This window comes from Lygodium microphyllum, chromosome 30 (genome assembly GCF_053477565.2).
Source record: "Lygodium microphyllum isolate KBCC chromosome 30, Lygodium_microphyllum_v1.1.10, whole genome shotgun sequence".
NCBI classification, from domain to species: Eukaryota; Viridiplantae; Streptophyta; class Polypodiopsida; order Schizaeales; family Lygodiaceae; genus Lygodium; species Lygodium microphyllum.
In genome coordinates, this window is record NC_141164.1 from 115,960,143 (window position 1) to 116,248,500 (window position 288,358).

A 288,358-nucleotide genomic window follows, 5' to 3' on the forward strand; every position below is an offset into this window, starting at 1 on the left:
ACTGATTTCTAGCCACCATTAATGCTCATGACAGTCCAGAATCAGCAATCTTCATTCCTCTTGCATCATGGAGCAATCCGGTCTTCATTGGACAAGCATCCGTTATCCATTCTTCTTCTTCTTCTTCACCGTACGAATCTGCCCTTAGAGGAGAGAGAGGGAGGAGAGAGAAAGACTGATTTTCTCTCTCTCTCTACAATCCACCATTTTGCGCACGAAGGATGGCGATACGGAGCAAAGAAGTAGTGGAGCAGCCTTGCCTCATCATTGCTATGGCTTCCTAACAGCCATGAAATCGATTTTTTTTGGGGGGGGGGGGGGGGGGGCACTGTTTTTTCTACGCGCGGCTGCCTGCACGACATGTCGCCCTCCTTTTTTTTTAGATTGGGGGGTGCCCCCCTTGAAGGGCACCCCTTCATACCTCAAATGGCCACCCTTCCAAGTTTTGATCGGTCTTTTGGCCCTTTGCGCGTCCGGCCTCCGAATTCAGTTCTGAAAATTTCTGTGAGCTCGTCTTGGCATCCCGCATTGACTAGCAGCTCCATGGACTGACACAGTCGCACGGAAAAATTACAAAAAATCCGAAAGTGTCGCATGGGTGGCTTCAAAGTACTTGACGCTTAAAATCATCCTAGATTGAGCTGCCGCCTTCGGTGTTGAATATTTTTCCCTTGATATTCATAATTTTTAGCTATTTTTAAGCACTTCTCGGCATCAAAATTCTGCTCTCACTTGATCCCGCGCAGAAAAGAAAATATGTAGACCATAAGTCTTCGAGACGCTCGTATAACTCAAGGGAAGCCGCTGTGACAAAAGTACACTGCATAACGATGGCTCCCAAGAAGACGCAAGGCGCGACCGCGGGAGGCTCTTCCCCAAACATACACGTGGACATCTCCCCGAGCCCACATGCCTAGGTTTTACGATTTTGATTCCACGCAAAAGTCATGCATTAAGCACGCTTAATTCCATAAGGAAGAATGCAATTTACACTTATCGTTAATGCATGTGGTAGCGATAAAAGTAAATTTGATAAATTATCTTTTTGAATGATAGATAACAATTGGTGCATGTCATGCAATTGGATTGTTTGCATTTCTAGAGTTGTCCGTCCTAGGAGATTAGCTGCATGTTGCTAATTTGGTGCATTTCCAAAGTAATGAGTCTAAACGCCTATTGCTTAGGGCAAAGGGATGAAATTGTTATTTGATTGGACATGGAAAGAATAAGCCTATGTCGCATTTTAGGCAATATCTTCCTTTTACTGATTCCCATGAGGAAAAGTCGTTAACACCAGTAGGATGTTATCCGAAAAGGAATTGCAGAGCACGAAAATGAATCTATGGATTTGCATGTGGCATATGCTTGTAAAATGGAATAAGTCAACACTAGTCCTACAATAAACTTCATTAACTACGTTGTAGTTAGGAAAGGGTTGCATGTTGCATCTTTGTTGTGCGTAAATTTCATTTCATCGAGTTGCATTGAGAAAAGATTGCATGGCTTATCAAAGCATGAAACTCAATTGCCTATACAAAAAGGTTGTAGGCATTATTCTTTGATGTAAGTCCTAGTAGGTCTTATGAAAGTTATTCTGCAAATTATCATGCGTTTAGACTTTTAGTAAGAAAAGATAGGGTTATTGCGAACCTTGTGGTGCATGGAAGTAATGAATTGCAGGTTTACATGTTTTGTTACAGCTTGAAATTATTCACACCTAACCCGCAAGGGATTCGTATAGGCATGGTTCAGTTGATACGATAAACATCCCAAGTGCTAACTAGGGTTTAGCACGTTAAGGATTCGGCCTAGTTTCGCACTTAGTTGCCAAGTCGAAATCCTTAAACCCAAAGGTCCTACCCACATTCACGGAATGTTTGGGTCAAATGGACGCTCATGCAAACAACAATCTAGGGTTTCTACCCTAAGGATCGTTCAACCTAATGCTAAAACTCGGATTGAGTTTGGAAACCCTGGGACCGAACGTAGTCGACCTAGTACAATTAGGATTGGGTTGGGTAAGAAGACACCCTAAACCCTGCTTATTGTTTAAACATAATTCCTTGACCAGGAAACGTCATTCAATGGGTGAAATGAACCCATGAGATAGATGCGACACTGGTGGAACAAGTTGCAATGTCGCATGACTTTGTGGTTTAATCACAAGATAATTTTTCCATTCCTGGGAATGAGATTGGCAGGTGCTAATGCAAGTCTTACTTGCAAGAGGATAAGTAGACATCATGTTACATTACATTTCTTGGGCTGACTGGCCAAGTTAAAGGAAGTTACGTTTTGCCTGGTAAGCAAAGGATCAATCAAATTAGAGTAACATGGTCGCCAGAATTCAGTGAGACTGAACTTATGAAACCTAAGGTAAATGGTTAATTTGGGTTGACAGGGTATGGCTCTAACCCAAGGACATAAGGGTGAACAAACAAACCCTTGGGGATCTTGTCAAGTTTCAATTGATCCCAGATCGAATGCTTGATGTATTCGGAGATAAGGATTCACTCCTTAGCAGTTGGCCAAATAAACAACCACTGGATTGATTGTGCTTGTAACAGTTTAGGAGGATTGTTTGCATTGTTTGTGAAGCGGAGCTACAAGCTCTTCCCTGAGACCTACGGACCACTTATTGCTCAAGTGTTTCGAACCGAGCGGCCATGGCTACCTCTCACATAGCCAACGCGCAATGCCTACCTTACGGGTGTAGTGAGCTTACCTTGATGCTCGATCAAGTACCCTCCTCTTTCTTGCACACCGGTAGCTCCACGATCCTTGAGGCAAGCTCAAGCAACCTCAATCTCCCATGAGCTTCATCCTCCATAGCCATGCGCAAGACAAGAGAAGAGAAGAGAGGAGGGAAAGATGAAGAGAGAAGATGGAGAGCTTTTTCTCCAAGATCCCTCACTCTCACACACTCCCTCACTCCCTCACACTCTCTCAATCCCTCTCTCAAGCACAAGCAAGAAGGCAAGAAATAAGAGAAGAAGAAGAAGAAGCTTTGGCCACACACAAGAATGAGCTTCTCATTCACTTTTCAACTTTATATACAAAACCCTAAATCCCTTTTGGACGGTCATCCCCTTTTCCCCTTTTTTACATGGCCGGCCGTAGCCTAGGCGCATTTCTCATTTCCCACCATTCTAATCTATCCTATTCCCAACTAATGCATATAATTTGCACAAGAGTGAGCTTGGTGCTCTTTTACAAGGATTTGGGAGCGCTTTCACACTTAATGGTGCACTTTTTACTCTTTTACTTTCCTTGGGCGACTCTAAGACTTCCTGAGGGTCGTGCCCGTGCTTTTTAAATTTTTCAAGGTCTGGTTACCGGTTAAGGCGCATTTTTTTTCATTTTGTCCTGTGCCTTTTGCTATTTCCTTTTTTCCATTTCCCGCTCCTCTGTGCTACGCTAAACATTACCTCCCTCCTAGCCAAGTGCCAGTCCCATGGCACTGTGGTGGGAAGTAGTGGGATAGATGATGCTGTTGCTAGGTGGAACTGGTGGGTAGATGACACTGATGCTTGTGAATGAGAGGTGATGGAGTTTGATGACAATGACTAGGAGAGATTCCGGCGTGCTTTAGACTTCATTAAAATGCTCAGGATTTCACACACAGTTGTGGCACCCCTTATGTAGCCGGTCGTTTTTTGAGTATCAAAAATGCTTGAAGCAATAAGCAATCCCTTAGGAGGGTGGTATTGGAGGGATTTATTTTGGAGAAACCCCCCGAATGTTGTTTGCCTTGAAAATCCGTGGCTTTGATTGAAGATCCTTGTCTTTGAGTTGAAAGTCTTCAGTTTTGAGTTGAAGGTCTTCAGGCTTGTGGAATTAATAAGCGATCCGTAGATCTTTAGGCGTTGGGCATGGACCATTGGACGATGAGGTTCCAAGATCTATGCCAATGGTAGTTCTACCTTGACTTGGTTCAGTCATGGTAGCCATCAGCAGGCAGATGGCTGGATGCCGGCACATGAAAAGAAGGTTTGAACATTAAAGGATGACGTGGGCGATCCTCTTCCGTGGGTAGCCATTTCCTGAAACTCGAACATAACCTACAAGGAAAGTTGTGCACTTCCTAGGGGGTGTGTCTGTCTCACTGTGTAGTGCATGGTGCCCGTGCCAGTGGAACTGGGAGATGGGTCTAACCTTGGGCAAGCCCTTGGTAATGTCCCACACTTGAGGACCCAGTTCGTATGTCATTGGAGGTGCAGTGCAAAACTTAGGGTGACAAGTCTGAAAGTCCTACCCTTGATGTGCCCTACGTGTGAAGTGGGAAAGGGGCTAGGGAGAACCCTAGATGCAGTGAGTGTGGTCCACAATAACAATGAAGGGAGACTGCAAGCACATGTGAAGTGTTCTCCTTGTTAACTTGCTTAGTAGTAGATTCATCTTTCAACTTTGCTATTTTTTGCTCTTGTCTTTCTCTCCAGTCACCTTGTCTTTGATTCCTTGTGGCTTTTTCTCTCTTTGCTTTCTTTCCTTTCTTTTTTTTTGAGAATGAGAATGAGAGAGGGAGTAAAATTGTCAAGGCATATCACACCCATTTAATCACGGGGCGGTCGCAAGTATTGAGATAAGAATGCGCGACTTTGTAGGTATTCTTTAATATCGGCCTTAGCTCTCAGAGGAGTGGTTGACAAGAAAGAGTGATTACACCTTGTGAAGCGGGTGTCACTCATATTTTCTAAGAGCTCTAGACAGAAGGAAGGAAGGAGAGTAGCCCACATCATTAACCTAGTCATAGCTCTACTATCTATTCCTAGGTTGATATCAAAGAAGAGTGGGGGGAGATGGGCTTCCTCTACTGTGGGTTTTTGGAGTAGCAGGAATTTGATAAGTCGGAGGTAATTACAAGTGGTCAAAAATGCTGGATTTGGGCAGGAAGAGAAGTCTGCAAGGAAACGATTTATAGAAGGAAGTATATCTTCTAACCTAAACACTAAGCATTCCTCAGTGCTCCTAGCATTTATATTATATATTTTTGGGAAGTCGTAATCCCCATGCAAGTCTCTATCATAGTCCACTCCATGCCTACGGGGGTAGGCCATGTAGATAGGATCATTGCGCTCTTCGGGGAGTGAACTGCAAAAGGCGGTCCATGCATCAAAATTGGTGTCCCAAATCCTCCTCCGCCATTTCAGCTGTGCCTCGTAGTCTTGGACGGTTTTGGGAACCAGATTGACCTTATCTTCCCAGTAATCATGTGATTCTTGTTGCCACCTAGTTATTATCAGGCTCCTCTCTTCAATCCACCTATTTGCAAGTTCATTAGCTAGATCCTTGATCTTGGCTAAGACTCCTAGAGGCAGGGCTCAGTCCAAAGAGCATGGGAAAGCAAATGAGAGCTCAAACGGCCTTTTTTGGAACTCTTGCTGATGCCAAATGACCAACTCTTGGGGCCAGTCTACAGGATGTGCATCACCTCTCAGTGGCATGGGCTCTTCAAGAAGTTGTCTTGGAATTGTGCATGCTCAGCGTTGGGCCTCCTCACCTAATTCTTGTCTTCTCCTCCTTGCTGCAACTATACGCTCAGGTAGATGGGCATCTGCAGGTTTTTCCTGTGGGAGATCGGGTCGAGGCGGACTCGGCATTCTTTGTTGCTCTTCTTCATCACCTTGCTCGAAATCCGGACCCTCTTCGACATGTCGCTCAACCACAAATGGGATGACTGGCGGTGGTGGTGGTGGCTGTTCATGCTCCTTGAGGTCAGCAGTGGAAAGGCCCGTACATCGTAAGTAGTGGAATTGTTGCTTCTTAGTGATCCCTGTACTCGTTGGGAGCTCCCGCTCTTGAAGACCGTATCTTAGAGCCGGGTGGTCAGCTCCAACTTTCTTTTCACCTTTTCCACTGGATCATCGCCCTCAGCTTGTGTGACATGGAGTACCATATTGAGAAAGGCTTGCCTTTGTGTTTTAGTAGTTATTTCGGCAGCTTCAACCCTGGCTTCTGCAAGCACTCTTTCACATTTTGCCACTGCCAAGCGTTCGGTCAACTCTCTCACCCTGTCAAAATTATTCCTTTCCCAATCCATAGCTCTTTCTTCCATCCTTTTTCTCTCTTCCTCCAGTTGGCTCCCCAAGGTGGTCACTACCTATTGTTGTTCATTTGTTAAAAACCCCAACTGGTTCCTTTCTCTTGACTTCCGAGCCAGCTACTCTTTAGCAATCCCTTTGGCTTGATCTACAATGCTAAGCCTTTGTTGCACCTCGGCCAGTACTTCTGATTTTTCTTGCACTAGCTGCTCTTGGCTTTGGATCTCAGCAAGGAATAGCCTTTTTTGATTGAAAGCCATGGCCATGAGGGCCTCTACATCTTCCTGGGAGGTCTCCAATGCATCTTGTAATCTCTGTGCTTCATCTTGTAGCCATTTTGCTTCTGTTGCTGAGACTCCTGGCCCTTCACTCTTCAAAAACTCGATTTCACTTATTAATCTGTTTTGTTCTTCTAGCTCTTGCCACAAACGGAGCTCCATGGTATGTTCTTGTGGTGTACTAGCTTCGCCTTCCTGAACCTCCTGTATTAGCATTTCCACTTGAGCGACCTTTTGTTGTAGATCATTGTATTGCTGCACTAGAAGCTTTGGACTCCTTTGCTCTGCCACCAGGTTCTGCTCTTCGTCTTCCAGCCTTTGTCTAAGGCGGCTTTCGTTGTCCTAGGCTTCCTTTGCTTTTGCTACTAGCTGGTCCTGCAGGGCCTTCATTTCTCTTCATCGGTTGGCTCCCTGCCTTGAGACTTCTAGCCTAAGAGCAGCTGACGTTTCTTTTTCTTTTTCTAACTCTATCAAGGCTACTCCTTCGCCTTGTCTAGTTGTGCCACTAGCTCAGCCACATATGTGTCATAGTCAGTGTCGCGGCAGGTATGGGAGTATGGGATGTGGTGGTTGATGCCTCCAGCCTTTGTCTTTTAGGGTCTTGTCGTGACTCTGCATCTGTGACAGTGGGCCTTTTCAATCCGATTTCTGGCAGGATCTCGGCCACTTTGCTCACTAGCATTTGCATCATGTTCATTAGCTGTGCCATGTCGAGGGGAGGTGTGGGTTGTGTGGTGGTTGTAGTTGTGCTTTCAGTCATTGCAGGCACAAAAGAGGAAGGAAGTGGATGTAGTAGGGACTTGCCCTTGCCTACAGCCACTGGAGCTACTTCTACACCTGAACTAGCTTTGGCTTTATGATCGGGGCTCATAGGTTTGAGCTCTCCACCCCTGTGGGTCTCTTCCACAGATCTTCGTGTAGCCTCTACCAACTCGGTCAGCTCCTTCAGTCTCTGCTCTTCAGCTTCTTCTTCTGCCCTTCTTTTCCTGTCCTCTTCTACCTTCTTTGATTCTTCTTTTATCTTTGCAAGCTCTTCCTCCTCTTTCCTCCTTCTTTCTTCCTTAGCCCTTCTAGACTCTCTTTGAGCCCTCTTGATTTCAGCTCGTTCTTCTTTGCTTAATTCCTCTTTCCTTTCCTTCTGTCTCCTGTCCCCTTTCTTTTGTCCTTCTGGTTTGCTTGCTTGTGTAGGCGACACCTCATGTTCTCCCTTGTCACTTATCGTTCTTTCACTTGATTCTTCTCCTTCGTGGTGAGGTGGGCTTTGATGTGGTGGGCTTTGATGTGCAGCTTGCTCTACCATGACTCCAGCATCCTTCATTGCTTCATCTATGATGGCTGTCAAAACACCACCATATCTAATTGTGGCTGCCTTTGAGGTAGGTTTCTTCCTTGTGGAGCGTGCTGTTGAGGCAGGGGATTCTCCTTCTGCTGGCGCTTTCGCTGGAGTGAGAAGGGCAGCTGAGCTTTGAATGGTTTTCTGCATGAACCCATTCCAGTCTACCTCCTCAGGGACTCCTGCTGCGATGCTTTCTAACAACGGGACCCCGATCCTATTCATCAATGCATCTAATGTCAACTCCTATCTTAAGAGCCCTAGATTGGTCCGTTACCTTCCATGTGCACATTGATATATCAAAGTTTGTCGTGCGGTGGTGTTGTGCCAACTTGGTGAGCATAACCTTGATTATTGAGTGAGTTTTGCCACATGAAACTCATTGATACAGAAATGAACTCTTCCACAATAGAGAGGGAAGGGTTAGCCATGGTGTTTTTGTAAAGAAGTTTAGACACTATCTTCTAGCAACACCCTTTACCTTCTTTGTGGATCATCAAGCATCACTCTATCTTGTGAAAAAACCCTACATAATAGGATGCACTGATGGATGGTTACTTTTGCTTTTAAAATTTGACTTCTCTTGATAGTATACAAAGTCAAACACCACTATATGGCAGATCATATCTCTCGCATACCCATAGGTGAAGCGGCTAGATAGAGCATCATTGATGACCTATCGGATGCACATCTTTTTAGAATGTGCAATGAACAAGACTTGTTCAGAGCAAACCTCACACCATGTTGGGTGGATGATATACTCCACATCCTAGAGAATGAATTACCTAAACGACCCATAGAAAAAGCTAGATTGAAGAGACTCATTTTAAAGATTCAACCCTATCAGTTTATTGTTGATCAATTATATCAATTAGGAAAAGATGGACTTTTAAGGAGATGTGTCTATGATCTCAAAATGCATGATGTGCTCACTAAAGCACATGGTGGGATTGCTAAAGTACATTTCAATGGACACACCACAACACACAAGGTTCTCCAGTCTCAATTGTGGTGGCCTATGCTATTCCACAATGTAGCTAAGTTTGTGAAGCACCATGATGAGTGCCAACAAACCAAAGTCCCTATTCGTAATAAGGACAAAGTAGAGTTGACAATAGTGATTGCATGCCAACCATTTGAGAAATGGAGAATTGACTTCATTGGTCCAATCAGCCTTATAGCATAGCATCACAAGCCAAGTATTTCATTGTTGCCATATACTATCTCACCAAGTGGGAAAAAGTTCGAGAAACTCAAAAAAATGATGCTAAGACCATAGCCAAGTTCCTTTGGGAGTAGGTAATTTGATAGTTTGACTGTCCCATATAATTGTTTGGTGACCAAAGCATACATTTTATCAATAAAGTGAGTGCTCACTTGTTACCCACCTTCTTAATAACCCATAGGAAATCCTCACGTATTATCCTCAAGCTAACAGTCAAGCCAAATCCACAAACAAGATCTTAGTAAATGTCCTAACAAAGGTAGTCTCTACTTCACGTAGTGTGATTGGGATAACAAGCTCATGAAAGCTTTCTGGACATATAGGATGGCCTACAAATGGCCATTGGATAGACCCTATTCAAATTGACCAACAAAACTAAAGCGATTCTACGAGTGGAATTATTTGTTTCAAGCTTAAGAATAGCAAGTGAGGAGAGATGGGAGGGCAAAGAAACATGGACAAATCATTTGATAGAGCTAGAACGCGTATTCAAGACTTGTCTCATTGCAACTCATGACCTAATATGTGAGAAGGCGTGACACAAGAGTTGTTTGACAAGCACCTCAAACAATGAGAATTTTAGAAAGTAGACCTAGTCTTGCTGTGTTTTGTTAAGGGACACAAGCAGAAGTTGAAATCCAGGGAATTAAGACCTTTGAAAAATTTTCATATCAGTAGAACGGGCAATGTAGAACTCAAAACCTTAGAGGGGGGAGGGGATAGGCTTTTTCAACGAAAGTTGCATCAAAAAGTATTATCCTTTGTCACATCCACTCCATGAACCTCCAATGATAGAACCACTAATGAATATGAGAGTTGCAACCATCACTAAAATAGAGGAGGATGAGAAAGTAGTAGCACCAGCCTACGTGGGTATAACAGTGACCGCTCAAAGGCATACATCTTTGACACACTGATTGATGAGAGAGTTGACTATAATATCTTAATGTATGATCACTGGACCATTATGGGTCAACCTTAATTGCAACCAAACAATACAAGACTTAGCCTATTTGAAGGAAAATCCTATTTACTCTTGAGAAAGTACAAACTAATCATTTCTATTGCCCACCATCACCTTTCATGTTCTACCTAACAAATAAAGTATTGGCAAGGAATCATTGTTGGGCTATGTGTTCAAAAAACAAGTTCACTATAATATCGACTATGACTTGCAATGCATCCACCTTGTCATAGGCAATGTTTGAATAGTAATGGATTTCAATAAGAGCACCATAGCCATCCAAAATCATAGAGTTCCACCCATGTTTAATCCTAGTGTCAACCCTAAGGAGGGGGATAGTGTACCACAACATACACCCATTGTGGAGTCCGATAACATCTAGAAACAACAATCAAAGCTACGTGGCAAACAATCCAGTGGGTCCCTCAAGCATAGACCAGGGCCTCACAAAATTCAATCATTCAGAACTCATAGTTTTCATGTCTCACACTCTAGACCTAAACGGAGAAGTTGGTGCTCCTATGGTACATAGGTGACTAGACTACACTAGGTCCCAAAAGTCCTATTACATCCCCAAGGTCACTATGAAGATAACAACTTGTTATGGTTATCCAAACTCATAATTGGCATGTATGCCCCTCAATCTCAAGCTCCAAAAAATAATTTTGAGAAATGTAAATTGAAACAAAGAAAAGTGAAAGCCAAGAGGAAGGGTGTACAATCCATGTGTGCTCTAATGTTCTATTGACCAAAAGCGCAACCAATCATCAATGATCTCCCATCTTATAACTCTTATGTGATCACCATTGCAAAATTTAACAACAAAGTGTCAATCAAACTCCAAACTCAATGAGCTTCTCAAACCTTGCTCACCAAACCCAATGAGAATCCCAAAATAGAAGTACCATGTGCCAACTTGTCTAGTTCCATTAAACCAAAGGTACCACTAGGCTTCCAACATGGCCCTGGACACAGGAGATGACTTAGTAATGTGCATCTGACAATTGGACTCAACTTTCACATCTTTTATTGTTAGAATTTATGAATGCTTGGACTTAGGCCTACTTGACCAAAATGTAGCAAATGAGGTACGTTCCTTGGTGTGTTTTTGGGAAGAATATGAATTCATCTTCATTAAGGCCTCCACCATTGCAAAAGAGTTGATTGCCAATGAAATTTCAAGAGAAGAGGACTTAAGTCAATGCTTAATCATATCCTTCAAGAAAGTCAAAATCTCCATGCCACCACAGGAACTTGCTGAACACCAATGATTAGTTGAATCTTAATCCAATTTCTTATGCAAGTCGTATACTCTACACATTCATCAATGTGCACAAGAGGGTTATCAAATCATGACCAATGCATGCTGAGCAATGACATGTCATTAAGACTTTGAAGTATGACCAAACATACGTGGCCTCAACTTCATTTAGGGTATTAACAATGACAAGAAATTGTCCATTAGAAGACAATATCATGCTACATCCATACTTGGATAGGATCTTAACATAGAGGAACTCCACATTCTAAGATCAATCAAGTCAGGTGACCTCTTAACTAATGTAATGACTTATATCACGTAGGTGGGCATTTGTCCATAGGATATGGACTGACATGCGACACTAGAATATAACCCAAAGTTTTACTTCTAGATCCTGAAATAGTGAGGCACACCAAGGATGCATTGAACGCCCTTACATCTTTACTTCCACAATCCTAGGAAGGATTTTCATCATTTCCAAGGGGGAGAGGGTAAAGTGGAAGAGGTGAATGAAAAATGGAAACAGGAGTTGAACTTCAAAAGAAAAGAATGAATTGAATTTTCTTCTTCTTCTAGTAAAAATTCTCCATGAAGTCCTTGCATGGAATGCATGGATTGATTAATGTGAAAATTTTCAGTTCTTTGTTTATGCATTTTGTTCTTTCTAATCAATCCACTTTTTGTGCAATAAATGTCCTTCAAGGAGAACTCATTGTGGTTGTTGTGCAGTGACATGAAGCCAAATGATAGGACAACATGATAAAATCAATAAGCTACCATTCCCAGAGAAAGAACATGGAAATATGGCTTATCCATGGAGACATGCGCCTTCAACTAGCTGAAATATCATAGCATCTATAACCTAGGGGAGCTCATGACATTAGAAGACATAGTTAGGCAGATAATAGAATAGTGCAATGTTTCTAAGTACCTAGAAAAGGTGGGCCAAGACATAGATCATAGCAAATGAACGAAATTTCTAAAGACCTTTAATGTCCAAAAGAATATGTTGAGATGACAAGCTCAACACATGCGGACATTGATGATGGACCGCCTAGTTAGATGGGTCCAGACGTCTACACTTAGCACATCGGTGGTCATTATGACTCTCACATGGCCACTGACTCATTACTTATTATATTCAAGTTGTTACACCTATTTACAGCTGGCATAGTTATAGCTCCAATCGACTAGTGTAGTCAGTTATGCATTTTTTGACTTAGTAGACCACTTTCCTTTATGTTGTATCTTATCTATACTTTGTGTACATTGAAAAGTGTGTGGAAGAAGAAGAAGAAATCAGCAAGAAAACGTTTTGGCCTCCATCTCTCTTCTTGTCTCTTGAGTGAGCTTCTCCTTGTGCATTCTGTGTGTGTTTGGCGCAACATCTTGAGCAAGTCCCCCACCATGCGATTCTTGATAGAATAGTGGTATGATGACACTCATATAGGGAGATGCCATTAGAAGGGTGGAAGTAAAACTTAGCCCAGAGATCGTGGAGGAGACCTTGGGGTTGGTGGACAAGCCAAAGAAGAGGCTAGAGAGATGTCTACGAGATACTGGTATGGATAAGAAGAAAGTTTACACAAATGATGAAATCAACCTGGTTGATATTACTAAGCCATGCATAACAAAAAATAGTACAATGAGCTAGTGAAAGAATTTCAAAGCCAACATGATAAGATGAACATAGAAACAAAGGCCACACTTTGTCAAGCTAGATGAAGAAAAGAACTTCTTTGTAACCTATCACCTATTACTATAGAAACCAAGGATGTGATGGCATTAAAAGAGGCCTTGAAGGTAAGACAAGGTGAGGAATTTCTAAAAGACTTATATGATGAAGAAAGGGAGAGCTACATTGCCCTAAAGGCACAATGCACTCTTTTATCTCAATTAAAGCAAAGAAGTCAGTAGCCTGAAGCAACAAACAGAATAGCTATCCAAGGAGCTACAAGAGGCAAAGGCACAAGGTGAGATAGAAGCAAGGAAAAAGATGGTGAAACTACATAATCAACTTCACGTAGCACTCTACAAGCATGCCATCCTAAGGGAACATGCAGGGCATCAGAAGCAAGAAATTTGAAGGAGCAAATGCATATATTATGGCAAGAGCAAGAGAAGGAAATGACTGGAGTGGATGAAAGCAAAGGCAAAAGAATGAGCAACTAAGAATGAGGAAAGGATTAAAGACTTGGATTACTGCTTGTCCTATTTGAAGAGTGAACGCATTATGGCGGAAAGAAAAACTGCAGTGCTAGAGATAGGGGTGCTGGAGTAGCAAAAAGTCTTCTTAAACACAGTATATATGTCACCTAGTCAAGAGAGAAAGACACAATTGAGAAACTCAAAAAGAAATTAGAGGTAGCAAGAAGACCACCTAAACATGGAATCCATGCTAAGGCACCCAAACCTAGCACCACCAGCTTAGGAGTGGAGGAACAAAGAGCCAATTTGATCATGGCTAGGCTAACCATGCAAGAACATGAATTGCTAGGATTTGGGGAATCGGAGCAACGAGCATAGTCTATCCCTAAAGAGTTAAGAGAGCCATTACATGAAGAGGGACTTGACTTTGAGTATGACCATGCTAAGGAATAGTAGCCCCAAGAACTAAGCCCCCCTCCGCAAACACAAGCATAACAAAAAGAGCAAGGAGAGGAAACTATACCTCTTGAGAGAATGGTTAAAATGAGACACAGATAGAGAGAGTAGGTAAAGCTAGCATATGGAGAAAACTCTAAGCCAAGCCACTACAAGTTCCTTATGTGGCCATTTCTCAAGGAGAGGATTGTGATCCTGTGAATTGGACCTAGAAACTGGTAGTATAGGAGAAGTGGGAGAATCACACCCAATCATTTGAATTTTCCTTCACCTTCCCTCGAATACTAGATAGAGTATTATCTCCAAGGGTGGTGGAGGAAGTGATAAAGCTCTTGGCTAGGCTAGAAGAGATGGTCGAAGGAAAGAATTAGACACCCCACAAGGTGGCAACATGAGCCTATAGATTATTGGAGGATAAGGTAGTGGAGATACCGAGGAAAGTAGAGGGATATGAAGCACAACCTAAGTGGCACATAAACATCTAGGACTCTAACTAAGATCCCTAGATGGCATTCTATAGCACACTACCATATGAGAGGAATGATCCTACCTACATTCCCTACCCATAGAGAATTGGAGTTGATTCAAACTAAGAGGTGCATCGTAGGTATCACTTCCCTAAGATCTATAATATGAATGATGTTGCATCTCCGAACGAATGCTTAACATTCATCACAAAGAGGGACCTCTACTCATCCATAGCACGCTTCCTCAAGGAAATCTCTTCTTGTCCAGATCTTGCCTTCATCATACCACTTGTAATTACCTTCACATCTCATGAATATTACTAAAACAAAATCCTATTGCTATAGAGGAAAATCCCTTTATCGCTCCTCTTTTTTGACATTAATGCAGAGATAGATAACTACACTATGACCCACCTCATGATGAGAGCCACCCTCTTGCCACCATTATGTATGAGTTTATTGAATATATGAGCGATAGTATTCTCATTCGGTGGAACCACCCATTTTTGTAACCACACCTCTCAATGTAAGAATCAACTTAAAGGGCTATATGCAAAGCATAGCTTTTCTAAACAAATCTCTCAAGCCTCCTTGTAGCTTGGCCCCTACCCATGGACATGATGCCACTTAACATTGTTGAGATATTTGAAATCACACCTACTTTAGTCCCTTTGTGAGAAGCAGTGAGGGCTTAGGACCAAAATCCCATATGCACAGTAGGAGAAAGTACCACCACTCAATTCCTATAAAGCATTGTACTTGCACTCTTTTTCTAATGCAATGATAGTACTCTTTTCTTTCTAGTAAAGTGTCATGTCACTATCAATACACAAGATTGTGCTTATGAGTCCAAGTCTCAATCTTGGAACCTAATTCACTTGTGTAACAATTTGTCCTAGTTAGGGTCAATGTCTTCATGAGTTTCTTTTTCCTCTTTCAACCTCCATAGCTTCCGCATCTACCATGCTCTAGATCCCGCATATTTCACATGGTACCAGAGCTCAGTTGTGCATGGCCCAACTCTCCTTTCACTCCTCTAAGCTCCTTTCTATCTTTGCTCAGCTCGGTTTAAGTATTGGACCCTATCTCCAACTTCATTTGCATTCCTACCTTCAACAAAGCTTCCATGGCAGCCATAGACAACAGTACCCTATCAGCTTGAAGCTTTCATATCTCTCTCCACATGCCAAATCTCTTTGAACTTCCTTATGGAGAAGTGTTTCTCTTCCAAATCTTCTTCTTGGCACGTCAATCATTGAGACTGGGCAACTATAGCTTCAGCATTGCCTCTTTTCAGAGTTGTTGCCATAATTGTGTCTGAGGACAGCACCTACCTACCTCTGTTGGAGCAGCCATATTTCATCAACCAGGCCATATCTCTTCGAGCTTTCTTCTCAAGAGTTGTTCTTCAGGTCAAGCCGCAACTTTTTGGCACAAAAATCAAGGAGATTGATGCACAGCATGCCCAGCATTTGCATTTTCCCAAATCTGGGTGTAGTTTTGATAGTGACCACTTTGAAGGCTTAGATCTCCCAACTGGGACATAATGAGTACAAACCCTCTTAGGGGGACTTAGACCCATTAGTGACAGTCCTTGATCTCAAAGGATTTGAGCATATTCAACCTGTGGAGCGCGTGGGAGCTCATTTACCAATCGTTGGTCCTTGTTTTGACAGGACAGCCATAGCCACTTACCTTCAAGCTCATTTTTCCTTCATTTTCTCTCTCCTACCACTTAAGCCAAGCCAAGGCCACTCTAATCTGAAGTTTTCAGCAAGTATTCAACCATCAAATCAGCAAGGAGGAAAATCTATGAAGAGTTTTTGAAGATCATCAAGTCAAACTCAAGCAACAAACATCAAATTTCAAACTAGTATCTTTTGATACTTCACTACCATTGCTTATGTCTTTTGACACATACAAAGATCAACTCATTCTTGGTTATTCTCAGTCATTTGAAGCTAATTTGTTTCAGGTCTCTCAAGTTGAACATGGGCAAAGATTTTCCAACTGCCCGTTTCAAAGGAGTCGGGTTTCATACCTGGCAGACCCGCATCAAACTGATCCTGATGAAGAAGGGCCTCTGGGTCATTACCACTGGAAAAGAAAAGAAGCCTCGTGATATGGATCTTTTTGTCACTTGGCATTTGCATCGGTGTTCTACTTAAGAGCTTGCCTCCTGAATATAATAATGTATCAACAACTTTAATCAACATGCCAAATCCTGAACTTGTTGAAATCCAGGCATCACTGTTAGAGGAGGAAAAGAAGCTAAAAACTAAGGAAGAACCAAGTACCTCTAGAGATGAGCATGCATTATATGTTGGCAACATGTACAAAGGCAAGAAGGATCATCTCTTCTGTGACTTCTGCAAAAGGAACGGACACACCGAGAAGTTTTGCCACGCGAGAAAGAGGTCCCAAAAGGCCTATCTAGTTGCAGCCAAAGAAGAAGAAGAAAACAGAGCAAAGGAAGAAGAAGAAGAAGAAGAAGAAGACCACCAGGAGAAGGACAAACCTCATCAATCCTTCTATTCAGATAGACTTTTTTTGTTTTGTATTTCCTAGCCCTAATGCCTCAAACATAAACTTGTAAACTCCTCAGTTATCCTTGTACTACAGCCTCTGTACACTTTGTGAGGTCCCTGCTACAGCCTCTAGATGTCCATCATGTTTGTGGTACCCACACTTAGCCTTTTTTGCGACAGTCTCTAGTGTTTTTTGCCATGTTTATGGTGTGCCCACACTTTCAGGTGTTGCTTTCACTAAAGCCTCTACACACTTTGTACTTTTGGTTGTGATTGAGGAGGGGTGTTGAGATATTTGCAATCACACCTACTTTAGTCCCTTTGTGAGAAGCAGTGAGGGCTCAGGACCAAAATCCCATATGCACAGTAGGAGAAAGTACCACCACTCAATTCATATAAAGCATTGTACTTGCACTCTTTTTCTAATGCAATGATAGTACTCTTTTCTTTCTAGTAAAGTGTCATGTCACTATCAATACACAAGATTATGTTTATGAGTCCAAGTCTCAATCTTGGAACCTAATTCACTTGTGTAACAATTTGTCCTAGTCAGGGTCAATGTCTTCATGAGTTTTTTTTTCCTCTTTCAACCTCCATAGCTTCCGCATCTGCCATGCTCTAGATCCCGCGTATTTCACAAACATGCTCTCTTTTAATAAAATAAAATAAAATAAAAAGAGAAAATAAGTAAAAAAATAAAAGGAAAGAAAAATGAAATCCCTACATTTTTACTTTATGAGTGTCATAACTATTGCACCTAAAGACCACCCTAGCCCCTCGTCCACTTCACAACTTGGGTCATCTCTCAAAGGCAAGACATTTTGATAGACCTCTCTTTATAAGTCACACATAGCATCTCCCTTTATACAAACTAGGTCCTCAAGTGGCGTACAATACCTTAGTCTTTGCCTACGATTTTCCTATGGCTCGATTCGTCATCTCCCAGTTCCACCATCACTTGCACAATGTACTGCATGGTAAGGTAGACACACCCCCTAGGAAGTACACTCTTCTTCTTTTCATGTACATTGTGTACTAATGTGAAAAGCCAACAGCTGTGGAGGCCTTCTTCAACCACCAATCTACCTTCAAAAGGCAATCTTAAAACCTACTTCACAAAACATCTCCAATGTGATCGATCTCCCTGAAAGCTCCAAGAACCATTCCACACCAACCCTCAATATTTTCAGCCCATACCATTGTGCCATGGGATTGGCACTTGCCTAGGAGAGGATGATATTAACCATTGGAAGACCAAGATAGAAAATTTGGAGAATCGAAAGTTGAAGGTAGTCCCAAGGCAAGAGGAAGATGGAAAACAAAGGCACACTAAGTAAAATTTGAAGACACAAAATGTAAGAAAAAAATTCTAAATGTAAGAGGGAGATGCACAAGAATAAGTGCACCTTAATATTTCTATAAAAATACTGCTAGGCACATTATAATTTATTTTGTAAAATAGCACTAGGCTCTCTCTCATGCAAGTTGTAAAGAATGAGGGGCATCAGCTAAGGCCAATGCTAATAAGAAGGACCAAAAAAAAGGTGGAGGAATGGACAAAAAGGGGATGGTCACCCAAGGAGGAGATAGGGCATGTATAAAAGTCAAAAGTGAATGAAAAAACTCATACTTGGTGTGTGGAAAAACTTGCACTCTTCTTGCTTCTTGCTCTTACTTCATTCATGTGTATGAGAGAGGGAGAGAGGGAGTGTAAGAGGGGGAGAGTGTTTGTGTGTGTGTGTGGGGGGGGGAGGGGACCATGGAGAAGCTCTTATTCTCCTATCTTCATCTTCATCTTCTTCTCTTCTCCTTCCTTGCATGTATGGCTATTGATCTTGAAGCTTGGAGATTAGAGATGGAGCTAGCTTGAAAGTGCATCGCAGACTTGCTCGAACTGCTCTACAAAGCTGTATGGATCGCCGTGGGGTTGAGCTGCTTTGCGACTATTGGGATTTTAGACTAGCTTTTAGAGCCTTGGATTGCTCCTAATCCTGCCAGTAGTAGGTCACCAATGCTGCAGCACTTTTCTCTACTACAATGTTGTCTAGCAATCGCTTCATAAGAAACTCGCTCAGTGTTAAGTCTCCTTCTAGGGCTCTCTCATGATCCGTTCGGTTTCTACCAGCTAAGTTCAACACTCGTTGCACCTCACACAACTCCATGCTATGCCTTTGACTCCTAGCCTGTTGGTCTCCATTGTTTGCAGCTATGCTTTGCAATGCCTTGTGGGATGTCTTGATCTTCATTATGGTGCATGGACAAAGGTACCAAAGTGGTTGACCCTTCTAAGCAGAGTAATTTTGGCCCTTAACATGACTCTATGTTGTCAGTGCTATTGCCAGTCTCTTGGTTCTTGCAAGAGGGGCTCCTTTGCTAGGTGCACATGCAATTTCTTGTACTTTGCCAACTAGGTACTACACCCAGGCCATGAGATTTCTTTCATTGACTACCTCTTCTACAATACCCTATGTTGGGTTGATTGTTGGTGTGGGCAAGTCTAGTGGGATTGGTTGTAATGGGGCTTTACCCTTGCCTTTCACCACCGGTCTTGGTCTTGCTTCTTCTAGTATTTTACTTATGCTTGGCACATCCTCCCTTGGTAGGCTCATCCTTGCCAATTCCTGAGATTGGGAGGGTTGCTCCACTAATCTTTGAATGCCAAGGGAAATCTCCTCTTCTTCTTGGTGTCTCAGCCCTTCTTCCTCCTCTTCTTGCCTCTTTTAGCACTTGTCCTCTAGAATCTTTCACTCCTTCTTCACCCTTTGCAGATCTTTGTTTTCCTCAATGGTTGAGCAAACCTTTCATATGGGGATTTTGAGAGTCATCTTTCTTCTTCCCCCTTGGCTTGATAGTTCTGAGCCTTTCTGCTCACTAACTATCCTCTCGCTTTATGCTTTTTGTGGTTGAGATGGTTGGTCATTCTCCTTTTCATTATTGATTCTTTCGGTGTTGTCCTTCTGCTCTTTATGGGTTTCTTCTCCATCCTATTATCTTCCTAAAATTGAGATAATTGGGCTTGATGGGATGGGAGAGCAATGTTTCTCTTAGAGATTGGTGACAGCTCCGGGGTCTCCTCTACCACTTCTCTCTCCACCTCTCCTAGAGCTTCATGGATAATGGCTATTAATACTCCTCCAATGCTTGTAGTTGAAGCCTTGCAAGTAGGTGTTTTCCTCTCAAACTTTGCAATGGTGATCGAGGACTCTCCTCCTGCCACCCTTGGTGCTGCGACTAGCACCTTTGTCGAGTCCTGTATTGTTTTTCAGATATAGGTATTTCAATTCACCTCATCTAGGTTGTGGCTACAAGACTTTGTAGCAAGGGTTTGTAGCAAGCGTACACCAATTCTACTCATAAGGGCATTGTATCTCTGGCTTGAAGAAAGTGTGTGGATCATTTTAGCATGCAGCCAAAAGGTGGGATCGAAAATATGAGCTAGGTTGATTCCATCATTGATGTAGACCCTTCTTTTGTCCATCCCTAGCATTCCATACACATCCCTCTTATGCCTCTTTTTTGGATTCTCTACTATCCCTAGTGCCTTCTCTACGATCTCTAGGCTAAGGGGAACCACCACACTTGTAGAGGTCTTGCCTTGCTTGACACTCACCATGCCAATGTTCCTTTTGACATCACAAGTCCTTAGGAATTTAGTGCATTTACTGTGGTCTATGTCTTGTCCCACATTTTCACATAATTTGTAAGGTTACATCGCTCCAACATCTATGCCACATATTAAAAAGATGGATCTAGAGCATGGCAAGAGCTATGAAGGTTGGGAGATGAATACAAGACTCATGATGACATAGACAATGGACTGATTGTTACACAAGTGAATTAGCTTCCAAGATTGAAGCTTGGACTCAAAAATACAATCTCGTAAGAGATTGACAATGACAATGACACCAACTAAAAGAAGAAAGCATCATGATATATTGCATTCAACTCTTTGAAAGTGATAGTCAAGTGCAATGCTTTATAGTAATTGGATAGTAACATTCTACCTCACTGTGCATATATGGGATTTAGGACTAGTTACATGTCTCTTGCCTTACAGCTTCATACAAAGAGGTATACAAATGGGTGTGATTGCCAAACTCTCAACACCCCTCCTCAATCACAACTATGAAAAGGCACTAAGTGTACATAGGCTCTCATGAGTAGAAGCTTGCTAAGTGTGGTTATGCCATAAACGTGGTTATCATCCAAAGGCTACACAAAAAATGCTAAGTGTGAGTACCAAAAACATGGCTAACATCCAAGGGTTGTTAGAAGGCCTCACTAAGTGTGTAGATGCTATTATGTATAGGCTATATGAGAAGATCTTCATGGCTTATAAAAGAAGAATTAGAGGTGAGTACATACAACAAAAAAGTCTAGTAAAAACTTGGGTCAAGGATTGGTAGGCCCTTGTGGTTTTCTTCATCATAGAATATCTTCTTTTATTTTTCCTCTTCTTTGATGTAGTCCACTTTACTTTTTTTTATGCTCTTTTTGTCCTTGTGAACTTCTTTTTCTTGGTCTTCTTCTTTCTGGTCTCTCTAGTCTTCTTCTTAATTCAATTTTCTTGCATTATTCTTCATGTCCCCTCAAGCAAAGGTACCATCATCTTTGAGCTTTTCATGATGTCCAAGGAAATTGGAATGTCTCCAAAATCTTCTAATAGATTCATTGATAGCTCTTTGATGTAGGCAGCTCCATGTCCTCCTATAAGTAGGGTAAACAAGTCTTCTATGCACTTGAAGTGAGCAACAATGATTACATCACTCTTCATGAGAAGCATCCTCATAAAAGACTTGATTTTTGTCATTGCCAAGATGGAAATAAACTTCAAATAACTAAGAATATCTAGAAAAAAGAGTTATACTTCAATGTGTCAACATACACAATTGAAATAGTATCAAAAGATACTAGCTTGATTTCAGGCTTGATGTTGCTTGATTCTAGGTAGTCTTCTTGATCTTCAAGTGGACTGCTTGAATTCAAGTGGGTTGCTCCAAATCTTCTTCCTAAGGTTGGACTTGTTGGAAACTTTTGATCTGAGTGATAGAACCTTCAATGTGCTGGCAGTAGTGAGAAAATGAAGTGGGAAAAGAGCTTGAGATAAAAAAGCTATGGTGGATTAGGATTGCATGAATAGGGCCTAGTTTTTTACTCTATGCAACCACCAGAGTGAACCATTTGTCTTGAGATTTGAGCTAGGATTAGTTCAAGTAATGCCCTTCCCTTTCCCTATGGTCGTGAGGAGGATTGCAGTGTGGAGACTGCAAGAGTGGTATAACATGAACAGGCATAGAACTCTCAACAACCTTGGAAAAATGCAATGCTAATCAGGGGAGGCATCAATGTCAGGGTTTTATGTAACACAAAAAAGTGTCTTGAACAAAGGAGATATTTCCAGAATAAATCACGATGAGATATGGCCTCTCGGGAGAGTTATGAAGACTCCAAGTGCCGTTGGTTGTATTGGCTATGGTAGCTTCCAAGAAGGTAAAGTAGAGATGGAGGTGAGAAATGAAACCATGAGCTAACAATGAACTGACCAATGGTAAAGAGAGACTAGAGGATCAAAGTAGAGATAAGCCATGCTTAGCTGAGCTCTGATACCATGTTAGAAAGATAGATCTAGGGCATGACAGGAGCTATAGAGGTTGGAAGATGAATACAAGACTCATGATGACATAGACAATGGACTAACTATTTATAATGTCCCCATCACTTAGTTTATTTTAATAGAAATTTTGCATATACATTCCAAAAATTTTGATTTATGTTGAAAATAGAATTGCATATTTTTAAAACTAGCTCTAACTATGAAGTTAATTGTTATTATTAATGAGGTAATTTAAATCACTTGTAATGCAAATCCTGATAAGAGATTTGAGACACATAGTTTTTGTTGAGGGTATAACTATAAACTCTAAGAAGATATAAACGATCAAAGATTAGCCTAATCCTAAGAGTTTTCATGAAATTTGATCTTTCCTTGGATTTATAGGTTTCTATCAAAAATTTGTTATAAATTTTTCATTGGTTGCTTTGCCTTTAACTATGTTGTTGCAAAAAAACATTGTCTTTTGTTGGGGCCCTAGTCAATAGAAATCCTTTGACACTTTAAAATATATTTTAACTCATTCACCTATCGTTCAATTGCTAAATTTTTCATAGTCTTTCTTTCTTGTCATCTCATTGATGCTAGTCGTTCAGACATAGGTGTAGTTTTAATGAAAATTAATCACCCTATAGCCTATGAGAGTCACAAAATTAAATCTTTTGAGTAAACTAAAGTACGTATGATAAAGAATTATTGATACTAGTTCATGCTTTAAACATTTGGAAATATTAACTTATGGAATCTGAGATTCTCATAAAAACAAATCAATAGATCACAAGACATTTATTGAGTCGGTCCCTCATCTTTGACATTGCTTGGTTTTAATAAAATTAAAAATGTGTATTTGGACCATATTTCTATTGTTGTTGAAGCTCAAACTTTTGATGTAATGATTTCTTCTTAAGGTTTAAATTCTTGTTTTTCTTTCATTTGGCAAAGATTTAACACCACAATTTTCTATAATTTTACTTATGTGATTTTCATATTATTAAAGAAAGTCGTGTGTTATTGTGCCTTTTATAAATATTGCAATGACTGAAATGCATGCTCCTACTTACATGGGACATAGAGGATTTTAGTCTACTATAGTTGCAAGTAGAGAATATTTTTGTTGGCCTACGATGAAGTATCATATTGCAAAATTTGTGTATGACTATATTGTGTGTCAATAATTTAAACATCATCATGGAAAAACTTATGAAATACTTCTACCTAATGGACCACGGGAACTACTAATTTTTTCATAAAACTATCTCTCGTTGTCATGGATTTTCTAAAGTCATACTTTTTTATCATGATGGTCAATTTTACAATCATTTAAAGTAGCATCGTTTAAAAATCTAGGCTCTAAGATGCAATTTACTTCAGCTTTCCACCTATGGCTAGACATATGTGACTAATGGTACTATCCTTAACCTTCTTAGAACCTACACTATCAATAGACCAAATAAGTGGGATCAACACTTGCCTATACTCCAGTTTTCCTAAAAAGGACTCCACATACTACTACAAGTAGAGCACCTTTTGAAGTTGTTTATGGGAAGAAACTACCTATCTCACGACCATGATAGGTTTTGATGTCCTGGTTGTAGATGCTCTAGCTAGCAACCATAGAAAATTTTTAGAAGAAGTGTCTGAAAAGATTAAGCAATCACAATTGAAATATGCTACCCAACCAAACAAGAAACATATAATTATTAAATTTAAAGAAACTTATTTAGCTTGGTTGTGAATTGAAAAGAGGAGGTTAAGATCCATTGTGAAAGGCATCTAAAAACCACACTCAGTCGGCCATCACTAGAATCAATGGTTGTTATTACTCATCCTTGTCAATTATTTCATCATCTTAGCCTACTTTTTAAAGCCATGACATCACCTTTCACGTGCATATAGATGCATCTAAATGTGCTATTAGAGCTGTCTTGTGCCAGCCTGGGGAGCATAATTTGGATTACCCTATGAGTTTTGCCAACAGACAACTCACTGACACGAAGATGAACTACTCCACCACAGAAAGGGAAGGGTTGGCCATGGTGTTTGCTGTGAAGAAGTTTCGACATTACCTCCCTGCCACACCTTTCACCTTCTTCGTAGACCATCAAGCATTGCTCGTAAATAAGCCATGCACTACTAGATGCATTGCTCGCCGATGGTTGCTTCTTCTTCCATAATTTGATTTCTCTATGGTGGTACGCAACGGCAAGCAGCACTACATGACTGATCACATGTCCCGAGCGAATACCTACTGGATAAGTTGCTGGGCAGGGCATAGCTAACGATTTGCCAGACGCTCACCTTTTCAGCTTGTCTAGCGAGAAAGATTTGTTCAAAGCGATCTAAAGCCATATTGGGCAGATGATATAGTCGAGGTGCTAGAGCATGGTCTGACCGATAGACCTATCTAGAAGGCCATGCTTAGGCGGCTTATTCAGAGAATCCAACCTTACCAGTTGATGGCCAGACAACTCTATAGGCTAGGGCAAGACAGGTTGCTACAGCGATGTGTGTGCGAGAACAAAATGCACGACATGTTGAATGAAGCGCATGGAGGGATTATTGGAGGGCACTTCAACTAGGATATGACAGCCCGCAAGGTGCTACAATCTCAGTTGTTGTGGCCCACCCTATTCTGTGATGCTATTAAGTTCGTAAAACATTGCAACGAGTGCCAAAGGACTAAAGTTCCTACCCGAAAGGATAAGATGGAGTTGACCCCTATCATCACATGGCAACCCTTTGAGAAATGGGGAGTCGACTTCATTGGACCCGTTAGTCACATAGCACAATACTCATAGGCTAGATACATCATCATAGCAACTGACTATCTTACGAAATGGGCTGAGGCATGAGCCACTAGGAAGAACGATGCTAGGATCACAGCAAAGTTCTTGTGGGAGCAAGTTATTTCACGATTTGGTTGCCCTATTGAACTAGTAAGCGACCAAGGCGCACACTTCATCGACTAGGTGATTGCCCACCTGCTCTCAACCTTCTTAGTCATCCACAGGAAATCCTCACCCTACTACCCTCAAGCTAATGGCCAAGAAGAGTCCACGAACAAGATCTTAGTCAGCATCCTTACGAAGGTAGTTTCTACCTCGCGGGGAGTGATTGGGATAACAAACTTATGGCAGCATTATGGGCTTACCAAACGGCCTATAAAATGGCTATGGAACAAACGCCCTTTAGGATGACCTACAGGACTGAGGCAATTTTGCCATTAGAATTCTTTGTCCCTAGCCTAAGGATAGCATTGTAAGAGAGATGGGAAGGGAGGAAAGCTTAGACCAACCGCCTCGTGGAATTGGAATGAGTCACTGAGACTTGGCTCCTAGCCACCCACGCCCTAATTTTTTAGAAATCACGACACAAGATGTGGTTTGACAAGCATGTCAAACAACACGGCTTTGAGTAGGGAGATCTTTTTTTGCTCTACTCGATAAAGGGCCACAAGTAGAAAATGAAGTTCTAAGGGTTGTTACCTTTTCGAGTGTGCACCATTAGTAGGACGGGTAACGTAGAACTTGAAACCCTTGAAGGTGAGGGCATAGGCTTCTTTAATGGTAGTTGAAGTACTACCCTCCCACACCCACTACACGAGCCCCATATGCTGGAAGCCCCTGTCAATGTCTACATAGCCACCATCAGCAAACTAGAGGACGAGGATGAAGAGGTAGTAGCACCAGCATACCTATAGATCACTGCCACCGCTAGGCGCATGCATGCTCGTGAGGTCTTGATTGACGAGGGAGCTAACTGCAATGTCTTGATTCACGCTCATTTGACCCTCATTGGTCAACCACAGTTACAGCCCACCAATGCTAAACTTAGCCCATTTGGGGGCAGGTCATATGCACTCCTAGGGAAGTGTAAGATCGCAGTCTCTATCGAGTCAAAGAGCCTATCAATCATCTTCTATGTATTTCCAAATACAAAGGATGCAGGTCAAGAATCATTATTAGGACACACTTTTAAGAAGCAAGTTCAATGCAAAGTAGATTATGATATGCAATGCATTCACCTTGCCATTGGCAATGTTCAAATTGTGACAACTTTCAGCAAGGGGAGTGGGGCCCCACCCAAGCCTGCCATGCCACCAATAGAGCTATCTAGGACCAAGCCTAGGGTGGGGGGTCATGAGTCATCACAACCCACCTAGACTACAAAAGCATCACCAACTAAGGCCACCCCCATAGCCACAAGGCCCACGCTTAAATGGGTGTGCCAAAGCACCAAAAACAACCTACTCCTAGCCAGCAAATACAGCCTCGTAAGGCTAACAACTGTCATTCAAAACCTAAATGCCCAATCCAACGCTATCGACATAGGCACACAATCAAGCCACAATGGATCCTCAAAGAGCTATTGCAAAGCTCAAGGATATTACAAAGGCAAAACTTGGATATGGGTGCCCAAGAAGTAATATCCTAGAAGCATAGTCCAACCACGACCATCACTTGCCACCCCATCCCCAGGAACCCATACTCCTGCTAAGGCAATATACACCTAGGAAACCCAAGAGGCCAAGACTATAGAACCCGTGATAGTTGTGGTCAAAAAACCCCAACCAACCTATTGACCCAAACAGTTGCATGATACCTCGGAATCATCTAAGTCCAGAGAGCTTGTCACCCCAGTGGCTGCACATGAAGAGGGCAACGCACCATCTGCACCATTGGAGCCACCCTCGGTACCCCAAAGTAGCACTGGACACACCAATCAGACTACGAAGCTACCCTTAGACACACCATTGTCACGTCAGCCGCCCCCCAAACCATTAGTGTCTAGCTCAATTCCACCCCAACCACCACCAGGTCTTAGGCCTTCCTACGAGCAACTTTCATTTCTATTAGTCACCAAGGACCTTGCAAAGAATATAAGAGATGACTGTGTAACTTGCATCAAGCTCTTGGATAACACCTTTACCACATTCACTAGGAGTTACGAAAGACTTGACCTCAGCTTGCTTGATGAACCCCTTGCCATCGAGGTTTGCTCCTTATCCTACACTTGGGAAGGATACGAGTTTATGACCGCAACATCCCCCAAAATCTCAAAGGAGTTGATCGATAATGGTGAAATCTCAAAAGAGCACGTGTTCATCAAACGACTAATAACATCATACCACAAGCCCCAAAGGCTTACGTCGACCATTGAGCTTGAGGAGCTCACTCGCCTCACCGACTCTGACTCCTTGTTCCTACACAAATGGTGTAACCTACATCTCCAATGGGAGAAACAGGGTTGCCAAATAATGATTAATGCTGAGCAACGACGTGTGATCAAAACAACCAAGTATGACCCAACTTACGTAGCACCAACCTCTTTCAGGGCCTTAGCCATCACTCGATACAAACACCTAGATGACCATCCTTACATTGATCACATCCTTATGGAAGAAGAGCTACATGTGGCTAGTCGCATCAACTCGAGTGATTTTCTAACCGATGTCCTAACTTACATCACTCAAGTATGCATTAGTCCTCGTAATCTCGATCGTCATGCCCACTTGGAATAAAATCTTGATTTCTACAATTGGCTTCTGCCCAAGTAAATAGCACCCTACTATGCTACATGGTATTGTCTCTCCCATGTCTAATCCTAGGAAGGATTCTTCTCATTCGCAAGGGAGGAAGGGGTAAGGCGAAGTAAGGTAAAATCAAGGAAAAGCGTCATAAAATCCTAGAAATGAATAGAACTACTCGAAGAAAAATTCTCTTTTTAGGATTAAAGCATGTTCTTCTTTCCATAAAAGTATGATCAATTCCTGTTTATCTTCCAGCAAGAAAATGTCTTAAGAATACTATATTACAGGAACCTAAAATGGTAGGGAAAAATAAAGGTAGCAAGCTTTCATTCACAGAGGAAGAGCAAGCTAAGTATGGCTTGACGGTAGAAACGAGGGGCTACAGCTAGTTCATATTCAAGCATGCCATAAACCTAGAAGACACCATCATGGAAGAGCCACCCATAAAACAACTCATGGACCAGTGCGGTTTACAAAAGTACGTAGAGAAGGTCTACAAAAAGTGCGTAGAATTTCTGAGGAGCTTCAACGATGAAAGGAACTGTGGCATAGTGATGATCAGGAAAGGGGAAGAAGCCCACCAAGTGGAGGTGGAATTGAGCCCTGTGGTGGTGGAGAAGGCCCTACACTTAACTAGTAGAACCGAGCAATACCCAAAGAGGGATGTGTATAGCATGCTAGGGATGAACAAGGCTATCGTACACACAGTGGATGGGATAAGCTTAGCAGATATCCCAAATCTTGAGATCAAGCTATAGGCAAAGACGGTCCATGCTCTCTTTTCCAGTCAAAGGTATAATACCCTTATGAACAAAATCGGGGTGCCGTTGTTAGAAAGCATCGCAATAGGATCCCCATATGAAATAGATTGGAACGCCTTTGTGTGAAAACTATTAAAAGCTCAGTGAAAGCTTTGACCACCAGTAGAGGAGTGGCAAGAGGGGAATCCTTGGCCTTCATAGCAAGATTAGCTCAAAAGAAGTCCTCCTCCAAAGCATCCACCATCAGGTTTGGTGGAACAACCTCATCCAGGAGGCCTTAAAGGACACAGAGAGGAAGGTGGAGAGGGAATAGGGGATACCCCTGACCGATTGCCTCACCATGAACAAATGTAGTCAAGTGGAAGGACTATAAGTGATAAGGAAGAGCAGGAGACACAGTACAACCAAGGAGAGCTGAAGGTGTAGATGAAGGAAACCCCATCAAAGCTGCAGAAGGAGACAAAAGAAACAATGACAAGGGAGGAATGGGCCAAGTTGAGGAAGGCCCAAAAAGAGTCCAAGAGGGTCGAAGATGAGAGAAAGAGAAGAGCCGAGAAAGAGACAAAAGGGCTGAGGAGAAAAGAGGATGAAGACATGGCGGAGGCTATGCACAAATCTGTAGAGGAGACCCACAGCCCCAGAGAAATGGCCACCTTGAGCCCACAGCACGAAGGTGAACCAAGCAACAGTGTTGAAGTAGCCCCAGTTGTTGCGGTGAAGGGCAAGGCCCCGTTGCATCCCCTCCCTTCAACTCTCACACCTCAGACCACCACCACCACCTCCACCACGCAAGAGCCAACGTCTACCATGGACACCACTCAACTCATGTCCATGATGCACTTCCTGCTCATGAAAGTACAAGAAATGATGCCAGGGATAGGAGCCAAAAGGTTAGCTGCAACGCAGATGCCAATTCCAGGCAAGACCCAAAGCGGCAAAGGTTGGAAGTATCCACCACCACAGCACTACCAACGATGCCTCCAACTGCGGACTATGACACCTATGTGGCTGAACTCCTAGCCCAACTAGAGAAGGCTAAGGAAGAGAAGAAGGCTGCAGCTATGGAACTAGAGGCCGAAAGAGAAGTTGCCATGGCTCTACGGATAGAGATGACATGGCAAGCCGCTAAGCATCAAAAGGAAATTAGAAACCTAAAAGAGCAACTTAGTGCCAAAGAAAAGGAGGCACAAGAGAACGAAGATCGCCTAAGGTAAAGACTAGAGGATAAAGCCCAAGACCTGGTGGTGGAGTAGCGGGACCACAAGTTTCTCATCCAACAATACGCTGAGCTCCAGCAAATGAATGGTACGGGTGGAAGCTATACATGCAGAACTACAGGAGAGCCCACAAGAAGGAGACCAGGCATTAGGAGAATGACACCAAGAATAAGAGGATGCTTTGGTATTCCAATTGTGGTCGGCAATGGAAGAGCAAGGAAGAATGGAGAGGGAAATAGGAGCCGTTTTAGAAATGAAGGAAGTGAAAGTTGAGAAGGATCGAAGCTTGCACTCGAGAGCTATAGCGGGAGAGCAAGAGCAAGAAAGAGAGAGATAAGAAATGGGAACTCCAACAGTCACAATGTGTGATCGATCCTTTCTTTATTCAAATTATCACTAAAAGAATAAAGAATAAAGTGATGGTGACGGTGCCCGCCACCTGCAGTGTGCAGTGGCAGTGAGTGTCAGTGTAGTAATACACGGGGGGCTAGGCGGAGGTGCCTTTACCCCCAACAACCTCCCACTTTAAAGGCGAATCTGCCCTAGTGAGGAGGAGTGAAAAGAAAAAGAAAAAAAAAGACATTACAACATGTACACATGTACAACAGGATGAGGAAAGACGTCATCTCATCCCACGCCCATCAACCTCATGAGGAAGGCAAAGCGCTTTGTAGAGAGGCTTTTCATGAGCAGATCTGTAGGATTCTGGTTAGTCAAGATCTTGACAAGATCAACAGACTTGTCCTCAACGACCCCACGTATGAAGTGATACCTCACCTCAATGTGTTTCGTCTTCGCATGGAAGACTAGATTCTTGGCTAACTGAATAGCACTCATAGAATCCGAATGCACTATAAGGGTAGCATCAATACCAAGGTCAACAACCAAACGACCCAACCAAATGGCCTCCTTGCAAGCCTCAGTGGCTACAACATAGTCGACCTTTGTAGTAGAAAGGGCCGTGCATTTCTACACCCTGGACATCCAAGAAATAGCACCTCCAGCATAGATGAATACATAGCTGGAAGTGGACTTCCTACTATCTGCATGTCGTGCATAATCAAAGTCAGTGTACCCCACGACTCTTGTATCCTGGCTACCATAGTATATGCACATATCTACAATGCCCTTCAGGTACCTCATGATACCCTTCATGGCATCCCAATGCTTATTGCCAGGTGTAGCCATATAGCGTGCCACAACACCAACTGCAAAGGCAATATATGGATGAGTGGCAATCATGGAATACATAAGATTGCCCACTGCAGATGCATAGGGAATCTTGGCCATCTCAGCCCTCTGCTCATCTGTCTGCGAACAATCAGCATGTGATACCTTCACATAAGAAGGCAATGGACAGCCAATAGGCTTTATGTCCTGCATATGCGGAAGCGCTCAAGGGCTTTATGAATGTACTCCCTCTGTGACAAGTAGAGGAGTCCCTGATGCCTGTGACGTCTAATGCTCATACCAAGTATGTGAGCAGCTTGTCTCAGATCTTTCATCTCAAAGCTCTTCTTGAGATGAGCCTTAAGAGCATCTAGCTCATCATGAGCTTTCCTTGCTATCAGCATATCATCCACATCGAGTATCAAAATCAATAAAAAACCATCACGGGCTTTCTTCTGTAAAGACACGGATCCATAGCACTCCTACTGTAGCCTTATGACTGCATAAAGCCATCAAACTTATGATACCACTCCCTAGGTGCCTGCTTCAAGCCATAAAGACTTTTCTTCAATTTGCACACTAAGTGCTCCCTGCCAGGTTCTGCAAAGCCTTTAGGCTACTCCATATAAATCTCATCATGCAAGTCCCCATGTAACAAAGCTGTCTTGACATCCATCTGGTATAAATCCAAGTCAAGCTGAGCAACCAAAGCCAAGACTAAACGTAGGGTGGTCATCTTAACCATAGGAGAAAAGACCTCATCAAAGTCCACACCATGCTGCTACTTAAAACCCTTTGCTACCAATCTAGTCTTGTATGCCAGCTTGGGGTGTCCAGGGGTACTTTCCAGCTTGTACACCCACTTGCATGGCAAAGCCTTCTTGCCTGTAGGCAAGGAAACCAAATTCCAAGTGTCATTCTTATGCAAGGAGTCTATCTTAGACGACATAGCCCTCTCCCAAGAGTGACTGTCACCCCTGCGCATAGCCTCATCATAAGTGAAAGGCTCTCCTACATCTGTAACCAAGACATAATGCATTGAGGGTTGAAATCTATCAGGTGGACATCTGTCTCTAGTAGACAATCTCACGGTAGGCTCTGTTGCCTACCCAACTGCCTGTCCAACACCCTGACCATGAGCATCTGTTGCAGTTGTAGGCTATCCAACTGGCTGTGTGGGAGCTCTTGGCTCCTCCTGAAATATGACCCTGCGGATCTCAACAACTCTCTCAGGCTGCCGATGCATCTTGTCTTCATGGAAGACTACATCATGACTATGGATGACTTTTTGCACCTGCAGATGCCAGAGATGGTAACCCATCTCGCTTGCATCCCCATAACCAAGGAAAATGCATTTGACACTCTTAGGATCCAGCTTACTTTTCTTGTCCTTGGACACATGGCAAAATGCCTCACATCCAAAGACACAGAGATGCGCATAAGAGGGAGGTTTTCTAGTCCATACCTCCTCTACAACCTAGAAATCCAAACCACTAGAAGGTGATCTGTTTATGACATGCACAGTTGTACTATCTGCCTCAGCCCAAAAGCTCTGTGGTAGGCCTACACGGCTAAGCATATTGTGTACACGCTCCTGGATGGTTCTATTCATCCGCTCAGCCAAACCATTCTGGGGGGGATGTAGGGGGCGGTCAACTGACGCTTAATACCCCTCTCATCACATAACTGCTCAAAAGCACGTGAGACATACTCACCCCATTATCTGTTCTTAGGCATTTTAGCCTTTACCCAGACTGGTTCTCAACCAATGCAAGCCATCTCTGAAACGCAACCAAGACATCGGATTTCAGCTTAATGGGATAAGCCCAAACTTTTCGTGAAAAATCATCTATGAACGTAACAAAATACTTTGCACCACCCATAGACTGACAAGGCATGGGCCCACAGACATCCAAATGTACCAATGCCAAGGGCTCACTCATGCGTGGCCTACTAGACTTCTTATGCGTAGACCTAGTCTGCCTGTCATAAAGACAATGCTCACATGAATCAAAACATGCATAATCAAGGGGTAGTAAGTAATGCAAACCAGAAAGCATTTTCATTCCCTTCAAAGTCATATGGCCCAAACGGGCATGCCAAAGAGATACATGTGGGATAGAACCCATAGACAAAACATGATTAAGGGAAGAAGCGGATACAATCAAGGGATAGAGGCTACCAGCCTTTTTGGCATCTCGCAATCACAAGTCTGCCACTAGTGATCTTCCATGCAGAGTCTCCAAAAGATACATGATAACCTGCGTCATCATGCTGTCCAGCTGACAGGAGACTCTGTGTCAAAGCAGGTACATGACGTACATCCTGCATAACAAAACTACTGCCAGAAGGAAACTGTAGTCTAACATCACCAATGCCCACAATATCAAGAGAGCTGTCATCACCCAAGCGCACAGAACTTGAAATAGTACGATATGAATGAAACCACTCTCGGCAAGGTGTCACATGAAAGGACGCACCTGAGTCCAAGAGCCAGCACTGTGCATACATAGAGTGTATCTCTGTCATCTACAAAGCACTAGAAGAAGCTGCAAGGATATAATCATCATCATCAACATGATCATGCTGCATAACATTGATCTCTTCATTTTTAACACTGGACTTTGCAGGCACTATGCTACGATCAGAAGACTTATCCAGCACTTTATCTTTCCCCTTATCTTTGAGCCTTTCATTGCGTAGTTCATGGCATTGTGGCCTAATATGGCCCTTTTTCCCACAATGGTGACAAGTAACATCTACATTCCTACCACGGGATTTGCTACGTGACTTCCCACGAGACTTGGACTGAGATTTCTGAGAATCCCGTCCACTGCCACTGCTACTGCCACTGCCACGCTTTCCATACCCATCATTCATGCCTCTAACTGTCATAGCATGCGACACATGAGAGGCATCCAAATTCTTACGATTAACCTCTTCCTATAGAAGAGCACTTTTAACATTAGATAATTTCAAGTAGTAGAGGCACATAATGCAGTGCGGAATACATCCCATGACTCATTAAGAGTACCAAGCAAGAAAAGAGGAGTGGCATCCTCTGCAAAAGTGATGTCCTGCAAAGTCAAGTTCTTGAGTATAGCATGGAACTAGCTCAAGTGAGCAGACATAGTCACATTCTCCTTCATGCGCAGATCCATAAGCTGCTTCAGCCAATACATCTGACTCGCTGGACTTTTCTTGTCATAGAGATTCTTGATTTTATCCCACAACTACCATGCCCTCTGTTCTTCCTCAAATACATTGTAATGAACCCATTCTGTGAGAGATAATACAATAGTGGACTTGTATAACTCATCAAGCTCAAGCCTTTCCTCATCTGGCATAGTTGCAGACGGATGCCCACTCAACCTCAATGGTTCGATCTGTGATTTTTGCACCAACACCTGTCAAATCTAGCTCCTCCAATAAGAGTAATTCGTACCATCAAGCTTAGTGATGTTGAAAATAGCATGATCAGTGGACGAACTTGCCATAATGCAGGCTGGAAGACTGTAGACAATTCAAAACTGCTTGTTGTTTACTGCAAAAAATGACCAAAATCGAGAGAAAATGGCGAGAAAAGTGTAACCAAAGCTGTTGTTCACTAAGTACTAGTGAAAGTACATCATTTCAAAATATTTCAGCATGAAAAATCCATGTCAGTCCGGAGTTATATGCTTGTTGTAATAAATGATAGCAGGGTACTGTGAGAAGCAATTGCTGACCAAATCACTGCAACAAGTCAAGAAATGATAGCCAAGACATGACCAGCCATAAATAGACATAAATCTTTACCAAATAGTCATCAAGACCCTGAGCAAACACCCAAACATGTCACCAAAGCATCCGTCAATGAGTAGGTATACCCCCTGGACAATAGGGCAAAGTATACATAATACTGGCAAGACGTGATGCCAGTAGGTGTATGCTCACAAGAGTGCAAAGCCCAAGCTCAGGTCAAAAGCAACTCCAAGATATCAGTGCATGAACCATGCAACATTTAAGTGTAAGAGATTCCAAAGTCTCAAGTATCTGCAAAATGCTCAAAATAGCATAAACCTCCTACTCAATGTCGATCAAGCATACAAGATGCTCCCACTAGCACAAAAAGGCGGATAAACGAGCTCAACAGCTCAAGCAAACCAAGTCAAAGAACCAAAGACAGGTAACCAAGACAATGCCTCAATAGCATCCAAGGTCGTAATGGAAAAAGCCAAGTCGTAACGGAAAAATCCAAGTCAATGTCCAAATTTTCAAGGGAATACTCAAATGAATGTTGAGACGAGCTCAAACAACTGCCATCCACAGCCAAAGCATAAAGCATGACATCATAACCCGTATTGGGTAGCCTAGGCATAAACCATGTCATAAATGAAATGGCAGCTACAAAGAAGTGACAATCAAACCCAAATCGAGCTCTAATCTTAGCTCAAACGCATTCTGGAGCATAAACAAGACATGTGGCATAGTCCAAATACATCATGACATCATACCGAGTAGCCAGGAGCACCCCGTGATGACCAATAGGCATAACCCAACTGTAGCATAAATAGCTTCAGCCCTGAAGTTTCTAGCAGCACATAACCTCTGTAAAATGAGCAAATCAGTGCTCAATCCAAGCTCAAATCCATAGGCAAACCATTGGCATACATTCCCGTATGTATAGGCACCAACCGGGCATAATCGGGCATCAAATGCCAAGACCTGTAAGCATAAAATTGAAGTAACAGGTGGCTGCCTGTTTTGGACAGATCTGGGATTGTTCAAAACAGTTAATGGCTGAGCTAAATCAGCTCCAAATGTGTCTCACATAAGAGGCATAACATCCACAAGTGATCCGGTATCAGTAGACATCAGTAGAAGCATCACATAAGCCATAGGCATATAAATACATGCTGTCTCAGACCTGAAATCTGTTGCAAAATATTTTGTCATCAAAATTTGGCAAATCTAACATCACCATCACATCCAGAGCACGCCAAAACCCCAACTAGACTCTTATCTTGCCTGAATCGGGTTCCGAATGCCCGAGATATGACAAAAAGAGTGATTTTTGGGCCAGATTTTGAAATAGGCGCAAAAAAAAGTGAGCTTCCTGGGGCATCTGCTGTCCCACGTGTCAACAATGGGACCCAAAGGGGGTACAAATGGGGGCCAAAGAAGGCCTACACCAAGCCTCAGCAAGCCTTGATAGGCTAAAAGCAAGATCTAGGTGAAGGAAGCTCCAAGAGGTGTGAGCTATGGCTGCCCACAACCTATAAAAACCCTGTTTACCTAGACCTGTGGACTAAGATAAATCTCTGAAATAATGAAGCAATACCTCAATGTCAATGCCTTGATGGTGCCTCAATAGGCCAGGAAGAAGCTCGGGAAGCCGGGGAGTGATGGGAGCTCAAGAGAATGACCTATGGCTGTCAGGAAGGAGACCCAATGCGAGTGGGGAGTAGATGGGAAGCTGAGAATGCCACGAGCCAAGCTCAAGAGTCGAGAAGCCGTGCTCTGATACCAGTTGAAAGGTGAGAAGGATTGAAGCTTGCACTCAAGAGCTATGGCGGGAGATCAAGAGCAAGAAAGAGAGAGACATGAAATGGGAACTCCAACAGTCACAATGTGTGACCGGGCCTTCCTTTATTCAAACTGTCACTAAAAGAATAAAGAATAAAGTGACGGTGGCAGGCGCTCACACCTGCAATGTGCAGTGGTGGTGACTGTCAGTGTAGTAATACACGGGCAGCTAGGCGGAGGCGCCTTTACCCCCAATAGGAGAGGCCATAGACAGCCACAAGAAGCTTGCAAGACGACCACTCGGTAGGAGGTGGAGGCACTAATGGCTATGGCCATGACCATGACTAAAAGAAAGCTACATCGAGTAGAGCTAGAAAGTATGCGCAAACTACTAAAGATCTATCAGAAAGAATTGCAGAAGCCTACCAGCAGTACTTTGTGGGCTAAGCAAGGTAGGAGGATAGTAGAAGAGCAGCTAAACCGTTGGGGTAAAGAGAAGACCCAAATGATGGAGGTGTGGAATGAGCAGTAACAGGTGGTAATGATGGTGTCTCAAGAAATGGAGAGGGATAAGGAAAATCTGGAAGAGAAGGCACATCAGTGGGAGAGGCGCAACTTTGAAAGAGTGCGAGGATTGACAGAGCACCTGGCAATATCAAAGTGTGAGAGGGTGCTCGCAAAATCCAGATCCACGGCTGTTGAAGCGTGTTCCAACATGCAGAGGCAAGCCTTTTTGAGGAGGACTGTGCTTCATGTCACACAAGTTGAAGGCGAGGATTTGGTGGAGAGAATGAGGAGGAAGTTGGAATTGCCAACCAGAGCTTTAAGGTATGGCCTACAAGAGCGCACACTCCCAACCAGCATGGGCATAACCAAGGAGCAACAACGTAGCTACTTGCGACAAGTCGTCCTCTCCACCAATGAGCTCGGGAAACTTGGATTCGAGGAACAAGAGTAGCCCCATCCACCCCCAATCCAACTCACTATGGAACAAGATACCGAGAAAGGGCCCTTCAATCAGGCATTTGAATAAGAACCGCAAATCAGAGAGCCCAGTCCTAATCTAGCCCCCAAAAGAGCCAGAGGGTGCCCAGATTCCTGAGCGTGTTATTGCTACAAGAAGAAGAAGACAGAAACTTGTGGAGCAAGCCCAACAAAGGGCGCAAGTACGGCCACAACAACTTTCTGATGAGCCTATGCCACTATGCGAGGATCAGCATCCCGTCAACTGGCCATAGGAGATGACTATCAGCAAGAGATCCAATCCTGACCCTTCGAGTTCTCCTTCCTCTACCCATGAGCTTTGGACCAGGTTTTACCCTAGAGGTAGTGGAAAGAATCATTCGTTTGGGCAATACTTTAGCAAACTGATGGGTTGAGGAGTGGAGCATTATAATCACACAATGGAGGTGACAGCCTATAGACTACTAGCAAGACAAGGTCTATTAGGTTCCAAAAACCATCCAAGGCTATTAGGCATAGCCAAAGTGGTGGAGAAGGATTTGGGATACCAATTTTGATGCATGGATGGCCTTTTGCAGCATGCTACAAGAAGCACGGAATGATCCCATCTACATGCCCTACCCTTGTAGACACGAAGTGGATTATGATAGGGGGTGCTTGGCAAGTATGAATTTTTGAAGATCTACAATGTCAATGCAGCAACTCCCGAGGAATGCATGACCTTTAGAGCAGGGGACTTGCACCCTTCCATCAACCGCTTCCTCGAGGATTTCTCTTCCTGCCCAGATCCAGCCTTCATAACCACTTGTAATTACCTTAGGATCATTAGGTTTCTACTTTAAAAAAAGAGCACAACCGAGGAAGCCCACCTTCCTCCACTCTTTTTTGACATTAACCTAGAAATAGATAGTTGTGCTATGGCTAGGCTCATGATGAGGGCAACCCTGCTCCCTTCATTTTGGATGAGGATCCTTGAAGACATGAATGATAGCTACTTTATAAGGTGCAATCATCCTTTCTTGTCAACCACACCTCTCGATGCAAAGGCTAACATCAAGGAATACTCTGTAGAGCTGTGCCTTTTTTACTAAATCCCTAAGACCACCTCGCGACTCGTCCGAGGAAGATCAAGGTAGAGCCTGAGAGCACCCCTTGCATCCAAATGCTGCCTATAATCATCTACCTTTAAAACAAAAACAAAGTAGCAACATTGAACCCCCCAAGCAAGCCCCTTCCAAGCCACAATCATTGCACCTAGGGTTTCCATACCTAGCCCCGTCCCCCAAGACACATGCTTAGGGTATAGTAAGGGCAAGACATACCCTAGGGAGGTAACACTCACCTATGGTTAGACATATCACCCTAAGCTACATGAACCACACCTTCCTTATGCACCAACTGGGTCCTCAAGTGTGGGACACCACCGAGGGCTTGCCCAAGGTATGCCCATCTCCCAGTTTCACAAGCATCAGCACCACACATTCCACAGTCAAGCAGACACACCCCACGTAGTGCACCTTCTTTTCTTTTCAGGTACAAACAAAGGCCCCAACCACCAACTCCGGAGACCCCATCATCCATGCAATGCATTCCCCATATTATGCAATGACATAACCATGTAGGTGAAACATAGCAAGGGCACATTGAGGCAACCCCAATCAAAAAGTGAATGCACAAGCTCATGTGGAACAGCTTAAGAAGAAGGCAACCGTGGAAGGCCAGGCGATGGATCCATCTAACACCATATTCAGTTTCAAAGATGGATCCACCCATCAACCTCTCTCCATGTTGGGATTCATCCAACTATTTCTTCAATTTTCAAGGCATAAATCCCCCCTGCAACACCGTTTGACTCACCACCTAACAAGTGCTATGGGACTGGCACTCAACTACAAGGGGGGTAATGTTACAGGGTGGAAAATCCAAAAAATCTAAAATAGAAGACAAAGAAATCGGGAAACACAAGGAGTGGGAAAAAGTCTTAAAAGGGGAGGTGCAGAAGAAAAAGTGCAAGTCAATACTTTCATAAAAGAGCGCAGGGTGCACTATGATTTATTTTAAGAGTGCAAGGCTCTGACTTGTGAAAATTGTAAAGGTAGATGGGTGGTAGGAAGGAAGCTAGGAGGATAGGAGAATGATGGAAAAAAGGGCCTAGGCTATGGTCGGCCATGTAAAAAGGAGACGATCGCCCACTGGAAAGAGAATTTTATATATAAAGTTCAAAAGGCGAATGAGAGCTCATTCTTTGGTGTGTGGCAACAAGAGACTCACCTTCTTCTCTTCATCTCTTCTCTTTGCTTGCTTGTGTGTGCTTGAGGGAGGGAGTGTGAGAGTGTGAGGGAGTGAGTGTGTGAGGGTGAGGGATCAAGGAGGTGAAGCTCTCCACCATCTCCTCTCCTATTATTATTATTATTATTCTTCTTCTTCTTCTTCTTCTCTTCTCTTGCGTGCGGCTATGGAGGATAAAGCTTGGAGGTGGAGGCTTCAGGGTGCTTAAGCTTGCATCAAGAATCGTGGAGCTATCGGAGTGCTTGAGAGAGGAAGCAACTCGATCGGGCATCAAAGTAAGCTCACTATACTTATAGAGAAGGATAGTGCATTGGCTATGTGAGGGGTAGCCATTAGTGCTCGCTTGAAATGCTTAAACAATAAGCGGTCTGTGGGTCTTGGCGGTTGAGCTTGCACTCGCCTCTACATTCCGCTTCAGCCCCTATACATAAATCCCAACAACCTCTGCCAATCAAAAAGTTTAGAATCCTAAACTTCCATAAAGCAAAGTTTTTGTTGTCGAGCTTCTCTCCCACAATTTGAGTTATATTGTCAGTGCCTTGAGCATTTGCCATATTTGCAACTAAGGTATTTAATGCTATATGCAATCTGTAAGTGCTTGACTCCCTACAATTTAGAAATAAACTTTTTGTAATTTAGGAACAGTTTTCTTGTAGTTCAGGAATAGACTTCCTACAGTTCAGGAATAGTCTTCTTGTAGTTCAGGAATAATTTTCTATAGTTGAAGAACAATTTACATTGGTTTAGGATCAATTTCTTACAGGTTAGGACCAGTTTCCTTCAGTTTTTTGGGTGGAGTTTCCTGACAAGTTGCTTGTTGTAAACTGTATTCTAATAATGAAAAAACATAGTCACCTGAGCATAAACTAAGCTCAAATTGGTTCAAAACATTCTATGGTAGTGGCAAAGCATCCTAGCAACAAAGTATGTCCATACAATCATCAATAGATGCATAGAACTGATATTGACATTCACTAGACTTTCCCATAGTTTATGACAGGCAAGTAGCTTGTTATGACCAGCAACATAAACTCTGCAATAATCAGGGTATTCTCAGCTCAATAATATCCTTAAACCGCCATAGACATGTCCCAGTACATTAGGGATTCAATATGTGACCAAACAAGCATCAATGTTTGTACTGTATGCAAGTAACAATACCAAATACTCTAACCACAAGTTGTTTACAACTAGTCCACTGCTATAACCAATAGTATTTTCTTTGCTAAAACAAGAGTATTCAGACCTCAAAACAACCCCAAAACATCTCATTCAGTTGCCACTCTAGGCAATAGTTGATACATGTCCAATCGGTCAGAATATATTGCATGTATGTCAAGTGAAGATGATAGGTATCCTTCATGCAAACAATAACCAATCAATACCCCAGTATAATCAACAACAAACTAGTCCAGACTTTAGGCTTTCAGCACTCACAATATCCCAAAAAGCATCTACCACTCAAGTGGTATGATCCAAGCATTTGTTATCATTAGCAAATAGGCATTTTAGATACTTCAACCCTACAGGTATACTATTTCCAAATTCAAGACAACAACCAAATCACTGTTTCTAGCCTGCAAATAAGCTCCAAAAATGAGCATTTAACACTCCAGAATCATGCTCAAATACATGAGAATAAGTGCATATGCATACATTGTTACGATGAACTCCACAAGTGCCCTGGAACCACTTGTTGTTTACTACAGTAAATAGCCAGTCTGCACATTCTGTGCTAAATATCTCAAAATTTGTGAAGAATTTGAAAAAAAAAAATCTATAAAGTCGAAATGGTCAATGAATGGTAAGCCATTTCTCCAAAATCCATTTATGTAGTAAGATATGGCTACTGCAAAAAAATGGGTAGGTAGTTTGTCTGCAATGCCTTGTCCAACATCTTCTCCCATGGGGATGCGAGACATATGGTCAACCATATAATATTGCTTTCCTTTACATACAACTATGGAGAAGTAAAATTCTAAAAGCAGAAGTAACCATGGAGCTATGCGTCCTATAGTGCACGATTTATTAACAAGGTAAAGCAAGACTTGATGGTCAACAAAGAAGGTAAAGGGCATAGCCAAAAGATAATGTCGAAACTTCTTTACAGCAAATACCATGACTAAACCCTCTCTCTCCATTGTCAAGTAATTCATTTCCATATCTATGAGTTGTCTGCTAGCAAAGCTCATAGGATAGTCTAAGTTGTGTTCACCAGGCTGGCACAACACAGCTCCTACACAACAAATTTAGAAGCATCAATGAAAGTGATTGTCTAGTCTGGGGCTCATAGAATTGGTGCAGTGGTTAGAGCCTTTTTCAAATCCTCATATGTGTGTTAGCATTCCTCGGTCCACTCCAATATAATCAGCAACTTGTATAGAGCTCTAGCAATCAATGCATAGTTCAACACAAACCGCCGATAATACCTTGTGTGGCCTAGGAAGCACTAACCTCCCTTGTAATCAATTGGTCGTGGAAGATCAACAATGACCTTAACTTTCAAGAAGTCAATGGCAATGTCATTTTTTGACACCACATGCCCTAGGATGCATCCATCCTTCACCCAGAACTGACAATTTAAGGGGTTTAATGAGAGATAATATAATTGACACCATTCAAAGACAACTCAAAGTTTGTCTAAGTGTTTTTTCCAAGTAGAGTGAACACACAAATCGTCGATGAAAACCTCTAACTTCTTCCTAAGCATATCCTTGAATATAGCACACATGAGCCTCTGGAAGGTAGCTAGCATGTTAGTTAACTCGAAGGGCATGACTATGTGGGCAAATACTCCCCATTTAGTGACAAAGGCGGTCTTGTGCCTATCATAAGGGTGTACTTGCACCTCATTGTACCTCGAGAAACCATCCAAGAAACTATAGGCCTCTTTACCAGCCACTCTCTCAAGCATGTACTTGGTGTACGGTGATGGATAATTATCTCTCTTTGTAGCAACATTTACCTTTTTGTAGTTGACACACATTGTGATCTTCCTATTCTTCTTTAGAATGATGACTATGGGTGAAACCTAGTTCGTGTGCTCAATCTTGTAGATGAATCCTGCTCTCATTAGCTTATCAATTTCTTCCTTGACAGCATGAGCATGCTTTGGGTTCATGGGATACAGTTGCTGCTTGACCGGCGTTGTGTCAGGTGTCATGGGTATATTGTGAGTCACTACACTTGGATCTACCCCTTTGAGTTCCTCTAGGGACCAAGAAAAGATGTCTATATACTGCCGCAAGAGAGCAATGAGACTTACTTTCTCTTCTTAGGTTAGGTTATCGGCTATAAAGATAGGTTAGGGTGTCTCCCTCTCCTTGGCTAAATTGCCTCCTTGACCTTGGTGGGTCCTTCTATTGGTTTGCTTGCTTGCCCCTGGCATTTCGCTCCTTTGCCCCAACAAGATCACTACTTTATCAACTTTTTTGAACTTAGTGAATCTCTTTGGTAGGTCTTGCAGTTTTTTGTGCTCCTTTGCCTACACGTCCCTAGGCTGTTTCCTTCTTTCCTCCTTTAACCTTTGGTGCCTTAGGTGAATGGGTAAGTCCCCTTTGGATCGTTTAGTCTTAGAAGGTCAAGGTATTTTGGGATCACTATTTGAGAAACTTTCTATCTTCGTCGCTAGAAGAGGGAGTCTCTCTCAATGGTCGTAGCACTTGGTTGGGCTAGGCCTGCTTACTCAAAGTCTATTGTACCTATGTGCTCCAACCAAGTGTGATCACAATCCATACGCATGACTCCTCTTTCGATTCTAAAGGCATTTTCCTTGCGTGGTTTGGATTCTGCTCGTATTTTCCCTATCATCCGTCCCTCAATGTCGTATTCTATCATGTCAATTTTCCCTTCACTCTTGTCTCACTGATTCTTCATATTCATCATTAGAGCTATCTTCATCTGACTGCTCGTCATCTCCTAAGTCTTGATATGTCTCGTCCTCGTCGGTGACTAAGGCCCAATCGTACATCAAGTTTAAGTCGTGCACTTTGGTCCATCTCCACCTAGGTTCATTCAAGAGATCTTTGAGTGGTTTAAGGTTTGCTAATGGATTAGTAGCTAACTTGTCGATCAGGTGCTCCAAGATCTCATGAAGCTCTCGCTTATTGTTTAGTACTTGGAATATGACTAGATTGGGTCTTCTCTGCACGCTCTTAACCATCGTGCAGATTGGCACTAAGGGCTCTTCTTGGGTCTTGCCAAGTCCCTTTAGGAGCTCACTCGTATTCCTCACTGTCCGATAATGGCTTGTAGATTGTAGCAAGGACATGCATCCAGTCTCACTCATCCTCAAAACAAGAGATATACTTAGTCAGTGGCCCGTAATATTTTCTATTCTGGCCGTCACCCTTCAACATAGTGAAGATGGCATCTAGATTGACTAGTGTGGTCTTCCAAGTGTCCATCTCTACTCTTACAACTTCTATTTGATTGTCTAGGAAGATTAGATCGTTGCCCCAATCTTTTATGACTCTCACATTGTGCATCCAGGGTCAGCCTAGCCGGATGTCATAGTCCACTCCCTTCATGACTATAAAATCAACCGAGAATTGGACTCCTGCAATCTTTACTGGCCAATTCTTTAATACACCAAATGGCTTCACTTTCATCCCATTAGCCAGTGTGACATTAAACCTGGCAGTCTCAATCAGTGGGTTATCCCCTAGGTCTAGAGTACTATTGCATGGCTCATTACATTGACTCTCGCTCCCATGTCTACAATTCATTTCCTTGTCGTATCACCTACAACTAAGATTGGCAAGATAACATACATTTCAATGCCCTCCCAAAAAGCATTGATGTGTAAGGATTTTGACACAGAGTGCAATATTAGACTTGGTATTTGCATTTTTGTGTCGTTCTTATGCAAGTCAGCGGCAGCTTGCTCCATTGACCCTTCAACCCACTGCTTCAACTCTTGCCACAATGTCGGATGCTGCCTAAGTAGATCTTTTAGGCTTAGAGTCATTGCGATAGTCACTAGAGTGTTGAGGAGGTTGCTAGCTACTTGCCGTTCTCCCATCCTTGCATTTCCTGGCCAATGGTCTTGATTGACTTGCTGGCCCATAGCATTCAAGCTTTGTCTAAGCGACACTGCTTGTGGTGCAATCACATCTCTCGATTTTGGTTGTGTAGGCGACACTAGCATGCTTATGCTTGAGAGATCATCGATCTCGTCTTCCAATATGGGCTCAGCGTCTTCTAAGTGTTCCTAAGCTTCTTTCACCCACTGCTTCACTTTTTTTATGGCTTCAAGTTGGCGCTTTGGGTTGGAGTACTACTGACTTCCCTTCTCAACCATCCTTGGAGCTGACATTTCTACTTCTGAGTCTGTCACTTTCTTTCTAGTAGGCAGTATTGTGGCACTCTCCGTTTTCAGTGTAACCTTTACATCTAGTTTCTTCTTTCTTCTCATGTGGCTTTTCTTTCCAATTGAGGTTGCATCTAAGTTGCTAGGCCCTGGCAATGATATGCCAGCCTGCTTTGTCTGTGCATGGATCATGACATGCAACTAATGGGATAGGCGTGGCCTCCTCGTTGAGTGTCTCAATACCAAAAAAAACTAGTGGAACCAATGGCTCGTTTGCCAAATTAGAGAATGGCTTCCGTCTAGGGCAATCAAAAAAGAGATGTGTGATTCCACATTCAACACATCTTAGATCAGTCTTGTCTCGATTTGCTTGCTCCCTTTTAGGACAGCACAAAGAGACATGTCCTGGGTGATCGCAAGTCCTTGGCTCTTGGATCTGCCCTCCTAAGCCTCTACCTAATGCCATCATCGGTACTGGTCGATAGTCCATAAGGACAACATTGCCCTCTTCGTCATACAAGACATAGGGTGCACGTAAGGCTCTTCATCATTCGACTCCTCCACGTAATGGATTGAAGCGTCACTCGGTGGATGGATCATGTAGGGTCCAGGTGGTCTAGGTATGCCAGTAAGGTTTATGTCCATCCTAGGAATGGCTGGGGCATCATTGGGTACGGGGAGAGCCAATGGGGCTCCCGTTCCAAAGAAGTTTGATAGCCTATTTGCTAGGCAAGGTTGATTGTATGATTGCAAATACGAGAGTCTCCTCTTGACAGTCTGCAATGCATGGCATCCTAGCCAAACCTACCACAATTGGTGCAAGGTTGGGACCTAGGATCCTAACACTCAACTAGCAGGTGATTTCCGCCACAATGCACACATTGGATGTGAGGCCGTGTTGGTCATCCTCATCCTCTCTTGTAATCTAGCTAGCTCCATCTTCATCTCCATTAGCTCTTGGCTTGAGTCAGTGCCCTTTCCTTTATCCTGAGTACTTGGGCATGATCTTTCGCTTGTCATCAAAACTCTCTTGAAATTCCTAGAGGTAGTTTCCTCTCGACTTGAGCTCTTGGAGCTTCTCTCCTTGAGTTGGTCGTCCACTCTAATGGCCTCTTCAAAGACCCTAGTCAATGCATCTCGCTGTAAGCTCGAGTTGCCTAGCAAGGCCTTGTAGAGCTCTTTGCTTTGTATTCCATTAATGAATACTGTGGCTAAGCCATCCTCACATGGGTCATGTAATCCTAGATATCTTCCTTATCCCTCGTCTTGACATTCATCAACCACACTACCAAGTTATCAGGGTACCTTGGCTTGGAGAATTTCTTAATGAAGAGATTTTTAAGGCTATTGAAGTTAGCTCACTCAGCAACATCTAGACTTGTGTACCAAGTCCTTCCCTTATCGCCTAAGCATAGACCGAATGCTTCCGAGCATTGAGTAAGGGGTGAGGTCATTTGCCTTGCAAACCTACTCGAATTGCTCCACAAAGCCATATGGGTCATCATTCAACTGGTATATATCTAGCTACTTCGCGATAATGGGGATTTTTGATTGGATCTTGGAGCCCTGGCTAACTCCTAGTCCTGCAAGTAGTGACGTTGCTAGTGCCATAACACTTTGCTATGCTGCCTTGGTTATCTAGCAATCGCTTCGTCAATGAAGCTCGCTCAACATGACATCTCCTTCTAGTGCTCTCTCTTTCTCTGCATCTAGTCCTGTCCAATTTTTTCTTGCTAGGGCTAGCACTCGTTGGATCTCTCGCATTTCCATATTCTGGCATAAGCTCCTAGTTCTCGCTAGGGCTAGCACTCGCTAGATCTCTCGCATTTCCATGTTCTAGCATAAGCTCCTAGTCTGCTGATCCTGGTTAAAAGTCACTAAGCTTCATGCGCTAGTCTCCTCTCCTCTCCTAGGTCTGTTATGACATCCTCAGACATCCTACCATGGTGGTCTGTCCAGGCATGTAGGTCGTAATTGGAAACTAGCAGTCGAGAGACTGCCTAGGTCGAGCTCCTTGTCCCGACTATCGTTAGTGATTGTCTCTTCCATGTTCGTGGTCTCTCTCTCCACCAAGTTGTTGATGAGATTGATTAGGTCGGGTAGATCCACTCCTCCAATGGTGTATGTCCCTCCTGGATTCCCTATTGCATCTTTCGATTGGTCCTATGCTTGGGGTTTCGATCACTCGACTATGTCTCTAGATATTCTCCTACAAGTGGGTTTGTTCTTCAAGTTATTACATTTGAGTGAGTTCCTTGTTAATTACAAGCAATTCTCAATTTATAGTCACTCAATGTGTGTGTGTGTGTGTGTGTGTGTGTGTGTGTGTGTGTGTGTGTGTGTGTGTGTGTGTGTGTGTGTGTGTGTGTGTGTGTGTGTGTGTGTGTGTGTGTGTGTGTGTGTGTGTGTGTGTGTGTGTGTGTGTGTGTGTGTGTGTGTGTGTGTGTGTGCACTCTTTTCCATGCATTGTACACAATCAGGCTTTCAGATTTTATTAAGTGTACTTCAAGTGCTGGAAAATAGTACGAGTGCAAAGACAATATGACTATTTAGCTTTCGCACTCTCGCTTGTATTTGTGGTCTGATGGGGCTCTAAGCTCAGTTCTAGCCTTTTTTGCTACTTACTAGGGTTTGCGCCATATCATTCAATTTGTTTAAGGTCAATTTGGGGTCTACTAGTCAGCCTATAGCTCTAAGTGTGTCGAATTTGCTGCTAAGTGTGTTAGCAATGTTCTCGACATTTGGCTATGATTTTAGGTCTGGAACTGCGTGTAAGGCATTCGATGAATTCTCCTAGTGCAGGTCATGCTCTACATCATTTGAGATGTGTCAGATTTCCAAATTTGTATGTTAGAGTGTGTTCGATTGTGCAGGGTCCGATTCTAAAAATCATATGTCCGATTTACCAATGGTCCAATTTGGTCTAGTCTGATTTAGGTATGTCTGATTTAGGTATGTCCGATTGTCACAACCGGATAGGGTGTGTTCGATCGGATAGGGTGGCTAGTCTGATTTGGATATGTCCTATTTCTGGGATTGGACGAGTCGAGCAAGGTAGTGGATCATGTCCGATTCTCGAAATCGAACAAGATGAGGTGGTCTGAGTGGTGACATGGTAGAGTCTGATTCTAATTGTCCAGTTTTCAAAATCAAACAATGCATTTGGTCCGAGTGGCCGATTCTGCGAATTGGATACTGGTAAACCTGTCTGCATTCGACGGGCTGAAACACAATTTCGACTACAATTTGATTGAAATCTAGGGATTCAGGCTATGATAGCTAGCAAGACTTTCTAGAAATCAAATATGGGTGTAGAGCAAGGGCCTCATATACCTGAATCTTGCCAAAAACTCTGACATGCTCCGATCAATCCGACATAAGCTTGTGGCCTCCAAGCTCTCTCTCTCTCTCTCTCTCTCTCTCTCTCTCTCTCTCTCTCTCTCTCTCTCTCTCTCTCTCTCTCTCTCTCTCTCTCTCTCTCTCTCTCTCTCTCTCTCTCTCTCTCTCTCTCTCTCTCTCTCTCTCTCTCTCTCTCTCTCTCTCTCTCTCTCTCTCTCTCTCTCTCTCTCTCTCTCTCTCTCTTTAAGCTAGGATTGCAAATGAGGCTTTTCCTTGCCTTTTGGGGTCTTAAACCCTTGTTGGGCACAAGCTTAATCTTCCCAATCACTCCCCTTGTGATTCCCACAAGAGGTTGCTATAGTTCAGTAGGAATACATGTCAAACGGGCAAGAGTCAATTTATTCACAAAACTGTATGTGTTGCCACTATCTATAAGAATGTATACATTCTTGCCATCAATGTAACCATGTACCCATAGGGTGTTCAGGCTCCTAGAGCCGGTCCATGCATCCATGGAGATCGAGCAAGTTGATATAGTGGTAAGTGTGGGGTGTAAAGGGTCATTCCCAAGCATGCCATCTATGGGGCAGCCACCGGAGTCAAAACGGAACCCATCTGGTGAGTCATAAAACTGATCAGTGTCAAGATCCTCTTCGTATTCAGCATTTTCAGCAGCAAGTGTCATCATGGGAGAGTTGTTATTGTACTCTCCTATAATTCATCCCATAGCATAGAGTTGATTGATAAGACGTGCTCCTCCAAGAACTCCTCTAATAGGCCACATTATCAGGAAGAGCCTGAAATCTAGTCAAAACTCACCTCATTGAAACCTAGGAAAATAGTAAAGCTTAAATTAAGAGTTGTTCAAAGAATAGGACCTCCAAAATCCTATCTTGAGATATTACATATGTATGATTTCCAACCTTTTTCATCTCTACAACTTTAAAGTTAGTTATCATTTGTAGGGGCTATCAGTTCTGCTATTTGGTTGTACTTGGCCACCTGTAAAGGACTAGAAGCTACCATTGCTCAAGGCAATAGTAGGCAAGACCTTTCTATAATGGCCTTGACCTACGCAGATGTAAGGACCCAAATTTGCAAGTTCAATGGAAAAGATTTCCATCCTTGGCAAGTCCTAGTAAAATATAAAATGATAGAACGAGGCTACTAGCCCTTCATAAAAGGGACCAAAGTTATTGACCCATCCAGCGATGTAGAAGATGATGAAAGGGCTCAGGCCATCATCATGCTTCATTTTGGATGAATCATTAATGCATCATATTGACGGAGAAGTGGGATGAGCTTGAAAGGTTCTATGGGGCTACAGGGAAGAACTCCAAGAAATTTCTAAAGATTGAGTTTTTTGGCTTTGAGTACAAACAGGGAGAAGATCTAAGCAAGTTTATTTCACATATGAAGGGGCTCATGGCACAGTTGGCCTTTGTTCAAGCACCAATTCACGATGAAGATGTCATTGCCATCCTTCTAAAGTCTGTGAAGAAGGTCTTTCCAACTCTTGTGATTACCATAACTAATATCTTGAACCCAACCTTGGCAAGTACCATCCAGTCATGCCAAGAGGAAGAGAAGAGAAATCATATTGAAGGGACTTTAGATTTTACTTCCTGTAAGCAAATGTTAGTCCATATAGCTTATACTAAGTACTCCTTCTATCACCAAAAAGGGCATATTATAAGCAATTTTTGGAAGAAATATCCTGACAAAATGAAGTGCAATAAATGCAACAAGACCAGGCACATCACCATGTCTCAGTGTTCCAGAACTACATAAGGAATTGGAGGCCAACTTTGCCTCCCAATCCACAAATGACCAACTCTTTTGAGTCTTATAACACTCTCTATGTATAATCTTCTTTTGTAGCCTGATTTATAAAGGCATCTCATTGTGGATTAAGGGGGGACATCCTATCATGCTTTATCCAATGCCATCTAGCAAGGGGGGGGGGGGGGGTTTGAGAAGTAAGCATGGGAACTCTCCTTATACTGGAGAGGATAAGGGTAGCTAGGTGTAAATGGGCTGGGGAATAGGGGAGAAAGGGGAAACCCTAACCCTAACACCTCCAGAGGCTATATAAATAACCAAAAGTACACACTCACAGTTGAGGAGAGTGTACTAGTTGTACCTTGAACAACTGACCAAACAAGATCTTGTTCTTGTACTTGAGCTCTCTCTCTCCCTCTTGTGCACACTCTCTCGTGCTTCCAACCCTAATTTGCAACACATTGAAGCCTTGGAAGTGGGCTGATGATTACATGCCAAAATCCAATTGGCACTATTGGAAAATCTCTCAAATGAGTAATGCATTAATTTACATGTATGGCAAGTGTGGCTCCATAATTGAAGGGTGAAAAGCATTTGATGAGCTTCTAGCTTGAGATGCAATTTCCTGGATTGTATTGATTGAAAGATTTGCTAAAAATGGGCTCAATGAAGAGGTGCTGAAGTGTTTCCAACAAATGCAAATAGAATGTGTCCTTGTGGATCTATTGACATTGGTTCTTGGTATAAAAGCTTGTGGCACTATGAGGGCCTTAGAAGTGGGCATAGATCGACATGATGCTGAAGTATGCAGAAAGGGTTGGGAGAAAGAGCTTTATGTGGGAAACACACTTATGGCCCATGTATGGGCAATGTAGATTGCATTCAGAAGCACAACATGTGTTCAACAGGAAAACCAGTCAAGGCATAGTGTCCTGGACCACTTTAAGTGCTGCATATATGGAATGTGGTCATGACACACATGCACATCCATTCATGGTGGCATGTCTTTTAAGGATTGTGACCATCTTGAACATGACTACGATACAAAATTAATTTGGTAGTAGACCTCACTATGTGGCTCTTAATCAAATCTATTCTTATAATTCCTCTGCAAATAAGCAAGTTGAACCAGAAGCAAAGACAATTTCAAATGAGTCAACTTAGACCTCACTATGTGGCTCTTAATCAAATCTATTCTTATAATTCCTCTACAGACAAGAAAGTTGAACCAGAAGCAAAGACAATTTCAAATGAGTCAAGTGATCCTTCAGACTCATGTAAGGGCTTTTGTTAAGCAAAGACAATTTCAAATGAGTCAAGTGATCCTTCAAACTCATGTAAGGGCTTTCATTTGTTAAGTGTCAACTTAGATGGTCATTATCAAGCAACTGGTGATCAAAATGGCAATCTTCATGTATATAATCTACAATCTCTTTAGATTGTAAACTTCAAGGCAAAAAATAGTTATTTCTCTGCAGACAAGTGAGTTGAACCAAAAGCAAAGATAGTTTCAAACGAGTCAAGCGATCCTTCAAACTCATGTAAGGGCTTTCATTTGTTAAGTGTCAGCTTAGATGGCCATTATCTAGTAGCTGGTTGATCAAAATGGAATTCTTCATGTATATGATCTATAGTTCCTTCAGATTATAAACTTCAAGGTAAACAATGGTTGGTCAGATGTGTTTATTTTTTCAGTAAGCATCATAGTTAGACATAAAGGTGCTAGGAATCCGCTACTTAACATCATTATTTGATATAGGCGGTTGGTGATACTGTAATAGAACTTGTGGTAATACTTGGCAGGAAGCGCATGAAGTAGAGATTCTTACTCTGAGATTTGGAGCTGTGGCCCTCATGGGTGTTGACATTAATGCCATTCAAATTCCCCTTTTGGCATTTGGTAGTAGAGACCATCTTCTACATACATATAATGTTTGCAATAGGTATTGTGACTTGTACATTCGTAGTCTGTCACTCCTTTGTCAACATGGTGGTCATTTAATTCACTTTCAAAGTTCAGCATCATCACTGGATTTTTCAGCAGCCCTATCTTTCACATTCTACATGGCAAATAGTCTATCTCCTGAAGCATCACCTACCGCTTGATGATTGGATGAAGCAAAGTGTCCATGCTGTTTGCCCTTCTGATTCCCCTACTTCTTCCAGTAGTCCTTTGCAATATGACTATAATTTCCATAATAATGACAATCCTTATCCTTATTCAGATTGTTAGATAGGCACTACTGAGGCCAAAGAGCCTCTACCATGAGAGCTAGATCTCCCCCTTGCTCTGAAGTTTCCACTTCCACTTGCATTTGATCCCTGCTGGTTATTATTGCCATAGGATGCATTTTACTGGCCTCCTCTACTAGAACCATAGCCGTTACCACAGCTTCCATGACCCCGTTGATTGGAATAAAAAATGGCATCCTTGCTTTTTGTACTACTAGAGCCTATATCCAAGCCAAGTTTAACCTCTTCATGGATAAGCAATGCAACCATCTTGTTGAAATCTGGCATTTCAGCTCGCACAGACGCAGAAGTATCAAAAGACTTATATTCTAGACCCAAGCCATTCAAAGTCACAGCAACCATATCTTCATCTTCAACCTGAGTACCAACAGATGCCAGTTGATCTGCAATGGTCTTAATCTCAGTCACATAGTCCTGTATGGACTTGCCCTTTCTCTCCATGTTGTTAAATTTCTGCTTTAGCTGTATCTTCGTGGCACTTGTAGTGGTGCCCTAGTACTTGATCAAAATGTCCCACGCATCCTTAGGAGAGCTGCAGTTCATTATTTGAATTACCATGGCATCTGATATACATAGAGACAGCCTGTGCAACACGCTACAAGCTCTTTCTGTCACAAGCTCATTGTAGTCATCTTTGATCAACTGTAGGTCTCTCTAGGAGCTCAGGTTCGGCTTCTACTCCAGTCACCAACTCCCAATATCCTTTCCTGATTAAGAAGTTCTCCATGTGGAACTTCCATATGACATAATTATGGATGTCCAATTTCTCCCCCACAATCTGAATAATATTGTCTGTCCTGTCAGCATTTGCCATGTCGTATGTTTCGCCTCACTACTTGCAAGCAAAAATATTCTTGACAATTTAATTTCAGCCCCTGTAACTTTTTAGGACAGATTTCAACACTCTATGTGCTCATACAGTTTGTATTTCAGCATGAAAAACAATGGTACATACACCTCGTGACACTTGGCAATCACCTAGGTATTGCAGCTTGCATGTACGGACTGCATTCAATGCAAAACCAACATTTATTTGCCAACATTTATTTGGGCAACCTATTCATGCACAGACTAGTTTGTAGGCTAAAAAAATAACAATAAATAGTAGCTCCTTTTTGAGCTCAATACAAAGGGTACGTGCCCCAAGAACACTTACAGTAGTTTAGAGATCTATCTGTGCGTATGGGGTTCCAGACATGTCAGTCTAACACTGAGTACATCATGTACTACAAGTACAAGTGTAGAATATTCTACCTGCAAATTTCACTCAACCAAGACCAACCAATCACAATGTATTTCAGTCCACAAAACGCCTCACAGGGTCACATGCATATGCCACCATACATGGGAGTTAATACATGAACCTGACAACATCCAAGAGTGTTGTGTGTTCCGAGATGCAATGGCATACAAAGCATTTACTATTCATTCACTGTATATTGACATTTAAGACCATGTCAAACCATTTTCTTTAGCTCCAGACATTTGCATCAACTCCCTTCTCATTGCTCAATGCATTTGATAGACAAAACTCAAGTCATCAAGTACCTGTAGCTAACCAGAGTCATCTAATTCTCTTCAAGAGTCAAGAGATACATGCAGCCTACAAATTTGACAATTTTTAGCCAAGTAAAATACTTCAAATCTGAGTGCATTTGATCAGTAATCTTTAGCTCCAAGACATTCAAACCAATACATATGACTTCCAGTATATGGCCAAGCTTCAGTTGTAGCCAAAGTACTTGTCATATAGCTTGGGTGCATCAATAAGAGTCATGTATGTGCTGCCTTGTCACTGTTCACAGCAGGTCTGGACTATTCTTTGATCTACATTAAATTGTCAGCAAGCTTATCCACAATGCATACCCCATGAAGCATTTAGAATGCCACTTCTCCTTAATAAATCATCCATTTGACAAGAGTTCATTGAGGCCTAAACGTAGTTGTGGCATTTAGACACTGAACAATGGACTTGGATGACACCCTTCTGATCACTAGCAGCAACCTTTCTCTCCCTCAAGAGCACAGGTTTGGCAAATTCAATCCAAAACAACATTGTTGTTGCCCAGCCAATGAGAAGGTGAAGCAGTATAGGCACACTTGGGGTTTTGCAAGTGCCTTATTATGTCCTTCTTGTGTGAGCTCTAGGTTCCTTTGGAGGAGTTCCAGCTTGCATATATTGCTGCCACCCTGTTGTCCAATATCTCCACCTCTGAGAGTGCCTCAAAGTGCAACATCTGCTAGAGTGATGACTACAACCAAATGACAGTCCACTGGAGGCTATCTTCTTCTTGACAACCACGCTTCTACGCAATCTTCATCCCCTCCTTCATGGAGACGAACTGTGTCATGGAGCGTCACCCCAGTGATTGCCAGAGTAATGCAGAAAGCCATGCTGCTTTCCTGCTCAACCACGTCAATGGCAAATTTGAGGATGAAGACGGAGATCAAGTCACTGGTTTCATCAATGCAGACCCTATGCTTGATGGCTTTCATTGGCTAGGAGCATGCCATGACAACTCGTCGCTCTTCTCCAGCTGAGAATCCTCACTTTCAAATGCGTGCAAGGAGAAGCTTCTCGAACAAATGCTTGTAGATCCAGAAGTCACACTCTCTATGATTCGCCAGCTTCTTCACTTCATCCTTCAAGTCTTCTTCCCACATGCACTCCACAGAGCCTAGTCATGGGTGCTCTGATACCATGTTTTAAGTTAGAGAAGGGTTGGAGATTAACAGTGTAGAGCAGAGAACTCACACAAACACTCTATCATTATTGTCAATCATCACTCAAAAGAGTACAACCTAAGGTCTCACTAGGACCATTCACATCAAAGACATCTAAATAGAGCTTGAAGTCTAACAGATTTGGTACCATCTTTTTAGTCCCAAAAATCCTCGGATTTCTTTTAATGTCTTAAGTATGGACCATTCTAGGATATCTTTTACTTTGGTAGGATCTACTAAGATTCCATTTGTGGAAACAATGTATCCAAGATATTCAATCCTGTTAGTGAAAAATATGCATTTGCTCATCTTGGCATAGAGCTGATTTTGATGGAGTGTTACTAGGGTGATCTTTAAGTGACCCTCATGTTCCTCTATTATTTTGGAGTACACTAGTATATCATCAAAGAATACTAGCACAAAATCATCTAGATATGGTCAAAAGATGTCTTGCATTAGACGTTTGAATGTGGCTGGGGCATTAGTCAATCCGAATGGCATGACAAAAAATTCATAATGGCCATACCTAGTGCTAAAGGCAGTCTTTGGGATATCTTGTTCCTTGATTCGGATTTGATAGTATTCGTACCTTAGATCAATCTTGGAAAAACCTTGGCTCCATGTAGGCAATCTAAAAGTTCATCTATCCTGGGTATGGGGTACTTATTCTTGACCATAACTTGGTTTAGTCCTTTGAAGTCAATGTAGGGTCTAAGTGTTCCATCCTTCTTTTTCTGGAAGAGGACAGGTGCTCCCCAATGTGAATTACTTGGGCAAATCAATCCTTGCTCTATCAGTTGCCTCAGGCGCTCCTTAAGCTTAATAGCTTCAGGAATGGACATTTTGTACGATCGTTTTGACACTGATTCTAGCTCCATGAATCAATTTTATTTCATGATCAACCTCATGATTTAGAGGCAGTTGAGTCAGTTTTTCTAGTGAGACATCCTCAAAGTCATTGATCTAGGAAGGTAGAGTGGCTTCATTAGTCTTTTTTTTCTTATTCAACCGGATCATGTAGATTGGTTAACCTTTCTTCAATCCTTTCCCAAGTCAGTTTGCCTTGGCTAGTTGTGGACTCTAGTTCTTCTAACTTTCGCATATGCCTTTACGGTTTCTCCTTCCAAGTCTTGAAGATTATTTCCTCTTTAGCACATAGAATTTGGGCTTTGTTCTTCTTGAGCCAAACTCATTCCCAGAATGCAATCCTAGGATCCTAGTGGTAGGATTCGGAATTTTGCTTCAGTTGTATGGCTATCTAACTCAAATTGAAGTTTCCTTACATTTTCAGTTGATGTGATTTCCTTCCCGCTAGCCAATTCTACTATCATTTTCCTTGTTCCCCTGGATTCTAAATGCAATCTTTTAATTGTTTTGGGTGCAAGAAAAGAATGAGTGCTACCACAATCAATCAAGGTTATAAATGACGGACGTACCCTTGTAAGTAGCTAGAGATTGAATTACTGAACATATGTGGTCCGCTCCTTTCCTTTCCCCATGAAAGCATGAGTGGATCCTCTTTGAATTTCTTCACCAAATGTACATTCCTCAGGCTATCCAATCATGGTATTTACTCGGGCATCAGCTTCTCTTCCAATTCCACGGGTGGGTTGTTGTTGCTGTTCCCTTGGCCTCTTCCACCAACCTAGTTTGGTTTGGGATTTTGAGGATGGTTAGGACAATTTTCCCTTAGGTGTCCAGCCCTTCCCCACTGGTAACATTGCCTGATTCCTATCCCATTTGGTCCTTTGGTGATTGTATTAGCTCTACCGTTCCCCCTAGCACTGGCCATGTTGATACCACTGTTTGGGTAGCCCCTTCAATAGTTTTCTATTGGGTGGTTCCTTTGGCCATTTCGAGTAATTTCCTTGGCCATAGGCTTTGCTTGCATAACAGCATCTTCGAGAGTCATTGGTCTCATATTGATTCAAGATAAGTGTCCAAGGATGGATTTAATCCTTGGCAAAATCTTGCAATTTGTTGAGATACTGTCATTGGGGGTGCTTATTTGTGCCGACTCACAAACTTAGAATAGTATCCTTCCAAGGTTAGGTTTGATTGTCATAAGTTGTAGAATTCATTCATCTTGATTGATTCAAAAGATGCGGTAAGATAGCATCCTTTTACAACTTATTTGATATGCTCCCAAGTTTGGGAAGCTTCTGTTACTCCTTTATCTCGACAAAATTGTTTCCACCAAAGCTTAGTTTTACGAGTAAGATGAAGACAAGAAGTCATGGACTAATTTGCAGCAATAGTTTCAGCGGATAGGAAATAGTCATCTAAAGCCTCAATCCAAGATTTTGCATCTTGCTCCACCTTGAGTCCTTCACTGCTAAACCTAGGGGTGGTGTCTGCTTGAGAAGAAACTTCTTCTCTTCGAGTTCCTTGTATATTTCATCAATTCGCACTAGTTGGCGATTCTGATAACCATACAAGATGAATGTTAGATTTGATTTTCCAAGAGTTAAAGTGCCTAGTCTTTCTTAGTTAACTTTAGAAAATAAGGTAATCTTTATTTATCAAAAGAAGAAATACAATGGAGATCAGTCATGGACTTCGTGTATTGGTATATTTACAAAATAAGGAGGTTTCTTATCTATTTCTAAGGCTCTCTAAACTAAGGATAAAGGAGGGTATCCTCTAACAGAGTAGCCATTTTGGGCATGTCTCCCTTGGACTACTATATGGTCAGGAGGTATAATTTGGATAACTTGCTCATACACCCAAATATGTAGAGTTATTGTCTCCCCATTAATTGTCATAGTATCATTAACCCTCTTCCCTTCAAATAAGCAGTATCAAACTAGTTTTAGTTCTTCAAGCCACTGAATTCTCTTGAGATTGGCCTTGAAGTTCCCTTTATGATCAAGGTTGATCGTGAAGAAGTTCCAAGCTATTCTCCATGGCATTCCTCTAAACCAATCCTGTTGGATTTGGGTGTAATGAGAATCTATCATATTCTCAAGAATTGTCATCATGGATTCTTGAAATTCAATGTTCAAGAATTGGCAAGAAATGGAATACATGATCTCAAAAATCAATCACATAAAGCGTACTTCATCATTAATTTGTCAAGGCAACTCAACTATCATCATAAGCTCATAACTCACACTCTTCAAAAATAATAACGAGACTTTATATTTATGAAAAGTATTCACAAAGATGTATTGATCATAGTATGATCTACCAATACATCATCTCATAGATCCTTTCCTCATGAAAAGTATCAAGACCTATACTCTCATATCTTGGGAGATTCTCACGTACATGGCAAAAAATATAATATGATGGCTCTTGGGGGTAACCATAATATCCCGTACCAAAATAAGGCATCCTTGGCACTACAACAACTCTCTCAGGTGGTACTATTTGTAGCACTTTTCGATATACCCACAAGGTTTCAGGTATATGCTCATCCCAATGTCTAGTAACCATTCAACAAAGGCACTAAACAAAAAGTATATCTTAACTATCCTTAGTTTTTCAGTCCATCGAATCCTCCATAGCTCCTAATGAAGATGGATGTTACACCCATAATATATCTCCATATGTGACCTATTCCTTGGCCAGAAATATCTCATGTTCCATGAGTTAGGATAAGGTTGCAATACAATTGGAGGAATAAAGATTATTTCCATTATTTCAAATATAGCTTCGTGGTATGAGAAATTATTCGACCCTAAAGCTACTTGATACATGATGGGAAAAATATCCCGCAAACATGTAGCTTCCTCATCGTTAAGTTCCTGTTGTGGGGGCACAATGTGTATGCTAGTGTTAGTGCAAGATAATCAACAATAATATTCTTCAAAAAACTATGGTTATCTTATTAATTTCTTTTATACATTGACTAATTAACCTTACACTAAAAGATCATTTGAAAACCTAGGCTTTGATACCATGTGTGAGGTGCCTTCTCCAACACGCCCAAAGGAGTTCTCTTAGTAGTTGAGCGAAATTCATATCCATGCACATCACCATCCAGTCTCCGCATGGGAAACCTAGGACTTAGTTAAACATGAAAATCTTGGTTCTACTTCATAGGGGAAGCATGGATAAGTCACCCTTAACAACAATCTAACACCCACCTAAGAAATACCACTTTGTAATCAATCAAATGCAAGAGTGAGGTTAACACCGCACTTGGTTCAAAGAGAGTGAGAGATGGGGAAGAGTGTAACTCAATCTCTCTACCCATAAGGTAAAATCTCAACTCTAGCCCCAAAAAATAGTGTTAAACCTAGTAACTAGTCCTACCAATACTAGGAGGGTCACGATTTAATCAGCTCTATCTAGTGTTAGAAAGTTACTCGAGTTACCCGACTTATCGAGTCTACCTAGCCATAGGCGTTCAATTGTCATGATTTAATCAGCTCTACCTAATGTTGGAAAGTTGCTCGACTTATCGAGTCCACCCAGCCATAGGTGTTTGATTGTCAGGATGGAAGCCTACCACTTTCCTCGATTGGGTTTTCTTAGTTTTCTAATTAGCAAAGCATACTACCACGATACACCACGCTATTTGGACATATAAAATCAACTTTCTTTTATTACTCTATTAAACTGGGTTTGTTAAACTCAATGTTTAGCACATAACAAACAATTCGAAAATCAAATACTTTATTTCATAGTAACATCCAGAGCCATCACTCTGCAGAGTTCAAATCTGTCTTTCCGCCTAGGACTGGACCTTCAAATCCCTCACGATTGGGATCTATATGATCACACCCCATCCATGGTCAACAAGGAATTTCCTGGCTCAGAACCCCTCTAAGCTTCCTTGAGTCTCAAGAGCCATCCAATATAACAGGGGAACTTATCAGTCGCCCTTTGCCCTCTCAAATGCTTGAGTGATCAAAAACCAGAAACACCTACCTCCCTCAGGAGCGTAGGACCCCCACCCGCAGGTGAGTTTTTCCACACTTCACAAAGTATTAAGGAGCATTGGGTTGGGGACCCCAATGTCCCGAACCACCACAATCCACAACTCATCCTTCTGTGCAAGCACGAAATCATAAAAGCCATAATTCATCATAACATTTTTAACACACTTGTCAATGTATGCGATGCATAGAATCTATCCCCTCCATCAATTCTCGTGTTCATTCTTATAAAGTAATTGATAATACTAACATGTTTTTGTAAGTTTAAGTACATTCTAACTTATCGTAATCTATGTAACAAACTAATTTATCCCTCATTAGGAAGTTGTAGAGTTAATAGCTTAAAAGCAATCCTTTTCCTATGTACTAAACCTGATTATCTTTGTTTAGCCATCCATCATGATTATGATTTATGGCCACAACCTCGATTTATTGTAGAATAATCGGTGCTTTGGGTTGCATGGAATCGGGGATAACTTTTGCTTGTGCTTTAGCTTCATGTTGAGTTCGCTCAGTATAGCAGCAGTTACTTCCTAACGTTGGGGAGCTCTCTGAGCATGACCTCGCCCAGCATCTTGGCATCTCTTGGGAGCCATGGAAGAAGCTTGATGGATTTGAGAAGAGCTTCTGCATAGGTGTGGAGAGAGAGAGAGAGAGAGAGAGAGAGAGAGAGAGAGGCTCAACTAATTGCAATAGAGCTTCGTCACATCAACAATAGAGAGACTTCTTCACGGGTCGTTGTTTTGTTACTCTGACGTGACGCTCCACCCTTGCTTATATAGTAATCGGGGGGGAGGGGTAAAGAGAGAATGCTTGCTTTTTAGTGTTTTCGATAACATCATTGATGATAAAGAGAGAGCACTTTCCTTTAGTGTCTTCGATGATATCATCGATGATGTTCAGAGAGGGGGACTCCATTTTTGTAGTGTAAAGATAAAAAATTATGAATATATAGGGGAGCACCGTGCATCGCGTCGTCCAGCAGGCATCACAACTAAGGCGGTAACCAAAGCATAGACCTTGACATCTTAGCCTTGGCATACTTAGCAACGGGCTACAAGGCTCCATTGGGGCCATTAACTATGTGCGAGAAGCTCCCACTAGCTTGTCGGAAATCCTCCCAGGAGGTCACCCATCTAGGCATTGTCGTTACCCAAGTGCACTTATGAGAGCGGAATTTTGATGTCAAGAAGTGGTTAAAAATAGCTAAAAATTATGAATATCAAGGGAAAAGTATTCAACGTCGAAGGCATCGGCTCGACCTGGGACGATTTTAAGCGTCAAAGTGCTTTAAAGGCGCCCGAGCGACACTTGTTGATTTATGATAATTTTTTAGACTACCGTGCGGGTTGTCAGGAGTTATGGCCAATGCGGGATGTCAAGCCAGACGCCCAGGATTTTTCAGAGCTCGATTCGGACACCGGACAGGGAAATGGCCAAGGAAATGGTCAAGATGCGAAGAGGTGGACAAAACTTTGGTCAAATGGGCAAGTGACCTTTGGGAGCCCAACATTTTAATGTAGCATGAAACTTTCATGCAAATGAGAGAAGAAAAACGTGGAGAGAGGAGGCACTAGGATGCGCCGAAAAATTCACCTCCTCCTCTCTCATCATGGCATGCAGGCTGCAAACAACCCCCCCCCCAATGATCATTGGCAGTGATTACCCTCTGCCTGCTGATCTTATCGCCGCCTCTTGCTCCTCAAATGGTGGCCTCAATGGAGATCTCTGATTCTAGTCTTTCTCTCTCCTCCCTCTCTCTCCCTTAAGGGGCTGTTCTTGTGTGGAAGAAGACAATGAAGAATGGTGGAGGAAAGCTTGTCCGGACGAGACCGGATTGCTTCTGGGTCGATGAAGATATGAAGAGTGCTGATCTTGAAGATGCTGGACATTGAATGAGGGCTGACACGCAGTCCCATAGCAAAATCGAGATCCCGAGACACAAAGCCTAAGCGGTAATTCAATTTTTTATGAAGAAAAAATGAGTTTTTATGCTATGTGGGTGATGATATATTGTTCCCATGGGCTGATTATGCATTATGTTGTTGTTTGCTATGAGTTTGATCAGTTTATGCTCAAAAAATCAGAAAATAATAAGTGTTATGAACTGAAATTAATGGTATAAAAAATAGAGGAAAAATACCAAAAAATGGTGGAAAATTGGTTTTAAATGGGAGAAAATTAGGAAACGATAAAAGAAAAAATCCAGAAAATCACATAAGTGTTTGTGCAATCTATAATGAAGGTAGAGCATGAGGTTAGCCTCGGTTTACGCTCATTTCTATGTTTTTGTCCGTATTTATAGCTTTCTCTACAAAGAAATACACATAAAACGACTCTTACACCTATCAACGATTGCAAAACATTAAACGGTAGGGTGAGAGGGGAGTTTGAGCGTCAAAGTACAATCTTAAATCTGATTTATGTGTTGCATCATGGCTATAGGACGTTATTTTAAGATAAAGGAAAAGGCAGCATGAGCGTAAGGCTCGGTGTCTCTCCTTGTTTCAATACATAAACGTTGGCATGGAAATCATGAAAAGATTGGTTTCGCACGATACACAATGCTGATTTTCTATTGTTTGTGTACTAAACCATTCACATTATGCACTATGCATGGTTCATGGTATCGAAGGAAAATCTCTTGGACTGCATAGCAATTGTTTTCTTAGGACTTTGACCACGATTGAGAGTGTGAGGTTATCCCTTGCCGTAGGGTAGAGGGTCGGTTTCCTAAGGGACTGTGAAGTGAGGAAGCATGGTATATCTCCTGGAAATACGAGAAATATAAAAGAGAGGAGTTTGTGCTCGTATGTGTTATATGTTTAGCAGCGCATCAAAGGGCCAATCCCTGAGATGTAGGAGAGCTGCAGTGGGGCTTCGACTATTAGTTGGTGGAGTGCCTCCTATGTGTGTGTGATCGTGGCATTGCCAATGTATAAGGGTTCTCCCTCTGAGGAGTTTAAGGGAAACGTTGGACTATAAACTACAAATGCATAGATTAAGCTTTAGGGCAATGTGTCCTTTAGCATTAGATTGACGCTGTCGTACTGCTACGCATCCGAGGTGTGGAATCCACCAAAAAGTTGTGTGTGTGACATTTGTTATTTTGTACATACTTAGTCGTTTAGTTTGCATTTTTGTTCTACATGGGCAGTAAAGTGAAGAGGGGTCTGGAAATATGAAGGGGAGAAGCCATCCGGACTTGCTGATGTCCATTTGTGCGAAGTTTCTATCAGCTTTTATAATCTCCAAAGTATAGCACCTGACATGTAGAACTTTCTAACAAAGAAGAGAGAATTGACACAGCTCTTAACTTACAAAAGAACCCCGAGATATTTATCAAAATCAGGTATCAGGAAAGTTAAGAGATCAGGTATGCAGATCAAAATAAAAATATGGTTGACTTGGAGGCTGAGAATTCTGCACAGCAGAGTGCATCACGGAATGCAGAAAGATCAGCATTTAAAGAATCTAGAACAGAGGGGTCACTGCCAGAAGGGGAAAATTTGGGAACAAGAGTTTTGGAATCGCCTGAGCACCAAAAAACATTGTTTACAAGCAACACACATGCACCAAGATAGGTTACCTCTGATGATCCTTGCCAGTCTCATTTAATGGTTGAGATAGACTTGGCATCTAGTACTATATGCTCAAGAAATGGGCTAAGATCCAGAGCTTGCATGCTGAAAGATAACCCAGACTGTCCTGAAGATACCCTTGGAAAGACCAGCTTGGTACAAAATGTGCCAGGTGGGTTTTTTTTTTGGTCAAGCAGAGTCTAGTTCAGGCTTTTTGGGTACACAATTTGAACAGGAACATTCATGTGCTTCTTTATCAGCTAGAGAGGGGGTCCCTTCAAAACAACAAGATGTCATTGGAGATGTTGCAGGGCCTGGATTTGTCACTGTTGGTCAACTGTTAGGGGTCTCTTCCTCAGAACAGGGACAGGGAAGAGCGGCATCAAAACGAAAAGCATCATCAATGAATGATTCAGCTAGAAGTGTCCAACGATCTAGAGACTTAATTCCAACTAGAAGTCAAAGATCAAGGAGGAGCAAACATCTTTCTGTAGGTGCAGGGACCTCAAGGCCCATTGATGTTGATGCTTTAGAGTTCCCGAATAGTATATGCTTAGAGGATGATCAAGAGTCACAAAAGGCAAGGCTTTGCAAGTGCTTGGGCCAGAATTTTCTGCCTTTTATGGATATTTCAAAAGAATAGAGGATCCATAGGTCCAGCTGTTGTCCCTGAATGGTGGTATCTATAAAGAAGATATCATTACACCATGGCTTGATGAAGCAGAGGAACTCCTTTCATGGTAAATTGCAAAAGGACAGAGGATGCATAGACCCAGTGCTGCTTCTTCTACTGCAAAGAAAGCACTCCAAGCAAGCAGGCTAGGTTGCATTATGTCTTGATTGACATCATGCAAGACGTTTTGCTTCTTCTGTTGCAATGAAAGCCATCAATGCAGGCAAGATTGGCTTTAATGGGGAAGAGCAGCTCAATCAACATGGTGCAAGAAGATTACGCTGAGTGTTTACATGCTTATACATCCCAACTGCACTCAGAGTCTCCTGCTGTGTTGACAATTATATTACCATGATGATTGTGAAATGCAGGAGTTGATAAGCATCCTGCAAGACTATAGGCAGAAGAAGATATCAACAGTCTAATGCATTCACATGAAGAAAAGGATGAATCACCTGATGAGGTGACAGAAAACATCTCTAATCAAACAGATACTTCAGAGCTGTCTGTGGATCCCAGCTCTAGTAAGATGTCCACAATGACTTTAAAGGCAAGAGAACAGTCACCTCAATAGGAGACTACGCAGTCTTTTCTTAAGAATGTCAATCAAAATGCAGATGAAAAGAGAACGTTGAATGGGAGAACTTTGGAATTCAGTGTAGCATCGAGCATGCTGATGGAAAGATTTGAAGAAATTGAGTCAGGTGTTCCTGAGTTGCTGCATATGCTGAAATTGGCCCACTTTTCTGAAATTGGCCCGCTTTTCTGAGGGGGACCGCATTTCTGGAGGAGAAAACGCAAAAAAATCGGAGGAAAGCTTGAGGAAGGGGAAAGACATCAGCGGAAGATGAGGAGGAGAATCCAACAACAATAGCTAAAAAAAAAAACAGTAGAACGTGAGGAGGAGACGATCAACAAGGTCTTTAGAAGACGAAGAAGCAGGAATGCTGCGTAGTCCTGATCATGGAAGACGACACGGACTAAGATGGCGCGAACTAAGGAGCGACGAAGCTGCTGCAATACGAGAGGGAATCAGCGAGCACAACAAGACACGGATGATGGAGAGCAGCAAAGGCGATGAGTAAAAGTGACGGCGATAGAAGACGAACGTGGAAGGTGACGAAGCCGACGATTAAGAGGAAACTGAAGGATAACGAAGGGCGAGCTTTGCAGAGGAAGGATGACTAACAAGGCGAAGGACGAGCCGAAAGCAGATCGCTTCCATCTACTTTAGCCTCTACCCCTCCTCGTAAAAACAAAGCCCACTCCGTCATAGCCAAGATCTCCACCGTAACTGTTGCCAACATCCATTTAAAGCGACCATGGACCCCTACAAGTTCCGCCTGTCCAGTGCTTACAACTCCCCCCTTCTTCACCACAAACTCCAGTGCCCCAGTATGAAACAACAATTCATCCTTGATTATCAGCACTAGAGGTCCTATTCTTCTGGAGGACTATCACCTGATTGAAAAGCTTGCTCAGTTTGACTGTGAAAGAATTCCTGAACGTGTTGTGCATGTCAGAGGTGCCAGCACAAAGGGAAGCCCTTTGATTTTGTATCTCAATCCTTTTTACCTTACTTGGAGGCTTTATTGGCACAAAAACAGAGCATATTCAGTACCATGTACGCATTAATCAGATTTCAAGGGATATTCTGAAATAGAAGTACCCTTCATGGCTCTTGTCTCTGTGGTACTCACATACATGCATCTATGCGTGGAGGATAATCATCATTACAACAGAAAAGTTTCTGAAACATAACAGGGGTGCAGGGAAAGACCATACTAGAGTGTGTAAGAGCTGGACACTATGCTGTCAGTGTGGTAATGCAGAAATTGGCTGCAAATATCCAGAGAAGCCAAACTTTTCATAAAGAAAATGAGAAGAGTTTGAAGTTCTAAGCAGGAAATGCATTTGTTGGAGGCTTTCAACCTGTTTTTGGGATTCAAGCTCATTTGCTATGGTCCATGTGTAGACTGTTTTTAAGAAGATGTTGCAAGTTTTAACCAAACAGAGTGATATATTGAATTCACCTCTTTGATGCGAAAATAAGGATTGCCAAGATTTGGCTGTAATGGGCATGGAGCGTCTTTGTTATTAAGGAGTTTTACAACAAGATATAACTGCTATATTTCTGAGTGACTTTGACTGTTGCTTGAGCTGTAATGTCAATTCTGACAGTTGCGAAAAGTCTTTAGCTATGAGAAATTTGCAAATTGAGATAGGTATAACTGTGACATGAATTTTATTGTCATCATCCTAATCTCTTCTAACACCTAAGGAAGTAAGCACCTGCATTTTAAGACCTTCGGAATTGAGGAATCTTCTATCTTGGAATTTCTTAAGAACCTCTGTGGTCGTGACTTTGCTTTCGAAATCCTTCGACAACGCTCCTGGTCCGCAAGACCGTGAGGGTGTTTGTGTGTCATGAGCATGAGGTCCGGCTAGTGCTATAGCCAGTGCCGGCCCGTTTTAGGTCCCATTAGTGATGCGTCTGCCGGGAGCCGCTTATAAGGGGTGGTTTTCGGATCTAGGGTTTCTAGGGACCAAAAGGAAGTTGGTTTATGTCCTCTAACAAGGACCATCAAGCCGAAATCCAGCAAGCAGAACGTGCTGAGAGGGCTAGATGGTGGTTAGAGATCGTAAGTCGTTATTCTGCTCAAAGGAGTAGTCCAGTACGTATACGAAGCAGTGGTCTTAGTCATCTGACTGCTCCACATATATCCATTAGGTGCGGGAGGAAGCGTAAGTTCTTCCTCTCCTCCACCAAGTCTACCCACTTCAAGTGGGGGTGTGAATCCGACAGTTCAAGCTCCTACTGCTAATCCGATTGTCACCATGGCACAGCCTATTGCGATTCCTGCAAGGACACCGGATTTGCCAGCCTCAGGAGTTCCCTTGCCCATTTTTAATGGGTTAGCGGAAGAGGATGCAGAATTTCACATTTGTGAATTTCAGAGATTGATGTTCAATTATCACATCCAAGACGAGGGACATCTCATGATGTTATTCAATATGACGTTAAAAGGAAGGGCTGCGATATGGTATCACAGCATAGAGTCTGGAACCATAACCACCATTGATCAATTCTATGCAGCTTTTCGAACGGAATATGCCCCTGAAAGAGGTGGCCAATATTGGTTGCGGGTCTTGAATGTAACACGTCAAGATCCTCACGAGAATGTGAAAGCATATGCTAAGAAGTTGAAGGAAGTATTTTGTAAGTTGCAAACTTACATTCCCATTCCGCCGGCTGCCCAATTGGAATACTTTTTGCATGGGTTAGATTTTAATATCCAAGTACAATTGAGCAGTGTGGCCTTGGCAGATATAGACACCGCTATTATGCGGGCAGAGAGAGTGGAAGCACGATTACAAACGGCCTACTTCTCTCGAATGAATATTAATGGGGGTTTAGTACCTGGCGGCAATCCATCATTGATGAATGGAAGTCAAGGGATGCCTATGACTAACCCTATTGGGAGAGGGAGTATGGTTTCAAATATACCTTTACTACCGGCTCCTCCCAGTGTGACTATGCCTATGGCAAGTCAGTTGGCTCCATCAAATGTTGGAGGCCAAGTTTCAAATTTTAATGTTGTTCCTGTGGGTCAACAGCCAATGCCAAATCAGATTGTTAGGCCAATGGAACGACGAGTTGACGATCGAGGCTACTAGTCGAGTGCATCTAATGTCCTTGGCGAAGTTAAGGACATGATGAAGCATTATACCGATATGATTTCCGAACAATATTGACAAATAGCTGGCGACGTTAATTTCTTGAAGAAGCAACAAAATCTGATAGGGAGTCGACGCCCTGAAGAGGGTGGACCCTCTAGATTCAGTTGTAAATGGTGCGGTGAACAGCACTTCCCCAGAAACTGTCCAAATGTGAAATGTGACATTTGTGGGAAGTCAGGCCATCTAGCTGCTACCTGTTGGAGTAAGATTCTACAGATTATATGAACATTGATTTGGTTACAAGTATAAAACTAGAAGAGTAACTCAAAGCTAAGAATATTGTCGACACAGAGATGTTTTTTAAAGAAGGGAGCTTTGAATATTGTCAACACAGAGATGCTTTTGAAAGAAGGGAGGTTTGATTGGTTACGGTAGGGAAGAAGAGATTTTTTTTGGCTTTTGCTAAAGAATAACATGCACAATATGGTACAAAACCACAAGACTGCCATCACTTAAAAAGACATTTAATGAAGTGTGAATGCTGGAACTAGAAGAATGTGCTGTCACTGATTTACTCGTCGATTTCATCAAAAACTTGCCAACCAATGCTTTTAATAATTGTCATGAACATTTTCATGGCCAGCGAGATACTGAGTGTGGTTTGATAGCTTTCAGCAAAATTGTATGATTCTTAGGTGACTATTGTGTCTAAATGAGCTGTAAACTATGGCTCCAGCTACCTCTTCAACTACGTTTTTAGCTAAGCAAATTTTAGAGTGATTTATGAAGCATTGACACCATTATGACAAGAAGGAGACCAAGTTCTATGACATCCTAGGCGTAAGCCTTGATGCCAGCCTTGTTGCCATCAAGAAGGCTTACTATGACAAGGCAAGAAGGGTGCATCTGGACAAACATCCAAATGATCCTCAAGCCGCTTTGAATTTTTAGGAGAGGCATATCAAGTATTGAGTGATCCTGAACGATATACATGTCTACGAGTGGGGGTATGGTGAAGAAGGGGATCAAGAACATGCTTGTGTAGGCATATATGGCGGCATTAGAAATGAAGACAAAGTATGGCAATTAACAAAACAAAAAAGCTTTTAAATAAGCTTCTAAGCTATAAGGCTAAGAGGCTTATTCTATTTCCTAACGAGAAAGCTTTTTAAGCTTTATTAAAAGTAAGAACAATTACAAAAGCCTTAGCTTTTGAAAGCACAATGTGTGTATTGAAAACTTATATAAGGAGGAGAGAGTGAAGTGCAAAGGGCCTTTCCCTTCATGATCAAATTTGTCTTGCGAGAGAAGAGAGAGGAGGGCCCCATACTAGTGTATGGACGTTTGTGTGTGTTGACCGAGCTTGTGCAAACTCGGATGTCAGAGTACTAGAAGCTACAAGAGGTATATTTAGTCATTTGTGTTTGCGTATTGGTTGTGTTGTGATCATGAAACAATGAAAATTTCCGTTTTGAGTTGTTCTTTGACAAAGTCGATTCCGCACTCCTTATTGTCACGTTTACGGGTTGTGAGAAAGGCTTGTCTTTGATCACCGCTTGCTAAACAACGTAACCTAAAAAGCCCTAGAAAAATATTAGATAGGTAGGATTTTTTGTAGCTTAGTTGTTTGTGTGATTGTTTGTTTTGTTGTTTTGTAGCTGGATTTTTTGTGTGTTTGTCTCGATCAAAAAATATTTTTGTCATTTTGTTTGGATTTTTGAGTGCGAGAACTTGATAAGCTTTGGTTGAGATTGATGTTTTTTCTAGACAGATTTGAGCAGGACTTTGAAGGTATTTGTAGGTGATCTTGAAACATGTATATTTTCTTGTTGATACTCTTGCACATCATAAGGATTGTGGGTTCACGAGCACTTCTTGTTGCACTTGGGGGTTGCCTCTTGATTTTGTCAATTACTTTCATGTCATGGATTAGGTTGATGCACATTTTGCACTATCATTGAACACTAACGACATGATGCTCATTATAGTTGTATGTAGTAAATCTTAGATACATGCGCACTTGAGAGAGTATCCTTCATTGTACACGCATAGTTTCTTGCATGCACGAGAATTGGAATTATCATCACTTGAATAGGAACTGCTAAATGAGTATGAAAGATGGTTGGGTGAGTTTGAGAGTTGTGTAAGATGCCTTCAGTCTGCTGTGAGATGGGTTGTTTTACTTATTCAACATCTTAAGGATCACTATTTCTTGAGAGATTGTGAGATTTTGGGAGGGTGGAGTGGAGTACAACATTTTTTTCCTTGGTGAAACGATGAGAGGTGAAGTTAAGGTTCGTAAATTAATCAATGAATTGTGTTTGCATTTGCATGTCGCATTGGCACATGTAGATAGAGTAGACACTATGCTTTTGGTGATCAACTTCCATTTTCAAGCAACAACATGAAACACACTCCAAATTACTGGCAATGAGCACTCCGACAAAACACGAGAAAACCTAAACCTAGCTGCCCATATCAACCGAGTTATGAAGTACCGGTAATTTAATAGTCTGCTAAAATGGAGAGCTGACCTCCTGTTTTGCACGAGAGGGGCTACCACACTTGCTGTTTTGTAGGAGAGTGCGACCTTATACACGAGCCGGTAAGTAAGCTCTGTTTTTGCAAAGTACTGTGTGGTCCTCTGCTTGCACAGATTTCTTCTATTTTATTCTTTCGCATGTAAGCCGAGTCCGACACACTGTACACTTTTAGTGCGTTCTAAAGGAGCCCGCACGGTCGATGGACTGTAACAGTGGCTTTTTCCCAGCTGGCTTCGTGACCTCACCTTCCCATTTTCAGGAGGCACTGTTTTGCGATGCGCCTCCGGCTTCATTTGACTATACAATTTATATACGGGGTCTGTATGGACAGGAGCACCATGCCCAGACGGATATCGGCAACAAGCAGTAGCTGAATTGAATGAATTGCTACTCTTTTGATGGTGGCTGACTGTTTGCAGCTGCTGCAGGCTCCAGCGGACCTTTGCTGTTTTGATGGTTTCTGATCACTCTTAGGGTTATTCACTTCCTCCAGTAATCTGATATCTTTCCTTTCAGGGCTGGTGCTATTTGCTGACCATTGAGGTTATTCACAGGCTTCAGTAGTCTGATTTAGCCCCTCCTTTCAGAACTCTGCACTCCGATTTCTGACTGTTCAGCAGCAAAAGCATGTCAATTGATGGGTCTTTCTCACACAGCACAAACCAGGTTCAGACGTTCTTGGTAACTTCTGAATCTGAATTTGTCTGTTTGAGGGAGTCTTCATGTTCCAAAGCATTTGTACTTTTGAGAATTTGAATGCTGAATCTTTAGACTACTCAAGCGTGAAGCCTCGTGTTTGCAAATACCTTTGTCATCAGTTCAGGGGAATTTGAAAACTTCCTATGGAAAGTATTTTCAAAACTTCAATGTCATACAATGGATGGTATTTATCAAGGATGACAAATACCAAGGATGGTATTTATCAGTTTTGGAAATGCAAACAGTCTAGGCCAACTCTTCCTATGTCGCAGCTTTACTCGCACTCCTTGAGCTGGCCTTCAATACATGCGCTCAATGGGGGGGCGCAGGGTTAGTGTCAATTTGAGCTGCTTCTTTCAAAATTTATGAAAGAGTCTAGATGAACTTTTTGTCCATCACCCTGAAGGCTGCTCCAGCAATTTCCAATCTTGGAGGCATTGCCAGCTACTCAGAGTCCAAAAGTTCTTCTGAATGTTGTATCATAACCTTGATCTGATATCATTTGTGTCTATCTTCCTCAGGATAATAAATCTAGGAGGCATTGTGAAATACTCATAATTAGTAGTCCAAAAGTACTTCTGAATGCTATCTGATAATTGTCTTGCCTCGCGGTCCAAATGAATCAGACTATAATACTAGAGATCAACCCCCACATGAGTGCCCTTGGGTCCGTTGCACCTATGAGTAATTTGGAGTGGGGATTCTGCTAGAATGCTGTCCAGCAATGAGGAAAGGCTAGCTCCCTTGAACATCCTCATATTCACATGTTGGGCTCTACTTGTAGGTTGTGACCCAAGTTAGAGTCCTTGGGTCGCAACCATGGTTTTTCTCCATATCTTGAGCTTTATGATTGTCCCATAGACAATGTCTTTGCATCTCCTTTGGCTCATTGCATCTCACACATGCTATTGGGTCCCTTAATCAAGCTAAGTGCCAAATTGCTAAGTTGAAACCAGCCTTCCTTCTAAGATAGGGTGGTAATAACATGATTTAACAACAATTACAAGGAAATATATCACATAAAGTGAAATGCACACTTTACCACTTTAATCTTAGATAAATAGTAGTCTTCTAATTCAAATTTTTAGCATTATCTACCTTATTAATTTAATAATAATTGTAGTGTCCAAAAAAATAACATTATCAACTAATAATTAAATTGGCAAAGCCAATTTGTTTTTCAAGTATCCCTCAACAGGTATTAGTCCATAGATTGGTATCAATTAATAATTCATGCTTAATTAATGCCCAGTCTTTACTGTTATCTTTGACATTAGCGTCCAATAAATTAGTTTATGCCAAAATTTAACACGGGGTACCACCTAGTATTTGTAAGACATAACTTATTATAACTTTTGCCTTTGGTATTAACTTATTTTTCGGGGTCTTGGATTCCACATTGTGAAATAATTAACTTGTACTCCACATTGTAAGTCACATTAGCACATTTGATTAACTTTTAATCAATTGCTAAGCAAAGCAATAAAATTTTACGTCCTCATGATAGACCACCTTCTTGAAATCCTTGCAATTATTTTTAGTTACACTGCAATGTACCAAAGCATTCATTGCCACTACTAAAAATACATGTTAGCATCGCAGTTAAATAATATGTATATCTATTGCTTGACTATTCTCATGCTCGTTGCATGTGAAATTTTAATCTATTAAATCAATTACAATCCACATACATAAATCATAACTACTATTAAAACCATAAGGAAGGCTAAAACACAACATTATTCTGACCACCAATGCATTGTAATGCATAAACTGAGCATAAATACCTCATAGCAATGATGTTTCATATGATAGTGATATAAAATATACATCAATTGTAAACCACATGTAACTTATGCAATTGTGCTTCTTTTATATCACTTGCAAATGGACATTGCATGATTGTACTTCTTTTATATCACTTGCAAATGTACATTGCATGCCATGTATATACTCCATATATGCCTTGTAAATGTATAACACATCAAAATGTACATTCCATGTATTTCATACGTGTCAATAACCTTTCAAATGTATTGTTTTAGAGTCTAGTTACAAGCCATATCATATACATATTGACTTACAACAACTAGTATACTAAATATGATCCCAATGGGAGAAATATTGTCAGCATACAATACCTTGGATGCAAACTAAGTACATTTGAGATCCACTTTATAAGTGACTTATCCATTACTAGGGTAGTAGAGATACGATCTTCCCATTGAGCATCAGGCAATACTTTGGACCTTCTATGCTTTGTTGAGCCTGAAAGAGCCCAATCTATAATCGGCTCCAATTGAAACATGTTAAAGTAAAGTACTTCATAGAGGATGATTTGCCAGGTTATTCTCCTTAATTCAATTGCATTCTTTCATAGGTGAAACAATGCTAAAGCTTCGTCAATAAGTACATGGAAAGTTTAGCTCCAACTTTAATTGCCTCAAAGCTTTCACTAGATTCTAGGTCTTTTTCCCTCTCGAGCATTGTGATGTTTTATACTTTTACATTGTTGCAATTTCAACTTAACTAATATGTAATATTGTATCAAATTGACTAGCCCCTCATGTATAATTGACATGTTAGAAGCACCAAATGCATTATGAAACATTCATGTTTGCATATTTTGAATATTTTGAACTATTGTGATGTGATTGTGCATGGAAATTCGCATACTACCAGCCATACCAAGGTACATTTTTCCATACATTGTATACATTAATAGTTGCGCTTTTCTCATGCAGGCATTACTAGCTATATTTTCTCTCATGAGCAGTAATATATGAAGCATTTTCATGATCAACATTAATGCCATGAGTCCCGATACAATGGGCTGTATATATGCATTGCCAAACTTGCCACTTGGTGCCCCAACATCATGCCAACATTGTTGTACATGGGGTTATGCATACTACTAGTTATATCCGGATACATTGGGCCTTGTACACCATGCATTGGTTGTTGCATACCATAGGGAGTTGTGTCATACATCTCCATATGCAATCCTTGACCCACCATAGCATGGAAACTAGTGCTAACACCAAAGTACCCTAGCTGTCCCATCATTGTATGTATGCCCTATTGTCCAAAAAGCATTGGATTGGTACTTCCAAGTTGTGAGGATGGAGATGGAAGTGTCAGAAGTGGTGCAGCAATGAAAGCATAAGCATGTGCTGAAATAAACTGCTGAATACAAGACAAAAGAAAAGAAAACGATAACACAATATAGATGAGAACTCAGATGTATGATTGGAAAATAGAATCCATATACCAAAACATGAGACAGTACAAATACAATGTGAGTCACCGGCTGTGGAGGCATTGGCACCTGCTCTCTCTCCCTAGAAACTGTCAAGTGATGAATAAATAAGTGGAGGAGGAAGCCAGACAATATATAGGACAAATAAATGCCCAAAATATGACTAATCGGTCAGCATTAAATGTTTGCCGACTGGTTGTAAATAATGCCAATCCACAATAAACAATGGAAAATAAAATGCCTAAATAATCTCTGATGTCAGCCTACTGCACCACAAGTCCAGACTCAACCATGAGCTGACTAATCTGCTAACACACTTTCTTAGAGCATGGGTGATTTGATATAATACAGTATACAATGATAATATCACATCATAGTACACACAACAATGTCCATCATAGTAGAACCATGGATACCCAAGTAGTGGGTGCGCAAGCCACCACCAAGGTGCCTTGGAGAGAACCTGATGTCGATGTTAATCGTACCAGCTCGTGAAGATAGAGAAGATTATAGCAGCTCTCAATGTCCGTCAATAATGCCGCTGATGTAGCATACGTTGTCAGAGGGGTTTTTGTTGAAAGGTCGAATCCATCGGGGATCATAGGTAGAAAGGAAGTAGAAATAGGAGATAGAAGAGAAGATAAAGAATACACAAGAGGTAAACATGACAAAGACAAAGCACAATGAATTGAATCAATATGTATTGAAAGAACCTGGAATCCTTGCACTACTTAGAAGCAATTTCCAGGCATTAGATCTCCTGGAGCTTTTTCGTAGAACAAAACGTGCATCAAAATTACAGCTCCTTCTCTGTTGCTCAGAAACCAAATCTGATGGCTTTGTTGGCTCTGAAAGAGGGGTAAAATCCTAGGACACCTGCTCACGGATCTCCCAGATCACTTCTTCTTTCTCTTCCAATTCAAATTGTAGTTTTCAGCTTCTCAACAGTGATCGCGACGCGCGTGATTTTGTTAATCTGTCTTTTTTATGAAAATCCCATAACTGGTTGAAAAAGTAACTTGCTTTTTGCATGCCATCCTAATCTAGAAGCTTTTTTAACTTTTTCGGATTTTTTATAATACATAATATCAAAAATAGGTTAAACTTATCTAAAAATCTAGTATTTTTAGATAATCCATGCCACTCATACTAGTACTAATGACTCAGATCACATTGACTCTCTTGATCAATAAAAAAGTCGAATGATGATGCATTCCATGCTTTGTGTATGCAATCCACCGGAGCATAGCAATGTCCAGGGTAACACAACTAGTAATTATACCCAATACCGGCAAACAATCAGTCTCAATGACTACATGAGCACCCATAAAATACTCCTTATCACATTTAAGAGCTGTCACAATTTCCCATAATTCTCTTTTTACTTGTGGATACCTTCTCTATCGTTCAGTCAATACTTTAGCACCAAAGCATATTGCATATCTTTGCCCTTCCTCATCATCTTGCCCAATTGCCCATCCAATCCCGATTGGGCTTGTATCCATAGTAATAATGATAGGCTTTCCATGTGAATAGTCAGCCTTTCTTAATGTAGGAGTAGATTTTAAGAGATGCTTCAATTTCTTCATTGCTTTCTGATGCTTTCTTTTCCAATGAAATCTTTGACATTTCCTCAGAAGCTGATAAAGAGCATTGGCTACATGTGCAAAGTGAGGAATCCATATCAAATAGAACACACATGCACCCAAGAATCTACACACCTCTAAAACATTCGTGCATACATCTTGCATTCTATCAATCCCATCTATTTTTGCTGGTGATGGTCTTTGCCCATAAGGCCCACATATATGCCCAACAATCAAAACCTCTTCAACTCCAAAGACAGACTTGTGTCCAGAAAGAGTTAAATGTACCTCTTCTAGACGTGTCAAAATCCTCTCATAATCCACAATATGGTTTGCAACAAACTGTCTACATCCATGAGCATCCATCTCTTTATTCTTTTCATCCACTGCACACCCTTTGATTGGAATATCATCCAAGAGGGGCATTGTCAATTATGGTATAAAATTCATGAGTACCCTATTCATAGCATTTGTCATGTGTGCCACTGAGTTTGTTGCACCATGTGGGAGAGTACACATCCGTACTAACCCCAAGGGAGTCTTCATGGTTGTGATATCCTTGCTTTCAATTGCAAGCTGAAACTGGAACTCCAAGTTACTTGCTTGGAGGTCTCGACTCCTTGAGCTCTCGAGACTAGCATTGGCAAGATTAAGGAGCTCTATGGAGAGTCCCTCCTTTTATAGGTGTTGGAGGGCGGCTAAAGATCTTCTAGAATGTTCCATGATGAAATCATTGATGATGTAGACGATGACATGGTATATCTTCTAGAAGGTTCTATGATGACATGGCAAGGGTGGATTCGCATGGGGTATAGATTCATATGGCATGAGCAAGAATTAATTCGTACACTTGATCATGGCATGTCCGTGACATGGGGTATCTAGCTTGAGTTGTGCTATAGGCTCTGCATTTGCAAATGTAGTGCTTCTCACTCTCTACCTCCTGCTTGCATAATCTGCAGGTATGCTCAACTCTAGGAATGTGGACTGTGTGAGAGTGCGCAACGGAAGAGGAAATACAAACACGGAGGGAGAGAGAGAGAGAAAGCAGAAAATAAGGAAGAGAAATCTGCACTGACAGAAATGAATGCTGAATACACTGAAATTGACTGATCAATCCCTGCACGCAGCCCACAGCGTCAGTGAGGGCACCAGATCAGGCTGATGATGATGTCAGCACCACCACGGGGGAGAAGGAGTGTCGGAATCTGCAAGAAGACAATTGACCAAGTGGGGAGGGGGGCTGCCAATAAATAGGCAACGGACAAACCCTAACCCTAACCCTAAAATGGGCGCAAACCCTAAAATGTGCACCCCACAACAGTGACCAAAAAAGTGGCCGGGCAGCCGGCTGCCACTAAAAGAGGCCAAAAAGAAATACACATCCTAAGACAGCCAGTCGAGAGTGACTAGCCTCCCCCATCATAACACATGACAGACATGTCAGAGCTCCTAATGTCCTTGTCTGACTCAGACTGAGGCTCACAGGCAGGAGATGACAAGGCATGACAAACATGACTGCTAACACCCCCTCTCAAATCCTGGATGTGGCTGAAGGCCGAAGAGGAAATAGATCCTGGGGTGGCAAGAGGAATGCCAATGTCAATGAAGTCCGTCGATGTAGACTGCCGCTGAAGGAGCTCCTCACGATCCTGGAAAGCCCCCTCTAAAACACTAGGGGCCAGGGAATCTACAGCCGCATCATCGAGATCGTCCCCCTCTGAAAGGGATGGGGGGTACGAGGGAACCACCGGAGAAGAAGGTGGGGGATGGGAAGGAACCTGTGGAATAGAAGGTGCACAAGCGGGAACGGGTGTAGCAATAGACTGCTGCGGAGGACCCTGCATCAAAGAAGGGGAATGGAGCCTGTAAAGCCCGCTCTCCTGCCAACCTGTAGATAAGACAGCTCCTGTAAAAGAATCCTCAATAACAACGGCATGCTCGGTGAAGATCACTCGTGTGCCAAGCCTCGTAAGGCCATAAACTGAGAGGAGGGGAAGGCCCAAATCCGGAACATGTAGGGCCTGTGAAAAGGAGCTCGAAGGTTGGTCGGTAAACAAAGGCAATGTGCCAACACCACTAATAGGCACCGATAAAATGTCACCAACAGTGACTGAACCCTCTGATGGACGGAGATCCTGTAACAAATCACCTCGGGGAGTCATATGACTCGAAGCACCATTGTCCACTAACCAAGGCTGCGCAAAAGACACTGCAGCCACGGAAGAAGGATCCTCCTCCAAAGCATGGATATGAAGGAACACTGACTCATGGGTAACAACTGGTGTAGAGGTAGAAGAAGGCTCCGATGCAGATCCACCCTTCGCTCCCGGACGAAGGTGAGGGTACTTCTTCCAGCATTTCTCCTCGGGATGTGTCCCTTTCCCACAGTGTGGGCACTTCGGTCTCTCTGAATCTGAGTCAGAGCCTGAAGAACTGTCCGTCTTCTTAGCCTTTGACTTCTTCTTCTTCGTCTGTCCTCCCGAACCTGCAACAAAGGCTCTAGTGGAGTCGGATCCACTAGCACTGACCTCTCTGAGTTGCTCGTCATGCTCCAAGACAAGCGGGAATAGCTCCTCCCATAGAAGCTTCTCACGGGTCCTCGATGTAAGAAGGCTGGTGTAGAAGACATCAAACCGAGGCGATGGCAGGTGAGTCAAAAGAATCATAGCCATGTCTTTAGAAGATATCGTCCGACCGAGAGATGCAAGCTCATCCCTCATATCCTGTAATCTGTTGATGTGGTCCTTCATGGAAGGACTGTCATCAATAGCGAGCATCCGCAACTTCTTTTCGAGAGACATCCGGTGGGCAAACGTCTTCTGCTGATAGAGAGACGCTAGCTTCTGCCACACGTCCGCTGCAATCTTCAACCTGTGAACATGAACAAGGACAGAATCCTACAAACTCAGAAAGAGGAAAGATCGGGCTCTAGAATTGAGCCGATCCCATAAGGCTGCGCGATCCATAGATGTCCCATCTGCGGGATCCACCTTAGGCCGGGGAATAGGAACAGAAACAAGCTCCCAAAGATCGAAGGAGTCCAAGATACACTTCACCTTGCAGGACCATAGAGAAAAGGTGGAACCATCCAACCGGTCCTCTTTGGGCAGCTGAGGAAGTACGGGTACCTGTACAGGGGGTACCAAAGGCTGCATCTTCGGCCCACTGGAAGGGGATCGCCGAGATACATGAATAGAAGGGGGACGGGAACGAGGAATAGACTCCATATGACGATCCTCGCGATAGAAATCACGCCTCCATTCAGATGAATGTCGAGACAAAAGCTCGTCACCTGAGTCATCAAAACCTGTAAACTGATGATAAGACATCTTCCAATCTGCAAAATACCAAACACCAAAGAAAACTGTGCCAATGCCGAAGAATGACCACCAGAAGGGTCACCAACAACCAGAAGAACCACCAAACTCCAGGAAATCAGGTCGTCTATCACCAGGAGGTGAAAATGCAGCTGTGTAGGGCACAAAATCCGGAGGGAAAGTTGCCAGGCACCAAAACGCAGCCAAGAAGAGAAGCGCCAGTTGGAGATGAGCCGCCAAGAGGGAATACGACCACCTTGGATGCAAAACGCAGCCTGTAGGGGAGTCGCCCAGCTGAAGAGAAGGCCGCCCAGCTGAAAATGCAAGGAAACAGGGGCTGGTTGATGACGTGGCAGCCTCTGGAAGGGGCTGATGCAGCAAACGCAAATATTCAGACCACCTATGCAGCAAACGCAAATATTCAGACCACCTGGAGGGGGCGCTTGGCTGTTGGAGAGAAGGGGGGCAGCATCATATGATAGGTGTGGTCTCTCTCCAGTCGATGAAGACCTCCGTGCTCTCAGTTTGGCGATGCTACCATGTGAGAGTGCGCAACGGAAGAGGAAATACGAATACGGAGGGAGAGAGAGAGAGAAAGCAGAAAATAAGGAAGAGAAATCTGCACTGACAGAAATGAATGCTGAATACACTGAAATGGACTGATCAGTCCCTGCACGCAGCCCACAGCGTCAGTGAGGGCACCAGATCAGGCTGATGATGATGGCAGCACCACCACGGGGGAGAAGGAGTGTCGGAATCTGCAAGAAGACAACTGACCAAGTGGGGAGGGGGGCTGCCAATAAATAGGCAACGGACAAACCCTAACCCTAACCCTAAAATGGGCGCAAACCCTAAAATGGGCGCCCCACAACAGTGACCAAAAAAGTGGCCGGGCAGCCAGTGGCTGCCCACTAAAAGAGGCCAAAAAGAAATACACATCCTAAGACAGCCAGTCGAGAGTGACTAGCCTCCCCCATCATAACACATGACAGACATGTCAGAGCTCCTAATGTCCTCGTCTGACTCAGACTGAGGCTCACAGGCAAGAGATGACAAGGCATGACAAACATGACTGCTAACAGACTGCTCTCCTGGTCTAGATCTCAAGTTGATGAAAGGATAACCTAAGCTGGCCAATGACTACCCACCTCTCTGTCAGAGTGAAGCGATGCGGAAGCGTAGTACAAAGATTGGGAGAGAGTGAACACAGAGAGAAGAGAGAGAGAGAAAAGGAGACAATGTAAATGCAGAAAATCTGTAGTGTAGTATGTTGTATAAGAGTGCAGAAATATACACAGAGACAGAGCAAATATCTGCGTGTGTCTCCGACTTGATGATCTCGATCTCCGTCACAATCAGTCTTAGCTAACAGATCTCAAGATTAGAATCTGAATAATGAATCCTAGAGTGTGCCACAAACTGGCTATAAATAGCCAAAAAATAGGAAATTCTGAGCACCAGGTTGGCTGCATTAAATGCAGCCGAGTGCAGTAAAATTGTCCAACTGAAAACTGTCCAACTGCAGCTGATGACGCTGCGTCCGTACTGTGCTGACGTGGCGCCTGCTGACGTGTCCTCTGTCGTACCATGCTGATGTGTCCGATTGCCTGTCCAGGGGATGACTCTACCTCTAACACCCCCTCTCAGATCCTGGTCGAGGCATTAGATTGAGGGATCTAGAATGCTGCCGAAGAAGAGCCTGGGGAAGCTCCTTTGTGAACAAATCTGCAAGATTATCCTCCGTCTTGCAATACTCCACATCAATGGTCCCATCCAGAAGCTTCTCCCGAATGAAGTGATACTGGATCTCAATGTGCTTCGTCCGGGCATGGAATACAAGATTCCGCACCTAGGCAATGCAACTCTCATTGTCGCATCGTAGAAGAGTAGGACGAGTTTGGGGCAGCAAAGCTTCTCCAACAATCTCTGAAGCTATACAACCTCACACGTGGTGAAAGACGTAGCCCAATACTCTGCCTCAATAGAAGAAAGGGCTACTGTGGGTTGCTTCTTGCTACTCCAAGAGATAACACCTGTACCCAAGGTAAAACAGTAGCTTGTAGTAGATCGTCGGTGGTCCACATCGCCAGCCCAATCTGAGTTACTCCAACTTGCAAGAACTAGATCTGAAGCATCTGTACCTGTTGGATAAGAAATCCCTAAGTCAGAGGTCCCCCTCAAATACCGAAGAATCCTTAAGGCAGCTTGCCAATGCACCTATTTGGGTTCAGTCATGAATCCCACCAAAAGACCCACAGCAAAACAAAGGTCAACACGAGTGTTGAGAAGCCAAATCAAGGACCCAATCAACTGACGGTAGCGGGAAGCATCCGTCATGGGAGAATCTGAGTGTGAAGTGGCATTCTAGTTCGGATTCATAGGGCCGACAAGTCTCCATCTCAAAAGTCACCAAGAGCTCCTGAATGTACCTCTGCTGAGAGATGAAAATCCCCCTCTGAGACTGATAAATCTCTTGACCCAAGAAGAAATGAAGAAGCCCCAAATCCGTCATCTTGAATGTCTGATGAAAAGCTGTCTTGGTCTCGCGAACCTTTTGTGCATAATCCCCTGTCAGAATCAAATCATCAACATACAACAAAAACAACACATGACCAACCGCAGAAGTGTGCACATAAAGTTGCGGATCGGCCTTGGAGCGCCGATATCCCAACTTCGACTAAAGAAACGAGTCAATCTTCTCGTTCCATGCATGTGGAGCGTGCTTGAGGCCATACAAGGCCTTCTTCAACCTGTAAACTTTCCCACACTCCCACGCTCACTTCAGCCTTGATCCGATGCGCAGCCCTCTTGCCTGCTCTCGAATCCTGGAAATGTAGCCTTGTGTCGCGCTGAGATCTCCTCTTCAGATAGGCTCAGCCCTCAGTCAATCCATCTTCACCGCTCTGATACCATGTCAGAGCGCAGCGGTGTGGAAGCGTAGGACAAAAACCAAGAGAGAGTGAACACAGAGAGGAGAGAGAGAGGAAAGGAGAGTGTAAATATAAAAAATCTACAGTGTAGTATGGTGTATAAGAGTGCAGAAATATACACGGGGGTAGAGGAAATATCTGCATGTGTCTCCGACTTGATGACCTCGATCTCCGTCAGCCCTGTCTCTGCTAACAGATCTCAAGATCAGAATCTGAATAATGAATCCTAGAGTGTGTCACAAATTGGCTATAAATAGCCAAAAAATAGGAAATCCTCAGCACCAGGTCGGTTGCATTAAATGCAGCCAATTGCAGTAAAACTGTTCGTGTCCGAGTGCAGCTGATGATGTGGCGTCCGTACTGTGCTGATGTAGCACTTGCTGACTTGTCCGTTGCCATACTGTGCTGATGTGGCACTGCCATACCATGCTAATGCGTCCGACTGCCTGTCCAAGGGATGACTCTACCTCTAACACTCTCATGTGGCATGTATATATCTAGGTATCTAGGTCTCTCAATGAAGCCATCCACAGTAGTTTGCATGAAGTGGTTGTTGTAGTAAGACATCTTTGGGGGGAGGGGCTGTTTGAGTGATAGCCATGTATGTTGTATGTACAACTGGTAGAGACCCTGCTACATGACCAAGTTTCTCTCTATATGGGAGAGGTATATGAAGGGGGAGTTAGGATCATACTGAAAGGGGGGAGATGTGTCAGAAGTGGAGCAGCGGTGGAAGCATAAACATGTGCTGAAATAAACTGCTGAAACACAAGACAAAAAAGAGAAAAGAAAAGAACACAATACAGATGAGAACTCAGATGTATGCACGGGAAATGGAATCCATATATTTGAACACGAGACAGTCGCATACAACAGTGAGTCACTGGCTGCGTGGGCACTGGCACTGGCTCCTCTCTCCACAGAGTTTGCAGATGGTGAAAATGAAGTGACTGACTGAGGAGGAGCCACGAAGTATAAATAGGCTGAAAAAGTGGGGAGCAATAATGCTGGTCGGACAGCATTTAATGCTGGCCGACTGGTGCATAAAATGCCCCAATGGCATAAAATGCCACACCAGAAAAATACCTAAAATACCTAATAAAAAATGCCCAGCCCAGATCAAGCTCAGACTCACACATGAGCTGACAAATACTCTGCTAACACCCTCTCTCAGATCATGAGTGATCTGATACAATACAATAGTACAATGAAAAGGGATCAGAAACTATACAACATAGAACCACCAAGTAGAACCATGGATATCCAAGCAGTGGGTGATCAAGCCACCACCAAGGTGCCTCGGAGAGAACCTGATGTCGATGTCAATCATACCAAACACCTGAAAATAGAGAAGATCATAGCATGTCTCTGTGTCCATCACCAATGTCTCGCAGTAGCATACAAGACCATCCTGTCAAAAATGCCCCTGAACATAGGTGACCATGGAGTCCCTGCCTTTGGCCAGACCGCCGAAGTGTCCCCTCATGTGAGCTCTAGACGAAAGCCTCCCGCTCTCTGTCAGAGAACCAGCTCATCATGAACCTGGATGTCAATTCCAGCTCCAGGATTTGATTCCGCCAGACGGAAGTCGATGCGTCAGGGACGTCCCTCTCTGGAACCTATGCACCTGTATAAAAGTATAGATGAGGCACGGCTGTCCCATCTGAACACCCGCTCACACTCCCTCTCTGGCACAAGAGAGTCGTGAGGGATGACCTCATCACCACCACTAGAAAGCAGTCGAGGAAGGGGCCACCAAGCCCTTCCCGCGATCCAAAGAAAAGGATCCCTTCCGCGCCTTGGACTTCACCGTGGTCGGAGGATCGGAGTCGGAGTCTGATGAAGGAGAGAACTCATCGGTAGAGTCAACATCCCGCTTCGTCTTCTGCTCCTTCTTCCTGGAAGCCGCTAACTTCTTGCAGTCCTTCCGCAAATGTCCCTTCTTGCCACAGTGGTAACACTGGGCCTTCGACTTCTTCTGCCCGTCACCCCTCTCTGAAGCTACATAAGCCTCACCTCCATAATGTGCCGGAAGCCGCCCCTGTAATCTCAAGGATGCCTCATGCTCAAGAAGTATCGAGGTCATATGTGTAAAACTGACAGGAGTCGATGATGTCTGCATCCGCAAAGCATTGGCAACTCCATCAAACTCCGGGAGGAGCTTGTAGAGGACCGTCCCGACAAGATGCACCTCGGGAAGAGCAGATTGCATGTGCCGAAGCTGGTCCTGTACTTGCGTAACACGAAGAAGAAAAGACTGAATAGTATCTTTCGGCTCAAACTTCATCTGTTGGAGCTGGCCATAAAGTGTGACGGCCCGCATGGTGGAAGGTGCCTCGTACATCTGCTGCAACTTCTGCCATACTTCAGGAGATGTCCTACAGGAGGTAACCGCCGGTAAGACCGCTTTAGAAATACACCGAAGCAATGCCGAGTAAGCACGGGCATCGTCCGAGTCCCATGTGAGCACCACCTCATGGTTGTCCTCATCAAAATCTCCAGGAAGAGGAGAAGGACGGAGAGGTCGAGCAATAGCTCCACAGACGATGTACCATAGCCGCTTCTGCACAAACCAAGCTTTCATGACAGCACTCCATGTGAGATAATCAGGTCTATGTAACTTATCATCAGTGGAAGTGCACGGAGGAGCCATATGGAGAGGATAAGAAGAGAAGTAGAGAAGAGATGGAATTGAGAGAGGAAACGCAGCCAAAACACAAGCACAGACTGCAGAAAATGAGAGTTTACATGCAATATAACCCAAAATCTGATCAATAGAAGACAAAATCTGCTACAGAAAGTCAAAAAATCAGTCAAAAACTGCCAAAAACAGAGAAAACGGCCTGAAGGAACAGTCACCCAGCCACGAGAGACGCTGAATCAGCAAAATGCAGGCTGTAAACTGGAGAAAAACAGGTAGAAAACTGTCGCCAGCAGTTGTGCAGATGAAAAACGCAGGCAGCAGAGGGTGCATAGGCAGCAGGTGATGGCAAAACTGCAAAAAACGCAGGCTGAAAACAGCCCCAAAACAGGTCGCCTGGCTGCGACAGCAGTCGTCTGATCAACAGGGGTACAAAACAGTCCTGAAATCAGCAAGAAAACATAGCAGAAACACAAATCCTGAAAACTGATACCATGTCAGAAGTGGAGCAGCGGTGGAAGCATAAACATGTGCTGAAATAAACTGCTGAAACACAAGACAAAAAAGAGAAATGGAATCCATATATCTGAACACGAGATAGTTGCATACAACACTGAGTCACTGGCTGCGTGGGCACGGGCACTGGCTCCTCTCTCCACAGAGTCTGCAGATGGTGAAAATGAAGTGACTGACTGAGGAGGAGCCACGAAGTATAAATAGGCTGAAAAAGTGGGGAGCAATAATGCTGGTCGGACAGCATTTAATGCTGGCCAACTGGTGCATAAAATGCCCCAATGGCATAAAATGCCACACCAGAAAAATACCTAATAAAAAATGCCCAGCCCAGATCAAGCTCAGACTCACACATGAGCTGACAAATACTCTGCTAACAAGATGGTCCATGTTGATCCCATATCTTGTAACTTGTAAGCCACTACTCGACTTGTGCATACCATGAAGTCTCTTGTCCTGCTCGAGCTAGCTACCTAGAGGCTTTGAAGACACTCCTAGGTGGTCTATTCAGATGGATGTCACATACTATGTGTATGAAGGTGATGGTTTGAAAAAGGGCCTCCATCATCATGGGGGGTGCATCAAACTCAGCTCTAATAATCTCATGTGATACTGATGGTTTGCTGCAGATCATCCGTAAGAGCATAATGATTTGGAGTTTGTGGTCTCTCGATCTGTGTCCACAGGTATATAGAAAGGGCAGGGGTCCAAATAGGTGCACCATACATCATGGCTAGTGTGACCAGTGTGTCAAATAGCCATCTTTGTGTGTGAGGCTCCTGGAAGTGTACCTGTCGGCATTGTCTCTCTATCATGGCCAATGTTGCATATCCTCATGTGAGTCGGTCTCTAGTTGTCTGTGCCATGGTAAATCTCCCAGTAGATGTAGTGAAAGTGATCCCTAAGTAAATGTATTATCTACAGCTTCCACTTGTCTGGCTCCTAAGGTGAAGGCTGATCTCCTCCTCCTTGGGGCTGATGTGTGGAAGATCAAGATCTTGGTTTTCCCAAGATTAACCATCAATCTGCGCTGTGTATAGAAGTCATGAAGGGTGTGGAGATATTGCTGTAGACCTTGTGATTCAGAGACTAGAACAATATCGTCAGCATAAAGCATAATGGAGACAAGTATATATGCTATCTCCACCCCTTGCCGCCTACTCGTGTGATGTGATCTTCTATATCATCGATGTAGAGACCAAAGAGAGTGGGGGAGAGAGGATACCCCTGCTTCACTCCAATGGTGCTGGATACCATGTTTGAAAGTCCTCTTGGGCATCTCATTCGGCCTACCAGGCTCTCATACAGTGCATAGATACCCCAAATCATGTCTGATGGGATCCCTAGTGTTTGCAACCTCTGTAATAGTTTATTTTGTGGAACTATATCAAAGGCTTTCCGGAAATCCACAAAATAGCAATGAAGTCTCTTCTTTCTCATTTTTGCTTGCTCAATCGTGCTCCTTAAGGTGAAGATGTGGTCGAGTGTAGAGGAACCCCGTCGGAAACCATCCTATCCTATTGCTCGCAATCTCCCTCTCTCTGCATATGCACTAAGTTCTACCTCTAGCACTGCTCCATATATCTTTGCTAAGACATGATGGTATGCACGGTCCACTTCTCCGGAAAGCCCTCTGCTAGAGTCCTATTGAACATAAAGGCAAGGAGAGGAGCCAAAATGTCCACTTCATAAATGAAGTGCTCACCTTGTATGCTTGTGTGATCCGTCGATCCTCCATGTTGTAGGTGCTCAATTACTGTCCTCACCATATCATGTGTGAAGGTGGATATGGTAGGGTGGGGCTTTGGTGGGTGGGGAATCGGTGGTTGGTGTGGTACATCATATAGTGTCTCTGCATAGGAGTGCCATGTCTCTGGGTCACTAATGGGTGTGGGGCGGTGTGACTTTTGCAATTTGCACCATGCTGCGGCTACATCTCTGCTCATGAATAAATGGTATGGATCCCAACATTGTGCCTTTTTATATGCTCATCGTTTACGACGAATCAAGGTCTTCATTTGCCTGTGGGTTTCTCTCTCTTTAATGGTCCCTAATCCTTTCTGAATCTGGAGATGCTTGTACAACTCTTTACACTCATCATTATACCATTTGTTTTGAGGTATGGTGCCCGATTTGGTGGAACTGCTAGTGTGTGTGAAGTGCAGATGGAGGTGAGCTGGGAGGTGAGTGTTTGTAGGTGGACATTATGCTGAAACTATGTGAGCTCCTCATGTATATGATGGCGAGAGAGAGAGAGAGAGAGAGAGAGAGAGAGAGAGAGAGAGAGAGAGTATACCTAAAGTATTACAAAAGAAAATGAATATACGTGAAGAAAGGGTAGCAACCCTTTGTGCGATGTCAATCTAGCATTCTTTTTTGATTACCATGGCTCCATGAAAGCGTGTTGAATTTGTGGGTCCCTTCTCTTCTTCTACTTTCCCTCTTTATCCTTCTTCTCCTCCATCTTATTACCAGCCTATATACCACCTTGTACCTACTCAATTAGTTTATCATAGCATTAGATGGTAGCTTTACTGGGACCTGGAAAGTTCCTAGACATTTTGTATATAACGTTTTGGTCTCATAGGCCACCTTGGCCCTTCGTAGACGTTAGTATAACTTTCTTTCTTTCTTTCTTTTCTCTCTCTCTCTCTCTCTCTCTCAGTGTATTAAAGAAATTTGTAGAGACTAAGGCTTTCTTCTCAAGCCTTAACTAAGGCTTATATAGCCTTAGTAAGGCTATTATTACTCTACCTCTACTACTCAAGTTCGTAGCCATGTGGACTCTTCATCCCCCTCTCTTGATGATTGCTATGATGACATTTATGTGGTGTTCAAGGGGCTTTGATGTAGTCAAGAAGTCTATATTCAAATAATTTTTATCCATTTAATCAGTTTTTAGAATTAATTAATTGTGAAAATTAATTTCAATCCTTTTAACCCTATCCAAAATTAGATGTGTCCATCCACAATTTAATTGGCTAGGCCATTTGCAACCCTAGGTAGTCCCAGTCTTAATTGGCCCTTAGACAGGCATTGATTAATTAATTAGTGCCTAGTCCCTAGTGTCACCATTGGCACTTATTGGCCAATTAATTGTCCTAGGGCTAAACAGACACCAATTTATACCCAAAACCTAGCTGGTATAACTTGTCACAACTTTTGCCTTTGACACCTATTGCTTTTTTGGGGTCCTTGGCTTGTTACTATGAAATAACTGCCATGTGCATCACATATGCATTACAACATTGCACATTTGATTATTAAATTAATCAAATGTTTCTAGCAAAAGCAAGGCATCCGAAAATTTCACGTCTACGTGACAAACAATGAGAGCACCCTTTGCAAAGGATGCACTATGAAATTGATCTAACAACTAAGCATAATGTGGTAGTTGACATTCAAATTTATAGGACATATGTATGGTGGACGGTGAGATCACTTGCTACAAAAAAAAAGCATTTTCTATGTAACTTGTTCAGGAACCAGGTAACCTGCTCATCAGGGGACCTAGGAGCCCCTATAATAGAGAATTTAGGGTGAAGTCGCCAATACTCAGCTAGCTTGACCTTAAGGTCATATTCGTGAGTGATTTTGAAGTTTTGAGACTCATAGTCGTGTTTTATGTGATGGGTCTTATCATGAGCTGCATAGTGGTTAGTTAAGTGTTTGCACTACTCTGAAGCTACGTCAAAGTGTTGTAGTTGTGAGTGAAATTCACGAAGTAGCCCTTCTATTAGCTGGACTATAGAGGAGGCATTTTTGACCTTTAATGAGTAGACAACTTTTGGTGGAACAAGATACAGGTTTGGTTGGAGTTCTAGCCCCTAGATAAGGTTCCATAAGTTTTGAGAATCTAGAAGATGTCTCATCAAATTGGACCAAGTAGTATATAGTTAGATTTGTTAAAGTGAGTCTTGTATGTAAAAGCATGCTTGGCTAATGAGGATAAAGAATTGTGAGGGGTTTGGAAAAAGGGGAAGGTGGGTCGGAGGTGTTAGCAGTCATGTTTGTCATGCCTTGTCATCTCCTGCCTGTGAGCCTCACAGTCTGAGTCAGACGAGGACTTTAGGAGCTCTGACATGTCTGTCATGTGTTATGATGGGGGAGGCTAGTCACTCTCGACTGGCTATCTTAGGTTGTGTATTTCTTTTTGGCCTCTTTTAGTGGGCAGCCACTGGCTGTCCGGCCACTTTTTGGTCACTGTTGTGGGGCGCCCATTTTAGGGCATTTTTAGGGTTTGCGCCCATTTTAGGGTTTGCGCCCATTTTAGGGTTAGGGTTAGGGTTTGTCCGTTGCCTATTTATAGGCAGTCCCTCCCTCCCCACTCGATCACTTGTCTTCTTGCAGATTCCGACACTCCTTCTCCCCCATGGTGGTGCTGCCATCATCATCAGCCTGATCTGGTGCCCTCACTGACGCTTCGGGCTGCGTGCAGGGACTGATCAGTCTCCTTCCGCCTTCTTGTTTGTATTCAGCATTCATTTCAGTCAGTGCAGATTTCTCTTCCTTATTTTCTGCTTTCTCTCTCTCTCTTCCTCCGTGTTCGTATTCCCTCTTCCGCAACGCACCCTCACATGGTATCAGAGCCGAAGGAGAGTACACGGAGCTGAGTTTTACGCGGGAGAACACCCACAACTTTGCGTTTGCTAGTCAAGACATCTCCAACAGCTGAGGCGTCACCTTCTGCACCATCTTCTTGATCAAGGCGGCTTGTTTTGGTGTCATCTATTTGTGTTTGCTGCTGGCGTCATCCCCAACAGCCAAGGCGGCCCTTCCAGGAGGTCCCAAATATTTGCGTTTGCTGCTGGCGCCTTCTCCAATGGCTGCCACGTCATTAACAACCTCTTCCTGCTTGCGTTTTTAGCCAGGCGGCCTCCCCAACAGCTGGGCGACATCTTCCTTACTGGCGTTTTGAGGCAGGAGGCTGTTTTTCTGTGGTGATTGCATCGTTAGCATTTGCGTTTGACATCATCCTTGCGTTCTGTGCAAGGCGGCTAGCTCAGGAGCTTCTGGTGTTTGTGTTTCGGCACCCGCAACCTTCCCTTGTTGTGTTTTGGTGTTTGCAGATATCGAAGATGTCTTCTCATCAGTTTACGGGCTTTGATGACTCAGATGATGAGCTTTTGTCTCGACACTCATCTGAACGGAGGCGTGATTTCTATCACAAGGACTGTCGTCCGGAGTCTATTCCTCTTTCCCGTCCCCCTTCTATTCATGTATCTCGGCGAGCCTCTTCTAGTGGGCCGAAGATGCAGCCTTTGGTAACCCCTGTACAGGTACCCATACTTAGCTGCTCAAAGAGGACCGGTTGGATGGCTCCAACTTTTCTCTATGGTCCTGCAAGGTGGAGTGTATCTTGGACTTCTTCGATCTTTGGGAGCTTGTTTCTGTTCCTATTCCCCGGCCTCAGGTGGATCCCGTAGATGGGACATCTATGGATCGTGCAGCCTTATGGGATCGGCTCAATTCTAGAGCCCGATCTTTCCTCTTTCTGAGTTTGCAGGATTCTGTCCTTGTTCATGTTCACAGGTTGAAGACTGCAGCGGACGTGTGGAGAAAGCTCACGTCTCTCTATCAACAGAAGACGTTTGCCCACCGGATATCTCTCGAAAAGAAGTTGCGGATGCTTGCTATTGATGATAGTCCTTCCATGAAGGACCACATCAACAGATTACAGGATATGAGGGATGAGCTTGCATCCCTCGGTCGGACGATATCTTCTGAAGACATGGCTATGATTCTTTTGACTCAGCTGCCATCGCCTCGGTTTGATGTCTTCTACACCAGCCTTCTTACATTGAGGACCCGTGAGAAGCTTCTATGGGAGGAGCTATCCCCACTTGTCTTGGAGCATGCCGACGACTCAGAGAGGTCAGTGCTAGTGGATCCGACTCCACTAGAGCCTTTGTTACAGGTTCGGGAGGACAGAAGAAGAAGAAGAAGTCAAAGGCTAAGAAGAAGGACAGTTATTCAGGCTCTGACTCAGATTCAGAGAGCCTGAAGTGCCCACACTGTGGGAAAGGGACACATCCCGAGGAGAAATGCCGGAAGAAGTACCCTCACCTTCGTCCGGGAGCGACGGGTGGATCTACATCGGAGCCTTCTTCTACCTCTACACCAGCTGTTACCCATGAGTCAGTGTTCCTTCATATCCATGCTTTGGAGGAGGATCCTTCTTCCGTGGCTGCAGTGTCTTTTGCGCAGCCTTGGTTAGTGGACAGTGGTGCTTCGAGTCAGTGTTCCTTCATATCCATGCTTTGGAGGAGGATCCTTCTTCTTCCGTGGCTGCAGTGTCTTCTGCGCAGCCTTGGTTAGTGGACAGTGGTGCTTCGAGTCATATGACTCCCCGAGGTGATTTGTTACAGGATCTCCGTCCATCAGAGGGTTCAGTCACTGTTGGTGACATTTTATCGGTGCCTATTAGTGGTGTTGGCATATTGCCTTTGTTTACCGACCGACCTTCGAGCTTCTTTTCACAGGCCCTACATGTTCCGGATTTGGGCCTTCCCCTCCTCTCAGTTTATGGCCTTACGAGGCTTGGCACACAAGTGATCTTCACCGAGCATGCCGTTGTTATTGAGGATTCTTTTACAGGAGCTGTCTTATCTACAGGTTGGTAGGAGAGCGGGCTTTATAGGCTCCATTCCCCTTCTTTGATGCAGGGTCCTCTGCGGCAGTCTATTGCTACACCTTTTCCCGCTTGTGCACCTTCTATTCCACAAGTTCCTTCCCATCCCCCACCCTCTCCTCCGGTGGTTCCCTCGTACCTCCCATCCCTTTCAGAGGGGGACGATCTCGGTGATGCGGCTGTGGATTCCCTAGCCCCTAGTGTTTTAGAGGGGGCTTTCCAGGATCGTGAGGAGCTCCTTCAGCGGCAGTCTACATCGACGGACTTCATCGACCTTGACATTCCTCTTGCCACCCCAGGATCCGTTTCTCCCTTGGCCTTCAGCCACATCCAAGATCTGAGAGGGGGTGTTAGCAGTCATGTTTGTCATGCCTTGTCATCTCCTGCTTGTGAGCCTCAGTCTGAGTCAGACGAGGACATTAGGAGCTCTGATATGTCTGTCATGTGTTATGATGGGGGAGGCTAGTCACTCTCGACTGACTATCTTAGGTTGTGTATTTCTTTTTGGCCTCTTTTAGTGGGCAGCCACTGGCTGTCTGGCCACTTTTTGGTTACTATTGTGGGGCGCCCATTTTAGGGCATTTTTAGGGTTTGCGCCCATTTTAGGGTTTGTGCCCATTTTAGGGTTAGGGTTAGGGTTTGTCTATTGCCTATTTATAGGCAGCCCCCCTCCCCACTTGATCACTTGTCTTCTTGCAGATTTCAATACTCCTCCTCCCCCTGTGGTGGTGCTGCCATCATCATCAGCCTGATCTGGTGCCCTCACTGACGCTTCGGGCTGCGTGCAGGGACTGATCAGTCTCCTTCCGCCTTCTCGTTTGTATTCAGCATTCATTTCAGTCAGTGCAGATTTCTCTTCCTTATTTTCTGCTTTCTCTCTCTCTCTCTCCCTCCGTGTTCGTATTCCCTCTTCCGCAGCGCACTCTCACAGTAGGGATAGGGAGAGAGATAGGGTGGGTAGGTAGGAATAAGATGAGAGGGACTTACAGGTGCCTATGGAGAAGGCATAGAAGTCTCAAATCTTGTTCGATTGTTGGTTGAGGCACAATGGAATAACTAGATGGTCCACTAGGAATTGCAATATTAGTAAACTTTAGTATCGATTGGTCCACACCTCGTTAAGCATAGGTAGATATCCCATATTGTGAAGTGCATGCACCACGTGAAAGTGAAAGTGTAGAGGTCTTACAGGCTGTACCTATGTTTGAAGAAGCCCCTTGGTGTGGTGTGTGATGTGACATGCAATGTCTAAAAGGAAAAGTAAATGGTGTGAATGGTAAGGGAGATGTAGCAAAAGAGGTGGATGGGATGAGTGGGTTTTGAAATTGAGGGATGAATGATGTGGATGTGGATGCATTAAATTGTTTTTGGTGATTTAATGATGAAAATTGAAGATGAAGATGCAAAATGCAATAGAGATGAAACAACAAAATTATTCTGATGATGAAAAACAAAATTCAAAGGAGGAAAAGTAGAAGAAGAGTTACCTAACTTTTTCTTATAATTCCCTCTACATGTGTTAACATACAAGATATGATCTTCTAGGAAACCTTTTCCATGATACTAAACTCCATCTTCTGCATGATCTTTACCAAAAAATTGCAACGGAGTAGAAGTAAAAGAAGAAGAAGAAACATGAGTTGAAACTTGTGTATCTTGCACCCAATTGGGCATTTTTGATTGGACGATGTGATTATTTTATTCATTTATTGCTGGCCGACTTTTTGCTGGTTATGGCCTATTGATAGGCTAGTTGCCCTCGTCCTCCTGTCAGTTCACTTGCGTGCCTCTACTGAGAAGGTTATGTGGGAGGGAGGGAACCGGTATGAGTGCCCACACAGCCAATGACTCACTATTGTATGCAACTGTCTCATATTTGGGATATGGATTCCATTTCCCGAGTATATCTCCGGGTTCTCTTTTTGCAGCGTTCTTTTGTTTCTGTTTTTCTTTTCTTGTGTGTTGTGCAATCTATTACAACAATCTTCTATGCTTCCATTGTTGCACCCACTTTTGACATGGTATCAGATGTTCATGTTATGTCCTGGAGTACTGTTTTCTGCTGTTGTAGGTCTGCCAACAGCTAATTCTGATCTTCCTTGATTGTTGCTTCCTGGGCGACTTGATTCTGCTGCAAACTGGCTTGTTTTCAGCCTCAGTTGCCTGCATTTTGTGCTCAGCTGCCTGTGTTTTCATTTTTTGCATTATTTTATTACTGTTTTTTAGCATTTAATGGCCGACCAGTCTGCATTTTGCTGTACAAGTGCTCCATGTTGTGCATTTAATGCTCTTTCCAGCTGGTCAAAAACATTGTCAGGCTTCTGGTAGTAATTCTTGCCTGTTTTCTTCTTCCTGATTCTCTATTTGCTGTGTTTGATCAGGTTTTCCTTATTTCAGCAGTCGCTTTTGTGATCAGCAGTCTTTACATTGCATGTGAACTTGTGATAAGTGTAGTCTATGTTTTATTCTGGCCGTACTCTCTCTCTGATTCTCTTCTTTGCTTTATCTTCTCATCCTATCCTCTTAGACGACACCTCCCTACTTCTCTATTGATGATAAACTTCATAGCGTTGACTATCTAACACAAAGTGCTGTTATAAAAGCATGGTTTGTGGAGAAGCGTATGTGGTATGTGGTGTCTGGAGCTATTGTTTGTCTTAGTATTCTAGATCCTATTCCGGTTAATTGAGATTGTGACAACTATAAGGAAGTTGTACTTACATGGGATTCGGATGATGCGGTGTCTATTGTAAATTCTATAGTGCATTTCTACAGAGGTTCTTTTGGTGGTTTTCCTATAGGAGAGCCTTAAAGGTGTGGGACAAGTTGTAGATGCTGTACGAGGCTCCATTGACCGCACGTAGAGTGGCCCTCAATGGTTAGCTCTAGTAGATGAAGTTCAAGCTGAAGGATATTATCTAGTCATTCTTACTTCATGTTACTAAGATACAGGATCAACTTTAGCACATGCAGTCTGTGCTTGCAAAGGCTTAACTCGTTGGGATTGTGCTTTATGAGCTTCCTTCAGAGTTTGATGGAGTAGCCAATGCTTTGTGGGCACAAATCTCTATGTAGCTAGTGAGTTTTACTCATATGTCCTTGATGCTGCATGAGTATGAGGCATCCTTGAGATGACAGGGAAGGCTTCCATCCTCACATGGTGGCCATGATAAGGCATTTGCAACTTTTGAGAGGGGAGATAAGAAGAAGATGAAGGCATAGTGCTATCTATGTGGAAAGAAGGGACATGTATGCAAGGATTGTGAGGAGTCAGCAGCTTTGTGGAAGAAGGAGAAGAAGTAGGATACTGACTCTTCTCATCTTTATCCTTCTTTGACTCCTACTTAGATCCTCTAGCAAAGGCAATGGCCAAGGTATGGAAGGGATCATATTTTGTTGAGAAGGGGAAGGCCTCGGCAACCCTCCTTTTGATGTTGCATGAGTATGAGGCATCCTTGAGATGACAGGGAAGGCTTCCATCCTCACATGGTGGCCATGACAAGGCATTTGCAACTTTTGAGAGGGGAGACAAGAAGAAGATGAAGGCACAGTGCTATCTATGTGGAAAGAAGGGATATGTATGCAAGGATTGTGAGGAGTCAGCAGCTTTGTGGAAGAAGGAGAAGAAGTAGGATACTGACTCTTCTCATCCTTATCCTTCTTTGACTCCTACTTAGATTCTCTAGCAAAGGCAATGGCCAAGGTGTGGAAGGGATCATATTTTGTTGAGAAGGGGAAGGCCTCGGCAACCCTCCTTTTGCTGCTTTCTAGTGCTGGTGATGTGGTCATCCCTCACGACTCTTCAGCGTCAAAGAGGAAGAGTGAGAGGGTGGTGTGGTGGGAAGCCAAGCCTCATCTATATAGGTGCAAAGGATCTAGAGAGGGACGTCCCTTTCGCATCAATTTGGCAAGTTTGAAATCCTGGAGTTGGGATTGACATCTAGATTCATGATGGGTTGCTACTTGACAGAGAGTGGGATTGGCTCCTAGTTCTTTCGAGCTCACATGAGGGGACACTTTGGTGATGTGGTTGAAGGTGGGGATCCATTGTCACATAGGCTTAGAGGTATTGTTGATAGGATGGTTATGTGTGCCACTACAAGGCATTGTTTGATAGACATTGAGAGTTGCTATGATTGTTCTCTTTTTTTAGGAGCTGGTATAATCAGCATCGACCATCAGGTTCTCTCCAAGGCACCTTGGTGGTGGCTTGCACACCCACTACTTGAGTATCCATGGTCCTATTTGAGCTTATTGTTGTACTACGATGAGTCATTATCATTGTGTATTGTATTGTACCAGATCACCCACACAATTGAGAGAGCATGTTAGCAAATTAGTCACCTCATGAGCGAGTTGGTACATGCATTGTGTTGGGCGCATTATTTGTGTAATTTTTTTATTGCTGCGTGATTTATTGGCCCCTAATTTGGGCTGACTAGACATTGTTGGGCTTGGCAACCTGATTATTTTATTCGTTTATTTTTGGTTGACTTTGTACTGATTATGGCCTATTTATAGGCTGGTTTGTGTCCTTGTGTCAGCTTACTTGCATACCTCTTCCAAGTGGGTTTTGTTGGAGAGAGGAGCCACTGCCAATGTCCACATAGCTAGTGACTCACTGTTGTACGCGACTATCTCATGTTTAATATATGGATTCTGTTTCCCGAGCATATTTGAGTTCTCCTTTTGCAATGTTTTGTTGTTTCTCTCTTTCTTCTCTTTTGTGTTACTACAACAGTCTTCTATGCCTCCATTTCTACATCCACTTCTAACAAGAGGTGGTCTTGATAGCTTCCCTTAGATTGTTTGGTAGTGATAGGAGGCGGCTTCTTCTCTTGGTGCTTACAATATTTTACTTCCCTTTCTTCATTTTAGATGTATTCGCATCATTATCCATATGTGCCTTGATGATGATACTAGTAAAAGCGCAGTTGGGCAACTGAACAATTCCCACGAGGGCATTGCTTACGTGGCACCATTGCACTTTGAATCAAGTTGGATCCACCATATTCACATCACCTGCAGCATATCCCCATATCATTTTCTCTTTGTCTATACTCCTTCACCCTATCCTTGCCTTGCAACACTTTGTTTTACGGAAGATGTTAAAATCTTCTTATTCATTTAAGGCATAAAAGAAAAGAAAACTATAAGACTTGCTAAATTGTGCTTCTTGAAAGAAAATATCCATCTCCTTGAGTTTGTAGTAGGCCTTGTGCAACCCATTGAGGCCCCCTTGGCTTGATGCAAAGTTACTGGAAATGCCTTGAAAATCCATTTTTTTGCCATTTCAATGCTTCTTCTTTTGTCTTTCACATTGCTTTAGTTATTGGAAACTCCCCGAAACACCAATTTTTTGCCATTTTCATTTTTGTTCCTATGTCATTTTTGTTTCCCATAAGTATGGTCGGATGCCTTGGTTCCTTTGGGATGGGACCTTTTAGGTATGAAAGAGGGTGGAGGCATGACTTGCTCACAGTCTTTGGCACAATCTGTTTGGTCGTGATAGGGGTTGTTGTACCACTTAATGTAGAGTTTGCACTAATCCTAGATTCTAGTGCATTAATGTGTGGGCACGTTGTGTGTGCAAGTGTGTGTGTGTGTGTGTGTGTGTGATCCTAGTGCTCTTTGCTTCTTGCTCTTTGGCCCAGACACCACATTGTTGGTCTGTCCCTCTCTCTTAGCAGCATCCTCACTCAATTGCATCTTGCACTTGCTTAGGGTTGCCATCTTGTATCTTTTTCATTGCTTCGTCAACTTCTAAGTTCATGACTTCATCCCTTTTGCTGCCATTCTGACACCTTGTTCTTCCTGATTGCAAAAAATTGTTGAGGGATTTAGAGAGAATCAGGACACAAAAATCTTCTTCATGTTGGGAGCTTGGACCTTCCCTTCGCTTTTAAACAAGGTGAAATTTGTTGACTTAATAGGTCTTGTGTGGTTCTTCTCCATTCTTTTTCCCCCAGTCCAAAACCGATCTATAAAACTGTTGTACAAGCTAGTGATCCCTGCAACCATTCAAGTGATCTAATCTCTTGGTTCATCTTTAGTTTTACTCACAGGCGTTTCTAGTCCTCAGGGCATTTTCATTGATAGAAGGATTTTTCCACGGAAAAATAAGGAATTTATAGTCCTCAAGTCATTTTAACTAACAGAACGATCTTTTTCCACAGAACAGAGAGCATTATTCAGCTGAAAGCTGTTACTGACATTAAATTCTCTGGATCTTACACACAAGTTGAAAAGTAAAGTATCATTATAATTGCATAATGAGGCATTGATAGTCAACAGGCCATGTATACCACCAGAATAAAGTAAACATTCAAGAAATTTTAACTGTCATATAACACATGCATCTGCACTAGCAAGATATTGAATTGCATAGATATGTTGACTAGTGGAGCAGATTGTGTTTTGCAGTGCTGAAACCATGAACAAGATAGTGTGTGTAACAGGAGCCAATGGCTTCATCGCATCCTGGCTTGTGAAGTTATTACTAGAACGTGGTTATCATGTACGTGGAATGGTGAGATGCCCAGGTAAAGTAGCGGCAGTTTGTAAAGCTGTATAGATAATGATAAATAGATAAAAACTGATGTGCAGAAAACTGGTGAGAGTGTCTTTTATTTTTTCTGGATTATCACAGCAATTACAGATTATTTTTATGGACTATTCTAGTTTCCAAAAAGCCCAGTCAGTGAATTATACATGTTATTCCACTTGTGTAATTTTGTGCTCACAAACATAGGTTTCCCCTATCCGTATAATGGGGCTTACAGACCTAAAACAGGTTTGGGAAAGTGTCATGGTCAGAAAAGTGTTGGTGTCTGCATACTTGGTTTCTTTCTTTATTTTTCCTATCCTCAACATGGTTTGGTCATTTTAGTCCGTTGTGATGTGACCAAACACTTTTTAGTCCACCACATTTTAGTCCACACTACATGCATTTTATATGTAGGCCCTACTTTGCTTCTTTCTTTCTTGTCTTTTGGCCTAGACATCACGTGGTGGGTTTGTTCCCTCTCATAGCAGCACCCTTACTATAGCTACACTTAGCATGTGCAGGGGATTCCTTGTATCGGCCTCATTCATCATCAGTCTGAGTTCTTCATTGCTGTCATCTTTGCTCTTGAGCATTCTTGTCTTCTGTTCATGTTTCTCTTCTCCCACTGCCATTTTGACATCAAGACATGCTGCAGTCACCTATGGTTATCTAGAGTCATCTGCAACCTGCACATTGTTGCACCAGCCCTTGGAAATCATCACCATAGCCTTTGGCCATCACCACCAACCTGCATGGCACTAGACTGCTGTGGTTTTTGCTATAGCTGTGAAACCAGACTTTGACAATTAAAGGGCAGTAGAATTTAAGGTGGTTGTACAAACTCAGCACTTAAAACCAGATCAGAAGCACAATACAAGTGCGCTAGATTGCTTCAGCACAATTGCTCAATTTGTGCAAAAATCAACAACAGAGTGGCCCAAAATCTTTGTGCCCCTTACAGTATTTCTCTAATTGTGATTCCAGAATAGGCAAACATATTAGATAACTTGGAAACCTTCGAGACCAGCAACCACTCAGTCCAGATCACTGTGGACAGTGTGAGCATACCAAAACAAATTGACAGTTGGAAAATGAAACGCACTAACTGTCAGAGCTCCAATGTCTCCATTAGGCTCTGATGGATCTCACAATCAGGAGATGAGTAGCATGAATTGCATGGAATGCTGACTAGCTTCTTAGTAGTTTCTGAGAGTTTGAAGAGGTCTTTCTACTACAGTTTGAAGCATCCGGGATGTCTTGCGTTGTGTCAAATTTGAAGCTCTTCACTGCTTCTACTGGGCTGAGTATCTTGAGATTGATCATGGACGTAACCTTTTAACATTTGAAAGTTGAGAAAGTAAGTGTTTAACCTTTGGGAAAAAAAAGGTAAAACTGCATTTGAGCTTTTAAAAATTGTATTTGTGGTTTTAATTCCAGTATTAAAAGACATGCTCCACTAGCTGTAGTCATGCTACAGATTTATTGGGCATATCCACTGGAGAGATTTGCATAAAAATTGTCCATGCTCTTCGTAAGACATAGGAGAGGATACAGGGTGGTTCATAAAGTTTGAGGAGGAGAGATGCTTTTCTCAGGACCTAGGATTCTCACTGTTTCACTATTAGCTACATGTGAATGTGGCACTATAGACCTCCTGATTGGTTGTTTATCCACGCCTTGTAATAGACTCTCCCCTAGAACCTGTTTTCAATCCTCTAGTATCCATGGCATAAGGGCATAGTTCAGAAAAAGTGAATGACCTTGCTTGGCATGTAGCCTGGTTGATTTGTGTGGGTCTGCTAGTGTCTTGGAAAAATGAGTGACTACCGAATCCTGCATAAGCTATGTGAGCCACTAGGGGATGACAATGGGCTGATCCTATTGTGACGGAGACCTAGGGGCCGCTGGAACATGTAAAGCACCTGTCTAGGAAAGGGAACCGCCCTCCTCCTCCTCCTCCTCCTGTGCCTCCCCCATCCTTGTTTGAATCCAAACCTCTTCCTTCTTTGAGTATTCCTACTCCTTCCCTATCCCCTCAGGTTTCTTCAGGGGGTGTTGAGCTGCTAGAAGGGGCGGTTTCTTTCTTTGATGAGGGAGAACCATCTTGGCCTCTTAGCCTTTTTATTGTTTTGTTTCAGTCAATTTCTTTGATGAGGGAGAACCATATTTGCCTCTTAGCCAGTGCCAGTGCCTATAAGCTAGTGACTCATTGTTGTATGCATCATTCTCATGTTTGGTATATGGATTCCATTTCCCAAGCATCCTTCTTAGTTCTCTTCTTTGCAATGTTCTTTCATGTTTTTCTCTTTTGTACTTGTGTTTAAGCAATTTATTATAGTATTTGTTTATGCTTTTACAGCATCTGTTTATGCTTCCATTGCTACATCCACTTCTGACATGGTATCAGATTTCAAGTTCTTCATTTTGCGTGCTGATTTCTGCTGATTAAAGATCTGCGAATTCCATCTATTAATCAGGCAATTGTCTGCTGTTGCAAATTGAGCTGTTTTCAGCCTTTTAGATCTGCATTTCCTGCAGTTAGTGCATTGCCAGCCAATGTTTTACCCTTCTTCACCTGGGTTTTCAGTCTGCTGCCCTAGGCCGCCCTTGACCTGCTGATGACTGCTGTTTTCTACTCAGCATAATTGCATTTTCAGCATCTACTGTTTGCACATTGCTTGGCGATCTCTTCTGGCTAATTTTTTGTAGATTTTTTTTGGTTTTAGCATTGAGACTTTTGTGATTTGAAAGGTGAGAATGATCGAAGTTTGCTTGGAAGAGCTATGGCGGGAGAGCAAGAGCAAGAAAGAGAGAGAGATTAAATGGGATTTCCAACAGTCACAATGTGTGACCGGGCCTTCCTTTCTTCAAACTGTCACTAAAAGAATAAAGAATAAAGTGCAGGTGACGGGCGCCCGTCACCTGCACTGTGCAACGGTGGATACTGTCAGTGTAGTAATACATGGGCGGCTAGGTAAAGGCACCTTTATCCCAACAACCTGCCACTTAAAGGCGAATCTGCCCCAGTGAGGAGTGAAAAGAAAAAGAAAAGACAGTACAATGTACACATGTACAACAGGATGAGGAAAAACGTCATCTCATCCAACACCCATCAATTTCATGAGGAAGACAAAGTGTTTAGTAGTGAGGCTTTTCGTGAGTAGATTGGCAGGATTTTCGTCAGTGGAGGTCTTGACAAGGTCAACTTGTCCTCCACGACCTCACATATGAAGTTATACCTCACCTCAATGTGTTTCGTCTTTGCATGAAAGACCGGATTCTTGGCTAGCTGAATAGCACTCATATAATCCAAATGTAGCGTAGGTATAGAATCAATCCCAAGATCATGAATCAAACGGCCCAACCATATGGCCTCCTTGCAATCCTCAGTGGCTGCAACATACTCGGCCTCAATGGTAGAGAACGGTACACTTTTGAACCCTGGACATCCAAGAGACAACACCTCCAGTATAGGTGAATACATAGCCAGAAGTGGACTTCCTACTATTTGCATGTCCTGCATAATTGGAGTTTGTGTACCCCATAACTCTTGTATCCTGGCTGCCATAGCAAATACACATATCTGCTGTGCCTTTCAGGTATCTTGATGGGACCTAAAGTGGGCCGGCACTGGCTATAGCACTAGCTGGACCTCATGCTCATGACACACAAACACCCTCACGGCCTCGCGGACCGGGAGTGCCAATCCAATGCTAAAGGACAAACTACCCTAAAGCTTAATCTATTGCGTTTATAGTTTATAGTTCAACATTTCCTTTAAACTCCTCAAAGGGAGAACCCTTACACATTGGCAATGCCATGATCACACACATATGGAGGCAACCTCACAGTAGAAACACCGCGGTCCCACTGCAGCTCTCCTACATCGCAGGGATTGGCCCCTTGATGCACTGCTAAATATATAACACAAACGAACACAAACTCCTCTCTTTTACATTTCTCGAATCCAGGAGATATATCATGTGTCCTTACTTAACAGTCCCTTAGGAAACCGCCTCTTTATCCTACGGCAAGGGATAACCTTATACTCTCAATCGTGGGTCAAAGTCCTAAGAAAACAATTGCTATGCAGTCCAAGAGATTTTCCTTTAATACCATGAACCATGCATAGTACACAATGTGAATGGTTTAGTGCACAAACAAAAGAAAATCAGCATTGTGTATCGTGCGAAACCAATCTTTTTATGATTTCCATGCTAACGTTTATGTAATGAAACGAGGAGAGATACCGAGCCTTACGCTCATGCTGCCTTTTCCTTTATTTTAAAATAACGTCCTATAGCCATGATGCAACACATAAATCAGATTTAAGATTGTACTTTGACGCTTAAACTCCCCTCTCACCCTATCGTTTAATGTTTTGCATTCGTTGATAGGTGAAAGAGTCATTTTATGTGTATTTTTTTATAGAGAAAGCGATAAACACGGACAGAAACATAGAAACGAGGGTAAACCGAGGCCAACCTCGTGCTCTATCTTCATTATACATTGCACAAACACTTATGTAATTTTTTGAAATTTTCATTTTATCGTTTCCTAATTTTCTCCCATTTAAAATCCAATTTTAATCATTTTTTGGTATTTTCCTCTATTTTCTTCAATAAAAAATGACTAAAAATTAAGATTAATTGTGGGCTGTGGCCCTTAGGTTCCTTGACAGCAAAATTTCAGGTTTTATTGATGTTATGTCTCATATTTCCCCTTTATTTTGCAAAAAACTCCATTTTTACCCCTTAAACGCGTGTTTTACGGGTTTTATACCCTTAATTTCAGCCATAACACTTATGATTTTCTGATTTTCTGAGCATAGACTGATCAAACTCATAGCAAACAACATTATGATGCATAATCAGTTCATGGGAACAATATTTCATCAACCAAATAACATAAAAATTCTTTTTTTCTTCATAAAAATTGAATTACCGCTTAGGCTTTGCATCTCGGGATCTCGGTTTTGGTACGGGACTGCGTGTCAGCCCTCATTCAATGTCCAGTATCTTCAAAATCAGCAATCTTCATGTCTTCATTGATCCGGAAGCAATCCAGTCTCATCCGGACAAGCTTTCCTTCACCATTCTTCATTTTCCTCTTGCATACAAAAACAACCCCTTAAGAGAGAGAGAGGGAGGAGAGAGAAAGATTAGAATTGGCTCTCTTCATTCCCACAGCCATTTCATGGGCGAAGACAGGTGATAAGACCGGCAAGAAAGAAGAAGATCGGGGCCATGATCAGTTGGATGGGTTGTTTGTAACCTGCCATCTTCCCCATCATGAGAGAGAGCGCAAATTTAGGCGTGAAGATGATGGCACCTTCTTCCTTCATTCTCTCTCCACGTTTTTTGCTTCATAAGGTGCATAAAATTTTAGAGGGGGGGTCCAAACTCAAAAGGCATACCCAATTTTGGCCTCCCAAGTGTCCACCTTTTCATATCTTGACCATTTTGTGGCCATTTCTCCGTCCGGGCTCCGATTCAAGCTCTGAAAAATCCTGGGCGTCCGGCTTGACATCCCGCATTTGCTGGCAACTCCTGACAACCCGCACGGCAGAGTGAAAAATTATTAAAAATCCACAAGTATCGCTCGGGCGCCTTTTAAAAGTCGTCTTTCACTTGGTGCTTAAAATCGTCCTAGCTGGAGCCGCTGCCTTCGATGTTAAATATTTTTTCTTTAAATTTCAAATTTTTTGGCAAATTTTAGGCACTTCTTGGGCTTGAAACTCTGCTCTCATTGGCGACCACGAGATAGGGCGACTCAGCCCGTCGAATCCCACAACAAATCTGCACAAAACAACCAAAGGAAGCATCAAGCTAATACAAAATAGATACATACTAAACACAGCATAATGCTCACTCTACCCCCTGACAAAACCAAGGCATGACATCCACAAGGAGTAGGCCTAGCATAATCTGATAAAAGGTCCGAAGCTAGTCACTAACCAACTGTTCCAATACGGCCAAACTAAAAAAAACTATCAAAGAGGTCGCCCTAAGTGGTGGTTTGAACTACCTACCTAACTAAGGACAACACAACCAGGAGCTCCTACTAGGCGAGGACTCCTATAGCCTGATCAAGAAGTATTTTCTTTTAGCACATTTCTTCTTCCAGGGTTTTATTTTATTGACATACTCGGGCATGTAAAAAGGAGAGAGCTGAGCGTAGTGACCCAAGGAGAACAGAGCATCGGCCTCAGGTCCTGTCTCAATACCCAAGAACCTACCAAGCCCTCGCAAGGCGACACTTAAATCCTTTTCTGACGCTCACTTTTATTTTCACTCCAATCTTCATTACTTTCTTCTTTTCCAGCAAGACGCCACCCCCTAGGAAGACAAGGCATCGGCCCTGGGTCTGACTCGTTCCTAGGAACCTACCAGGCCTTCGCAAGGCGATTATCAACTGCTTATAAATTTTCATTTCATTTCTTTTATAGGGGTTAGAACCCCTTTTTACACACCTTTGTATATATTGATTGTCTTTAAGATATTCAGGGTTTTGTTTCTCTCTATCAGCATCATTTTTCTTCTGGCAGGCTTCTCTAACTGCCTCACAACTAACAAGAACTCCTAGAATGGCTGCCTAGCAGGCTAGCAGAACAGGGTCACTAGTACCACCTTCTAAGACAGGTCTTTTGATGCTTGATAATGTCTTCACAGGAGGTAACAATTACTCAGACCTCCCTCAAACAGACCTAATTTAAACCTGGGACTTCATGCCTTGGATGCCGGTCCCCAACAAGAAAAGACAAATCCCCTACAAGTACACAGACACATATAGCATAAAAACACGGTACTCCAAAAGGAGAGATATCACCTGGATAGGGCCATGAGAAGCTTCTGCGCAACAAAGGCTCCTTTCAAGCTCGTCTTCAAATCTGTCTAGCACAGAACTAAAACAAAAAACCATTAACCGCACCTATATTAAATAAACAACTGGCCCTCTTGGCCTAATGAAATAAAGCATTTCTCTACAAAAACTGATTGGCCCTCTTGGGCTGACGAAATCTGGACGTAATATCCAAAGCAGCTAGCCTTCCTAGCTTAAAACTGGATAGGTCATTTTAGTCCACGTAATGCTGATGTCCTTGGCATACACATCACACCCTATCAGACTACCCGGGGTGCCAAGGATAGCATATCATAGGTCATCTAGCCCCATGCTACTCATGCAAGTTAGCTAAAAGCTTGATCTTGTATTTTTTGATCTTAGGTTTTTTTTTTTTTTTTTTTTTTTTTTGTAGAGCTACAAGTCCAAGCCTTTCCACTAATAACTCATCAATAAGGCCGATCCCTTCTTGGGCACTATGAGCTGAATGAACGGCCTCAGTGGAGTGGGCTCACATGTCCTACATTTATTGTAATCCGAATAAACTGGTCGTTCAAGTGGCTGAGTGGCTCCTTTGGCAGAAATAATCATAGCTTTGTACTCATTCGAACCTCCCTTATTTGGGTTTTCACATAAATCAGTGCTGCGACCCAAACTAGGTAGAGCTTCAAGCCTAGGCACATCACATGGATGTATCCCAAGGCAGTGTATATTGCCAGATGTATATCCAGTCTTATCCTCTTGGGGGTTCGACAAAATATATCCAGATGGGATCCTTGGCCTTGTATCCGACACTCCTGCCATACTTTTGGAGATTTTGGGTCTCCAAGCCCATCTCACATTTCCCTTAATATTCTTGCATTCCCTCAATTTGCTGCACTGGTCTAACGAACTCAATGCAAACTTATCCCTATGGCCAAATGGCCTCACATCCTTATGACCTTTATGAAGCATAGGTGGACTTTTAGCATTTTTCATCCTCTTTACAAAAGGTATCTCTACTTGTTTATGTCCATACTACAAATTTTTTTCCATAAGAACCATGCTTTCACTGAAGGGAACAACATCCACTTGGAAGTATGATTCCAACACCAAAGGTCTCTCAAGAGCCTTACTAGCAGCAAAATTAGAACCACACACAGAATGCTTATCAACACTCATAGGCCCATTGGTTCCATCCATGTTGCCATCACAACTACCTCTCGTGGAAGTGTTGCAAGACCTAATGGGACTTACATGGCTTGGAACCTTTCCACTGAGAGGCATGTCATTACTACTCATAGGATGGCCATTTTCTGCTTTGAGATTTTGGCCACCAAGGTTCCCCTCATAGGCTGCCTTGGTATCACCAAGTGAGCTGTCTTCTTGCAGAAATGGTTGGAAGCTAGGATGCACTTGTACTGAGCGGGGAAAACTCCAAAAGTTTTCCCAACATCTCTGAATATGACCCTCATAATCAATGGCATGCATTTTTGCTTCCCTTAACGACTTAGGATTCTGCAATCCCACTTGGATTTGCGTATTAATCTCTAAGCCATTCAGAAAGAGCTCACATAGCACATCATTTAGTAATGCACTAGCTCTTCTTGGCCAAAGCCTAAGAGTACTATCAAAGGCTCTAGCATACTCTTTAACAGAAAGATAAGACTCCTGTCTAAACTGCATAAGCTGCCCTAAGACCTGAATCATAAGGAGCTGCTTTTCATACTCATCTAGAAATCTATCACAAGACTCCTCAAATGATTTGATCGACCCTCTTGGGAGGCTCCAATACCATTTTCTTGCCTCTCCCTTCAGGGTACTTGGGAATACGAGCATCCGATGTATATCGTCAAACCCACTTGCAATGCAAGTTAGGTCATATTCTCTTAAATGAATCATCGGATCCTCATTTGGCAACCCATAAAACATTGGGAGATCCCTATAAAGAGGAGGACATTTAGTCCTTCCTTTTGGGATCAACACCGGGTCATTAAAATCTTCATATTCATCATGATCTGGGTTCAGCCTCTTAGGATCTTTAACCTCTTCCATCCCCACCCTTTCCGGTGTAGAGGGGTTAATATCCTCAGTGACATCCCTTTCTGCTAACTCACTGAGTGGTCTAGGGAGCCCTATAAGTTTCAACATGTCATTTTGATCCCCTCTTAGAGAATCTTCCATACCTTTCCCTTTAAACGGAAAGTCCATAACGGGTTTATATAAGAGCTTTTGGTCCTTATCTAAAGTAGATTTATCATTACCACTTCTTAAAACTTGGGAACCGTGCCTTTTAAGCAACGGTTTTCCCTTGATAGCTAGGGCTTTTAACATCCTTGTGATGCCTACTATGTCATCATGGTGGCCCATTACACGGGATGTCTTAACCACAAGCATATTCCATCGTATATCAGCACTTGCCCATGGCATTATGGATTTAGCATGATGACTTGTTGATGCCATAACTACCCTAGTTTCCAACATGCTTGTTTCATGCCCTCTAGGTTGATAGATGGTTAAATATGATTTCTCTTGGGTAGAGACCACACCAAGGCGAACCTCGGCCCATGCCATCGTATTAGAGGATGGGGTAACCACTAATGGGCTACTCTTTTCATCACATAAATTATCTTCTGCTGAGGACTCATGCTCTACATAAGTAACTAAGTCCATTAGTAAGTTTTGTATGGGGAAAGCCAAGTTTTTCCATCCTTGAACAAACCCCATTTTATGGGTAATTTAGGGTCCCTTGAAACCCTAGATTCGAAAACCGCCACTTATAGGCAGCTCCCGGCAGATGCACCATATCTCATGATACCCTTCATGGCATCCCAATGTTTCTTGCCAGGTGTAGCCATATAGCGTGCCACAATACCAATTGCAAAGGCAATATCTGGTCGAGTGGCTATCATGGCATATATCGAACTATCCACAGCTGATGTATAAGGGATCTTGGCCATCTAGGCCCTCTGCTCATCTGTCTGCGGACAATCGGCGTGTGAAACCTTCACATAAGAAGGTAATGGATAGCCAATAGGCTTCACATTCTGCATGAGGAAACACTCAAGGACTTTATGAATGTACTCCTTCTGTGAGAGGTAGAGTAGTCCCTAATGCCTATCGCACTTAATGCGCATACCAAGAATGTGAGAGGCTTGTCTCAAATCCTTAATCTCAAAGCTCTTCTTTAGCTGAGATTTAAGAGCATCCAGCTCATCACCCTGCTATCAGCATATCATCCACATAAAGTACCAAAACAAGCAATGAGCCATCACGGGCTCTCTTCGTGTAAAGACACGGATCCATAGAACTCCTGCTGTAGCCCTGTGATTGCATAAAAGCATCAAACTTATAATACCACTCCCTAGGTGCCTGCTTCAAGCCATAAAGACTTTTCTTCAACTTGCACACTAGGTGTTCCCTGCCAGGTTCTACAAAGCCCTTGGGCTGCTCCATGTAAATCTCATAATGCAAATCCCCATGTAATAATGCAGTCTTGACATCCATCTGATACATGTCCAAGTCAAGCTGCACGACTAAGACCAAAACCAAGTGTAGGGTGGTTATCTTGACCACAGGAGAAAAAACTTCATCAAAGTGAACTCCATGCTTCTAGGGGTTTCTAGGGGTTGGGGTTTCTAGGGGTACTTTTCAACTTGTACACTCATTTGCATGGCAAAGTCTTATTGCCGTTAGGCAATGCAACCAAATCCCAAGTCATATTCTTATGCAGGGAGTCTATCTCAAACTGCATAGCCCTCTCCCAGGAGTGATTCTCACCTCTACGCATAGCGTCATTATAAGTGAAAGGCTCTCCTGCATTTGTAACCAAGTCATAATGTATCGAGGGCTTAAATCGATTAGGTGGATGTCTAGTTCTAGTAGACCGTCTCACTGCAGGCTCTGCTGCATGTCTAGCATCCTGTCCAACACCCTGGCCATGTATACCAGTTGCTTCTGCTGCTGCAGGCTGTCCAATTGGCTGTACAGGAGCATGTGGCTCCTCTTGGAATATAACCTTGCATATCTCTACCACCTTCTCAGGTTGTCTATGCATCTTGTTTTCATTGAAGTCTACATCATAGTTGCGGATGACTTTCCGTGCTTACAGATTCTAGAGGCGGTAACCCATCTCGCTTGCATCTCTATAGCCAAGAAAAATGCATTTAACACTCTTAGGACCCAACTTAGTCCGCTTGTCCTTGGGCACATGGCAGAATGCCTCATATCCAAAGACACGTAGATGCGCATAAGACGGAGGTTTCTCTGTCCATACCTCCTCTGCAACCTTGAAATCCAAACCACTAGAAGGTGATCTATTTATGACATGCACAGCTATACTGACTGCCTCAACCCAAAAGCTGTGGTAGGCTTGCATGGCTAAGCATATTGCGTACACGCTCCTAGATGGTTCTATTCATCCACTCAGCCAAACCATTTTGGGGTGGGGTATAGGGGGCGGTTAGCTGACGCTTAATATCCCTCTCATCACATAGTTGCTTAAAGACACGTGACACATATTCTCCCCCATTGTTAGTCCTAAGGCATTTTAGCCTATGCCCAGTTTGGTTCTTAACCAATGCAAGCCATTTCTGAAACATAGCCAAGACATCTGACTTAAGCTTAATGGGGTAAGCCTTGACTTTATGCGAAAAATCGTCAATAAACATCACAAAATATTTTGCACCACCCATAGACTGACAGGGCATGGGCCCACAGACATCCGAATGTACCAATGCCAAGGCCTCACTCATGCATGTTCTACCAGGCTTCTTATGCGTATTTCCAGTCTATCTACCATAAAGACAATACTTACATGAATCAAAACATGAATAGTCAAGGGGCGGTAAGTACTGCAAAAACCATAAAGCATTTTCATTTCCTTCAAAGACATGGCCCAAATGGGCATGCCAAAGAGATACATGTGGGATGGAGCTGGCTGACAAAACATGGTCATTAGAGGATCCATCAACTACAAAAGGATACAATTTTCCAGCCTTGGCACCTCTAGCAAGCACAAGTTTGCCACGGGTGATCTTGTAGGTAGAATCTCCAAAAGAAACATGAAATCTAGCATCATCAAGCTGCCCTGTGCAGACATAAGACTGCGTGTAAGCGTAGGTACATGACGTACATCCTGTAACAGAAAAGTGCTGCCAGTAGAGAGCTGCAACCGTATATCCCCAATGTCAATAATAGCAAGTGACTTGTCATCACCCAAGTGAACTGAACTAGAGACAGTGCGGTAGGAATGGAACCATTCACGGCATGATGTAACATGCAATGAAACACTAGAATCCAAAAGTCAGCACTGCGTATGCATAGAGTGAACCTCAGTTAACGGCATAGCATCACAAGAACTAGGTGTGAGCATGTACTCCCCATCAGAGTCATCAGTCTACATGACATTTATCTCCTTGATTTTCACACTGGATTTTGCAGACATAATGCTACGATCAGAGGACTTTTCTTGTACTTTGTCTTTTCCCTTCTCTTTGGGCTTCTCATTGCGCAACTCATGACACTGGGCGTATATGACCTTCTTGCCACAATGATGACATGCCACATTAGCATTTTTTCCATGAGACTTGCTTCGCAACTTACCACGCGACTTAGATCTAGACTTTAGCGGGTCTCTGCCACATCCATACCCACGGTCATTCTTTCCATTACCATCTCTGCCTCTAATAATCAAAGCATGAGACACACTAGAGACATCCAAGTTTTTACGTTTGATCTCTTTTTACAAAAGAGCACTCTCTACGTCAGGCAATTTCAAAATAGTAGCAGGAGCACATAAGGTAGTGCGAAATACATCCCATGACTCACTCAGAGTCCCAAGTAAAAACAATGGCGTAACCTCATCATTAAAGGTAATGCCCTGTGAAGTTAAGTTCTTGAGAATAGCATGGAACTAGCTTAAATGAGCTGACATTGTCATATTCTCCTTCATGCGCAGGTCCATAAGCTGCTTTAGCCAATACATTTGACTTGCTGGACTTTTCTTGTCATAGAGGTTCTTAATTTTATCTCAAAGTTGCCAAGCACTCTATGCTTCCTCAACCACATTGTAATACATCTGTTCAGTGAGAGACAAGATGAGGGTGGACTTGCATAACTCATCAAGCCCATCCTATTTGTCATCAGTCATAGTTTCAGGCTGCTCGTCATGCATTCTTAGTGGCTTTATCTGCGATTTCTGCACCAATAGGTGCCAAACTTGGCTCTTCCAATAGGCATAATTCGTACCATCAAGCGTAGTGATGTTGAAGATAGCACTATAAGTGGAAGAAGATGCCATACTGTAGTCCAAAATGGTGCAGACAGTTCAAAACTACTTGCTGTTTTCTGCTGTAAACAACCAAAATACCACCAAAACGAAGGCAAAATAACCACGATCTGATAGCTAATGATGCTGCCCACCAAGTACCATCAAAAGTTAATAAAATCAAGGTGATTCAACATGAAAATTCCACGTCAGTCCGTGCATAACTGCTTGTTGTAATAAATTACAGCCAAGTACAATGAGAGAAAATTGTAGGCAAAATGAACGCACCAAGTCAACCACTGACTGTCAAAGTATAACCAGCATCAAGCGGGTATAAATCAACATGTGACAATCATACGGACATCGAGCAAACATCCAAGCATGTCAAATGAATCTGTCAGTAAGCTGGCACACCCCTTGTGTAATAGGGCAAAGTGTACTCAACATTGGCAAGACCTGGCACAAAGAGGTGTATGCTCAAGGAGTGCAAAGTCCAAATCAGCCCAAGTACATATGTGAGGACCACCACATATCAACCGTGCAACATCCAAGTGAAGATCCTAGTCTCAAGTATCCGAATGCTCAAGTAGCATAAACCGCTTGCTCAATGTCTGTCAAGCGTATCAAGACGCTCCCATTGGCACAAAAGCTGTAAATATCAAGCAAATAAGCTCAACAAGGGCATATGATAGCACGAGTGTGAGAAGATCCAAGATCAAGCATCAATAAGACCTCATGAGCATATAGGTCATGTAGCATCTGTACATAGCATCCATAGACATCAAGTACATTTAAAATGTATGCCTATGGTTTGTCTATGGTTTTGAGCTTCGATTGAGCCACTGTTTGCTTAGTTTTGGACATTTATTTGCTGCTGGAATATTCAGGTTTGAAGCTTATTTGCTTATGTTTGGATATACCTGTTGGATTCGGGCTATGTCTTGGATGTATACATTGATGTAGTGACTCTCAGGGGTCAACATAGAGCTTGGATTTGCTCTCGAATCATTGGTTGAGCTTAAGCTCGCTTCTCATAGCATTGGTATCTTCATCTCTAATATACTTATGGCATGTACTTTGCTTATGTCTGACCGGTCTTGACATGCTTAGTCTATGCCACTACTACATGCTCCTTACATTGTTTGGAGTAGGATGCTACTGAGCCTTGCTTTGGATATGGCTGTCGAGAAGGAGATCCAATGAGTGTAGGTAATCAATAGGAAGTTGAAGGAGTCACGAACCAAGTCAGAATGCTCGAGCAACCATGCTCTGATATCAGTTGAAAGGTGAGAAGGATCGAAGCTTGTTTGGAAGATCTATGGCGGGATAGCAAGAGCAAGAAAGAGAGAGAGACCAAATGGGAACTCCAACAGTCACAATGTGTGACCGGGCCTTACTTTATTTAAACTCACTAAAAGAATAAAGAAGAAAGTGACAGTGGCGGGTATTGTCAGTGTAGTAATACACGGGCGGCTAAACAGAGGCACCTTTACCCCCAACATGATCAACTCGTATCCACTGCATGCAAACTCTGTCATACCGTCAGCTTGTATCCACCTTGTACCTACTTAATTAGTTTATTATAGCATTAGATGGTAGCTTTACTGGGACCTGGAAAGTTTCCCAGACATTTTGTATGGAACGTTTTGGTCTCATAGGCCGCCTTGGCCTTTCGTAGATCTTAATATAACTTTTTTTCTTTCTTTCTTTCTTTCCTCTTCTTTCCATTCTTTTCTATTCCTATCTCTCAGATGGCTCTCCCCTATTGTTCCACTGATGACAAATTACCTCATCCTGATTACCTAACATGGAGTGCTGTTATGAAAGTATGGTTTATATAGAAGTGGTCGTGATATGTTGTGTTTGGAGCTTGTAAGCATTTTGAGCATCTTCCTCTTTTGGTTGATTTTGACGAGGATAATTATGAAGAAGCTATGCTCACATGGGATACTAATGATGCCTATGCATATTCTGCCCTTCTTCATTGCATTTTCAAAGAAGTTCTTTCGATAGTCGTCGCCTGCAGGATTTCTCTCATGATTTGGGTAAAGCTTTAGATGTTGTATGAGGCTCCTTTTTGCCTATGCATGCTCTCACTCCTTAGGGACAACTCTAGTAGATGAAGTTCAAGTCTAAGGATACTATTTAGTCTTTCTTACTTCGTGTCACATAGGTACAACACGAGCTTCGACACATGTAGTTTGCCCTTTCAAAGGCTCATCTTGTGGGGAAATGTGTTGTACAAGCTCCCTTTGGAGTTTGATAGAGTGGCCAATGCTTTGAGGGCTCAGACATCATCGACACCCGTCACTTTTCTATAGATATCCTTGATGCTTATTGAGCATGAAACATCTATGCGTTGACAGGGGCGGTTTCCATCATAATCTGGTGGTTCCAGTGAGGCGTTTATAGCTTCAGAGAGGGGTGACAAGAGGAAAAAGTTAAAGGCCCAGTGTTATCACTGTGGTAATAACGGATGTTTGTGCAAGGATTGCAAAGATTTAGCGGCTTCAAGGAAGAAGAAGGAGGAGAAGAAGAAGTCGGATCTGGTCTAATCCACTGAGTCATCCTCTTCCTCATACTACAACTTGGATCCTCCGGCCAAGGTGCAGAAATGATCATTTTCTTTAGATCGAGGGAAGTGCTTGGCAGCACTTTCTTCTTTTGCTTTCTAGCGCAGGTGATGGGCCTCTCAATGCACAAAGCACAATTTGTTCTGTGCACTGCACCATAAGGCTCCCTGGCCTTCCTTCTCGCACCATATGCCGGCACAGGGCGGGATGCACAGTTGCACCATCAAATGCGCACAAGGCATACAATCTTTGCACAAGTGACTGTGAGGATTACATCAATGGGTTTCAGGAAAAGGCTGTCCTTCTGTATCTATCAACAGAGAGTGAGACAGAGGGTGGGATGAGTGTGACTGGAGTTTCTTCAATCAATTACCGAGAGGTGAGATTGAGGGACGCTACGACACTTGGAGTGAGGTATGTTCCACTTTTCCTCTGCACCCACGGGATGGGTCTTTCCCGTCAACACAAGACACGTCACCCTGTTCTGTACACTGCACTGTAAGGCTCCCTTGCCTTCCTCCTTGCACTTATGCCAGACGGGTTGGACGCACTAATGCACCATCAATTGTGTACCCTGGCATACTCTTTCTGCACCATTTCCCCCTTGTCGATTCCTCAATCGGGTACGAGATATGGGTTTCAATCCTTATTCCTCGAGTGATATTAGTCATGGGGCGAGTGACTGTTCTTTCATTTCATTTGCGTGACTGTGAGTGGAGTGTAATATCCCTCATCATCAACAACGAATTTCCTGCGATTGCTTCAATCAGCTACCTCCCTGGGTGTTGCCACGTGGTCCCTGCCATGAAGGACGTGCGTCGAGAAGATGCCTTGGTACCTCCAGAAGCCGACTACAACAGTGGATGTGCCATCAACATTCAAACTTGCTTCTTGACAAAATGGGCCAAGTTTTTCTAACCCTCCCACTTTGGTTTCTTCGTGACGGTCATGTTTTAAGTGTGGGGACGTTAGTGGATGGTCTCTGGCGTTGTTCTAGGTCCCTGTTGCTCGGTTAACCCTATCCGTTAAGGTCTTAAGTGTGGGGACGCGTCCCTGCGCGTCTACATTGCATACCCTTCTGCATATGCCTTACCCTGCTCATGCATGAATGCCATGAGTTGCTTTTACCCTGCTAGGGTCCCTTCCCACCCACCCGGTTATGTTTCACCCACCCTTGGGATTGTTCCCTTGCAATTTTCCTTCATTCCCTGATTTTGAGGTCCTTCCATGTGCATGCACCCTACGTTCACCAAAGTCCAAATCCAACCTTATAGCCCTGTTCCTCCCTTTGAACGGCTCATTTTTCCTTTTTAGCTACCCCTGTTCCGGTGCACGGTTTTTGAGTTATTAATTTTTGAAGCATTTTGCCCACATTAGCCGGTTTTCCATGTGAACGTGCTTTGCTTGCTCCGGAACCATGATCTGACATCATAGCCCTGCCATCCACTTTTCCCCTGACATTTTTCATTTTTCCTCCGTGTCATTCCGATACACGGTTTGTCCATGATTAATTTTTTGGTTTTTTACACATTTTTTGTGCGTATTTTTGACATTTTTCCATGTGAACCTGCCCTCTTGGCATCGAAAATCCAATTTGATTTGACCCTCGTGTCCTCCGTGTCTTTCCCTACCTTTTTCCTTTTTTCTTCTCCCTCTTTCGACTTTCGGATTTTTACTTCTTAATTTTTAAATACGTTTTCGGGAGTATTTTTGGAGTTTTTCACATGTGAACCCCTCCTATTTCCACCGGAACTGTGGTTTGACATGATAACCCTGTGTCCCCCCTTCCTGCGGACATTTTTCCTTCTTACTGCATGTCATTCTGGTGAACGGTTCGTCTGATATTAATTTCCGATCCCATTTTCGAATTTGTTTTTTGGGTTTTTCCAATGTGAACGCGTCTTATCTCCGTTGGAATCATGTTTTGATGAGATAGGATTGTCGGACACATCTTTCTGCACAGTTTTCCTTTTTTCTGCAGCTCATTCCGATGCACGGATTTTTCGATATTAATTTTTATTTGCGTTTTTTGGTTCTTTTTTTGGTTTTTTTGCATGTGACTGCCCTTTCCCCCTCCCGAAACCTCCGTCATATATTTTTTTTGTTTTCCCCCTGTTGTCTTGTCGACTTTTTGTTTTTACGCTATTTCGTTTTGACGTCCGGATTGGGAGTTATTAATTTTTCTTTATTTTTACGTGTATTCGCGCGCCCGTTTTGCGTGTGAACGCGCCCTTTTTCGATTTTACGCGTCTCCACATGCCCTGTCGTGTTCGCATGACCCGTACCGTCATCCCGGTGCCATTTCAATCTCGTTACGGCAAATTTTTTTACCCCGCCCCGCGTACGTGCGCGAGTTGGAGGTACGCGTCCATTCATTCCTACCCTTCCCCTTTCCTTGGGCCCTGTCCACCCCCTACCCTTTTGGGCCCTGCTCACCCCCTATTCCCCTTGGGCCCTGCCCACCCCCTACCTCTTTGACCCTGCCCATCCCTTCCCCCCAACCACCTCCTCTGTTCCGCGACCCCTTCCCCCCAACCACCTCCCTTTCCCTCTTCTTCCTGCGTCTCCTCCTTCTCATCTCCATCTCCTCTCCCCTCCTCCTCCTGCCTTCCTCCCCTCCTCCTACTCCTCCTTTCTCTTCTTCTTCCCCTTCTTCCTCCCTCTCCCCTCCTCCCACCCTCCCTTGCTTCCTCTCTCCTGCCTGCTTTCTTGCTCCTCCTCCCTTCCTCTTTCCTCCCCCGCCTTCTCCTCTTCCCCCTCCTCCTTTATCCTCCTTCTTCCCCACGCCTCCTCCACCTCTCCTTCTTTCCTCCCTCCCCCGTCTCCTGACTGCTGCTACGGCCGTTGCCGCCCTCTGGGACTGCCGCCGACGTCGCCTGCGGACTACCGCCGCCGCCTGAACCGCCGCCACGCCGCTTGGACCGCCGCCTCCCGCCTGTGACCCCATCGCCCGTCTCTGTGGATTGTCGCCGCCGCCCTGTCGGAGCCGCTGCCACGGTCGCTGCCGCCGTCGTCACCGCCTCTCGCCCGCCACGTTGCAGACGACGTAGCGTCCGCCGACTCCGTCCATCGCCGCGGCTCCCCGGCCGTGCCGCCGCCCTGCTCCCCTTTCCCCTCCTCCTCTTCCTCCTCTCCTTCTTGCTCCTAACTAACCTAGGTTAGTCCTCCTAACTGGCTTTAGTTCATTAACTTAACTAGGTTAACTAACTTTAATTCAATTACCCTAACCCTAACCCTAGTTACGATCCCTAACCCTAACTCTAACCCTAACCCTAACCCACCTTAGGTTACATAACCCCCTTTAGGTTAGTTTCTACTAACTGGACTTATCTGACTTATCTAACCTGACTAAGCTAACAAGACTTGACTTGGGTAGACTATCATGACTTACCCAGACTAACCAGACTTAACTGACTTACTTCTAACGTACTTATTAAATTAACATGATTTATATGATTTAATTAATTTCTAAATTAATTTTCCCATCAAAATAATTCAGAAAAATTTCTAAAAATTCCTTTTGCATCTTGCCGATTTTTGGGAGTTTGTCCGTTGAAAATTACCCATCCTAAAATTTCTGAAAATTACACATTTCCCAATTTATCCCCCAAATTATCAACAAATGTAGAAAATTCATTTAAAAATAGTAAAAACTTCTAAAACAAATTCTAAACCTTCTAAAAAATTTCCCTTATCCCCCTTCACAATTTTTTATTTATTTTTCATTTATTTTTCACTTTAAAAAAATTTATCATACATGGTACCCCTATTGTTTAAAAAAAAAAAATCAGAAATTTTCCTTAACATTCTCTATTTTATTTGCATAGATTTCATTATGGATATTTCCTCCATATTCATTTGTAGTTTATATTAATTTCCTATTATTATTTTTATTCTTATTTTTTTAAATAAAAACTAACAAACAAACAAACAAAACCAACAAAACACATCCACAACTCCTAATAACCACACAAACGAAATAACCAATCATAAATAATCACAAATTACAAAACTTACAAAACCAACAAAAACCAAATCAACCCCCCCCGCTAAGGTGTTGTTTTTGTTGTTTCGTCAGTGATCTTTATTTTTCCTTTACTAGATTCACTTCTTTTGAAGGACTCTTCCGTGCGCATTTCTGCATTACATACACATACCTTCCAGGTATTTATTTTATGTGTTTTATTTCTTTTCATTTTCCCCTTAATCATATATTAATTCTTAAAATGATCTCTTTAATTCATCCACAGTCTCCACGCGCATTCGCGCTCAACACACATATACTTTTTAATTAAAATAAACCCGCTGTTCACTTAGCACGCACTACCTACGCTACAGAGACTTTAACTTTGTATTAAAAAGAACCAGCCGTCACAAGAGCACGCGCTGGCAAAAAAACGCTCCACATCACCTTAATTTGTAATCAATGAACTTGCATTTAGAGACCCACTCGGGTATCGAAGTCTGAGAGTCGAATTATTGCACCGCTTCACCTAATAATTGATAACTTAATTTCTAATAAAGAACCGCCGTTTTCTTGCTAAGGTTTATCACCTAATAAAAATTCACCCATTCTTAATAATTTATTAAAATCAACCCTTCATTAAATTAATTTCCCCTCACTGCACTTAATTCGTCTGTTTAGTGAACCGTTTCGTGGGAGGGTATGCGCAGTCATTAGAGTTATTTTCTTAGTCCAGTCCTAGTTTATCACCGATGTAATATTGATATGTGTCGGATATGGTATTGTTTTGGTTTACTGTCTTTGTTACGATTATGGGTACGGTATGCAGTTTTTTCTTTTCTTGCCTGATATGGGGTTCTGGGTATTTGTTTGCTGCATCGCATGAAGCTTTCGGTCGCATTTGTCTCAAGGTCACGTCGAATTCTTTCTAGGATGTGGTTTGCTTGGGGTTAGTTGGTCGAGTCACGTTTTCTTGTTTGGTTATTCTCTTATCCTTGGATTTTTGTCTATTGCTTTGCAGTCATTCTCCTTGATTGTCTGTGTTTGTGATGTGTGTGTAACCATTTGAATGGCGCCTTCTCATGCTCCTCCCCCTATCCAGTACGTCCCATTAGTTAGTAGGGATTACTCTTCCCTACTTACTTTTGAGCCTCTCACGAAGACAGGACTTGCTGCTTTTGTGGCTACTTCTTTTCCATTGCTTCCAGAGGATCCGTCGTTATGTGATGAGTTCCTGGCCTCTTACAGCAAGAAGACAGGCCTAGTCCAAGGAATTTCTATGACTTTGACATCTCGAGGCTTAGGGAAGGCTCTGTCTCTTCCCTTCAAAGGTGAATCTTTTGTGACCACTCGTCAGCTTTTCTCTAATGAAGAGATTCTAAAGCTGTTGCAAAAGCAGACAAGGGAAATGCTGGATGTTAAGAAGGTGATAAACTCTTCAGGAGTTTCCTTTTCTATGATCACTGATCCCGTATGGAAGACGATCTGTCAGTTTTTGCAGGACAGGTTTATGCCTGCCAAAACACCATCCCAGTACTTGTCCAAAGAGCTTTTTACAGCTTCCAGGATGGTGTTGAAAGGAGTTGCTATTGATTGGAGCACTTACCTCCTCACTAAAATGGATCAGCATTTTGTCAAAGTCACGAGGGATAGTGTTACCAATGTCACATATGGATCATATTTGTCTGCCTTCTTGACCGATTCAGGTTTACAGAAGACTGTATCTTCACCTTCTCCATCAGATCCAGTACCTCCTCCTCCACCTTCAGAAGAGTCAACACCCATTGACATCGAGAAAGATGATTCTCCGCCTCCCCTAGTTATACAGCGCAAACGCTTGAAGCGGGTAGCGGATAAAGCTTCTTCAGTACTTCCTTCAGTACCTATTCCTGCTACCTCTGGCAGTGAACTCCCTGGGTATCTCACTTGTACTAACCTGTTTAGAGCGCATTGAGAAGGATCCTTGGAGATCTCAGTTCCCTCCCTGAACAGTCTCGTTTCAGGAGATGCGATTCCTTTCCTCTGTAAAGATATTCAAAGTTCCATTGAATTGTCAGTGACAGCCTGTGTTCAACAGCTGTACGCGTCTTTTTATGAAGAGCTCATGCAGTCTAAGGACCAGTTGCATAATGCAACATCTGAGTTAGCTTCTGCTAAGGATACCCTAGCAGATTTATTTAAGCAAATGGAACAACAAACCCAACTGGTTGCCACCCAAAGCGATGAGATTTCTTCTTTGAAAACCCAGTTACTCGAGGCTGAATCCCAGGTTACTAGCCTTTCAGAGGAGAATGAGAGGATATCCAGAGAAGCGAAGGAGTTCCAAGCTATCTTAGATGACAAACTTTCAGCTTTACAGATTGCTAATGACACAGTGGCCAACCAAGCCTCCCAAATCCAGCAATTGCAAGATCAGCTTGCAAAGTCCCGCTCTGTTCTTCCAAGCCCTAATGTTCTATTGATTCCTTCTCTTTCACAGCAGGACTTGGCTGCTCTTCAGAGACAGTCTACTTTGTGCCCTCTATTCCAAGATAAAGTGGAACGATTGCAGTCCAGAATGGACTTGTTATGGTCTATATTTGAGCAGTTTCAGGAATATGTTCTACCAGACCATTCTTTATTTGTCCACTACCACTTACAGAAGTTGGTCTTCTACATGAAGCTTTCCATGATGGATTTACCTTTTCCAGAGAATGGCTGGAGTGGGGCTTGGTCTGCTGAGTTGTTGACAGAGGTAGTCAGAATGGTCTTTGAAGATTCTGTCACACCAGATACCATGTTAATGTCGTACATGTATCTACGAGGAGACTTGTTAATTCCAGATGAGGTGGATATTGCATGGTATGTGGGGCATGTGGTCATACAGGCTGTTTTGTATGTCAATCATTTGGAGTTGCGCATAGCTGACATGTTCCAGAGTTATTTCTCCAAAGTAGCTGATTGTCATGATAATTCATGGCATCCCATGATTGATTCGGTGGTCCTAAATCAACGACAGAACACAGCTCCTACCTCTGCCCAGAGTACTAATCAACTGAGGATGGATCTCTTAGCCTATCTTTCAAAGCATAATCCATTTGATGCTACCTTTTTTGATGCCTATCATAGACGATCTCTCTTAGGACCTTCTGTTCCTATTCTTCTCTATTATCAACAAATGGCTCACCGCTATGCTATATATCGTTCCCTTTGTCAATCTAATTCTACAATTATTTTATTCCTTCTTTTCCAACCTTCATCTTTCTCTCAAATTCTCATTTTTACATATTGTTGCTTTATTGAGGATAGGGTATTTTTTCCTTCTCCGCCCTATCCTTCTCCATCCATTAATGTACCATCTACATTTCCTATTTATCAGTTAGCACCCTTCCTTAGTGATTCCTTCCAAATTTCTGTCACTCATTCTTTAACTTTTTCTTCTTTTTATGATTTTTCCTATCCCTCACTTCATCCACTTTTCCTTATTCCATTATTCTCTCCTAACACTTCTATATCTCAACCACCTCAGTTGGTTAGTGACTGTGACGGGTTTGATAATTAGATTTCTAGAAGAAGGGGATGGAGTTTGGATGATTGCCTTACAAGACCGCAGATCAATTGGCCAGTAATTCGAGGAGAATGAACAGCTTTCAGTCAAGCTTATCAGAACTATGTTCATTTTGCTCAGCAGTATTCACAGTCTGTAGATCCTTCCGTGAGATTAACTGCTCACTTTGCTTGGTATCTGGCATATATGCATAAGCACTCTCATAATGATTCCAAGCCTATTCCAAAGTTGTGCATGAATGTCAATGTAAACACTAATTCCCAGGAGCTGGATATATTGTATTTTCATGCCCTTTGCTTGCCTAGCAGATACCTGGTCCTGTTGGAAAGGATGTGCTGTCTCCAGTTTTTTCAAAATTCTTGCAAAAACTTTGTAGATGAATCATTGTCTATGAATCGTTTCCGACAACATCAATCTTTTAAGACGGATCATCTTCATTGATACCTTTCCCATGTATGATGGATGCTTTTTAATAAAAATATCTCTTTTTGGAGCAAAACCCTTTATACATTAACATCGCTTATCAAACAAGAAAATCACAACAAATTTGTAAAGGATATAAGAGTTTACTTCTTCTTCATCTGCATCTGCTTCAATTCTGTATCCACGAACTCATCACCACAAATCTCCAAAATGTAGCTCGTACACGAAATCCAATAGGAAACCACCACGTTCGTTTGACATAAATGAACTCACAACACAAACACTAATACACAACACAACCATCTGAATGACTCCTTCAAAAAGAGAGATTTTCATTAAAAAGCATCCATCATACATGGGAAAGGTATCAATGAAGATGATCCTTTTAAAAGATTGATGTTGTCGGAAACGGTCCATAGACAAGGATTCATCTACAAAGTTTTTGGGAGGATTTTGAAAAAACTGGAGACAGCACATCCTTTCCAACAGGACCAGGTATCTGCTAGACAAACAGAGGGCATGAAAATAGAATGTATCCAGCTGCTGGGAATCAATGCTTACATTGACATTCATGCACAACTTTGGAATAGGCTTGGAATCATTATGAGAGTGCCTATGCATATATGCCGGATACCAAGCAAAGTGAGCAGTTAATCTCACGGAAGAATCTGCAGACTGTGAATACTGCTGAGCAAAATGAACATAGTTTTGATAAGCTTGACTGGAAGCTGTTCATTCTCCTGGAATTACTGGCCAATTGATCTACGATCCTGTAAGGCAATCATCCGAACTCCATCCCCTTCTTCTGGAAATCTGATTATCAAACCCGTCACAGTCACTAACCAACTGAGGTGGTTGAGATATAGAACTATTAGGAGAGGTAATGGAATAAGGAAAAGTGGATGAAGTGAGGGATAGGAAAAATCATAAAAAGAAGAAAAAGTTAAAGGAGTGACAGAAATTTGGAAGGAATCACTAAGGAAGGGTGTTAACTGATAAATAAGAAATGTGGAGGGTACATTAATGGATGGAGAAGGATAGGGCGGAGAAGGAAAAAATACTCTATCCTCAATAAAGGAACAATATGTAAAAATGAGAATTTGAGAGAAAGATGAAGGTTGGAAAAGAAGGAATAAAATAATTGTAGAATTAGATTGACAAAGGGAACGATATATAGCATAGCGGTGAGCCATTTGTTGATAATAGAGGAGAATAGGAACAGAAGGTCCTAAGAGAGATCGTCTATGATAGGCATCAAAGACGGTAGCATCAAATGGATTATGCTTTGAAAGATAGGCTAAGAGATCCATCCTCAGTTGATTAGTACTCTGGGCAGAGGTAGGAGCTGTGTTCTGTCGTTGATTTAGGACCACCGAATCAATCATGGGATGCCATGAATTATCATGACAATCAGCTACTTTGGAGGAATAACTCTGGAACATGTCAGCTATGCGCAACTCCAAATGATTGACATACAAAACAGCCTGTATGACCACATGCCCCACATACCATGCAATATCCACCTCATCTGGAATTAACAAGTCTCCTCGTAGATACATGTACGACATCAACATGGTATCTGGTGTGACAGAATCTTCAAAGACCATTCTGACTACCTCTGTCAACAACTCAGCAGACCAAGCCCCACTCCAACTATTCTCTGGAAAAGGTAAATCCATCGTGGAAAGCTTCATGTAGAAGACCAACTTCTGTAAGTGGTAGTGGACAAAGAAAGAATGGTCTGGTAGAACATATTCCTGAAACTGCTCAAATATAGACGATAACAAGTCCATTCTGGACTGCAATCGTTCCACTTTATCTTGGAATAGAGGGCACAAAGTAGCCTGTCTCTGAAGAGCAGCCAAGTCCTGCTGTGAAAGAGAAGGAATCAATGGAACATTAGGGCTTGGAAGAACAGAGCGGGACTTTGCAAGCTGATCTTGCAATTGCTGGATTTGGGAGGCTTGGTTGGCCACTGTGTCATTAGCAATCTGTAAAGCTGAAAGTTTGTCATCTAAGATAGCTTGGAACTCCTTCGCTTCTCTGGATATCCTCTCATTCTCCTCTGAAAGGCTAGTAACTTGGGATTCAGCCTCGAGTAACTGGGTCTTCAAAGAAGAAATCTCATCGCTTTGGGTGGCAACCAGTTGGGTTTGTTGTTCCATTTGCTTAAATAAATCTGCTAGGGTATCCTTAGCAGAAGCTAACTCAGATGTTGCCTTATGCAACTGGTCCTTAGACTGCATGAGCTCTTCATAAAAAGACGCGTACAGCTGTTGAACACAGGCTGTCACTGACAATTCAATGGAACTTTGAATATCTTTATAGAGGAAAGGAATCGCATCTCCTGAAACGAGACTGTTCAGGGAGGGAACTGAGATCTCCAAGGATCCTTCTCAATGGGCTCTAAACAGGTTAGTACAAGTGAGATACCCAGGGAGTTCACTGCCAGAGGTAGCAGGAATAGGTACTGAAGGAAGTACTGAAGAAGCTTTATCCGCTATCCGCTTCAAGCGTTTGCGCTGTATAACTAGGGGAGGCGGAGAATCATCTTTCTCGATGTCAATGGGTGTTGACTCTTCTGAAGGTGGAGGAGGAGGTATTGGATCTGATGGAGAAGGTGAAGATACAGTCTTCTGTAAACCTGAATAGGTCAAGAAGGCAGACAAATATGATCCATATGTGACATTGGTAACACTATCCCTCGTGACTTTGACAAAATGCTGATCCATTTTAGTGAGGAGGTAAGTGCTCCAATCAATAGCAACTCCTTTCAACACCATCCTGGAAGCTGTAAAAAGCTCTTTGGACAAGTACTGGGATGGTGTTTTGGCAGGCATAAACCTGTTCTGCAGAAACTGACAGATCGTCTTCCATACGGGATCAGTGATCATAGAAAAGGAAACTCCTGAAGAGTTTATCACCTTCTTAACATCCAGCATTTCCCTTGTCTGCTTTTGCAACAGCTTTAGAATCTCTTCATTAGAGAAAAGCTGACGAGTGGTCACAAAAGGTTCACCTTTGAAGGGAAGAGACAGAGCCTTCCCTAAGCCTCGAGGTGTCAAAGTCATAGAAATTCCTTGGACTAGGCCTGTCTTCTTGCTGTAAGAGGCCAGGAACTCATCACATAACGACGGATCCTCTGGAAGCAATGGAAAAGAAGTAGCCACAAAAGCAGCAAGTCCCGTCTTCGTGAGAGGCTCAAAAGTAAGTAGGGAAGAGTAATCCCTACTAACTAATGGGACGTACTGGATAGGGGGAGGAGCATGAGAAGACGCCATTCAGATGGTTATACACACACCACAAACACAGACAATCAAGGAGAATGCCTGCAAAGCAATAGACAAAAATCCAAGGATAAGAGAATAACCAAACAAGAAAACGTGACTGGACTAACTAACCCCAAGCAAACCACATCTTAGAAAAAATTTGACATGACCTTGAGACAAATGCGACCGAAAGCTTCATGCGATGCATCAGACAAACACCCTGAATCCCGTAGCATGCAGTAAAAGAAAAAACTGCATACCGTACCCGTAACCGTAACAAAGACAGTAAACCAAAACAATACCACATCCCACACATATCAGGACTACATCGTTGATAGAACTCTAAGGACTGCGCATACCCATCCCACGAAACGGTTCATTAAAAAGGGGAATTAAGTGCAGTGAGGGGGAATTAATTTAATGAAGGGTTGATTTTAATAAATTATTAAGAAATGGATGAATTTTTATTAGGTGATAAACCTTAGCAAAAAAACGACGGTTCTTTATTATAAATTAAATTACCAATTATTAGGTAAAAGCGGTGCTTTTATTCGAATCCCGGACGGCGATACCCGAAGGGATCTCTAAATGCAAGTTCATTGATTACAAATTAAGGTGATGTGGAGCGCTTTTTTGCCAGCGCGTGCTCATGTGACGGCTGGTTTATTTTAATTAAAAGTTAAAGTGTCTCTGTAGTGCACGTAGCGCGTGCTAAGTGAACGGCGGGTTTATTTTAATTAAAAAGTATGTGTGTTGAGCGCGAATGCGCGTGGAACTGTTGGTGAATTAAAGAGATCATTTTAAGAATTAATATGTGATTAAGGAGGAAATGAAAAGAAATAAAACACATAAAATAAATACTTGGAAGGGGTGTGTATGTAATGTAGAAATGCGCACGGAAGAGTCTCCCAAAAGAAGTGAATCCAGTAAAGGAAAAGTAAAGACCATTGACGAAACAATAAAGACAATACCTTAGTGGGGGGGTTGATTTGTTGTATGGTTGGTTTTTTAATGTTTGTAATTTGGGATTAGTGATGGTTGGTTTATGTTCGTGAGCTTATTATGTTTTGTGGATGTGTGTTGTTTTTTTGATTGTTTTTTTGTTTAATAAGAATAAAAATGATAATAGAGAAATCAAGATATATAACACATGAATATGGAGGAAATATTCACAATGGAGTGTATGCAAATAAAATAGAGAGTGTTAAGGAAAATTTCTGGTTGTTTTTTTTAAAAAACAATAGGGGTACCATGTATGATAATTTTTTTAAAGTGAAAAATGAATGAAAAATGGTGAAGGAGGGTGATGAAATTTTTTAAGAATTTTTTAGAATTTGTTCTAGAAATTTTTACTATTTTTAAATGAATTTTTTACATTTATTGGTAATTTGGGGGATAAATTGGGAAATATTTAATTTTCAAAAATTGTACAGTGGGTAATTTCCAGCGGACAAACTCCCAAAAATTAGTAAAAAGTAAAGAGAATTTTTAGAATTTTTTCTGAATTATTTTGATGGGAAAATTAATTTAGAAATTAATTAAATCATATAAATCATGTTAATCTAATAAGTAAGTTAGAAGTAAGTCAGTTAAGTCTGGTTAGTCTGGGTAAGTCATGGTAGTCTGCCCAAGTCAAGTCTTGTTAGGTTAGTCAGGTTAGATAAGTCAGATAAGTCCAGTTAGTAGAAACTAACCTAAAGGGGGTTAGGTAACCTAAGATGGGTTAGGGTTAGGGTTAGGGTTAGGGTTAGGGTTAGGGTTAGGGGTCCTAACCAGGGTTAGAGTTAGGGTAATTGAATTAAAGTTAGTTAACCTAGTTAAGTTAATGAACTAAAGGCCAGTTAGGAGAACTAACCTAGGTTAGTTAGGAGGAGGAAGGAGAGAAAGAAGAGGAGGGAAAAGGGGAGGAGGGAGGCGGCACGGCCGGGGAGCGGCGGCGGTGCAGAGTCGGCGGCCGCTACGTCGTCTGCAACGTGGCGGGGGAGAGGCGGTGACGACGGCGGCAGCGACCGTGGCAGCGGCTCCGAGAGGGCGGCGGCGACAGTCCACAGCGACGGGCGATGGCGTCACAGGCGGGAGGCGGCGGTCCAGGCGGCGATGGCAGTCCGCAGGAGGTGTCGGCAGCAGTCCCAGAGGGCGGCAGCGGCCGTGGCAGCGGTCAGGAGACGGGGAAGGGAGGAAAGAAGGAGAGGTGGAGGAGCCGTGGGGAAGAAGGAGGATAAAGGAGGAGGGGGAAGAGGAGAAGGCAGGGGAGGAAAGAGGAAGGGGGGAGGAGGAAGAAAGCAGGCAGGAGGGAGGAAGCAAGGGAGGGTGGGAGGAGGAGAGAGGGAGGAAGAAGGTGAAAAAGAAGGGGAAGGAGGAGTAGGAGGAGGAGAGGAAGGCAGGAGGAGGAAAACATGGGGAAAACAAGAAAAATATATGACGGAGGTTTCGGGAGAGGGAAAGGGCGGTCACATGCAAAAAAACCCAAAAAACGAACTAAAAAACGCAAATAAAAATTAATATCGAAAAATCCGTGCATCGGAATGAGGTGTAAAAAAAAAGAAAACTGTGCAGAAAGATGTGCCCGACAATCCTATCTCATCAAAACATGATTCCGACGGAGATAAGACGCGTTCACATGGGAAAAACCCAAAAAACAAACCCGAAAATGGGATCGGAAATTAGTATCGGACGAACTGTTCACCGGAATGACATGCAGTAAGAAGGAGAAATGTCCGCAAGAAGGGGGGACACAGGGCTATCATGTTAAACCGCAGTTCCGGTGGAAATAGGAGGGGTTCACATGCGAAAAACTCCAAAAATACTCCCGAAAGCGTATTTAAAAATTAAGAAGTAAAAATCCGAAGGTCGAAAGAGAGAGGAGGAAAAAGGAAAAAGGTAGGAAAAGATACGGAGGACATGACTGTTAAATCAAATTGGATTTTCGATGCCAAGAGGGCAGGTTCACATGGAAAAATGTCAAAAATACGCACGAAAAAGATGTAAAAAACCGGAAAATTAATAATGGACAAACCGTGTATCGGAATGATGCGGAGGAAAAAGGAAAAATGTGAGGGGAAAAGTGGATGGCAGGGCTATGATGTCAGATTATGGTTCCGGAGCAAGCAAAGCACGTTCACATGGAAAACCGGCTAATGTGCGCAAAATGCTTCAAAAATTAATAACTCAAAAACCGTGCACTGGAACAGGGGTAGGTAAAAAGGGAAATTGGGCCGTTCAAAGGGAGGAACAGGGCTATAAGGTTGGATTTGGACTTTGGTGAAGGTAGGGTGCATGCACATGGAAGGACCTCAAAATCAGGAAATGAAGGAAAACTGCAAGGGAACAGTCCCAAGGGTGGGTGGAACATAACCGGGTGGGTGGGAAGGGACCCCAACAGGGTAAAAGCAAGTCATGGCATTCATGCATGAGCAGGGTAAGGCATATGCAGAAGGGTATGCAATGTAGACGCGCAGGGACGAGTCCCCACACTTAAGACCTTAACGGATAGGGTTAACCGAGCAACAGGGACCTAGAACCACGCCACAGACCATCCACTAACGTCCCCACACTTAAAACATGACCATCACGAAGAAACCAAAGTGGGAGGGTTAGAAAAATTTGGTCCATTTTGTCAAGAAGCAAGTTTGAGTGTTGATGGCACGTCCACTGTTGTCGTCGGCTTCTGGAGATACCAAGGCATCTTCTCGGCGCACGTCCTTCATGGCAGGGACCATGTGGCAGCACCCAAGGAGGTAGCTGATTGAAGGAATCGCAGGAAATTCGTTGTTGATGATGAGGGACATTACACTCCACTCACAGTCACGCAAATGAAATGAAAGAACAATCACTCGTCCCATGACTAATATCACTCGAGGAATAAGGATTGAAACCCATATCTCGTACCCCATTGAGGAATCGACAAGGGGAAAATGGTGCAGAAAGAGTATGCCAGGGTGCACAGTTGATGGTGCATTAGTGCGTCCAACCCGTCTGGCATAAGTGCAAGGAGGAAGGCAAGGGAGCCTTACAGTGCAGTGTACAGAATAGGGTGACGTGTCTTGTGTTGACGGTAAAGACCCATCCCGTGGGTGCACAGGGAAAGTGGAACATACCTGACTCCAAGTGTCGTAACGTCCCTCAATCTCACCTCTCGGTAATTGATTGAAGAAACTCCAGTCACACTCATCCCACCCTCTGTCTCACTCTCTGTTGATAGATACAGAAGGGCAGCCTTTTCGTAAAACCCATTGATGTAATCCTCACAGTCACTTGTGCAAAGATTGTATGCCTTGTGCGCATTTGATAGTGCAACTGTGCATCCCGCCCTGTACCAGCATACGGTGCGAGAAGGAAGGCCAGGGAGCCTTATGGTGCAGCGCACAGAACAAATTGTGCTTTGTGCATTGAGAGGCCCATCCCGTGCGTGCAACACTTCATTCACACTTCTCACCTCTCATTTGATTTGAAAGGAAAAGACTGGTTTCTCGCCCCACCCTCTGTTTCACTCGTTGTTGATAGTTACAGAGGCAACCCATACTCACGTCCCCATCCGGTTAGGATGAAAGCTCACGTCACTCAAGGGGTTTGTTGATGAAGATCGCGTCGTCAGTTGGTGTTGAAGAGGCGTACCCAGGGAGGTAGCCATCAAATCGAATGTTGTATTGGACGACGGCGGCAGCGACCGTGGCAGCGGCTCCGAGAGGGCGGCGGCGACAGTCCACAGCGACGGGCGATGGCGTCACAGGCGGGAGGCGGCGGTCCAGGCGGCGATGGCAGTCCGCAGGAGGTGTCGGCAGCAGTCCCAGAGGGCGGCAGCGGCCGTGGCAGCGGTTAGGAGACGGGGAAGGGAGGAAAGAAGGAGAGGTGGAGGAGCCGTGGGGAAGAAGGAGGATAAAGGAGGAGGGGGAAGAGGAGAAGGCAGGGGAGGAAAGAGGAAGGGGGGAGGAGGAAGAAAGCAGGCAGGAGGGAGGAAGCAAGGGAGGGTGGGAGGAGGAGAGAGGGAGGAAGAAGGTGAAAAAGAAGGGGAAGGAGGAGTAGGAGGAGGAGAGGAAGGCAGGAGGAGGAAAACATGGGGAAAACAAGAAAAATATATGACGGAGGTTTCGGGAGAGGGAAAGGGCGGTCACATGCAAAAAAACCCAAAAAACGAACTAAAAAACGCAAATAAAAATTAATATCGAAAAATCCGTGCATCGGAATGAGGTGTAAAAAAAAAGAAAACTGTGCAGAAAGATGTGCCCGACAATCCTATCTCATCAAAACATGATTCCGACGGAGATAAGACGCGTTCACATGGGAAAAACCCAAAAAACAAACCCGAAAATGGGATCGGAAATTAGTATCGGACGAACCGTTCACCGGAATGACATGCAGTAAGAAGGAGAAATGTCCGCAAGAAGGGGGGACACAGGGCTATCATGTTAAACCGCAGTTCCGGTGGAAATAGGAGGGGTTCACATGCGAAAAACTCCAAAAATACTCCCGAAAGCGTATTTAAAAATTAAGAAGTAAAAATCCGAAGGTCGAAAGAGAGAGGAGGAAAAAGGAAAAAGGTAGGAAAAGATACGGAGGACATGACTGTTAAATCAAATTGGATTTTCGATGCCAAGAGGGCAGGTTCACATGGAAAAATGTCAAAAATACGCACGAAAAAGATGTAAAAAACCGGAAAATTAATAATGGACAAACCGTGTATCGGAATGATGCGGAGGAAAAAGGAAAAATGTGAGGGGAAAAGTGGATGGCAGGGCTATGATGTCAGATTATGGTTCCGGAGCAAGCAAAGCACGTTCACATGGAAAACCGGCTAATGTGCGCAAAATGCTTCAAAAATTAATAACTCAAAAACCGTGCACTGGAACAGGGGTAGGTAAAAAGGGAAATTGGGCCGTTCAAAGGGAGGAACAGGGCTATAAGGTTGGATTTGGACTTTGGTGAAGGTAGGGTGCATGCACATGGAAGGACCTCAAAATCAGGAAATGAAGGAAAACTGCAAGGGAACAGTCCCAAGGGTGGGTGGAACATAACCGGGTGGGTGGGAAGGGACCCCAACAGGGTAAAAGCAAGTCATGGCATTCATGCATGAGCAGGGTAAGGCATATGCAGAAGGGTATGCAATGTAGACGCGCAGGGACGAGTCCCCACACTTAAGACCTTAACGGATAGGGTTAACCGAGCAACAGGGACCTAGAACCACGCCACAGACCATCCACTAACGTCCCCACACTTAAAACATGACCATCACGAAGAAACCAAAGTGGGAGGGTTAGAAAAATTTGGTCCATTTTGTCAAGAAGCAAGTTTGAGTGTTGATGGCACGTCCACTGTTGTCGTCGGCTTCTGGAGATACCAAGGCATCTTCTCGGCGCACGTCCTTCATGGCAGGGACCATGTGGCAGCACCCAAGGAGGTAGCTGATTGAAGGAATCGCAGGAAATTCGTTGTTGATGATGAGGGACATTACACTCCACTCACAGTCACGCAAATGAAATGAAAGAACAATCACTCGTCCCATGACTAATATCACTCGAGGAATAAGGATTGAAACCCATATCTCGTACCCCATTGAGGAATCGACAAGGGGAAAATGGTGCAGAAAGAGTATGCCAGGGTGCACAGTTGATGGTGCATTAGTGCGTCCAACCCGTCTGGCATAAGTGCAAGGAGGAAGGCAAGGGAGCCTTACAGTGCAGTGTACAGAATAGGGTGACGTGTCTTGTGTTGACGGTAAAGACCCATCCCGTGGGTGCACAGGGAAAGTGGAACATACCTGACTCCAAGTGTCGTAACGTCCCTCAATCTCACCTCTCGGTAATTGATTGAAGAAACTCCAGTCACACTCATCCCACCCTCTGTCTCACTCTCTGTTGATAGATACAGAAGGGCAGCCTTTTCGTAAAACCCATTGATGTAATCCTCACAGTCACTTGTGCAAAGATTGTATGCCTTGTGCGCATTTGATAGTGCAACTGTGCATCCCGCCCTGTACCAGCATACGGTGCGAGAAGGAAGGCCAGGGAGCCTTATGGTGCAGCGCACAGAACAAATTGTGCTTTGTGCATTGAGAGGCCCATCCCGTGCGTGCAACACTTCATTCACACTTCTCACCTCTCATTTGATTTGAAAGGAAAAGACTGGTTTCTCGCCCCACCCTCTGTTTCACTCGTTGTTGATAGTTACAGAGGCAACCCATACTCACGTCCCCATCCGGTTAGGATGAAAGCTCACGTCACTCAAGGGGTTTGTTGATGAAGATCGCGTCGTCAGTTGGTGTTGAAGAGGCGTACCCAGGGAGGTAGCCATCAAATCGAATGTTGTATTGGACAGGAATATGTCGTCTGCTAGAGGACAGTTAGACGCTTTGCAGAGAGACCCAGGACACAGCGTACCAAGGGAGGCAGCTTCGGAATTGGATCCTGAGAATAGCAATTAATGAATCCACTTTCTGGACTGCTGGGTGTTGCCACCTTTTCCACAGCCAGCTTCCCGCCCAAGGGTGTTGACCACCTTTTCTTGGAACGAGGCCTGCTATGACAGGGAATTGCTTGCTTTTATCTCATAACAAATTTGTTTTTTTTTTCTTTCTTTTCTTTTTCTTGTTTTCCCCTATTCCCGAGGGTATTTCCACATTTTCTCGAAGAATAGGTCAACATGACAGGGGCCTAAGTCCTTTTCTCCCATGACCGATATGTTTTTTTTTTTTTTTTTTCGAATTGAGCAAGGGAATGGTAGAACTACCATTTGTCAGAACCAACCTCGCCACTGATGCTGGTGGAAAATAGAGGATAAGAGATCAAGGCTGGAAGGGGGGTTTGAGGAGACAGAGGGTTGCGTCCACTTCATCAGGAGTAATTGAAGAACGGCTATCAAAAGTAGCATAATAAGAAGTACAGCGCCGTGACAATGAGGGAAAAGATCAAGTGACCATAATTGTCAAGATCCCCAAGGAGGGAAGTACTTCTTCAGGCGATATCCATTGATCAGAAAGGGATCATCAGAGGCATCAATGGTCTGCACTTGGACAGAGCCATTAGGGTTGACGGCAAGTACCTTATAGGGGCCCATCCACCGCTGTTGGAGTTTGCCAGGAAACTTGCCAAAGCATGAATTATAGGCTAGGACCAAATCACCTTCTTTCAAGTCTTTGTGCTTGATGAAGCTATCATGGTAAGCCTTGCGTCGAGCTTGCGTGGCTTCCATGCACTGTAGAGCCATCCTACAAATTTCGTCCAAACATTCCAGGTGTAGGAGACGGCGTTGCAGTGAATCATCGTCCCTTAAACGCTCTTTTATAGCCACTCTCAAAGAGGGTAATTCCAGTTCAACAGGAAAAACAGCTTCTGTACCATATACCAGCTGGAAAGGTGTCTGTCCTGTTGCTGCTTTATGGGAGGTTCTGTACGCCCAGAGGGCCTCTGTAAGTCGATCGTTCCAATCACGACGATGTTCGGCAATTGTTCTTGTCAGAATCGAGCAGAGGATGCGATTCGTGACTTTGACTTCGCTGTTGGCTCTGGGGTAATAGGGAGTGGACTTGCGATGGCGGATCTTATACAACTCTGTCAACTCTTCCATGACTTTGTTGAGGAAATGAGTGCCTCTGTCACTTACCAGCTCTAAGGGACTGCCAAAACGGGTGATGATATTCTCGTACATGAACAGGGCCACGCTGTTACCATCGTCCCGCTTTAGGGCTTTAGCTTCACACCACTTTGTAACATAATCCGTACATACGAGGATGTATCGGTTCTGTTTCCTTCTGGTGGGAGGATCAATCGGACCTACGAAGTTGATGCGCCACTTCTCAAAAGGCTTCAAAGGAAGGATAGGTTGCAGTGGCATGGCACTTGTCTTGGTGGGTTTCCCCATTCTTTGACAAGCATCACATCTTTTACAGTAATCATATGCATCCTTGTGGATGGTAGGCTACCAATATCCTGCTAGCAGAGCCTTCCTGGCTATAGCTTCTCCTGCAAAGTGACCTCCACATGGCTTGTCATGGCAAGCCTTTAGAACAATCCCAATCTCATTTCCTGCAACACATCTTCGGAGCACTTGATCTTTGCCTTTCTTGTACAGTGCACCGCCTAACAGGGTGTAGGAGGCTGATTCTAACATGAGCTTCTTCCTTTCCCGACTAGAAATACCAGGAGGGTACTGTTGGGTTGCCAGCAGATTGGCAATGTCTGCATACCAGGGAGTTACAGTTTCTACCAAGAATAGGGAAGCATCAGGGAGGTCTGGATCATCTTGCTCCTCGTCTGCAGTTTGTGGGATATACGACAGATGATCAGCCAGAATATGGGAACGACCAGGCTTAGTAATCACCTCAAAGTCGAACTCTTGAAATAGAAGGAGGCATCTCATCATTCGTCCTTTCGCATCTGCTTTGTTCATCAGGAAGGACAGGGCCTCATGATCCACATAAAATTTAAAGTGGGTAGATAGGAGGTAATGGCGAAACTTTTCCAGGGTAAACACCATTGCCAAGCACTCCAGCTCTGTCATTGTATAGTTCCGTTCCCTATCAGTGACTTTTCGGCTTGCGTAATAGATCGGTTGATCCAACTTCGAGGAGCCCTTTTGGCAGAGGACAACACCTAAACCTTCAATTGATGCATCAGTGTGTACATGGAACTCTTTCGTCCAATCAGGAGGTTGCAGAATGGGTGCCTCAATCAGACACTGCTTCAAAGTATGGAAGGCTTTGTCACATTCTTCCGTCCAAGCAAACTCTGCATCTTTCCTCAGAAGCTTGTGCAAGGAGGTTGCCTTTGTCGCAAAATGGGCTATAAACCTTCTATAGTTATCCACATGGCCTAAGAATCCCCTCAACCGTTTGAGGTGGGTGGGTGTTGTCAGAGCTGCAATCTTTTCGATCTTTGCAGGGTCTGTTGATATCCCTTGTGCAGAGACAATGTGGCCCAACAGAACTCCAGAAGAAACCCCAAAGATGCATTTGTCGGGGTTGAGGGAAATCCCATACTCCCGGCATCGGTCAAAGCATTGTTCCAGGTGTTCCCAGTGTTCACGGATCAAACTATAGACACAGAAGTCATCCAAATATACCTCAATAAAGTCGTGCAGATGATTTTGAAATGCAGCCATCATGACTCGCTGGAAAGTAGCAGGGGCATTGCAGAGTCCAACGGCATCACTCGGTAAGCGTAGGTCCCCCATTCTGTGGTGAAGGTTGTTTTGGATTGGTCTTCTTCTACGATTTGGACTTGGTTGTATCCGCTGAATCCATCCAGAAGAGAATAAAGCTCATGTCCTGCCACTGTGTCCAACAACTGATCTGTGTAAGGGATAGGAAAGTGATCCTTCTTTGTCTTGGAATTAAGCTTTCGGAAATCAACACATATTCGCAATTTGTCATTCTTCTTGGGTACAACCACGATGGGTGAAACCCATTCACTATTTGCCACTAGATAGATGAACTCAGCTTCTAGAAGCTTCAGCAGCTCCGCTTTCACCAATGTGGAATAATTCGGATTCATTCGCCTCTGTCGTTGCCGTACTGGCTTGGCATCAGGCTCTAAGTCAATATGATGTTGACATATTGTGGGATCAATCCCCTTTAGATCTTTGTAGGACCATGCAAACACGTCCAAATTTTCTTTCAACAAGTTGTACAAGGTTGACAACTCCTCTTCTGGAAGGCTGCTACCCACCTTCAAGTGGCGTTCAGTGCCTTTTGCATCCACAAAGGTTAATTGCCTTTCACCTTCTACTTCACGGATGAAGGTCCCGCGGACTGCTTCTGGGTACAGATCCGACTCCTTCGAGGGAGTGGTGTCCTCTTCTGATGTCCCACTAGAACCCACTTCTTCTTTTGGTGGAGACTTAGGTTGCTCCTTAAGATGTTGAAATGGGATTAGAGTTGTTTCGGGTTTGGTTTCAAAATTAATTACCTCTTGGCTTGAAGACGGTGCATCATCATCATCTTTCTTCGGCAAGGATGGGTTAGGACGGCATGAGCCATTGCTAAAAGACGGCTTGTTCTTCTCAATCCACGTCTTATAAGAATTTTGCATATAAGAAGATCCATTGACCAGACCAAATGGTACCATCACCATTCTGTCTCATAGCATGAGCTCGTCTGCTTCTGAAGCTTCTGGAACTTCTTCCTCAAATATATCCTCTTCAGGTGGGATAGATTCTTCTGGCTCACTTTCATCACCTTCTTCGTCCATATTATATTTATCCTCTTCTGTCTCTGCTTCTGTCTCTGCTTCTGTTTCTGTCTCTGCTTCTGCTTCTGCTTCTGTAGACGCTCTGTAACAGATGAATAGATTCTCTGTTTCCTCTTCTGCCTTTGTCTCTGTCTCTGCTATGGCTATATAACAGGGAGAGCAGTACATCCATGCTTCTATCTCACTGTCAGAAGTGATTTCTGAAGTCATTCCTGGTTCAGGCAGGAAGTATTCACCCATTGATAATGGCTTTGCATCTTTTAGAAGTCGGCTTACAGTATCCACTGTTAAGGAATGTCCCACTGTTTTCTTGGGAAGGATCTGTTTGACAGCATCTTCGTCTGCTGATGTTCCATCTGTAGCCTCATTAGGGGAGTCAGAAGATAATTCCAAGGAGGTGGATCCATGTCCTTTTTGAGAACCATACAGTTTCAGCACCACTTTGTTGGGTCCTCTACCCAAGGTCAAAGTTCCTTTGAACCAATCCGTCCTTGCTCGGGCTTCAAAAAGCCATGGTCTGCCCAGTAACAGAGGATAGGATGTACCATAAGAGTTTGGCTTCACCACCAGATAGGTTAGCCAATAATCTTTTCCAGCCACTGTACTCTTCACATATGGGAGAATGCCCAAAGGCTTGATTCTACTCTGATCCGCCAAACTGATGAGCCATTGGGTGGGTTGCACATCTTGTAGGCCTAAATCCTTCATTGTAACATCCGTCATAATGTTTACTGATGAACCACCATCAATCAGCGCATTTGAAATAAAGCAACCTTCTATCCATACGCCAGTCTCTGAAGTACCCGGATCTAGGAAGGCGTTAGCCACGTCTACTTCTTTGACAGGCTCTAGAGCCTTGTTGGACTTTGTTGCCGTTGAGGGAGCAATCCTTAAACCACGTCTTCTTGTCAATATACTTTTGAACCTTTTCCGGCAACTAGGAGACAACATCAATAATTGTCGAAATGTGAGGTTTGGTTTAAAGATATCTAGATCTCTGACTAGATCGTATTCCTTAATAGGATCGATTGGCTTCTCTAACCGGTTAGGGAATGGGGCAACACCCATTTTCATTTTCCCTCTTTCTTCCAACAGGGGCATCATGGGAACTTCTTCTTTCATTTGTGGCACTTCCTCCTCTTCTGTATCCTGGACCTCTGGTCCTGTCTCTGTAACTATCTCTGTAACTCTCTGTGGCACTGTAGTGCTCTGTACGGCGCTATTAGGTTCTGTTCTGTTCTGTTCTTCTGATGGAAGATTGAACTTCACTGTTCTGGCTGGAGGGTTTTTTTCTTTCTGGATAGGTGGTTCCTTCTGCTTTGCACGAGTGATGGCAGCAACTTCCAATTCCACTAAATTAGAGGTAGGCTCTTGGGCCTTGGCCGGACTATCAGTAGCACTGTTTTTCATTGGGGCTGGGCTTGGACAGTCTTTTGCAGTGTGGCCTTCTCCTTTGCATCGACTGCATAAGGGCTTGTAATCCACTGACCTTCGAGGATTTGGACAATTTGGTGAGATATGTTCCTTTTCTCCGCATCTGTAACATTCCACTTCTGATCTCTGACCACCGCCAGATTGTCTTCCTCTGTAACTTTGAGAGGGAAATCTTCTGGGTCCGAAATTAGGACCAAACTCTCTAGGCTTGGGTCCAATATCTTGTGTTGTCATTTTGGATTCCAACAAGTTGAATCTTGCGTCTTCTTCCTTCCTTCTCCTATCATGCATCTCCTTCAAAGAGCAAATGTCCTCTGTATGGTTCTTCCGCAAACAGTAGGAACAGAAGGCCCCGGGAATAGTTGGTTTTCGTGTACATTCAGTGGCTAAATGGCCTGCTTGATGACACTTACCACACCAAGTATTTGACCGCATCACATCTCTTCCTGCTCCTGCAACATTGGATATGCTAGCGGTATTCACTTTCAACGTCTGTAGTTGCTCTGTGATCACATCCATCAACTCCTTTTTGATGTTTGCAACTGAGTTGGATAAATAATCATTCAAGCTTTCTCCTCCGGACGTACTGGCAGGAGGGTTTTGAGGAGTTTCTGTAATCACTGTATAAACGGGTTGGGCTGGTACAGAGGGGCAGGTGGGTGGCAGATCACATCTCCCATGGGATGGGAGATGAAGGACTAACACTGTTCACACAACAATGGCCAGGCTGCATGATGGACATTAACTGGTGGGGTGGCGTGGACGTCCCACATTTGAGCATTTTGAGCATTATCTTTTGAGCCCCCCCACAATGGGGAGCGTCGAGGGATGTGATTGCATGGCCCCCGGCACAGGCGGCCCGCTTCTACCAATGTACAAAGTCGCGGTTTTCAGCATGGCTAATAGATGCATTGATGGTATCACCTGGAGCATCTATCACCCCTATGGTCCGGTCTGGGGCCACCATGGGGGATTGGAGCTCACCATCCAGGCCAGCGGCAAAACGTACTTTCACGCTTCGCAGTCTCTCTTCCTCATCTGCAGCTTCCACGACAAATAGATGCCTGTTCGGTTAGTCACAAGTTTCCCCATGAGCCTACACCTTGCATCTTGAAATGTGAACAGTCTCCACTACAGTGGGGCGCGTGGCTCGAGGGAGTTGATTGTCCGACAAGAGTTGCAGCCTGCCCTCGCCGGACAGATAGACATCCTGCTACTGCAGGAGCACAAGCTCACCATCGCCCAGGCTCAGCAGGTTGGGAAGGTACTGCCAAGCAGCTCGCATACTTATTGGAAGCAAGCCATAGGTGCCCACGGCAGGAGCGGAGGCGTATGCACATCTATTGGTCCGAGTCTCACCACTTGTGTATGAGACCATGGGACGATAGTGGCACGAAGGGCTCTCTGGATCAGATTGGATATTGGGGACTCGTGTGTTGGAGTCCTCAATGTCTATGCCCCTACGGAGGTTAGGGCACGCAGCAGGTTTTGGGGGGAAATTGTAAATGGACTCCTTGAGGTGGACTCCTGGATTGTTGGAGGAGATTTCAACGACGTGGAGGCTTTGGAGGACCAGCAGGGCAGGGGAAGAAACTACCAAGGCATGGCTGGGGAGGAGCAGGAGGCATGGGAGGCCTTTTTGCTTGCAGTCGGAGCACGGGATGCTTGGAAAGACCGTGCCTTCCACAAGAGGGAGAGGTCATTGGACTTTTCTTGGGGATACAGGCGACTAGGCGGAGCCTTGCTGGAGCAGTTGGACAGGTTTTATGTGGGAGAGTGGGGAGGTTCTCGTGGAGGCCAGATTGAGCAGTTGGCAGGTACCACATTATCCATCACTGCCCGGTTCTCCTATTGATCCCCCAGCATCCGCCCTAGATACACGATCGTGTCAGATCCCTGACTCGATCTATAGGAGGGAGGAGGTGTCGAGACAGATCTGCTCTAGATAGAGCAGATCTGGACTAGAGAGTAGGTGAGGAGGGGCAGGATAGCAGAGGAGGTCGCAGAGGTCCTAGCCGAGTCAAGTAGAATTTGCCAAGAGGCAGCCCTATAGGCCAGGCAGCAGTGTTGGGAGGAGGAGAAAGCACTCTGGCGGGACTTGGCAGCTATGCAGAGATTGTTGCAGGAGGCACTAGGGGACCCCATCCTCCACGCACAGGAGGTGCGCACGCGTGCAACCATCGCTGGCCTAGATGAGAGGCGCTTGGAATTCTCTTTCCGCAATTCAGCAGCCTTTTGGGCGCGGAAGGGAGACACGATGTGCAAGGAGTTCTTCCAGGTGCACCAGCCCCGCACTGCGGGAGAGCAGATAGGCAGCCTTAGGGATCAGTATGGGAGGACCCGTTCTAGCCCTGATGAGGTGATGGAGATTGCCACCGACTATTACACTCGACTCTTCCAGTAGGAGACAACTTCAATCAGAGAAAAGAGATGCAGACAATAGGTATGGGATCACATCCCGTCCCTCGTCACAGAGGAGATAGGACACGCTCTCCTAGTGCCCTTCACAGAGAAGAAACTAGAGGGGGCGTTCCACACACAGGATGGGCAAAAATGCCCGGGGGAGGATGACCTCTCTAAGGCCTTCTTCACTACTTTCTGGGAGGTGGTGAAGGATCCCCTACTGAGGACTTTCCAGGAGATATTCTCCTCAGGACAGATGCCAGGGAGGCTATCCGCAGGCCTTATCAGTCTCCTCCCCAAAGGGGGAGACCGGTTGGAGCTATCCCAGTGGAGACCGATCACCTTATTGTCAGTGGCCTATAAGGCTCTAGTAAAGACGATTACGCCATGTGCTTCTAGACATCATTCATGACACACAAACAGGCTTTGTCCAGGATAGGAGCATCCTAGACAATGTATTTACATTCTTTGAGGCAACAGAGTGGGCTCAGCACAGTGGGCAAAGACTGGCAGTACTACTATTGGACTTTGAGACAGCCTACGACAGGGTGGACTGGGATTTCCTAGAGAGTACCATGGTGAAGTTAGGATTTCCCCACGCTTGGATTCGCGGGGTCTTCGGCCTGTACAGATCAGCCACTAGCAGGGTTCTCATAGGCGAAGGCGAGGGGAGGAGGTCCAAACGGAGAGATCGGTCCGACAAGGCTGCCCCCTCGCCCCATACCTGTTCCTATTTGTCAGAGAGGCAATGTCCCACTTCCTCAGGTCACGTGTGAGTGGATTACGCGGCCTACGACTTCCAATGAGAGAGGAGATTGAGTTGTTAGACTCAGAGTACGCAGATGACACATGACTCTACATAGAGGACGATGAGGTGATACTGGAAAGAATGAGGTTGGCTCTTGAGGTGTTCTGTGTTGCAGCGGGTGCGAAAATCAACTGGCAAAAGTTGGTTGGCTTCCTCACAGACCCGGAATCGAGCATGGAGTGGAGAGTCTACTTGGGATTTAGATGGGTGAGCAGAGGGCAGACCGTCCGATACCTAGGGTTCCAGGTGAGACTTGATATCACTCATGCCCAGTAGTTTCTTCTTGTTCTAGAGTCTATTAGGAGGAAATTGAGCTATTGGAGCACGGCTTGCCTCTCACTAGCCGGTCGAGCCCTGGTGGTTAACCAGGTCCTCCTAGCGACGGCCTGGTATATCGCCTCGTGTTGGTGTTTCTCTTCATCATGCGCAAGGCAGCTTCGCCGCCTGGTGCGGAACTTCCTTTGGTCAGGGTCTGATGGTTCCAAAGACTCCAGGGCCAAGGTGGCGTGGGCGACTATCGTACGACATCGATCAGAGGGAGGGCTTGGGATCATAGACCCAGAATATCAGAGTAGGGCCCTCTTGGGCAAGTTTGTTGTCCGCGGTCTCACACCAGGTGGGCAAACCTGGAAGGTCTTATTGTAGGAGGGCCTTCAGGATTGTATACTGAGGCTTGGCGGGGAATGGAGGCCGTCCTTGAGATGAATCTTCACTTCAGCCCAAATTACCCCTCCCAGACCACCTTTCCTGCGGAGCCTATTCCGCGTGTGGCAAGGCCTCCGTAAGGCCCTAATCCAGAGCCCCCCGGGCTGCCAGGAGGAAATAGACCGTCAGCTGGTGATCTGGAACCTCCAGGTCAAAGACAGGGAAGGGGCACAGTTAGGTGAGTGCCCCCACATCCAATGGGTTGGGTGGGAGGCCGGCCCGGCTCGCCCCATCAAGACATGGCGGGAGGTGTACAGGATGGCAGACAAGGAGGTGCTACAGCGAGTATCAGGGTGCTTGAGAGGAGTGGAGTTGAGGAGAAGAGAGATGGACGCAGCAATACCTCCGGAGTGGCTTGTCCCCCCGATATGAGAACTGATAGAGGCCGGGGAGGTATGGGCAGCCAAGTTCTCTCTAGCAGGCATCCCTCTTCAGGTGGCAGATAGAGTGGGTGGCGCCCCCTAGGGGACCTCCTTTACCGTTCAAGAGGGGGGACGTCTGGCCCTTGACAGAGGGCAACAGGATGAGGGGATTGCCACCCTTTCATGGAGGAGGATTCGGGTGGTGGGTCTTCAGGGGAAGACCTGGCGACTAGACCCCTATGTCTTTTGGATGGAGCTCAAGGAGTGGCGCCTTTGGATCTGGGAGGGTAGACCACTTGATGAGCTAGAGTGGGACCCAGGAGAGTGGCTATGGCTGGCCTCTGCGGTTGCATAAACGCCACCCAGGCTCCTAAAATACACTGCTAGGATTGGCAGACATGTACTGATGTAGGAGGATATGGATTGGGCGCCATCACGCAGCAGACACTGGGCGGAGCACAGCATCACGGAGCCCTTCCGACGGACCTTCTGGTGCGGCCTGTGGGATAGCGTGAGGCCGAGGAGGGTGTCGTATTTTTTATGGCTGGTGGCACATGGAGGTTTGGCGGTGGGAAGCTGGCTTGCCCAGATGCAGAAGGAAGGAGGGTGTAGGCGCTGCACACAGCAGCCTCTAGAAACCCCAAAGCATTGCCTTTGGTCTTATGAGGAGGCGCAGCTTGTATGGAGAGGAGCATGCCGTATCCTTCGACGTATAGCCCCCAGCCTTGGGTGTATTTCATGGGGAGCTTTTTGTTGGTAGTTAGTTAGCCAGGGCCGTCACCTTTTGTATGAGGCTGGGATGCAGGACACGATTTTCATGATTGAGGCAGGGTCATGTGTAGTGGTTGGTCTGGAGGCTTTACCCATCCGCCAGGTACTAGAGCCCACAGTAGACCGCTCAGAGATATGGGAGATTATAGGGAGTCTTACTGGATGGCATATTTGGAAGGCGCGATGCTAGGTGGCTTTCGGCGGAGAGAGGCTTTCAGCACTTGCGACCTTGGCAGAGCTATGGACCTCCATCATTCATTCGCTCCGCGGCCGATGGGAGCAGGTGCAGGGTGAGTCCAGGGCTTGTCAGGAGCTCCGTGGTCACTTCATGTCTACCTGGGGTGGCCAGGGCCTATTCTTTGTGCTGCAGGCAGGCAGTCCCGTTTGGCGATATACCCCTCCCCCATGGCTCTTTGCCCCCATCCCCCCTAGACCGTCCTGAGAGGCTTATATACATGATGTAGTGGTGACTTTGCATCAGCTCAAGTTTATTCTGTTGAGCTTGAGCACTTCGTTGTAATCAGCTTTTTGAGTAATATAATCAGCCACATTTTCTTGATAAAAAAAAGAGATACAACTGTGTGGTCCAGAAACTGAGATTGCCCAACAACCAGTGTCTCTGAAGGGACCAAGATGAGGTGAGAGTGTCATCCTTGGTGAACAGATCTTGGTGGTAACAAACTCCCAATCTGGTGACAGAGAAGGCAGAACACTGGTGATAGGTTTCAGAGCAGCAGGGAGAGGTAGGATGGTTGGAACATGAGTCTTATAGTGAGGGATGAAAGTGGGAGCACACAGTGAGTCCCTTTTATAGAACTTTCTGAGCTAATCGTTCTATGAAATATTTTAGATTCCATATTTTTTATCTAATTGTTTTTATATTGTTTTAAGAGCAAGAAAACGGTTTTAAAATTAAGTGGAAATTTCTTAATGGCTTAACAGTGAAGGTGTTCTACTATGAAGAGGAGGCCAAGGGAAGAAGAAAAAAAATAGGATGAGAAAGGGGGAAGTTCCAGATCATTGGCTGATGATCTATCTCCTCTTGGGACTTGGGGGGCCTCTGGATTAGGGCCTTACAGAGGCCCTGCCACACACAGGCCAAGTTGCATAGAAAAGGTGATCTGGGCTGATGTGAAGATCCACCTCAGGGACGGCCTCCACTCACCGCCAAGCCTCGGTCCACAATCCTGAAGACTCTCGTGCAATAGGACCTTCCATGTCTGCCCTCCAAGTGTGAGGCCCCGAACAACTAGCTATCCCAAGAGGGCCATACTATGGTATTGTGGGTGTATGATTCCTAGGCCTCCCTTTGATCGATGCCGTATGATGGTCGCCCATGCCACCTTGGCCTTGCAATCCTCGGAGCCATCTAACCCGGACCACAGGAAATTCGGCACTAGGCAGGGAAGCTCCACTATTGCCACAATGATGGCATTCAATATCTTTGCCACGTGATTTACTGTGTCCCTTGCCATCATATTTGCCCTTTTGCTGTGATCTGCCCCTAGTATGCAAAGCACTGGAAGACTTACTGGATGCATTGTTTTGCCGATTCATCTCTTCCATAAGTAGAGCACTCTCTACATCAGCATACAAAAGGATTACATTAGAATTGCTCATAGCAGTCCTGAATGTATCCCAACTCTCTAGTAGAGTGCAAAGCAAAAAAGTTGCCTTAAATTCCTCATCAATCATGAACATCAAGGTAACCAGCTGGCTGAAAATGGAGTTAAACTCACTCAGATGAGTAGACATTGTTGTACCCTCTTTCACGTGCAAATCCATAAGCTTTTTCAGCCAATACACTTTGCTTGCGGCACTCTTTTGTGCATACAGTTCTTCTAGTCTAGTCCATATAGCATATGCAGAATCCAAACCTTGAATGTTGAATAGCAAGGCATCAGAGATCGATAGCTCTATGGTTGAGCATGCAAGCTCATTTAACTCATCCCAATCATCTTGTTCCGTGTTCGCGGGCTTTGCCCCTTTGGTTTTGATCGGCTTTGCCTGCTTCATTTGCAACACGATATTATAGCACTGCTTTTGCCAAACTGCAAAGTTATGTGCACCTTCAAGCTTCTTTATGTGCATCGGATTACTGCTGTCATTGCTGCCAGCCATGATTTTCAGCCCAAATGTGACCAAAAAACAGCAAATGCAGGCCCAAACTGTCACCCAAGTGACCAAGGTACTAACAAGTACCAATCAGCAATAAATGACCATGCAGAAGCACAGATTTCGGATCTGTAATTACATTTTCAGAAGCACCAAACCATGTGCTACAGCATTATCCAACTGATTAGAGCCTTTCCAAGGGCATATGCATCACATTACATGAGAAATCACAAAATTTCAGCTGCAATTTCTGTTGTACATGTACCCACGGGCATAAAATGGATTAGTGGGGGGAGCATGGGAGGTGGGGGAGGGGGTGCAGTGGGTGTGGGGGTTGTGTGATCTTAGGTGAGATAGTTTGTGACATGGGTGGTGGATGTGGGGGGCTGCGGTCCTGTCAGGTGGGGGGGGGCGCTGTGGAGTGCTCTGCCGAGGGGGCGTCGCTCGCCCTCCTGCTCCCTGCTGTCGAGGCTGCGTTTGAAGAGTTGACTGCGGCCCCCCCTGCCGTCTCCCTCTTTGTTGTCTTTGGACCCGTGTGAAGCCGTCAGCGGCCACCTGTAGGCCTGTCGGCGAAGCTGCCTTTGCCTTGAAGTGCGTACAGTCTGTTGCATGATGCCCAAAGTCGTGGCAACGTAGGCACTACCTTGGTTGCCTAGTCACAGTGACCTATTGCCTCAAGGAGTAACCTCCTGCCTCAATCTCGAGGAATTTTGGTATACTCTTTGTGTCTTTCACGACCAGTCGTACCTTGGGGACTCTTGAAGCTGTCACTGCATCCGTGAAGGAGGTAGGGACAATTGTGCCGAAGAGCCGTCCAAAGTCCTCCACTAACTGGCGGTAAAGTACTGCCAGTCCGGGGAAAAGTAAAGTGACTGGGTGTCTCAGAAATCTGTTGTGAAGCTCAAATGTCTCCACTGTGAAGTTCCTGTACCAGGGAACCATGAAAATGACCCAATTCGTGGAGGCATAGAGCAAGCTCCCCACTAACTCACGAGCTGCGTCTGTAGAGGTGAGACGAACCATGAAGATCTCGGCCCATGAGGACTATCTCCACGATCTATGTTGTGCCAATGCGTAGCGTGGAGTGAAGCCAATTCCGAAGCTGGGTTTTGGAAGGAGAGTGTCCTATTATATGACAAAAATTTGTTGTTTCTTTAAGCTCCAGCTCAGTGGCATGGACAGCCAAGTGCTATTCCTTAGAGAGGACAACGTGGAAGGTGTTTGACAGGGCTTGCCAGGAGCTCCGTGGTCATTTCATGGCACTTGGGGTAGCCAGGTTCTTCGTGGTGCAGGCATGCAGCCCTAGATGGAGATACCCCACACAACACACCCCCCCCCAATGGCTTCTTGCCCCTATCCCCTCTAGACCGCTTTGAGAGGCTTGTATATATGATGTTTCTGTGACTCTCAGCAGCTCTAGCTTGGCCTGTTGAGCATGAGCACTTCTTTGTATTCAGGTTTTTTCTGGAGTAATATAACTAGCCACATTTTATTTTGCAAAAAAAAAAAGCATGTCTGGATTCGAAATATTATGTACTATTTATTGGAACATGTAGGAGACCTGACAGCTTACTTTTCCATCTCATGCATGGGATTTTCTTGTAATTTTTCAGCACTGGTACATGCTTGGGAAGACACTAGGAGAGCAAGAAGCATGGAAGTATGCAAAAGAGAACAATCTTGATATGCGTGTTGTTTGTCCAACCTTGGTCCTTGGACCTCTACTACAGTCTGCGATGAATTCAAGTTCACTTGTACTTCTGAAGTTGCTAAATGGTAAGCACAAGGCTCCTTTCAACCTTTTCTTGATATAACTAGCAACGGCTGTGGTAGTATATGAAGTTCTCAAATTTCATCTTTTCGTAATGTGTGACACTTAGGTTAAAAGCAAGTGAATGCAATGTTTCGGATCTCTGGCGGTGGCAATCATACTTTTTGTGTTTAGTCTGATTGCAAGTCACACTTTTAGCCTCCCATTTTGATGACCTGCTGAAATCTTATTATGCCTCAAAACCCTCTGAATAGTGTCCAGTGGGGCACAATCACATGCAGCACCAGGATCTCTAAATGTGCCAGCCACTAGTGTCTATGGTCTCCGTTTTGGGTCAAGAATTCAGTGTGCATAATTTTTTCCCAAGGAACGATGGTGCTATCAATAAAGGCTCGTAGTAAAACTGAGGTAGAATAGAAAGTACAAAAGTCTAGCATAAATACAATGGTTGGGGTAATGATAAACCATGTGACGTGCTAAATGAAGGAATGTACCAGGGTTCCATGTCCACATAAAAGCATCTCTCCTTCCTCATCCTCAGGAAGTTGCTGAGCAGTGTCTCACACCATCCACATGGAGTATCAATAATCTCTATCTAGAACCTAGAGAGAGTCTTTGCAGTGGAGCTGTCATGAAAGTCCAATGGCATGACTACACCTCATAGTCTAGGTGAACCAAGCAATGATGCTACCAATCAACTGTCATTTGTTACTGTGTCCCCAAGTCCACTAAGTCTGCTAGTAATCTAGAGTCATGATCTTGTTCTAATGCTCCCTTGAACATCCTCATATCCACATGCTGGCCCGTGTCTCTGATCCAAGTTATTGCCCCTTAAGTTGCTACTGTAGTCTCAACTATGCTATGAGAGACCATCGGAAGGCCTCTTCTTCACACCTCTTGGGATTTGGGACAATCACACAAACAATGCCTTTTGAGTCTCTCTATCTCTCCATATCTTGACATGCTAGGGGATCCCTGCCATAACCAACCTTAGTGTCTACTAGCTCTGTCAAGACGACATGGGATTCTGCAAATTTTGAGTGGCTAGTAGCTCTGGTATGCCTAGTGTCTCCATTGCTTCATCAAGCGAGTAGTTGGGTCTGGGTCTATCCGTCATTTCCTATCACAATGTGTTACTATGATCCTTTGCCGGGAGTAGCTTGCAACTCTATCTGAACCAAGTTTTCTCTAAAGAGCCAATTGTCTTCCTCCATCGTGAAAGTGAAGATCTTGTCTTTGCTAGTCACAATCACCCCCAATAGGATATCCCCTCTAGAAAAGAGTGTTAGTTTAGATTGTATCAGAGGCTTTAGGCAGTGTGTTTTGCATTCAGTTGGGTGCCTAACAGAGGCAGTTGGGCAGCCCATTTTAGGGTTTCTTCAATTGTCTCGTGACTCGTCATAAGGCTTCTATATATGTTTCATTGCGCTCATTCTTGTTTTGCATCATCTTACATCTGTGGGGAGAGGGAGAATGGAGGCATTGCCACTGCTTATCAATATGCCGGCGCCCTGCTGGTATTGTGCTGCACATCTCGTTCTTAATCTTTTGAAGTCTATTGCTGGTTCATTTTGAGTTTCTTCAATCTTGTGTTCATGCATTCTTTCTTTCTGTCGATGTTCGTGCTTTTGTTTTCTCCTTACAGTTATCTATGCATTCTCACATGTTCTAGACGACCAATGTTACTGGTTTGCTGGTTTTGTATGCTGTTATTGATAGTTTTGAGGTTTGAAAGGCTGCATTTTCTGCTGCTGCAGCTTTCCTGTCTGCTTTAGGTGCTGGGCTATCTCTTTCCTTGCATGCAAGGCTGTGAAACCTTGCATTTTGGGCTGGCCATTAGTCATGGAGGACCAGGACTGCTTTATTTGGGTTGCCATCCTTGTCATCTATTGGTATTTACCTTTGTGCATCTTCTGTTTATGGGCTGATGTCATCCAATGACTGGTAAAACCTACATTTTTTGCTGATCTACACCCTGCACTTTTGGGTTTTTATGTTTTGAGCTTAAGGGGTCTCATGTTTTGGTTGTTATGATTCTTCACTATATTCACTTCACTTTTGGTCTACTCTGTGTCTTCTACTGCATGCTTGTGTATGAACTTTTGAACTGCTGAATTCTTGTTTGATTGGGCTAATCTTGACCAGGAAGTGCCCCAGGTATCTATCTTCATTCACTCTCACTGTTCTACTAATGATAAGACTCAAAGGGCCTGACCACTCCATTCGAGTGCTGTTATGAAGCCTTTGTTTGTGCAGAAAAGTTTGTGGTATAGCCTCTCTGGTACAACTCTGCATGCTCAATGATTATCTCCACCTCCATTTGGTTGGGATGAGGATAACTCTGAGGACACAATCCTTGATTGGGACTTCGATGATGTCATTGCATATTTGGCTCCACTCCAGTACATCCCATTAGCGATCACCTCTTGTGGGACTTCTCCTGAGGTGTGGATGAAGCTTTTCCCTATGGACAAAGTTCCATCACCCATGCTCGCTGGCACTCTCTATGGACATCTTCAAACCCTCAAGTTCGACTTGACAAACTCCATCCACTCCTTTCTTCTTTGAGTGACAATGATGTAAGACCAACTTTGCAGCATGCAAGTGGTTCTTCTTCAAGCACATTTTATGGGGGTGCTGCTTCTCAAATTCTGATCTGAGTTTGATGGGTGTGGCCAATGCCTTGAGAGCCCAGACCTAGATGACTCTAGTACGCTTTCTTCATAGCAATCTATGTTGCTAGAGCATGAGTCTGCACTAAGGCTACAAGGAAGGTTGTCATGTCAATATGAGGAGCATAGTTGTTAGGTACGAAAGGCACGATATGGTATGGTATGTCTAGCGAAAGAGACTTGTTTAGAGCCGATCTGACGCCATATTGGGCCGATGATGTAGTTCAAGACCTATTGAGAAAGCCAGGCTAAGGAGACTTATCTTAAAGATCCAGCCATACCAACTGATCGCGGGCCAATTCTATAGGCTAGGACAAGACAGTTTGTTGTGTAGATGTGTGTGTGAGCACGAGATGCACGATGTATTGAGAGAAGCGCATGGTGGAATAGCTGGAGGACACTTTAGTGGGGATATAACAGCCCGTAAGGTGCTACAATCCCAACTATGGTGGCCCACCGTATTCCGTGATGCTGCTAAATTTGTAAAACACTGCGATGAGTGCTAGAGGACTAAGGTGCCTGTGCGCAAGGAGAAGATGGAGTTGACCCTCATAATAACACGACAGCCCTTCGAAAAATGAGGCATTGACTTCATTGGATCTATCAGTCCTGCGGCACAGTACCTCCAGGCACGCTACATCATTGTGGCAACTGATTACCTGACAAAGTGGGCAGAGGCAAGAGCCACTAGGAAGAACGATGCTAGAACCACTGCGAAGTTCTTGTGGAAGCAGGTTCTTTAACGTTTTGGTTGTCCATTTGAACTAGTAAGTGATCATGGTACGCACTTTATTAATGAAGTGATATCCCACTTGCTCTTGACCTTCCTGATCATTCATAGAAGGTCCTCGCCCTACTATCCTCAAGCAAATGGCCAAGTAGAATCCACGAATAAAATCCTAGTCAACGTGCTTACGAAGGTGGTATCCACATCACGAAGTGACTGGGATAACAAATTAATGGCGGTCTTGTGGGCCTATCGTATAGCTTATAAGACGGTTGTAGGACAGACGCCCTTTAGACTGACTTATGAAACGTAGGCCATTCTACCCTTAGAGTTCTTTGTCCCCAGCTTAAGGACAGCAGCCCAGGAGCATTGGGAGGGAAGAGAGGCTTGGACCAACGGCTTAGTGGAGTTAGAGCGTCTCACGGAGACTCGACTCTTAGCCACCTACGCTCTGATTTGTGAGAAGGCACGAAGAAAGATGTGGTTTGACAAGCATGTCAAACAGCGCAACTTTGATCAGGGGGACCTCGTTCTACTATACTCTGTGAAGGGCCACAAACAGAAAATGAAATTTCGAGGACTAGGACATTTCCGAGTACGTACAATTAGTATAATAGGCAATGTTGAATTGGAGACGCTTGAAGGTGAAGGAATAGGCTTTTTCAATGGCAGTCGCACGAAAAAGTACTATCCTCCTTCCCATCCGTTGCACGAGCCATCTATGCTTGAAACCCCTGTCAACGTCTGCGTGGCCACTATTACCGAACTAACAGATCAAGATGAAGAAGCAGTGGCACCCGCCTACCTACGAATCACGGTCACTGCTGCAGAACGGACGTATACTTTTGATGCCTTGCTCGACGATGGTGCTGACTATAATATCTTGATGCATGACCATTGGACACGCATTGGTCAACCTAAATTACAGCCCACAAACGCTAAACTCAGCCCATTTGGGGGCAACACTTACTCACTCTTAGGAAAATGCAAAGTGGCTGTCTCTATCGAGTCTGAAAGTATACCAGTCTTCTTTTATGTGTTGCCAAACACTAAAGGGGCCGGTAATAAGTCACTACTAGATCGCACTTTTAAAAAGCAGACGAACTGCAATGTGGACTATAACCTAGATCGCATCCATCTTGCTATAGGCAATGTGCGCATAGTGACTACTTTCAGCAAGGGTTATCTTGATCCTTCTACAATTGCAAAGCCACCGATAGAGACCCCTACGACCATGCCTATGACCAAGCCTAAAGAGAAGGGCTGTGATATCTCACCCCACTCTCAAACTGCTAGAACCAAGCCCACCAAGGCCATTCACAAGGCCAAGGAATCCACGCTCATATGGGTGCCAAAATGACAAGGGCCACCTCCTTGTAAACCGCAGAAACGTGTTTCTAAACGCAAAAACTATCAGTCACAATCTAAGAGGCAGCTCAGTCGCTATCGACGTAGGCGCACGACCATGCTGCGATGGATCCCTAAAGATCTCTTGCGAGCACAAGGATACTATGAGGGCAACCCCTGGATATGGGCGCCTAAGAGTGGACATTCAAGAGGCTCAACTCTAAGCAACCTCACTCCAGCTAGAGAGGCTTGCACATACAGAGCCCAGACTGCAAAGCAAGCTGGACCAGCACCGGTTGTGATTAATGAATTCCAACACATTTATCGTCCAAAGCTAGATGCTTCAGAATTATCCAAGTCAGAGGAGTTGAGCACCCCCATGCCGACTCAGATAGAATGCAGCACACCTCCTATGCCACTGGAGCTCCCTGCAGCATCTCAAAGTGCTTCTGAGTGTAAAGTCCCATCTATGACTCCATCAATGGACTCACCACTGTCCAACCCAATTGCACCATCACCACCAACAGGTCTTAGGCCTTCGTATAAAAGACCATCTTTCCTTTCAGTGGCCAATGATCTTGTTGAGACCTCGGGAGATGACGTAGTGACATGCATCAAGGTGTTAGATAACACATTCACCAAATTCGCTAGGAGCTATGAGAGGCTTGACCTAGGACTTCTCGATGAACCCCTTGCTTCTGATGTTCGTGCGTTGCCATGCACTTGGGAAGACTATGAATTTATGACAGTCAAATTCTCCAAAATTGCCACCGAATTAATCGCTAATGGAAAAATCTCAAAGGAGCAAGCCATTCTGAGAAGGCTAGTTACCTCATACCGCAAGCCTGCTCGCTCTGTATTTGAACAAGAACTGGAGGAGCTCACGCAGCTTGCCAGCTCTGATTCTTCGTTCTTACAACTGTGGTATGCCTTGTGACTCCAATGGGAGAAAAAAGACTATCACATCATGACCAATGCCGAGCAAAGAAGGGCAATCAAAACAATTGAACATGACCCTACTTATGTGGCACCTCTTTCGTTTAGAGTTTTGGCCATTACACGCAACATACACTTAGATGACCATGTGTTAGCCCACCCTTGCATTGACCAATTCCTTACGGAAGAGAAACTGCACATTGCTAGCTGCCTCAACTTCGGGGACATCTTTCATGATGTCTTGACCTATATCACCCAAGCTTCCATACGACCATGTGAATTTGATCGTCATATCACCCAAGCTTTGTCCTTGTTTGCTTGTTCCCTTTCCGGGCAGCGTGATGAAATATGGCTCGGATGACCACAAGTCAGATTGGATCTTGGCTTGGTCCTCCAAAGCCTCTGCCTCTTCCTCTACCTAGCGCCATCACCGGTACTAGTCGGTAGCCTATCAGGACTGGATTGCCTTCCTCATTATAGGATATATATGGGTTCATGTAGGTCTTCTCTTCACTAGGTTCTTCCGCATAGTGAAGAGGAGCGTCACTCGGTGGATGGGTTACATAGGGCCTTGGTGGTCTGGGTATACCTGTTGGGTTCATCTCTAGCCTAAGAATGGCTGGTCTTGTGTCATTCGGTGCTGGAAGTGCCAACTGGGCTGCCTTGCTAAAGAGGTTAGGTGGCCTGTTGCCTAAGTATGGAGGGTTGTATTGTTGCGCATATGGAAATCTCCTTGGTAGTCTGCAATGTAATGCGTCATGATCGAAGCTAGCGCAGTTCAAGCACGGCCTAGATCTAGGATCTTGGCACTCCGCTGGGAGGTGGTTACCGCCACAGTGTATACACTGCACATGCGACCGCACAGGTTTGCTCATTTGGTCTTGCAGTCGTGCATGCTCCATTCTTACCTCAGCTAGCTCCTGGCCTTGGTAAACACTCTTTTCCTTATCCTATATGCTAGAGTTCTCTCTCTCTTGAAACTGTTGACCGCTTTGGAGCTCTCTAACTTGTACTGTCCCGACTGGTGTTCCTCATGCTTCGCTCCCTAAGCTGATCGTCCACCATTATTGCCTCTTCAAAGACTCTAGCTAACACGTCTTGGTGTAGAGTGGAGTTACTAGTCAAGGCCTTGTAGAGCTCCTCGCTTCGAATTCCATTTATAAATACGGTAGACACAGCCTTCTCATTAGATCGCTCATTTGTAGGGATCCTCTTGAAGAGGTTACGCACATGAGTGACATAGTCCCTTACGTCTTCCTTTTCCCTCTGACTAACATTCATCAACCGGACGATGAGATTGTCAGAGTACCCTGCCTCAGAGAATCTCTTGATAAAGAGGTCCTTAAGACGCGTAAAGTTTGTGCGCTCAGTTGCATCTAGACTAGTGTACCAAATTCTCCCCTTATCACCTGAGCACAGACCGAAAGCTTGAGAGTATTGTGCAAGGTCCGTGAGACCGTTTGCTTCGCAAACTTGTTCAAATTGCTCCACAAAGCTATAGGGGTCATTACTTTGTTCATACTTGTCTAGCTGCTTTGCTACAATAGGGATTCTAGATTGTCCCTTTGCCCCTTGTGTGACCCCTAATCTCGAGAGTAATGCGGTGGCTAAGGCTGTTGCGCTCTGCTCAGCGGACGTATTGTCCATGAGCCGCTTGGCTATGAGTTCACTCAACGATAAGTCAGCCTTTGCTGCTCGTTCTCTCTCTGTATTTGGCCCTGCTTTGGCTGCACCAGCCAAGGCTAGCACACGACGGGCCTCGTACATGTCTACATCTTGTTGGAGTTTCCTAGCCTTCTGCTCGTGGTTATTGGCAATTATGTCTCTAGCGCCTTTCTAATCGCCTTTCTTTCCTCTTCTAGGCTTGCTACCACTTCTCTAGTGGTCTGCGCCGAACTACCGTCCTAGTTAACAAGTCGTACTCATTGACTAACTCCTGCACTAAGACTGGTCCAGTCGGTCCTCTCCTTGTCCGCTTCGTGATCCTGACATTGCTCCCACTTCTAGCTCCACAAGGTCGTTGATTAATTTGAGTAGCTCCGGCAGCGTCCGATTATCTATGTTGTTGCCTTCTGGATCTTCGTGTCCTCTTAAGGTTCTACTGATGGGGCTCTCAGGCATCCAACTATGTTTTGGGATCTTCTTCTAATAGTGGGTTCCTTGCTGTTATTATATCTCCTGATGAGTTCCTTGTTATTGAAAGTAGTTGTCAATCTTATTCACAAGTTGTGCTTCGTGGTTTCTAGTACTCAGTGCGAAATTTGGCTTTTTCTTTTCTTGTAGTGGACCTTTGGTGATAAAATCAAAAGTGAGGTGCGGATGCAAGAAATGCTCAATGCAAACTCCACTCTTCTCCTCACATTCGTAGCCTGATATGGCTCTAAGCGCAGGTTATTGCTGATCTAAGGTCTTACTGAAAGTCCATGCTACGTTCTCTATTCTGTTTTAGGGTTGATTGGTTGATTAACGAAAGTCAAGTCAAGTTCTAAATTCGGTCTGCTCAGTGTCTAGCTATTTGGGGTGAATCCTTGGTTATCCTGTCTGGTCTCTGGCTTCTAAGGGCTAAATTGGATTTCCAGGAGGGGGGTCAGAGATGTGAACAGGGTGGCCAGGACTGTTAGGCAAGTTCAAAAACCCTCTATTTTAAGTTCTGGTGAAGTGGTCTGATTCTCAGAATCAGACCGTTCGATTCTGGTAATCGGACCGGGCTGGTCAGATTTTGAGACTCGGACAGGGTGGTCCGATTGTGAAAATCGGACAGTCCGATTTCTACTTTGGTCCGATTTCCCTAGTCGGATAGGGGGGTCCGACTCTTGCGATAGGACGAGTGGTCCGATTGTGGCGCTAGGACCAATGGTCCGATTCTCACACTAGGAAAAGTGGTCTGATCCTTGCAGCTGGTCCGATTTTGAGACTAGGACACGTAGTCCGATTTTGGTACGGGGTCCAACTGCTGGAATCGGATCGGACGGGGTTGTCTGATTCTCGCAGTCGGATGGTCCGATTCTCGTAGTCGGATGGTTCGACTCCAGAAATCGGGTGGTCCGATTCCGGGAATCGGACCTAGACAACTTGGTCCGACTGCGCAGACGACAGCCCGCGGGTTGCGCGCGATGACTCAAGCTCAGTGCCTACTCCATAGAATCATCCAGTGCCTTTCTCTTGCACTCCGGTAGCTCCATGATCCTTGCCGCAAGCTCAAGCCCTCTCCGTTAAGCTGCATCCTCCATAGCCGCGCGAGAAAAGAGATGAGAAGATGGGGACCACCTTGCTTATTTGACTTGTATGGTCCATGTGGATGACCACAATGGAGGAGCTAGGATGCTATGCACATCAGAGAGGGCATGTGGCTGTTGCTTCTCCCACTTGTTGGAGGAGAGAGTCACTTGTGAAGCCTTTATTTTGATGGCAAAACTTTGGATACGCATTGGAGACCCTTCAGCCCTTTGCCATGAGCATCCTTGCCAAGGATTGCTTTTCGGGTGCATGTGAGAAACTGGAGTGCCTATTTTCTCATTCACACAAAGATTCAGAATCGGCTTAGCACATGATAGTTAGAGCGGCTCGTCTATTGCCGCACTAACTTACGCATGATGAGGGCTATGATGAGCATGGGTAGTCTGAAGCAGGGAAAGTTTAAACACTTAACCATAACATTTAAAATTTGTTATTTTAAACTTTGAACTTTGAAGTTTATACTTTACAATTTAGACTTCAACATTTACAATGATCAATCTTACGTGCATCACTGCATTGCATAGGTGAATGCTGATAATTCAAGTTGACGTGCAATAGTCTTCTGAGTATACATCAAGAGGTGGACGAGGAGACGATTTTTGCAGAGCTCTATAGAGAGCTTATAGCGGCAGATACTCTTGACACTCGCAGTCAATGTGCTCGTGGGCGAGGAGTAGGAGTAGATGATAGTAGGGGCATGGTCATTTGACGCCCTCCATCATCAAGGAGGGGTGGTTCGAGTGGCTTGCATACATATGTAAGGCGAGGCTCTAGTAGCTTACATCTTGTGCCTCTTGATGATATCCCCCCCTTGCCTACATAGGCGCCACCTAGGGAGCCATCATTTGATGATGATGGTAACCTCATCAGTGAGGATGACTATGAGAGTGTCTCATCATCGGATGCCGAGGAGTCATCTTCAGACTCTCTTGATGAGCACTCAGATGTTTCTAATGATGATGATAATGATGCCTCATCATAGATTCATAGGTCTCTCTTTTATTTGTATCAGATATACTAGACTGTAGTTGTATCTAATGTTTTGTACAGCCCATGTGACCGCAACGGTCACCCTCATGTATTCATCTTATTTCGTAATGAAATGGCTATTTCCACTTTAAACATGTATTCTATGATCTATCGTTTAATGATTTATGGTTTTTGTTATTTAAAAAATCATCCTAACTTTTTTTCATACTAATATCGTATCGTACCTTACAAAATCACAAGGTACTATTTAGTACCGTATTTTATCGTACCGTACTGTACCGTCTCATACCTTTTGTACTTGACAACTATGATGCTCTCCCATCTCCCAGGGAGAATGTGGACCATCTCTGTCCAAATCGTTGATAAAGGCCTCAATGGATATATCTTGAAGATCAATGAATTGACCACATCTCACAGTCCATATGAACCAAGTTGTAATGCTGGAAATCAGCTCCCATCTATGACAATGGCGCTAAGTCCACTATGTTTGTGAGTGGTCTAAGTTAGGGATCTTGCTCAAATGTTGTCGAATGATGAGAAAAGAAATGCTCATGTGAACGTCCTCATAGCCATATGCTAGACATCTATCTGTCACCCAAGCTACAGCCCCCGATGTTGCCACCATGGACCTTATTGCGCCATGAAATACTATTCTGAGAGCTCTCCTCCAAACCTCATGGGCTCTGGGGCAATTCCATAGGCAATGTCTCTGTTTCTCCTTTGGCTCAGCACATCGCACATACCATTGGGTCCTTGCCATATCCAAGCCTAGTGCCAATTGCTAAACTCCTTTTGGTTAGAAGCCATAGAAAGAGAGAGATCTTCCTAGGCCTAAAGCTATCATTTCTCCACCTCCAAAAGTCGCATAGAAACTCTTTTGAGATTCCCTCTTTGTGCCGATGGGGGGTGGTTGCTTCTTGTGCTCCAATCTTGCTCATCTGTATCCTCCTCAATCTAGTAGTGTCATCAAGAAAGGGTATGTCACATGGTTTGTTAACGAAGGATCCCTCCACACCCACTCTCTCGGATCCCAGTGGAGTCTTTGTAGAGGCCTCTCATATGCCCAATATCTCTATCCATCCACAAGACAAGTGGTGGGTTTTGGTCTATGTGCCAGTTCCTCTCGAAATGTGTCACTATTCCATCCCGGCAAACATTGAGTCCTATAAGGTCAAGATTCTCTCACTAGAGGCAGCCATCCTTCCCTCTAGAGAAGAGACCAATCCAAGTCTAGGAGGTAGTTGTATCTGTCTACTGCCAATCTAGTGGAACTCCCTCCATCACGGCCTCAATCATAGCCCTAGCTCCTCTTAGACCATGGAATCTATGCCTTTGAGTCTCGTGTGGCAACTCCTGAAATGCAAACCAATGCAGCAACCTATATAGAGGCCCATGATAAATGTGTTTGCTATCCAATAGTGTGGCTTCACTTTGATCCCAAATAATGATAAAAGAGAAGAGGCTGCCTCCTCTTCCTCCCTAAGTCTCTAGTGCTAATCTCCTGAAATATCTAGTGAATGCTCGCAGCCATAGTCCTCTATGTGTAGGTGTCACATCCTACAGCCTCTGCATCAAAGGTTTCTTCTAGGGCACCTCGCTTGGAAACAGACCCCTAACAATGAGCTTACCCAATAAGGCTTTGCTCTTGCTCTCTAGGTCTATGATCCCTAATCCTCCTCCGGATCTAGGCTATATGATGATATCTCATGCCACCTTTGCTTTAGCTAGGTTTCCATCTGCTTTCAACCAAATGAAGTGCTTTACTTGGCGGATACAAAACCTAGAGAATGCCCAACAAAAAGTGATGTACCACATGGTTGCTAGAAGAACTTGGTTGGCGATCACTTCTCTCCTTGCTAATGAGAGCCTTGCCATGCTCTAGTAAATAAGATTTTGTTTGATGCTCAAAGGGAGAGGTGCCAACTACTACTTTGAAGTAATGTCAATTTCCACTTGGCATCTGAGATACCTCACAATTGTTCCGCAAGAAACCCATGTGAAATTCTCATGTAGTCACGAGTTTGGCGGTTTAGTGTCACACACCCAAAGTCCATAGGATTTGTGCCATTAATTAGGGCTCCTAATGCTCTGTAAAATATCTGCATGGTTGTTACAAGGCTCTAAAGTTACCCTCATCCCCATCCAAGGTTTTTTTTTGGTAAATAAAATGTGGCTGATTATATTACTTAAAAAAGCTGATTACAACAGAGTGCTCATGCTCAATAGACTAGCCGGAGCTGATGTAAAGTCACAAATACATCATGTATACAAGCCTCTCAGGGTGGTCTGGGGGGATGGGGGCAAGAATCCATGGAGGGGGGGTGTATCGCAATCTCGGGTTGCTTGCCTACATCATGAAAAACAGGTCGTGGCTGCCCCAAGTATGCATGAAATGACAACGGAGCTCCTGACGGCCGCTAGACTCGCCCTATACCTGATCCCAACGACCGCGGAGGGAGTCGATGATGGAGATCCAGAGCTCTCCTAAGGTCGCATGTACTAAAAGTCTCTCTTTGTCGAAAGCCTCCTGACACCGCGCCTTCCAGATATGCCATCGAGTAAGACTTCCTATGATCTCCCATACCTTAGAGCGGTCTGCTGTGGGCTCCAGTACCTGGAGGATGGGTAGAGCCTCCAAACCAACCACTGCGCACAACCTTGCCTCGATAATGAATATCGTGTCTTGCATCCTGGCCTCATATAAAAGGTGACGGCCCTAGCTGACTCTTTGCCAACAGAAAGCACCCCATGAGGCATCCAAGGCTAGGTGTTATACAGCAAACGGTGCGGCATGCTCCTCTCCACACGAGCTGCGCCTCCTCACATGACCAAAGGCAGTGCTTTGGGATTTCCGGAGGCTGCTGTGTGCAGCGCTTACAACCTCCCTTCTGTTGCATTCTGGCAAGCCAACTTCCCACCGACAAGCCTCCATGTGTCACCAGCCATAAGAAATATGATATCGTCCTCCGCCTCCAGCTATTCCATAGGCGGCATCAGAAGGTCCATAGGAACGGCTCTGTGGTGCTGCGCTCCGCCCAATGCTTGCTACGTGACGGCCCCCCAATCCATATCTTCCTGTATCAGTACGTGTCTACCAATTCTGGCAGTGTACTCCAAGAATCTCGGTGGCTTCTTAGCGACTGCAGTGGCCAGCCATAGCCACTCTCCTAGATCCCACTCCAGCTCATCAAGTGGTCTGCCCTTCCAGATCCAAAGGTGCCACTCCCTGAGCTTCTTCCAAAAAACATAGGGGTCTAGTCGCCATGTCTTCCCTTTAAGGCCAACCACCCGAATCCTCCTCCACAAAAGGGCAGCTATCCCCTCATCCTGCTTCCCTCTGTCAAGGGCCAGATGCCCCCCCTCCTGAACGATGAAGAAAGTCCCCTGCGGGGCATCGCCCACTCTACTTGCCACCTGTAGGGGGATGCTTGCTAGTGAAAACCTAGCAGCCCATACCTCCCTGGGCTCTATCGGCACTCGTATTGGGGGAGCAAGCCACTCGAGAGGTATTGCTATGTCTATCTCCCTTCTCCTCAACTCCAATCCTCTCTGGCACCCTAATACTCGCTGTAGCACCTCCTCATTCGCTATCCTGTACACCTCTCGCCATGTCTTGATGATACGAGCTGGGCCGACCTCCCAACCAGCCCACTAGATGTGGGGGTGCTCGCCAATCTGCGCTCCTTCCCGATCTTTGACCTAGGGGTTCCATATGACCGGCTGACAATATATCTCCTCTTGGCAACCTTTAGGGCCTTACGGAGGCCTTGCCACACGCGGAGTAAGCTTCGTAGGAAAGGTGATTTGGAGAGGTGATTTGGACTAACGTGAAGATCCATCTCAAGGACTTTCTTCACTCACCGCCAAGCCTCGGTCTACAATCTTGAAGACCCTCCTGCAATAAAACCTTCCAAATCTGCCCGCGCCTAGTGTGAGGCCACGGACAACTAGCTTGCCCAAGAGGGCCATACTCTGATACTCTGGGTCTATGATCCCAAGCTCTCCCTCCGACCGGTGCCGTATGATGGTCACCCATGCCACCTTGGCCTTGGAATCCTTGGAGCCATTTGACCTTGACCAAAGGAAGTTCCGCACTAGGCGGCAAAGTTGCACTATGCAGGATGAGGAGAAGCACCAACACAAGGTAATATACTAGGCTGTCGCTAGGACTTGGTTAACCACCAGGGCTAGGACGGCTAGTGAGAGGCAAGCCGTGCTCCAGTAGATTAGCTTCCTCTGAATAGAATCAAGGACAGGAAGAAACTGTTGGGCGGGAGTGATGTCAAGTCCCACCTTGAACCCTAGGTCTACCCTTTGCTCACACCCATCTAAATCCAAGGTGGACGCTCCACTCCGTGCTAGAGTCTGAGTCTATGAAGAAACCAACCGACTTTTGCAGTTCATTTTCGTTTCCGCTACAAGACAGAACACCTCAAGAGCCAACCTCACTCTCTCCAGCATCAGCTCATCCTGCTCTATCTAGAGTGTTGTGTCGTTTGCATACTCCGAGTCTAACAACTCAGTCTCCTCTCTGTCTGGAAGTCGAAGGCCGTGTAATCTGCTCATATGTGACCTAAGGAAATGGGACAAAGAAGGAACAGGTACAGAGCAAGAGGGCAACCCTGCCATTCCAGTCGAAACTTCTCCCCACGCCTAGCACCAATGAGAACCTTGCTGGTGGCTGATCTGTAAAGTATAGTGACCCTGCGAATCCAAGTCTGGGGAAAACCCAACCTCACCATGGTGCCCTCTAAGAAGTCCCAGTCCACCTTGTCATAAGCTTTCTTGAAATCCAAGAGTAGTACGACGAGTCTTTGTCCACTCTGCTGAGCTAACTTTGTCGCCTCAAAGAAGGTGAATACATTGTCCAGGATGCTCCTATCCTGGAGAAAGCTTGTATGTGTGTCATGGATGATGTCTGGAAGCACGGGGCGTAGTCGCCTACCAATCATCTTTGCCAATGCCTTACAGGCCACTGACAACAATGTGATTGGTCTCCACTGGGAAAGCTCCAACCGGTCTCCCCCTTTGGGAAGAAGGTTGATAAGGCTTGCTGAAAGACTCCTTGGCATCTGTCTTGAAGTGAAGATCTCCTGGAAGGCCACCACTTCCTAGTAGATAGTGAAGAATGCCTTAGAGAGGCCATCCTCTCCTGCACATTTTTGCTCGTCCTGTGTATGGAAAGCCTCCTCTAGTTCCTTCTGTGTGAAGGGGGCTAGGAGGGAGCGTTCCATCTCCTCTGAGACAAGGGATTGGATGTGATCCCAGACCTGCTGTCTACATTGTTGCCCTCTAGCTGAGGTTGTCTCCTGCTGGAATAGGCAGTTGTAGTAGTTAGTGGCAATCTCTATCATCTCATCTGGGCTAGAACGAGTCCTCCCATACTGATCTCGAACGCTGCGTATTTGCTCTCCTGAGGAGCGAGGCTGGTGCACTTGGAAGAACTCCCTGCACATCGTATCTCCCTTCAGCGCCCAGAAAGCTGCTAATGTACGGAAAGAGAACTCCGAGCGCCTGTCGTCTAGGCCAACAATTGCTGCTCACGCGTGTAGCTCCTATGCGTGGAGGGCGGGATCCCGTGGTGCCTCTTGTAATAATCTCTGCATCGCTGCAAGGTCCCGTTGGAGTGCTCTCTCCTCTTCGCAGCTCTGCTGCCTGGCCTGTATGGCTACCTCTTGGCAGATTCTGCTCGACTCGGCTATGGCCTCTGCAACCTCATCTGTGATCCGGTCCGTCTTGCCCCACTCTTCAATCTAAATCTTCTCAATGTTTCTCGTCATCTCTTGCCTCCTATAGATCGAGTCAAGGCTCCAAAAGGCTCGTGTGTCTAGGGCAGATGCTGGGGGATCTAGTGTCAGGAGAACCCGGACAAGGTGGTGCTTGCCAACTATCCAATCTAGCCTTCACGAGAGCCATCCCTCTTCCACATAAAACCTGTCCAACTGGTCCAGCAGGACTCCACCTAGCCGCTTGTATCCCCAGGAGAAGTCTAGTGATCTCTCCCTCTTATGGAAGGCAGGGTCTGTCTAGGCATCGCGTGCTCCTACAGCCAGTAGAAAGACCTCCCATGCCTCCTCCTCCCCAGCCATGCCGTGGTAGTTTCTGCCTCTGCCCTGCTAGTCCTTCAAAGCTTCCAGGTTGTTGAAGTCTCCTCCAATGATCTAGGAGTCCAGCTCTGGGAGTCCATCCGCGATCTTCCCCCCAGAACCTGCTGCGTACCCTAATCTCTGTAGGGACCTAGACATTGAGGACTCCAAGGCACGACTTCCCAATATCCAATCTGATTCATAGAACCCCTCCCTACCACTATCGTGCTGTGGTCTCGTACACAAGTGGTGAGACTTGGGCCAATAGAGATTCATAGAACTCCCAGTAGGTGTACGAGCTGCCCGGAAATACCTTCCCAACCCTCTAGGCTTGGGTAGAAGTGAGCTTGTGCTCCTATAGAAGTAAGATGTCGATCCGTCCGGCAAGGGTAGGCTGTAGCTCTTGCCGAACAATCAACTTCCTCGAACCACGTGCCCCACTGTAGTGGAGACTATTCACATTCCAGGATGCAAGGTGTAAGCTCATAGGGAAACGTGTGACTGACCGAATAGGCATCTGTTGTGTGTGGAGGCTGCTGATGAGAAGGAAAAACTATGGGGCATGCAAGTACGCTTTGTTGCATGTCTCAATGGCAAATTCCAATCCCCCATGGTGGCCCTCGGCCAAACCAAAGGGGTGATAGATGCTCTAGGTGGTGCTATCAATGCGTCTATCAGCCATGTTTAGAGTTGTGACTTTGTACACTAGTAGAAACGGGCTGCTTGTGCTAGGGACCACTCGATTATATCCCTCGGAGCTCTCCATTGTGGGGGGACTCGAAAGATGATGCTCAAGTGTGGTGCCTCGGCTTGAGCCCACCAATTAATATTCATCATGTAACCAGGCCACTGTTGTGCAAATAGTACTAGTTCTTCTTCACCCATCCACTAGGAGATATGGTCCACCACCTGACTCTTCAACTTCTCCTCAATCTTTGTCATCGTCCAATCCCCTGAGTGAGAGGACTGAAGGAAAAGGATGTAGTTTGGTCCATCCAGTGGTGCTAGTAGATAGAGCTTGCTCCTCCTTGATTTACGAACCACGAAGATCTCCACTTCTAGAGGTAGTGGGAACTCTCCATGCTCTGCAACTCTCAGATAGTACCATGGGCCACTGCGGAAGAACTCCTGTGGCAATAATTGTACCTGTCTCGGGAAAGTTTGGCGAGCGACATGGGTAGATGAGCTTGTGGTTGTGTGGGAGGGGAAATAGTGCTGCTACGAGGAGGATGTGGGCGTGTGTCGCTCATCGCCACCTGTAGGAGGAGGGGGGGTGGGTTTGGGGGGGATCCCCTGAAACAGGTGCAGATCCGGGGGGGGGGGGGGATACTCGATTGGGGGGGTGGTGGGGGGGAAGAGGATCAAGGGATGGTGGGATGGACGGAGGCATGTGGCAAGTATGGGGGGGAAGCTAGTGGCCTTGGGGGGGCGTCGCTCACCCTCCTGCTCCCTGGTGTTGGAGCTGTGTCTGAGAAGCTGGTTGCGGCCTCCATTGTCGTTGCTCTCTGTGTCGTCTCTGGACCCGTGTGAAGCCGTTAGCGTCCACCTGCGGCCCTGTCGGCAGGGCTGCCTTGGCTCCGAAGCGCATACAATCTGCTACCTGATGCCTAAAGTCATGACAGCGCAGACATTGCCTCGATTGCCTTGTCACAATGACTTGCTGTATAAAGGAGTGACCTCCTGCCTCAATCTCTAGGAACTTTGGGATACCCTTTGCGTCTTTTACGGTTACTCGTACCTTTGGGACTCCTGCTGGTGTCACTACACCCGCGAAGGAGGCAAGGAGAACTATGTTGAAGAGTCGTGCAAAGTCCTCCACTAATTGGCAGTACTCTATTACCAGTGCGGGGAAAAGTAAAGTGACTGGGTGTTTGAGAAATCTGTTGTGGAGCGCAAATAACTCCACAAGTTGCTATACCAGGGAATCATGTAGATGACCCCCTTTATGGAGGCATAGGGTGAGCTCTCCACTAACTCACGAGCTGTATGCACAGAGGTGAGTCGAACCATGAAGATCCCTCGGCCCATGAGGACTGCCTTCACAATCTGCGCTGTGCCAATGCGCAGCGTGGAGTGGAGTCAATCCCGCAGATGGGCCCTCAATGGGGAGTGTCAAATGACCTGACCAAAGATCGTTGTTTCTTTCAACTCCAGCTCTGTGGCATGGACGGCTAAGAGCTGTTTCTCAGAGAGGATGATGCGCAAGGTGTTTGATTGGGGGGCACTAGCAAAATGCACAGGCGTCTAAACCACAGGTTTCCATTGCACTTCCTGCTGGGAACCTACCTATCATGCTGCTGTGCTATCGGGGGGAAAGTTGTTGCAGGGAGGAGGGAGCAACTGGAGGTTTGGGGGGGGGGGGGGGGAAGGGGAAATTTTATTCTCGTTTTGAAAGAGATGGTGTTATCTCAAGGTGGACGAGGCGGAGAACGCGTACGGGGGGAGGAAACGGGCAAAGGGTTGTCCCGGGAGAGGTAGGAGACAACCCTTTGATACTTGTAGACCTCTCTCTCAAGAAGGAGCTTATGGCCTTTGCTACAAATAGAAACATGAAAGGAGCTAGTGGACATCTCTATCTAACTGATTTATGAATGTTGAATCTATCTCCTCTCGCCTTGCTAGTCATGACTTGGCTGCGTGTTGAAGAATAGAGAGTCGCTACTCCCTTGACCCATCGCTTTGGAAAGCCCATCCTTAGCATTGTGGTCTCCTGGAACTCCCAATCCACGCCACCACCATATGTCTTCTCAAAGTTGAGAAGGAGCACAATAAGGCCTTGCCTCGTGGATTTAGCCAAATTGCTGGTCTCCCAAAAGGTAAAAATGTTGTCCAAGTTGCGTTTGTGAGGATCTTGTAGGTAGTTCAAAGCAAGATGATTGGTCTCCATTGTGTGATCTCCAATCTATCTTCGCTTTGTTTGGGGATGAGATGAATCAGCCCTTCTCATAGTGTAAACACAAGCTTGTAAGGAGCTTCAGTGCGAATGGTGGCTCATGTGCACCAAGGTTGGAAACTCTGGCGGCATAGAGGCCCTTATGCCATAATCTCCTGAAAGGCTTAGTGAAGTTTTGTACCTACAATATCCCATGAGCTCACAAAGGACTTATCTAGTCTATCTTCCCCTAGACACTGGCCTGAGGGGAGTGCGGGAAGTGCTTTCTCCAATTGCTCCTCTGTAAAATGAGCCATCAGATGTTTGCTTATTCTATTTGTAACCACCCTTCGGGTGCTCTATCAAACTCTCTCTTTGTCTCTCTCACATCTAGGTAGCCTAGTGGTCGATCCTAGTAGGGCTGTCTAGTACTGTGTGGCCACATGTCTTGCCTCCGAAGGGCCATGTGCAATGGGTCCATTAGCTCTTCAAAGGCTCAAAAAATACCTATTAACCCTGTCACTAGATCGAGTCCAAAAAGAAGCTCTCACATGGAATATTTCGAGAAAAGAAGCTTAGTGGTCGATCCTAGTAGGGCTGTCTAGTATTGTGTGGCCACATGTCTTGCCTCCGAAGGGCCATGTGCAATGGGTCCATTAGCTCTTCAAAGTCTCCAAACACCTTGTCTGGAGTGTTTAGGCCTTGTTGTGTAAAAAAATACCTATTAACCATGTCACCAGATGGAGTCCAAAAAGAAGCTCTCACATGGAATATGCCGAGAAAGAAGCTTATCCTAATGAGGTAATGGCTTGGGAGATTGTGGCATATCTTTAGCTTGTTGTAACTCTTGTGAGGCTGTTGGTGCCACTACCTCCATGGGCTGTATCACATCAATATGTGGTGCTGCCATAGCTAGGGGATGTGGGACCTCTGGCTCTTGGACATCCAGAGGAGTGTTTGTGGGAGCATCGAGAGTTTGTGATAGCCACACACGGACTGATGGCCTAAGGTCCCTGATCACTCTCCATTGTCCCGTTGTCTTTCTCTTTGGCTCTAAGCCCTCCTCTCTTGGTTTCTTATTAATAGCTCTCTTTATTGTTCATGCTGTCTCCTCGTATTTGTACCCTTGCAGCATCTTTGACACTTTGCAATTGTCCTCATTTGCGTTGGATCTACCACCTCCCTCATCTTTGAAAAAGGTTTAGCGTAGCCTGTAGGTGTGTCTTGGGGTAAGATGTCTAATCATCTTGCAAGTGAAGCATTGACTAGGGAGGTTTGTATAAAAGTGAGGTTGAATGAGAAAGCCCTCATAAACAAAGGGAATCGTGATAGTACGAGGAAGGGAGTGTAGAGACTCTATGGGTACTATCACTTGGACCGATGGGTATCGGTGTGTGCCTTCTAAGACTACCTCAACAAAAGTCCTATCCCTCTATGTGATGTGGCCGAAAGACTACCAATCTTAGAACATTATGGCTTCAAATACTCATCTAGGCCATCTCCAAGCAAGGAGTAGTCTTGACCGTCAGTCCAGGTGTCAAAGTATGCGGTTGAGGTCCTAACATCAAGCGGGTTGGTAGTAAGCACTATCTCCATTTGCTTGGGTAAACTAAATTAAATTTTGAAGGACTCCTTTTTCAAGGGTACTACTTGCATGATTTTGTTTAGTATTCGTCATTGCATAGTGTGTTTGTTGCATTGAGCATCTTATTCTATTCATATCCATTCATTTCCTTAGTCATTGCGTTCATTGTCTTTGAGGTATCCTTATCTTAATTGTATTCTGTTATCAATCTGTGCTTTGTCGTAAAATTGTATTTAAGTTTTTGTGTTAGGGCATTTCTTTACATGGCATCAAAGCTAGGTACTCTTTGAAAAAACCAAGGCCCTTGATTGGAAAACTCTTCTTAGAAGCTAGAACAACAAAAGGAAAGATGACTTCGAACCTCAAAATATCACTTCAGTTGCCTAACCCAATCATATCGAGAAATGAGCCAGAGTGGGTCAAGTAACTTGCCCCACAAAGTTCCCTGGCATGGAAGGAGAGATATCGAACTAACGTGGAGTCTAAAGACCTTACAACATTACTTAAGCTGAGTACGACCTCTTTTTGATGCATTGAGCTCAAAATCAATTATAGGGTAGCCTTTACATTGGGTGCATGGGTCTATTGACTTTGCAGAAAGGATGGAATCTCCACTAAGGACTGGCCACCCGTATGTGGAAATTGGCATAGAGGACACACATCTTTCTTTATTTCTCTTCACTACGCCTGTGTTAAGTATGCCTACTTCTACTTCTCAATCTATTGAAATTGATTTCTTTTTGGGGTATGGTATAGGAGATACTCTTCATGATATCTCTAAAGTAACTTCTAGTTTATGAGTCCCGAAGAAAACAAGGACTTTCACATGAACTCAAGACAAGGTAAGCAAAAGATGTAAGAATCTCTTGTAATTGTTTCTTCTCAATCTTTCTTCAAATTCATATATTGCTTCTCAAGGTCATTTTGAAGTTGGTGCTTCGTCATCTCATTTTAACACTTTCACTTCTTCTTCTTCCACACGTCAATTCTCATTTCGACCCATCCCACTCTCTTCCTTTGCTACATCTCCATTTCCATCATTTAGTTACCACATGTGCCTTTCCACATTATACCAAAGGGTTCACAAAACATAGGCCCATCCTCTAAGACCTCTCCTTTTCTACTTTCGGATGGTGCAAATGCACATTTCGGGGAGGCTAGACCTCCATTACATACACTTTGACGATATCCCTTGCATGGGACACTCTCCATGTATTCCGGAGTGTGGATCAGCTGGTATCCTTCCATCTATCCTAGAGTGTGGATTAGCTGGTCATTTTGTTGTGTCCTAGTTGTTATTTGGATAGGGATTTCGTATTCAAATGCCTCTAGGCTTCATTACTATTGGCATATCATGAAAACACTCGTGTTCCAGTGCCTCCTTTATCGACATCTTATGGAAATATTCATGTTCTAGTGCCTCCACTATTGACATCATATGGATACCCCCACAACCCATTTTTGCCTATGCAACATCTCCTCCTTATCGCTCTGCACCTTCTCCTTATCCTTATTACCCTTCTTATCTGACATCTCATGGTTCATCTTTCTCATCAGCCAAGCATGTTTTTTTTTATAAGACTCGTTTCAATGGGTCTAACTACACTACTTGGTTAGATTTGATGAGGCATGTTCTTGAGTCTGAGAACCTATGGAACCTTGTTTAGGGGTTGAAAGCCCAACCCAATCCCTCACTTGCTCCATAGGAGGTTAATTGCTCATAGAAGGCTAGGAATGACTCCCTTGTAGTTGAGTTGATGCACGGCCTCCTCCCTAAGTTTCACTCACATTTATAGCACTTTTACCTAGCATTAGAGCAATGGGCACACTTGGCCAACTGATATACGGCTCGTGATAGAACATGTCATAGCACACTTGACCATGAGCATCACAACTTCCAAATCTCTGACTAGGACGACGACAAGTTCAAGTTGGATGAGTATCAACGATTTCTTGCTGATTTCTTTACGACTCGGACTTGAAAGACCTCTAATGACAAGGTCACGTTATTTCTAAACAAGTTACCGAAGAAATACTTCCATTTTGTACAACATGTGATGTCACTCCCTACCATGCCTACGTTCTATGGATTGGAGTGTTAGGATTGCGTTACGCTTGGATTTGCGATTAATTTAATAGTATTTCCTCTTTAGAGGGGGTTGTCATTGCATCTTCTTAGAAGATGTAGTAAGGAAAGGGTAAACAAAACCAAAATCAAAGTCAAATTATAAAATAGAATTAAAACGAAAATTAAGCTAGTGAGTCACTAGGAACCTCCCAGTCTTCTCTCAAATCAGGGTAGTAGAATGTATCTAAGAAAAATAGGTATTGTCAACATTGTTAAAAGGCTAGCCATTTTGATGATCAATATTGATGAAAGGCAAGAGACACACATCCAATACGTATGAGGTCACTAACGAAATAATTTGACAACTTGTATATGCTTATGAGAGGGATATTTTTTAATGAAACAGTAATTGCTTTTATATCTATGTTGAGTCTATCTTGGTCTATATATTCTCACAAACACATACACATACACATCCATCCACACACATCATGCAGCTTGAGGTGTCATCATTCATAGCCAAGCTCTCAAGTTTAGGACACATTGTTGGCTCCAAATCCGTCCGAGTAAGCTAGGTGACCGCATCTAGAGCTTACAGATTTAGTTCATCATTAATTTGTCTTTAGGCACTAATATCCCTTCTAAATCTTATGCTTGCTTCTCTCGCCTACCAGTTTGTATATTCCAACATATGGCTGATTTCTTCACGTGGATTTGCTTCACTTCGAATGTAACGAGCCTTCCTCCTCGGATGGGTGGTAAATAACCTGATTAAGCACTATTTACAGCAATTAACAAATTCACAAAATTGAAAAGTATACTTTAGCATATAATCTTGGACATTGGACACCCTATTAGGCCCAAAATTGGCATCCCTTTCAGTATTTATTTTACTTAATTGAAGAAGAAGTTGATGTACAATGGGATTTTCCCGATCCCTTTCGGTATTCCAACTCCCCTTGTTGTCAAAATGACTAGCAAGTCTTTAATCTGATTTGCTCCTTGATTCAAGCAATCAATTGGCCTTCACCCGCTTTGATGGAGATGGAAAAATGCCCCAAATTCAATTATTTGGTGGTCCCTCTACTTGAATAAGCTAAAAATTGCTTCAACCATGTTGAATCCAATTCTTAGAGCTTCCAATTTTTGGCACGCTTCGTGAGGCTTCTGCTAAACCCTAATTTCTCTTGTAGATTAGGGTTTACAATAGAGAAATCTGAAATTTCTCAGCCTTTAGTGATCTCAATGCTGCAATCTTTGGAACAAGGCTGTAGAAAGACTTGGAGATGAGAGAGAATGCTAAGGAGAGAAATTTTAGAGTTTCTTTGCGAAGAACTGAAGAAAATCTGTCATTTAGTATTGCTCCCCTATCTCAACAGCTTGTAGATGCAAAGAACTGAAGAAAATTAGTCATGAAAAGAACTGAAGAAAATCAAACATTTATTGCTGTTGTCCTCTCTCAACAGCTTGTAGATGCTATCACTTGCTGTTGATTGGTTTTCTCTTGCCCCTGGCTACTATCAGAAGATCCTCCAATGGCTGCAAATCAGACCAGCAACATCTCCTCCCTTTCTCTTGCAGACCGAATATACTAAAAATACATTTCTCTAGCCTCTAAAGACGTTTTTGAGTCTTGCATGGGCATTTTCGACATAAGTGGTAGCCTTTCCAAATGGTTTTTCCAGGATTATCCATAATTAAATATTGATTTTCAGTCTTTAAATATCGAAAATTAATCTAATAATGATTTCGGTGCCCTGAAAAATAATCTGACTATCCAATAATTAAATTGGCTAGGCAACTTTCATTCCCGAGTATCCCTGCACCATCTTTGACCATCAGATTGACGTTAGGTACCATTAAACGTCACTTCTTCAGTGTCACCAAACTGACACTTATAACCAAATGAATGACCTAGGCCAACAACTAGCACCAAATACCACCAAGTACTTATGTGGCATAACTTCAACTTTTGCCTTTGACATCCTGTGATTTCCTTGGGTCTCGGGCTCATAAATACTCTAACCCCAGTTACACCTCACATGTGCAACATTTACTTAACCCTATGATGAAAAATTAATCCACATGTTAAGTGAGGTTTCAAAAATACATGTCCTCATGGCAGTGCTTCCTCTTAAAATCCTTTCAATGGTCCACGATTGCACTACCAAATGCATCAAAAGTAAAATAGTGGATTGGAATTTCCACAAGGCATCATAGTTAACACAACATTGTGCATTGTTGCTCAACCGTTCCATATGCCCAACACATGCTGAAAATTACCAGCCAATCATAACATGCCATAAGACTCACAAAGAATCTTATTTTTTAAAAAAACCATTGCTAGATTATCATGTGACATGTCTATTTCTCATGAGCTCAACTCATCTGGCAAAATCAAACCATATTATAGCATAACCAAGCATAAACTATGTTTAAAACATCAATGGCATCATAACATATGCTCTTGTCCATGGAACTAAATGTAAACCATCGAAAACTGAGCATAATCTGATCATAAATTGATCACTAACTGATCTGAGAACTAATCACAAACTGCTGCAAATGTGACTTCAAACTGATCACAAACTCATTACAAAAACTGACCAGCAATCAGTGCAAACACCAATGGTGCTCGTACCCCGCCTACGGTCTTATCCGCCTGCCTGCCGGCGCCTCTCCTACTCGAGACCACCACCCAACTGTGCCTGTTTCATTGCATCGGCGTCCCATCAGGCTTCGCCGTCTACGTCAACCATCATCGACCTGTGGTGGCGGTTCTGCCCTTTGTCTCACGCACGAAAAGACCTCCCTAGTTGACCTGCTCCGATGCCTCCATCCTATGTTGCACGTTCATAACACTAGCATTCGTTGCTCCCTCTGTCTGCAGCAGCATTTCCTCTAGTATCACAGTAGCTAGATTGGTAGCCCTCAGGAGTGATGTGCAATGGAAACCTTTGGTCAAACGCGGGTGCATTCTGTGAGTGCCTCGCAGTCAAACACCTTGCATATTGTCCTCTCTAAGAAACAGCTCCTTTCCGTCTTTCCCACAGAGCTAGAACTGAAGAAAACAACAATCTTTGGGCAGGTTGTAGGATACTCTCCATCGAGAGCTTAGCTTTGGGATTGGCTTCACTCCACGTTACTCATTCGCACAACGCAGATTGCGTAGGCAATTCTCATGGGTCAGGGGATCTTTATGGTTTGACTCACCTCCGTGGATACATCCACGAGCTAGTGGATACCTCACCTTATGCCTTTACGAAGGGGGTCATCTATATGGTTCCTTGGTATAGTGGCCTCGCAGTGCAGAAGTTTACGCTCCACAACAGGTTTTCCACACACCCGATCACCCTTTTATTCCTCGAACTAGCGGTAGAGTATCGTCAGTTAGTGAAGGACTTTGGACGGCTTTTTGGCACAGTTAGTGGAGGACTTTGGGTGGTTGTGAAAGATACAAAGAACATGCCTAAATTTCTTAAGATTGAGGGAGGCAGACACTCTTTCAGGCAGGAGGTTATCGCGACAGGGCAGCTTGGCCAGTGTCTACGATACCATGACTTTGGGCACCAGGCAGCAGACAAGGTGGCTCAACCAGCAAAACCGCATGTGGATGCTGATGGTTTCAAACAGGTCCAAGTGATGATAGAGAGGGAGATGGCGGGGGGGGGGGTTTTAGCCATCCCCTCAGACACAGCCATGGCAACAATAGAGAGCAGGAGGGTGGACGACGAGCGCCCCTGTCAGAACACCCGGCAGCACCCCCCCGCTCGTCCCACCCAGCAAGATCACAATATCCACCCACTAAGGCGTCTCAACCCCCCCACCCGGGATCCCCCATGCACCACCCCCCCCCCCCCCCCCCCCCCCCCCCCCTCTCTCCCCCCCCCTCCACGGATTCCTTCGCGACCCTATCCCATAGCCTCGCCCTCACACCTGTCTCACACCCTATCCCACAGCCACTTGCCCCTCCTTACACCCGTCTCATACTTCCAGTCACCCCACCACCCCTCACTCCTCTTCCCCACTATCTCACCCGCCGATTAGTCCCCCCCACAGTACATGTGCGCCCACCTCCCCCCCCCCCCCCCCCCCCCCCCCCCCCCCCTTTCTTCCCACACACACAACCACCAACTTATTTGGTCCAGTTGCCCGTCACACTTTCCCTCGACAAACGCAATTGCTTTCCCAGGAGTTTTTCCACAATGGTCCGTGGTCTAATTTGAGAGTTGCGGAGTGTGGAGAGTTTCCACTACCTCTGAAGGTAGGGATCTCCGTGTTCCGCAAGTCAAGGAGTAGCAAGGCTTATTTACTAGCGCTACCAGATGGACCAAACTATGCTTTCTTCTTTGAGACCTCTCATTTAGGAGACTGGGCGATGACATAGATAGAGAAGGAGGTGAGGGGCTAGGTTGTAGACCACATCTCCTAATGGATGAGGGAAGGAGGGTTAGCACTTTTTTCCCAGCAATGGCTAAGGTGCATGATGGACATAAACCAGTGGACTAGAGCTAAGGTCCCACATTTGAGCACTATTTTTTGAGACCCTCTGTAGTGTGGAGTTCACTGATGGGTGTGATCGAGTGGCCCCTTGCACAAGCTGCCCACTTCTACCAGTGTACAGAGTCATGCCTCTCAGCATGGCTTATAGACGCCCTGGTGGTACCGCCTGGAGCATCTATCACCCCATGGTCTACTCGAGAGCCACCATGGGGGATTGGGGCTCACCGTTCGAGCCTGCAGCCAAGCGCATTTGCATGCCCCATAGCTCTTCTTCTTCATCAGCAACTTCCACACTGAACACATGCTTGTTCGGCCAGTCACCATCACAGGTTTTTCCATGAGTTTACACCTAGCATCTTGGAACATGAATAGCCTCCACTACAGTTGGGCATGTTGTTCTAGAAAATTAATTGTTCGGCAGGAGCTACAACCTACTCTTGCCGAACGGATCGACATTTTACTTCTTCAGGAGCACAAGCTCACCCCCTCCCAGGCCCATCGGGTGGGAAAGGTACTTCCAAGCAGCTCACACACCTATTGGAAATATTGGATCGATGCCCACAATAGGAGTGGAGGTGTATGCACCTCTATTGGCCTGACCGCCTATGTACGAGACCACGAGACGATTGTGGCAGAGAGGGTCCTATGGATCAGACTGGATATAGGGGACTCGTGCCTTAGATTCCTCAATGTTTATGCTTGTACTGAGGTTAGGACACGCAGCAGGTTCTTGGTTGAGATCGTAGCAATACTTCCAGAGGTGGACTCTTGGATTGTTGGAGAAGACTTCAATCACCTGGAGGCCTTAGAGGACCAGTAGGGCAAAGGCAGAGATTACCAGGGTATGGAAGGGGAGGAGCAGGAGGCATGGGAGGTCTTCCTCCTCGCAGTAGGAGGACGCGATGCTTGGCGGGACCCAGCTTCCTACAGGAGTAATGGTTGCTTGACTTCTCTTGGGGGGGATACAAGTGGCTGGGCGGAGCTCTTCCGGAGCGGCTGTGGACCGGTTCTATGTGGGAGAGTGGAGGTGCTCTCGCGGAGGCCAGGTAGGGCAGTTGGCTGATACCACTTTGTGTGATCACTGGCTGGTTCTCCTCACTCTTGATGCTCCACTTCAGCCCATGACACGCGATCTTGTTGGATCCCAAACTCGATCTACAGGAGGGAGGAGGTGAGGAGGCAGATTGAGCAGCTCTGGACTAGGGAGTGGGCCAAGGTGGACCGGATGGCAAAGGAGGTGTAGAGGCCTTAGCCAAGTCAAGCAGGATCTGGTAGGAGGCAGCCCTATAGGCCAGGCAGCAAAGTTGAGAGGACGAGAGAGCACTCTGTCGAGACCTAGCAGCCACTCAGAGACTACTCCAAGAGGCACCAGGGGATCCCACTCTCCACACGCAAGATGTGCGTGCATGGGAAGCCCTCGCCGGCCTTGAGGACAAGGAGCTGGCTAAGGCCTTCAATGCACAGGATGGGCAGAAATGCTCGGGAGAGGATGGTCTGTCTAAGGCCTTCTTCACTACCTACTGAGAGGTGGTGAAGGACCCCCTACTACTAGCCCTTTAGGAGATTTTTTGCTCAGGACGGATGCGAGGGAGTTTATCGGCACGTCTTGTTAGTCTCCTCCCCAAAGGGGGAGATCGGTTGGAGCTATCCCAGTGGAGACTGATCATGTTGTTGTCAGTGGCTTAGAAGGCCCTGGCCAAGATGATTGGGAGTTGACTCCGCACCGTGCTTCTAGACATCATTCATGACACCCAGATAGGTTTTGTCCAGGATAGAAGTATTCGAGACAATGTCTTCACTTTTTTTTAGGCGACTTAAGTGGGCTCAGCACAGTAGTCAGGGATTGGCAGTACTTCTCCTAGACTTCGAGAATGCCTATGACAAGGTTGACTACGTCTTCTTAGAGGGCACCATAGCGAGGTTGGGCTTCCCCCAAGCATGGATTTGTGGGGTTTTGGTGCTTTACAGATCGGCCACTAGTAGGGTTCTAATTGGTGGCGGGGGGGGGGGGAAGGAGTTTTGGCTAGAGAGATTTGTTAGGCAAGGCTGCCCTCTTGCCTCGTATTTATTCCTACTCTTTGCGGAGGCGATGCCCTATTTCCTCTGCTCACAAGTGAGTGGGCTACGTGGCCTTCGACTTCCGGTGAGGGAGGAGATTGAGCTGCTGGACTCAGAGTATGCAGATCATACCGCTCTTTATGTAGAGGATGATGAGTTGATTTTGAAGAGAGTGAGACTAGCGCTGGATGTATTTTGCACTGCAGCTAGAGCGAAAATCAACTAGCGAAAGTTGGTTGGTTTTCTTACAAATCCGAACTCCAGCACGGAGTAAGGTGTCCACCTGGGTTTCAGATGGGTGAGTAACAGGAGAACATGGATTGGGCACCTTCGCATAACAGATGCTGTGCGGAGCATAGCATCACGGATGCCTTCCATCGGACCTTTTGGCGTCGCCTATGGGACAACTGTAGGCCGAGGAGGGTGTTGTATTTCCTTTGGCTTTTGGCACATGGAGATTTGGTTGTGGGGAGTTGGTTGGCTTAGATGCAGCAGAATGGAGGTTGTAAGCACTGCCCATGGTAGCTCTTGGAAACTCCAAAGCATCGCCTTTGGTCTTGGGAGGTAGCACAGCTTGTGTGGAGAGGAGCATGCGGTATTCTTCAATGAGTGGCACCCAGCCTTGGCTGCATCTCATGGGGGGTTTTTTGCTGACAGGTAGTCAGCCAGGACCATCACCTTTTGTATGAGGCCAAGATGCAGGATACGATCTTTCTCATCGATGTTGGGTCTTGTACAGTGGTCTGCTTGGAGGCGCCACCCAGCCGCCAAGTATTGGAGCTCGCAGCAGAGTTCTCAGAGGCGTGGGAGATCATAGGGTATCCTACAGGATGGCACATTTGGAAGGCACACTGTCAGGTGGTTTTTCACGGGGAGTGCCTTTCAGTATATGCGGCTTTGGCAGAGTTGTGGACCTCCATCATCCACTCCCTCCGCAACTGTTGGGACCAGGTGCATGGCGAGTCTCGTGCTTGTCAGAAGCTCAGTTTTCACTTTTTGCGCACTTGGGGTGGCCATGACCTATTCTTCACGAAGTAGGCAGACAGCCCTAGATGGCAATACAGTCCCCCTCCATGGCTTCTTGCCCCAATCTCCCCCAGACCACCTTGAGAGGCTTGTATACATGATGGACTTGTGATTTGCATCAGCTCCAGCTACTTTGTTGAGCAGGCACACTCCTTTGTAATCAGTCTTTTGAGTAATATAAATTAGCCACATTTTACTTGCAAAAAAACAATGCAGCAATACATAATCACACTCTGCAAACTGCAAAGCACTTCTGCGGTGATGAGCTGCCCTCTTTTTCTTTGCTTGAGATCTCTGAACTGCATATTTTATCTTTGCATAGGCTAAATCTAAGTTTTCCACATAACGATCAACATCAAAGATCTTATCCTTAGTTTGCAAAATAGGTGGTACCTTCTTGCCACCCTCAACCACCTCAAATGAAACTTTACTCGTAGAACTATGTACTATGTTGTTGTAAGCAAACTTAATCAAGAGAAAATACTGCTCCTACTGTGTCTTGTGGTCTGAAACATAGCACCTCAAAAGATTTTACACTGTGGAATTTGCTTCCTCAGACTGACCATTTGTTTGTGGATGCAAGGATGATGAGAATTTCAACGTGGTACCCATATTCTCAAACAAGCCCTTCCAAAATAAACTGGTCATCCAGGGGTCTTGATCTTTGACGATCGACTCTGGCGGCATACCATGATACTTAAAGATGTGCTGCAAAAACAATCGTGCCATATGATCTGTCTTTATTTCTTCCTCACCGGAATGAAATGGGCTTGTTTGTTGAACCTGCAAATGGTAGTCCATATCCCATCATTCCCTATAGGTGTCTTAGGAAGCTGAAAAATAAAGTCCATTGCAATGCTTAGCCAAGGCCTATCTGGAATAGGCAAGGGCTGTAACAAACCCGTCATCTTTTGCCTATCATGCTTTATCTTTTGGCATACGATGCATGTCTTAACAAACTATTCTACATCATGCCTCAAAGCTGGCCAATAAAAGAAATGCTCCACTGCCTTGACTGTGGCATCAATACCTCTATCTCTTGCATACGGAGGAGCATGACTTTCAGTGATAACTCTAGGCCTTAACTGCTTTGTGACACATAATCATCCATGCATCATTAGAAATCCATCTCTTAGCACAAAGTGTCCATGCCTTTGATCATTGCAAAGCTAATCATAAACATTAGCAAAGTCCAAATCAGCAACATGTTGCTCTTTCATGGCATCCAACTCAGTGTGATAAACCATATTGACGGTTGAAATTTGTGGTTTACGTGACAGTGCATCAGTCACAACATTCTTTTTACCATCAATATGTATAATTTGAAAATGAAACATAGAGAGAAAATTTACTCATCTCATATGCTTCTCTAACAACTTTCTCTGTGTTAGAAAGTACCTCAAAGTTTGATGGTCTGTTTGCACTGTAAAATTAGCCCCCAACAAATAATGTTTCTATGTAGACAGTGCATGAATTACAGCCAAGAGCTCCTTCTGATAGACCTGCAAATTCTTTTCTGCACCATGGAGAATTCCGCTCTTATAAGCCACAACTCAGTCGTTCTCAATAAGAACAATCCCAATGTTGTTACCACATGCATCACATTGAACTATGAATGACTTCCTTAGATCGGGCAACACAAGTATAGGATCTGAAGTCATCTTTTCCTTTAAGTTTTCAACTGCTGAAATTTCCACTACTGTGGAAGGCTGGTTACATAGCTTGATTAAGCACTATTTACAGCATTTAACAAATTCACAAAACTGAAAAGTACACTTTACCATATAATCTTGGACATTGGACACCTTGTTGGCCCCAAAACTGACGCCCCTTGCGGCATTTATTTAACTTAATTGAAGAATTTGATGTACAATGGGATTCTCCCAATCTCTTTTGGTATTCCAACTCCCCTTGCTATCCAAAATGACCAGCAAGGCTTTATTCTCATTTGCTCCTTGATTCTTGCAATCAATTGGCCTTCACCTACTTTGATGGAGATGGGAAAATGCCCCAAATTCAATGATTTGCTGCTCCCTCCACTTGAATAGGTTAAAAACATCTTCAGCCCTATTGAATCCAAGTCTTGGAGCTTTCAATTTTTGGCACGATTCTCCAGGCTATTGCTAAACCCTGATTTCTGCTGCAGATTAGGGTTTACAGTAGAGAAACCTGAAATTTCTTAGCCTCTGGTGATCTCAATGCTGCAATCTTTGGAGCAAGGCTATAGAAAAGGCTGTAGAAAGGCTGGAAGATGAGAAAGAATGCTGAGGAGAGAGAAAATTCAGACTTATTTTGCAAAGAACTGAAAAAAATCCGCCATTTAGTGTTGTTTTCATGCAGCGCTTGTGCCTTAATGAGCAATTTTGGCGAAAAGTCCGTGCCGTTGTCATTGTCATGACTTGCTTTTATAGGGTGTTACATATGAGTAATTGCAAGGGATCCACCATGGGCCTTCTTGTTCACTTCTTTAGAGCGGCATTGGCAGAGACACATGCATGTACAATTATCACAGAGACACAGTATGCATATGTTTTAGAGATAGCAAAGAGGAGATGGGCGTGGATGCATAAGTCCATCCATGGTTTTGCCGCATTGGTATATCTCGCCTACAAGTCACCGGCGGTCATGGATGATAGAGAGTTCCGTTCAGACCAGCTTGCTTATTCGACTCGTGTGGTCCTTGTTGATGACCTCAATGCAGTTCTAGAGGAGCTAGGATGCTATGCAGATCAGAGAGGGTATGTGGCTTTTTCTTCTCCCACTTGTTGGAGCAGAGAATCACTTGTGAAGCCTTTATTTTGGTGGCAAAACTTTGGATACGCACTGGAGACCCTTTAGCCCTTGGCCATGAGGGTCCTTGCCAAGGATTGCTCTTGGAGTGCATGTGAGAGAAACTGAAGTGCCTATTTTCTCATTCACACAAAGATTTGCAATCGGCTTAGCACACAACAATTAGAGTGGCTAGTCTATTGCCGCACTAACTTACGCATGATGAGGGCTATGATGAGCATGGGTAGTTCGAAGCAAAGTTTAAACATTTAACCATAACATTTAAAATTTGTTGTTTTAACTTTTAAACTTTGAACTTTGAAGTTTAAACTTTATACTTTATAATTTAGACTTTAGTATTTACAATGATAAATCTTACGTGTATCACTACATTGTGTAGGTAAATGTTGATATATTCAAGTTGATGGGCAATACTCTTCCGAGTATACATAAGGAGGTGGATGAGGAGAAGGAGAAGATTTTGGCAGATGTCTATAGAGAGCTTATAGCAACAGATACTCGTGACACTCGCAGTTAGTATGCTTGTGGGCGAGGAGTTCAAGTAGGTGGTAGTAGGGGCATGGCCATTCGACGCCCTCCATCATTGAGTAGTAGTTCGAGTGGCTTGCAGACATATGTAAGGCGGGGCTCTAGTAGCTCTCATCTTGTACCTCATGATGACATCCCCCCCTTGCCTACACAGCCGCCACCTAGGGAGCCATCATTTGATGATGATGGTAACCTCATCATTGAGGATGAGTATGAGTGGGTCTCATTATCGGATGTCGAGGAGTCATCTTCAAACTCTCTTGATAAGCACTCAGATGGTTCTGATGATGATGATGATGATGATGAAAGTGATACCTCATCATAGATTCATCATTCATATGACATAGGTCTTTTTTTTTTTTGTATCAGATATACTAGACTATAGTTGTATTGCATGTTTTGCGTAGCCCATGCGACTGCGATGGTCATCCTCATGTATTCATCTAATTCTGTAATGAAATGGCTATTTCCACTTTAAACATATTTTCCATAATCTATCATTTAATTATTTATGGTTTTTGTTATTTAAAAAATCATCTTAAATTTTTTTCATACTAATATCATACCGTACCTTATAAAATCATAAGGTACCAATTAGTATCATATTTTATCGTACCGTACCTTTCATACCTGAGAACTATGATTATACACTTCTAACTTTTTGACCAAAGAGTAGACCCATCAAAATCGAGTAAAGTCATCAATAAAAGTCACAAAATAGTGACATGCTTTCAATAGTTATCAATTAAAGTCACAAAATAGTAACATCCTCTCAATGACTTTGTCTGCATAGGCCCACATACATTTGAATGTACTAACTGCAACCTAGCTGTTGCTCTAAAAGCAACATCATGGGGAAACGAAAAATGATGCATTTTCCTCAAAATACATTTTTCGCACAAGTGCTCAGGAGGCCTCTCCAGTAGAGGTAATCCATCTAGCATCTGTGTACGCTATAAGAGCATCAAGCTGCCAAAGTTCACATGCCCCATTCTAGCATGCCATAACTTTGCCTATAACATAGCAAGAGTAAGAGTGGATGCCAAGTAATCTGATTGATTAACTGAAAGAGCATCCAACTCGTATAACCCATAACATAAAGTGCTTATCAAGACCAAAGCCATGTGTTCTCTCTCTCTCTCTCTCACGATGCATTTGTTATCATCAAATATGACCTGCAATGCACAACATGCCAAAGAAAAAATAGAGAGCTGATTCTTCTTTATGCCTGGCACAAACAAAGCATTGTGTAGGCGGAGAATAGAGCCATCAATGGTTGTGAGCACAATCTCCCGAATACCTCTAATAGGATATGATACATTGTTTGCACACTGTACAGACTTGCCAACTGAAGTTGCACCAACAGAAGCAAATAAATCTCTGCGAGATGTAATATGCCTAGAAGCAACACTGTCAAAAAACCAAGTGCTTGCATTCTCAATAGAGCTAAATGCTCAATCCGCCCAAGAAGTGTCATAACTGTATGTGTAAAAGCAATAGTCCCTGTCTGCAACAAAGGATGCAGACTCAGTAGCAATGGAAGGAGCATCAGAAACAGACATTTCTGACTCCTCCTTCTTCTCCTTGGCAATTCGCTTTCTGCATTCAATGACGTAGTGGCCTAGCTTTTTTCTATAGTGGCATTTTCCCTTTTTGGCTTGCATGCCCCCTTGTTTTTTACTTACCTGTGATGTGCCGAAAGTCCCAGAGCCATGCAGAGCATTCTTTACTTGGCTGCCTTTGCCCTTCTGTCTAGCCATAAAAGGCTGCTCAGAGGTTATAGCATCTACACCACTATTTCTTATTGTTTGCTCCTCCTCTAGAAGCACACTAACTAATTGAAGAAAAGTGATTGGCTGTGCGGCAATCCTCATGGTGAGGTTTAAGGCCGTATGAAAAGCCAAGTATGAAGGAGGTAATAAGTTCAAAGTGGTAGATATTATCTGTGCATCCGAACAATACTCCATCAACATTCATGAGTTGCTCACGCAAGCCTTGAATTTTGTTCAAGTGATCCTGAATAGAATCAGCTTCATTCATTTTCAATGTTTCTAGCTCTTTCTTTTGTTGAATGAATATGGGGGATTATTGACCGCTGAACTGCCAATGCAATCAGCGACAAAGCCTGTGCATCCCATGTATCCCATGCTTTTTGAGCTGCTGTTCTTTGGGGAAGTGGCTGAGTGGAGCAGGCTGAGGTGCCCGTTGTGCACGTCCTCCTGGAGGAGGAGTAGATGGAGCCACAACTCCAGGTCTAGCTTCTTCTCCACTGACATAATCCCAAAGATTTTTCGCCACAAGCACATTTTTCATCATGAAGAACCAAAGCGAATAGTTGTTTCCATCCAATCTGTCCTCCTTGGATACATAGGTGAAGACATCTCCTCCCTAATTTGCCATGATAGTCATTACCAAAAGAAGCAAATGAGCAATGTCCAAGCAGGACCAAACTGGAAATCTGAAATTTTCCAAAAATTGCAGGAAATAACTTTCTTCAATTAGTACACTGAGGTGCACTCTGTCAAAATTGTCTTTAATGCACGCAATCTAAGATGCATTTAGTGTTCAGCAGCACTATATCAGCGAAATCCCCAAAATTTCTTGCCCCAGATTTGTTCAAAATAGTCTATCAGTGACTGTAACTCCAATACATGTGCCAATGTTCTCAAAAAACACAAAAGCCCCAAAATGTCTGATAAATTTGGCCACAAATTGCATCCACCGTTCGTATCCACAGTTCTATGTCTGTTAGGTAGAAACCCCTTCTTGTGTAGAGCAGGGGTTGCAGACGACGCGCGGTGGACAGGGCGGAGCTGGGCGTCGCGACCAGACTGGTGGTGGGTGTTAGAACTGTGGTGAGTCACGATCGAAGTCGTGTGGCGCTGGAGACAGATGGGCAGGACAGCGCTTAGTTGGCAGGCGGCACACTGACAATGGGGCAGACTGGATATTCTCAAGCGACAGGCAGGCTTGGCTAGAGGCAATGTGACTGATGGGGAGTACAACAGTTTGGCGGGCATTCCGTCTAACAGGTGGCGTTGTTAGGACGTGGCCACAGTGCCCGTACAGCAGACTAGCATGGCGAGCTGGTGGTGCAGGACGAAATAGCTGCTGCAGTACAGGACACAGGTTGAGCTGCTACAGGACAGGGCACAGATGTGGTGATCTTGGGGCTGTGGCGGTAGGGATCAGAACTGGACTGAGCGAGGAGCTCCCAAAGGCTGAGCGGAGCTGAGCTGAACGGAACCTCAGCTAAACAAAGCCAATGCTCTGATACCAAATGTGAGATGAAGACAGGATCGAAGCTCAACACAGAAATCAATAGACAGTGTGAGAATGAAGCATGACACCCAATGCAATAGACTAAAAGAGTGTAAACTGAAAGTACAAGGTACAACCCTTAAACCTTAGGGTTGTAGGGAGTGTTCACACCTGAACAGAATAAGTGTCTGTAAGTGTGTGACATAACCACATATGAAATCATACCAAAAGTCTAGGGGAAAAAAACCTCTCCTACTGAGAGTAAAAAGTGCCCCAGTGTCCTAATGATCAGTGACACTCCTATGTGAGTGTAGGCATAAGTGAGTCGTAACTGAAATACCCAACATGTGGGTACAATGATGTGTACCTCTTTTAGGGCTTTAGATAGATACATATAAAGTACAAGTGCTAAGGGTGGATTCACACCTGAGCATGTATAAAAGGCACAGTGGCCCTTTATTATGAACAAGTTATCTCTCTAAGATTATCGTTGTAGAACAAATGCTTTGAAATTGTGACATTAGAATGGGTCCTTTGACTCTCTTGAAAAGAAGCAGATGAATTGATGAGTGGTCCAAGCGGGTCGTTCCGAGTATGCTTCTTGCTAGGCCGCCTATGTTGCAAGCCTAGTCATCCAAATAAAATCGGTCAATCCTAGAGAAGATCTTGGCTCCTCTTGCCTTGTCTCTCTTGGAGAACTAAAGCCAGCCTATGGATTTTTCATACTCGCACTCATGAATTGCTCCAAAAAGGACATCCAAACTAGCTATGCATTGGCCAAGCATCATGGGCTTCGCATTGATGCCCTTTGATCCATGCTCCAGGCTTCCTAGGTATTTAAGCTCTCATTAAAGTAGTTGTCACTCACCCTTAGTGCTCTAGGACCCTAGTGATACTAGGGCTAGGGTTTCTTCCGATGGTTAAGCCGTTTAGGGTTAGGTTCTATAAAAGCACACTTTTTGCAACCCTAGCACATTACATGTGGTATATTATTCATTGCAGTCATTAAACCATTGTACTCTCATTATTTCATTAATGCATTTGCTTTCATTTCATGGATGGGCATCATTGTGCACTGATTAATTATCTCATTATCTTTCATTCTCTATCGGTTAATCACACCATATTTCACACTTGGGCCAACAATCGTATCAAAGCGGTTTACCTCGATCGTTATTGCTTGTGACTATCTCATATGCAACCATTGCTATTGAGTACCACACCTCGACTAGTTGCTGCATGAAGCCATTGTCTTTGTGCTGCCTGTTGTCACTCTAATCAATGGTCCTTGATGGCTACATGCCTACATGTCACCATGCCGCCATTGTTGTTGCCACTCTGGCTCTTCTTCCACAATGCTTAGCGATGTCACTTTTTGATACCCTATTGTAGTGCTGTCCTCAGTCTCTAAATGTCAAACGTGGAGGGTGATCAAGGACCTTAGGCTGCCAGCTTGTGTGGTGCCACCTTTTTTTTTGCAAATAAAGTGTGGCTAATTATATTACTTCAGAAAAAACCTGAATATAAAGAAGTGCTCATGCTCAACAGACCAAGTTGGAGCTTGTGAAAGTCACAGATACATCATATATACAAGCCTCTCAAGGCGGTCTGGGGAAGATAGGGGCTAGAAGCCATGAAGGGGGGGTGTATCACCATCTGGGGCTGCCTGCTTGCATCACGAACAGGTCTTGGCCACCCCAAGTGTGCATGAAATGACCTCGGAGCTCCTGACGAGTCCTCGACGAGCCCTGCACATGATCCCATTGGCCTTGAAGGGAGTGGATGATGGAGGTCTAGAGCTCCGCTAGGGTCGCTTGTATTGAAAGTCTCTCTCCGCCGAAAGCCACCTGACACCGTGCCTTTCGGATATGCCAACCAGTAAGACTCCCTATGATTTCCCGTACCTTAGAGCGGTCTGCTGTGGGCTCCAGTACCTGGCGGATGGATAGAGCCTCTAAACCCACCACTGCGCACGACCTTGCCTCGATCATGAAAATCATGTTCTGCATCCCGGCCTCATACAGAAGGTGACGGCCCTGGCTGACCGCTTGCCAACAGAAAGCACCCCAAGAGATACATCCAAGGCTCGGTGCTATGTGGCGCAAGATGCTGCATACTCCTCTCCACACGAGCTGTGCCGTCTCACAAGACCAAAGGCAGTGCTTTGGGATTTCCATTGACTGCTGTGTGCAGCACTTACAAACTCCCTCCTTCTGCATCTAGGCAAGCCAGCTTCCCACCCCCAAGCCTCCATGTGCCACCAGCCATGAAAAATACGATACTCTCCTCGGCCTCCAGCTCTCCGATAGGTGGCACCAGAAGATCCGTCGGAACGGCTCCGTGATGCTGTGCTTCGCCCAGTGCGTGCTACGTGACGACGCCCAATCCATGTCCTCCTGCATCAGTACGTGTCTGCTAATCTTGGCGGTGTACCCCAAGAACCTCGGTGGCTTCTGGGCGACCGCAGTGTCAGGCCAAAGCCTCTCTCTCTCGTCCCACTCCAACTCCTCAAGTGGCCTTCCTTCCCAGATCCAGAGGCGCCACTCCTTGATCTCCTGCCAAAAGACCAACGGGTCCAGCCACCATGTCTTCCCCTAAAGGCCAACCACCCGGATCCTTTTCCATGAAAGGACAGCTAACCCCTCATCCTAGTGCCCTTTGTCAAGAGCCAAACGGACACCCTCCTGTACTGTGAAAAAGGTCCCAGGTGGAGCGCCACCCAGTTTTCTTGCCACCTGTAGGGGGATGCCTGCTGGTAAAAACCTAGTGGCCCAAACCTCCCCGGGCTCTATCGGCTCTCGAATCGGGGGAGCAAGCCACTCCTGAGATATCGCTGCATCTATCTCCCTTCTCCTCAGCTCCACTCCTCGCTGGCAGCCTGATGCATGCTTCAGCATCTCCTCATCCGCCATCCTGTACACCTCCCGCCAAGTCCTGATGGTACGAGCCGGGCTAGCCTCCCATCCAGCCCACTGGAAGTGGGGGCGCTTGCCAATCTGTGCCCCTTCCCGATCCCTGACCTGGGGGTTTCAAATCACCGACTGACGGTCAATCTCCTCCTGGTAGCCTGGGGGACTTTGAGGGCCTTGCGGAGGCCTTGCCACACACGGACCAAGCTGCGTAGGAAGGATGATCTGGGGAGGGTGGTCTGGGCTGACATGAAGATCCATCTCAGGGACGGCCTCCACTCACTGCCAAGCCTTGGTCTACAGTCTTGAAGACCCTCCTGCAATAGGACCTTCCAGTTTTACCCTCTCGGTGTGAGGCCTCAGACAACTAGCTTGCCCAGGAGGGCCATACTCTGATACTCTGGGTCTATGATCCCAAGCCCTCCCTCTGACCAATGTCGTATAATGGTCGCCCACACCACCTTCGCTCTGGAATCCCTGGAGCCGTCTGACGCGGACCAAAGGAAATTCTGCACTAGGGGGCGAAGCTGCATTACGTAGGAGGAGGAGAAGCACTAACACAAGGTGATGTACCAGGCCGTCGCTAGGAGGACCTGGTTAACTACGAGGCTCGGCCGAGTAGTGAGAGGCGAGCCGTGCTCCAATAGGTCAGCTTCCTCTAAATAGAATCGAGGACTGGAAGAAATTGCTGGGCGGGAGTGATATCGAGTCGCACCTAGAACCCTAGGTACTGGACGGTCTGTCCTTTGCTCACCCATCTAAATCCGAGGTGGACGCTCCACTCCGTGCTAGAGTCCGGGTTTGTGAGGAAACCAACCGAGTTTCGCCAGTTGATTTTCGCTCTCGTTGCAGAACAGAACATCTCAAGAGCCAACCTCACTCTTTCAAGCATCAACTCGTCGTCCTCTATGTAAAGCGTTGTATCATCTGCATACTCTGAGTCTAACAACTCGGTCTCCTCTCTTACTGGAAGTCGGAGGCCATGTAAACCTCTCACACGTGACTTAAGAAAGTGAGACATCGCCTCTACAAAGAGAAGGCCACAGGTACGAGGCGAGGGGGCAGCCTTGTCAGATCGATCTCTTCAGCCAAAACTCCTCCCCTCGCCTCCCTCCTATGAGAACCCTATTGGTGGCCAATCTGTAAAGTGCAGAGACCCCGGAAATCCAAGCTTGGGGAAAACCCAAGCTCACCATGGTGCCCTCTAGGAAATCCGAGTCCACCCTGTCATAGGCTTTCTCAAAGTACAAGAATAGTACGGCGAGTCTTTGCCCATTGTGTTGGGCCCACTTTGTCGCCTCAAAGAAGGTGAATACATTGTCCAAGATGCTCCTATCCTGGACAAAGCCTGTCTGTGTGTCATGGATGATGCCAGGAAGCAAGGGGCGTAGTCGCCTACCAATCATCTTTGCCAGTGCCTTATAGGCCACTAACAATAAGGTGATCGGTCTCCACTAGGAAAGCTCCAATCTGTCTCCCCCTTTGGGGAGAAGACTGATAAGGCCTGCCGATACACTCCTTGATATCTGTCCTGAAGTGAAATCTCCTGAAAGGCCAACAGTAGGGGATCCTTGACCACTTCTCAAAAGGTAGTGAAGAAAGCCTTAGAGAGGCCATCCTCTCCTGGGCATTTCTGCCCGTCCTGTGTATGGAAAGCCTCCTCTAGTTCCTTCTCTGTGAAGGGGGCTAGGAGGGAGCGTCCCATCTCCTCTGTGGCAAGGGACGGGATATTATCCCAGACGTGCTGTCTACCTCGCTGTCCTCTAATTGAGACTGTCTCCTGCTGGAAGAGGCGACTATAGTAGTTGGTGGCAATCTCCATCACCTCGTCTGGGCAAGAATGGATCCTTCCATACTGATCTCAGAGGCTGTGTATCTGCTCTCCTAAGGTACGAGGCTGATGCACCTGAAAAGACTCCCTGCACATCGTGTTTCCCTTCCGCGCCCAGAAAGCTGCTGAGGTACGGAAAGAGAACTCAGAGCGCCTGTCCTCTAGACCTCCTGTGCGTGGAGAGTGGGATCCCCTGGTGTCACTTGTAATAATCTTTGCGTGGCTGCAAGGTCCCGTGGGAGTGCTCTCTCCTCCTCCCAGCTCTGCTACCTGGCCTGTATGGCTGCCTCTTGGCAGATTCTGCTCGACCTAGCTAGGGCCTCCGCAACCTCCTCTGCGATTTGGTACCTCCTACCCCACTCTTTGGTCCAAATGTGCTGTATCTTTCTAATAACCTCCTCCCTCACGTAGATCGAGTCAAGGATCCGACAAGATTCGGGACTCTAGGGCAGATGCTGGGGGATCTAGTGTCAGGAGAACCAAGCAATGATCCGACAACGTGGTGCCCGCCAACTGCTCAATTTGGCCTCCCCGAGAGCCTCCGCACTCTCCCACATAAAACCTATCCAACCGCTCCAGCAGGGCTCCACCTAGCCGTCTGTATCCCCAAGAGAAGTCTAGCGACCTCTCCCTCCTGTGGAAGGCAGGGTCTCTCCAAGCATCGCATGCTCCTACTGCCAATAGAAACACCTCCCATGCCTCCTACTCCTAGTCCACCTCTGGGAGTCCTTCCGCAATCTCCACCCAAAACATGCTGCATGCCCTAACCTCCGTAGGGGCATAGATATTAAGGACTCCAAGGCATGAGTCCCCAATATCTAATCTGGTCCATAGCACCCTCCTTGCCACTATCGTCCCATGGTCTCGAACACAAGCGGTAAGACTCGGACCAATAGAGATGCACACGCCTCCACTCCTACTGTGGGCACCTACGGTGTGCTCCCAGTAAGTGTGTGAGCTGCCTGGGAGTACCTTCCGTACCTGCTGGGCCTAGGTGAGGGTGAGCTTGTGCTCTTGTAGAAGTAAGATGTCGATGTGTCAGGCCAGGGCAAGCTGCAGCTCCTGTCGAACAATCAATTTCCTGGAACCACGTGCCCCACTGTAGTGGAGGCTATTCACATTCCAGGATGCAAGGTGTAAGCTCATAGGGGAACTTGTGACTGCCCAAACAGGCATCTGTTCGGTGTGGAGGTTGCTGATGACGAGGAGGAGCTATGAGGCATGTAGGTGCGCTTTGCCGCCGGTCTGGACGGCGAGCTCCATTCCCCCATGGTGGCCCTCGGCCAGACCATAGGGGTGATAGAAGTTCCGGGTGGTACTACCAATACATCTATCAGCCACGCAGAGAGTCGAGACTTTGTGCACTGGTAGAAATGGGCCGTTTGTGGCAGGGGTCACTTGATCACATCCCTCGAAGCCCTCCACTGTGGAGGGGCTCGAAAGATAATGCTCAGGTGAGGGACCTCGGCACGAGCCCAACAGTTAATGTCCATCATGCAACTAGGCCACTGCTGTGCAAACAATGCTAGTCTTTCCTCCCCCATTCACTGAGAGGTGTGGTCTGCCACCTGACTCTTCAACTCTTCCTCTATCTATGTCATCGTCCACTCCCCTAAGTGAGAGGGCTGAAGAAAAAAAGCATAGTTTGGTCTATCCGGTGGTGCTAGAAGATGGACCTTGTCTCTCCTCGACTTACGAACCACGAAGATCCCCACCTCTAGAGGTAGTGGAAACTCTTTGCGCTCCACAACTCTCAAGTAGGACCATGGGCCACCGCGGAAGAACTCCTGTGACAATAGGTGAGCCTGTCTCGGGAAAGTGTGACGGGCGGTAGGGGTGGATGAGCTGGTGGCTATATGGGAGGGGGAGGACTGCTGCTGCGAAGAGGATGTAGGCATGTGTGGCTCATCACCTCCTGTGGGCGGAGGGGGGGTGGGTCTGGGGGGGACTCGCCTGAACCACGTGCGGATTAGGGGGGGTGCTCAGTACGGGAGGTGGTGGGAGGGAGGGTGATCAAGGGATGGTGGGATGGACGGAAGTACATGGCGGGTGTTGGGGGGGGGGGGGGGGGACTGGTTGTCTTGGAAGTTGGGGGGCCGTTGCAGAATGTCGGGGGGGGGGGGAGGGGGGGGGTGCGCGAACAGTGCGGGGGGCAAAGAGTGGGACGGCCACGATCAGTTGGGGTGGAGGGGCGATCAGTCGAGGCGGGGCGATCAATCAGACGGCGGGTGATCAGTTGGATGGCACGAGCAGACGGACGGGCGTGCGTAGTCGGGGCGGTGGGACAGCAACGCGACATAACGGGCATGAGCTATAGTGCTAGAGGAGCTAGGATGCTGTGCGGTGCCACCTTAGCCTCTTGTGGCCTCCATAGACACTCCCTCACCTGGGAATCAAAGATTCCATAGTCCCCAATTGTAGTTAACCCACAAATAGAGGTGACATAGCCCATAGAGGTAATGACACTAGCAGCCTCCTAGGAGATGCATCAAATTGTAGATGCACCACTATCTCCTAGATTTGATGCTTATCAAGTTTAGCCTCTAGAGTTGATTCTATCACAGGTTCTTGATACTGAGCAAGCAGGGGAAGTTGAGGAGGCCGAGAGTGAGCTAGAGGCAAAGGACTCGAATACATATCTTGAAGCCTTTCCTTCACTACACCTTGCAATAAAGCTAGCAGAGGTGACACATGAGAGGGTGCATGCTAGGAGGTAGTAGCGAGACAGGTACGGGCTTTAAAGTCACACTAGTCTGAAAGGTTAAGAGGCACCCCATTAGGACACTCTCATGGAATGTATGAAGCTTCAGAGGATGACATGTGAGGCAGGAACAGAGCCTCAAGAGACAGGATTTGCATAGAGCATTAGTTGGAGGATTGATTGATTTTCTCATGTTGTAGAAGCACCACCTCTCAACATGATACCACCATTTTGAGGGGCCGTAGAGCATGGGGGTTTGCTTGAGGGCAAGGTGTGTGGGAATGGGTACATAGCTGAATTATGCAAGGCCTCTACCAAATCTCTCGTGCATTCTTCTAGTGATCTACTCAAGTCGAGCATCTGTAATATGTCACGCACAAATCTCACAAATCTCTCCTATAGGGGGGGGGGGGGGGGAAGAGAGAGAGAGAGAGAGAGAGAGAGTGTGTGTGTGTGTGTGTGTGTGTGTGTGAGAATGGAGGCACTTTGGCAGGAAAGATTCATCCAACTCTGGAAATCTAAGGTTCCATCAAGGTAAAGTGTTCATGTGGAGGTTGCTTATTGGGGGTCTTTCAACTAGGAACGTGTTGCGTGCTCATAGGATCTCCAGTGGTCGCTGTGTATTTTACACTATATATGATGAGACATTGCCTCATCTCTTTGTCTCTTGCCCTATTGAGATTTGGAGTTTTGTTTCCCAAGTGTGGTCCTCGGTGACTTAGCAGCGGATATCAGCTCGCTCGTGGATTATGGGAAGGATGACTTCTATGTCTACATTGCATTCAGATTATTTCTGTCTCTTCCATTTCCTTAGATGGATAGCTTTGTGGCATATTTGGCGTACTCAGAATGCCTTTATTTTTTAATTCGGCTTTGTGCATCCATGGTCATGTGCGCATGTTCATGGTTTAGTGTTATGGCAGATCTCCTCCATGGTTTCAGCTGATTTGGTTCTTCCTAACATTGCTGCTCCCTGGCTGATATTGTTCACTCCACACGAGCTGTCCTTTCTATGTGATATTTGTGTGTTAGAGTCTTGGTAGCCTTTCATTTGTGTCTGTTTTTCTTAGCTGACCTGATGGTCCGATGTAAATATTACTACTTGATTCAATTATCTTAACAAAAAAAAAAAAAAAAGAATGGAGGCACTTTGGTGGTTGCCATAGCCCACGTAGTTTGTACACATCTTCACATGCTTTGGTATATGGACTCCATGGCCGAGTTCTTTACTCATCGAGTTCTTGTATTATGCTTTCTTGTTTATCCCTTTCAGTGTTCAATAGGTGCTTTTCTACTTGCTTCCATGTCTATATCTTTCTCATAGGCCCTCCAAGACTATGGTAGCAAAAGTCCTATCTCCTTGAATAACATGGCCAAATGCATTTCCAATCTAGATAAAGTAGGTGAAGTATTCGTGAAAGCTAGGGAAAGAGATGATGATGGCAGTGCCATCTACTAGACTACTAGAGATAGATAGTCATTGCCCTCAATCCACTTGCCAAAACAAGCTATTAATGAGCTCACATCAATTGAGCTATTGTTGAGTGCTCCTCTGTCTCCTTGGATGAGCAAAATTGTACCTTGAAGCATAACTTTCGCAAGGGTACCATTCGAGTAATCTTGGCTGGCATGGTGGTGAGTGTTTCTTGGATGGTGTTCTAGGGTGTGAAAAGGAGGGTGATCTCCAATCAATTTGCAGTGCGAAGACAATGCCTCGAGGGCCATCACTGTCTCTGAGGGCAAGCTCTGTATTTGGAGGAAAGCGGATCAGTGGGGAAAACATCAGCTAAGGGTGTGTAGGTGGTTGCGCTAGACTCACCTAGTGATAGCAGAGGACTGGTCGCTATCTTGCAAGTCTGGCTCACTCCTTCAGTTTGATGTGTTGCAGTGCTTTGGAGTGCATGTGCATCCAAACCTTGTTGGTCTGAATCCAGTGCTTGTGGGGAAGGAAAGATTGAAGAGGTGGAGGAGGAGGAGGCTTGGGCAAGGAAACAGAGGAAAGCTGTCACCATGGAAAGGAGGCTGCAGGAGAGGAGGTGGACATTTGACAAAAGGGAGCTGTTGGCTAGGGCTAGAGGCAGCTGAAGTAGAAGAATAACCGGGCAAGAGGTGCTGAAGAGGACAGTAGGGCTGAGGCAGGATGCAAGACGAGCATGGGGATGGGTGGGAAAGCAGCTGGTGGTGTAACAGAGGGGCTGGTGGCAGGGTGGGCAGGATTTTGCAGGAGCAAGCGCTGATTATCAGTGCAACAGGTGGTTGGGAGGGCTGAAGCCTGAAGGCTTGCTGTAGGTAGGAGACGAGGTGCTAATGAACAATGTCACTGCTGGGTGGTTGAGATAAGGTAGACAGGGCTGCAACAAAGTTGAAGGTGGCATTGGCAATGGTATTTCCATCAGCCAATTGGCTAGTTTGTGATGGGGGGCAAAAGGTTGGCCCTTTTAAGTAGCAGATCAACCATATTATAGGCTGCTGCAGCTGTGCCTCCCGCTCATCCAGCTTTTGCTCTTATCATTGCATGCTGTCTTCATCGTGGGCCTCTTGGCTCTTGTTTTGGCGCCCTGGCTGATGTGCTCCGACATTTGTGCAGGGGCTCATTCTCAGCTCATTACTATGCTTAGATTCAGTATAGTTCCTCTATTCCTCTGTTCTCTTCTGTGTGTGTGTGTGTGTTGCATCTATACATATGTGCTCATGTGGTATTAGAGCCAAGTGTTGTGGATGGAGAGGCCTTCCAACTCCTATCCTACTAGGATAATCATGAAAATGCCCATGTTGCCATTTCACTTGCACGTTTCATTGATGGCAAGAAAAATTCTCCCCCTTTTTTGTTTAAGAATACCACCCACCATCCACGCCCCCTTGCATGTTGCCATTTTACCGATTATATGAAATTAGACATGGATGTACTCTGGATTGTCTCATAGGCCACATTGACCTTTTCTTCTTCTTCTTCTTCTTCTTCTTCTTACTCTCCTCTCTTTTTTTGATACTGAGTAATTATAATAATCACATGACATGGCAGAGAAGGAGAACTCTCTCTCTCTCTAGAGAGCACAGACTAAGGCTTAATCAAGTATATATATAGCTTACATTCTATGTGCTTGTGCATTTTCTACTGTTCGTTTCAGACCAACAACTGAATCAGTCTGATTCTTTGTGTGTGAACAAAGAGTTTAGATGGTTATTAATGTTGGCATAGGTGCGATGCATGTATAGTTCCTGTTAAAATCATGCAGCTGTTTGATCAGGTAATGTTGTTTTCTTCCCGATGAACCATGCCAATTGAAACAAGGACAGATTAATAATGCAATCATGTAACATCGAAAGTCCTCAAAATGTCGTGATGCTACAAAGTCATCATATGTTCCAAGCCAAATGAAAACATGACCCGTAGGATGTCTTCTTGAGCACATTGCTCTTGGTGTAATGATCGTGACTGTGAAGTGAAAAATGCTGAACACTCGACTGCTTATGCAGGCTCGATGGACTCATACGAGGACCGTAGCTACACAATTGTGGATGTTAGAGATGTTGCCTGGGCACATATTTTGGTATTTGAAGCGCCAGCTGCAGCGTTGGGGCGGTATTTATGTGCCAATGTTGTGAAGAGGAAGAGTGACTTGGTTGAGATCCTTAAGGCAACATTTCCTGAGTATCCTTATCCCACAAAGTAATCACTCCTTTGCACGCTGCCAAACAAGTTGCTTTGATGGTGTTGATGGTGGATGTGGGTTTGATTGTGCAGTTTGCATCTTGCAGATCTTTGGAAGCAGAGCCGCCACAAACCAAAATCTCAACAAAGAAGCTGCAAGGTTTGGGCTTGACATATACACCATTGGAGAAGACTATCGTTGATGCTGTAGAAAGCTTCAAAGACAAGGGGCTTCTGGATTAGTGTTGGATCGTGTGGAAACCAAGAACTACCCTTGGCTAATGGGCAATTGTATTCGTTAAAGGAATACGTTTCTATCTATATGGATTAATTACCAAGAATATAGAAGAGTCACATGACTATGCTCTCTCTCTCTCTCTCTCTCTCTCTCTCTCCACATACACACACACACACACACACACACATGCATGCTCTCTAATTCATGAACTCACTAAACCTAAACTCTATTCCACATGACAATAATAGGAGTGATTCCTGAACCTTTAACATAGAACAAGTTTTTATTTGGAATATTAACATTGTTCTTTTTCTCCTGTTTAGATCGCATTTCATCAGCCCGAAGTCCAATAGTCTACTTCAATTTCTATGTCATTAGTAGTTTTTGCCCCCTCTTTCTCTTTCCTTCTCTTCCCTTTCCCTTGCTTTTTCCGTAAGGTACCATTCACATGTATGGTTTTGATCAGTTTTTAATTTCCCTCATCACCTCTCCTTACGATGTAAGGCAACACCACCTAGGTGTGAGGGTTAGGACTCTAGCTCTTTCCCTAACATTAAAATGTACTAGCTAGTCTTTGGATCATTGGCCAAGGTAAATGGAGAGTCAAGGCCATAGGAAGAACATTTGGGAACGAGTTTGTAACTTGCAAGCCAAAATTTTGTTTTTCAAAGGCTCACTAAGTGCTTACACCTATGGTGGACTAAAGGAAAAGATGGCTATGGCCAATAAAAAGATTGAGTATGAAGTTGAGGAAATGATAACCAAAGTGTAAGGAAAGGCATATAAGGAAACTTGAACAAGGAGAGATATTAGCAAGGTATAATAGACTCTTTAATAGTGAATGAAGCTAGATTGCAAAGGAGTAATTGATTCCATGCACATTTAGGAGACCTTAATTGATACCACAAAGAAACACAGAGGAACTAGATTATGAGGATTGCTAAGGATGTTTGGAGTTAGACTAAAAACCAAACTAAGAACACTTCTAAAAGGAAAAGGGTTCAAATAGATGATACCATGGGAAGGTCACCAAGTAAGGAAATGATTAAGTAACTTTGGAGTTTGGAAGCATGGAGGAAATCAAAATGTCTCAATGAACCAAAATGGGGACTCCAAATGAACTTATAACAATGCAACCAAGTAAATTGCCAAAATGAAAACAACTAGAAAAGAGGATCTGCTTGCACTAAGGGAAATGAATACCCTTTGTTTGAGATATCATAGCCCACATATAAGATGGACCCATATGACGCAAGTCTTACGAGGAGATCACAAGGTGTATTTTGATATGGCAAAACATGAGAGATATCTGGTACCTTGTCATTTTCAATGGCATGGCACGATGGCCATCGTTTGCAAGATTCACTCGTCGTGAAGCAAGCATTGTCGAGTATGCGATGAGATCTTCCTCAAGTAACTCTCGTCTCAAGATTCTTTGTTGTGCCAATACGACACATTGGAAGGGGGAGCGAATCATGTTTACCTAGCCTACTGCGAGGAGGCTTTCAGGAGATTCGACCATCACCACCGCATAATCCCTGTTACCTCAACAACGACTCGTCACACATATGCTCACTCGTAAATCGTAGTCCTGTCACGCTAGTATTGTAAGTGACGCTATTGACCACGTCCACTCTATCATGGTTGATCACGTCTTGTTGGCCAATGTCTTCAATTGTATTCTTGAGTATGATGAGTTGAGCACGTGGGTTGACAATCATAAGCAGAGAGCCATTGGATAGGATGGTTTGAGAGGTGGAGTGTCCAACATAGTTGATGTGAACTAGGGTTATTCCCTCACCCACACGCTTTGGGCTACATTACTGATTGTATAAATAGGATGGGAGGAGCACGATTATTACTTCTCTAAGAGTCTTGATCCCCGAGTGTAGTACATGCATTCGACATTGTGTTGATATCTGATTCTCCTGCAAAATTGAAGTTTCATTCTAATGTCCTACACACATGATGAAGAGGATCTTATAATAATCTTAGAAAATATCTCATGATGACCTGATGAAAGACCAAGATCATTATCTTTAACACCTCAACTAGTTGGATTGCCACTTAAGCACCACACTTCATCTATCCAAGCAATGTAGTAAACAAGGTATCATCCTTTAAATCACCTTTCTCCAGGCCCAATGGGCATTATAATCTTCATGGTAGCTCTACAATAGGAGAAGAAAGAATGTTGGTTTGCATAGTGATGATGTACCACCATTCCATAGTCTAAATGCCCCACCATGTGGCTCACCCGCATGGAGTTCAACCATGTCGTTAGGATGGGCATCGTGTGGATAGACGTTGAGCATTAGACCTTCAAATACATGGTTGTTGAGGAAAGATTGCCACCAAAGAGCCACAGCATAGTTAGGACTCTTTTAAACGTGAAGAATGTGAAATACCTCTCCTTTTCACATGGAGGCAAGGATATTATCAACCTCCACCTAGGCTTAGACAAGTTTCCCATCATGCATGGTGTTGAACATTGGAATGGTAAGTTTTTACACTATTATTGCTTGCCCCTTGTCAACGAATGAGAAAGTTTAATACCGACTACAGTAGAAGCCTGGCACAAGCATGTATCTCTCTATTGGGAGAATATGTTTGCGCATAAGTTTTCCCTTGAGAAGAAGTTACAGATGCTCAGTATTGATACCTCCTTTTCCATGAAGGAGCACATCACTAAGATGGAGAACATGTGGCGTGAGCTTGCCTCTCTTGGTCAAATGATATCCTCCGAAGACATGGCTATGATCCTTTTTACTCAATTATTATCTCCTCGAGTTGATGTCTTCTACACCAACCTTATCATATTGAGGAATTATCACCACTTTTCTTGGAGCATGATGAGTGCCTCAAGGAGGTCAATGCTAGTGTATTAGCCTCCACTAAAGCCTCTGTTGTAGGTTTGGGAGGAGGGAAGAAGAAAAAGCAGAAGTCAAAGGAAAAGTAGGAAAGTCCTTCAGGCTTTGACTTAGATTCAGAGAAGCCAAAGGGCAACATTGTGGGAAGGGGACACATCTTTAGGAGAAATGTTGAAAGAAGTACCCTCACCTTCATCTAGGAGTGAGGGGTCGATCTCCATCAAAGCCCTCTAATACCTCTACACCCATTGTTACCCACCATGAGTTAGTGTTCCTTCATATCCATGCTTTGGAGGAGGAGCCTTCTTCAATGGTTACTGTGTCTTTTGAGTAGCATTGGTTGGTGGATAGTGGTACTTCCAATCATATGACTCCATGAGGTGAATTGTTCCAAGAACTTTGTCCATCCAAGGGTTTGGTGCCATTGTCTAGATACCTATTAGTGGTGTTGGCACTTTGTCATTATTACTCGACCATGCATTGTGCTCCCTTTTGAAAGCCCTACACATTTTGGACTTGAGCTTTCCAGTCCTCTCTCTTTATGGCCTTACAGGCTTGCACATGTGCTATTTTCAAAGACCATGCCATTTCTCAATACTTTTACATGAGCTATCTTATCAAGAGGTTGGCAAGAGAGAAGGCTTTATAGGCTCCATTCCCCTTCTGTGATGTAGGATCCTTTGCAACAATCTATTGCTACGCCTCTTTCTACTTGTGCACCATCTATTTTATAAGTCCTTTCCCGTCACCCACCCTCTCCTCTGGTGGTTCCCTCATACCCCCCATCCCTTTTAGAGGGGGATGATATTGGTGATGTGACCATGGATTTCTTGGCCCCTAGTGTTCGAGGCAGGGTTTCCCAAGATTGTGAGCTTATTCATTGGTAATCTACATCGACGAACTTCATCGATATGGTATTCCTCTTGCCACCCCATGATATGTTGGCTTTCCACCACATCCATGATCAGAGTGGAGGTGTTAGCAATCATGATTATCATGCCTTGTCAACTCCTGCCTATGAGCCTTAGTTTGAGTTACATGAGGACAGTAGGAGCTTTGACATGTTTATCATGCCTTTTGATGGAGGAGGAAGCTCTATTTGAGCATGCCTTTCTATGCATTTCCTTTAGTTGTCGGCTTTGTGTACACACTTCTAGGTCAATTTCTACGTTTCCCAACGTCTCTAGCTGCCAATCAGGATTCTTTTGTGGCCAATGGGTATTTTTCTGGTAAATTTTTGGTGTGACCAATATTAAATGTTGGTTTGCCAACATTTATTCAATCTACAGGTGTAGGTCAGCCAATGTTGGGCTTTTATTGCTATTTATAGGCCAGCCCCCCACTTGGTAGCCATTCATCCTCTTCAGTTTTCTATCCTCCTTGGTAGGTGCACACTCCAATGCTCCATCTCCTCTATGCTTGGTGCAGCCATTCACCATTACCCTTATCCCATGTCCTCACTAATGCTCGGGGGCTACGTGTAGAGGCTAATTAGTCTCCTTCAACTTATCGATTTGTATTAACATTCTTTCTTATTCAATGCAATATTCATTCTTCTTTTCTTGCCGTTTCTCTATGTTCCTTTGTCTCCATATTTTCATTCCTTTCCATTCCGCACTGCCACTGTTTGAACTATCTTCGCTTGTCTAAATTTACTCCCACAGTAGATGAAAATGTCACATCAAAGAGAGTGGGAGTATAAGATCAGAATGTCTAATTTGTCTCAACAATTTGTGTGGGCCAATGCCTACAATTTCATTATTCAGAGCATTGTACTTTCTCACATTTATAGATGATGCCACAAGGGAGGTTTGGACTTCTCCTCTTTGTAAGAAGAGTAATGTGTTGGATGGATTTTAAAAGTTCTTCATATTTGGAGAGAACTAGTTAGGCAATGAGCTTTAAGTGCTTGATGGCTAATAATGGTGGAGAGTATATCTCGCATGCCTTTATGAACTTTTATGCAAGTTGTGGTATCAAGAGAGAGTTGATAGCTCCTCAAAATCAACTCAACATGGTGTAGTTGAGAAGATGAACATGACCATTCAAGAAAAGATTCATAGCATACTCTCTAATGCTAGTCTCACTAGTGGATTTTGAAATGAAGTTGTAAAGATAGCAGTGCATTTGACCAATAGGTCTCCTAGCAAACCATTAGATGTCAAGATACTAGAGAAGTTATGGTTTGGCAAGAGATCTAGTCATGATCACTTGTATTTTTTGGCTATGAAGCATTTATGCATATACCTAGGGACAAGCAAAGTAAGCATCATCCAAAGTCTAAGAAATGCATTTTTCTTAGCTATAGAGAATCAAGTGAAATGGGGTATTGCTTGTGGGATCTTGAATCAAAGAAGGTAGTGCCTAGCCCTGATGTTATCTTTAATGAGGATAATTTGCATAAGTAGCCCATTAAAATGGTCAAGATCTCTAGAGTAGTGTTTTAAGAGGATGGACAACCAACACATGAGAAGATTGTATTACCTATTCAACATGCGGTAGGGCTTGGCCAGCTAGCGAATGCCAAGGTAAAGGTGTCTTGAGATGGTGGAAAATCTCATGTTTTATAGGATAGAAAAATGGGACAACCAAAGGCTCCTATTAAGCCAATTTTACGAAAGTCTACAAGTTTTTCTAAACCACAAGATAGATACACTCCATCTTTAGAATGTGTCATGTTCATAGATTGTGGTGAGCCTTCTTGTTATGTAGATGCTATGATTAGGGATGACACTCGCAAGTGGAAGAGGGCTATGCAGTTAGATATTGATTCTTTGGAAAAGAATGCTATCTAGGAGTTAGTGCCTTTGCTTAAGGGAAAATTATGCATTGCCATGTAAGTGGATCTACAAGTTGAAGGTATCTCTATATGAGGCATTTCCTAAATGCAAGAAAAGATTAGTGGCCAAAGGAGGAGAAAAATATTGACTTTGATGAAATGTTTTCACTAGTAGTAAAGACAATCACCCTTCTTATGGTTCTTGCTTTGGTTGTGAGAGAGGATATGGAGTTGGCTCGGGTGGATATAAAGACCACTTTCTTGCATAGGAAATTGTATGTGGATATTTATATACAATAGCCTCAAGAATTTATTGTGGAAGGCAAGGAGTAGTTGAGGTTCAAGCTAGATAAGAGCTTATATGATTTGAACTAGGCTCCTAGAGAATGATATCATAAGTTCAATGTCTTTATCATTGGTACACCAAGAGTGAGACCAATTACTACCTATATGTGAGGAAGACAAGATGGTAGCCTTATGGTCTTGATTCTATATGTGCATGACATGTTGATTATTGGGAAAGTCAATTATGGATGTTGATGTTTTAAAGAAAAGACTACATGAAACCTTTAGCATGAAGGACTTGGGGAGTGCCAGTAACATTCTTAGTATGCACATTATGCAAGGTTGAGACAACAAAAAAAAAATCTATAGTCTCTCAAAAGGAAGATGTTAGTAAGATATAAGAGTGTTTCAATATGGACAGGGGAAAGCTATCAATGTTCCATTGCCTCCATATTTGAAACTTAGCCAAGAGAACAACCCCAAGTCAAATGAGTAGAAGTCTAAAATGGCCAAGATTCCATATGCGTCTATAGTTGGTAACTTGATATATGCCATGGTTGCTACATGTCTAGACATTGCATATGCATTGGGAATAGTTAATAGATATATGGAAAAACCTAGCAAAAAGCATTGGGAGGTAGTAAAGAGTATCATGAGAGACTTGAACGACATTAGATCTATGTGCATATGCTTTGGAAGGAAGGATACATCTATTCTTGGATATGTAGATGCTAATTTTGCAAGGAGTGTAGAATCTAGGAGGTCTATTATAAGTGCTGAAGTCTCTTGGATCTCTCGATTATAGTCATGGCTTTGTCTACCATTAAGGCAGAGTATGTTATAGCCATTGAGGCTTGCAAGGAAGCTATATGGCATGCTAAAGACTTGGTCATTGTATACATTGCATTGTGATAGTTAGTCATTTAATTGGCATAGAACTCTATCTTTCATTCAAAGACAAAGCACATTGAGGTGAAGTATCACTTCATTAGGGATACTTGAGGACAAGGACATTGAGCGTTGGGCACTAGAAAATGGGTGGACTAAATTTTGAGGGAGTTAGGAGACACATCTAGAAGAGTCGTGTGTTGTGTTTGAAGTCATGTCCTTTATGATTGACTAGGATGTATTCATTACAATGTATTCTAATACAACAATAATGATGATGATGATGTATTCTTAGAATAGCAAGGAAGCACAATGAGCATTCTATTTTGAATCTTGTCTTTTCTTTGAGTACTTTATGTATTGTTCATACAATGAAGTAATGTGTCTCCAATATGAATCTTTCTATGTTAGGTTTGGGTACTGTGACCACGATGATGTCTCCCTCCATCATGAGTCTACATGCACATGCAATCTCAAGGTCCAACAATGCTCCCCACTACTCTTGTGGTTGGGTGTCAAAGCTAAGGCAGGCTCACACTACGGAGGTTTGTGGTCTACTTACTTCTCGGAGTGATAAAGAGCTCGAGAAGGATGAAATTCTTGAGTCATTGTACCCTCAGCAAATCGTGCTCACTTCAACTTGGGGATCTCTTTGGTTCCACCTATCACCCCTCAAACCCCACTCAAATTAGTTGGCCAATTTATTACCTTTTATGTTTTGGTTGTTGTGCCTCCTATCCCTTCTTTCCATGGTAAGATGGTGCCTAGGGTGGATTTTCCTCATTTCAAAGGATTGGAATCCAAGGATTTGGATGCCTTTATTTCGTAGTTTGAGGTGGCTCATGATATTAATTTTTGTAATATGAATGATCCCATGCATCAGGTGGTGGTCTTCGAATCCTACATGTAGGTGGAACCATGGCTCACATACGAGCAAGGGTAGGCTACCTATGCGGCATTTGCTGAGTGGTTTTAGCATGATAGGACTAACATCCAGAAGCTAGATTGCTTGTAGAGTTTGAAGCAAAGTGATTCTACCATTTAGAACCACATTGCCTCATTTCACGTGTTATTGGGTAGAGTCACTAATTTGGCTAATAAGTGAGGCAATGAAATGCTTCACTCTTTGTATGTCTATAGGCTACAACATGATCTCTGCCGTGCACTAATGATGGAGGATCTAGCATCCCATGGTTTGAATCATTTTGTTCAACAAGCTCTATGGACAGAGTCATTACTTTCTAAGTAAATGTTAGGAAACGGGAAAGAAGTTGAGTAAGTCTATTGATAAAGGTCCCAGTTTAGAGGATAGTGATTCAAATTTGGATTTGAACATGGAGGAGCACAATAGCAGTGATGAGGAGGACTCCGAGGAGTAGGCATGGAAGAAGGCTCAAGAAGCCTAGGAAGAAAGACAAGGGCCACAAATCTTTAGAGGACGCTCGCAAATCTATCACGAAGGCACTCTAGTATACCAAGTATAGTAATCCAAACCACTTGCTGTGGACAAGCGAGGAAAACCATCCCCGACCACCTCGATCGTGTCCTTCATCTCCTCCACCCATGCTATGAGTTGGAAAATCTTGTTCAGTATAACTACTAGCACATGCATTGCCGATGGTTCCAGAGCACTCTAGTTTGGCAGGTTGGTTTCCTCCCATTCCTCGCCACCCCTGTTGGCATGCCATAGCACTACCTGAGTTATACTCATAGACCTCGATAGTGTGAGTTGGAGTCTTATAGATTTCACACTAGCATTCATTGAGACTACAACCTAGGAGGTAGTTATGTTTTTTCTACATGCAGGGAGGACAATGGTAGGAGAAATATCTAGACACCCAAGCATATGATGCTTACAAACTAAAAGGACAAGAAGAAGGCTCCATGTCTTTTTTAAGTACTATGGAAATAGAATAGATTCGAAAGCCAACAATGCATGTGATGACCTGCTATGGTAAAAAGCTCAAAGTGGCATTAAACAATCCTACAAATTTGTCACGGGTTGAATAGGAGATGTCTGCCATCAGGTGGTAGGATGGTTTGTAACAAGATCGATAGCAATGCCAAGATCCACAACCTATTCTTGTTCCACTAATGGTACAATAACCCATGGATTTAGGAGATTTGGCGATCCAAAAGTTTGACAAACCACCAATCAAATCCCGAAGTACTCTGGGAATTCAAGGTGTCTATTATTCTCCATCACTATTCTTTAGGTCATTTGTTAAATTTGATTCTAGCATTAAAGGACCATCTCTTAAGAATGATTCAAGTGGATTGACTTGTACAACTTGGGTAGTAGGATATTGTGGCTATGATAGGGGAAGTGATCTTTGAAGTATAGGGGGTAAAGGTGCATGTGCCTAGCTACCAGTACATTACTTACACTAATAGTACCCACATATCCGCACACCTGTACATTGTAAGTGGCGGATGCCCATCATTGTTACTTCATTATTTATTCTTTTAGTGACATTTGAATAAAGGGAAGGCTAGTCACACATTGTGACTATTGGAGTTTCCACATCTCTCTCTCTCTCTCTCTCTCTCTCTCTCTCTCTCCTTCCACCATAGCTCTTGCTTTCACTCCATGCTTCCACTTCAGGGCTTTGGGAAGTCTCTTTGATCACTATACATAGACTGGTTGGGTTAGCCCCCATAGGATCCTTTGTTTCGATTTTGATTCAAAGCTCTTGCTGAAACTATTAGTTGTTGGTTCTAGTTTTAGTAGGGTTCCATTGTTGTTGTTGAGTTATCACTAGGGGAATGGTTTGAGGTCACTGTTGTTGTGGTTGAACCATCATTTGAGGTACTATTTTCTACAACCATTATGATTCAACTTCATCATACAAACTTGCACCTTCTATTGTAGCTTGCAAGTTGACCAATCTTCTTGGCTCCACAAACTTACAAACTTCTACTTGCATGCCTCTAAGAAAAACTCCCTTTTGGATGCCTTCATCCAAGTTATGGTTGGTTCATCTCTTCATTATATGGATTTCATTCTAGAGACATATGCTTCCACCCATTCCTAACTTAAGTTCATGAATTTCTCTTGCATATGCTCTTCCAAACCTTTACACTTGAGTTTGGTGAGGAAGGCCATCTTTAGGTCATCCCATGTGCCAAAAGTTCATGCCACTTGTCTCTCTGATACCATTGAAATGCCACACCCTTAAAAGTGGTAGGAAATATCGCACCAATCTTTGAGGTTTTGGCATTATTGGAAACACATGCTATCATAAACTTGGCTACATGAAGATCAGGGTCTTCATTGTACTCTCCCTTAAAGATTGGCAATGGGGACTAAATTTGTTAGCCTATCGTCAATATTTCCAAGATGGATTTGGCTTGGAAGGGAACCTTGGGTTACCATTGGGACTTCTATAAAGAGTGTCCTAAGGACATCAAAGGAGGCTTCTACTTCTACTAGTTGGTTCTTCGCTTTGATGTTTGCCTTGCGTTACCATTGGGACTTTTGTAAAGAGTGTCCTAAGGACATCAAAGGAGGCTTCTACTTCTACTAGTTGGTTCTTGGCTTTGATGTTTGCATTCTCTCTTCTCACATACATGTGGATTTGTTCTAGTGCTTGCCTCTTGATCGTGTCATTCATCAAGAAGTTAGCTCCATCCAATCTATTTGTACTCAATAGAAGGGAATCAAAAGGTCTTCAGTCTCTAAAGGACTCTCTTGCCAACTGTTAACCCCAACACGAAGAAAGCAAAAGAAAATAAAAAAGACGCAGGGCAAAGGCGGAAAAAAGGTAGCCCGACTGAAGAAAGAAGAGGAGAAAAGGCCAAAAGTGCAAGGGCAACCTTAAAAGTCCAAGGCAAATGCAAAAGGAGAAAGGTGCATTTTAAAATACAAAGGCACACCCTGAAATCTTGTAAAAGAGTGCCACGTTCTCTCCTGTGCAAATTGTAAAGATAGATGGGCAGTGGAGAAGAAGCAAGAAGGATAGGAAGGAAATAGGAAAAGAGGACCTAGGCCAATGGCCGGTCATGTAAAAAGGGGATGATGGCCCAAGGAGGAGTAGGGCATGTATAAAAGCCAAAAAGTGGAATGAGAAGCTCATTCTTGTGTATAGCCAAAAGTAGCTCTCCTCTTCTTCTTCTTCTTCTTCTTGTTCTTGCTTGCTTGAGCTTGTGCTTGAGAGAGGAAGTGTAAGAGTGTGAGGGAGTGAGTGCGTGAGGGTGCGGGACCGTGGGGTGGAGAAGCTCTCCATGTTCTCCTCTCTTCTTGTCTTGTCTTGTCTTCTCTTATCTTATCTTACTCGCGGCGATGGAGCTTGGAGCTTGGAGCGGGAGGATCGATCTTGCTTGAAGCTTGCACTTGGATCGTGGAGCTATCGGAGTGTGCAGGAGAGGAGGCAACTCAATCGACATGAAGGTAAGCTCACTACACCCGGTAGGCATGAGAGTGCGTAGGCTATGTGAGAGATAGCCATTAGCATTCGACTTGAAACGCTTGAAGCAATAAGCGGTCTGTGGGTCTTGGCGATTGAGCATGAGCTCCCACTACATTTTGGTTCCGTTGCCGGGACCAACGGATTCAAGCCTTGAGTGCTTGCCCGCTCCACATCGAGTATTGAAGTAGGGTTTTTCCCAAACCGGTGCTTGAGATAGGTAGGAAGTGAGGGGGTTGAAGATGGTATTCGATCTCCTTGGCAAGCATGTTTTTTTCTTTTTTGAGGTTTATGTTGTGAGATGGAGTAGTGTAGGTATTTACTTTGTGATTTGGATGCATTAGAGTAGGAGAAAACAAAGAAAAACAAAGAAAATAAGCATTAGGGTTTCTACTGTCAAAACAGGGAAAGAGGGTTTGATTTGCTTGCCAATTTGTACTTTGGAGGTTATTTGCTATTCGAGGGATATAGAATCCTTCATTCATTTCTATTCTTGCATTCTGGAAGTTTGTCTAAACCCTCAAGACCAAAATCATAAAAAACGAAGCATTATTAATCAAATCTGCCAAAACTGCGCTACGTTTGGCTCGGACGACCATTCTAGGCCGAACTCCAGAATCGGCCCTCGGCCACCGTCGGCCGACTCGGCCCAAAAACTCATTCGGCCCGGCCGGCTGACTCGGCCCATTCACATTCAGCCGTCAGCCCGGATAACTCGGCCCTAACATCGATTCGGCCCATTTGAGTGATCCACTCGGCCCTCGGCCCACACCCATTCGGCCCTCAGCCCACTCGGCCGACCGAATTTGGGACTCAGCCCAAAAACTACAATTTTTTCAGAATCCCATTTTGGCCAGAAACTGAGTTGCCACCACCAAAATAGACTCCAAAAATCGTATAGAGCCAAAGGCACATCATAGATCTATCACTAGGCTAAAATCCACAGCAAATAGTTCAAAAATTAGCTACTAGAGGTCCTCCCAATCACGCATGGTCTTTACCATAATGGCCCTTCGAGCTAGGGGGGACTACCCCCCCCCCCCGGACCCCCTTAGAGGGGGCTCTGCCCCCTCCACACCTCCCCCGATAGGCTGGAGAGAAAATACGCGCCGCAACAAGTCCTCCGGATTAGGTCCTAGTGTAGTAATGGCTCTACACAAGCATAGATCTTCACTTGTAAAGCAGCAAACAGAAGCCCATACCCAAACAAAGACAAACAAAGACCCTAGAACATCAACGGGCCAATCTAGCCATCAAGGGCAAAAAGGCCACACCACAAGAACACATGTACATTGTGTTTAAACTGCGTCTAGTCGAAGCAGAATGCAACATCATCAAGCTATCAATGCGAGGATGACTAGACATGACAGTCCTGACGATAGATATACCTTGAGCAACGCTGCACAGATGACCCAAGACCTCAGTAGAGAATCCACGTCTGACTGTGCAGTTAGGGACTCAAATGCATGTATCAAAAGGCGTGAAGCTGTAAACCAAGACCTGGAAGATGAAGACATAGTGTCACCTGCTTATCTTAGGGTCAAACTCACTGCAAAAAGAGAGCATAGTGTTGATGCTCTCATTGATGAAGGAGCAGATTTCAATATCTTGACTTACGAAGCTTGGACTCTGCTAGGTCAACCAGAGCTCAAACCGATTGATGCAACTCTTAATCCTTAGGAGGAACACCTACAAGCACTTCTAGGAAAGTGCAAAATCCTTGTAACTATTGAAACAGAAAGCTTGCCAGTCCTGTTCTATGTTCCTCCAAATAGCAAGAATTGTGGAAAGGAAATCCTAGTAGGAAGACCCTTCAAAAAGGCAACGAAGTGTGAAGCCGACTATATAGCACAGAGGATACACCTAACACTACCAGGTGTGAGGATAATCACGACTTTTAGTAAGGGTGACCTCACCAAACCTCGAGGGAAGGGCAAGGAGCATTCTGACATACCAAGCAAGCCTAGTAATGAGAGCAAGGAGTTGTTGAAAGAGTTGATACAAGCATAGGTTGAACGGAGAGAACCAGTGAGTGAGGCCATACTTGAAATAAAAAGGCTAGGAGACAAGGCCAAGGATAAGGTTTGGACTTACAAATATCGTAGAAGACCACGAAAGAAGCCCAAGCCTTATAGATGAAGGCATCGATGGAGAGCTAGCACAACGCCACGATGGATATCCAAGGCGTTGCTTCGTGCTCAAGGGTATTATGCAAGCAACCGATGGATTTGGGTACCAAAACCCCCTACTAAACCACCTCTATCAAAAGGCCAAATGATGTCAAAAGAAAAGAGGCGTAGGACGAAACCTAAACGAAAATCCAAGTCTCGAACCAAAAATATTGGAGTGATTTAGCCCCTCACGATTGAAATCAAGAAACCAAACATGACCTATCAAAAATTAGATCCTCAGCCTAGCATACTTGGCAAGCAAATATCAGAGGTAACTGTCGAGGGTGCACAAGGTCCACTAGTGCCCAAGGAGCCTTTGACTTCCCAAGAGGATAATGAGCACCACATGCACATCATTGCTCATGATAAGGTTGATTGCTCAACAAAGCTAATGATAGAATTGTCTAACAATCACAAGAAAATTCTCCAATCAGTGCCAAGCCCACGTAGGAGTCCCAAATCTCCTGCATCCTCTTCACCTAAATGGACACGGGAAGCACAGCAGCAGCAGCCTCGTGCCACTGCTCAACTTACACAAGTGGATGTGCAAAGGGAAACAAAAGACACGACCACTTCTGATCTGCCTAAGGACTTGACACCGCAGTCTACCAATGGTAGCCAGTCCACTAAACTAGCCACCACTACTTCCAATCAGGGACCACATCAGTCACAACCTTTGGCCATGACAACACCCATTGCGGAACATGTCCTTAGCAATTCACCTTTGGAAGGTATGTCACAACAAACATCCTTGACACCTCCAATCCTTCCAAAGCATCTAGAGCCTAGGCTTGAGGATAAATCTCTCGAAGACCTGGCCAAAGAAATGGCGCATCTGACAACCAGAGATGAAGTGCATGGTGAATCTTGATCACAAGCTGACAGCCATCACACGTGCATACGTCCATGTGGACATTGGAAGGGCAACACCAGAGTACACAAAGCTCATAGCTAAACCACTGACTTGGTATGAGCAGCAACATGTTTGTTTCTGCTATGCAGCTATTGTTGAAGAAGTCATGAAGGACATCCCAAAAGCCACAACTAGAGAATTGCGCTTAATACCCTCATTTTATACAGCTCTATGTGAGACAAACAAGGAAAAGCTTGAAGCAATCAAACGAAAAGGGAAAGGACAAGGTACCTTTGCACAAAATTGGTACTCAACCAAAGTTTGGCAGCCAAAATTGACCGTCGACTAATGACACTTGCTGAGCAAAGGAAATCCCTTTGGACATCAATACATGATTCCACGTACGTTGCCCCGACCTCATTGAAAGTGTTGGCAACTGCCCATGATGTCTAGCTTTCTACCACTGTCCAAAAACATCCCTTGTATGACAAAGTGCTTCTAGAAGAAGATCTACATGTGGCTAGCAGGCTAGGAGTAGGGAGCATGGTACTTGATGTCAGCACATATGTCTTCTGCCTCACTCAAGACCCTGCAATCCTAGATCTCTATGTTTCCCATCAATACAACCCTGACTTCTTCAATTGGTTTCTTCCAAGCCTATATGACAAAAAACCCTAAACCGTCCCATGGTTCTATACTAGAGTCACCCAAACCTCCAGAGCAAGAGAACAACAGCTCTAAACACAACACTCACCTTGACACGAAGCAATGGAGACAGGTTCTAATAGATAAGGACAAAAATCTAGAGCAAATACCTAACCACGAGTAACTGTCAATGCAATCGAATGCGGGGCTGAACAGAGGAGAAATAGCTGGACAGCTAGACTCTCCAAAAAGAGAGGTAGTTGAACCCTCGCAACCTAGCAAGGCTGTTCAACCTAGTGAGGCCGTAGCAAAATCCCATGATGACATGCCACAGAAAGAGAATGCTAAGGCCCAATCAAGCACATCAACTACTAACCTAGTTCACAATCCTGAGTCCTTAAAGGATACACCTCTAGTGCCCAAGAGAAAGAGAAGAAAACAATGAAAACAATGACAGTTGCAAGGTATTGCAGACGACAAGAAGATTGGGACCAAGAGTACTGAAGAGATGATGAACAAAGCGTCTGGTTCATCCATAGATAAACCCATTGCCATCTCTCCTAATAGCAGTGAAATCTCAGACACATCCATGTGTTCTGATAAATCAAAGCAACAATTACCGTCAATTGTTGCTTGCGACACTCAATCCACCGATAGAGAAACTCGCATTGATCAATCAAGAGTGGATACAACATTGTCACAACATGATGCTAAGACTACGCCGGTCACATCCGAGGAGAACCATGACACAACTACCATAAAGCCTCAGGAGAAACATGAAAACCTCGAAGGCATAAGCAATCCTGGCATTCATCAATCTTGCTCATCTAGGCATGAGCCCCTAGCTATGCTAAAGCCTAAGGAAACCCTTAGAACTTTGCATGAGATAGCAACCGAGCAAGCCCTCATAGAACATAGAGATGTGGCAGAGTGCTTGACCGAGTGGGACACTAAATTGAAATGATTCGCACGTGTCTATGTTCATGCAGACATGGGCACATTCCCTAGGGAGCAGCTTGAGGAATATTTGCCTTATTCGCTATCGTGGGAAGAGCAAGAATATCTTGACCGACATTATGACAAGCTCTTACATGAACGCATGCGACTCATCTCTGATGAGGAGGCTGACAAACTATGCTTAACCGTGACATTTAATGAAATGCTCTGCCAGCCAAATCTCTTAGAGATAGAGCAACTAAAGCAACGATCAGAGGGTAGAAGCCAATTTGAAAAACGTTGGTTTGAAAACCGTGCTACAATGGCCGACAAACTTGGAGCCCAAACCATCTCAGAGGAGCAACTGGCCAAATGGCGGTCCCAAAGAGACCCGACCTATGTGGCACCAACTTCATTTTGAGTTCTAGCTATAGTTCGAGGTATGGACCTAGCTGGAACTAGCCTAGAGAGCCCTTTGATTGATAAAGTTCTCACTAAGGAGAAGCTACATGTTTCTAGTAGACTCGAACAAGGCACCATGCTACTCGATGTTGCCAAATATTTATTATTGCTAAGTAGGCTACCACAGAAGCTAGATATGTGTGCCACAATCGAGTACAATCCTAAGTTTTACAATTGGTTTTTATCCTCACGGAGTGACATGGTTTCATGAACATGTACATAAATAAACAACGTGTTTTGTGACTGTGTAAATAATACCAAAAGAAGCAAAGGCCAACACACCCCATGAGCAATGATGACCAAGTGTAGGTGATACACATCAAGTCAAAACTAAAGGATTTAGGTTGGCGATGTCTTGTTTAGCATGACATTTTCATTATGGTTGAAGCATGTGACTTGCATGTACTCTCACGCCTTTCCAAGTGAATGTAGAATGACATAGGTCAATGCCTAGAAGCGTTTAATATCCAAGTCACCACAAGACCACCAACCCCACAAAGAAACATTATGGAGGAAGTGACAGGAATACCAAGAAACAAAAGCCATGACGGAAGTGCCATTGGATGAGAATCCAAGGACACCTCTACAGAAAGCACATATTGCAACTGAGCATGGCCAAAGCATAATCATCGATTACCTCCTCCTTCTTGGCCAAACTCTATGTTCGGGCAGGAGCCACACTCTCAACAAGGGCAAACGTCTCTTCATCATCTAGGATTCAATTAGCAAGATGCTCTACCCTTGTCCATGCACAGCTCACTCCAAGTGCTACCTCAATTGTTCGATGTGTCACATGTTACAAAGAGGTTTGCAAAATCTCAAGTGTATCTCTTTATCTCAACAACCGTTTCTCTAGCATCAAGGCTGGTGACACAATCATCTCTATAATATCCATTCTTCATAGCCTTTGGATCCGAACATTTCTCAATCCAAATGAAAGGCTAACAACCTCAATGTATGGCATTGATTGTATTTATTTTTTTCACAAAAAAAGAAAGAAATAAATAAATAAATAAAAGAAAAGGGAAAAAAAGAAAAATATAAAAAAAGCACACACGATTACAGCACTGCACCTAGGGGTCCTCAAATTAGATACGTCTAGTGACCTTGGTCAGCTAGCTCCGTCCCTAATCCCCTAGCCCTTTGTACATCCCCCACAATTATTCAGGGCACATCAAGGACAGGACATACCTAGGGAGTTCGCCTCGGCTATGGTTAGACCTGTTACCCTGAACCACTTGCACAATTCTTTTGCACTCCATCTCAATGCCATTACAATCAACAGTGGTAAGCAAGGCATGAAAGACAATGGAAAAGTACACCATACTTTTCAAGCACTACAAGTAGCCACTAGCTACCAAAAGCTAAGACATCAAGGAGCTCCATTATGCTACATTGCCTTGACGATGTCTCAAGCAATCTTCAAGTGTACTCCCTGTCTTCATCGACAAATTTTTCCATCAACTTAGCCCCTTGCTTCACTGACCCATTGCTATACAAGGAACCAGGCCAACAGTCTTCTAACTAAGTAATACCTAAATACGCACGTGTACTCACTTAATATTCATATTATAACCTATATACGGTTTGGGTCCTCAAGTGCAGGACAATACTCCAGGCTTGCTTAGAGTTCAACCTGTCTCCCAAACTAATCAAAATATGTCTTGTGCATGATAAGAAGACTAGCACTACCCCTTAGGGAGAGACCACATGAGAGGTTTTCCAATTGCAGGTATTAAAGACTCCAACAAAAGTGCCATCAGCTCTACATCAACACTCAACTCTGAACTCTTGTCCTTTACTTCATCATGCAAGACCACCAGAGAATCATCACGAGCAAAATCCACCATGAGCATCCCAAGAACTCCAATACCCATGCCAGCTATGAGTGACCATTCCCAACAAAGAGTAGCCCTATCGCCACCTACAACAATCATATCACCAGCCCATCAGAATAGCAAAGTGCCACCAACGACCTTCATCCGCACCAACATCAGAACTCCTCCAATGCAAACCACAACAGTCCCTTCCACCCACGTCTTCGGTGCAATCTCCGCATGCTACCTTCGACGAAGAGTGCCATGGGATTAGTACTCATCTAGGAGGGGGGTCCAACACGAAGAAAGCAAAAGGAAATAAAAAAGACGCAGGGCAAAGGCCGAAAAAAGGTAGCCCGACTGAAGAAAGAAGAGGAGAAAATGCCAAAAGTGCAAGGGCAACCTTAAAAGTCCAAGGCAAATGCAAAAGGGGAAAGGTGCATTTTAAAATACAAAGGTACACCCTGAAATCTTGTAAAAGAGTGCTAGGATCTCTCTTGTGCAAATTGTAAAGATAGACAGGCAGTGGAGAAGAAGCAAGAAGGATAGGAAGGAAATAGGAAAAGAGGACCTAGGCCAATGGACGGTCATGTAAAAAGGAGATGACGGCCCAAGGAGGAGTAGGGCATGTATAAAAACCAAAAAGTGAAATGAGAAGCTCATTCTTGTGTGTGGCCAAAAGTAGCTCTCCTCTTCTTCTTCTTCTTCTTCTTCTTGCTTGCTTGAGCTTGTGCTTGAGAGAGGAAGTGTGAGAGTGTGAGGGAGTGAGTGCGTGAGGGTGAGGGACCGTGGGGTGGAGAAGCTCTCCATCTTCTCCTCTCTTCTTGTCTTGTCTTGTCTTCTCTTCTCTTATCTTGCTCGCGGCGATGGAGCTTGGAGCTTGGAGTGGGAGGATCAAGCTTGCTTGAAGCTTGCACTTGGATCGTGGAGCTAGCGGAGTGTGCAGGAGAGGAGGCAACTCAATCGGAATGAAGGTAAGCTCACTACACCAGGTAGGCATGAGAGTGCATAGGCTATGTGAGAGGTAGCCATTAGCATTCAACTTGAAGCACTTGAAGCAATAAGCGGTCCGTAGGTCTTGGCGGTTGAGCGTGAGCTCCCACTACACCAACATTTCTTCTACTTTCTTCTTTTCAACGTCTTTGAATTCGACTTTCATTTCACTATAGAGGAGAATGTATTCAGTTTTGAAGATATCAAAATTCATTCTTCTAAGGATTGACATAGTTCCATTATCTTGATAATACCAACTTTGGAGGGTTTCAACAGCATAGGTTTTGGAGAATACTCCATCTACTAGCTTCTAGTGGGTTACCAATTGGACAAATAGAAGATTTTCAATGTATCGAGCATCTCACATATCTTGCAATTGGTTCATCCACGAACAAATTTCAACTCTTTTCCTTTTTATTCTTGGAATCTCCACTGACCATGACTCTTGAAGTTTTTTCATAATCACCCACCTGATAATGCCTAGAAATTCTTTAATGAAGCTAAAACTCCAATTGATACTCATTTTGCCTATTTTTCTCTTCAATTTTTTGGAAAACAATTGGCCATTATGATACAACTTTTTGTAGCTTTAGAAGAGAGTGGGATCAATTTTCAATATAGAGCTAGCATCTAGATGGTGATATGTTTCCATCATTGAAGAATGTACTTCTTGTAGAAAGTGTATTTGGTAATGAAGATCTCCAATTCTTTAATAGTAGCAAGAACTTTACAATCTTCCATTGCTTTGCTTCCTCTTTAACAATGCCACTTCTTTGATTTTCAGCCTGTGTTGGTGCTTATTGATGGTAGTATTTCGTGGCTGCACACCAAAAATATAGAGTCCAAAGAGGAACACCAACATAATGGGGAGTTCACTACAAGAAAATATATCTTTTCACACCAACAAGCATGTTCTTCATACTTTAATTGACCACAAGAAGAAAAATAATATCAATCTTCACAAATCTTCATGCAACATCACACAATAAATCTCCCATGGATTTATCACAACGAAATTTCAACATAATCTTCATATTCTTTATAGAAAACATCAAAGAATCACAATAATACAAAGGCATGATCAAATTTGAATGGAATCCATCACAAAGAATTCATATTTCACTATCTTCATAGTCTTTCTCTCAACCTCCATTATATAAATACAATGTTTCTTTATAAAAATTGGTTATGCTCATACACTATCTCTCACATACATATCTCTCTCAATAGTAGATGAGGATAAAAAATAATAACTCTCAATAATCCTCTCTTGGTCATGGATATCCCTCCCAACAGTATGCCTAATATGAAGAGTCACCAAAGCCACTACAGTGTCCCTTGGGAGCTCATTAGTGTCACTGTCACTTCAGTCTTCACTTCAAGCCTTCATCACAGCTACTTCTATTAGTTCTTCAAGCTATTTTGATATTGTATTCTTCCTCTACAAAGATTAAAAGATATTCTTCAAAGCTAAACATCTATCCATCATAGAACACTTATAGAAGCAAACATAGGCTTATAGACCAAATACAAAAGCTCTACAAAACACTACAAAAAGTCTATAGAAGACATAAAAATCATATAGCTCAAACCAAAACCACTTTAAACCATAAAAAACATTCTAATAGACTCTCAATAATTCCTCAAAAGACTCATTCACAATCTCAACCTCACAAACAAAAAGAAAATAGATCAAAATAGAGGCATAATAGACCTAATCAAAACCAAATAGACACATCATTGAACTTATTAGAACATCATATCTCAATCAAAAACCATCATGAGCTTCTTAAACCTACTCAACCCATCACAACACACTCCAAAACACTTTTAACACATTCCAAATCAATCAATCCATTACAAAATCAATCATTTAGCTTAAAAAGCAACAAAAATCAGCCCAAACAAAATGTCAATTCAGTCCTCAACACTATCAAAACCATGCGATACATTTTATACTACTATGAGCGCTAATCTTCTTGAGTATGATTTTAAATGCAATTATGTAGAGAGTGATTTATTTACAAAAGAGGTAAACATGAAGAATATTGATGCATCCCACACTTCTCATAGACTTACAATTAAAGGCAATAATGGTGGAAATGGTAATAATAATCGTAATAGAGAATCACAACCCAATACAAGTACGTCTTAGTCTTGTGGAAAATCTCATAGTAAGTACCATGGTTGTAAGTCCTCTTTGACATGTGGGTAGTAGGGTCATGTTAGGCAGTGGTACCATAAAATGCACAATGATAGGTGCAATTAGAAAGGTAAGGGAAAAGCACAGTGAAATTCAAAGTCCACTAAGATTATACTTAAGTATAGGTTATGGCCTTTTGCCATATGGTCCACATCTATATCCAACAATTAATACTTCATTCACATCAAACTCAAGGAAGTTACTGCATGTATATCCTCTACATCATGTGCATTCAAGGCCTACTTATAAATATCCGTATCTGTGAATTTTTTTGAATAAAACATAACCCTTTTCTATTCAATCTATAAATAACCCCTTTATATTACACCCTTTCATATGTAAAAAATGTGTAAAAATGGTATTTTAAAAATACATTATTTTGAATCCACATGATGCACAGTTATATTCATGGGTAACTTACCCAAGATATCAAAGACTAACTTTTGACCTAAAAGAGTCACATGTAGCTCTACTAGTCTATAGCCAAGATCCTCTCATAGTTAGCCAAGATCAACAATAACCTTTTGCATCCTGTCCCTTCAATTCCTCATCCTTGTTCACAACGTTAATTATGTGGGGAACAAAATTTGTTGTCCTTGTGATAAAGTGCATGTGCACACTAATCCCAATGGTAGTTTGATGGTGGTTTATCTTTGCTTTCAATTGCTAATTGAAATTGACCATATCCAAAATATAAGTTAACAAAGGAATATATTTCTCTTCTAGCAAAAGTTTTTTCAAACTCATCAACCACGGGACCTTCTCCCATATTCTTGATATGGTCAGTTTCAATTGCTAATTGAAACTGACCATATCCAAAATATAAGTTAACAAAGGAATATATTTCTCTTCTAGCAAAAGTTTCTGCAAACTCATCAACTACAGGACCTTCTCCCATATTCTTGATAGTCATCTTATTGGCTAGTTGTATATCTTATATAAATATCAAAGCCCCATTTTCTTAGGCACAATAAACCACTCGTTCAAATAAGAAGCTAAGGAAGGCTCAAGAATTTCCATCTTTATCTTTTTATTTAAAAGATCAATCAACTTTTGTAAATGGACTTTTTGGTAGTGGAATTGGCCATAAATTCCATGTACATGTGGAATAGTAAACATCCCAATAGAAGTAACTATTTTTGGATCTACATAGCAAAATTTATGCAATTGAAATGCAAAAGCCTTGCAATGCCTAGGCAATATCTCCTCAAAAGATCACTTCTCTATAGGAAGAAGAAACTCATTATAACCAATCTTTAGCTCTTTGAGAGATTTTACAGTAAATTTGTGACCAATATTATTTGGATCCCTCAAATTTGGCTAATAAGAAGCCAACCCATTTGTCTTCTCATTGAGTGGAGGTAGTGGCACAGTAACCAATTTTTGACCAATCTTATTTAGATCCCTCAAATTTGGCTACCGAGAAGCCAATTGAATTATCTACTTACTAACAAGAGGCAATGGCAGTGCAACCAATTTGTGACCAACCTTATTTGGATCCTTCAAGTTTAGATTCCAAGAAGACAACTCAAATTTCTCTGCATCTATGCATAGACCCTCCCACATCATAAAATGAACTATCACATAGTATATGTCTAAAGAACACACTTGTATTAGACTATTTTTAGATTTTTTCTCAAATTTCAACATAATTGAGATTTTAGCCAATGGATTTACATAATACAATCCATAATATGTGCTAGAAATACATTCAATTGTGGCCAATAGTCCACTACTTCTCATATCTTTTTTAGCTTTTAAAACATATTATTTTCCAGCCATGTTCATGGTCTCAACTTTCTGAAAGCATGCAAGGCTCCTCATTCAAAATCTGATGAAGCCCAAAGAAACATCACCTAAGCTTGATATTTGAGGTGAGAGCTTTTCCCATTTAGCACCATCATAGTCCTATGTTACAATGAAACTCATTGAAAATCCCAACTCTCTAAATTCCTTAACATTTGGTGGCAATGGATAATCTCTCAATGTATCTTGATTCCTAGCATGATTAATACAAATAATCAAAAACTAAATACCCCTCTTACCATGTTGTTTTTCAATCCATGCATATGTTGATCCATCATGTAAGAATTTTGTCTCTATATGTACTTCATTGATGTATGGTTGTCCAAGAATAATGGGATAAGAAGAGGAGTTTTACACAAAAAGATGCCACTCATCTTGGACATTACCTATAGTAACCTTGACATTTAGGCAAGTTGCATGCAAATCCCTTGGAGAATTCTCGGCTTCCCTCATTCTCCATCCATATCAACATCTACTAGCCATTTTCCATTCTCGTACAAGCTCCGAACCACAACATTAATTTCGGAACCATGATCAATGAGCATAATATAAGGAGTTTTGGGATTCCGAACCTTGACAATTGTCTCTATAGTAGTAGGAGTCCATTGATTATGTCCATAATGACTTTTGGGTATCATACATGAAGCCTCTTCATTAATATATGTTGAGATGTTTGCAATCACACCTACTTCAGTCTCTTTGGAAGGAGCAGTGAGGGCTCAGGACAAGAATCCCATAAGCACAATAGGAGAATGTGATGCCTAGACTTTCCTATAAAGCATTGTACTTGCTTCCTTTGTTTTCAATGATATGATAGTACTCTTTTCTTTTCAGTAAAGTGTCTATGTCATTGTACACACACAAGATTGTGTTTATGAGTCCAAGTCTCAATCTTGGAACCTAATTCACTTGTGTGGCAGTTGGTCATGTCTTTGTCTATGTCTTCATGAGTTTGGACTTCATCTTTCAACCTCCATAGCTTCCACATTGCCATGTCTTAGATCCATGTTTCAACATGGTATCACAACCCAGTCAGGCATGGCCTAGCTCATCTCACTTCTCTCTCAGATCCTCTTCACTTCAGGTCAGCTCATGACTTCACTTCCATGCCAGAAATTACGGAGGAGCAGGGTCCAAAACAGCTCCATTTTCACTTGTATCTTCAATCAAGCTTGTGGCAACCATAGCCAGTCTCCACCTTTCCTCCTTTGAGCACTCAGATATCTTCATAGAAGCCATACCACATCACAAATCCTTCTAGATAATTATTCCTCAGCTAAAGTTGCTTCTCTCTGTCACTTAAAACTCTAACATTGCTACCTCTTCAAACTAGCATTGCATCTACAACGATTCACTGCCCAAAATGCACCTGCAACCTGTCGTACTACTAATGTTGTGCCCACAGTCCACAATGTTGATGACCATCATAGGGCATTGATAGCCCATGAAGTAAGCTTCATTGTTATAAAAAAAAAGTTTTGGAAATGATGCACTACAACTGCTGCAATTCGTGAAAAACCTAGCTGCCTTGCAAACCCTAACTGTGACTGCCATAGCCAAGAACTCAAAGCTTCATCTTTCCATTATTTTCTCTCTCTTGACACTCAAACCAAGCCTTTACCACTCTGATCCACTAAATCTGAAGTTGTCTAGCACTTTGTTCAACATCAAAACAAGGAGGGGAGATTCTGAAGGTCTCAAGCTTCAAGCCACAAGCATCAATATCTCTTGAAACTATTCTAAAGGTCTCAAGCTTCAAGTACACTCAAGATCAAGTCTTCTGTTGTGCTGAAATCTAAGAATTTTAAAGCCAATTTTTTGTGATCCTCCAACTCCAACATGGGCAAGGACTCTCGATAATTTGCTTCAAAGGGGTCGGGTTTCACACTTGGCAGACCCGCATAAAACTCATCCTAATGAAGAAGGGACTTTGGGCCATCACCAGTGGCAAAGAGAAGAAGCCTCATGATGCGTACCTTGCAGTCACTCGGCAAAAGAATGATGATAAGGCTCAGGCCATTATCAAATTGGAGCTAGACAGTAGCTATATCCACCATGTGGATAGCTATGATACTTCACATAATACATGAAAGAGACTTGACACTTTGTTTGGTGCACATTCTAAGTCATCAAAGTATGGTCTATTGATTGAATTTTTTAGGCTTGACATGAAGTCTAGCACATCACTTGCTATACATCTAAATTACATGGAATGACTTCTAATCCAGCTTGCAGGAACCAACATTAAAATGGAAGAAGATGTTTGCATTGGTGTTCTGCTCAAAAGTTTACCTCTTGAATATAATAATGTGTCAACAAATCTAATCAATATGCCACCTAAGCGTGTTGATATCCAGGAATCACTATTAGAGGAGAAAAGGAAGTAACTAAGGAAGAACCAAGCACCTCTAGAGATGAACAAGCATTATATGTTGGCAACAGATACAAAGGCAAGAAGGACCAGATTTTTTGTGATTTTTTCAAAAGGACCCACCACACCGAGAAGTTCTGCCACGCCAGAAAGAGGTCCCAAAAGGCCTATCTAGTTGCTCTTAAAGAAGTAGAAGAACATGAAGCAAAAGAAGAAGAATAATAAGAAGACCACCAAAAGAAGGACAAACCTCATTAGTCCTTCTATTTGGATAGAATTTTTTGGCCTTGTATTGCCTAGCCCTAATGCTTCGGACATAAACTTGTAAACTCCTCATGTAGCCTTGTACTACAGCCTTTGTACACTCTGTGAGGTCCCTATTATAGTCTTTGGATGTCCACCATGTTTGTGCTACCCACACTTAGCCTTTTTTGTGATAGCTTCTGGTGTTTTTCCATGTCTATGGTGTGCCCACACTTTGCAAGTGTTGCTTTCACTAAAGCCTCTATACACTTTGTACTTCTAGTTGTGATTGAGGAGGGGTGTTGAGATCTTTGCAATCACACCTACTTCAGTCTCTTTGAAAGGAGAAATGAGGGCTCAAGACAATATTCCCATAAGCACAATAGGAGGATGTGCTACCTAGGCTTTCCTATAAAGCATTGTACTTTCTTCTTCTTTTTTTCAATGATATGATAGTACTCTTTTCTTTTTAGTAAAGTGTTTATGCCATTGTACACACAAAAGATTGTGTTTATGAGTCCAAGTCTCAATCTTGGAATCTAATTCACTTGTGTGGCAGTTTGTCTATTTCTTCATGAGTTTGGTCTTCATCTTTCAACCTTCATAGCTTCCGCATTGCCATATCCTAGATCCATGTTTCAACAGTATAGTGTATTTATCTCACTCCCCTTTCTATATTGATGCAAACTAATGCTTTTTCAACCATTTCAACTAGCTTTCCATCATCAAAAATGACATTTTTAGATTTAGAAAATTCAATTTCAATTATAACATTGCATCATCTTTATGAACCCCTTGATTACGATTTAAACCAAGCTCTTCATCACCTACATCATAGTATGCATGGGCTCTCTAACAAATTTCCACCTTTCTATTGATAATATAAATAATTTCCTTGTGGAACGCTTTCTTGGAAATATTAAGAATTGCATCAAGAGTGAATTCAACTTTGCTATTCAAGATGCGCTCCTCAAGGATATTTTTCAAGACCATTGCAATTACAATATTTGATTGTTGATTGCAATTTGTATCCTAATTGTTTCCCCTTAGGCTTTGTATGTTTCTACTTTTTCTCTTTTGTAACATCTTTCATGATATGTTTAGGCATAGGCCTAATGAGGTGCAAGAGGTGGCTAATCAAAATTAGACCTATAGCTTCCTCTAGTGACCCTTTAGATGTATTGAGATTTCCATCATCTCTCTTTCTTTTCTCTTTCACAATCACATTAGCATTCTATGATCTAGCAAGATATACATAGATAGAAAAAGTGTCTATATTAATAAATCCCAAATAGTCATCTCATGGATACTCTTCCTTGCATCATTTAGTTTGGCTTAAGAGGTCTTATTCTCTTTTGCTACATGTATTACATGATACCAAAGTTTAGCTTTCCTACCAGAAACTACAACACAACCAATATATTCCTCAATTTGAAAACCAAAAGCATTAGTTTCTACTTCTACATATGTGCACTCCATAAAGCAATCTCATTCACTAACTTATGAATCCTGCCCTTTTCAGAATTTAGAATAAGTGTGCTATACTAGTCTCATGCAAGTGGAACTTGCCATCTTTAAAGAAAATGAAGTTGTTTTCTAGTGCATCCTTGTAATTTTTGCAATCTTTATGCTCATGTTTTATATTGTCACTTCAAATACATCAACCTATAAATCCTTCTTGCATTGTGCTTTTATTTCCAATCTCCAAAGCCGCATGCAAGAGAAGAGAAGAGAAGAAAAGAAAAGAAGAAGAGAGGAGAAGATGGAGAACTTCTCCACCATGGTCCCTCACCCTCACTCCCTCACACTCCCTCTCTCCAAGAAAAAGCTCAAGCAAGCAAGAACAAGAAGAAAAAGAAGAAGAGGAGAGCTAGTTTTGACCACACACAAGAATGAGCTTCTTCATTGACTTTTTGCCTTTTATACAAGCCCTCATCCCCTTTGGGCACCCATCCCTTTTTTTACATGACCGGCCATTTTAGCTTAGATCCTCTTTCCATATTTCCTTCTTATTTACATTGTTCCTTCACCCATGCCCTTCTACATTTACAAATTACATAGGAGAGAGCTTGGTTCTCTTTTACAAAAATTTAGGGTGTGCTTTTATATTTAAGTCGTTCCTTTCCCCTTTTGCACTTGCCCTGGGCTTTAAATTTTCTCCTTATGCTTTTGGTCATTTTTCTCCAATTTTTCTATTGGGCCACCTTTTTTTGCTTTGTCTTACATCTTTTTGATTATCTTTTTCTTTCTTTTCACTTTCTTTACATTGGGGTTAACATTACCCCCTCCTAGTAGAGTGCTAGTCCCATAGCACTTTGTGCTAAGGACTCAGCTGGTTGAAGGTTTGCCATGTGGCTGGATGATGGGGCTTTGGGAAGATTGACTATGGAAAAGAAGCATAACAGAATAAATGAGAGGTTGCAAAGATTGAGGATATACTGAATGGGTAATGGGGGAATTTGATGTCAGTGTGGTTGATCATAGGTGTTGAGGGTACGTAAAAAAGAAAAGGAAGTGCACTACTTGGGGGTGTATCTACCTCACTATGCAATGTATGGTGTTCATGCCAGTGAAACTGGGAGTTAGATCACATCTCAGAGAGGCCTATGGTGTTTTCTTATACATGAGGACCTAGTTTGTGTACAAGGGGAGGTGTTGTGGGTGTGACTTAGGGAGACATGTCTAACCACAAAATCTCTAGGTGTGTCTTGCCCTTGATGTGCCCTAAGTGAAAAGTAGGGGGACAAGGAGGGCTAGGGGGTTAGTCATGGAGTCGATCGACTGAGGCCACCGGACGTATCTAACTTGAGAATCCCTAGGTGCAGTATTTGTGGCACTCTAATGTTACAGGAGAAAGCTCTTTATTCATTTCCTTTTGCTTCATGTGGGTCTTTTCTTCATTTTCTCTTTTATTTTTATTTTTTATTTTTTATTTTTCTCATTTTTTATAATTTTTTTTGAGATACATTGGGAGAGAGTACACTAGACCTCATCCTAATGCTCTTTAGTATAGTTACATTGAGATACATTTTGAGGGGGCCTAAGAGATTTGCTAAGGAGTGTATGGCTTTGCATGTAGCCCTTTTGGTTAGTTCTTACATTGAGAGTGATAGTAGAGAGGAAAGTATGATTACATTTTGAGAACTTGTTGTCACTTATATATTCCAAAATGCTCATGCAAAAAGCTAGCAAGAGAGCAACCTTTAACATTAGGTGGGTCATTGCACAACTATCTATCCCTACATTGATATCAAAATAGAGGGGTGGTAGGTGCTCTTCTTGGACTATTGATTTTTGTTTTAGTAGAAGTTGCAAGAGGCGAAGGTAATTACTAGTTAGGAAATCCGGGTCGGGGCATGCCATGAACTCATCTAAAAAGTGAGTGATGGAGGGTCTGAGGTCTTGTGCCCCAAAGGTCAGATATTCTTTAGGAGTGGTGGCATTGACATTGTAGATCAAAGAAAATTCATACCTACTATGCTTCCCTGGGTCAAAATCCACACTATGGTGCCATGGGTAAGCCATGTAGGTGGGTCATCCCTTTCATATGGTAGTGTGTTGCAAAAAGCCATCCATGCCTCAAAATTGGTATCCTAGATCTTTCAACACTATTTAGGTTGGGCTTCATAGCCTTTGACCTTTCTTGGCTCTTCAATGATCTTATCCTCCTAGTACTTTGCCGATTCTCCTCTCCATAATGTGGGATTTTTAACTCTCTCATCTAATCACTGCTTCTCTAGGCTCTTCGTGACCTGGATGGCTCCTTCAACCACTTGTGGAGGCAGCACTCAATTCAAGGGAGAAGGGTAGAAGAATTCAAATTCAAATGGCCTACACTTGTTCTCCCATTGCTCCCAATGGTTCAATTCCAGTGCCCAATTGATAGATAGTTGTTCCTCGATTTGCCACATCTAGACATCGGGCATTCCTTGTGGTCTGGCATAAAACTTTCTCCTTGTGAATTCAACCAACTCTCTGCTTTTCTTTTTGGCCTCAATCGTTCTTTCTATAGTGGCAGTATCTTCTTCTTCTTGGCCTTTTTCTTTTGTTGATGTAGGTGGGGAAGGGCTTTGTTCATCGGGTCGTGCCCCTCGGTGTCATCAGGTTACTCAAAATCGGGCAATTAATCCCTTGGTGGTTCTACTTGGGATATTGCGGTTGGTTGCTCTTAGTGTTCCTGCTCTCAAATTCTAAGCTACTCTAACTCCTCCATTGAGAGCCGTGCTTGCATCAAAATTAGTCTTTATAACGTCAAGCTTAGGCTAGTGCTGGTTCTAGGGGTGTGCTCTTGGAGCCCATATTTTGTGTCTCTCCTTGACACCTCCAACTTACTCTTTAGCCCTTCCACGGAGTCATCATCTCTGGCTTGAGTTACATCAAGCATTGTGTTTAGGAAGGCATGTTGCTGGACTTCTAGCCCTGCCTTCACTACTTCACACCTTGTCTCTGCCATGATTCTCCCATTTTGTGCTAGGGCAAGGCATTTGGCCAAGTCTATGACTCTTCAAAGGTTCCTCTCTTCCCAGGCCTCATCCTTCTTCTTCATCATTCCTTGACTTTGCCTTAGCTCTTGTAATAGCATTGTCACTACCTCCTCTTATTCCTTCCAGATTTCCAACATATTCTCCTTGTTTTTTTGGTGATGATCCAGCTCTTCTTTCAATCGTTCTTGCTCTTAGAGGGTCCCAAGGAGTTGGTTCTCTGTCTCTAGCAGCTTTTTAGTTGACTCCTTGTCCTTTTGGGCCCTAAGCTCTTGTAGTTCCTTCAATAGTTGTTCCTTTTGTCTTCTCTCCTTATGGAACTCTGCATGGGCTTGTGTCTTCACCCTTTTTAGCTCCTCGGTGAGCTCCTCTCCAAGGTTCTTTAATTGTTCAAATTTCTCCTTCGTGTCCTTTTGCCCTTGTATGAGGCTTGAGAAGTCTATTTCTAGCCCCATTTCTCCCTCTATCTTTTCCACTTGTAGCTCTTTTAAGCTTTCTTCTTCCTTCTTTGCCTCCATTTTCTTCCTTGCCTCTAGTTCCTTCTTTAGGTTATTCACCTACCTCTGATAGATGGTTATCTGCTTTGTCTTCTCTAGTTGGTAGGTAGCAAAGGCATCCTTCTCAATCTCTAACTTTGCCATAGTGGCCTTCCTATCTTCCTTCATCTTTTTAAGTTGGCATAGGAGCTCTACACATACTTGTCGTAGTTGGTATGGCCAATGGCATGGACATCGTAGATGCTTCGACCTTGGACTTCTTTGGGCCCTTTCTATATTCTGCATCCACAAAAGTAGGTGTGTTTATCCCTATTATTGGGGCTCCCCACCACTCGGCATTAGGCCAAGCTGCTTCATCGAGTTGAATAGGTATTGCATCCATGCCACCACGTTTCTTTGGTCCACTCCCCCTTTTGAGGTCTCTTGGGTGGTGGCTGGCATGGCAATCAAGGCCACTGGTGATGGGTTTATGGGGGCCTTTCCCTTACTTGGCACAATGTACCCTTGAGCTCTTTCTTTTGCTACTACATTGCTGGAGCCTAGTTCATCACCTGGGCTTCTCCTTGTGAGCTCTTTGGGGCGGGAGGCTTGCTCTAGCAAGAATTGCAAGGCTAGGGCCATCTATTCATCTTCTTCTCTTTTCAGTCTTTTCACTTTTCTATTTGCTTCCTTTTTCATTCCTCTTCTGCTCTTCTTTACTCCTCTTCCACCTTTCTTAATCACTCCTCTTCCTCTTCTTGCTTCTTTATCTATTCATCTTCTCTTGACTTCTTCTATGCAGCTTCTACTTCTTTGTCTCCTTCTGCCATGGTTTTCTCCTTCTTCCTTAGGATATTCAACTTGATTTTTCTTTTTTTGCCTTGGCTTGATGGGATTGAGCCCTCCTTCCCTTCCCCATTGATGGTTTTCTCACTCGAAGCCTCTTGTTGTTGTTGGACTTGAAGTAGATTTTCCCTCTTTTTGGGTGATTGCATAGACAATCTGTGGGTTGCTGAGCGCTCGAGGGTTTCTTCCACCACTTCTTGTCTTTCCAAGTCCCCAATGGCCTCTTGGATGATGGTAGTGAGCACACCTCCAAAGCCTATGTTGGAGGCCTTAGCTACTGGCTTTTTCCTTGTCATCTTTGCTATGGAAATCAGAGACTCCCCACCTGTTGCTCTGGCTCCTCTAATTAGCACTTTCGCTGGGGATTCCATAGCCTTAAGCACATAACCATTCCAATTGATTTTATCTAAAGACTTGCAAGGCTCTCGAATAGTGGCACTCCAATCATGCTGAACACGACATTTTACCATGGACTGGAGAGTAGAGTGTGGACCATCTTTGCTTGTAGCTTGATGTCGGGATCGGGGATATTAGCTAAGCTAACTCCATTACTCATATGCATTTTGGTCTTTTCCATCCCTAGCATACTATAAATATCTCTTTTGGGCTGCCTCTTGGGCTTGTAGACCAGTCCTAGAGCTCTTTCCACCATTTCAAGACTCAACTCCACTTTTATTCTGTCAATCTCTCCTCCTTGTCTCATTGTCATGGTGCCACATTTCCTATTTGCATTAAAAGTTTGTTGAAAAACTGTGCGCTTGTTGTAGTCAATGGCTTGGCCAACCTTCTCTATATATTTACCAAGATCACCTTGGTCAACAATGTGTTTTACCACTTGCTCTTTCATCACCACACTTTCTAAGTTCTGGATGCTTCTAAACTTAAGCTGATTAAAGATTCTTGTTTTCATCATTAGGCCATATTTGGCCTGCTCTTCTTTCCTGAATGAGAGCTTGTTGCCTTTGTTGTGCTTTGTCATCTCTCAGGTTCCTACCATGATACAATAACTCATTATTAGTTCACTTGAAATGATTTTTTTCAAAAAGATGAGGGGGTTATGAATCTATGCTATGGAAAGATGAAGTGCTCAAGCACAAAATGAAAATTTTTTCTTCAACCAGTCCACATAGTTCAACCAAGAATTCCATGAAAATTTTTCTTAAGTACAAATTGACTTTTATAAGTCCGGTTTAAGGTTCAAGTCGTGTCTTCTTTTCTACCTTACGCCCCCCCCCCCCCCCCCCCCCCCACCCCCCCACCCCAAGAGTGATGAAAATCCTTCCTAGGATTGGAGGATGAGGGGTTAAGGGCATTAAATGCATGCTTGGTGGCCTTTACTTCGTCATGAGCCATTTATAGAAGTTTGGGTTATACTCCAAGTGGGCACATTAGGAGAAATATGGACTCTCTTTTTTGCCACTTAAGGGGGTTTCTTTCACCTCTCTCTCTCTCTCTAAAAAGAGATTCCAAAATAATATAAAAATAAGAGATCTTCTACAATCAAGAAAATCTCATATTTGTATTTTTCAATAGATTCCACCTATTATTTTATTCTCAAACTGTAGGATAAGATCATTTTTTCTCAAAATCCTCATAACTAAAAAAATACAATTTTATTTTCTCTAAAAATGGAGCCAATCATTAATATACAACTCTTTAATGCATTCATGACTTTTCAACATGAAAATATACTAGAATCATTTTCATTCTTGCTTCTTAAAAGGGCAAAAGTTAAAAAAAAGATATAAAATGACGTACACACCATATTTTAAGATTATTTTTAACCTAAAGACACCTTTTTAACTCGAGAGTTTCCTTGTAAATTCTTATCATTTTTGGACAAGTATATGCATATTTCTGGGCATTTTTTCATTTTCTCTCAAAGCTCTAGTTTTGTCCGAAATTTTGTGTACTCTTCTTCTTCCCTCCAGAATATGGTTTTTTGCATACGAATTCTTCTGAAGCAACACTCAGTACTATCTACAATACTCTCTACCCTGCTACAAGAAATCTCAAGAGTGGTTTTGATAGCATTCACTAAAATCAAATAATGTCTATCTATAACACTCTCTACCTTGCTACAACCAATCTCCCTCTTCAGCATTGTGCTATAAGATATCTTCCTCTTCAACACTCTATACTACAAGCAATCAAGTGATAATGGAGGTATCTTTATTTTTTTAATCTCTATGATATTATTATTCTTCATAGTTGTTGTTTAATCCGTAAGTGTCAATTCATAGAGCTCTAGAGCTCTAGAGAGAGAGAGAGAGAGAGAGAGAGAGAGAGAGGGAGGGAGAGAGGGAGAGAGAGAGAGAGAGAGAAAGGGAGAGAGAGAGGGGGAGAAGGAGGGGAGAGAGAGGACCGTGTGAGATGAACTAAGAAAATAAGTGATAGAGTGATAGAGAGTAAATTAGGGTAGAAGATAAGATGATGTTATTATTCTTCTCCACTAGCCAAGCTTCTGTATAAATGTGTTTAAATATCTTTGATCAATTCTTCTTGGGGGAGAGAGAGAGAGAATATTTTGGATAGAATAGAAGATAAGATTGGATATTGATTAGAGGTAGATTAAAAGCTAAGATTACAGGAAGATTAGGGATTGATTAGGATCTATCATGACTGAAATCAAGAGAAAGAGACAAGATCCAACTGGGTAAAAAAGAATACAGATATAGTAAATCAAAGGGGTGTAATTGTGTGATTTGAGCCAGTCTAGAATTAGTTGCATGCTACTGGATTGATGCTAACCTGCAGCTCCCATATATTTAGATGTTCTTGCTATTAATTAGAAAATTGGCATCGACTTCGTAGTTTACTATTAGTCAAAGGTGTGTAATTGTGTAATGTTAAAAATGGCATATATTTTTCTTTACAAGATGCTAGTGCAGAGCGTACCAAGAGAAAGAGAGATATTCATTTTCAATTGGAGGATGAATACTCGGGTAAGTTGCTCATGAATATATGTGTGCATCACGTAGTTCAAAATAAGATATTTTTAAAATATAATTTATATATACATTTTTACATATAAAAGGGTGTAATATAAAGGGATTATTTATAGATTGAATAGAAAATGGTTATGTAAAAATTCAAGAAGAGTGTCAACTTGATTGTTCCTAAGGCACCATTCTCTAGGTTGGTGCAAGAAATACTAGAAGATCTATAGTTAGTGCACTATCACAAGTTCTTTCCAAGGAACCAGGCAAGGAATGTGGGACGATGGTCAAGCCAAGCCTTGCTTGCTCTCAAATAAGTAACTAAAAATTACTTGATTGATCTAATGAGTGATTCTCAACTTTTAGCCATTCATGCCTAATGTATCACTATTAAGCCATAGATATGGTTCTTGTTCATAGGATTCGCAACAACAAGGTGCATTTAATCTTAATGTCAATAATATGCTTTGAGAAGCTACTTTGTAATTGGATCTATGTTTTTAGCTCAAGTTTGGTTGTAGATTTTAAGGAGCTTAGTTTTGGTTTATCTTTCCAGTAGACCTTCAAGTATTTGATAGTAGTGGTCTACAAAATGGAGCTAAATTTTGCCTAGCTCTAGTTGTAATTGGTGCAATGGGATCAATCCCCTTTAGGTCTTTATATGACCAAGTAAACACATCTAAGTTCTCCTTTAGTAAGTCTCACAGGACCACTAGTTCTTCTTCTGGAAGATTGAGACCCACTTTTAGGTGGCGCTCAGTACCATCAGTATCCAGGAACGTCACTTGTCTTTCACCTTTCACTTCATGGATAAATGTCCCACAGATTGCTTTTGGATAGAGGTCTGACTTTTTCAAGGAAGTAGTGTGTCCTCGTTTGATGTTCCACTAGAACCAGTGTCCTCCTTCTAAACAGATGACTCATTTGTCTGTTGAGGTTGCTGAAAGGGTATCAAAGCTTTATTTGCTTCTGTGTGAATAGTGATTTATTCCGGACTTAGGGATTCATCTTTAGAGGATGCATCCAGGAATGTCACATAGCACGGACCTTCTAGAAGCTAAGGATTTGATAGCTCTGGCTTCTATTGTTGGCAGGGGGCATCATCATCATCTTTTCTCTAGACTAAATAGTCAGGGTGATAGGAGCCACTGGTGAACTTAATTTTTATGCCTTTGATCCCTTGCTTATGCAGATTCTGCATACTTTGTGGTCCATTGGTCAACCCAAATGGAACCATGGTCATTCCCTCCAACACCCCGAGATCTTTGGCCACTGAGGTCTCTATAGGGACATCAATAAGATCATCTGCTATTAGAAGATCTTCTTCAACTGCACTTTCATAACTTGCTTCGTTTTCTTCCTCATCATGTCCATCCTCTTCCTTTTGAGGCTCTAACTCTGCTTCTGTAGAGGCTCTGTAGTAGGAGAATAATAGATCTTCTACCTCTGTGTCTACTTTTGCTTCTGCCTCTGGCTCTATCTCTGCTACTGTCTCTACGACTGCCATGTAACAGGGAGAAAAGTAGATCCATGCTTCTATTTCACTGTCAGATGTGATTTCAAAAGTCAATTCTAGTTGAGGCAGGAGGTATTCTCCCATGGACAATGACTTTGCTTCCCTTGGTAGTTGGCTTACAGTGCCTACTATTAGGGATTGTGCCTCTATTTTCTTGGGAAAGATCTATTTAACAGCCTCTTCATCTCCTGATGTACCATCTGTTACCTCGTTGGAGGAGTCAATTATGACTTCGATGGATGTGGATCCATTACCTTTTTGTGATCCATACAATTTCAACACCACTTTGTTGGGTCCTCTACTTAGGGTTAGGGTTCCTTTGAACCAGTCCATCCTGGCTCTCGCTTCAAAAAGCCAAGGTCTTTCCAACAACAGAGGATATGAGGTCCCATAATAATTTGGTTTAACCACCAGATGGGTCAACTAGTAATCTTTTCCTGCAAGGGCTGTTTTTACGTATGGGAGGATGCCCAACGATTTAATTCTGCTTTGGTCTGCCAATTTGATAAGCCACTGTGTAGGTTGAATTTTTTGCAACTCTAAGTCCTTCATTGTCACATCCGTCATTATGTTTACTGATGAGCTTCCATCAATCAATGCATCTGAAATAAAGCATCCTTCAATCCATACATTAATTTCTGGGGTTCCAGGATCTAGGACGGCGCTAGCCACATCTACTTCCTTTACAGGCTCCAGGGCCTTATTGGTCCTGATCGTTGTCGATGGAGCAATTCTTAGTCCATGTCTTCTTGTCAAGATGCTTTTGAATTTCTTTCGGAAACTGGGAGACAACATCAGCACAACTGTCAAAACGTTAGGTTTGGTTTAAAAGTGTCTAGGTCTTTTACCAAGTCATATTCTTTGATAAGATCCACGTGCTTCTCCAACTTGCTAGGGAATAGGGCTACACCCATTTTCATTTTTCCTTTTTCTTCTAGCAATGGCAGCATCGGCATTTCTTATGTTTCTGGAAGTGCTTTTGTATCATCTATCTCCTGGACCTCTGGTCCTATTTCTGGGACTGTCTCTGTGACTCTCTGCGGCACTGCAATGCTCTGTACTACTGCACTGTTCTATCTTGTACTGCTCTGTCCCTCTATTGGCAGGTTGAACTTCACAGTCTTAGGAGGGAAATTATTTTCATTCTGGACAACTGGTTTCTTCTTCTTGGTGCGCGTGATAGCGGCAATTTCCAACTCTGCCAAATTGGAGGTAGGCTCTTGTGCCTTCTGTTGGCTATCAATGGTATTGGCCTTGATAGGGGCTGGACTTGCAATATCCTGTGTTGTCATTTTGGATTCTAGCAAGTTGAATCTTGCATTTTCATCCTTCTGTCTTCATTTGTGCATCTCTTTCAGAGAGCAAATATACTCTGTATGGTTCTTCCTCAACCAGTAGGAACAGAAGGCTCCAAGAATGGTTGGTTTTCAGGCACATTCAGTGGATAAATGTCCCGCTTGATGACACTTTCCGCACTATGTATTAGAGCGTATCACATCTCTCCCAGCTCCCATAGGGGTGGATATATTGGTAGTATTCACCTTTAGCGTATGTAGCTATTCTATAATCACATCCATAAACTCTTTCTTGATACTTGCAACTGAGTTGGATAAGTAGTCCTTCAAATTTTCACCTCCTGAAGTACTTGTAGTAGGGTTTTGGGAAGCTTCTGTAATTACTGCATACACTGGTTGGGTTGATCCACAAGATCCTCTGTTCTGGTTCTGATTCAAAGCTCCTACTGAGACTTGGGATTGTTGATTCTAGTTGGTAGGGTTCCAGTATTGTTGAGTCACCATTGGAGGAATTGTTTGAGGCCACTATTATTGTGGTTGAACCATCATTTGAGATACTGTCGTCTGTGGCGACCACAGTGGATTAGGTGCATTATACTGCGGCATTGTTTGCATCTGGGGATAGGAGTAGGGAACTATCCCTGAAATTGCATTTGGTGGGTATACCATTCCTGGGATGGGAGGAGGTAAGACTCCTCTTCCTGGAGTCATTGACAGCCTTGCTTCAACTTCATCATACAATCTTGCACCTTCCGTTGCAGCTTGCAAATTGACTGGTCTTCTCAATTCCACGAGCTTGCAAACTTCTGGTTGTAGGCCTCTAAGGAGCACTCCTTTCTAAATGCCTTCGTCCAAAGGATAGTTAGTCCATCTCTTCAGGATGGATTCCATTCACGAGACATAAGCTTCTACTCTTTCTCCAGAGGATCGATTTAGGTTCATAAACTCCTCTCGCATCCGCTCTTCAAAACCTTCACGCCTGAATTTTGTGAGGAAGGCCAACATCCCATGTGCCAAAAGTTCCTGCTGCTTCTCTCTCATACCACTAAAACGCCACACCCTTGAAAGTGGTGGGGAATATTGCTAACCAATGCTCAAGGGTTTTGGCATTGTTAGCCATACATGCTACCATAAATTCTGCTACATGAAGATCAGGGTCTTCATTGTACTCTCCCTTAAAAACTGGCAATGGGACTACATTTGCTGGCCTATCATCAATATTTTCAGGACAAATCTGACTAGAAAGGGAACCTTGAGTTGCCATGGGGACTTCTGTAAAGAGTGCTTTTAGGGCGTCAAAGGAGGCTTCTGCTGTGAGCTCGTTCTCAGCCTTGATTCTTGCCTTCTCTCTTCTCACGTACCTCTGGACTCATTCTAACACTTGCCTCTTGATTACATCATTCATCAGGGGCTTGGCTCCAACCAGTTATTCAGTACTCAACAGAATAGAATCGGAGAGGGGCTTCAGTCTCGGGGGGATTCTCTTATCAACATCTCCTCTACTTCCTTCTTTTCAACATCTCTGAATTTGGCTTTCAAACCAGTATAGAGGGGGAGATATTCTATTTTGAAAGTATCAAAACTCATTCTTCTTAGGATTGTTGTTATGCCATCATAATAATAATGCCAGCTTCTGAGGGTATCAATAGTGTATGTTGTGAAAAACACTCTGTCTACCAACTTCTAGTGGGTTGCTAATTGGACAAACAAAACAGTGCACCAAGCATCCCACATATCTTGCTGTTGAGCATCCATGAACAAAGCCCAACTCTTTTCCTTCTTGTTTTCGTGAACCTCCATAGACCACGACTCCTGAAGCTTTTTCACGATATCCCACTTGATGATGTTTGGAAACTTCTCAATGAATACCAAATCTTCCATGGATAGCATTAGGGGAGTTTTGAGGTCTCGAAAATGCCCTGTAAGAGATCCTAGAGAGAGAAAATAATTTACGAAATAAAATCATTTTATAGAATTTTTAAAAGGTTTATATTTTGGTAAGTTAAAATATCAAAATTTGTTAATAAGTCATTGTCGTGATATTCTCATGGTCACATCAAACCTAGAAATCTAGGTCGCCATAAAGTTGGCAAGGTTGTCATAATGAAGATCTTACCTCTCCTCATTAAAGTGAAAAGTAATATTCAATTTTAATTTTGGTGGATACTCAATTGCCTCCCTCCATCATTTCTCCATTGTTTCTCTCTTCTTTTTTTCTCCTCCTTATTAGTCTCTTCTTTGTTTTCGTTCTTTCTTCTAATCATATCCTTAGCTATGGATCAATCACCCAATGATCTCTGTAACTCAGCTATGGATCAATCATCTAATGATCTCTGTAGCTCTCATAAAAGATCTCTCTATCATCTTCATATTGAGTTGGACAGCGAGTATGAACCAATAAGAAAGAGAACAAAATCTATCACGGTTACAGAGTCTATGAAACATATACTGAGGTTTGAAGGAAAGAAGAATATTGATATTTGGTTAGATGGAAAGCTATATCCCAAAGATCCTAGCAGAAATAGCACTCCTCCTTTCTATAATAGCTCGTCATTAATGAGGTTTATTGGTGATGGCTACAATGGATTTTTAGGTTATACACTTAATCTTGTTGCAGAAAAGGATATCCTTCGACTAGAGAATCATCTTTTGATGAAACACAATATAGAGTTGTTGCAGAAGCTAGAGGATTGTCAACAAAAAATTCATTCATTGGAAAAGCGTATCAAAGGTTATCAACAAAAGAAAACTTTATTAGGCCTTCGAAATAGACAAAGAGCTCTTAAAAATATTGAGAATCTCAAACGAGGAGGAGGAGGTTGTGGTAAAAGAATCCAAGCAGCAAGGTATATTTTTTTTCACTTGAAAAATCTTAAATATGGCTTTATTTAAACTACTTGCATTGATTTGTGATGTTAATTTTGCTTAGATCTCTTCTACAACCAAATGCAAGTGAAAGAGATTCTTTAAAAGCAACTCAGTTTTATTATCATCTTCTTCCTTCAATAGTTTCAAAGGATATTTTGGAGAAGAAGAAATTTAAAAAGGCAAAGAAACAATGCTTGGAGTCATTTGTAAAGGATCATTTTTTGGATTCTGAGTTAGTACAAAAGACACTAGATAGTATTGGTATCAGTCGAGATGCTTATATGCAACTTTTCCAGCTTTTACAATCAAATATGAAGCAAGGACAGGTACACAATTGCATACTTCTGAAACCATTTGTGGTTAGGACTATCAGACAGAGAGTTAATAACAAAGTGATGGAGATTCTAGGTGAGCCTTTTCATATCAAGGCTAGCTTCAAGGGCAAGAAAAAGGAGGTTACATTCAATGAATTTAACAATATTTTCCTTGACTTGCCCACCCTACAATGCTTAATGATCAAATTTTATGACTTGTCAGTAGCAGAGGCACAGGGAGTGGCTAGATTTGTGATTAAACTTGATGAAAGTGAGATTCTGAAATGTAAAAAATTGGAGAGAATCTCTATCACCTTGATGAATAGAGCGCTTTCGTCAGGTCATTGCAATCACTCAACATCATTTAGTGTTCAATCTGAATATAACATCTGGTGGCTAGGAGCATTTGAGGTAGATACTGAGAATTTTGATATACTATATTGGGTTTGCCATCAAACATCAATACCTAATGTTATTCAAAGGCAACAAGCAGGAGAAGAGCTATTTGTTGAAGGATTTGGGAACTACAGGATTGAGTGGCACATAGCTGGTGACCTAAAGACACTCAAATGTATGTATAGTGTATCAAAGGGAGCTAACTCGAGATCTCCTTGCTTATACTGCATGTCACCAGCTGCAGAGTTAAACTCAAGCAATTGGAATAGAGCTCCCTCTAGGCACAATAAGGATCCACAGTTTAAACCAGTCTTGGACATTCCTTTAGCGAATGCCCATATTTATACACCATGCACTTTGTAGGATAATTGAAAAGCTTGTTCATCTCTATATAGGATTTGCATGGAAGTTGAAGCCATTATCAACTAGAATAGATGCTATAACAAAGGTTGAAAAAGTTCTCTCTGCAATTGGTTTGCATGGTGGCAGTGTTGTTATCGAACCAGATCTTCAAAAGTCTAAGGATGGTAATTGTGTCCCAAAAAAACCATCTATTGGTGGAGTGAAGGCTCCATACTTTATTAAACAATATTCTATACAACCATGCTCCATACTTTATTAAACAATATGGATCTCTATCTATCTGGTCAACCCAAGGTATGGAAAAATCACATTATCAAGCAAGAACAAAATATTTCAGACACACAAGACATGGAGGTGGAAGACACAAATCCAACAGTTTATTAGAGGTCTTTCAATGGTTCTATCGACAAATTTGGCATAAATTCAAGCTTAAAGATACAACCACATCAAGCAATACATCATCTTTAGCAAGGACTATACAAATTGTTACCCAAAGAAGAAAATATAGATATTTAAATTCTTGCGCAAATCAAAGATTTACAGAATGGTTACAAACCAAACAAAGAGTTGGGAAAAGATGGGTTTCAAGAAACCCTTAATCTTTGGCATCTTCTAGTCTGATTGTGTTGCAGAAGAGTCCTTAGTTTCAGGCACCTCAACAGGGCCTTCAGAGGAGTCCTTGGTTTTAGGTAGCTCGACAGGGCCTCTAGAGGAATCTTTTGTTTCATCCCACTCAATAAGACCTCTGTATTTCAAAAACTCTTGTTTCCGATAGCTTGGAAGAAGCTTCAAATTCTTACTATCTCCTACATAAGAGAGCAAATAGGAGCCAAGAACTCCAAAATATCCAGCTCTAGATCCACTATATCCAGGCATGAAGCCAAAAACTATTATGGCTTCTTCCTTCTCCACCAAAATGATCTTGTCCAAACCTCTGCTGAAAACTTGAGATCCAATTACCTTTGAGATAGCTCTCAAAGCCATCATTGGTAGACTTGGAGAGCTTGACAATATACTATGATATATTACAATTGTTTGATTATTTAAGTTTCCAATATAATGGCCAAGGCTTTGATTTTTTCCAAGCTTCATTGGCCTAGAGCCCTTGGCCCTTCCAAGAAAATTGTCCAGATCTTCAATCTCAATCTATAGAACAAACCACAACAGTACAAGATATAAGATATTTATCTATAATGCATAATAAAGTCTAACATAAACTCAATGGGTAACTTCGAATTATATTTCATACCTTAGGGTGTTCGTCTTCTTCAAGAAGAGTATCATCATAAAGATTTATTGAACTCTTGGGCTTCTCATCTGATGGAGACTTCAATCTCTCTTCATATCCTACATCATCAATATGAAGTTTCTTCTGGACCTGCAAGAACTCTTCTTCTATAGGTAGCCCCCCCTTTTCGTATTCTATGATCAGATTAATACATGTATGTAAGGCTATAGAGCTATCTTGGAAATTATCTCCCTCAACATCAAGACTTGCTAGTGGTTCTTGTTCATAACCTATAAAATTCATGTCATTTTTGCCCCAACCTGCAAGGATTGCTAAGCAATAATCTTCTCTAAGATCAAAAAGATGTTGAATATCATTTAGCAACACATATCTCTTCTTGTTGATAAGATAAGTGGGAAATGTTGGAACACAGGCAAGAGGACCTTATTCATCAACCTGTACACTTGGCTCAATCTCCTTTTCTTCCACCATTGTGATATTGTCACTCTTGAATAAACCTACATCAAAACCTTGGACGAGTTGATTCTCAACATCTTCTTGGAACATCTCCTCCTTCTCTTCGACCTCCTTATCCATACTTGCAATATCCTCTAGCTTTCTCTGTTGGTCTATATCTGGAGAAGAATTTTCCATGTACTGAAGATACACAATAAATCCAACGTCCTTGTGGATCAGAAGGCATTGGTGTTGGTACCTGTGGAAAGGGCAACATGTTTCTTTCTTTCTGAATTCCTCATCAATGAGGTTGAACCTGCCTAGCAAAGTTGACCTGGATGTATTGGTGGCTCCCATGACATCACTATAATGAACAAATCCATTGACTTCCAAACCTTGCACATGTCTATCATAAAAACATTTGTACTCCTTAAGTTTATCTTCAAGATCCTCCAATAACTCCTTCAAATCAAAAGGAACATTGAAAATTTCCCTGATATAGCCAAACTTGGAAGAATTTCTAGTGGTGTGTAGGAAATCAAAGAGCCTATCATCAGATGTCTCAATTATCTCCTCCTCATCCATTCCTTCCAGAGATAGCTTCCTCTTTGTCATCTTGACCAGGAAAATAGTTATCCTTGAAAAAAAAGCAAAATAAAACCAATATCCAATAAAACAAGATGAAACCATGGAAAGAGGCCCCAAAATTGATTTTCCAAGACAAAAAAATCAAAAAAGGAGAAATTTTTTTAGTTGACCAATGAAACGCGAAAATTAAAGTGTCCAAGGCAAATGTCTATGAAGAAATCGCGTTTCACCGGACACTACCTTGAAGATAAAAATTATTCCAATATCTCGTCGGTGAAATGCGATACTTAGCAAAATATCACTAACAGGGACATTGTTTCGCATTTCACTGGTCAAAAGATGCAAATCAAGAAGAGAAACATGAACTATAAATTAATTCTATGGAAACACAGAAATTGATGATAAAATCATTTTTGGAAAAGCTATGCTGCTTTTAAAAGATACAAAGCACATAACATCTGTAATTATTCAAGTGTTATTAAAAATTCTTTCTATATTAATCAAATTTATTTGGTTAAAATACTTGTAATAAAAAGAATTTGTTACCTATCAAAGATTGTTGAACTGCTCTCCACACAGGAAGCAAGGACCCTGAAGGGAAGTCGAGATGAAATTTTGGCAGAAAAGAAGACAATGTTGGAGAAATGGCTTTGAAATGCTTTTATATTGACCATTAAGCATGTGGTGATAGTTTCAACAAAAAAGTTTGTGTAATAATGGAAAAATACGTGTACACGTGTCTCACTTAACTCACTGTATCAAACTCCTCAGAAGACGTGCGCATTCTCTTTTTCCAAAAATATGTCACACGTGTGTTACATAAACCTTTTCCAAGTAAAAAAGAAATTCCGGTAAGCGAGAGTACGTCACACGTGTGTTATTAACACTTTTCCAAGAACGTTGAGTCCATACAAATTCACCGCCTTTGCCTTTCATCGCATTTCATCACTACTCCACCTTTACCTTTGGTGTTCCTTCCAATCTCCAAGCATTTCACTGCTTCCCCAACAAAGGAAACCTTCGAGCATATTGTCGTCTTTAGGCTGAGATTGTGAAGAACAAGCTAAAAAGAAGGTATGGTTTCTGCATCTTGCTTTTCAATAACAGGCTCCATTCAATGCATTCTTTTGATACTTTTCCTTAATCATTTATGTTATTATGAGCTTATGACCACTACACAAGAATTTTTCCCACAGTGGGAGCATTCCTTAATGTTGTGGAGATTTAAGGAAATCTTCAAACTTCTTCCCTAATTCTGTGGATATTTTATGTAATCTTAAAAGCTTTCCTTAGATCAAAGCTATTTTTTCTTAGTTTTGTCGATTTTTATGCTATTCATGAGTTGTCCGGTGAAACATGAAAATAAGGTGCTTCAAGCAGGTCTCCTGGCTTAAATTTGCGTTTCACTGGACACAATGGACAACAAGTCCGGTGAAACGCGAAAAGAAGCAGCTGCAAGGAGGCGCCTCACTTGACACTCGTGTTTCACTAGACAGCTCGAGAAAAATTCAGCTGAAACGTGAAAACGCCATGCAGCATGGATACCTCTTGTCTGGACTCACGTTTCGCTGGACATGCTGGAGAAGAAGTAAGATGTCTTTTTTTGGCAGATGGCTAGGACTAAGGCAACAACAAGAAAAGAGAAGATTGATCCTAGGGATTTAGCATCAAAGATTCATCAGTCTTCAAAGCCTCAGAAGGTCTCTAGAAAGTCAAAGCCAAGGAGAAAGTTTTCTCAAAATGTTAGGTGCCTAAGGGAGATTAGGAAGGCAATAAATGCTCTTGACAATGCAATTCCAAAGTTGTCTTTTCATAGGCTTGTCAGGGAAATTTGTGACAGATATAGTTTGGATAGTTTCAGATGGACAAGAACAGCTCTGAATTGTATACAAGAAGCCACAGAGGATTTTTTAGTTGAGTTTTTTCAAGATGCCTACATTTGTGCTGCTCATGCTCATAGGTTCACACTCATGGACAAGGACATGGTAATTCTTAGGAGGCTAAGATATAGATTTTCAAAGGTCCTTGAGCCAATTCCCCTCACTGATATGAAGACATTTAATATCGTTAATGTGCCCCCAGCTAGGAGAAAGAAAGATGATTCTAGTCTCAGGGTTGAGGATGTCACCCATGAGAAGGATACAAGGCAACATGAAAAAGAGGAGAAAGCTAAAGAGGAACAAGCAGATAAATGGAGAGAGTATAGGAGGCAAAGGGTTGAAGAAAGGGAAAGAGAGCAACTAGAGTCCTTTGAAAATGAGCTAGCCACCCTTCTTGAAGCAGCTAATCCAAAAGGATTTAGTGTGTTTTGTTTCTTACCTGGTGACTTAGGCAAAAGAACTGAGGTTATCTCCTTTGATGCTGCAGGTGTTCAGATTCTTAAGGATAAAAGAAGAGAAGTAAATGACAGTATTATTCTTGTTGGACTAAGGTATGTCCATCCATAATTACTTATACTTTTTGATATTTTTTTAACAATAAGATTTTTCTTGTTTATACTCACTATTTCTATGCCTTTTCTAGGTGTATAATGCATGAGTTTCCTTTGGATATACAACAAAAAATTGAGGTTTTTGATCCATCTATCTCATTCTTTATGAGGAATGAGCTTGATACAAGTTTTATTAAGCGCTGGCTCAATTTGATTGACTTCAATACTTTGGAGCTCCTTATAATTCCATATAATGAAAAGTAAGTGATTCAATATTCTGTTAGAGTTTTTGAGATTTTATCCTACTAATTTGTTGAGATATGATTGCTTTTAGTTCTCATTGGAGCTTGATTGCAATAGACCTTGTGGATAAGCAATGCTTTTTAATCAACTCTATGAAAGGAAGCCATGGAAATGCTAAATTGTAAGTTATATTATCCAAGGGTTCCTTGATATTTCAATTCTTTTTTTTGTAAGTACTCTAAATTTCAACATATTTTATATACAGAGGTGCCAAAAGATTAATTGAAGAGCTAGAGAAAAGACCCCCTATGCCGTCTGATTTGCTTGCAACAATGCAATATAGACAAGTTGCGGTAAGTTATTCATTAAAATAATTGAAACATGAGTTTATTCTATGAACTACCATTCGTCCTCTTTATAGTTTTACTTTGTGTTGGTGGTTGCAGTGTCCCTATCAAGATGATAGCCATTCTTGTGGCTGGAGGGTGATTGCAAATGCTAGAAGAATGGTTAACTTTGCTTATCTTAATGATGATAAACATGTAAAGGTAATATGAAAGATGCTAAACTTTAAGATAGATATTAATTGCAAATAGTCCATTGATGATAAAAATATAGTCTATTGTAAGAACAATAATGAACTAAAAATCTTTTTTCTATAAATGTGTGACAGTTTTCGAAGGATTGCTATACATTTGAGCATGTTTGGTACATCAGAGCAAAGCTTTTGAAGTATATAATGGTCAATTGTATACAACCAACAACAAAGATTGGTGGGGATTTGCACCATGAAGGAGATGCAGTGCCTATAACCACGGAAGGCAAATCCACAGCTTCAACACCTTCTATACCCAAGACATCAAAGAAAGGCAAAAGGACTCCTAGAAAGGATAGTTCTCCAAAAAAGAAATAGCTTTGCCATATCGCCTTGTAAGCCTTCATATATAGAAATTTGCCCTTCAGTCCCCTTGTATATCTCATAGAGATGGCAGATAGACATCTGCTACAAAATTTGTACATATATTTTATATTGATAGTAAAGATATCTTTTCTTGAATGTCCTTGCAGTGTATATTATTTTCTCTCCTTTTCGATATCTGCAAAAAATAAATTACAAATGTTTGTTAGTTAGAAAGTGAGATCTTGATATACATCTAAGTAGATATAATATGATGTGAAAACTTACTCGTTTCTTGTCAAGTTGGAATACAAAGGAGCATGGTAGTTCAATGTCTTCATTTTGTAAATCCATCCTCACTTGATGTAGCGTACATGATTTTCTGATCTTTAAGATTGCAATAATATCCTCGTTGAACCAAATATTAAGATCCACTATAGGATCCTTGCTGAAATCATTAAGATTCTGGTCTAAAGCAACTAGACTACTACCAACAAAATGCCATCGACTATAGTAAAAGATAAGGATAAAATTTTGAGTAGCAATCATATATTTACAAGCTATAGAGTCTTGATCTATCTTACATATAATTTTTCCTTCTGTCCTTGTATCCCATCCTTCATCAACAAATTGTATGATATGATCATATGTTAGTCTCTTCACTGAAAGCATGGTTTTTGTTATTCTTATCTCCATATTAGAGAAGAAATCAATAAATATATTAATAGGCATAAATAAAGTAACTTTGCTTAGCCTACTTGAGATATTAGATTTTAGTGCTTTCTGGATCTCAGAAAATATCTTACATCTATAGCCCTTTCTAGTAGCTGGACTTGGCAAAGGCCACTCAAAGCTTGAAAAATCTGGCAAAGGAAGGAGTTTTATTGATCCCCATTGGCAACAACGCATAGGAATAACATAAGAATGGTCATAAAAGAATATTCCATTCTCTACAAGCTCTGTCTTCTTTCTGCCTCTATACATTTCTTCTCCAATTGAACCATGTATAACATCAATAACATCAATAATAGATTCCACTGGTTGCCATTCCTCAAGATTAGAGGGATAGACATCTACAAGACAAACAAATATTATAATGGAAAAACCTAAACCATGTTTAAGAAAGGAAAAACCTTAAGAATCAAATTCTTACAATTTGGTCTATGCATTGGAAGCTTTGAAGATCCAGGTTTTAAACACAGCTCTCTATGCATGAACACATGTTGCACTAGTACCTCTTTGATGTTATTCTTATTTGCTCCAAGCTTAAAATCTCGGATTCTTCCCTTCCAAGCAAAAATAAACGAGCTCTCATGTCTTTGCCTTTTTCCACGTTTTGCTTGTTGCATGGTGATCCAACTACCTTTGCTAATGATAGTAGGAATCCATCTTCCATCATTTTGGAATGAGTTAAACACTGATATGGATGTGATTTGGGAGCTTGGACGCCTTGTTGAAGGTCGAATTTCTGTATCCATGGTAGAAGAGAGAGATACATGCACAGAGAGAGAGAGAGAGAGAGAGAGAGAGAAAGAGAGAGAGAGAGAGAGAGAGAGGACTAGGCTACCATAACGGAGGGAAAAACAATAGAGGAATAAAAGAAAGGAGGGAAAAAACTGAGCGTCATGCTTTTCACCAATTTGAATTTCGATTACATCAGTCATTATCATTAATCTAGAAACATCATTAAAGAAAAGTAGCCGAGACTCTATGCCATTAATGCAAAAGATGTCATAATCACGAATATAAAAGACTAAAAATACATAATAAAAATAAAAATTCGTAATATTATCATATTTATATATTTTTCTAAAATGATTTTTTAATTTTTTTTAAATAGAAGTTCCGTTACGGAGGCTTTGCTCTTCTTGGTCTAGAGAACTCTCTCCCCACATCCTAAAAGGCATTTTCGAGACCTCAAAACTCCCCTAATGTCATTCTCTATGTTTCTACCCTTCAGTTTGTCCCCAAACAATTTGCCACCAAGATACAAGTTTTTGCTGCTTCAACAGGAAGATGAAACAGTCCACCGCATAGAACTTACATCATGATGGTAATATGTTTCCGCCAATGTGGGATGAAATTCTTATAGAAAGTGGCTTTGATAATAAGAATCTCCAACTCTTCAATGGAAGAAGGAACTTTGCAAGCATCCATTGAATTCTCCTCTTCTTGGCAATGCCATCTCCGTCATTTTTAGCCTCTTCTGATGCTTGTTGCTGGCAAGCTTCCCCGGCTACGCACAAAAAACATGGAGCCCCAAGAGAGACACCAAGGAAAAAGGGATTCTACTGCAAGAAAATCTATCTTGTAACATCAACAAGCTTTTATTTCATTATTTTGATGACCAAAATAAAGAAAATATCAAATCTTCATGCAGCATCATAGTAGATATCTCCCACAGATTTGATAGAATCAACCATAATCTTCAACATCTTCATAGAATCCATCAATAGAACAAGGAACATAAAATAATACACCATTTTTTAATGGAAATCAATCACATAGTATTCATCTTCAATGCCTTCATAGTTTTCTATCTCAATCTCTCAAATATAGATACACTGTTTTGATAGAAAAATTGAGTATCTCTGGCTCTCTCTCTCTCAATAGTACATCATCTCCTCACTAAAATACTCAATAATGACTCTCAATAATCCTTCTTAGGTCATGGATGCACCTCCCAAGGGGTATGTCTGATGCAAAGACGTACCAAAGCCACTACAGTGTCTCTTCATAGCTCACTACTGTCACTGTCACTTTAGTCTTCTCTTCAGTCTTCAACAGCTGCTTCTTCCATTTGTTTTAGCTCTTTTGAACTTAGATTCATCATTTTCAAAAGTTAGAAAACTTTCCCAAAGTCACACATACATTCCACAGAACACTTACAGAAGATCTACAGAACATAACATAACAGGTACAGAGTAGAGACAAAGGCTCTACAGAAGGTTTACAGAAGGTCATTAGAGAACAGTAAATCCTCATAACTCATACTAAAACCATTCCAAACTATCAAAAACTAGTCAATAATATTTCAAAAGATTTCAACCTTCATCAATCATTAATCCATGCTTCATATAGAAGAAAATCAGAACAAAACAAGAGCTATACATAAGGTATTAGAACCAATTTAGAACCTCAATAGAACCTATCAAAACATCACATAGCTTCATATTTTCACTAAAAATCATCATGAGCTTCCAAAACATAATCAATGTCATCCAAAACACTCTCAAACACTTCCATTAGCAACCATACATCACTCTAAATCCATCAAAAATCAACCATTCGAACCTCAAAAACAACAAAAATCAGTCAAATATTCAGTCTTTTTTCACTCTCAACATCACTAAATTCAAGCATGAAGGTTTTGAAGAGCGGATGCGAGAGGAGTTTATGAACCTAAGTCAGTCCTCTAGAGAAAGAGTAGAAGATTATGTCTCCTGAATGGAATCCATCATGAAGAGATGGACCAATCATCATTTGGATGAAGGCATCCAGAAAGGAGTGTTCCTCAGAGGCCTACAACCAAAAGTTCTCAAGTTTGTGGAATTAAGAAGACCAACCAATCTGCAGACTACAATGGAAGGTACTAGACTGTATGATGAAGTAGAGGCAAGATTGTCAATGATTCCAGGAAAAGGAGTTCTACCTCCTACAATGTCAAGAATGACATATCTACCAAATACAGTCCCAAGAATTGTTCCCTACCCCTACCAACAACAGATGCCTACAATGCCTCAATATAGTGCACTAACTCCACAATGGCAACAGACATTGCCCCCCATGATGGCTCCATGACTACCCCAATGGCCTTAGACAGTCCCTCAAATGGTGAATTAGCCTCAATACTGGAATCCTTCCAACTGGAATCAATAGCAGTCAATAGTCCAGATAGGAGCCCTAAATCAGAATTAGAACAAAGGACCCTTTGCATCAACTCAACTAGGCTATGCAGTGATAACATAGACACCTCAAAACTCCACTACCAATGTGGTAGGAGGAGAAAGCTTGAAGTAATACTTATCTAACTCAGTTGAATATATCAAGAAGGAACTCATGGATGTGTTGACAGAGTAGTTGCAGACTCTGAAGGTAAACACTACCAGTGTGTCTAATCCCACAGGAGTGGCGCGAGACACCACCCTCAGATCCAATACACGGTGTGGAAAATGCCATCAAGCAATACATTTAGCCACCGAATGTACCCACAAACCTACTATTCTAGGAGCTTTCTGTTCATATTGCTTGAGGAAGAACCATACGGAATATATCTGCTCTCTAAAAGAGATGCATGACAGACGGAAGATAGATGAAGATGCAAGGTTCAATCTGCTGGATTTGAAGATAACAACCCAAGATATTGGGCCAAATCCTAGGGAGTTTGGATCTAATTTTGGACCAAGGAGGTTCCTGTCCTAGAGCTACATAGGAAGATAGTCTGGCAGTGGCCAGAGATCAGAAGTTGAATGCTATAGATATGGAGAAAAAGGGCACATTTCACCAAATTGTCCAAACCCTGGAAGGTCAATGGACTATAAACCTCTCAATAGCAGATGTAAAGGAGAAGGCCACAATGCAAAGGACTATCCCAGTCCAGCCCCTGTCAAAGCCAATGCCGTTGATAGCTAACAGAAGGCACATGAGCCTACCTCTAATCTGGTGGTGTAATATTTCTACTTGAAAATATTACTAAACTTGACTCCCCGCACGCCACGCAAAACCTATGCAAGGTTATCTTCCACATTGTATTTACCGAAAATTTAATTCATACCCTGCACGTGCAAAAACGAGGCCTCTGCATTGTGAAGTTGAGCCCGGGGGTTCAAGTCAGCATAACCGTAGGGAAACACCCTCTTGGGAGGTGGAAAAATGGATAATAATGAAAATAATGCAAATTTCTTTACTAATTCCCCCCACCCGATGCATGGCTGGAGGGAAGGGAATGGGAGAAGGGGGTGATGTGGTGTAGTGGTGTCCAGGGAGGGAAGCCATGTAGGGCCACGTGGTGGCTACCATCTTCCCTCCCCCTAAAGCCATAAAAACCCCCCCTTAGCCTTGGATAGGGGGGAGGAAAAGGTTGCGTGAGAGGGAAGGAATCAGACAAATTGCAGCCGTATTATGCATGATTAGAGGTAAGGACAAGGGAGGGGCTGCGCTAACGACCACAGGAGATAAGAGGGAAAGGAGGGGGCCGAGCTGGAGGATCGAAGGGAGAGGAATGTTCAGAGAAGGGAACGGACTCCGCTGGGCTGAGGGATGCCGCTGCTTGCAGCACCTGTTGCTGCCGCCATTGCAGCGTGCTGACGCTGTGGCTCCACGTTGCAACCATCAGGACAATTACCATTTCATCGTCATCTTTCCACCTTATTATTACCCCCCTCCCTCTTCCACGTCGATTCTGACTATAGTCAGAAGCTTCTTTAAGAAGCTTCTAAGGATAAGGGATATATGCCTTGTTCCCACATGGCCTTTCCTAGATTTAAAACCGAGTTCGAAAAAACTCCAACCCTTACGTGAGGAGAAGGTATCGACCTCCTGGCCGTCTCTTGGAGAGCGGGAGTAAAGGCTAGAGGGAATTTGCGGAGTTCATAATCACGTTTACGATGGCTCCCAAGAAGTCGCAAGGCGCACCTGTGGGAGGTTCCTCCCCGAGCTTACACGTGGACATCTCCCCGAGCCCACAAGCCCAGGTTTTACGATTTTGATTCCACGTGAAAGTAATGCTTAAGCATGATAACTTCATGGAATAGGAAGCACCTATGCATGTTCAAATTCACCTAGCCTAGTTAAATGCAATTGGAAAAAAATTGACTATTTGAACAATTACTAGAATTAATTCATGACATGCAATTGGGTCATTGGTATTTTCAATGTGATGAACACAAATTGTCTATCCATCTTACAACCTTAATAGTATGTTGCCTTGTTGTGCATTTCAAAGTGTCGAGCCTAGAACACCTATTGCCTACCATTATAAGGTTGAAATTATTAAATGCACTTTTGACTAGACATGGAAAGAATAAGCGTGTGTCATATTTTTAGGAAAAATCTTCATTGTAATGGTTCATGGGAAAAAGTTGTTAACACCTGTAGGATGCTATCCGAAAAGTAATTGCAAAGTACGAAAAATGAATCTATGGATTTGCATGTGGCATGTGCTTGCAAGATGGTATAAGCCAACACTAGTCCTACAATATTCACTTTGCATGAACTTCATTTAACTATGTTGTAGTTAGGAAAGGGTTGCATGTTGCATATTCGTCGTGCGTAAAATTCATTCATCAAGAGTTGCATTTAGGGAAAGGTTGTATGGTGTATTAAAGCATGAAATTATAAAGCTTAGAAAAAGGGTAGTAGGCATGATTCTTGACTGTAAGTCCTAGTAGGTTCTATGCAAGTTATTCTGTAAATTATCATGCATTTTGATTTTAACAAGAAAGGATAGGATTATTGCGAATCTAGTGGTACGTAGAAGCAATGAATCACGTGTTTACGTGTATTGTGACATGCTGCAACTAGTTTTCTCCTTTAGATCAAGTTTATCATCTCTAGGAGTGGCTCGTCCTTGTCACAAGACAAGTAGATCGAATCATATAAATCACCTAACCCGCAAGGGATTCATATAGGCATGGTTCAGTCGATACGTTAAATACCCCAACTGCTAACTAGGGTTTAGCACGTTAAGGATTCGGCCTAGTTTCGCACTTGTTGCCAAGTCAAAACCCTCAAACACGAAGGTCCTACCCACATTCATGGAATGTTGGGTCAATTGGACGCTCATGCAAATAACGATCTAGGGTTTTTACCCTAAGGATCATTCGTTCAAATGCTAAAACTCGAATTAAGTTGGAATCCCTAGGACGGTTGGCCTAGTGCAATTAAGGTTGGGTTGGGTAAGAAGACACCCTAAACCCTGCTTCTTGTCTAAACATAATTCCTTGACCAAGAAACGCCATTCAATGGTTGAAATGATCCCATAAGATAGATGCGACACTTGTGCAACAAGTTGCAACGTCTCATGGCCTTATGGATAGACTTGGCATTCCTTGGAATGAGGTTGACTGGTTCTAGCGCAAGTATAACTTTCAAGAGGATGAGTAGTCATCCTGTTACATCACCTTTCTTGGCGAAAATTGCCAAGATAAGGGAAGTTATGTATTTCTTGGTAAGCAAAGGTTCAATCAAGTTAGAGCGACATGGTCGCCAGGATTTACTGTTAATTTATGAAATCTAAGGTGTTGGTTAATTTGAGTTGACATGGTATGACCCTAACCCAAGGATGTAAGGGTAACAAAAAAACCCTTGGGGGATCTTGCCAAGTCGCAATTGATCCCAGATCAAATGCTGGATAGATTCGGAGAGAAGGATTCACTCCTTATCAGTTGGCCAAATAAACGACCACTGGTTTGATTGTGCTTGTAACAGTTTAGAAGCACTGTTTGCATTGTTTGCTCAAGGAACTAAATGATGGAAAGTTAATTAATGCTTCAGGTTGAAGGCTTGAAGGGAGAGGCAGCATCAGTTACCCCAGACTATTTGCTTGACCCTAACCAAGCGGGCTGTTAGCCGTGCCGGGAATGTGGACCAAACCTGCTGCGTGAGGTCTCTCTGTTGGGCGCTACTTGGAGCAGGAGGACGCTTGGGTGCCACGGGGGGCTCTGGCCGTAAATCCCTTGCCTTCCAGGCCCTGCACAAGAGACCAACATGACTCGGGATTAGATCTCGAGGCCCCCATACTAGTCTACGGACGGAATCTTGGATTAGTAATCCCTGTGGATTGTTGGATAGCCTTCGGGAAGATTATTGATTAACCTGCGGACTGGACTTTATGGATGTATTCCAAAGATAAATAAGATAACCTGTTGAAAAGGAACTTGTTTGACATTGTTTTTCTATGTCAAGTGCTAAGATTACGTGAAGGAAGCAGTGTCTAATTGGCTAATTTAGGAAGCTGCTTGATGCATGTCCAACTAAATGTGGTAGGTATTTAGACAACTAAAGCAACCTGAGGAAAGTGCGGTGGATGTGGCCATGGGTGCATCCTACGGATAGGTGGTCCCGGTTGGCCAGGAACTTTTCTCAATCGAAATGGACAGCAAGGAGCTCTTCTCGAAGGAAATGAATAGCAAGGGTGCTGACCTAGGGTTTAGGTTACTAGAATCCCAATTTATGTTGTTTTAGGGGAACAGAATGGGACTATGCCTTATGGGTAGAGAGATCGAGCCTTGCATCCCTCTCGTTTCCCATTCTCCTTGAACCAAGTGCAGCATGAATCTGCTTCATCCCTGGCATTTCTGCATAAAGTAGTTCACCTGGGGTTCGATGCTAGCTGCGGTTTAGGAAAGTGACCATTAAGGGAAACCTTGATTCAGGATGGGGTCCTAAGTAGGAACGACCAAAATACTTCCGCTACGTGGCAGACTCGGGAAGTCCTAGATTGCAAACCTGGTAACATTCCATGGGAGTGCCGGCCGGAGCTTTCTAGACTCTCTTTTCGATGGACTACTAAGACGTGTCCTGGAAGGAAACAGGTGGACACGTTACAGGTGGAGTTGGAAGTTGTCACTATTACGCATGCCAAGAAGAAGGAACCACTTGTCCAAAAAGAGAAAAATCCTCTTGCCAAGACTGTGAAGTTCAACATGCCAACAGAAGGGCAGACTAGTACACAACAAAATCATGTAGTACATAGCACTACAATGCCACAGAAAGTACTAGAGGCAGTTCAAGAAACAGAACCAGAGGTCCAAGAGATAGACGATACAGAAATACCTCCAAAAACATAAGAAGTGCCAATGCTGCCATTGCTAGAAGGAAAAGGAAAGATGACAATGGGTGTAGCCCCATTTCCTTAGCAGGCTGGAGAAGCCCGTGGATCCCATCAAAGAATATGGCTTGGTAAAAGACCTAGACACTTTTAAACCGAATTTAACGTTCCGATATTTGTTGATGCTGTCTCCCAACTGCCGAAAGAAGTTCAAAAGCATCTTGACTTGAAGACGTGGATTAAGGAGTGCCCCTTCAACAACAACAACCAAGACTAATAAAGATCTAGAGCCTGTAAAGGAAGTGGATGTAGCCAACGCCTTCTTAGATCTCGGTACTCCAAAGACTATCGTGTGGATTGAAGGTTGCTTCATTGCAGATGCACTAATTGATGGAGGCTCATAAGTAAACATCATGACAGATGCCACAATGAAGGATCTAGGCCTATAAGGTAGGCAACCTACACAGTGGCTTATCAAACTGCAAGCCAGAGTAAAATTAAGCCTTTGGGCATTCTCCCATACATGAAGACAACCCTGGCAGGAAGAGACTATTGGTTGATGTATCTGGTGGTGAAACCAAATTCTTATGGGACCTCCTACCCTTTGTTGCTGGGGAGACCATGGCTTTTTGAAGCAAGAAGCGAGGTCAGATTGGTTCAAAGGAACCCTAACCCTAGGAAGAGGACCCAATAAAGTGGTATTGAAGTTGTATGGGTCGTAGAAAGGTAATGGATCTACCTCTATTAAAGTCTTATCAGACTCCTCCAATGAAGGTACAAATGGTACATCACCAGAAGAAGAAGTTGTTAAATAGATATTTCTTAAGAAAATAGAGGCACAGTCCCTAACAGTGGGCACTATAAGACAACTCCCTCAAGATGTAAAGCCCTTGCCAATGGGTGAATACTTCTTGCCTAAACCAAGTATGACTTTCAACATTACCTCTGATAACGAGATAGAGGCATGGATGCACTGCTCTCCCTGCTACATGGCCGAAGTAGAGCCAGAGACAGAGGCATAAGATGAAATAGAGAACCTGTTCTTCTCTTACAGAGCTCCTACAGAGACAAAGCACTACAAGATATAGACCTTATACTAACATTAAAAGAGACGAAAATGTTCATAAAGAAAATTTCCCCTGTCGTCACAAAAAACGTCATTATTGGCGACACCATAGAACAATCGTTATTAGCGTCGTTATCAGCATCACTATTTGCATCAGTATCAGCATCCCACTGATACTGACACAAATAGCGACACTGATAATAACGCTTTGCGACGCATTTTGCGATGCTAATAGCGATGCATGCAGTAAATTTGCAACGCTAATAGCAATGGTAACAGGGGAAACAAAAATTTATGGCAGGGCACCAAGCTACCCTGCCACATATAGCATTATGTGCTTTATTTGGGCCGTACAAAATAGTTTTAGTAATGTGTACAATGCTTGTGAAAATAAAGGTAAAGTATACTTGAATCATAACACTGATACACGAAATAAATGCGTAATCGCGTAATGAAAGCAACCGGTACAATCTCAAGATACTACTACTACATAGAAAATGTCTACGCATATCATGTGACTAAAAAAAGAAGAGTATGTGAGCTCCAGGGATCCAAGGGAAAGCTATAGATCCTCGCCATCCGAAACCTTGTCCCACCGCAAAGGTTCATCGAATGGACTCTATAAAAAAAGAAATAACTACACATTAGTCCACCATACAATAATGCATTTTAATTAAACTTAGTAACTACAAACAAGAAAGATGAGTGACTTACAGGGTCGCCGCGTCCATACAATCGATCGATCAAAGTAGTGAGACCGTGTCTCTCTACATATCGAGTCTCAAGGCCGGTGGGATCGCGGTTTGTAATGGTGTAATATTCCCGCTCGTGAATATTGACTTCCCGCACACCGCATAAACCTCATGCAAATGTTATCTTCCGTATTGGAATTGCCGGCAGTGTAATCTGTAACCCACACGCGAGAAATCGAGACCTCCGCATTGGCAAAGCAAGCTCGGGGGTTCAAATCCGCAAACTGTGGGTAAACACCCTCTTGGAAAGGGCAAAATGGATATTATTAAAGCAAATTTTTTTATATTTATCCCTTTCCCCCAGCCGATGCACGGCTGGAGGAGAGGGAGTGTGGGGGGATGGGCTTAGTGGAGATTGGACTGCATGAGGAGGAGGGGATGCCATGCAGTGCCCACGTGGTGGAGCTCTCCTCTCCCCCCCTTGGTCTATAAAAACCCCCCCCTAGGGAGTAAGAGGAAGGATGCAGAGGATGTCGAGCTGAGGTTGTGGAGAGAGAGAGGAAAGCTATTGTTGATGCCACCCAGCGGTGGAGGTTGCCGAATCCAGCTGCTAGCACCGCCGCCTTACACCGCCATAGGCCGTCAGGCCGCTGCCAAATTCCCTAGCAAAGTCAACCCCCCCCCATTCAACGTCATCTCCCATTTCTTTCCCCCCCTCAATCATCTCACTATTCCAGCACTCCTGGGGAAGCAATAGCTTCCTAAAGCTTTGGAAGCTTCTTTAAAAAAAAAAAAAACAAGGCCTAAGACCTTGTGCACACGAGGTCTATTCCGGAGGCTAAAATCCCTCTCTTAAAGCTCATTTCCCATAGGCTTATTTCCCGCAGCTTCACTCGCAAAGAGGGCCTTTTTGCAAATAGGCTTCAAAGCCCACAAGCCATCCGTAAGCCCATTTCTAGCCACCCCAGTTTTTCCTAAAGAAATTCATAAAGCCTCCTTTCCCGCAAGCACCATTCGTAAGAGCCTTTCCGCAAACCCCCTCGCAAAGCTCCAAATCCCATACATTTTAATCCCATAGGTCCAAGTCTCACAGGCCCGGCCTTTTAAAGATCCGAAGTTCTGTGAAGGTATCTCCTGCGTACGAGGGAGAAGGGCAAGATCTTGAGGCTGCATACCAACGCGAGTAAATTCATAGACCGCGAAGGCAAACCGAAAGCCGAAATCATGCCTAAGATGGCCCCTAAAAAGTCACAAGGTGCTCCTGCATGAGGTTCATCTCCTAGTATTCATGTGGATATTTCCCCAAGCCCACAAGTCCAGGTTTTTTTTCTATTTTGATTTCACGTAGAAGTATTGCATTATGCACGATAATTTCATGGACTAGGATGCACCTATGCATGTCAAATCCACCTAGCTAAATGCAATTGGAAATAAATTGGCTATTTGAACATTTACTAGAATTAGCTCATGATATGAAATTGGTCATTGGTATTTTCAATGGAATGGAGGAAAAAAAAAACATAAGTTGTCTATGCATTTTAGGACCTTATCAGTAAGTTGCCTTTTGTGCATTTCAAAGTAACGAGCCTAGAACACCTATTGCCTATCATTATAAAGTTGAAATTATTAAAGTGCACCTTTGACTAGGCATGGAAAGATTAATTGCATATCGCATTTTCTTCTTTGTAATGATTCATTAGGGAAAGTCATTAACCCCATAGAAATAGAAGAGCATGGAAATGACTCTAGGAATTTGGGTGTGGCATGTGATTGTAAATTGGAATAGGTTAACTCTAGTTTTTTTGGCATGAATTTCACTACGTTGTAGTTAGGAAAGGAGTGCATGTTGCACATTCATCGTACGAAAGATTTCATTCATCAAGAGTTGTATCTAGGGAAAGGCTGTATGGTTTATTGAGGCATGAAATCTTAAAAGCTTAGATAAAGAATTGTGGGCATGATGCTTGAATGTAAGTCCTAGTAGGTTCAATGGAAGTTATTTTGCAATTTATCATACAATTTGATTTTTACAAGAAAAGTTAGGGTTATTGCAAATTTCAACGATACATAGGAACAATGAATCGCGTGTTTACGTCAATTGTGAGATGTTACAACTACCTTTCTCCTTTAGATCAAGTTAACATCTCTAGGAATGGTTTGTCCTTGTCGCAAGACAAGTAGAACGATTTATCTAAATCACCTAACCCGCAAAGGATTCACATAGGATGGTTCAATCGATACGATAAATACCCCAAGTGCTAACTAAGGTTTAGCACGTTAAGGACTCGACCTAGTTTCGCACTTGTTGCCAAGTTGAAACCCTCATACCCAAAGGTCCTACCCACATTCACGGAATGTAGGGACAATTGGATGTGCATGCTAATAACGATCTAGGGTTTCTACCCTAAGGATCATTCGACCTGATGTTAAAACTCAATTTGAGTTTGGAATCCCTAGGACTGTCGACCTAGTGCAATTAGGCGTGGGTTGGGTAAGAAGACACCCTAAACCCTACTTCTTGTCTAATCATAATTCCTTGACCAGAAAACACCATTCAATGGGTGAAATGATCCCTTGGAATAGATGCGACACTCGTGCAACAAATTGCAACGTCGCATGGTCTTGTGGTTTGATCACAAGAGAGTTGCCATTCCTTGGAATGAGGTTGGCAGGTTCTTGTGCAAGTTTAACCTGCAAGAGGATGAGTAGTCATCCTGTTATAACACCTTTCTTGGAAAAAATTGCCAAGTTAAGGGAAATTAGGTATGTGCTTGGAATCAAAGGATCAGTTGACAATTTAGAGCGACATGGTCGCTAGGATTTATTGTTAATATATGAAACCTAAGGTAAGGTTAACAGGGTATGGCCCTAACCCAAGGACAAAAGGGTTAACAAACAAACCCTTGGAGATCTTGCCAAGTTGCAATTGATCCCAGATCGAATGCTGGATGCATTTGGAGGGAAGGATTCACTCCTTAACAGTTGGCCAAATAAACGATCACTGGAATTGATTGTGCTTGTAACAGTTTGGGAGCAATGTTTGCTTAAGGAACTAAAGGATGGAAAGTTATTTAATGCTTTAGGTTGAAGGCCTGAAGGGAGAGGCAGCTTCAGTTACCCCCGACTGCCTGCCTAACCCTAACCAAGGGGGTTTTTAGCCGCGCCAGCAACGTGGATCTAACCCGCCACGTGAGGTGTCTTTGTTGAGCACTACTTGGAGCAGGAGGATGCTTGGGTGCCAGGGGGGCTCTCGCCATAAATCCCTTGCCTTCTGGGCCCTACACAAGAGGTCAACGTGACTCCGGATTGGATCTAGAGGTCTGCATACTAGTCTGCGGGTGGAATCTTGGATTAGTAATCCCTGTGGATTGCTGGATAGTCTTTGGGCAGATTATGGATAGCCTTCAGGAAGATTATGGATTAGCCTACGGGCTAGACTTTATGGATGTATTCCAAAAATAAATAAGAATCTAACCTATTGTAAAGGAACTTGTTTGACATTGCTTTTCTATGTCAAGTGCTAAGATTACGTGAAGGAACCAATGCCTAGCTGGCTAATTGTTGAAGCTGTTTGATGCGTGCCCAACTAAATGTGGTAAGCAATTTGACAACTAAAGCAACCTTGAGGAAAGTGCGATGGATGTGGCCATGGGTCCGTCCTACGGATGGGTGGTCCAGGCCAAGAAGTAACAAGACTTGGTCTTATAATGATCAGAACAAAGGAGCATATAGGCCCCAAGCAAAGAGAGTTCAAGGTCAAAACCAGGGACAAAGAAAGAAAGCGAGGACCAATAATGTCAATAACTTTGTCCCTACCCAAGGTAATGGCCGCAATCTCCGTTGTTTCCACTGCAACGAGCCCAGTCATTTCAAAAGGCAATGTTCCAAACTTGGCCCAAGGACAACGTCAAGGACCTTTCCAAGGAACCGCCTGTGTTGCCAATAGAGAATTGTGCGAAGAAGAAGACCCGACCATGGAAGTAGAGTTTGAAAGGGCAACATTCTATGCCGCCCTTCACAAGAAAGGACTGAATCGCCAGTTTTTGGTGATTCGGACACCATCAGACTATCAAGGTAAAGGTTTCAAAACCTTGATTGATTATGGAAGTATGCATTTCTTTATCTCACCAGCTTGTGCAAGAAGATTAGAAATAGCCACAGTAGAAGCACCTACCTTACTTGTGGAATTAGCAAATGGTCGTGAGGTCACTTGTACCAGGCACACTGCTAAGATGGAATTCGTTCTGAGAGGAAAGTCGACTTCAGTCAAATTCAGGGTCATGAACCTAGGTATCCATGAGTGTTTGATCGAAATGGATTGGCTTAAACCTAATGATGCCCACATTCATTGTGGAAAGGGCTAAGTTTCCTTTTAAAACTCTGAAGGGGAATTGGTCACAACTCAAGGAGAGGCTAGAAAATCAAAAATTCAATTGGCCAAAGCATCTCGGATTATAAAGGGAGTTAGAAAGGGACTACCTGTCTACATGATTAAGCTTAATAAGCTAGATCAGAGGCAGGAGTCTAGTGAAGGACCTTCATGGCTAAAGGAGTTTGCGGACGTATTCCCTGAAGAGCTGACAGAACTTCTGCCTCAAAGGGAAGTGGATCATGAGATCAAGCTAGTGCCAGGAGTTGTGCCCATTGCAAAGAGGCCTTATAGAATGTCCATCTCGGAAGCAATTGAGCTGAAGGAGCAACTCAAGCAACTATTAGATCAGGGCTACATCCGTCGTAGAGTTCACCATGGGGAGCTCCAGTGCTATTCCAAAATAAGAAAGATGGAACACTTCGACTGTGTATTAATTACAGAGGGTTGAATTAATCAACGATTAAGAACAAGTACCCTATTCCTAGAATAGACAAACTTCTTGACCGTCTTCAGGGTATGAAGATCTTCTCCAAGATTGATCTCAGGTCTGGTTACTATTAGATAAGGATCAAGGAAGAAGATATCCCAAAGACAGCCTTCAACACAATATATGGACACTTTGAGTTCCTAGTCATGTCATTCGGGTTGACGAATGCACCTACCACCCTTCAACAGGTTAATTCAGGATATCTTTAAGCCATATCTTGATGACTTTGTACTCGTCTTCTTCGACGATACCTTAGTCTATTCCAAACAGGAAGAAGATCATGAACCCCAGCTTCGCATTGTCCTTGAGACAATGAGGGCACACAAGCTTTATGCTAAGATGAAGAAGTGTGCATTCTTCAAACGTGAAATTGGATATCTGGGATTCATCATATCAGTGGAAGGAATCTCAGTGGATCCGGGCCGGCCAAAGTCAGATGTTCTAGAATGGCCAATACCAACAACTATGAAAGAAATACACAGTTTTCTTGGATTGATAGGATGGTATAGGGTCTTCATAAAAAACTATGCTTTGATTGCAGCACCTCTGACGGATTTACTGAAGAAGTAAACATCGAATGCATGGTCAACTACCAAACAATATAGCTTTGATAGATTAAAGTAAAGTTTGGTATCAGCACCTATCCTAAAAATTCTAGACCTCAATAAGGAATTCGAAGTAGTAATTGATGCTAGCACGCTTACCTTAGGATGTGTGCTTATGCAAGAAGGTCATCCTGTAGCATACTCTTCAAGAAAACTAAAGAACCATGAGGAGAATTATGCTACCCATGATCTAGAACTATTAGTTGTCATCCATGCTCTAAAGCTTTGGAGACACTACTTGTTGGGTAACAAGTTTACTCTAGTGACAGATCATAAAAGTCTCAAGTGGATCTTTACCCAGAACGAGCTCAACATGAGGCAACGTCGGTGGATTGAAGTGCTGGAGGAGTATGATTTTGAAATCAAATACCGACCTGGGAAGGAGAATGTGGTTGCCGATGCACTTAGTCGCAAGGCATTCCTAATTATCTAATCTTGCAAAATCCATCAACAGCTAGATCTCTAGCCACAAAGGTATCCATGCCAAACAACCCAATATTTGAGCTAGCTAGAGAAGAAGCATGCCATGATCCAACCTATCAAAAGATGCTAAGGGAGATCCCTATCAAAGATCATGACCAAAATCTATAGGCTAAGTATCATGAATTCTCTATCAGTAGTGGACTTGTCTACTATAGAACGAGATTATGTATACCAGCAAGCTAGTCACTCAAGCAGAAGATACTGTGGGAAGCTCATAATTCCCCTTTCTCAGGACATCCCGGCTATGCCAAGACTCTCAATGCAGTTCAGGAAGAGCTACTTTTGGGAGAGGCTTAAAGGTGACATTCTCAAATATGTCACTGAGTGTTTGTCTTGTCAACGTATCAAAGTCGAACATGTCAAAATGCTAGGAATTCATCAGTATGGACTTTGTTGTTTGCCTACCCCAAGTTCAGGGAGGATAAAACTCCATCATGGTTGTGGTTGATATGCTTACTAAGGTTGCACACCTTATTCCTGTTAAGACAAACTATAAAGCCTCAGACATTGCAAGGTTGTTTATCAAGGAGATATTCAAGCTACATGGGTTGTCCAGAAGAATCATTAGTGATCGTGACTCTCTCTTCACATCACATTTCTGGAGAGCTATCTTTGAAGCCATTGGGACTCAACTTTGTTTTAGTACATCCTACCATCCCCAAACTGATGGTCAAACGGAGCGAGTCAACTAAGTCATCGAGGATATGCTAAGGGCACACTGCTGCCGTGAACCAAAAAGGTGGAGTCAATACTTGCCTTTGGTTGAATTTGCCTACAATGCTTCTTACCAACAAAGTATTTAGATAACCCCTTTCCAAGCATTGTATGGGCATGACTGTCGAAGTCCTTTAAACTTCTCAGATCCAACCTTGAGGGTTGAAGCTTCAAGGCAGATGCTGGAAGAGATGGATGACCAAATGAAGTCAATTAGATAGGACATCCAAGCCGCCAAGGATAGACAGAAATCATACGCGGATTTGAAACGTCAAGATAGAAGCTTCGAGGAAGGAGACAAGGTCTTCATTCGTGTACGCCCAAAGAAGAGTTCCCTATCCTTAGGAGATTACAAGAAGCTAAGTCTAAGGTATTGTGGACCATACAAGATCCTCAAGGGCCTAGGACCCAATGCTTATAGACTGCAACTCCCTGAGAACCTAAGGGTTCATAATGTATTCCATATCAGCCTATTGAAAAAGCATGTACCTAATCCTAGCCATGTACTTGATGACCAACAAGTTGTAATGCCTAGCCAAGGAGTCCTTGAGCTACGGCCTAACAGGATCTTAGATGTTAGGGAGAGACAATTGAGATCCAGAACCTTGAGAGAATGCCTCGTCCAGTGGAAAGATTCTCCCGAGGAGGATGCCACTTGGATGGATGAAAGCACTCTCAACCAACAATACCCCCAGTTCTTCTCGAGATGAGGACATCTCGATTCCTCCAAGGAGGAGAGAATGTAATATTCCCGCTCGTGAATATTAACTTTCCACACACCGCGTAAACCTCGTGCAAATGTTATCTTCTGTATTGAAATTGCCAGTAGTGTAATCTGTAACCCGCACGCGAGAAATCGAGATCTCCGCATTTGCAAAGCAAGCCCGAGGGTTCAAATCCGCAAACGGTGGGTAAACACCCTCTTGGGAGGGGCAAAATGGATATTATTAAAGCAATTTTTTTAATATTTATCCATTTCCCCCAGCCGATACATGGCTGGAGGAGAGGGAGTGTGGGGGGATGGGCTTAGTGGAGATGTGGACTACATGAGGGGGGGGGGGGGGGGGGATGCCATGCAGTGGCCACATGGTGGAGCTCTCCTCTCCCCCCCCCTTGGCCTATAAAAACCCCCCTTAGGGGGTAAGAGGAAGGATGTAGAGGACGTTGTGTTGAGGTCATGGAGAGAGAGAGGGAAGCTATTGTTGACACTGCCCAGCTGTGGAGGTCACCGAATCCAGCCTTCTTGTGCCGCCATAGGCCGTCAGGCCGCTGCCAAATTCCTTGGCAAAGTCAACCCCCCCATTCGACGTCATCTCCCACTTCTTTCCCCCTCTCAATCATCTCGCTGATCCATGTACTCCTGGGGAAGCAGAAGCTTCCTAAAGCTTTGAAAGCTTCTTAAAAAAAAAAAAACAAGGCCTAAGACCTTGTGCACACGGGGTCTATTCCGGGGATCAATGTTATGGCACGTAGTTTGTATGAGAATGGAGGTTGGCCAATTGATGTAGATCCAGGATGGCGCATGCGGGCGGGTTAAAAGCCCTCCCTTAAAGCCCATTTCCCATAGGCTTATTTCCCGCAACTTCATTCGCAATAGGACTTTTTCGCAAATAGGCTTCAAAGCCCACAAGCCATCCGTAAGCCCATTCCTAGCCACCCTGTTTTTTCCTAAAGAAGCTCATAAAGCCTCCTTTCCCACAAGCACCATTCGTAAGAGCCTTTCTGCAAACCCCCTCGCAAAGCTCCAAATCCCATACACCCAAATCCCATAGGCCCAAGTCTCACAGGCCCGGCCTTTTAAAGATCTGAAGTTCCGTGAAGGTATCTCTTGCATACGAGGGAGAAGGGCAAGATCTTGAGACTACATACCAAGGCGAGTAAATTTGTAGACCGCGACGGCAAACTGGAAGTTGAAATCACGCCTACAATGGCCCTTAAAAAGTCACAAGGCGCGCCTGCATGAGGTTCATCTCCTAGTATTCACGTGGATATTTCCCCAAGCCCACAAGTCCAAGTTTTTTTCTATTTTGATTTCACGTAGAAGTATTGCATTATGCACGATAATTTCATGGACTAGGATGCACCTATGCATGTCCAATCCACCTAGCTAAATGCAATTGGAAATAAATTAGCTATTTGAACATTTACTAGAATTAGCTCATGATATGAAATTGGTCATTGGTTATTTCAATGGAATGAAGGAAAAAAAAACATAAGTTGTCTATGCATTTTAGGACCTTATCAGTAAGTTGCCTTTTGTGCATTTCAAAGTAACGAGCCTAGAACATCTATTGCCTATCATTATAAGGTTGAAATTATTAAAGTGCACCTTTGATTAGGCATGGAAAGATTAATTGCATGTCGCATTTTTAGACAAATCTTCTTTGTAATGATTCATTAGGGAAAGTCATTAACCCCGTAGGAAATAGAAGAGCGCGGAAATGATTCTAGGAATTTGCGTGTGGCATGTGATTGTAAATTGGAATAGGTTAACTCTAGTTTTTTTGGCATGAATTTCACTACGTTGTAGTTAGGAAATGAGTGCATCTTGCACATTCGTCGTAAGAAAGATTTCATTCATCAAGAGTTGTATCTAGGGAAAGGTTGTATGGTTTATTGAGGCATGAAATCTTAAAAGCTTAGATAAAGAATTGTGGGCATGATGCTTGAATGTAAGTCCTGGTAGGTTCAATGGAAGTTATTCTGCAATTTATCATACGATTTGATTTTTACAAGAAAAGTTAGGATTATTGCAAATTTTAGCGATACGTAGGAACAATGAATCACGTGTTTACGTGAATTGTGAGATGTTACAACTAGCTTTCTCCTTTAGATCAAGTTAACATCTCTAGGAATGGTTCATCCTTGTCGCAAGACAAGTAGAACAAATTATCTAAATCACCTAACCCGCAAAGGATTGGCATAGGATGGTTCAATCGATACGATAAATGTTGAGATGACAAGCTCAATACATACGGACATTGATGATGGACCGCCTGGTTAGATGGGTCCACACATCTACACTTAGCACGTCGGTGGTCATTATGACTCTCACATAGCCACTGACTCATTACTTATTATATTCAGGTTATTACAACTATTTACAACTGGCATAGTTATAGCGCCAGTCGACTAGTGTAGTCGGTTATGCATTGTTTGACTTAGTAGGTCACTTTCCTTTATGTTGTACCTTATCTATACTTTGTGTACATTGTAAAGAGTGTGGAAGAAGAAGAAGAAACCAGCAAGAAAACGTTTTTGGCCTCCATCTCTCTTTTTGTCTCTTAAGTGAGCTTCTCCTTGTGCATTCTGTGTGTGTTCGGCGCAACATCTTGAGCAAGTTCCCCCACCACACGATTCTTGACATGGTATCAGAGCCACGCCACTGAGAGATGCTGATTTCAAAGATTGAAGTAAAGGAGAAGAAGCAAGGTTCGAGCAAGTAAGCCACGTGTAAGAAGCTCTCCCATTCTTCCACTCTCGACATAGTATCAGAGCCACGCCACTGAGAGATGCTGATTTCAAAGATTGAAGTAAAGGAGAAGAAGCAAGGTTCGAGCAAGCAAGCCACGTGTAAGAAGCTCTCCCATTCTTCCACTCTCTCTCTCGGATAGAGCCTGTGAAGGCACCGAAAGTAGGGTCGAGTAAAAATCTTAGATTGCAGTGAGATTTGGTGTGTGCGAAGAGCATTGTGTATTCTACAGATATTTTAGGCATTTGAGGCTGTTTCAGGCCCCGTTTTAGAGCCACAAGGTTGCGGACAACAGTTTCAGGATACACTGTGATTTCGGATGTTTTGACCGAAAGTGGGTGCGCAGGTTACAGATTGCGAATCTGTAATGCTTGAGGTATTTGCAGGAAGCAAAGATAAGTTTTATCTGCAAACAGGTTGCAGATTACATGTATTGTTGAGTAGACAGTGAAAAAGGCTGTCTGGTGTATTGCTGTACACTACAGGTCGAAGGTTGCAGAAGATTTGCTTGCTGTTTGGTATTAGTTTGTGATAATGGCGGAGAACAGTGGAAGCCCCATTATTGAGAAGCTCGACAATAACAACTACCCATCATGGAAGTTCCATGTCACGAACTTCCTTATTGGAAAAGACCTCTACAAGTTTGTTTCAAGTGAAGAAAAGGAGCCGGAGGTGAGTGATCCTCCAAATGCAGAAGAGATAAAGGCACGAAAGGAATGGAATGAAAAAGATAAAAATGTCATGTATTGGTTGTCTGCAGTAATTGACAATAACATGCTGGGACATATTAGAAATGTAGAGAATTCATATGCAGCTTGGACCATACTTGAAAGTATGTTTTCTGTAAATACAAAGGCACGAAAGATTCAACTCAAGCAAGAGTTGAATACATTGAAGAAAGGGAATATGTCTATCAACGAGTATGCACTGAAGGTAAGGAGCATTGCAGATGCCTTGGCAGCGATTGATGCAATGCTCGATGATGATGATTTGGTGTCGTTTACCTTGGGTGGACTTAACAATGAAAAGACTTGGAAGTCTTTTGTAACTTCCGTATACGTTAGAAATCCATTTCCTGATTTTGATGAGTTGGTCTCCCTTATGATCATTGAAGAGATCAACATGTAAAGTGAGACATCTGAAAAAAGTGGTGAACAGGTCCAAGATTTCTACTCCAGTTCAGGAAGGGGACATGGCAGGTTCTCTTCAAGAGGCCGTGGTGTAGGACATGGTAGTGACAACCATCAAAACAGATTAAATTAGCAATTTGGCGATATGCAGGTTTCAGGAGGTCGTGGTAACTTTAGAGGCAGGGGGAGCTTTAAAGGAAGAGGTGGATGGCTGAACAGAGGTTCTAACAACTCTCGTATTGTGTGTCACTACTGTGGAAAAAATAGGCCATATTGCAGCCCAATGTTATGCTAAGAAAGATAATATTCGCAGTGGTAAGTTGCAGCAAGGAAACTATGCATCGTCTTCACGACAGACTGAAGACAAAAATGAACGTTTGTTTGTTATGCAGCATATGGTGAATACTGTTACAGGAAAGGGAACACATGATGATGTTTGGTATGTTGATTCAGGTGCATCCAATCATATGACCAGCCATGTAGAATGGTTTGGAGAGATGCAGGATTTGCAAAATGCAGGTTATGTGCAAACGGGTGATGATTCATGCCACCCAATTTCACACATTGGAAAAGTTCCCTTGTCCTTGCATGATGATAAGACAAAGATTCTTTCAGATGTATTACATGTGCCATCTATTACAAAGAACTTGGTGTCAGTCAGTCAAAGGGAAGCGGTCAAATGGTAGAGCAAGGGCTGCAAGTCAGATTTAATGCAAAGGGCTACTTTGTAGAAGACTTTAATGACAAGTGCAGGTTAATTGCAAAGGGAAGTAGAGTTGGACGTATGTTTACTTTGGACGCTGGAATTCCTACTATGAATGCTGCTATGTATGCTAAAGGAAAAGGAGTTGTTGCAGACATTGAAATTTGGCACAAACGCATTGGACCTGCAAATGTACAAAGACTGAAATTAATGCAATCCAAAGGGTTGGTTACAGGTTTGCCTACATTTAGAGTTGCAGAATTTCATAAGGTATGTGAAGCATGTCAGTTTGGTAAGCAGGCAAGACAACTCTTTTCACATGATAGAGATGTAAGTAGAAATTTCCTTCATGTTGTGCATACAGACATTTGGGGGCCTTCACAAAATGTATCTCTTGGAGGCAATTCATACTTTGTCACATTCATTGATGATTGTTCTAGAAAGCTGTGGGTATATTTTATGAAGGAAAAGAGTGAAGCGTTTGAGCACTTTAGAACTTTCAAGGTTGTAGTTGAAAGAGAAACAAACTTGAAAGTAAAGTGCTTGAGGTCAGATGGAGGGGGAGAGTACCTCTCGAATGAGTTCAGTGATTTTCTGAGGTCTCATGGAATAAAGAGACAATTCACATGTAGGTATACCCCACAGCAAAATGGGGTTGCAGAAAGGAAAAATAGGCATATTGCAGAAGTTGCACGCGCATTGATGGCTGAAAAGAATATGCCTAAGCATTTCTGGTCTGAGGCTGTTCATACTGCTGTTTATATTATGAACAGAACTCCCACAACTGCAGTTCATGGTATGACTCCTGAAGAATGTTTTACTGGCAAGAAGCCTGATGTATCACACTTGAAAGTGTTTGGTTGCATTGCATATGTTCATGTGCCAGATGAGTTGCGGAAGAAACTGGATCCAAAGGCTGAAAAGTGTCTTTATTGAATACTCTTTAGAGAAGAAAGGGTATCGCTATTATAACCCTGTCGCATGTAAGTTCAGAGTGAGCAGGGATGTCATCTTTGATGAAATGAGCAGTTGGTATGCATCTAATGGTGATGCATTAGATGATGATGATGATCATGACACTCATGTGCAGGCTGAAAAGCAAGAATCACGGACTCTTAGTGGACTAGAGACATTATCTGGTAGTCCTTGGTCTAGGAGACTAAGGAGTACCTCTACATCTTCAGGTGCATCTAGTAGCACTACAAGTAAAGACAAAGGAAAGAATAAAGTATCAGATGGCATTGATGCAGTTCTTGATGGAGACTCCAGTGGCTCAGAGGGCTTAGATGATGAGCTTGGTATTCCTTCTGTCAAGACACTAGGTGTACAGAGAGCTCATAATAATGTAAAGGCTCCATTGAGTGATTCGGTGGTACGCAGATCTAGCAGGGTCAGATACCCTGTTAAAAGATTTGGTTTTGAAGGTTATGCAGCTCACCATTATGCTTATATGGTGAAACTAGTTGAGGATGTTGAGCCCACTTGTTTTGAGGATGCTATTGGTCATACTCATTGGGATGCAGCAATGGATGAGGAGATGGCTACATTAGAGGCCAATAAGACTTTGAATCTAGTATCATTGCTGAAGGGCAAGAAAGCTATTGGATGTAAGTGGGTTTATAAGATTAAGCACAATGCAGATGGTTCTATTAGTAGGTGTAAAGCTAGGCTGGTTGCAAAAGGCTATGCCCAGACATATGGCATAGATTATGATGAAACCTTCAGTCCAGTTGCTAGGATGGCAATTGTTAGATGTATGATTGCTTTGGCAGCAGCCAAAGGTTGGAGGTTGCAGTAAATGGATGTGAAGAATGCATTCTTGCATGGTGATTTGCAGGAAGAAGTGTATACGAATCAACCAGCAGGTTATGAAGATTTAGAGCATCCCACATATGTGTGCAGGTTGAAGAATGCACTCTATGGGCTCAAGCAAGCACCTAGAGCATGGTCTAACAAGATTAGAGAGTATCTTGTCAATATTTACTTTTACGTTTCTGATGCTGATCACTCACTTTATGTGAGAAAGGGAGATGCAAGTTTGGTCATCATAGTCATCTATGTGGATGACTTGATTATTACAGGTGATAGTGATAGTGGGATTGCTGAAGTCAAGGGCAATTTGAAGAAGAAGTTTGAGATGAAGGATTTAGGTGAGCTAAGGTACTTCCTTGGCATTGAGGTGATTAGATGTGATGATGGTATATGGCTGTCCCAAAGACAGTATGGCTTGGATATGTTGTCCAAGTATGGTATGACTGCATGCAAACTCCTTCCAATCCCGTTGGAGCAGAATGTAAAGTTGAGTGCTGATGTTGGGGATGAGATAGAAGACCCTACTATGTTCAGGAGGATAGTGGGGAGTTTGATCTACATGACCATTACAAGGCTAGACTTGAGCTACGCTGTTGGTCTTGTGAGTCAGTTTATGCAAGTACCTAGAAAGCCACATTTGGATGCAGTCAGATGCATATTGAGATATGTGAAGTCCACATTACATTATGGACTTTTCTATGAGGCAGGTACAGATGTACAGGTGTTTGGATACACAGATGCAGATTGGGCTGGTAGTATGTCTGATAGAAGATCTACCAGCAGATACATGTTCTCTCTTGGTAGTGCAGCAGTTTCTTGGAGCAGCAAAAAGCAATCTACCGTTGCTTTGTCGAGTATAGAGGCTAAGTATAGAGGTGCTGCTGTTGCAGCATGTGAGGTAGTATGGCTACAAAAGTTAATGGCTGATTTGGATGTGCAGGTGGAAGGTCCAGTTGTCATTTATTGTGACAACATGAGCAGTATATAGTTGGCTAGGAACCATGTGTTCCATGCCAGGACAAAACATATTGAGGTACACTACCACTTTGTGAGAGAGAAGGTACTAGCAGGTGAGATTGACTTGCTGTATGTTCGCACACAAGATCAAATAGCTGACATCTTCATGAAGGCATTGGATACAGAGAAGCTTCAAAAGTTTCGAAGCTTACTTGGAGTCGCAGAGATGCAGTTGAGCTTGAGGGGGAGTGTTGAGATGACAAGCTCAACACATGCCGACATTGATGATGGACTGCCTGGTTAGATGGCTTCACACGTCTACACTTAGTACGTCGGTGGTCATTATGACTCTTACATGGCCACTGACTCATTACTTATTATATTCAGGTTATTACACCTATTTACAATTGGCATAGTTATAGCACCAGTTAACTAGTGTAGTCGGTTATGTATTGTTTGACTTAGTAGGTCACTTTCCTTTATGTTATACCTTATCTATACTTTGTGTACATTGTAAAGAGTGTGGAAGAAGAAGAAGAAACCAGTAAGAAAACGTTTTTGGCCTCCATCTCTCTTCTTGTCTCTTGAGTGAGCTTCTTCTTGTGCATTATGTGTGTGTTCGGCGCAGCATCTTGAGCAAGTCCCCCCACCACGCAATTCTTGACAATAAATACCCTAAGTGCTAACTAGGGTTTAGCACGTTAAGAACTCGACCTAGTTTCACACTTGTTGCCAAGTCGAAACCCTCATACCCAAAGGTCCTACCCACATTCACGGAATGTAGGGACAATTGGACGTGCATGCTAATAACGATCTAGGGTTTCTACCCTAAGGATCATTCGACCTGATGTTAAAATTCAATTTGATTTTGGAATCCCTAGGACCTAGTCGGCCTAGTGCAATTAGGAGTGGGTTGGGTAAGAAGACACCCTAAACCCCACTTCTTGTCTAATCATAATTCCTTGACCAGAAAACACCATTCAATGGGTAAAATGATCCCTTGGAATAGATGCGACACTCATGCAACAAATTGCAACGTCGCATGGTCTTGTGGTTTGATCACAAGAGAGTTTCCATTCCTTGGAATGAGGTTGGTAGGTTCTTGTGCAAGTTTAACATGCAAGAGGATGAGTAGTCATCCTGTTATAACACCTTTCTTGGGAAAAATTGCCAAGTTAAGGAAAATTAGGTATGTGCTTGGAAGCAAAGGATTAGTTGACAATTTAGAGCGACATGGTCGCCAGGATTTATTGTTAATATATGAAACCTAAGGTATTGGTTAAGTTGGGTTAACAGGGTATGGCCCTAACCCAAGGAAAAAAGGGTTAACAAAAAAACCCTTGGGGATCTTGACAAGTCGCAATTGATCCCGGATCGAATGCTGGATGCATTCGGAGGGAAGGATTCACTCCTTACCAGTTGGCCAAATAAATGACCACTGGAATTGATTGTGCTTGTAACAGTTTAGGAGCATTGTTTGCTCAAGGAACTAAAGGATGGAAAGATATTTAATGCTTTAGGTTGAAGGCTTGAAGGGAGAGGCAGCTTCAGTTACCCTCGACTGCCTGCCTGACCCTAACCAAGGAGGCTGTTAGCCACGCCGGGAACGTGGACTGAACCCGCCGCGTGAGATTTGTCCGTTGAACGCTACTTGGATCAGGAGGACACTTGGGTGCCAGTTGGGGCTCTGGCCGTAAATCCCTTGCCTTTCGAGCCTTGCACAAGAGGTCAACGTGACTCGGGATTGGATCTCGAGGCCCGCATATTAGTCTGCGTGGGTGGAATCTTGGATTAGTAATCCCAGTGGATTGCTAGATAGCCTTCGAGCGGATTATGGATTAGCTTGCGGGCTAGACTTTATGGATGTATTCCAAAGATAAATAAGATTACCTATTGTAAAGGAACTTGTTTAACACTGCTTTTCTATGTCAAGTCCTAAGATTACGTGAAGGAACCAGTGTCTAACTGGCTAATTATTGAAGTTTTTTTATGCATGTCCAACTAAATGTGGTAGGTAATTAGACAACTAAAGCAACCTTAAGGAAAGTGTGGTGGATGTGGCCATGGGTCCATCATACGGATGGGTGGTCTCGGTTGGCCGGGAACTTTTCTCAATCAAAATGGATTGCAAGGATGCTCTTCTCAAAGGAAATGAATAGCAAGGGTGCTGACCTAAGGTTTAGGTTACTAGAATCCCGATTTATATTGTTTTAGGGGAACATAATGGGACTATGCCTTATGGGCAGAGAAGTTGAGCCTTGTATCCCTCTCGTTTCCCATTCTCCTTGAACCAAGTGCAGCATGAATCCACTTCATCCCTAGTGTTTCTGCGTAAAGTAGTTTGCTTGGGGTTCGACGCTAGCTGCCGTTTTAGGAAAATGACCATTAGGGGGAAACCCTGATTCAGGTGTCCTAAGTGGGAATGGTTGAAAAACTTCCACTACGTGGCAGGCGCGGGAAGTCCTAAATCGCAAACCCCGTAACATTCCATGGGAGTGCCGGGCGGAGCTTTCTAGACTCTCTTTCTGATGGACTACTAAGACGTGTCCTGAAACGGAACATGTGGACACGTTAAAAATGGAGTGTTGCAAAGAAAACAAAATACAACTATTAGAAACATGATTGTTAGTACAAAGAATATTGCAAAAAAATAAGCAAGTAGAACGAAAGAAAAACTTACAAAGTCCTCTAGATATGTCCTATGGGAACCACTCCTAAGATAATGGACCACTTCGGCCTCTAGTCATGCCCTCGCCCCCTCGCACTCCTTGTCAAGATTGTGGGAGAGAAGGAAAGAGTCTCACTTGTAGCTTTCTTTCTTGTACAATGGGGGAATACACACAAGGGTGGAGGCTGAAAACAGTTTTCCTCTTCTTAGTTGTGTAAGCCAAAAGAACTCTAGTACAAAGAAATAGAAGAACCCTATATATGGGTCTCAAACCAAACTCAACTAACTAAGGTGGCATACTAACTGAGCCACGAACTAGAGTAGATAAGGATAGCTATCATGTAGCTATTATTCATGGGCGGTGTACCAATCGCATCTGCAACTGACACGTCGGTGACATAAATGCACAATGGTCACCCTGGCTTATCACGAGTGGAGCTCGATATCTCAATACTCCCCCTCGAGCTCAATCCCAATTCCTGCACACCAAGCAGGTCTTTGAACTTGCGTAGCTTCTCTGCGCCCAATGCCTTCATGAATATGTTAGCTACCTGATCCTCTGTGCTGACATAAACTAGATCAATAAGGCCTAGTAAAACCCTCTCTCGCACATAGTGATAATGCACCTCAATGTGCTTTGTTCTAGCATGATAGACTGGGTTATTTGCCAAGTGTATACTACTCATGTTGTCACAATAAATGACAACTGGACCATCTGTAGAATGATGCATATCATAAAGTAGCTTATGCAACCAAGCTACCTCACATGCAGCCATTGCTGCACCCCTGTACTCGGCCTCTGTGCTCGACAAGGCAACTGTAGGCTGTTTCTTGCTACTCCAAGTGACTGCAGCACTCCCAAAAGAGAACACATATCCACTGGTAGATCGTCTATCAGAAATACTACCAGCCCAATCAGTATTAATGTATCCATGCAGTTGTATCTGAATCCCAGTCACATAAAACAGTCCATACTACAATGTGGACTTCACATACCTGAGTATGCGTCTAGCTGCATCCAAATGCGGTTTCCTTGGAGCCTGCATAAACTGACTTACCAATCCAACAACATAGCTCAAATTTAGCTTGGTAATAGTCATATAAATCAAACCTCCTACTATGCGTCTGTACATAGTAGGGTCTTCCAGAAGCTCACCTGCATCTACACTCAGCTTCACATTCTGCTCCAAAGGAACTGAAATAGGCTTACAACCTGTCATCCCATTTTTGGATAGCATGTCCAATCCATATTGCCTCTGCAAGAGCTGTATCCCACTTGGTGATCTAATCACCTCAATGCCCAAGAAATAACGCAGCTCTCCCAAATCCTTCATCTCAAACTTTTGCTTCAATAGCATTTTCACATGAAGGATATCTTCATCACTGTCACTTGTGATAATCAAATCATCAACATAAATGACAAGCAGCATAATACCTTTCTCTGTTTTTCTCACATAAAGTGAGAAATCTGCCTTGGAAATCTGAAAGCCAATAGTGACAAGAAACTGTCCTATCTTGTCAAACCATGCTCTAGGTGCTTGCTTTAAGCCATACAATGCTTTCTTCAACCTGCAAACAAACTCAGGATGAACAGCATGCACATAACCTGGTGGCTGCTCCATATAGACCTCTTCTTGCAAATCACCATGCAAGAAGGCATTATTTACATCCATTTGATGTAAAGACCATCCCTTTGATGCAGCCATAGCAATGACTGCTCTTACAGTTGCCATCCTTGCAACTGGATTGAATGTTTCTTCAGAGTCAATGCCATATGTTTGCGCATACCCCTTGAGTACTAATCTTGCCTTGTATCTGTTCACAGAACAATCTGCATTGTGCTTCACCTTATAAACCCACTTACAACCAATTGCATTCTTACCTTTAGGCAAAGGTACCAATTCCCATGTAGCATTTGCTTCCAAGGCATCCATTTCTTCATCCATGGCTTCCTTAAAAGAAGTGGGTTCTGGTTCCTGTATCACTTTAACCATATATGCATAGTGAATGGCTGTAAATCCATCATATTTCAGCCTATCCATAGGATACCTAGCTCTGGTAGACCTGCGCAAAGTAGGTTCACTCCCAGGTGCTCTCAAAACATCCCTGGTCTTCCTTACTCCAGGTGTAACAATAGAAGGAATACCCAACTCATCATCAATGCTCTGTTTTGAGCCACTGGATTCACCATCCACATAAGAGTGACCTGCATTCACATCAAACATGGGCTGATCAACCTTCTCTTTTCCTTTTCATGATACCTGCATACCACTATCTGCATTGCTTTGAGAAGTTTCTCCTGATTTGAATCTGCCTGTCCATGGCAAAGAATGTGAACCACTGCTAGAGGACGCTCCAGGTCCACTAATATTTTGTGACTGCTGTTGTGAATTCTGTGCAGCATTACCATTTTGTGCATCTACATCATCAATCACATTTACTGGTTTATACCAGCTACTCATCTCATAAAAAACATCTCTGCTCACTGTAAACTTACGAGTAGAAGGGTTATAGCATCTATACCCTTTTTGCTGCATAGAGTAACCAATAAAGATGCACTTCTCAGCTTTTGGATCCAACTTGGATCTCAGCTCATCTGGCACATGTACATAAGCAATGCAACCAAAAATTTTTGAATGAGAAATATCTGGTTTCCTACCAGTATACCTCTCCTTTAGAGTCATCCCATGTATTGCTGCAATGGGAGTCTTGTTCATTATATAGACTGCTATAGCAACTGCTTCAGCCCAATAAAAATATGGCAAGTCTTTTTCATTGAGCATGGCACGAGATACCTCTCCAATACACCTGGTTTTCCTTTCTGCAATTCCATTTTGTTGTGGGGTATGACTGCATGAATATTGCTGCTTTATGCCATGCTCCTGCAAGAACTTTGCAAACTCATTTGAGAGGTACTCTCCCCCTCCATCTGACTGCAGGCCTGTTTCTTTTTCAACCATAGCTTTAAGGGTTTTGAAATGCCCAAAAACTTCACTTTTCTTTTTCATAAAATACACCCAAACTTTTTTGCTATAGTCATCAATAAAAGTGACAAAATAATGATAGCCTCCAAGAGATGCAGCTTTAGTAGTCCACACATCATAGTCGATTAATTCCAATGGCTTCTCACTCTCTTGAACATGTCTAGGAAATGGTTTCCTTGCCTGTTTTCCAAACTGACAGGCTTCACATACCTTATGCATTTCTGCAACCTTGAATTTAGACAAACCTGCAACAATATTTTGGGCCTGTATTGATTTAAGTCACTGTACATTAACATGACCAATGCGTTTATGCCAGATATCAATATCTGCAACTACACCGGTCCCATGTGCAAACATTGCTGCACTCAATTCAGACATGTCTGCATTCAACGTAAACATTCTGCCATTCTTCTTTCCTTTTGCTATCAAGTGACCTTTATTTTTCATATCCTCAACAAAGCATCCATGAGGATTAAATCTGACCTGCAAGCCCTGCTCAACCATTTGACCAACAGAAACCAGATTCTTGGTGATATTGGGGACATGAAATACATCGGATAGGTATTTCTTTTTTCCATCCTGCATAGACAAATGATTTTTTCCAATCTGCACAATAGGATGTGTAGTATCATCACCAGTATCCACAAATCCTGGTTTTTCCATTTTCCTTGCATCCTCCATTCATTTTGCATGACCTGTCATGTGGTTTGATGCACCTGAGTCAACATACCATACATCGTTGCTTTCTTCTGCACTTGTCACATAATTATTCATGTGCTGCACCATAAACAAATGCTCATTTCTGTCATCACCGTGTCTACTAGAAGATGCATAATTCCCTTGTTACAGTTTTCCATTCATGATGTCATTCTGCTTTTTATAGCAGTCTTTAACCATAGGACCCATTTTACCACAGTAGTAGCATTCAACATTACTGTTTGCATTTTGGCCTCTTTGCCATCCACCACGACCTCTTTGGCTCCCCCTGCCTCTAGAGTTACCACATTCTCCTCCATAGGACTGGTTTTCTTGAGTTTGTTGCATATTTTGATTTCTACCACGGCCTCCAAATTGGCCTCCTCTACCTCTGCCTCTACCTCTTCCAGCATTTGAGTAGAAGACAACTTCTTTTGAAGTTCCGCCTTAAGAAGATGCACCATCATTTCTCTGCTCCTCAGAAATTAGAAGAGCAATCAACTCCTCAAAATCAGGAAATCTTTCACGGACGGAAATGGATGTTCGAAACTGTGCATAATCCTTTCCTAGACCATTCAAGGTCACAGAAACTAAACCATCATCTTCCACCGGCAACCCAATGGAAGCAAGTGCATCTGCAATCTTCTTCACCTTCATGTGGTAGTCATTCATGCTCATATTTTCTCTTTGCACATTATGCAACTCTTGCTTGAGCTGCATTTTCCTGGCTTGCATATTTGTGCTATACATTTTTGACAAAGTATCCCAAGCCTCCTTTGGCGTACTTGCATCCTGAATATGCACAATCATAGAGTCTGAAATGCTGATAGACAGCCAATACATAACTTTCCTGGCTCTCTTATGCCATGCTTTAAATGCCTGCATTTGTTGTTGATTGGGAACATCAGGAAGAAGTGGTTCTTCTTCATTTCCTACAACAAATTCCCAATATCCTTTTCCCATAAGGAAATTCGTCATTCTAAACTTCCATGCTTGGAAGTTGTTCTTGTCAAGCTTTTCAGTGACAATCTGTGAAAGAGAATTAGACGCCATTACAGAACACTGCAAAAAATTCTGTCACTGCAAAAAACACAGCTTCACCCTCACAAGGGAAAATCTGCAAAACTGGCGAAAGTGGTATTTGACCACACAGTCACTTCCTAGTGACGATTTTGCATAAACAGGAACCAAGGATGATTCTGTAACTCCCAATGTCTCTGCACACAAGCATACAATGCAATTTCTGTGGTAACTGTTCACCGACCTGTAGAACAGTGGTCGCACAGCATAAAACAGGGCCTTTTCCTGAGTGCGTGCATATACTGCCATTTCCCCGCAGCATATAGTGCTCTCTTGCTTCACCGCGAAGGGCGTCTCAACCTGAGACAATGCACTCCTGCACTTTCCGGCTGTGCTGCCTGCAGAGACTTGCTCCCAAAACAGAAAATGAAAGCAACATTGCTCCTCTTACTAGAACACCACGAGCTTGGCTTGCTTCCTTGAGCTCCTTACCACGAACAAGGCTCTGATACCATGTCAAGATTGTGGGAGAGAAGGAAGGAGTCTCACTTGTAGCTTTCTTGCTTGCACAATGGGGGAATACACACAAGGGTGGAGGCTGAAAACAATTTTCCTCTTCTTAGTTGTGTAAGCCAAAAGAACTCTAGTACAAAGAAATAGAAGAATCCTATATATGGGTCTCAAACCAAACTCAACTAACTAAGGTGGCATACTAACTGAGCCACGAACTAGAGTAGATAAGGATAGCTATCATGTAGCTATTACTCATGGATGGTGTACCAACCGTATCTGCAACTGACACGTCGGTGACATAAATGCACAACGGTCACCCTGGCATATCACGAGTGGAGCTCGATATCTCAACACTCCTGTCTCCAACGTGCTGGAGAATCTGTAGTCTGCATCAATCATCCGCGTCTAGCCATCAGACTTTGAAGCCCCACTCTTGAGTGCCTTGCGTGCATCCGATTGTCTATGTAACATATATGCACTCATGCACTCCATCATCCAGCCTGTAGAAAACCTATCTACTGTGGCTAGAACCGAAAAATCCTCATGCAAGGATGCTACTATGTAGTCCTTGTTCCCCTCCGGTATGTTCTTCCAATGATCCAAGACGCTGTGCTGAAAAACTTGTTGGCACAACTCTCTCATACGAGCCATCACCCTCCTCCCCTCATCATTCATGATGATGGCTGCTGACCTATCATCTACAAGGTAGGCATAACCCAGAATGCCTAATATGGGTCCTCTCCCACTTGCGACCACACTCCTAGGCATATCTAGGAGACCCCTGTACATCTGGTATACCTACCAGGGTAGTGTCTCTCAGAGTAGCACCCATAGGGGTGCCACCTACGGATGGCTGAGCAAAAGCCAGAGTGACTGGAGTAGATGTCCTCACAAGTGTGACAAATCCCAGAGGTGACACAACTTCAGTAGAACGACTAGATGGAGACACTGCATCGGTACCTCCACAGCAACCACCTGAACCACGCTCTCTCAAACCGCCACGATAGCAAGGAGTAGCACCTGTATCTTGAGTCGACCACAAGATCACTGCATCCAGATCTCTACAGCATCCTCCTGAACCACTCCCTCCATCTGGCCCAAGTCTGGAGCGTCGACCTCGTTTGTTGGAAACTGAAGCATCAGAGCGCGCTGAAGTAGATCTAATAAAACAACCTGATGGTGTTTGAGACAGCTCTGGTCCGCTATATCTCTGAATCTTGCCATCTGATCTGGAGATATACGCGTGAAGATCTCCTGTAGCTCCTCATCGTCACTCATCCCTCGACTCATCGTAATAATCTAAATATCCACAAATGTCACTTGCACAGACAAAAATTAATGTTAGGAGAATCAATATAAATCATACAAAGTATGGTAATATAAATCTTAAAAAATGATCTTACTTAAAATGCATATCTTATGTACCCTTATAAGCAATTCGTCAATGAATTGAGTAGGTGGATGCTCCAAGTATGAAGTACCCTATGGTCCCATGTCAATCTCCTGACACAACTCCGCATACAATAGAAGGTTGATAGACATGTCACCACAAAAGGATGAGTCCACCTCGTCCTCAAAGAATTCTTGGACTCGTGTATTTCCATCATTGTTACCCGATACTAGCTGCTCTACATGCTCCAAGCTTTCGGTGGCCTCCACTCCTTGCAATATCGACCCCTCTATTTGCATAATGTTCTCATCTATGCTCAAAACATCGCTTTGATCATATACTCTTGCACTTCGAGAAGCTGAAGGTATAACGTACCACCATTGAGGTTGTCGGGGGTTTGGATAGAAAATTACATGTTCACAATCACATACAAGAGAGATTTAACTATTGTGACATGTACCATGTCATAATATAATTAAAAAACACATGAGTTCATTCACTTGTTCACAATGGGCTGGCAACACAAATGTATCGTGCAAATCCGTCCTTTTTTTTTAGAATCTGTTTTGAGAAATCCAGATGGACCTTGTCAAACTGTTGCTCTAGCTCCTTCAAGTACCACTTTGAACCACTACACATCGAATAGGATCATGGAGAAGCTACAGTAATCCACCGTAATAATACTTTGCAAGTTTCCAAAATACTCCATCTCATCTATAACCATGTTTGGATCCATTGCTCGTCGTCAACTCTCTTGCTCGAACCTTGCCATGATACCACAATCTATTGTGGAGAGCATTTTGTCAATACGCTCAACGTGGAAATGCCATCCACATGACCGTGCAGAACTATATATTTTGTACTATACATTGAAACACTCAATTAGTTGTCGCATATAAAATATAGATATGACAAACCCTAAACACGTAATCACCTTTGGACTATATCCCCTCCAAAATTCCCACTCCTTGGTTGAGACCTCCGCCCCTTCGCGAGACGCTGTGGTCAAATCTCCATGCAACCATCGCATTGACATAAACCGCTACATCTCCTCCATGCCCTTAGGATATCGAATCGGTCGATGGCACATATTATGTCAAAATTCATATCGCACTTCCTCTAGATCTTTCCTAAAACTTACTGGTGCATAGCGAGCCACGTCTCCATAGAGACATGGTGTAACATACAAAATCGATTCACTTTCTCCTCCATTGCAGCATCCATTCTTTTTTCTACCCCATTTTCAACCACCATATCTCTGGTCAGTCTATCATCATCCTTCATCGACCATAGCATATTGTTGTGAGTCCACCTGTCTGAATCCACGGTTGGTAGCCATTGTGAAATATGCACTAGAGCCTTAGACACCAACCAACCTTCAACCATGCTACCTTCTGGCCGAGCTCATTGTCGCACAAAGCCTTTCAGGGTTTTCATGAAGCGCTCCAAGAAGAACATCCATTGCGTATGGACAAGTCCAGCAATCTCCACTTCATCTACAAGATGCACAAGAAGGTGGATTTGTATCGTGAGCATGCTGATAGGCAGGTATTTCTCAAAGAGACAGACCATCTCCATTGATCTCCACCTTGCGGATTCAATAGAGGACGTCTTAATCTCCTTTTGTGAGATCCGTTGCACTAAAATCGACAACCTGTAAATCGCCCCGCGTATTTCTGGAGTAAGGCATCCTGCGATCATGATCGGTAGTACAAACTTCCACAAACGAGAAAGCATTATGAACGATGACTACACTCCAAATAGCAAAATACATAGGCCACTTACAATCCATTCGTAGTACAAACCTGACATATCTTATAACACCATATTGGGAAACATGGGAATTTCTCATAAGTTTGGGACACATGGTCAAATCTTTGGATTTGTCATAACTTGAACAGTATAACTCCAAATCAAGCACTCTATAGCTCAATAGATTCCATTTTTCAAGCGCTTTCCAATGATAGGTCACATCATATGGTTTTGAGAAACTTATGTGCATGTTATCCGGGTGCCACATTTTTAGTATTCAAAAAATGGGAATTGGGAGATTCCCAAACTCACTAATATTGTGTTTTATGCCAATCATGGGATTTTAGCCCTAATAATTGGTCATCTTTAGAAAATGTAGACCTGAGAGAACGCATCATACCCGTCGGAGTGCGGATAGACTTGACTGTTTGCTTCACAATGTGCTCTTCTTTAGTGGACAAAACCCAAGGAGCGCGAGGTAGCTACAAGTGACCATTAGCACTTGTCGACTGCAGCCAAAGCACCTCCATCTTGCCTACCTTCTTCAAATCCATTTGTGCCCCTACAATGTCTTTCTTTCCTATGATGTGGTCCTATAGTAAGCTGCCCATGTTCTTGAAAATATGCATGGGATCCAACAAGTGGTTGATCCGTAAGTGATTCCAATATGGCAACTCGTAGAAAACTGAGAACTGTCGCATTCCTTTTAGATGTGACTCCGTGTGGATCATTTTCAGCTCGTACCAGCTTTGGGCATTCATATGTGCTGGAGGTCGTCCAAGAAAACCTTCCATGAGTTCATGACCCTAAGCGGCGTGTCCTTAATATACCATCTTCTTCATGGTTCGTGACCTTCCGGAGTCTGACTGTGGCCCACACAATGGACATGCATGATAACCTAAGGTAACCAGACCTATCCCAACACCTCTATCCAGTGAATACAAACTTGAACGAGCTATGATAGATATTACCAACGAGAACAGAAGTTTACTTACCTGAGCACTCTTTGAATCCCAGAAAATTCATGCATGATCCACATGAGAATGGCTTGAATATTGACAGATCGTTGACCATCGTGCTTGCTCATATCTTGCACGGTGGCCCCCTTCTCCTACAAAATCTTAAGCTCATTGACTAATGGACAAAGATACACGTCCATATTTTTTACTTTGTAGCAATCGGGAACAAGCAAGCTAAGGTTGAGATGTCATTTCTTCGTAGAAAGCCATGGAGGGATATTGTAGTTGACAAGGACTATAGGCCACACACTGTAAGAAGTTGAGCGCAGACCGAATGGATTTACGCCATCCATAGCAAGACCAAGCCAAAGATTCCTTGGCTCTCGATCAAAGCCTGGGAAGGTAGAGTCAATGTGGCTCCATGCGTGTGAATCCATTGATATTCGTTAAACTCCATCTGTGGACCTATTCTGCGCATGCCACTTTGTCCAGCTAGCCATGCTGAGCGTACGAAACATGTGATTTATGCGGGGGATAAGCGAAAAGTATCTAAGAAATTTTTGAGGGATGGTTTACCCTTGCAAGTCCTGTCGATACCTATGGGCACCACACTTTGGACATGTCTCCATAGTCTTGCATTCTTCTTGAAACAATATGCAATCATTGATACATGCATGGATGCTGTTGTAGTCTATGCCAAGCTTTCGTAAAACATGTCGCGCATCATGACGAGACTCATGTATGGTATTTGCAAGTGGTAATATATGATACTTCAATAACTTGGAAAAAAATCATAAAATATCCTGAAAAAGCACAAATATTTTTAATGATAGTGCCAAAAAGAAATCAACAAAGCGTACATACAATGTACATGAACAACTCGGTCACACTCGCATTGCTCTACCCGTATTTTGCTTGCACACTTAGGAGTGCAAGCAGTATCTTCGAGTGAGATACTGGACACCCATCATATAATGGTATGGATGATTCCTCTCTAAGCAGATCACAAGTCTCGGCATCCATGGGCATCAATGCATCGATCATTGCCTCCATCTCAGGCTCCAAGATTGTAGGTAAGTCTGGAAGGCTGCCTATCTCCTCTGGTATTGACGGTATAGATTGGGTAGTACCTTCCAACTGGTGGATTGGCTCAGGCACTCCATTCATCGCACGCCCACGAACTCTTCTAACTGGCCACAAAGGATACACTCCTCCTTGGGATGAGACGTCACCTCCCTGAATAGAAAATTTGCCAGCCACATCCAATGTTTTTGTATATGATATTCAATTAGCTTGCGAATACAATGCATGATTGATATACACTTTTCTTACCGTTTGCTCAAAATCTGAGATCGCCTGATCGATGATCTCAGATTGAAACTCGCCAAAGCGTCGTACATGTTCTATAGACAATCGACGTTTTCGTCTAATTACCAGTTTACATTGAGAGCAAGAACATGGGACACGCTAATTAAGATATGCCTCACGATCTTGAACATCATGACCTTCATCATTTTCCATTTGGTCTACGTTACGACAAACAATTTGTTTTTGTTATCATTCTTTTTTTATTTCTTAAACTGTTTGAGAAGGGATTTCTTCTCTTGTAACTCAACAAAATTAACATATGTAAAGTCTCCACCCACCCACAAATTAACATATGTTGGAGTGTTTCTCGTCTCGCAGTATTGCACCGGGCCTCACAGGACCTCGCCACCACTCTCTCTTTGTTTTTTATCCATTCATTCTATTCTCTCCTTCCATCTCTCTCTCTTTTTCTCTTTCTTTATTATGTTGTATGTTTATTCCCTCTCTCTCGTTCCTTCTTCCTTTTTCTCTTCCTCTCTCTCTCTACTACTAATTTCCTTTAACAAAACATCTCTCTCTCTCCTACTAATTTCCTTTAACAAAGCATCTCTCTCCTACCACTACCACTACCACTACCACTACCACTACCACTACCACTACAATAAACAAGAAAAGAAGAAAAAACAACAACAACAACAACAACTACTACTACTACTACAAATAAGAAAAGAAGAAAAAACTACTACTACTACAACAACAACAAACAAGAAAACTAAACAACAATAAACAAGAAAAGAAAAAAAAAACAACAATAACAAACAAGAATACTACCACCACTACCACTACCACTACAATAAACAATAAAATAAGAAAAAAAAAAACAACAACAACAACAACTACTACTACTACTACTACTACTACTACTACAAACAAGAAAAGAATAAAAAACTACTACTACTACTACTACAAACAAGAAAACTAAAGAACAATAAAAAAGAAAAGAAAAGAAACTACTAGTACTACAACAACAACAAACAAGAAAACTACTATTACTACTACTAGTACTACTACTACAATCACAACTACGACGACTACAACCATGATTACCACTACCATAACAACAACAAACAAGAAAAGAAGAGATTAAATAACAACTACTACTACTATCACTACCACTACCACTACTACTACTACGACTACCACAACAATAACAAACAAGAAAATAAGAAATTAAATAACAACTACTACCGCTACCACTACTACTACTACTACTACTACTAAAAAGAAAAGAAGAAATAAAACAACAACAACAATAACAAAAACCTCTCCCTCCCTCTCTCTCTCCCTTCCTTCCTCCCTCTCCCTCTCTTTCTCTCTTTCCCTATTATGTTTAATGTTTTTTCCCTCTCTCTCTCTCATTCCTTCTTTCATTTTCTCTCTTCCTCTCCCTCTCTCATTTCCTCTCTTTCTCTCTCAATACACATGATTTTTAACAAAAACAAGTAAAAGAAAAGGAGAAAAAACAAAAACAAAGCAAGAGAGAACAATGCACTCACTGCAAAGGCCCGAGGATGGATTTGGCGGCTCCTCTTCATGATGGTGGCTCCTCTTCGCCCTCCGTACACTTTCTCCTCTTCTAAGCAAACGGCTGCGGCGGCGGCGGTGAGAAGCTTTCATTCTCCATCTTTCTCTCCCTCTCCCTCTTAAATGCAAGACGGAATTCGCTCTCCCTTTTGCTCTCTCTTTCGTTCGTTCGCGCAAAATAACGCGCTTGAATTTTGGCCTACGTTTTTTCATCTGAGTATCATCGCTATTTGCGTTGCATTTGCAATGAAAATAGCGATACCGCTAATTTGCATCGGAAAGTGCCGTCGTTATCCTCCGTATCCTTGTAGTGGAGATAGAGATAGAGTCCAAAGAGGACAAAGATGATACTAAGGAAGATGGTTATGAAAGCAAAATGGAATAATCTATCCCACCTAAAGAGAACACATATGAGGAGGATGTCCCAAAAGAACTAGAAGAAGAAGATCTCATGATGTGGGACAAAATGGCGATGGTATCATTTGGTCTGGTAAATGGATCCTCTCATATGCAAAATCTTTATAAGAAATGGATTAAGAAGAATAGGCCTTCCTTCGACATGGCTCTTATCATCCAAAGTTACCCTTCCTTAAAGAAGATGATGATGATGCACCTTGCCAACAACCCCCACTTCTGCAGAGCTCAAATAGAATGCAGAGAGTCTCTGTTATGTGACATTATTGGATGCATCATCAGAAGATGAGTCCTCGAGCCAAGAGGTAATTAATTTTGAAACCAAACTCAAAACAATCCTAATTCCATTTCAACATCCCAAGGAGCAATGCAAAGAAGAAGTCGGTTCTAGTGAAACATCAGATGAGGACAGCACTCCCTTGAAGGAGTTAGATTTGTATCTAGAAGCAATCCGTGGGACCTTCATCCATGAAGTAGAAGGTGAAAGACAGTTGAATTTTGTGGATGCAGATAACTCTGAATGCCACCTAAAGGTGAATAGTAGCTTGCTAGAAGAGGAACTATCAATTCTACATAACTTATTGAAAGAGAAATTGGACGTGTTTACATGGTCTTATAAAGATTTGAAGGGGATTGATCCCACAATATGTCAACATCACATTGATCTAGAGCGTGATGCCAAGCCTGTACAGCAAAGACATAGGTGAATGAACCGAAACTACTCTAGCTTGGTAAAAGTAGAGCTGCTGAAGCTTCTAGAAGTTGAGTTCATTTATCCAGTGGCCAACAATGAATGGGTCTCACCCATCATGGTCGTAACCAAGAAGAATGGAAATTTGAGAATATGTGTGGATTTTTTCAAGTTGAATTCAAAGATGAAGAAGGATCACTTTCCTATCCCTTTCACTGAACAACTATTGGATACAGTGGGGCCATGAGCTTTACTCCCTCCTAGATGGATTCAGTGGTTATAACCAAGTGCAGATAGCAGAAGAAGATCAATCCAAGACAACCTTCACAATAGAGTGGGGGACCTATGCCTATAGAGTGATGTCGTTTGGGCTTTGCAATGCCCTTGCTACCTTCCAACGAGTCATGATGACCGCATTTCGAAATCATCTACACAACTTCATTGAGGTATACCTGGATGATTTCTGTGTTTATAGTTTGATCCTTAAACATTGGGGACATTTGGAGCAATGCTTTGATTGATGCTGGGAGTATGGGATTTCCCTCAACCTCGACAAATGCATATTTGGAGTCTCTTCTGGAGTCCTGTTGGGCCACATTGTCTCTGCACAAGGGATAGCAACAGACCCTACAAAGATTGAGAAGATTGCAGCCTTAACACCCACCAACCTCAAACAATTGAGGGGATTTCTAGGCCATGTGGGCTACTACAAAAGATTCATAGCCCATTTTTCAATAAACGAAGCCCCCCTACATAAACTTCTAAGGAAAGTTGCGAAGTTTATTTGGACAGAGGATTGTGATCAAGCCTTCAACACTCTGAAACAGTGCCTGGTTGAGGCACTGTTCCTACAACCTCCTGATTGGATGAAGGAGTTCCATGTGCACACTGATGCATCAATTGAAGACTTAGGTGCAATCTTATGCTAGAAAGGCTCCTCAAAGTTAGATCAGCCCATCTACTATGCAAGCCGAAAAATCACTGATAGAGAGCGTGATTATATAGTGACAGAGTTGGAATGCTTGGCAATGGTGTTTATCCTAGAGAAGTTTTGCCACTACCTACTATCAACTCACTTCAAATTTTATGTGGATCATGAGGCCCTATCCTTCCTGATGAACAAAGCAGATGTGAAGAGAAGAATGATGAGATGGCTCCTTCTATTCCAAGAATTCTACTTTGAGGTAATCACCAAACCTGGTCACTCCCATGTTTTGGCTGATCATCTATTGTGTATCCCGTAGAATGCAGAAAAGGACCAGGATGATCCGGACCTCCCAGATGCATCCTTGTTTCTGGTAAACACTATAACTCCCTGGTATGCAGACATTGCTAACCTACTAGCAACCCAGTAGTATTCTCCTAGTATTTCTAGCTGGGAAAGGAAGAAGATTCTATTAGAATCAGTCTCCCTACACCATGTTAGGCCATACAATGTACAAGAAGGGAAAAGATGAAGTACTCAGACAATGTGTTGCAAGAGATGAGATTGGGATTGTCTTGAAGGCTTTCCATGACAAGCCATGTGGAGGCCACTTTGCCGGAGAAGCAATAGCCAGAAAGGCTCTATTAGTAGGATATTGGTGGCCGACCCTCCATAAGGATGCCTATGATTATTAAGCTAAAGCTCTAAAGCAAGACGATGGTAATAGCCTTATTCTTGTACGAGAATATCATCACCCATTTTGGCAGTCCCCTAGAGCTTGTCAATGACAGAGGTACCCACTTGCTTAACAAAATCATGGAAGAAATTGACAAAATTATATAAGATCCACCATTGCAAGTCCACCCCCTATTACCCCAGAGCCAATAACCAAGTTGAAGTCACCAATCACATCCTCTACTTGTCCTTGTAAGGACAATTTCCACACATCACCATGATTGGGATGATCGACTTATAGAGGCCCTCTAGGCATACAGAACCTCCCATAAGGTAGCTACCGGATAGATACCCTTTCAGCTGGTGTATGATACAAAAGTTGTCTTTCCTATTGAACTCGAGCTACCCTCCTTGCATGTGGCCATCAGTGAGTCCTTGCAATGCCATCTCTTGCACTTAGAGTGTCTTGATGAGATTTGTAGGATTGCCCTACAATGCATGGAAACCACACAAGCTTGCAGAAAGGTCTATCATGATAGCTTCATCAAGTAGTAGGAGTTCAAGAAAGGTGACTTAGTTCTCGCTTATGATTCCTGATTTGGCAAGTTTCTAGGCAAGATTCAATAATAATGGATGGGTCCTTATAAGGTACTTGCTATCAGTTCAAATGGCTCAGTCCAAGTCCAGATAGTTTATGCCTCTGATGATCCCTTCCTATGATCAATGGCTATCACTCGCCTGAAGAAGTACTTTCCTCCATGGGGATCTTGACAATCACAGTCGACCCACCCTTCCCCTTTTGGGCGTCACACTGTCTTTCTCCTCATGCTCTTGATAGCCCTTAAGATCATCTTCATGAGGAAATCTCATCTGCTAGCCCCTCACAAACACCTCCCATCCGTACTCTGTTCTCCTCTCATATGATCCAACAGTGGTAGTGAGGATGGTCGTGACCCATGATATTTCTACCATTCTCTTTCTTAAGTTCAAAAAAGAAGTTTAAAAAAAAGATATATCGGTCATGGGAGAAAAGGGCTTACATCCCTGTCATGTCGACCTATTCTTCAAGAAAAGGTGGAAACACCCTCGGGAGTAGGAGAAAAAAACCAAAAAAAAAAAACTATTACGGGAGAAAAGGAAGCAATTCCCTGTCATAGTAGGCCTCGCTTCAAGAAAAGGTGGTAAACACCCTTGGGTAGAAAGTTGGCTGTGGAAAAGGTGGTAACGCCCCACAATTCAGGATAGCTGACTCACTAGTAGAACTTCTTCAGATACAATTTCAAGCCACCTCCCTTGGTGCGTTGTCTCTGCAACTTCATCAGTCCGTCTGACCCCTTCAACAGATGATCTCTTTTCCAACCTAATCAAAGTAGTAGTTGTATTGGCTACCTCCCTACCTCATCTTCAGCACCCTGATGAAAATAATAGACAAAGCGATCTTCATCGACAACCCCTTGAGTGATGCGAGCTTTCATCCTAACCAAATGGGGATGTGAGTATGGTCTACCCTCTGTATCTATCACTGAGTGTAATACAGAGGGTGGGGTGAGTGACTAGTCCTTGCTCTTTACATTTAACAGAGAGATGAGATGTGTGAATGGAGCCGCCTCTCAATGCCGGCACAGGGCAGGATGAAAAGTTGCACCATCAATTGCACACAAGGCATACAATCTTTGTACAAGTGACTATGAGGATAACATCAATGGGTTTTAGGAACAGGATGCTCTCTTGTATCTATCAACAGAGTGTAAGACAAAGAGGGGTTGAGTGTAATTGGTGTTTCTAAATCAATTATTGAGAGGTGAGGATTGAGGAACGTTACGACACTTGGAGTCTGATACGTTCTCTTTTCCCTATGTACACATAAGATTGGTTTTTGCTATCACCACATGACACACAACCTCTTCTGTACACTGTACAACAAGGCTCCTTGGCCTTTCTGCTTGCACCTATGCAAGACAGGGTTGCACACACTAATGCACCATCAACTATGCATGCTGGCATACTCTCTCTGCACTATCCCCCTTGTCAATTCCTATCCTGGGGGGTGTGAGATTTGGGTTTTCATCATGATTCACTTGAGTGATGTCAGTAATGGGGTGAATGATTGTTCTTTCATTCCATTTGAGTGACCATGAGTTGAGTGCAATATTCTTTGCCATCGATGATTTCCCGCGATTCACTCACCAAAGTTGCCTCCTTGGGTATTGCTATTGTGTGGTCCCTATTCCATTGGATGTGTACATGCTGCAAAGACACCTTGGTCTCTCTTGCATCTGACTACGACACAGTATGCGACATCGACAGTCAACCTCGATTCTCTCCAATATGGGCCAAGTTTTTCTAACCCTACACCTTTTGTTTATTAGTGATAGTTAGGTCTTAAGTGTGGGGACATCAGTAGTGTTAGATATGATCAATGCCCCCACCCTCATTAGGTGCTACCAATGATCCATGGTGCTCAAAGTTGTAAGGCCCCCATTATGAGGAGAAGCCAAATGTGAGCCCGGACATTGGTTGAGTCCTGACTTGTATATCAGATGAGGTCTATGTGACCAGATGGCAAAAAGGTGACTGTTGTGGGTCTAATCTTTGGGTTAGACAGAGTGGTTAAGCTGGTAGCAACTCGAGGCACATTGCATTGAGTTGCGTGATGGTAAAGGGAATATTCCCTAGAATATTCCCTGGCCGACTAGTGGAGGCTCATATGGTAGGTCGGTCAATAGGCCGACCTAACAACCTTCGCGGGCTATAAAAGCTAAACCCCTTCGCAGCCATCTTACACTAATCTTTCACCCAGTCAGAGTTGTTGTTCCAGCTAGCCTTAAACTCTTCACCTATCTTCTGTCTAGATCGCCATCTAAGCTTCACTCAGTGGAAGCGCACGGGTGGACAGAGCCATCTTTGTATCAGTTGTTTGAAGTTAAAGAATTTACTGATTCTCCTCTTATCTGTTGTGTACTCTCTATCTCTTTCTCAGATTCTGTTCGCTGCGCCGTGTAATATTTTACATGGTATCAGAGCCCAGGGGGCTCTAGAGATCGGAGAGCGTGCAAGAGGCAAAGGCTTCAACAGCAAAGAGAAACGATGTCGACTCTGGGAAGCAGTTCTGGCGCATCAGGAAGCGGTGCAGGAGGTGGTGCTGCTGTACCGGCTATTCAAACACTGAGGATTCGTCCACCAACCTTCAGTGAAGGCAAGTTAGATGGTACAAACTACACCTTGTGGAAGTTCAAAATTACAACTATCCTTGATTCTTATGAGTTTCTGGAGACTGTGATGGGGACTGACGCAGAACCACAGCCTACCCCCGACCCATCAAATCCTAGTGTGATGATTCCTCCGAATGCAGATCTTCTACGAGCTTGGAAA

At 43.3% G+C, this 288,358-nt stretch overlaps 1 protein-coding gene and 2 pseudogenes across 1 annotated transcript; 1 reads left to right on the forward strand and 2 right to left on the reverse strand.

Annotated features, from left to right (window-relative positions):
* The first annotated feature begins 70,501 nt into the window (after positions 1 to 70,501).
* LOC148010259 (cinnamoyl-CoA reductase 1-like) lies at positions 70,502 to 195,344 on the forward strand. Its single transcript, XM_087673378.1, has 5 exons — positions 70,502 to 70,585; positions 98,561 to 98,631; positions 146,904 to 147,066; positions 194,666 to 194,858; positions 194,948 to 195,344. Exons 2-5 carry the CDS (start codon positions 98,629 to 98,631, stop codon positions 195,081 to 195,083), a joined length of 495 nt encoding a protein of 164 aa, XP_087529504.1. The 5' UTR covers positions 70,502 to 70,585; positions 98,561 to 98,628; the 3' UTR covers positions 195,084 to 195,344.
* Positions 85,941 to 86,588, reverse strand: LOC148010260 (uncharacterized; annotated as a pseudogene).
* Positions 86,922 to 94,298, reverse strand: LOC148010261 (uncharacterized; annotated as a pseudogene).
* Positions 195,345 to 288,358: the final 93,014 nt, after the last annotated feature.

Bases quoted from the DNA above. Each gene is read 5' to 3' on its own strand.
- LOC148010259 (XM_087673378.1), top strand. The intron at 147,067-194,665 runs GTAAGCACAAGG...CTGCTTATGCAG, and splicing joins ACTTCTGAAGTTGCTAAATG to GCTCGATGGACTCATACGAG. The intron at 194,859-194,947 runs GTAATCACTCCT...TGCATCTTGCAG, and splicing joins GAGTATCCTTATCCCACAAA to ATCTTTGGAAGCAGAGCCGC.